This window comes from Eublepharis macularius, chromosome 17 (genome assembly GCF_028583425.1).
Source record: "Eublepharis macularius isolate TG4126 chromosome 17, MPM_Emac_v1.0, whole genome shotgun sequence".
Lineage (NCBI taxonomy): Eukaryota > Metazoa > Chordata > Lepidosauria > Squamata > Eublepharidae > Eublepharis > Eublepharis macularius.
Genome location: NC_072806.1, coordinates 44,711,225 through 44,999,582, shown reverse-complemented (window position 1 = coordinate 44,999,582; position 288,358 = coordinate 44,711,225). Strand labels below are relative to the sequence as shown.

General features: G+C 45.5%; 1 protein-coding gene across 1 annotated transcript; it reads left to right on the top strand.

The window, feature by feature from the left end:
- Nucleotides 1–137,482: 137,482 nt before the first annotated feature.
- Nucleotides 137,483–287,422, top strand: PHYHIPL (phytanoyl-CoA 2-hydroxylase interacting protein like). Its single transcript, XM_055001890.1, has 5 exons — nt 137,483–137,588; nt 211,268–211,464; nt 248,517–248,691; nt 284,473–284,590; nt 286,888–287,422. The coding sequence occupies exons 1-5, from the start codon at nt 137,483–137,485 to the stop codon at nt 287,420–287,422; spliced, it is 1,131 nt and encodes a 376-aa protein (XP_054857865.1).
- Nucleotides 287,423–288,358: the final 936 nt, after the last annotated feature.

The window sequence follows — 288,358 nt, the reverse complement described above, 5'->3', positions numbered from 1 at the left end:
TCAAACTTTCATAAACACTATCCTGAGAAACCTGGCCCTGGGGCGGGGCAGTAAATGTCATGTCTGCACCTCATCCATGTCATTATTTTCAGCTGAGCTGTAACAATGAGCCATTGCTGTTGCTGTGAACCATTATGAATGCTATACCTTGATGTCATATTGCCAATGCCATAATGTGTCTTGCTTACACAGGCTTACTGAAGCTGCAGGTGCCTTATCTATCTGCTTTGAAGCTCCCAGGGCTTCTGACCTTGTAAACTGTTCGTTCTCATGAATCACTGTGTTCTTTAATCTTATGCCTTCCTAGTGTCTAGATCTGATATGTAAACTATGCGAGGAGTACTCAAGACTGCTTCGTGCCTAAAGTTATGTTTTATTGTTGGGAGGGGGGAAGAGTAATTGTGCTCTATAAGAGGAATGATTTTCACACATTTAGGTATTCCTGTCAACTTGCTTGCTTGCTGTTTTAATCCCTTTCAAAGAAAAAAAAAGAAAAAAAAGAAAAAAACCTTGCTTGCTTGCTTATTATGGACATATCTGTGGATTTGATGTGTCCAGTCCTATGGACATATCTGTGGATTTGATGTGATTCCTGAATAAAGCCTTTCAACTGAGACCATGGATTTCTTGCTGTGAGGGTACAGGGGTCTATCTACCATAGCCTGTCATCCATAGACTGACAGTTGCAACACAAGGAGAAAGAACTGCAAATGCTATACTTAAATTCTTACGTACAAAAGGGGCCCATTTTGCCCCAACAGCTCATAAACTGTTCCAGGCGAAAGTAATATCTCAAATGCTCTATGGCACCTTTCTGCCCCCCCCCTTGAGTTTTTCCCCATTGGAGAGTGTCCAGTCCAAATTTCTAAGAGCTGCTCTCTGAGTCCCGAGAGGGATCCCAAATGCCCTGATCCACCTGGAAACAGGTTCAATAACAATTGAAGCCAGAATTTCAGTTCTCACAGACTGACCCACCTTATTCTACAGGACAGTTTCCAATCCAAATGGCTGAGAGCAGTCCATAATAAATTACATCTTCTGGGTTTCTCCCCGCAAGCTATTTGGGTTATGAATCAGGATCAGGCTAAAGGCTGTACTGAAACAAAGATTAACTGATATATATATATAGAGAGAGGATGATCTGGCTAGGTACCAGGTCCTTGGTAGCTCCTGAGCAAATGAGATTCTGCCTGGCTCCCCTTGCCTATCTAACCCAGATTGATGATCATAAGCGCCGGAGAGTTTTGACACTAGCCCGGTGCTCAGCTCTCCCATCTGCAGTGCCAGAGGATCAGTATAAGGGGATCCCTCTGACGCAGAGATTTCGTTAGTGTGATGTAGGGGAAGCTGAAACCATGGAGAACATGTTTTTAGATGCCCTTGGTACCAGATTGCACACGCCAAATACGTTTTCCTACTAATAAAAGCATTGCCAGGCCAGTCTGAATCAATCCGTATCAATTATCTGCTATCTGATGAATCCCAGACTATTACCATTAATGTTGCCAAATTCTGTGCTGCTTGCTACATCACTCGAAAAGACCAGTTAACGCGGCTAGCCTCAAGCCGGCTAATGGATGAGGCCAGTTTGCAAATTCCACGTTGGTATTGTAACATGTTTGCATGTATGTAGCTACTTCATATTTTAACTATTTATAGCTTGTTGTAACTTTTAATCTATTTTATCACTGCTTGTTGGTTTTTAAATGTTTGTTATTCTGGCACAGTGCCATAATAAATTTGGAAAAATTTGGAGTGCATTCCTTTATTTTTTCTCCTGAGCTGTTCCTGAGGACCTGCTAAATCCAAGGAATCAAGTTTGATTCATTTTGGCAGTAGTATGTGTGAAAAGGATCCAAGGATCAGTAGACCATGCACTATACACTCAGTAATGTGATGCAGCAGCTAAAAAGGCAAATGTGATTTGGGGCTGCATCAACAGAAGTAGTGTCCACATCACATGACTTCACTCTGCTCTGATTAGACCTGTTTGGAGGACTGTGTTCAATTTAGGGTACCACAGCTGTTTAGAAGCTGGAACGTGTCCAAAGGAGGGCAATAAAAACAGAGAAGGATCTGGAGACCAAGTCTATGAGGAAAGGTTGAAGGAGTTGTAGATGTTGAGCCTGGAGAGGAGACTGCAGATAGCAGTCTTCCGATATCTGAAGAGCTGTCAAATAGATGGTGGAGTGGAGTGGTTTTCTGATGTCCCAGAACCAACTGGCTACAATTAAATCAAAAGCAATTTCAGCAAAGCATTAGGAAGAACTTCCTAATAATTAAAGCCGTTCCTCAGTGGCACAGGCTTCCTTGGGAGGTGGTGGGCTCTTCTTCTTTGGAAGGTTCTAAGCACAGGCTAGGTGGCCATCTGTCTGTGACGCTGATTCTACTTGCCTCTTGTGGCTCTTTCTTGTGTGCCCTCAGTTATGCCAATTGCCACTTTGGGATCAGGAAAGAATTCTTCTCCAGCACAGATTGGCTAGAAATCCCAGAGGGGTGGTTTGGGGGTGTTTTTTTTTGCCTTTCTCTGGGCTTTGGGCAAAAATCACTGGAGGAGTAGGGGCAGGTAGCTGTCAATTTCCTGCATTGTGGACTTCCGGCTGGGGATCCATGAAGGTCTAACGCAGCTCTAAGTGCTGAGCTGACCGGGCTGCTGTTTCAACGGCCGGCGGGGCAACACACGCTCGCGGCCAACTGTTCTCAGGCGGAGAACAGGCATAGAACGCTTAAGTACCTCAGGGCGCGTTGATTTCGGGCAAGGGGGGTCCTGCGCAACAGACTCTCTCCCGACCCTTGAGGTCCCACCCTAAGACAGGTCGGCTAAAATCTCTGTGGCAGTCCTGGAGCCAATGCGGCTGGCATAAGACATACATGCCCAAGCTTCAACAGGAGGAAAGAAGCTGAAGGAGAATCTGAGATTGAAACAGTGATTACAACCCAGAAAGACGTTTAAAAAGGTAAAGATCACTATCTCTTGAAATGGGATGGATTAATTAAAGTAACGAAGTATTAAAGTGGACTTTTAAACTGCAACAGATTGATTATAAAGAGGGGAAGATTCGGCAAGAATTGTATTAGAAAAAGGACTAAGCTAAACGAAGTTATTCAAGAAATTGGACTATTGTTTTTCATACCTGTGGTCACAAGGAGATAGTAGGCTGTGAGAAAGCTTTTACCATCGCGAGAGCTGCTGTGGGGAGTCAGGAAACAGGAAGTACGTAACAGCAATAGAGCTGCTGAAGAGAGACGGCCCCTACTGGAGGACAGGAAGAAGGGAATCGCCATCTTTGAAAAGGGAAGAGTCTCGACTTCAGCAGGAGAGGAAGCAGGCCATATTGGATTACAAAAACTATAGGAAAATCATAGAGAAAAGACGCCCGACATTTTGGACTCTTCAAACGTTTTTTTTTCCTTATAAAAGCGGGACATTTAAATTAAATTAAAAGAACACCAAGCCAAATGCCACGGAGTTAAGGAAGCGAGCAGACTCGTGGGAGCGAGGTAAAGCAAGCCCCACGATGTCAAAAAAAGAGTGGCAAATGGCGATAGAGAACTTGGATAAAAAACTTTCAGAAGCGATTAAGGAGCTCAAGGACATGAAACCTGAGCTGGTGAAAGAGGTTAAAGAGACAGTAAAGAATGAACTGGCAGAGGTGAAGAAGGGTATGGAAACAATACAAAATGACCTGCAGGTGACATAGCAAAGAGTCAAGGTAGTGGAAAATGCGGTGGAGAACCTAGCAGACACGCAACGAACAGAGATGAGGGTGATGAGGGGAAGAATGGCAGTTGCGGAGAGTAAACATATGGAGAAGCAGCTGAGGTTTCGTGGCTTGCCAGAAGTGGAAGGAAAGACAGCCCAAGAACAAATTGCCGAGGTGTTAGCAGAATACCTGGGGAAGGAGGAGGAGGAAACTGTGGCTATCCTAGATGTGGTGTACCATATAAATTCAAGATTTGCGACCCAGAGGAAACTACCAAGAGATGTGATTGTGCAATTTACGACTAGAAATATAAGAGAAATGATTGTGAGTAAGCAATTTCAAGACCCATTGGAGGTTGATGGCAAGACGGTTATTATTATGAAGGAGCTACCAAGATCGGTGTTGCTTGACCAGAAAAAATATAAAGCTTTAGTCCAGATTCTGAAGGACATGAAAATAAGGTACAGATGGGAACTGCCGGAAGGATTGTCATTTGAGTTTGGAGGAGTGAAAAAGCGCATCAGATCTGAATCTGAAATGGAAAAGTTTTTGAGAGACAATGAAAAAGACTTACCAGCAACAAGGCTATGAATATGGAGTGTAAAGTTTTATCTTGGAATGTAAATGGACTTAACTCACCCAATAAGAGAAAAAGTATTTTCCACTGGCTATTAAAACAGAAATGTGATATTGTGTGTTTGCAAGAGACTCATATTAGAAAACAGGATGTAAAATATCTTAAATCGAGCAAATTGGGCAATGATTTTGTAGCGGCCTCAAAAAAGAAAAAAAGGAGAGTGGCATTATATATAAAAGAGGAGCTACAGCCAAAGCTAGTGATTAGAGATGTGGAAGCCAGATTTTTAGCAGTGGAATGTACATGGAATTTAAAGAAAGTGTTGGTGATTGGAATTTATGCACCTAACGGAGCAAAAGAGAACTTCTTTGAGGATTTGAGGAAGCAATTAGATGAACTTTCTTATGACTAGATAATTCTTGCAGGAGACTTCAATGGAGTCACAAATTTGGAGCAGGATAAAAAATCAGCAACTGCACAAAAGAAAAGAGGACTATTACCAAAGACTTTTTTTGCATTAATGCAACAGGAAACTTTGGAAGATGTATGGAGAATACAGAATCCCAACGGTAGACAATATACATTTTTCTCTGTAAGATACTCCACTCTATCACGAATTGACATGATCTGGGCCTCAAAGGACTTAGTGCTTTGGACTAAGGATGTGGAAATAATGCCCATGGTAGGCTTAGATCATAATCCAATTATGTGGAAGTTCGGAAAAAGAACTAAGAGGAAAGGATGGAGAATAAATGAGGATTTGTTACAAGAGGGAGAAAATATGGAGATGTTGAGAAGGGAAACTAAGTTCTTCATACAACATAACATGAATCGAGAAGTACCAACCAATAAGGTATGGGATACCTACAAAGCAGTAATTAGAGGCACACTAATGGACTTAAATGGAAGAGCCAGAAAAAAAAGAGAGGAGAAGAGACAGGAGATTATGGAGAAAATAAAAGCCAAAGAAATACAACTAAAGAAAAGGCCAGGGAAAAAGAAAATCTATCAGGATATTAAAATCCTTCAAGAGCAGTTGACGGCAATGAATAACAAAGAACTGGAATGGAATCTTAAGAGAATGAACCAAAAGTCGTTTGAAGGTGCAAATAAACCTGGGAAATACCTGGCATGGCAATTGAAGAAGAGAAAGGAGAAGACAATAAATAAAATATGTGAGGACAATAAAGCACATTTGGAACAGACTGCTATTAGTAGAGCCTTTTACAAATTTTATGCTAAACTGTACAATAAAAAAGAAGTGAATAAAGACTCAATAGCGACATATTTGGGGAAAATGAAGCTTCCAGCAATTTCGGAAGATTGGAGAGACAAATTGAATAATGAAGTAACAGAGGAAGAGATAAGGAAGGCAATACAGTCAACAAACCTGGGAAAGGCGCCAGGACCTGATGGACTTACAGCTAAATTTTATAAGGTAATGGTCAATGAACTGGTACCATTCCTAAAAGAAATGATCAATGGTGTTTTGAGAGATCAAAGAATTCCAGATACTTGGAGTGAAGCTAATATAACATTGATCCCCAAAGAAGGACAAGACTTGACTAATGTTTAAAATTATAGACCTATTTCCTTACTCAATAATGATTATAAGATCTTTGCGAAGATCTTGGCAGAAAGAGTAAAGGGATGGTTATCCGAAGTTACTGGAGAAGAACAAGCTGGTTTTTTACCGAATAGACAAATCAAAGACAATTTAAGGACAGTTATAAATGCTATTGAATATTATGATAGGCGTTGTGATAAGGAGGTTGGTTTCTTCTTTGTGGATGCTGAAAAAGCATTTGACAATTTGAACTGGGACTTTATGTTTGCCACTATGGAACAGCTACAAATGGGAGAGAGATTCATAAGAGCAGTGAAAGAAATTTACAGAGACCAGAGTGCAGCAATTGTGGTGAATGACGAGCTGGCTAAGAAATTGACTATAGGCAAAGGTACAAGACAAGGTTGCCCGCTGTCTCCACTGTTGTTCATTTTGGTTTTGGAAATTTTGATGATACAGATTCAAGAAGATAATGCGATCCGTGGAATAAAGATAAAAGACTTTTCCTATAAGGTCAGAGCATTTGCAGATGATATAATGTTAATTGTGGAAGATCCAATCGAGAACATGCCTAAGGTAATAGAAAAAATCAAAGAATTTGGAGATCTGGCAGGTTTTTATGTAAATAAAAAGAAGTCAAAGATACTATGTAAAAATATGACTAAACAAAAACAACAGTTATTAACGGAAATAACAGACTGTGAAGTAACAAGTAAGGTGAAATATTTGGGAATTGAACTGACTGCAAGAAATATAGATCTATTCAAGAATAATTATGAGAAATTGTGGACTCAAATAGAGCAAGATTTGATTAAATGGAACAGACTGAATTTGTCATGGTTGGGAAGAATTGCAGTAATTAAGATGAATGTGTTGCCAAGAGTGATGTTTTTGTTACAGACAATACCAATTATCCGGGACTCTAAGCAGTTTGAAAAATGGCAGAGGAAAATATCGGACTTTGTTTGGGCAGGCAGGAAGCCTCGGCTGAAAATGAAAGTATTACAGGACGCAAAAGAGAGAGGTGGAATGCAACTGCCCAATCTAAGACTATACTACGATGCAATTTGCTTGGTGTGGCTGAAAGATTGGATGACACTGAAAAACCGCAAATTACTGGCCTTAGAGGGATACAAAAAAATATTTGGATGGCACGCATATCTGTGGTATGAAAAAGTAAAAGCAGATTCTATGTTTTTGCACCATTACATCCGGAGAAGCCTCTTCACAATTTGGAAGAAGTATAGAGATTACCTTCAGGAAGGAACTCCCTCCTGGGTGGTTCCTTACGAAGTAATAGACCCGAGAACTGTTGATAATGAACAACAATGTTTAACGTACAAGGAAATAACACGAACAGATCTTTCTAAATTAAGAATAAAGACGCAAGAAGAGTTGTCTTTAAGTTATGACTGGTTTCAATATAGACAGGTTAGAGATCTTTACAACTCCGATTGTGCAAAGGGAGGGATAAGAATGGAGAACTCGGAATTAGAGGAAGTAATTTTACAAGAAGACAAAAAGGAAATCTCTAAGGTCTACAAGGTGTTGTTAAAATGAGATGAGACAGTTAAAGTGCAAATGGTGAAGTGGGCTATAAATTTTAACAAAAAAATAACAATGGAGGCGTGGGAATACTTGTGGAAAACTACGTTGAAGATCACGACATGCACCAATATTAAAGAGAATGTCTATAAAATGATTTATCCTTGGTATTTGACACCAAAGAAAATTGCGCTAGGGAACTTGAATACGTCTAATAAGTGCTGGAAATGTAAAAAAACATGAAGGAGCTTCGTATCATATGTGGTGGACTTGCGAAGTAGCTAGGCAGTACTGGGGGGAAGTAATAAGAGTAATAAGTGAGATTTTACAATTTCAAGTTAATAAGAACCCAGAACTCCTGCTACTGAACTTGGGAATTGAGGACATTCCAGCACAATACAGGACGTTGCTATTTTATATGACAGCAGCGGCCAGACTTTTGTAAGCGCAAAAGTGGAAAGTACAAGAAGTGCCAACTGTTGAGGACTGGATTTACAAATTGCTGTACATGGCGGAGATGGATAAAATGACAAGAAAACTGAGAGACCTTGATCCAGGACAGTTTAACACGGATTGGGAGAAGCTGAAACAGTATTTGGCGAAAAAATGGGAGGTGGAAAGAGAACTGTGGCAGTTTGAAAATTATTGAAATATAACAAAAGAAGAGGGAAGTGACTATACCAGGGGGGGGAGAGTTAATTGAAAATTTCTAAGCAATTATTCTATTTGACTACTATACATAGTATTAAGTAATAGAGGTGTTATTATAAGATCTATAAGGATAGAAATTAATTAATTTCATCACTGGCAGATAATTGTATAATGGAGAATTTATATAATCAAAATGAATGAATGCAAGAAAGGGGGGAAAAATATATAGTAGCATACAGAATATGGGTTAAATTGATTGACTCATGCTGAATGTGTATATGGGTTAAAATGATTGACTATTTTTGGTAGATAGTTGTATAATGGAGAAATTAGATAACTAAAATAGTATGAAGATAAGATATGTAGAAGGAAGTAAAGAGTAACATATGGAGTATGGGTCAAATTGATTGACTTATATTGAATGTATGCAATGCTTATAATGTACTTAAAGTTATGTATAATGAGGGACAAATTGTTTGTACCATATAGACGAGACTAGAATGAGTAAGATAGAGTACAGGCTACTAAAATGACTATTGAAGAATATATGCCAGGAATGTATTATTTAGTTGATAAGTTAAAAGGGAAGGGAAATAGAGATGGCATTGTGTTATAATAGATAAGCTTAGAAGAGAGTGAAAATATATGTTTAATAGATAAAATAAGTTTGAAATGAGTAGGGGGAAAATAGACAAAGGGTTGGAAAACTGTTGGAAGTCAATAAAAGGGGGGGAAAGGGAGGGGGTTAGAATTGGAATATTAGAATTTAAAGGAAATTGATTGTAAGGGATATTAAATGTTTCTAATCCAATAAAATTTTAAAAGAAAAAATTTCCTGCATTGTGCAGGGGGGTGATGACCCTTGGGAGGAGTCAGCTTTATTAATCTATTATTCTGTTTCTTCTTTGCTTTTTTTGTGGTTGCACGTACATAAGAGCACAAGCAGGCATAGTTAAGGGTGCTGATAAATTAGCAGTTATAAATGTAGTGCCTAGCCCACGAAACGCTTAGATTATACAACACTCTCTCATGACTTCATATTGACAATTTCTCAGGACAAGCCTTATTTGGAATATTTCTGCTGATAACATTAATTCTTCTACTAAGTGACACCTTTTTCTCCTCACAAATGAACGGCACTGTGAATTGCTCCATTATAGTGGAAGCAATTAAGGCACAATCTCTGTCCAACTTTTTTTCATCCATTTGTCCTCTAATCCCTGAGAAATTTCCCATATATTCAGCAGCTCCTAGGCCTGAAATTCTCCTCATAACAAAAAATCAAACAGCATCTTAATTGAAGAAGTAAAATGTCACTAAGTGATGTAAAACTGTATAACATTCCGCTGACTCAATAACCAAGCAACAGTCAGGGCTGCCTGCAATCTGCACAGAGTGTGAACAAGAAGTTTTTATTAGGTGTGAAATTCATCACCCTGAGAATGTCCACTTCTCTGCTTTGTGGAAAAAAAGTTTCTAGCTCTTATTACTGTGAAACAAGACTTGTCTGAGGGTAGTGCCTGATGAAATTGTTGGAGCCAGAGGTTGGGCTATTTCCCGTTTTCTGTGTTGGAATGGTGACTCAGCTTGCCTTGGACATCATTTATTTATTTTATGACACTTCTAGACCGCCCTCCCTGTCAGACAGGCAGGTGCTGCATGTTATATTCCAATTATATTCCAATTGCAGGCGCTGCATGTTATATTCCAATTGACGAAATAGCCGTGCGGGGCTCTTTCAGCACTTGAAAAGGCTTTGGGAGACAAGATTCCATGGTGCTACCACGCTACAGTAATTTTTACATTCTCCTCTAAAATAGTTTCGGCAACCCTGGGTTGGACCCATGGCCACTGTAACATGTAGTTTGGATGTAAGACTGACCAGCTGGAATGGTTGTGGCTGAACCAGACTATGCTGGGAGGAGAGGGATGAGAAAGAACAAGGGTGTGAAGAAAAGGTATTCCGCAACCTCCAGATCCTGCACCGCACAGGACAGTACCAATACTGCATCTGTTTTTCTGGTCTTTTAGCTAGTCTGGGTTCTACCAGGCCTAGGCAGCTCCAAACTGATCCCCTGGACCTTTCTCTTCACTGGAGCTGAAATTTCAGTTTGCTTTCCATTTGTTAGACAACTGAGTATAGGCCAACATATAGATACATTTGCATTGTCAGAACGTGCCTTTTTGGCTCAGTTTTCCAGCTTACTTTCCTGTTTCAGAGCAAGCAGGCCCAGCTAGGCTCAGAGCAAGTGACATGGGGGCCAGTGTTGTATCGCGCTGCCAGGAGTCAATGGGTTTGACTGGCATGTTGACCTGATCCATATCAGAGCGTCTGGAGAAGCAACACTGAGCTGAAATGTTGCCTTGGAATCAAACCAGTACAAAAGAGAGAGTCACGGTAGCGCAAGCAATTTAAAGGCAAGCATCAATTGATTCATATCTAACTTTAACTCTACCAAAGTTAAAGTGCAGGGTTGGTAGGTTAAGATGGCGTCCTGAGGAGACACACCAGCGCGCCGCTCCTGCTTTTATCCGGCTTTAAGATAAGTGTCTGTTCTGAACTTTGTATTTTGACAAGTGCAGGGTGCAGTGTAAATATATTTACAAAGTCATTCCTATTTTCATTAACAAAGTACTAGTGCCTATTATATAACTACCTAAGTTGTATACAATGTAACCATGAAATACAATGTCATTCCAATAGACTATTTTTACAAATTTAAAGAGACGGTGCAAAAAGTCCAATCAATGTGCAAAAAGCCTCATATAGAATCAAATAAGGTCCTTTCTAGGTTTTGTGGAAACCATCTTCTGAAGGGAACCAAAGATGAATATAAACAATAGCTAATAACTGCAACGGGAAGCCAGCAAATTGAACCCCTTTTCAATGCATATTCTTCATCCAGGCAGTTATTAATAGCACAATACAATCCCAAGAACTTAATCAGATTATAATCAATAATATAGTAATATAAAATACAGTACGTAACACACTTTGTAAAAATTCATACTCACTAATACAGCAATCAATCTAACTTCATATGAAATCTCTCAGCATTCGTCCTCCATTTCAAGCATGTGCTGAAAACTACAAACGTCTCCATTTTAAAGGTAAATGTACAGATATTCTTAAAGGGCTAGTGTCACCAGAAAGAACCCTCCTAAATAACAAGATAAATCATAGTTCATATTGAGTCCATGTGGACTAATGATGTTTAATCTAAAGATTCACCAGGCTTCCTCATGATGTAATCCTCTTTTTATATGATCAGGGTCTTTCTGTTTACTAACAAATGACTGTACATTGTAGTTCCTTTATCTCCATTTCCTGTGTGTAAATAATGATCTACCAATGGAGCTTCTGTCACTTTGTGATTATCGAAAGATGTTCCTGTATGTGAGTTTTTACAGCTCGAGTTGTATTTCCAATATATAATTTTGTACATGAACATTGTATCAACTATACTGCATGGTTAGTATTACAATTTGAAAAACCTTGTGATGTCAAACCCAGGCTCTCTATTTTGTTAGAAGGCATAACCAAATCACAAGTCAAACAGTGAGCATATCTATGATGTCCTTTAGGCAGATTTTGAATAGGTTTATGTTCTCTTAAATCTGAATGTATAAGGCACTTCTGGAAGCTGGACCTGCCATGGGAGGTGATCCCTCCCCCCGAGGACAGTGCTTGGAGATAAGCCAGGATGGACCCAGAAGAACTGCCTTTGTCATGTAAAGTCATTGTTAGTATATCAACTCCACGCCATGGTTTCAGTTCCTGGTTTGAAAGACCCTATCTAGCCATAGGTACAGTCCATGTTTACTATGGTTTCCCCTTATATCTGAACTGCACAAAAACTTGGGCACTAGATAGACTGACTGCTACCTGTGTTCATATTCTGGAGAAGGGCACAACATTGGCTTGAAAGGTGGTGTAATGTGGTATGAGCCAGGAAGTCCCTAGCTTAGTTCAAATTTTATATATTTTAATACTAATTTTTATACACCAATGAGAGCCTGTTTGATGTAGTGGCTAAGAGCAGCAGGACTCTAATCTGGAGAGCCAGGTTTGATTCCCCACTCCTCCGCTTGAAGCCAGTTGGGTGACCTTGGGCCAGTCACAGCTCCCTCAGTGCTCTCCCAGCCCCACCCACCTCTTAGGATGAATGTTGTGAGGATAATTGTGCTGTTACAGCAGAACAGAAATGACTATGTATTAGCAACAGAAATCAATAGGGTTTGTGCCTTTAAGAACAGACATGGGAAATGTAATTTCTTAACTCCTTTTTAACAAGTTCCTCTGGGGAAGAGCAAGAACTGTGTTTTATAACATCTCTTCCACTCTTTGTATCACCTTTCTCCAAACAGAGATGGAGGAATCCACCCCTTTTCACCACAAGTATTGAATGGATTTGGCTAATGGATAAAGTATTCACTCCATTTGAACCGTGTCTCCACTGATATGAACTGTAAGTAGAACTTGTTTGAAAGCTAGAATCTTTGATGTCTGTGCATTGAAACTTTCCCCGAACCAGCTCAATAGCTGCAGTATGAAGATAGTGAAAAGAGATGGGGACTTAGAATCATCTCCACAAGGACCTATTAAGTTCTGGGACTTGGTCCATAGTGATTTCAGCCAGACAGTGATTGCAGCTCATAAGAACATCTTTATTGCCAAATACAACAACTAACTCACACTCCTGAAGTGCCAGATATGTGCACCCAAAATACGCCTCCATTCAGTAACCCACCAATAATCACACATGCAACTAGGATCCAACACATCGTATTTACCAAAGCAGCAATTGGTCTGTATCCCGGAGGATTGATTGGCTGCTGCTAATTTACTACCCAATAGGATTTCAGACCTGAGGAGCCTTGCTTTACCTGAAGCTAGCCCAATACATAACATCCCCTCCCCCCATGACCGGGAAACCCCACTCCACACATAATCCCCGAGATAAGATGGTGGTTGGCGAGCCCTCTAGGACCTGTTTGTCTGTTGTACTGGCCCCGATTCGGAAATACTGGAACTTTACAAATCGGGCCCGGTTCGGGTTTTTTTTCCGAACCGGGAACCCAAAGGGCACACCCCTAATGGGCTCTATCCTCAGGTCATTCTCTAGGATGGAGGTCAGCTGTGAGATCATGGAGATGTCGGATGCTCCTGTCTCACTCAGGCAGTGACCAAACAGTGCTCCTCTCCGCCTTTCCTTTTTCTCCCGGTTCCTGGGTGCCCATTGTCTGGGGGTTGCTAAAGTAGTCCATGTAAGATGGGCGACCCCTCCCCGGGGGATCTCCCCTAGTTCTGTAGGAGTCCTTCCAGCAGCTGCACCTGATCCCAGATGCAGGACTGGGTGGAAAGTAGGGTCTCCTGGCGCTGTTAATCCCGGGACTGGCTGTAATGGCTGGAATCCGGTAGCCATTCTCCAGAGGTTACAGGTACAGGAGAAAATGATGATCCCTTTCAATATGTCAGATTATGGATGACAGGATATGGCAGACAGATCTCTGGATCATTGCAGCAAGACACAGGTTCTTGGTCAATGACTTTTTATTCAGAAATCAGATCTTTTCCATATATATGTCCATAAGTTTACTTAGAAGCAAGGAAGCATCTAAGCAGTACAGCTTCCTTGAAAGGAATAGAGACTTGAGGAAAGTACAGGTCTAAATACTCAAACATTTCCCTCCTCCCTAACCCACAAGTTTTGAGCAGGAAGAAGTCTGGGAACTTTGCTGGAGTTTATACATCAACTAGACAAGCTAGAAAGAGGCATAACAGAAACAGTAACATTTCAGACATTGCAAGGTCATTTCGGTGAGTTTCAGAGAAAGAGATTACACAGCTGTGTCCTCAGGCTGGGAGGGAGAGAAACGAAAGTGATGCATATAGCATTTGCAATATGAAATCAAAACACAGTATTAGCAATTAGCATCCCCTAGAACAATGACATGGATGTAGGGGTTACAGACATGACAAAAGTACTCCAACCAGAGTGGCACAGTTATTGCAGTAAACAAAAATCCTTCTTTAGTTATCCTTGTACTCAGAAGCCAATAGGTAGGGAGGGGTCATGCTCCTATGAACAACTTGGCTGGGAGACAACGCGATTGCTCAGGTAGCACTCCACAAAAGAAAGAGACATGCTTTCCCTCCGGACATATCTTCCCTCCACAGAGTTAAACTAAAGGAATATTTCCAAAATCTCCCCTTTTGATGACCCGATTGCTCAGCAAGTGCTGAACAAGAAATGAACACTGCACACCCTTCTCACCAGTGAAGTAAATTGGTATGATGCCAAGGGCTCTGTCTCTCCCCTTGAATCTGATTGGTTGGTAGAATTGTCCTTTAGGAAAAGAAGATGCTGCTGTGAGCAGTCAACCCCAGCCTCCGCCATGTTTAATAGCAGCCTATGATATAAAAATCACAGAGCCCCTGAATTAATGCTGCTTGATCTGCATTAGGGAAATCCCAGTTGACTGAGCAAAGTGCCGAGTCCCGCCTGGGAAAGTAATCAAGTAATCAAGAATGGAATATGAATGCAAATGCAGAGAACTGGGCATGAGTGACTCCTGCCACTCCAAGCTGCAGACGTGTAGATACGTGAAGAAAGGTTCTCGCTGTGTCATCAACCCATATTCGAATCCCCTTTCTTTCCATGATGAGATCTCACCCTACGTTCATAGGACCACCAATCAGCTCTGATAAGTTTTACTCATGGGAACATCTAATCAAGATCTAAATTCATCAGCCCAGCTCCAGGAACATTAATTAAGCAACTGTTTCTTTATGCAGCACCAGGAGAATAAAATTCAACTCTTTTGTCACACCTCGGTAGCACTAATAAAAGATCATCAAACCTTTGTCATTCCCAGGAGCTGACCTTTACGATCTTTGTCCCAACTGTTGAAGGGGCTACTCAGCCTCAGGATATGTTTTTCCCTATAAAAAACAGGGCTCTTGCCCCATTCAAATCGTACATGCTTTTCTGGATCTGAGCACTGTACCCTTAGGGTCTCCTTCCCTAAAACTCTCCTGGTCAAGAATGCTGGTCGTTTGAAGGCCTTTTCCTTCGTGGACTGCTCTACTCCCCAGATAGGTAATTATTACCTTGAAATCCCTCAGTCTCATCAGTTTCTTTGGGGAGAGGACCCCATAAAAATTGGTGCAGGATCCTGCTGTGTTACACCTCTTGCTTAGCCTACTCCTTGTCGCTAATTCCACCCTCTTACTCACAAAGAGTCCCATTCCAGTAACACTGCTGCCAGCCCAGAGCCTGCCTACCTGGACTGCCACTGTGCAGTAAGAAGTGAAACAAAACACACTTTTTGGTGGGGGGAGCTCATTCCAGCTTCTTTTCTTGAATTGGGTTCACCTTTCTGAAGCTGCTTTAACAATGCGAAACAATGAATTCTGGCTGTATTTCTGGTTTTACACAACCCTTTTTAATATATATATATATTTTCTAAATAACAAAAGGGATACAGAAATAAAATAGGAAATACAGAAATACCTTTACACTAAGGAAAAATTAAGATACCCTTTCCACAGATTATCTAGCACAAAATCACCATACATTGTTTGAATGTCATGTTCAGGCCCAAAACAACCATTCTCAGAGACATTCCTCTCTTTTCCACTCTGTCTCGCTATTAAACCAAACACCAAAATTATTATTATTGAACCAATAGCATCAGACCAATAGCACAAAACACACCATGACCTGTACATTTCAATTCTGCCAGTACTATACTACAATACACCAAACTATGCTAGCTGTACTAAACTAACCAAATTAAATAATATATGTTTCCATTTTGGAAAATTTAGGACTTAAACAATATTTCACTAACCTCTGTCAATCTAAGCTCCCATCCAAATTTAAATTATTTACATTATTTATTCCTATCTTTTATTTCTCATCTTTATTTATAATAGGCAAAGTATTTTTCCCATTTCTTTTTGAATTCTCTAATAGGTCTTCTATTTATATAATTCATTAATTTTGTCATTGCCACATGTTCTTTCTGTCATTTTATCTTTTCAGTTATGTTTGGTTGGGCATTCTTCATCCTTCCATTTACTTGCCATTACCACCCTTGCTGCTGTTAGCATATACCTCAAAGATTGATATAGTAGTTTCTCAATATGATCTGGCATTATTCCCAACAGCATAATCTCTGGTCAACAGGGTTCCCCCGATCCAGTAAGCTGGTCACTCGATCAAAGAAGGAAACCAAGTTGGTCTGGCAAGATCTGTTAGGGACAAAACCATTCTGACTTCCCCGGATCACAGAGCGGTCCTTCAGATGCTTACAGACTGATCCCTTTAAAATCTGTTCTAATATCTTCCTAGCAACAGACGTCAGACTGACCGGCCTGTAGTTTCCCGGGTCATCCTTCTTCCCTTTCTTAAAGATTGGGATAACATTCGCTCTTCTCCAATCTTCTGGCACATCCCCAGTCCTCCAGGAGGCCTTGAAGATGATGGACAGGGGTTCTGCAAGTTCTCTAGAAAGTTCTTTCAGCATTCTTGGGTGCACCCCATCCGGCCCAGGGGATTTGTATTCATCCAGTGCAGCCAGATGCCTCTCCACTACCTCTCTGTCAATGTCAACTAGCCACTCAGGTGTCCTGCCACATTTTCTACTCTCTCTAGATGTGCCTGAGTTCTTCAGGGAGAAAACAGAGGCCAAAAAGTCATTAAGCCTGTCTGCTTTTTCTCTGTCCTGCATCAGAGTTTCTCCATCTACTCCCAACAGGAGTCCAATTGCCTCTTTTACCTTGCGTTTGCTTCTCACATATCTGTAGAAGTTTTTCTTATTGTAGCGAGCCCTCCTGGCCAGACCCAGCTCGTACTGAGCTTTGGCCTCTCTGATGGCTGATCTGCAGTACCTAGTAACCCTCATATACTCCTCTTTAGAGGTCTGTCCTTCTCTCCATTTCCTGAACATTTCCTTTCCCCCCTTAGCTTATTCTGGAGTTCTCTGTACATCCACATCGGTTTCTTGGAGCCCTTACCATGTTTCCGACTTGCTGGGATAGTGAGGGCTTGAGCTTGCAAAAGCTCGTGTTTGAGAAGGGCCCACCCTTCACTCACTCCTTTCTCTTCCAGCACACTCCCCCACGGAATGACTCTCATCAAGCCTCTGAGTTCATCGAAGTTGGCCCTACAAAAATCTAACCTATGAGTCTGGCTATGAACTTCCTTGGCCCCCCACAGCAATTGGAATTCAAGGAGGACATGGTCACTTCCCCTTAAGGTCCCCACCACCTTCATCTCATCTACCAATTCTTCCCTGTTGGTTAATATCAAGTCTAGTATGGCCGAGCCCCTTGTAGCTTCCTCCACCTTTCGAAAAAGGAAGTTATCGGCCAGGCAGGTCAGGAAATTGTGTGATTCATGACGCTTTGCTGAGCCTGTCTCCCAGCACACATCAGGGAAGTTGAAGTCACCCATAATTACAAGGTTCTGATGTCTTTCTTAACTTGTGGTGCCCAAAATGGAACACAATACTCTAGGTGAGGTCTAACCAGAGCAGAGTAGAGTGATACCATCAGTTCTTCTGTTCTGGACACCATGCTTTTGTTGATACAGCCCAAAACCGCATTTGCCTTTTCAGCTACCACATCACACTGTTGATGCATGTTCAGTGTATGGTCTACTAAGACCCCTAGATAGTTTTGAGCAGTTCTACCCTCTCTTCATCACTTGTTACAATTTCAGTTCCCTGTCCCTGAAATGGGCCTATAATGTCCTTGCTTTTTTCTTACTTTGAACATAAGCAGGAGGAGCTGGCTATGGCACAGTGAGGTCGGAGTGGTGCCTGGTGATGTTGAAGTTTGGAGTGGGAGCTCAGCCAGGATGTTATTCCATAGAGTCCACCGCTTTCTGCCACTTCCTCCAAGAAAACTGATCTCTGTAGTCTGGAGAAAGCCAGTTTGATGTAGTAGTTAAGAGTGGCAGGACTCTAATCTGAAGAGCCAGGTTTGATTCCTCCTCCGGTTGAAGCCAGGTGGGTAATCTTGGGTCAGTCACAGTTCTCTCAGAGCTCTCTCACCTCACAGGGTGATTGTTGTGAGGATAATAACACACTTCGTAAACCTCTCTGAGTGGGCATCAAGTTGTCCTGAAGGTTGGTATATAAATCAAATGTTGTTGTTATTAGTTGTTGTTGTAATTCCAGGAGAACTTCAGGCCCCACCAGGAAGTTGGTAAGCCTAGGTAGCAGGTGTTTGGAAAGATCTTTCTCTAATACTAAAGAAATGCTGATAGTCAGAGTAGACCATGAGTCTTCATTCTTCCCTAACCAAGGGCTCATCTTTTATCGAGCATGGGACCCCACTGAACTCTAAGCACATGACAGGAAGTCATGTGACATCACATTCATGTGAAAAGAAGAGCCAGACATATTACTTCACCATTGGTGAGGGGCTTCATGCTGCAAGCAAGCATGGAACATTAGAGGCTGTGAAAGGGGTATGTGGCCAGGCCAGGCTGGGAAAAGAAAAAAAAAGAGAAAGAAAAAGGGAGAAGGGTCTGACACTGTCTTGGCTCCAAAGAAATATTCTCCACTGTAGAGTGGCCTTTCTGCACCAACATGTTACTCTGCGTATGTGCAAAGGCAAGCAGGATTTCTGATGTGCTGGCTCTCTGTGCATGCACACGAGCAGATCTTCTTTCAGAAAGCTGCAGTAAAATAGCAACTTAGTGGGACCTTGAAATCCAGTGCTTGCAGCTCCATGATGAATGGGAGATCCCCAAATCATGGGATGAAGACCACTCAAATGCACAATACTAAGCATGATAGATCATTTCTGTATATATGTATTAGATTTATACCCCATTTTCTCTCCAATGGGTACTTAAAGGGGCTTATACTCTTCAGTCCTCCCTTTTATCCTCACAACAACAGAGTAAGGTAGGGCACGAACAGGGAAAAAATGAACACACTGTTCATTTTTCGTTGCCGAAGATGAACACGAACAGACAAACAGTAACAAACATGTCCCGATAATGAACGTTTGTTATTTGTTGTTCGTGGGGGCCAGAATGGCCCCCGTTAGACTTAGAGAGCCCATATTGATAGGGAACATTCAGCAGGCTCTACTCCAGCCATCACCCAAGTTTGGTCAAGATTGCAATACTGATCATGGAGTTATACATTCTCAAATTCAACACCCCCAAGAAACTCCAATTTGACACATTGGGAGCCACCAGTTGACTTTTACTCCATGTACAAGTGGTGGACTCTAGGGGGTGGGGGCTTTGGCCACTCCCCAGTGGCACCCCCCATGTGCCCACCTGCCAGGCATCCCTGAGGCTACTTTCCTCCAAGGTATGACGGTGGGTGATGTTGGCAGCCACTGGGCCTGGCAGGCTGGGGGAGGCATTGGTGGGCTGCCTCCCCTTTAGGGGATGGGGTGTGTGGCTGGTCGCCAGCAGCATGCCCCATGTGCCCACCCACCAGGCCTCTCAGAGGGTACTTTCCACAAAGGTTGGAAGTTGGTGGGTCAGGTCGGCAGCTGCCGGGCATGGCAGACTGGGGGAGGAGTTGATGGGCTGCCTCCCCTCTAGAGGGCAGGGGGTCTGGTGGCTCACCAGTGAAACCCACTGATCTTGTCAGCAGTGGAAGCAGCCATCACCCACCCTTCTGCCTTCATGGAAAGGACAGGATGGATGGGGCAGGAGAGGTCGTTGGGAAGGGTTGGAGTGGTACCAGAGAGGGCGAGGTTCAAAGAGGGACGGGGAGCTTTACAGGGAGAGGAGGACAAAGAGGCCCCCAACATCCACTGTGTCAGATTGCACAGACTGCTCTGGCAGAGGCTTGTCCGCCCCTCCTGGTTTACAGTGGAGGCTGTTGCCAGCATCACTCACCTTTCTGCCTTCACGGAAAGGACGGGATGGACAGGGCAGGAGAGGTCTTGGGAGGCGTCAGAGCAGTTCCAGAGAGGGAGGGGTTGAAAGAGGGACTGGGTACTTGTCAGGGAGAGGAGGGTCCCTGCCTTTGTGGAAGGGACATGATGGACAGCAGCACCAGCAGACATCACCCACCTTCCTGCCTTAGTGGAAAGGATGAGAGTCACAGGACCCATTCCCCCCATGCACAGAGGGGACAGCAGGAGCCTTGGATAGGGGGCTCCGTGCTGTGCAACCATATGTGCAACAACTCCTGAGCTGTTGCACGTGCCCAAAAGCAGCAGCAGCAGACAGCACTCACCTTCCTGCCTTCATGGAAAGGGTGGGTGGGAGGGACCCATTCCCCCTTGCTGAGAGGGGACAGCAGGTGCCCATGGATGGGGGGCACCATGCGTCACAACCATTTTGGCAAAAGCTTTTGAGCCATTCCTCATGCCCACAAGTCACTGCAGCTGGCATCACCCACCTTCCTGCCTTCACTGAAAGGACAGAATGTGCAGGGCAAGTTGTGGGGAAGGGTTGAGGTTCCATCCAGAAAGGCCAAGGTTGAAAGAGGGACCATCTGGGAACTTGTCAGGGAGAGGAGGACAAAGGGTTACCAGCCGTGGAAGAAGCCCCGAGAACTGAGGGGGGCTGGAGCCCACTGCAGAGGAGATTGGCCTATGACCACAGTAGACTGGGGTGGCTCAGAGCCATGGAGGGATACCCTAGGAGGTTGAGGTTGACTTTGATGAAGGTCAACATGTCCACTAGGTCTGGGTGAAGACATGTGCGGCAGGGACAGAGGAGATCTCCAAGGTGGGAGAACACCCGCTTGCTCTGCACGCTGGTGGGAGGGCAGGACAGGATGTTGGTTGCCATGATGGACAGGTCTGGCCATATGGCAGATTTACTCACCCAATAATCCAATGGGTTGGAGAGTATCAGTTTGTCAGAGTGTCAGAGTGTCAGTTTACTAGTCAGTTCTCAAGCCAAAGCTACGCCATGTTCTTACGTTATAACCTGTAGTTGTTTAGTTCTCTCCCTCCAGGCCCAGGTGCTGCCCGAGCCGCATATATCTACGGGAGCAAAAAATTCTTATCACCCCGTTCCGGCCGACCTTTACGAAGTCTAGATAACTGGGAATCCATAGTCTGACAGGTTGCCACAATGGACAGGTCTGGCCATATGACAGATTTACTCACCCAATACTCCAATGGGTTGGAATGGGGGGGCTCGGTGGTCAGCTACGGTGCAGTGAAGTTGGCGGCTCTGAGGAGCTTGTCTCTGAAGGAGTGCTGAACCCAGACGTCTAGGGGCTTGGGATTCCTACTTTCTGGAGAGACCCCATGGAGAGGGGACTCTGAAGCAAGAGGGTTAACCGGGGATTCACTCCAGGCATTGGAGTTGGAATTCTGTGAGTTTGCCTAATAGCACAGATCACTGTGGATGCCATTTTACAGGCAACAAACTGCGAGCACTGAGATGAACAGATTACAAAGAGCGATATTCTTATAACCAAGAGGGGTCAGTGAGAAACAAGCTGTACATTTATGAAATAAAAGAGCCGTGTAATAATAGAAAGGAAATAAAGGCTTGGCCCTTCGGAAAGGATTAAATTATTTATTTATTTATTTAATTCGATTTATATCCCGCCCTCCCCACAAGTGGGCTCAGGGCGGCTAACAACATTAAAAATACATTAAAATCACAAAAACATAAAATCAACAATAATTTTTAAAAATCATTAAAATAGTACAGGAGCAGGCTATTTAGACAAATATTGGGAGTCCATACATGGGCATAGCAGATGGCCGAGGGCAGCCCCAGAAGAAGTGGTGGTCTTAGATGGAAGAAGGAGGACACCCGCTGGCACTCAGCCGAAGGCCCGGTGGAACATCTCTGTTTTACAGGCCCTGCGAAACTGTAACAGGTCCCACAGGGCCTGGATCTTCAGCGGGAGAGTGTTCCACCAGGCAAGGGCCAGGGCAGAAAAAGCCCTGGCCCTAGCTGAGGCCAGATGGATGTCCTTCGGGACGGGGACCACCAGGAGTTGCTTGTCTGCTGAGCACAACACCCTGCAGGGGATATAATGGAAGAGGCGGTCCCGCAGGTATGCAGGTCCCAGTCCATGAAGGGCTTTAAACACCAAGGTTAACACCTTGAACTGGATCCAGAACCCCACTGGGAGCCAGTGCAGCTGGCACAGCACAGGATGAATGTACACTTGGATTGGCATTCCAGTAAGGATGCGTGCCACTGCATTCTGGGTTAAAGAGAGGTATGGTGCAGTGCATTCCCCCCTTCCTGAAGAAACAGCTTCTGATGGGAGTCTCAAGCATGGGAGAGGCTTGCAAAGAGGAAGAGTAACAACCTTCTTGGAATTACAAAGCTACAGATGCAAAAGGAAAAGTCCTGCTGAGTGACTAAAGAAAATAAAGTTTCGCTAAGACATAAAGTTAATCAAAGACATAAAGGAAAGGGAAGGGAGCGGAGGGTAGTACTTAAGGCATGAAGCGACAGGAGAGACTTGGCCAAGAGCTGAAAATGAAAGTGGCTGAGGATAAACTGAGTATGTGAGGCAGATTGGAGAAGGAATTTAGGAAAAGTTCCCCCCCCCTTTTGAAGTTAAGCAAAGACAGAAACTGCCAACTGGATTAAAAAGGGAAGAAGCAGCTGTACATCCCTCTTACTGTTGAAAGAAAAAAGGGTGAAAGAAAGGGGGTCTGGGAGATTTGGGTAATTAAATATGTTTACCTGTTTATATGTGTTAAACAAGAAAAGAGTTTGGCTCATAATCTCTATATAGTATAAGTGTTTAGTCTAAAACTTGTATTTGTTTCCATGAGTTTTATCCAAATTGTGTGATACTGTGGTGTTATTAATGTTAATATGATATAATTATTGCTTAGGTGTGATAGATGGCTTGATAAAGTAATACAACAAGAACATATAAAAATAAGGAGGGTACATTGGCTGTACAGACAAAACTTAAAGGGTTAACAACAATAATATAGCTTCAAAATGAGTAAATGAGTAAAATTACAAAACCAAAACCTTTTCCAGGTCAACCAAAATCTATAGGGACTATGCCGATACAAGAAGCCTTAAAAGACCTTCAACAAAACTTACATGAGGTGACTGCACCAATATTGAAAAGGGGAAATGGAGAACCTCCAAAAGAAACAGACATTCCCTATAGAGTGAACCCAAACTCTAAAAGGAAGATTAAACTGCCAAGAGGGGTATATGTGAGATTTACAAAGAGGTTTACAAAGATTTACAAAGGGAATTAACATCAGGGAAAATGAGAGATAAAATTGCAAATACAAAAGGGAAGGAAATGAAGATATTGAAGGAGACACCCTGGAGTACGAGGCAGAAAAGAAGAGAATATTACTTCCTCTCTTCATTATTGAATGATGATGCAATTACTTAAAAAGAAAAAATAGACACAATTGGAAATGAAGGTGGACCGCACTCCACCTGACGGATGGGTTGAATGGAAATATAAAATAAGAATTTAAATATATTTAAGTAAGATAGGAACCAAAATAAGAAGAAAAGGAATAAAATATTAGAACTAAATAAAGTAGCTTTATAGTAACAATAGGTTGATACTAATGAAAGGTGATTGAATGGTAGAGATGGACTGAAATATACTGCATAAATATGTGTTAATTATGTAAGATCTGATCGATCAGATGCTAGATTAAGCTGGAATTAAAATTAATAAATATGTATTAAATATGTAAGATTTGATAGACCAGGTACTAGATTAAGCTGGAATTAAAATTAATAAAACATATTGACAGAATTGGATACACTAACAGAATAAATAAAAGTAAAAAGTAAAATAGAAGATCGAAATGACTGGAAATGAAGATGGATTCCGCTCTATAGTAATCAGGTAAATTCATTGTTGAGGCCAAAGGCCATTACAAATAAAACATATAAAGCACTCTAACATGTAAACATATGTACAAATATTAAAAGATTAAAATGATCTAGGCAGAAAATACCAGTCAGATAAAACCATTGCTGTCTCTGGAAACAGCTCTAGCCCAGATTTTCTTGGCTGCTAAGGCAAACAGAGAGACTCTATAAGAAACAAATGCAGCAGTGTCAGACAGGAGAAAAAACAATTTCTCAGAGTCTGAAGAGAAGTTTAAACCAATTAAAAACTCTTCTAAGAATTTATTCCTTGGCTCTGCATAAAGTGGGCAGGATAGTAGGTAATGTGGTAAATCCTCCACAATGTGAGCACCACAAATACAGTAGCGGAGGGCTTGAGGTGTTTTGGCATAGCGCCCAGCTAGCAGCGCTGTGGGCATAGTTTGGAACCGAATTGAGGTAAGGGCTGTTCTGAGGTTGTGAGGGAGGATGTTGACTAGATAGGGTGCTCTAACATGGTCCTTCTTGAAAAGTTTAAACCATGGGGAGAATTTGGAATAGGAGATCACCTGCCTATCCATTACAGCGTCACAGTGGAACACCCAGTCCCGAATGTTAAAGCCAGCAGCCGGGACACCCTGGGAGTCATAACAGATGGAGTAACATTGAAGGATGTTATTATAGCTGGCTAGTTGTACAGTCTCATTTTTATGCATACTTTCATAGCATAACTTGCATAATGGATTGGTATTGTCGTTACATTCCTTCCTCCAGAATCTGAGCAGGGTTAGATGTACAAGGGCTCTGACTGAGGACAGGCCAAGCTCTGCTCGCATAAGAGCTGCAGGAGTACATTTTGGGAAAGCTAAAATTCTCCTTAGGAAATGGTTTTGGATAGATTCCAAAGCTGTAATTAAACAGTCTTTCCAACCTCAGACCTCTACACCGTAAAGGAGTTGAGGAATAGCCTTGCTCAAGTATATTTTCAGTGCTGGGTCTATTAGAAAAACCTCCTTTTGTATAGTAAAATTTCAGAATGGCACCAATTGACCTAAGAACTGCAGATTTGGTTATGAAAAGTTTAAACCATGGGGAGAATTTGGAATAGGAGATCACCTGCCTATCCATTACAGCGTCACAGTGGAACACCCAGTCCCGAATGTTAAAGCCAGCAGCCGGGACACCCTGGGAGTCATCACAGATGGAGTAACATCGAAGGATGTTATTATAGCTGGCTAGTTGTACAGTCTCATTTTTATGCATACTTTCATAGCATAACTTGCATAATGGATTGGTATTGTCGTTACATTCCTTCCTCCAGAATCTGAGCAGGGTTAGATGTACAAGGGCTCTGACTGAGGACAGGCCAAGCTCTGCTCGCATAAGAGCTGCAGGAGTACATTTTGGGAAAGCTAAAATTCTCCTTAGGAAATGGTTTTGGATAGATTCCAAAGCTGTGATTAAACAGTCTTTCCAACCTCAGACCTCTACACCGTAAAGGAGTTGAGGAATAGCCTTGCTCAAGTATATTTTCAGTGCTGGGTCTATTAGAAAAACCTCCTTTTGTATAGTAAAATTTCAGAATGGCACCGATTGACCTAAGAACTGCAGATTTGGTTACTGCCAAATGCACCATCCAAGACAGAATTTCGCTAAAGGCAATCCCCAGGTATTTAAAGGTGCTGCACTCTTCTATGGTGGTTCCATCTATGGTCCCTTTGTAGCTACGAGGCCTTTTCCTAAAAACCAAGACTTTTGTCTTGGCTTAATTGATGTTTAAGGACTCTTCTTTGCAAAAGTCACCAAGTTTATGTAAAAGCCCTTTAAGGCCAACACGGGTAAGAGAGACCAGGAGCATATCATCAGCATATAAAAGAACTGATATTTTCTGAGATCCTAAAGAGGAGGGGGCAAACTCGGGGCCGGATAACATCGGGATAATATCGTTTAGATATAGGTTAAAAAGCAAAGGGGCCAGGACACATTCCTGCTTTACCCCTTTCAACATTGGTATTGCCTCTGTTAAAGAGCCTGAGGTGCCCACCCTGATTGTAGCAAAGATGTTGAAGTGGAATTCCTGCAGAAGAAATAATAGCCTCCTATCTATGTTTGAGGCAGCCAGCTTCATCCGGAGGTGTTCTCTGTCAATCTAGTCAAAAGCGGCTGTTAGGTCCATGAAGGCCGCATACAGAGATTTAGTGGGGCCCTCGATACTTTGGGATGCTAGTTGGTAAAGGGTTTGACAGTGGTCGATGGTACGATGCCCTTTGCGGAAGCCAGCATGCTCAGGATAGATGACTTGGTTGGAGGCTTCCCAATCCTCCAGCATACACAGCAGAGATTTGCTATAAAATTTGGCAGCTCTGTCCAGCAAGCTTATTGGATGGTAATTCTGGGGGTCAGCTTTGCTCCCCCTTTTAAACACTGGGACTACTATACTCAGTTTCCACCCTGAGAGGAAAACCCCTGTTGAATTTACCTGGGTGAATAACTTAGCTAAGATGGGAGCCCACCAAACAGGGAAGGACTTAAACATCTCAGGGGGAATCAGGACTTCCGGTTTGGGATTTATGGAGGTCTGACGCAGCTCCAACTGCGGAGCTGACCGGACTGCCGTTTTAACCGGCCGGCGGGGGCAAAACAGCCCACGGCTGACTGCTCTCAGGCAGAGAGCAGGCAAAGAACGCTCAAGACCTCAGGGCGCGTTGATCTCGGGCGAGGGGGGCTCTACGCGATGGGCCCCCTCACGACCCTTGAGGTCCCACCCTGTGACAGGTCGGCAAAGTTCTCTGCGGCAGTTTCGGGGCCAATGCGGTTGGCATAAGACCTACGTACCCAAGCTTCAACAGGGGAAAGAGGAGTGGAGGAGAAACGAAGATTGAAACAGTGATTACAACCCACGGAAAATGAATGGGAAGGTAAAGATCACTATCTTCTGATACGGGACAGATTGTTAAAAGTAAAGAAGATTAAAAGTAGATTTTAAAACTGCAACAGGCTAATTATAACGAGGAGAAGACTCGGCAAGAGTCGAAAGAGAAAAAAAGACTAAGTTTAAAGAAGTTATTAAAGAATTTGGACTATTGTTTTGAATACTTGCGGTTATGGAGCTGTGAGAAAATTCTGCCATCGCGAGAGCTACTGCGGGAAGTCAGGAAACAGGAAGTACGTAATAACAATAGAGTTGCTGGAGAGAAGCGGCCCCTGCCGGAGGGCAGGAAGAAGGGAATCGCCATCTTTGAAAGGGGAAAAGCCGCGGCTTCAGCGGAAGAGGAAGTAAGCCATTTTGGATTACAAAAACCATAGAAGAACCATAGAGAAAACACGCCCGACATTTTGGATTTTTTAAAAGTTTTTTCTTTGCAAAAAGACTGGGACATTTAAATTAAAAATTAAAAAGACGCTTAATTTCACGCCACGGAGTTAAGGAAGAGGGCGGACTCGTGGGAGCGAGCCAAGGCAAGCCCCACGATGTCGAAAAAAGAGTGGCAATCAGCAATAGAGAATCTAGACAAAAAACTCTTAGAAGTGATTAAAGAACTTAAGGACATTAAACCGGAGCTGATCAAAGAGGTTAAACAGACAGTGAAAAATGAGCTGTCAGAAGTAAAGAAAGGTATGGAAATAATGCAAAATGAACTGCAAGGAACACAGCAGAGAGTTAAAGTAGTAGAAGGCGCGGTGGAGAATTTAGCTGACACGCAACAAACAGAGATGAGGCTGATGAAGGGGAGAATGGCGGTTGCGGAAAGCAAACACATGGAGAAGCAGCTAAGATTTCGCGGTTTGCCGGAAGTGGAAGGAAAAACAGTGCAAGAACAGATGACGGAGGTGTTAGCTGAATACCTGGGGAAGGAGGAGGAGGAAGTTGTGGCTATCCTGGACGTGGTATATCGTGTAAACTCAAGAATTGCGACCCAGAGGAAACTACCAAGAGATGTGATTGTGCAATTTACGACCCGAAATATGAAAGAGAAGATTGTGACTAAACAGTTTCAAGATTTATTGGAGATTGACGGCAAGACGATTATCATTATGAAGGAAATACCCAGATCGGTGTTACTGGACTGGAAAAAATATAAGGCGCTAATTCAGATTTTGAAGGACATGAAAATCAGGTACAGATGGGAACTACCAGAGGGAGTGTCCTTTGAATTTGGAGGGGCCAAAAGACGCATCAGATCGGAACGAGAGATGGAGCGATTTATAAGAGACAATGAAAAGGACTTACCAGCAACAAGATTATGATTATGGAGTGTAAAGTTATATCTTGGAATGTAAATGGACTTAACTCACCGAACAAGAGAAAAAGCATTTTTCACTGGCTATTAAAACAAAAATGTGATATTGTTTGTTTGCAAGAGACCCATATTCGAAAACAAGATGTAAAGTATTTAAAATTAAAAAAATTGGGCAATGATTTTGCAGCGGCCTCTAATAAGAAAAAAAGAGGAGTAGTGCTTTACATTAAAGAGGAGCTGCAGCCAAAGTTTGTAATGAAAGATGTGGAAGCCAGATTTATAGCAGTGGAATGCGTATGGAATTTAAAGAAAGTGCTGGTAGTTGGAATTTATGCACCTAATGGAGCAAAAGAAAGCTTCTTTGAGGACTTAAGGAAGCAACTAGATGAACTTTCATATGATCAGATAATACTTGCTGGAGACTTCAATGGAGTGACGAATTTGGAGTTAGACAAAAAATCATCAACTGCACAAAAGAAAAGAGGATTGCTACCAAAGTTGTTTTTTGAACTGATACAACAGGAAACCTTAGAAGATGTATGGAGAAGACAAAATCCGAAAAGTAGACAATTTACGTTTTACTCCGCAAGACACTTTACATTATCGAGAATTGATATGATCTGGGCCTCAAAAGACTTAGCGTTATGGACTAAGGAAGTGGAAATAATGCCGATGGTAGGCTCGGATCATAATCCAATTATGTGGAAATTGGGGAGAAGGAGCAAAAGGAAAGGATGGAGAATAAATGAGGACTTACTTCAAGAGGGAGAGAATATGGAGATGCTTAGAAGAGAGACAAAGTTCTTCATACAATACAACATGAATAAAGAAGTACCAACCAACAAGGTTTGGGATACTTACAAGGCGGTAATTAGGGGCATACTTATGGACTTAAATGGAAGAGCCAGAAAAAAGAAAGAGGAGAAGAGACAGGAGATTATGGAAAAAATAAAAGCCAAAGAAATACAGTTAAAGAAGAGACCGGGGAAAAAGAAAATTTACCAGGACATTAAAATATTACAAGAACAGCTAACAGCAATGAACAATAAAGAATTGGAGTGGAATCTTAAAAGACTGAATCAAAAAGGGTTTGAAGGTGCAAACAAACCTGGGAAATATTTGGCATGGCAATTGAAAAAGAGAAAGGAAAAGAAAATAATAAACAAAATATGTGAAGATAACAAAACGTATTTGGAACAGACATCCATTAGTAGAGCCTTTTATAAATTTTATGCTAAATTGTATAACAAGAAAGAGGTCAATAAAGAATCAATAGTGACATATTTGGAGAAAATGAAGCTCCCAGTAATTTCGGAAGCGTGGAGAGATAGACTGAACAATGAAGTAACGGATGAGGAAATAAAAATGGCAATACAATCAACAAATTTGGGAAAGGCACCAGGGCCAGATGGACTTACAGCCAAATTTTATAAGACAATGGCCAATGAACTGGCACCATTCCTAAAAGAAGTGATCAATGGAGTATTAAAGGATCAACAGATTCCAGATACCTGGAAGGAAGCCAACATTTCACTGATCCCCAAAGAGGGCCAAGATCTGACTAATGTGAAAAACTACAGGCCTATATCCTTACTTAACAATGACTACAAAATCTATGCGAAGATATTGGCAGAGAGAGTGAAGGGGTGGCTTTTGGAAATTATTGAGGAGGAACAAGCAGGTTTTTTACCTGGTAGACAAATCAGAGACAATTTAAGGACAGTGATTAATGCTATTGAGTATTATGATAAGCGTTGTGACAAAGAGGTTGGTTTCTTCTTTGTTGATGCAGAGAAAGCGTTCGACAATTTGAACTGGGACTTTATGTTTGCCACTATGGAAAAGCTACAAATGGGAGAAAAATTCATAAGAGCAGTTAAAGAAATTTATAGAGACCAGAATGCAGCAATTGTGGTCAATGACGAGACTACCAAGAAATTGACTATAAGTAAAGGAACAAGACAAGGTTGCCCGTTGTCTCCGCTGCTATTCATTTTGGTACTGGAGATACTGATGATACAAATACGACAAGATGAAGAAATCTGCGGAATAAAAATAAAGGACTTTTCTTATAAAATTAGAGCATTTGCGGACGACATAATGTTAATTGTGGAAGATCCAATGGAGAATATGCCAAAAGTGATAGAGAAGATTAAAGAGTTCGGAGATTTGGAAGGGTTTTATATTAACAAAAAGAAGTCAAAGATACTATGTAAAAATATGACTAAGCAAAAACAACAATTGTTAATGGAAATAACGGACTGTGAAGTAACAACTAAGGTGAAATATCTGGGAATTGAACTGACTGCAAAGAATATAGATCTATTCAAAAACAATTATGAAAAATTATGGACTCAGATTGAGCAAGATTTGATCAAATGGAATAGATTGAATTTGTCATGGCTGGGAAGGATTGCAGCAGTTAAGACGAATGTGTTACCAAGAGTAATGTTTTTGTTACAGACAATACCAATTATCCGAGACTCTAAGCAGTTTGAAAAATGGCAGAGGAAAATATCAGACTTTGTTTGGGCAGGCAAGAAGCCTCGAGTGAAAATGAAAGTTTTACAAGATGCAAAGCAAAGAGGCGGAATGCAACTGCCCAATTTAAGACTTTACTATGACGCAATTTGCCTAGTGTGGCTGAAAGATTGGATGACGTTGAAGAATAAGAAATTATTGGCCCTAGAGGGATATAAAAAAATATTTGGATGGCATGCATACCTATGGTACGACAAAGTAAAAGTGAACTCTATGTTCCTACATCATTACATACGGAAAAGCCTATACGCAACCTGGAAGAAGTATAGAGACTTCCTACAAGAAGGAACCCCCATGTGGGTAGTTCCGTATGAAGTAATAGATCCGAGAGCTGTCTATACTGAGCAACAGTGTTTAACATATAAGGAGATAACCCGAATAGAATCTTCTAAACTTAAAATAAAGACACAGGACGAGTTATCACCCAACTACGATTGGTTCCAGTACAGGCAGATCAGAGATCTCTACAATTCGGATTGTGCAAAGGGAGGCATAAGAACAGAGAATTCGGAACTAGAGCAGACACTTTGGAAAGAGGATAAGAAGGAAATTTCCAAGGTATATCAAGTACTGTTGAAATGGTATACTGAAGATGAAATAGTTAAAGTACAAATGGTGAAGTGGGCCATAAACTTTAATAAAGAAATAACAATGGAGGCATGGGAATACTTGTGGAAAAACACAATGAAGATTACAACGTGTACTAATATTAAAGAGAACATTTACAAAATGATCTATCGTTGGTACATGACACCAAAGAAGATTGCGCTAGGGAATTTGAACACTTCTAATAAATGCTGGAAATGTAAAAAACATGAGGGCTCTCTGTATCATATGTGGTGGACGTGTGAGGTAGCCAGGCAGTACTGGGGAGAAATAATAAAAGTAATAAGTGAGATTTTACAATTTCAAATCAATAAGAACCCAGAACTCCTGCTACTGAACCTGGGAATGGAGAATATTCCAGCCCAATATAGAACATTGCTATTTTACATGACAGCAGCGGCCAGACTTTTGTATGCGCAAAAATGGAAAGTACAAGAAGTGCCAACTATTGAGGATTGGACTTACAAATTGCTGTATATGGCCGAAATGGACAAAATGACAAGAAAACTGAGAAATCTGGACCCAGGACAGTTCAACACAGACTGGGAGAAGCTGAAGCAATATGTGCTGAAGAAATGGGAGGTGGGAAGAGAACTGTGGCAGTTTGAGAATTACTGAAATATGACAAAATGTAGAGGGGGGTGACTTTACCGGAGGGTAGAGAGAGAAATGAAAATGTCTAAGCAGTTATTTTGTTAGATTGCTATGTATAGAAAAACATATAGAAAATAGATAGAAAATAATTAACTATAAGGACCGACTAATTAATATTGTTTCTGGTATAAACGTGTAATATGTTAAACTGAATGAGCCTACCTGAAGAAATATAGGGATCAAATCGATTGATAATGTTTGAGGATAGTTATATAAAGTAATATACGGAATATAAGTCAAATTGGTTGACTTATATAAATGTATGGGTTATATGGTATATGGCTTATAGAAATATTTGAAACCAGGAAACGGAATTATGTTAAAAAGGGACAAATTGTTTGTCTAATGTGGAAGAAGGGACTCAAAGATAAGGTATAGAGTATTAAAAATAGTTAAAGAATTATTGCTTAGATTAAAGGGAAAGTATATGTTTGTTAGATAGATGAATTTAAAATGAGTAAGAGAAAAGGGACAAAGGGTTGGAAAACTGTTGGAAGTCAAAAGAAAAGGGGGGAAAGGGAGGGGGTTAGAAATTGGGAAATGGGAATTGATTGTAATATGTAATTATATGATTCTAATTCCAATAAAAATTTTATTAAAAAAAAAATCTCAGGGGGAATCAGATCCTTTCTGGGGGACTTGCAAGAGGCAAGTGAGGAAATAAGACCTCTGATCTCATTCTCAGTAACAGGGGGCTATTGTGGCAGGCTAGAGAGATCAGCGGGAGGTATCTGCTTGGGCATCTTGTTCTGGAGAATTGAGGAGGCCCTGAATACTTGGCTGAAGTGTACGTGCCAGTCTTTCACTGAGATTTAGGCATCCAACTGGGGTGGGGGGCGTCTACCTGGCTTGTTCAGAATCGGGTCCTGTGATGACCGATCCAGAAAGCATGCTTGCTCAGCAATCTGATTGTTAACAGTGGCTGGAGATTCGGAAATGCCAGGGCCAGTTCTAGCATTAAAATCTCCGCACAAGATGAGATGTGAATTGGGAAAGCGGAGAGCTAAAGTTTCAAGGGTGTTAGATAAAAGATCTCAAATGTTCTCTTCATTCTGAGCTTTTAGGCATTTGGGAGGAATGTAAATATTGACACAAATAAGAGAACCAATACACTGACCTTGGATCAGTATGATCTGGATATGATTCTGAGAATCACTTTCCAATAGCTGGACATCAATATTTAAATTGACAGAGACGAATACTACCAGGCCCCCACTACAATGACCTTTGGTATGGAATTTAACTGCAGGTACTGGAAATGCGTGGTAGCCCTAGAGAGTGGGGCTACCAGGCTCCTGCACCCATGTTTCCTGTAGGCATAATATATCATACCTATGCAAAAACTGAAAAAAATCAGGGTCGTGTAGCTTATCCCCCCACCCCATCAGATTCCATGAAAGCAAGTTTAGTTGTCAATTTGATTTTTCGATTGAATCTAGTCCCTCCTCTAGGTCCATACAAATACACCCATTCTTAACAAAGGACATCTGGTCAGCAGCTGAAGAGTCTTCTTGTTCATTTCTTGCAGGTAGGCCACATGATCCCAACTCAAGATCTTCCAGGTAGCGGCATGATGTCTCATCCCCAGCTCCGTTTACTTTGGTGGACTGATGAGTAAAGATGTATTCTGTAGGCTGGGAGCACTTGCTGTCCACAGGGAGAGCCCCTGGGGATTTAGATGGGGCAGGAGGTGGCAAAGCTGGAGTAGGCCTTTGTATAACCACTTCTGCATCAATTGCAGCAGGAGGAAGAGTCTGAGGCGATGGTGTACGGCTGCCTCCTTTGATTCCCAGGAGTCTAGATCTCAGTTGTTCCAATCTATCAGTGATCTCCACTTGCTCTGGGGCTGGGAGGGCTGCAAAAGAGCCAATCAAATCCTCCTCAAGGGTGTCTTCAGAGAGAAGCTCTATAGATGGATGGAACGAAAATACAAAATAAGAACTTATATATGATTTAGCAGGACACAACCTGATAGAATGAGAAAGGAAAATGAGTATTACAACTAAACAAGTAGATCTACAGCAATAATAGGAGGATAGCAGTGAAAGGAATATATAACTATGATTGTATAGAAGAGATGGACTTAAATATATGGTATTTACATGTAGTAAGTATGTAAAGCCTGAGTAATCTGTTATTGGTTTAAGTTGTAATGAAAACTAATAAAAATATATTGGAGGAACATAAGCAAAGAATTCTTTTTTGTTGTTTTAAGATCTCTTGCTAGCCTAAGTTCAGACTGAGCTTCAGCTTTTCTAACACTCTCTCTACAAGCATTGGTTATTTGATGATATTCATTCTTGGTTATATGGCCCTCCTTCCATTTCCTAAATGAGTCTTTTTTATTTCTCAATTCATTAGAAAGCTGTTTATGAAGCCACTGTGGCTTCTTTAAGCTCCTCTATTTGGCAGTTCTTCCCCCTCTTTTTACCTTTTCCTCCCACACCTTCTGGTCAGTATTATATTTTGTGGACTTTGCCTGGCTCCGGGTAGTCACCGGTGCTCCCCACAACTATGCTGGTGAGAACATGGTGTCCACTCTTTCCTTCCTCAGGCTGTTATGTTGGGGCGTGTGAGAAAGTTTTCCCAGGGAGGTGCTTTAACACAAAATTGAACTTTTAGAAGAACTCTGCCCAGCGCAACTGTTTGGCATTCAGTGTACGTGGGGTCCGCAGTGCTTCTAAATTTTTACGATCTGTCCATACTTCAAACGGCTCCTTAGACCTTTCTAACCAGTGCTTCCAGGTACTTAAGGCTAATTTAACAGCTGAGGCCTCTTTATCCCACATGGCCCAGTGGCGTTCAGCCTCCAAGAATTTTTTTGAGACATAAGTGCAGGGGTGTAATTTGCCTTCATCATCTTCTTGTAATAAGACCCCCCTCCCCCCGCGGCTACATCCACTTGCACAATGAACTTGCGATTTTCATCGGGGTGCCTCAGGGCAGGCTCAGATGTAAATGACGTTTTCAGGAGCTCACCTGCCTCCTGTCAGTCATGTGTCCAATTCAGCTCAGCATCCAGCTTTACCCGTTGCTGCCCCTTCCCCTTAGTTTTCAGCAAGTCCATCAGGGGCAGAGAGATCTGGGCAAAGTTCCTTATAAACGGTCAGTAAAAGTTAGCAAAGCCCAGGAATGATTGTTGTTGTCTCCCTGTTTTGGGGGGTTCTTATCCCACTACTGCTTGTATCTTAGCGGGGTCCATTTTCAGCCCCTGCCCCGATATTCTATACCCCAGGAAATCCAGTTCCTCTTTGTGAAATTCACATTTGGATAGCTTTGCAGGTAAATTACTCTTTGTCAAATAATTTTTACTCATGATTTGAAAAGTAAATTGGTGGAGGCCCAAAGTGAATACACTAATTGCCACACTAGTCGGAATGAAGAGGCAGACACCAAGTTGGATCTAAGGCCCACTTTATTAACTAAATAAACATGCAATAAGAACAGTAACAACAGTGGCAAGGGGCTAAAGCGGTACAGGTCAAGCCACGGGATCCCATCAAACCACCGCCCTGACTTGCCTGGGCAAGCCCCGAAGCCCCGGGTGCGACCCATCCACCAGATGGCGCGGACCCGGCCAGCCAGGCAACGTGGTCACCCCCCTCTTAAGCTCCTAACACCTCAGCCGTATAGCAGTGAGGGAAGGACTTGAAACTGGGGTTTCCAAAGGCAGCCTGCCCTGCCACTGGCAGCCGTCAAAGCACTACCAGTTCCTCAGGCAGGCCCCTCTTCCCACTAAAGGGGGAAGCGCCAAGGGTTCAGACCGACCCGCACCCTATCTGACCCCAAACCTGCCAAGGCCAAGCCTCTGCTTAGGCCCTGGCACCCCACTGATAGCCCAAGGCTAACTGAAGCCCCTGCCACAAGTCATTCAAAAATATTTGGTTGCCCGCCTCGGATAGGTGCACACCATCACCTCTGTAGAGGCCGGGCACCCCAGTCCTGATCCGGGAATGAGGCAAATACACACGCCCAAACATATAACCAGGATATGGGGGGGCAACACCCATCCCATTCCAAACAGCAAAGGAAACAGGCCCAACCACCTAAGGCCACATCGACCTTGCCAGTCAACCACGGCCCTTTCACTCAAACCAAGCTGGGACCCAACTGACGTCCATCTTGCTTGATGGGCCACCCAAAATATATAACTGTGCCCGCAGATCAGGATCCTCTGCTTGCCAGTGCGTGCCACAGGACCTAAGAAAAACAATTGATTAACAATGTTCAACTTGAGAAAGAGGACACATATAAGAATGATAGGCCACGGACTTCCACCAGCCCACCCACTGAATAACCGGTGCAGGATATCCCATAGCAGCTGCAGTGGATGCGGCCCCAATCCGAAATGAATGAGTGCCAAAATTAACACTGCTCAAACCTAACCTGGACAAAGCATGCTTTGTCACCACCCAAAACTGGTAACGGGTTAGAGGGGCTCCACTATGGTGCAAAAACAAGCAACCATCGTCAGCTCCTTGCACCCTCGCACCTACGCAGAGCCCCAACCAGGCATAAATCTGTGTCATCACAGGATCCCAACTGGACCACAGCCCCCTTACATCTTCGATCCATCTTAGACCAATGTATTGTAAGAGTGACGGTATCCCCGTCAAATTTCAAGTCCCTGGCCTGAAGAGCACGACCAGAGGTATCCTTGCCCGACTGAGCCACAAGCTCACTGACCCGCAAGGCTCCGAAAAAGGCTGTCAAGGCTGCCGCATGAAAAAGCGCAGCCTCATACTGGGAACTACAAACCTTAAGGACTGCAGGGGAGATGGGTTCCCGGGAATCGACGCAACTGGTGCCCTCTCTGGCCCAACCCTCTAACATCTTCCGTACCCGGAAATCACCCATGGCCTCAGGTAATCCCCGGGCCTTGCTAATGAAGACCAAGGCCGCCTACTGCTCGCGAATGGACCTAAACACCATTCCCCTATCTCTTTGCCAAATACAGAATTGGAGAACATGCTCCACCGGCACTGGCCAACTGTCAACCAAACCTGCTGCCTTCCTAAACTCCCCCAACTGGCCTACCGCTCTACAATATGCTCTTCTTGTGCTGGGTGCAATGGCTACTTGAATAGCCCGATAAACTTCAGTCTGCCAAGCCGCCACAGCTCCAGTGGCATCCACGCCGGTTTTCGATCAGCCTCTGGAGCAAGCCTCCAAAAACGCTCCATCTGTAGGCGAGACAAAGCGTCTGCCAGACCATTGTCCACCCCAGGAATGTGCTTGGCCCTGAACAATATATTCCGCCGGAGGCACACCAGCGTAAACTCCCTCACTAACCGCATTACTCTAGGGGATTTGGAAGTCAATGTGTTAACCACCTGTACCACTGCCTGGTTGTCACACCAGAAGTGGACATTGTGGTTGGCCAATTCCCGACCCCACAGGTGAACCGCTACTAAAATCGGAAAAAATTCCAAAAAGGTCAGGTCCCGCACCACTGCAGATGCCTGCCAATCTGGTGGCCACTGTTCTGCACATCAATGCCTCCGGAAATAAACTCTGAAGCCAGTGGATCCTGACGCGTCAGACGTTACCTGCAATTCAGCCTCCAGCAGCAACTCATCACGCCACAGGGTGATACCATTAAATTCAGCTAGGAAGGTCTCCCAAATGGCCAGATCCTCCTGCATGCCCCTGGACACTCTCAAACGGTGATGAGGGGCTCTCAAGTGGGCCATAGCATCACATAAGCGACACAAGAAGGCCCGTCCCGGTGCCACCACCTTGCAAGTGAAATTAAGATAACCCACTAGCTGCTGAAGCTCTTTAAGGGACGCCCTACACTGACACCTAAACCTACCCACACAGACCTTAAGCTCATTCACTTTGTCCGCTGGTAGGCCCAAGGATTGCTGGACGGTGTCCAACTCAATCCCCAGAAAAGTAAGAACCAAGGAAGGTCCCTCCGTTTTCTCCTGTGCCAATGGAACTCCCAACTCATCGGCCAGCGCTGCAAATGTAGCCATAAGCCTGGCACACTGACCCGACCCGGCTGGCCTGACGAACAAAAGATTGTCTAAATAATGGGCCGTATCGCGACTGACCGCCCGGCGCTGCACCTCCCACTCCAGGAAGGAACTAAAGCGCTCGAACACAGCGCACGAAATGGAGCAACCCATCGGCATGGCCCTATCCATGTAAAACTGGCCATTAAAAGCAAATCCCAAGACTTCAAAATTGTCGGGGTGCAAGGGGAGAAGGCAAAAGGCAGACTTAATGTCGCATTTCTCCATCTCAGCCCCCACCCCACATCTACGGACCACCTTAACCGCCTGGTCAAACGAGGTGTACCGCACTGAACATAAGTGCTCGGGTATGGCATCGTTTACTGACTCCCCCCTGGGAAAGGACAGGTGGTGTATCAGATGGAATTCCCCTGCCGCCATTTTAGGCACCACAACCAGGGGGGAAACCCTGAAGTTAGGGGTTGGAGGGGCCAAAAATGGCCCCAACACCCGGCCCTCAGCACATTCCTTGTCAATCTTGCCCTTAACTATGTCCTCTTTCCCAACAACTGAATGTAGGTTATCTGCCATAAATGGGGCACATGCGCCCTGAACTGTAATTCTAAAACCTTCATTAAACCCTTGGAACAAATAAACAGCATCTCCCTGTTTGGGGTAACCACGCAACAGCTGCTTAAGGACCTTCAACTTTACCGGGCTGGGGCCCTTTACCAGGGGGATGCTGACCCCCTGTGCCGCCACCTCCTGACTTTTTGCCTCCCCAGCCCTGCTTAACCCTGGAACAGGCATTATAAGGGTGGGAGCCCCCACAGGAAGGACACTCATGCCGATACCGGCATGGCTTCTAAAGCATGATCCCTTATAGGCAAACTCCCCACACAACAGCCGGGGTTGAACCGGCTGACCCACCACACTGCGGGAGGTCTGAGCTTGCGAAGAGCGGTACACCACATGCCCGCTGTCAGACCTGTCCCCTGAATTCAGCTTGGCAGGGGACATCACCTGCTGCCACAACTCTTGGTGGACCCGATCCCACGGGATATTGGGGTTCATAGCTGCCTGCATACGGAACTCCTCATCGTACTGCATCCATGCAGCACCCAAGAAGCCCGTATACCCCTTAAAGATAATGTCCAGATACTGAAATAACTGCACAGCCCAGCTGGGCTGTGCTCTGGCAATAACCCCAGCATATATTAAAAAACCAGGAAGCCAATTAATCCAGGTCCTGTCAACACACCTCCACTTAAGGCGTTCCTTATCCCTCTCATCCATCTCATGCTTACTTTTCTTCTCCAGCTCCCTAAAGAGCAGAGAAAAAATATCCACGTACTCCCCCCTTCAGGATTTTATCCCTAGTCTCCTGCATTAAGTGGTCCCCTAGCGGTAACGCCGTGTCCCCAAATGGCATGGCATTGAAGGGAACCTGGCCGTATGGTAAAGCCGGATGGGGGTAGAAACCCCACGGGCTCCCGGCAAATCCCGGCCATCCCATAGGCAGCCCTGGGAAAGGAGACACTCCTCCACCTCCCTACGATGTAGAAGCAGAAGCCAGGTGCTGGGAACCTGGCCCCGCTCCTGATCCTGACCAAGCCGACTGACCTCCCCCAGCCACAACCCCAGAAAAGGGGGGGGCGTAATTCCCCTGGGACAAGGCTGGCATCGAACAGGCAGCCGCCTGGTCCCATGGTCCCCATGGCCAATGGCCACCGGAATGTGGTGTGATATCCTTACCCTCAGCCTCCGCCAGCTCAACGGCCACTGCCACAGGAGAGGAATCATCCGGCTACTCTGGCTCCAAGTCGACTGCTGGTCCCTGAGGCTCCATGCAGGAGGCACCTTTTCCGCTGCTGCTTTCACCCGCTGATCCTCCAGCCGCACCTTCTAAAAGAGATAAATGCCGCAAAATGTCCCTATTAGTTGCATTTCTAGAAGCACGTCTAATAGGCCACCCAGTACCAGTCCCTTGAGATGCTGCCTCAGAGGGCCCCTTAGCCTGCTCCAAAGCCACCAGCTGCTTAAGAATATCCTGCTGGTCCATGGGAGCCTCTTCCCCTGACGAAGACAAGGCAGCATAAGGCCTCTTAGCAGGCGCCTTCCCTGCAGGCCGCTTCCCCTTGGGGGCAGCCTTGCCTTTCTTAGGAGGCATGAGGCCACCTACTGAGCGTATAGCAGTAGCAAAATGTGAACCAGTGAAGTGCTGATTCTCAGCCAAACTACTTAACCACTGTGCTACAGTGGCTCAGTCTAGGTGAACAGTGCAGCCAACCCAAGATTGCCTTAAAAATGGCCCCCAGCCCAAAATGGCCACCAATGCTCCAGTGCCTGCTCAAAATGGTCACCGCGAGTTGAAACACACGGCACCAACTCTGGGACGCTATGCCCCCTCTGGACCCTGCAATTCAATATATCACCAACTCGCACCCCCCACTCCTGCTTACGTATGGAGCAAGAAGTGCATGCCGACCACCCACATCAACAAAATGCCCACGAAGGCCTCAGCCCCCTTAAGCAACAACCAGGGGGAAGGACAAGGAAAGGCTCCCACTCAACCACTTGCCCCCCCCCCCAGGACACCCTGTTAATCACACCCACAAAAGGCCAGGCAGAAAAAGGAGGCAGGCCACTAACAGCCACACCGCTTGCCCCCCCACCGCCTCGGCCACAGGCCCAGCAAACGCCAGGAACAGCTGCGGCCCCGCTCACAGGGGTAAGCCCCACACGCGTCACCCATTTTTTCTGGCCCGCCACAACTAAGCGGGCAGGCCGGCTTTCAGATGCGCCGGCTCCCCCTCCCCCACGCCTCTGAAGGCACCCAAAATCACGGAGACTGCTGCAGCCAAAAGGCCTCGCCGCGCCGCCACCAAAAGACCTTGCGCTGCCACCTCTCGAGGCTCCGCAGGGTCGCCTCATCCCAAGCGGCCGCGCTGCAAGGGCCTGATGCCGCCGCGGTCCGGAGCAGCCATGTGCCGCCGCCGAAAGCGCCACCACTGCCTCCACACCCAAGCTGCTCGGAGGAGGACATGTCAGCCTCCACTGAGCAAGAAAAGCGACTGCGGCTGGTCTGGGGCAGCGCAGCCTCAACGGCTCCTATTCTGCCCCGCCCAGCCAGCCTAACATGGAAGGAGGGCGGAGTTGGTGCAGCCTCCCTCCTTCCAGTATGGCAATGAACAGCACCCGGCTTAGCAGCGTTGTTGCCTGCCAGGTAAGTGCCGCATTTTCTCTAGAGAAGTTAAGTGAATTTTATAGAGCATTTAAAACAAGTTCTTTTCAGATATTTGAGAGAGAACAAAATACCAAATGGCTTTGTATAAAAATAAACATTGAATCCAAATTCTTCTAAAACTCCTTTATGAACAGTACAAATCTCTTTAGCAAATGCTAGTTTTCTGATAGAAAGGTAGCTTCTTGAATCTTTGTTGTGTGAAAAAGGCAGTTTGGGAAATTCTTGTTCTTAGATTAAGTCTGATAAAGAATTAAAATGTACTTTGCAAAGAAAAGATTCCAATTGAATTAGCGAAGGACATGCATATTAACCTCGCTCCAAACAGAGCTGTCTACAGAAAATCTTCCAGACAAGGGTGGCCTTCATACAGCTTCTCGCCTCTCAGAATACTAATTGAGCCCCAGTGTTTAAAGTCAATCAGGATTTTCAACTAGACTTTATTCTTCACCATTACATAAGTCAGTCCGTGAAATCTGGACAAAGACAGGAACAAAAAAGTTCCTTAAATGGGTTACATAAGGCATTCAAAATATCCCCATTCATTCCTTTCCAGGAGTGCAGCTGAATTAAAAATTAGAATCCGCACAGCAAGTTTGAACACCATGAAAAACACCAGATATTGTAAGAAGAGCTTAGAGGGTCTGTGATATAACAAGGCTTGTGGCGACATGAGGCTCTCCTATCCTAGTCAAAACATTTGAGTTGCTACAATCCTCAAAATCCTTATTTTAAGAGTACAGTTCTGCCACTTACTTAAATTATTTATAATATGCCTTTCTCACTAGAACTCAATTTTTAAAATCAAAATACAGATCCAAGTTCATGGAACGATTAATGTGATGTAATATCAAAGAAAACTTGCTTATTTTGCCAAGGGAAGCTCAAAAAACTCTTCAAATTTTTGTCAATCAGTTTTGAAAATAGATATAATGGTTCCCATACCAGACCCTGAATAAACTAGCAAGTGCTTTGTTGTTTATTATATGTACATATGTTTTTATTTTAATTTTTTAAAATGTTTTAATATATGTTGTTTGCCACTTTGGGGGTCCTATGTGGCTGGAACGGTGACACAATTGTTTTAGATAAATAAATAGATAGATAACTAAATAAATTATCGGTACAACGCTGGCTCTTGGTTCACAAGTAAGTTACCAGAGTAGTGAGGGAGAAATTTCTCCCTAGCTTCACCACTACTTTTGGAATTGGTAATGTTTGAATTGTGTTTTAGGGCTATGATTTCCACTTAGTGTGTAGGAGGCCTATGTTGGAAGCCTGGACAAGGCCCGTCTGGGTGAATACCAACTGTGGCTAAGTGATGGCACACCTCTGTTATGCGCAGAATGTTCCAGGTTCAAGCCCTGGAATCTCCAACAGAAAGATTTCTGGTAACGCCACAAGTGTTAGAAAAGGCTTTTCTCTGGTTTCTATTTGTTTTCTCTTCCAGAATTTCTTGTTTCATAGTCTTCCTCTTCCCCTTCACCACAGCACTGATCTGAATTGGAACCCCACATCATAGCTGCTATTTCCATTTTGAAAAAGTGGGCCAGTCTGACCAAAGATATCCCAGAGTGTTATCTAGTGTGATCCTTCAAGAGTTCTAAATTGTGGGAATTACAATTCTTTTCTCATAACTGGCTCTTTCCGGCTTTCAGTTTAGGGTTATAAGGAGCATGCTTCTTAACGTTACAGTACATTACCTCAAACCAACTTCCCCTTACGGCCCAGCCTATAACTGGAAATTATTTTTATTATTTACTGCATTTATACCCCACCTTTGTCCCCAGCGGGGACCCAAAGCAGCTGGCATTGTTCTCCCTTCTTCCATTTTATCCTCACAACAACCTTGTGGGGAAGGTTAAGCTGAGCGTGAGTCACTGGCCCTCGGTTACCTAGTAAGATTGCATGGCAGAGGGGTGATCAGGACCTGGGTCTCCCAGAACCTAATCTGAAACTCTAACCACTACACATGCTGGCTCTCAAAGAAATGAAGGTGTTATCAAGTCCAAGACAGCAGAACCCCTTGTTTCCTTCTCTACTTTCTGAAAAATTAGTTGTCAGCAAGAGGCAAAAAGAGCCATGCACAAATTTTAAAAACATGCTGCTGTAGTTTACGTTACCCAGACTGAATGCGTTTACCAAAATTGCAGAGCACTTCATTCTCTTGCACATTCACTTTAGCATTTTAAATCCTGCTTCTATTATTGCTGCTAACTGATGGAGGTTTTTTATTAAGAAAATGAAAAAATTAATAGCCTTATTTTAACTGATTATTCTATTAAGCAGGAAATTACATTGATGTAGGTAATGCTCTGAGACTACTTAATAGAAATAAAAGTGTTCTCTTGGTAAAATAATGGCAAATCTTTTAACTGTTGCAAAAACTGTATTAAACTCATTGACTGTAAACCTCAATTGTGTTCTCAGTACTGAATAGTATTCACCAGGTGTATACTGCAAATTTAAAATACTGAGTAATTTTTTAAAAAGTTTTTATTTAATTATGCACATTAATAGGTACAATATTGAGAGAAAGTCATTAAACACTGATAACTAAGAAATCTTCTGTTACATATTAATAATAATTTACATGCCCTTATAACCATGAATTTTCTTACAAATGCGTATTTCAACTTGGATTTCAATTAAAGGTTGATATACTAAATGATAACTTAAATCTTAACCTTATTATAGAGGATTTATAGCATAAACATAGATGATTGAACTACTTTGATAATAATTAGATTATTAATAAAAATACTGTTTAAGGAAGATTTTTCAATATATATAATAATGATTAAATAAGTATTATTATGAAGTCAAACCTTTTACCCATCGATTACAGATATTAATAGAACCAACAATGATAATATATACTCATTATTGTAACCCTTATAAACCTTGCTAAATTAACCCCCTTCCCCTCCCCTTCCCCCGTCCCCTCTTTACTAAATAGTGCTATTTAAATTGGATTAATTAAGTTGCTTAATAACAGTTCTCTATAGCCCAAGAGTAACCCCCTATAGACTACTTGGCCTACTACTACTAACTTGGAGGACTGTAAATAACTGGGGGCCCAGTTTGTGAGCTCCATTCCCTCCCCACCATGCCTCTAATCTGATATTAAATATATATGCATTTTACAGTCATAACATTTTACAGGTTATTCTAGTTTGCTATCAACTTGGATTTTAACATTTCAATCTGTTTTTTCTTTCTTGTTAAATGTGTCTTGCTTGGGTCTTGTTTTCCTTAAAGGGTGATAACGAACTGAGCATTTTTCTTTTCTGTGATGTTCTATCTCTGATTGAAGAAGTCTCAGTGCCAAGATCTTGCAGTAATGTCTTTCCAGCTTCCTGATCTAAAACTTGGGAGATTGTATCTTGTATTTTGACTTGAAGATGTGTATAATTAGTCCATTTATATTTTATTTGGGCTTTTCTCAGTGCTTCTGTTGTAGATCTGAGTTCTTTTCTTTAATATTGTGGATGGCAAGTCTGTAAGTATTTGAATATTTGTCCCTTTGTAGGGGATTGATCCTTTATTTCTTGCTATTTCTAGTATTTTGCTTCTTGTCTTCCAGTCTGGGATTGTGGCTAATATATCTCTTGGTTTATTATACTTTAGATTATTTTGTGACCCCAGGTGAAAAGCCTTGGTGATTATAGCAGTTGCTCCCTTTTCAAGTTGTAAATGCTGTGACAGCCACGATTCTAAAAAGGAGGGTGGATCTGCATTATCAGATGTCTTCTCATCAAAATTTCTGAATTTAAGGTTAGATTGTTTTGTCTGGATTTCCAGTTGCAATAATCTTTCTTGTAGCTGTTTATTTTCTTGTTGTAAAATGGCTATTTCAGAGCACAGCGAATTGCTTAATATACGGGCACGATTAGCTTTTTGTGCTACTTTGTCTATAGCTGATTTTATTTCAGCAAGTTGTTCCTCAAAGGGTTGAAGAATAGTTGAGACTTTATTCATAATTTTTTGCTCCAATTGAGCAAGCATTCTGGCTAGTATTGGGTCTGCTGAGCTAGATAAGTTGGGTAGTTTATTCTTACCCTTGCTGTTTTCAGCAGCCATTTTGGATGTTGCATTTTTCTTCTCCTTTGCTTGCTGCAAAGCTGGGAAGAATTCCTGAAGCTTTTTTGAAACATTTGCCTTCATTTTTTCCTTCTCAAGGTTTTGTTTGCTCATATTTCTTTCTTTATTCACTTTTAAGTTCTGTTATGATGTTTTATTTTGAGGCTTTAGGGTGGAGAGGGATGGAGCTAACTTTCCATGCTTCCTTCTCCCTCGGAGCTGAAGCCACATCCCTAAATACTGAGTAATTTTAGTCTAAGGGTCAAACTGGGAAATCTGTGGCTGGATCTTGCATTTTTTAAGGGGAAGCCTAATTCCAATTGGAGCCTTGGTACAGTGCGAGGGGAGTTAAGTCCTCCTCCTCCTCCTCCTCCCCCCCCTTTTTCTGAAGCAACTCCCTCCAACCCAACTGTTGACCTCAGAGGAGATTTCCTCTTGCAGGACAACAGCAGCAGGCTGAGGAAAATGATATTCAATGGGGAGAAGGATTACACACACACACACAAACACACACACACACTATATTGTCGAAGGCTTTCACGGCCAGAGAACGATGGTTGTTGTGGATTTTCTGGGCTGTATATAGCTGCTGGCTAAACATCAGGAACTACAATGCGAAGACCACGGCTATACAGCCCGGAAAATCCACAACAACCAACACACACACACTGCTCCTGATCCAAATTGGAGGTCTCAGCTTTTCACTATGAAACAGAGTCATCAAGGTATGTGTGTAAACTGCCCTCAAGTCGCACCCAACGTATTAATCCCCGGGGAGAGCAGATTATAAATATAATTAAGTAAATAATCAAAATTGCCTGTAATGCAGTTGTCTGGAAGCTGTAGAATGAGTTCCTCAGTGAGGTTAATTGTTCTTTCTGTTACAAAAGGTATAAAACTCACCTGTAATGGACTGATTCATCCATATTTCATTAAAACTTCTAAGCTGTCCAGTTCAAACAGCTCTCAAATTCTGGATAAGTTTTTAGCTTCAGACAAGGTTTGAAAACAGATTTCTCTCTTTGGAGAAACTGCTTCTCAATACAAATAATCTGTAAATGGATTCTTCCTGTTTAAGTCTTTCCTATCAAGGCACACACAAACTAGATTCTAAAATATAAAGGCATAATAAAATGAATCCAACGTGATGACTATATGCATGCAATAAAAAGTAACTTTGAACATTTCTCAATTAAAGCTATGAACAATTTAAAATCAGAACATCCTAATCTACTATGAAATACATTGGAATCTCCATAGACACACACAGTTTTCTCACCTAAATCTTCTGCATTTCTCGTCCCTCACGGGCCATCTGAAGATTGTGTTTGTAGATTTCTGCCTCTCTGTTTTGTGCAACGGGACAACACAAGGGATAAATATCTTATATGTCTCTTACATTTTGTCTTGTTCTTCCTCCAAGGGGCTCATCCCTCCAATGTTATCCTCACCAGAATCCTGTGAGGTAGGTTGAGGGAGAATGGCAAACTTCCTGGCTGAGTGGGTGAGTGGGTTTTTGAACCTTGACCTCCCAAGGCCTATTTGAACATCTTTACCATTTTACCACTGGTTCTTAGTGATGTGCAGAAACACAAATGGAAAGTAGATTTGGATAGAAAATATATCTTTTTGTTCTTTGCATCAGTGAAGCGTTATCCAAGACTGTTTTCTACATTCACGTGTTCAGTGAAATATTATATCCGCCCCCTTTTTTCTTCATCTCTGCAAACACGCACGTCAGGAAAATTCTTATCATGCCATAACAACACTGACACTATCTTCAGTAAGCTGTATTAAACATTTTGTACATTTGGAATGCAAAATGTTCTGTTAAATATTTTATCTAATCTCATATGCAAGAATAAAGTATATTGTTTTAGGAAAAGATGAGGTTGCCATAGCAGAAGTGTTTAATTACTTTTGCTTCAGATTCAGTCTTACTTATTTATCTTCTTAATATCTGGCCAGAGAACTATGTTTGTTTTATAAGAGTATTAATTTTCTTTATTTAAATGGTAAATGGTAAACATAAAAGGTATAAACAATAAACCTAAAAAATAAAAAATAACATTCTAATGACAAACTAAGAATACGTATAGACATACAGTAACAAACTAGACAAATTAATAATAATAAAGGAAAATACAGTTTAAAAAGGTAGAAAAAGACTAAAATTAAACTACAAATTGAGTTCCAGTTTTCTATGCAACAAATATATATTGTTTTCAAAGTCTCACTTATTCTGTGTTAAACATAAGAACCCTCTTTTTTCTATTGTTCATGTTTCTTGATCCATAAATCCAGATATCATCAAGTCATTATTATCTATTTCATGTAAAAAGTCTATAAACCTTCCATTCAGTCACAAATGTAGCTAATGTCTTTTCTCTAATCAGTAAAGTAAGTTTTGCCATTGATGCAAACTCCAAAACTTTTATCCTCCATTCCTCTATTGTAGGCAATGTTGGAATTTTCCTTTTTTGTGCGTACTAGGGATGTATGCTTCAGGATTCGGGTTCAGGTTAAATACCCGAATTCATCCCAATTTGGAAAGATTCAGTATTTCTGAATCAGGGCCAGCATGCTCTGCTTCAGAAAAACCAGAGCAGAGCAACCTGAAGTAATTCGAGTTGCTTCAGGTTGCTTCAGTTCAACTGGGAGCACTTTGCTCCCTATTTGCACTTGCAAACATCCAGCACAGTTTTGCAAAAGCTTCCTGGCTCTTTCATAGCAGAGGGGAGGGGGGAAAAGGAGTGAGTGACTCAGTACAACCTCCTCCTTCCCCCTCCCATCTGGTAGAAGATGGCGAGAAGCTTGAAAGCAGCACTTTTCTTGCTCTTTTGCAAACTTGCAAAACTGCAAGAAAAGCGCTGCTTGCAGAGATTCCGGCCAATTTCCCAGGATGGGAGGGGGAGGAGGGGGGAGTAGTACAAGGGAGAGGAGGGAGGGAGATCAGAGAAGGGAGGGGGAGTTAGGAGTGTCCAATCCCACTGTTGCATCCTCCTTCCAGCCCATGGATTCTCTGGAAGGAGATGCAGCAGGAGATTTAAATTAGAGGCTTGCTTTTTGGTCAGCTTGCATTCTGTTCCTGGCCTAGAGAGAGAGACATTGAGATAGTGCCTGTGGATTCTCTCTGTCTCTGTGGTGTGGTCTGGCCTTCTGGATCTTTCTGGACTTTGAGGAGTCCCTGTGCTGTGACTGAATGACTCACCACTGGACATCAGGAGACTGGTAGGAGAGTCAGTGACTGATTCACTGGGTTCTCTCTTTGGGGGAGGGGGTTGGTTATTTGTCTTGTTGGGGGGGAAGGGAATTTGTTTTAAGCTTTGATTTTAATTTTTCTTTAATTTTCCCCCTTGTTTAGACCTCGAGTGAGTGAGTGTGTGTGGAAGAGGCTATTGTTTTTTTGGAGGGGGGGGGCTTGGGTGGCTGGGTTTAAGTGCTTTTCCCTTTTGAACCTTTTTAAAATTACTGTTATTTTGTTCTGTATTACAAGTTACTGTTGGGGGCCTGTTTTTCAAAGTTCTTGGGGTGCTTTTTCAAGTTATTGTTGAGGGACTGTTATTGTTGGGGGACTGCTGGGGAGTATTTTACAGGTTACTGTTTTTCTTGGTCTTGTTAGGTGGGCTATTTGGTGCTTTATAGTTGTTCATTGCTGTTTTAGGTGTTGTTTTTAGATGCTGTTCCTGTTTTAAAGTTATTGTTGGTTCTAGTTCTTCTGGTTGTTCAAGTTCTTGTTTGGCGGGCTTCTGTGTGTGTTGGGGAGGTGTGCATGGGCCTGAGTGTGGGCTGCTTGCCTGGGGGGGGGGGGGTTGGCTTTGATTTGCTTGGCCTAAGTGGGTGGGCCTGAGTTCTCTAATTTCAGTTTAATTTGTATTTTGCTTCTTAGCAAAAAAAATTCTGCATTCTGTGTGTGTGTGTGTGCTAGGGTGGTGTGAGTGGGCCTGAGGGGGGGCTGTTTGCTTGGGGGTTCACAGAATCACAGAATCACTGGCTTCTAGGGGTTGCTCCATGATGCCTATCCCTGGTATACAATCCCTACTTGCATGATGTTGAGGAGGACTGAGGTGCCCTCATTTTTCAGGGCTTCCATGGACCATGTGAAGGCACAGTTGTCCCGCTCTGTCAGGAGAACTGTGCACTTCATGTCAGACATCTGGACCTGCTCTAGTTAGCAGCATGTGTACCTGCTCACTGGTGGCAACCTGAGGACCTTCAGGGTGGGGGTGGGGTCTCCAGTGTTAGGCAGGGATGGATGGGAGAGCACTGGGCCAGCTACTGCAAGGCTTTTCTCCATGTCAAGGTTCTTGATGTGGCGCACATGGCGGAGAACATTGCGGCCACCTTGAGGAGGGAGTTGGACAGCTGGGAAGATGAGGGCACCGTTACCATGGGATGCATGGTGATGGATGGTGGCCACAACATGAAGGCAGTGGTGCAGCAGTTGGGCCAGAAACACATTTACTGTGTGGCCCACAAATGTCACCTCAGGGTGAAATCTGTGCTTGGTTTGGGCTCCCCCGTGGAACCCCAGGACCCTGCAACTCATGACCTCCAGTATCTCCTGCAGAAATGTCAGAGGTTCATGAGTCACTTCTCAAGCAGTGTGAAGTCCACTCATGATCTGCATCAGAAGCAGGCCAGGGCAGGTGTGCCAGAGTGTCAGGTCCAGTATGTATCTAAACTGTACTGACTCCATTTTCTAATGTTTCTAGTGTTTAAGTGCTTTCTCCCCAGGTGCACCAGTTCCCAGGCAGCATTCCCACCAGAGGAGATTGTTGTGTCTAACACCGTTCCACCAAGCATTGGCCTTGAAGGAGAGCAGCTTCCCAGGACTGAAAGATGTTGTTTTGAGAACTATGGGGGGAGGCTGTTCCAGATGGGTATTGTTACTCTGTATCCTATGCTTGCTCTTCATTGGTAACAATGATCATGTACCATCCTGAGTCTCCTATTCAGGACAGTGGACTATAATGGACCTTTTCTGCAATAAAACTTCCTTTGCCAGACACTGGACTTATTCTTGCTTCTAAGGGAACTTTGCAGGGAGTGCCTTATCTAGCCACAGTCTGACATTTTGTTACCAATCATGCCTGAGTCGGGCCCAGCGGAATCCAAGGTAGTCCCAGACAGGGATCCTTTGTTTGATCCGTATGCGTCCCCCGACAGTCAAACAGTGCAACCCCAAGAATCGCAGGTGCCAGCCGGGGCTGGTGCTTCGACGCCTACACCGCCTCTCATCGACCTCAGCAGTGAGGGGACAAGGCCGAGGGCTACAGCTCTTCCCTTGCTCTCGCTACCCACCCCGTCGGAGTGGGGAGCCCGACCCCGAGAAACACGGGAGCGCCGGGCCGGAGGACTACATCCAAGAGTTTCGATGGACGGGCGCCGAAGCCTAGAGACGGTCCCCGAGCTGGACAGCAGCCAACCGTGGCTGTTTTGGAACCGGACGACCGAACGGACGGACGGGAACACATCTCACCGCGGCGCCCTGAGTTGGGATTATTCGGAACTTGCCCCGTGGAAAGAGCCAACGGAAGTTCCTGAGCAAAGTTGGGTGCAAATACAAAGCCGTACCCATGCTGTAGACTCCGGCATCTCGGCCGTGACGGGCCTAGCCAAAGGAATTCTAGCAGCGAGATCGCGAGTCGATCAAGGCGATCCTCCGCCCTGGGGGCCGTTTTCCCCGGTGAGTACAACTGAGGGAGGTTCCGTGATGGGGCAACTGGGTCCTAGCCGAATGCAACAGTTGGAAGCTAGGCTGATCGATATGGAGGAAAGTTTGGCTCATGCCATTCACCTAATCTCGTCAATGGGGGCGGGAGAGAGAATCTCGCCTGAAGAAATGGCGATACAAATTGCCACCCTTCAAAGTGTCATGTCCTATCCAGTGGAGGTCGACCCGCAGCAGCCGCTACCTTCGGGAGAGGAGGAATCCTACCCTGAAGAACCGGGAGAATCGCCCGCGGAACACCCTGGACTACACGAAACTCCGCCGAGCGGGGATACTCCAGCTGAGGTGCCCGGAGAGACTCCAACGGAACCCCCTAAATTGGACGGGGATCCGTCTCCCGAGGAGACTCCAGCGGAGGAGCCAAGAGAAGAAGAGGGACCAACCCGTCCAACCGAGACGACAGTGATACACCCTCCCGCCTCTCCAACAACAGTTCGGCCGGGTCAGACGGAAGAACTCCCGGCCCCTTCTGAGGAGGAATTACCGCAACGACCGCTAGAAGTGGTTCCTATTCAGCAAACCCCGGGGGAAGATCTACCGGCGCCACAAGACCAGCCTGTGCGTCCCAGAGATACGACACCAAGAGGGGCAAGCCCGCGCGGCCCACCACCCATTAAGCCTTCGCCGCTGCGGCCCCTTCCGCTTCGACCACAACTAACCCCGCCGCTGCAGCCGATACGTTTGCCACTGGAGCAGCCCGTAAGACCACCTCCGAACCAACCGATGGGGCCTACACCACTACGACCCCACCAACCCACCCCTCAGCGGCCGATCATTACTCCACCGCACCGACCACCTCCACTTCAACCGCTACGGCCAGCACCTCCTGCATTGCCACCAGCCAGACCGAGATTGCAGCCGCCTGCCCGACCCCGACTGCAGCCACCAGCCCAGCCGAGAGCACCACCACCAGCCCAGCCGAGAGCACCACCGCCAGCCCAGCCGGGGCCGTTACCCCCGGCTCAACCGGTGATGCAGCCGCCAGCGCAACCAGCACCGCTAGCACCCCCCATACCTCAAGTGCCATTGATGCTTCCGGCGGACTTCTACCCAGCACCGGCTCCGAGGCAAGACCTCCCAATGGGTTGGGTGAAACTGGAAGCCACTTTTGATGGGGATCCCTCCAAACTGGGCTTTTTTCTAGTGCAAGTCGTGCAATTCTTCAACCGGTGGGGACACCTCTTCGGCAGCGAGGCCAGCCAAATTGAACATCTCGGCTCCCGCTTACAAGGGAAAGCAGCGGACTGGTACGTAGGACTATATAATATCGGGGCCCCAGAACTCGATACTCTCCAGGGGTTGGTAGATGCTATTCGAGCACAATATGAAGACCCCTTAGAGGAAACCAGGGCCCGAACAGAATTGCAGGCCATTAAACAGGGCAGCATGTCAGCGAGAGACTATATCACGAAATTCCAACAATTGGCTGCCAAATGCCCTAGGTGTGAGGAGTCCACCAAAATCATCCTGTTCAAGCAAGGACTAAACCCGAGACTTTTGGACAGAGCCCTCATGCAGGACAATCCCCCTACCTTGTTAGGTTGGATCCAACTTGCATGCGAAGTTGAGAATCGCATCTTGGAAGTCCGTTTGGTTGAACAACAACAACAAACGGGACAAAGAAGACCCTTGACTTTGCAGAAGGGAGGACGGGGAGCTGGGTACGCCACCCGTGGAGCGAGAGATGCTAGATGGCAACAAGGGCTGTGTTTGCAATGCGGACAAGCCGGTCACTTTGCAGCACAATGCCCCTACCGGCCTGTGCAAAGACCTCCGCTTCAATTAAGGCGCCCAACCCTTGCTCCATTTCCTACTCTCCAATGCCCGATTCCCGCACCTCGAGCGAACAGAGGCCGCGGCGCCTCCCAAAGGCCCGCCTCAGAGAGGGGACTGGAAGCGGAAGAAGTTATGGAATACGACCCCGCTTCCCCAAACGCAGAAGTCAATCCAGAGAGCCCCCAGTCGGGAAACGAGATGGATCTGTCGTAAAAGGGCCCAAACGACAGATCCGCCCCAAGCCCGTTCCTGCACCGAACCGGCCACCTGGGTCCATTTTATTCATGCCCGTGACTCTGATCAACCCAGAGAGAAAAATGCACATTCGAGTGCAAGCTCTAATTGACTCGGGCTGCTCAAGAGACATCATAGCCCCTGCTCTAGTTAATGGACTGGTTTTACCGACTCGGGATTTACAAAATCCAGTAATCTTTGAACAAATGGATGGTACCAACATGAATCCTGTTACAACTGAAACCATCCCGGTGATCACAGGCATGGGACAACATTGGGAGAAGAGGTCCTTTGTCATCAGCTCTACTGCCAAGTACCCGTTAATCCTAGGCAGCAAATGGCTATGTGATCACAACCCCTACATAGACTGGGCACAGGGATGCATTACCTTCAGTCACGCCAACTGTGAAAATCACCGTTGGAATCAAAACTGGGGCGAAGACCCTACTCAGAAAGAAAAGGCCCTCCTTACCCAAGAAGAAGTCAACCAAATACCCGAACCTTACTGGCCTTTTCTAAACGCTTTCTCGGAGGAGGAAGCGGACACTCTACCCCCGCATCGACGAACGGACTGTGCGGTGGAAATCTTACCTGGAGCCTCGCTACCCAAAGGACGACTCTACCCCATGAGTCCCCATGAACGCGAAGAGCTCCGGAAATTCATCGACACCAACCTTCAACGTGGGTTCATCCGCCCAGCCTCTAGCCCCCACGCCGCTCCGGTCCTCTTCGTAAAAAAGAAGGATGGGGGACTCAGACTCTGCACAGATTTCCGGGGACTGAACGCAGTGTCCACCAACAACGCCTATCCTCTACCGCTCATCCGAGACCTTCTCAACGTCGTGGCCCAAGGTAAGATCTTTACGAAATTAGATGGGTTCCTGTCCTGTCTGCCTCAGCGCCAAAACCAGGAAAGGGAAGCCTCCGGGTCTCCTGCAACCATTGGAAACGCCAAACAGACCCTGGGACGTAATATCCATGGATTTTATTACTGACCTACCTATCTCAAAAGGACATAATTGCATTTTAGTGGTGGTAGATCTGTTCTCCAAACAAGCACATTTTATCCCCTGTACTGCTATACCCTCCGCGCGGAAGCTAGCGGATCTGTTTTTAAAACACATCGTGAAATTACATTCTTTTCCGTCCAAGGTGATTTCGGATCGCGGCGGACAGTTCGTTGCCAACTTCTGGCGGGAGCTTTTGAAAATGTTGAATATTGAACAAGGCATCAGTTCAAGCCACCACCCACAAACCGACGGACAATCCGAAAAGACTAACCAAATTTTAGAACAATTCCTTCGTTGCTACATTAATTTTCAACAAGATAATTGGGTGGACCTCCTCCCCCTAGCCGAATTCTCCTATAACAACAGTGTACACGCTTCAACGGGAGAGGCTCCATTCAAAATTGTGTACGGAACTCACTTCGATCCCTTCCCGTTAGACGCACCCCCTCTCCATTCCTCTAAACTGCCAGATGTATCTTCATGGTGGGGGGAGGCGGCGCAGCAGTGGACTCTTATTAAGAAACACCTTGAAAAAGCCAAACTGGATTACAAAAAATACGCAGATCGCCATCGTGTGGCCGAATGGGAATTACAACCTGGAGATCATGTGTATATTTCCACAAAAAACCTAAAGCTAGCTCAAACCAGCCGCAAACTCGCTCTAAAATTCCTAGGACCTTTTCCTGTGCGCAAAGTAATAAATAAAGTAACTGTTGCTGTAACTTTGCCTAAAAACCTGCGCCATGTGCATGATACGTTCCACGTCAGCCTTCTAAAGAGAGCTCCCACCGACAACAAATGGCACATCAAAGCTCCACCCATTCCAACTTTGATTGACGACCAAATACACTATGAGGTACAACAAATCTTGGACTCTAAGCTCAAGCGAAACCAACTTTTTTACCTCATTCGCTGGAAGGACTTTGATTCTGGTTACGATGAATGGGTGAACTCTGCACATGTTCATGCTCCTAGATTAACCAAAGCTTTTCATACTCGCTATCCATATAAGCCAGGGGGGGATCTATTTTAAGGGGGGCAGAATGTCAGGTCCAGTATGTATCTAAACTGTACTGACTCCATTTTCTAATGTTTCTAGTGTTTAAGTGCTTTCTCCCCAGGTGCACCAGTTCCCAGGCAGCATTCCCACCAGAGGAGATTGTTGTGTCTAACACCGTTCCACCAAGCATTGGCCTTGAAGGAGAGCAGCTTCCCAGGACTGAAAGATGTTGTTTTGAGAACTATGGGGGGAGGCTGTTCCAGATGGGTATTGTTACTCTGTATCCTATGCTTGCTCTTCATTGGTAACAATGATCATGTACCATCCTGAGTCTCCTATTCAGGACAGTGGACTATAATGGACCTTTTCTGCAATAAAACTTCCTTTGCCAGACACTGGACTTATTCTTGCTTCTAAGGGAACTTTGCAGGGAGTGCCTTATCTAGCCACAGTCTGACACCAGAGCATCACCTGATCATTGATATAGTCACTTGCTGGAACTCCACCTGTGCTATGCTCCATTCTGAGCAGGCTCCCCCCATGACCACCACTGGGATGTCCATAGAGATGAAGATGCTCCAATGGCCCCTCAGCCCCTCTGGGATCATGAGTCATGTGAGACAGGATTTGGTGGAGGTTTTTGTGATTTTAATGTATTTTTTAATGTTGTTAGCTGTCATGAGCCCATTTGTGGGGAGGGTGGAGTACAAATCGAATAAAATAAATAAATAAATAAATAAATTTTTGGGTGTGATTCTCTGGTGTGATGTTGGGGGCTGTTGTAATACTGTAAGTTTTGATTTTATAGTGATGATGTGGATTGTCATGGTTAATGCCTTTATTGAGAAATATTTTTAAAAAAAATTATTTTTGTTATGTGTGTGATTCTCTGGTGCTAAGATAGGGAAGAATGGAGAGTGGCAGACCAGCCAGCTCTCGGGGTGATGGAGGCTTTGGAGGGGTGTGTCTTTGCTTCTGTTAGGGGGTGGATTGTGAGTGGGACTGTGGCTGCTGCCATTGGCAGCCACAATCCATGTGTTTCTGCTGTGTGCGAGTTTTACCCACAGTAGAAATATAGTGTATCATGGAAACTACCTTTGAGGAGGCATAAAATGGCTTCCCAAAGAACAATCTCCCTGAAACTCAGGGCGGGGTGGGAGGAGAGGTAGGAGTAGGTCCCCTGAAAATAGGGTGCATTTTGCCTGCCACCCCAAACCACATGTTTTTTTCCCTTAGGGAATAATGGAGCATGGAGCACCTTCTTTGGGAGGCCATAAAATGCCCCCCCAAAGTGCAATCTCCCTGAAACTTGGGGGTGGGTGGGAGGAGAGGTAGGATCAGATCCTCTGAAAATTGGGTGCATTTTGCCTGCAAAATGCCACCCCAAGCCACCAAGAAATCCTCCTTGTTTTTCTGCTTAGGGAATAATGGAAAGTGGAGGAGGATGTGGTACTTGCGGGGGCATAACATGTCCCTCCAAAATTCAATTGTTCTGAAACATGGGGGATTGTTAGAAGAGAGTTAGGAGAAGGTCCCCACCATGTTTGGTGTGATTAGGAAAGAAAATGCCCCCCAGGCTCCCGGAAACCCCAGGAGCATGTTCCCCATTGAAAATAGCAAAGAAGTTAAAGATATGATACAAGAGATGGCAAAGGAGCTTAAGGAGACACTTAAGAAGGAATTGGCAGAACTGACGAAAGGTATGGAAAAAATACAAAATGACTTGCAAGCCACACAGCAAAGCGTTAATGTAGTAGAAAATGCAATGGACACTTTAGCAGACATGCAACGAACTGAGATGAGGGCGATGCGAGGCAGAATGGCTGTAGCAGAAAGTAAACATATGGAGAAACAACTGAGATTTCGTGGTTTGCTGGAAAGTGAAGGAAAATCTGCCCAAGAACAGATTACTGAAGTTTTGGCTGGATACCTGGGGAAAGAGGAAGAAGAAATTGTGGCTTTCCTAGATGTGGTATACAGAATAAATTCAAGATTCGCGACCCAGAGGAAATTACCAAGAGACATGATTGTGCAATTCACGACTAGAAACACAAGAGCAATGATTGTGAGTAAACAATTCCAGGACCCATTGGAGGTCGACGGCAAGGTGGTGATTATTATGAAGGAATTGCCCAGATCTGTGCTGTTAGATCGCAAAAAATATAAAGATTTAGTCCAGATTTTGAAGGACATGAAGATAAGCTATAGATGGGAAATACCAGAAGGACTGTCCTTCGAATTTGGAGGAGCTAAAAAGCGCATCAGATCTGAATTGGAGATGGAAAAGTTCATTAGGGACAATGTAAAGGACTTACCAACAACAAGATTATGATTATGGAGTGCAAAATAATATCTTGGAATGTAAATGGACTTAACTCGCCTAATAAGAGGAAAAATATCTTCCACTGGCTATTAAAACAAAAATGTGACATTGTATGTTTGCAAGAAACCCATATTAAAAAGCAAGATATAAAGTATTTAAAGTTTGCAAAATTGGGAAGTGAATTTGTGGCTGCTTCAAAAAAAAAGAAGAAAGGTGTGGTGTTGTATATAAAAGAAGAATTACAGCCAAAATTAGTAGTGAGCGATGTGGAAGCCAGATATTTAGCAGTGGAAATTATGTGGAATTTAAAAAAGGTGTTGGTGATTGGAATATATGCACCTAATGGAGCAAAAGAAAATTTTTTTGAGGACTTGGGAAAACAACTGGATGAACTATCTTATGATCAGATAATTTTAGCTGGAGACTTCAATGGAGTTACCAACTTGGATGAAGATAAGAAATCAGGAACTGCACAAAAGAAAAGAGGATTACTACCAAAGTCTTTTTTTGCAATAAAGGAACAAGAGACTTTAGAAGACGTGTGGAGGAGACAGAACCCCAAAACTAGACAATACACATTTTATTCTGCAAGACATTCTACTTTATCACGAATTGACATGATCTGGGCCTCCAAAGACTTAGCGTTATGGACTAAAGATGTGGAAATAATGCCTATGGTAGGCTCAGATCACAACCCAATTATGTGGAGATTTGGGAAAAAAATAAAAGGATGGAGAATAAATGAAGAACTTTTGCATGAAGAAGAAAACATTGAGTTGTTATGAAGAGAGACCAGATTCTTTATACAACATAATATGAATAAGGAAGTTTCGACTAATAAGGTATGGGACACTTATAAAGCAGTGACCAGAGGCATACTAATGGATTTAAATGCAAGAGCTAGAAGGAAAAAAGAGGAGAAGAGATTAGAGATTATGGAGAAAATAAAAGCCAAAGAGATTCAATTTAAGAAGAGACCGGGAAAAAAGAAGATATATCAGGATATTAAAATCCTACAAGAACAATTGACGGCAATGAATAACAAAGAATTGGAATGGAATCTTAAGAGAATGAACCAGAAGTCGTTTGAGGGTGCAAACAAGCCTGGGAAATATTTGGCGTGGCAACTGAAGAAAAGAAAAGAGAAGAGAATCATAAATAAAATTTGTGAGGAGAATAAGACATATTTGGAGCAGGCAGCCATTAGTAGAGCTTTTTTTAAATTTTATGCAAAGCTGTACCAAAAAAAGGAAGTGAATAAAGACTCTATAATGAGGTATTTGGAAAAGATGAAGCTCCCTGCAATTTCTGAAAGCTGGAGAGAAAAATTGAATAGGGAAGTGACGGAGGAGAAAATAAAAGAGGCAATTCAGTCAACAAAATTAGGAAAGGCACCAGGTCCGGATGGACTAACAGCTAAATTCTATAAAGTAATGGCTAATGAACTGGCGCCTTTCCTGAAAGAAGTGATTAATGGAGTCATGAGAGATCAGAGGATCCCTGATACTTGGGGAGAAGCTAATATATCATTGATTCCTAAGGAGGGACAGGATTTGACCAATGTTAAAAATTATAGACCAGTTTCGTTGCTGAACAATGATTACAAAATCTTTGTGAAGATTTTGGCTGAGAGAATAAAAGGATGGATGTCTGAATTTATTGCGGAGGAGCAAGCTGGATTTTTGCCAAATAGACAAATCAAAGACAACTTAAGGACAGTTATAAATGCTATTGAATACTATGACAAGCATTGTGATAGAGAAGTTGGTTTCTTCTTCGTGGATGCTGAGAAAGCATTTGACAACTTGAACTGGGACTTTATGTTTGCCACTATGGAGAAGCTGCAAATAGGAGAAAAGTTCATACGAGCAGTGAAAGAAATTTATAGGGACCAGAGTGCAGCAATTGTGGTGAATGATGATGTGACTAAAAAATTAACAATAGGTAAAGGTACAAGACAGGGTTGCCCTTTGTCACCATTGTTGTTTATTTTGGTTTTGGAAATATTGATGATTCAGATACGGGAAGATGATGCAATCCGAGGAATAAAAATAAAAGAGTTTTCCTACAAGGTCAGAGCATTTGCGGATGATATTATGTTAATTGTGGACGATCCAATTGAGAACATGCCAAAGGTAATGGAGAAAATAAAGGAATTTGGAGATTTGGCAGGATTTTATGTAAATAAAAGGAAGTCAAAGATACTATGTAAGAATATGACTAAACAGAAACAACAAGAACTAATGGAAATAACGGACTGTGAAGTAACAAATAAGGTGAAATATCTTGGTATTGAACTAACTGCGAAAAACATAGACTTATTTAAGAATAACTATGAGAAATTGTGGATACAAATAGAGCGAGACTTGATAAAATGGAATAAGTTGAATTTGTCATGGTTGGGAAGAATTGCAGCAGTAAAGATGAATGTATTGCCAAGAATGATGTTCTTGTTACAAACAATTCCAATTATCCGAGACTCCAAACAATTCGAAAAATGGCAAAGGAAAATATCGGACTTTGTGTGGGCAGGGGTAGTGAATGTGCTGAATGATATTATAATCTAATCCAATAAAAAAAAATTTTAAAAAGAAAATAACGGCCGAATCTTTCCTAATCATACTCTAAGCAACCTGAATCACGATTTCTGAAGCGGCTTGCTGCTTCGGGAATCACTTGATTCCAAATCTTTTTCCCGATTTGGGTAAACCGAATCAGGAAAACCAAATCACCCTGGCTCTGCACACCCCTAATGCATACAGTAGCTATTCTTCCCAACAATGATAACAACAACAACAACATTCGATTTATATAAAGCCCTTCAGGACAACTTAATACCCACTCAGAGCAGTTTACAAAGTATGTCATTATTATCCCCACAACAAAACACCCTGTGAGGTGGGTGGGGCTGAGAGAGCTCCAGAGAGCCGTAACTAGCCCAATGCCACCCAGCTGGCTTCAAGTGGAGGAGTGAGGAATCAAACCTGGTTCTCCAGATTAGAGTCCCGTGCTCTTAACCACTACACCAAACTAGCTGAATGTTATCCCATCTTAACATATCCCTTTTAATTTCATTCCATGTCTTAATATAATTTTTGGAATGACATACAGTTCATACTTGAAAAAGTAATACCCAATTATTTTACTTGTTTCTCAATTTTAAAAGTTGTTTTGTTCTCCAATTTCATTTGGTCCTGTATTTTCATATATTTAGTTAACACTTTAGTCTTTTGCTTGTTAACCTTGAAGCCAGCCACTGCACCAAATTCTTTCAATTTTGACATTGTTTCAATTCCCTTTAGGGAATTCTCCATAACCAGCACGAAATCATCCACAAAGGCTCTTAACTTGTAAGTCTCCTGTTTCACCTTTGAACCTCAAATTCTCTCATCTTGTCTGATGCCTCTGTTCATGACTTCAACCTTATCTTGTACCTCTTTGAAAACCACTTCGGTGTAGTGGTTAAGAGTGTGGGACTATAATCTGAAGAGCTGGGTTTGATTCCCCACTCCTCCGCTTGAAGCCAGCTGGGTGACCTTGGGTCAGTCGCAGCTTCTAGGCAATCTCTCAGCCCCACCCCCCTCACAGGGTGTTTTGTTGTGGGGATAATAATAATATACTTTGTAAACCACTCTGAGTGGGCATTGAGTTGTCCTGAAGGGCGGTATATAAACTGAATGTTATTATTATTACTATTATTATTATTTGAATTATCTGAAACACAATCAACAATAAGCAGAGGTCACATGCTATTATTGATTGGCCTTGCTAAGCTGATACAAGTTTCCACTGGAGACCTAATATCAACCAGATATTGGCATAATATGTATGCTGTTCTAAGTAGCGCTGTCTTTTGCAGTTCTGTAGGTGTTATGTCAGAAATGTGTTATGTTTTTCCATATGAATTGCAGTTTTTTGAGATGGTTCCAAGTGCCCCAGTAACAATAGGGACTACTGTTGCGTTCTTCTTCCATAGTCAGGTAGTTTCTATTGCCAGATCTCTGCATTTAATCATTTTTTCTTGTTCTTTTTCTTCAACTCTGGCATCCCCAGGAATTCCAATGCCGATTATCCAGACTTTCCGATTTTCCATGACTGTTATATTATTTCCAAGCTGCTGATCAGTTTGAATTCTGAAATCCCACAAGATTTTGACTTGGTCATTTTCTAGCACCTTTTCCACCTGATGTTCCCATGAATACTTTGATATTGGCAAGTTATATTTTTTACTCAATAACCAATGAATCAGCTTTGCGACCCTGTCATGTCTAGCTTTGTACTCCGTCTGTGCAATTTTGCTGCATTCAGAGATAAGGTGGGGCACAGTTTCATCTTTTTCCTGGCAAAGTCGACATTTGGGATTTTCACTGATTTCCTGAATTTTGGCTTTCATAATGTAGGATGTAGATTAAATGGACTGGAATATTGTACCCTTTATTGTACCCTCACTGCATAAGACAGGGAGCAAGCACTGAGGTGGTGAACGAATCAGGCAGGGGGGCTCTGCCACTGATGCCAGCTACAGCGAATGTATCTGAATGCCTGTTATGTGTAGTTTAATAGAAGATTATATATACATATATATAGCCTAACAAGTAGCAAAATACATATATGCCGTTATATCTGTAGACTAGTAGGAGAGACTCACAAGTCAATCATGTAGTCCAAGGAACCAAGAAAAAGAGAATAAATAGATAACTTTTAGAGGAAAGAGAATGCCAGCTGGACTTTGATCTATGAAGCAAGACAGTTACAAAGAAGAAAGTGGTTACAATTGGAATGCAGGGAAGGAGTTAACCAGGATGCCCTGGTCATAAATGGTACTGCTGAGTGAGATAAACCTGCTTCAGCAGAACTCATCAAGGACTTGAAGTCTTCTCATGACATCCAGGCGCCGGAGATATAGTGCTTGGGTAGCTTCAAACACATTTCAGGAAGGGGAGAGAGATCGCTCCCACATCAACATATAGCTACATACACCGAAGGGATTGTTTGTTTAATGATCATAAAAGACAGTACTGAAAAACATGACAGTCAAGGCGCCCTTGGAGGGCAACATATTTCCATGGTGCAAGAAAAAAATGGCAACTGTATGAGTGGGAAAGTGACAGGGGAGAAGGAGATGTTCTTTGAAATGATAAACAATATTTCTGAAGTGATAAGTGATGTTAATTGGGAAAGTATGCCTGGCTAATGATGTCCAATTGATCTGCCAATGTAAGACTGCCAAGTCATTGGGGTGGTCACCTGCATGGACCAATGTGGTCGCCAATATTGTAATTTGTGCTAATGAACCAACAGGTACAAAATGTCTTGCACAGCTGTTGGAGCCCTGACAAGCGACGGGCACAGAGGGGCCTTTACTTTCTGTGTACCTGTCCTCCTCCACGTTTAATAAATGTTGTAGTCTTGCACTCTCTCACAGGACTCCTCGTGTGTCTCTTTTGAAATTGGCCAAGGGACATTCGGTCCACTGGTTGTGGGGAACAATAACATTTGTTTGCAGTGCTTGTTCTTGTGCTGCAAAGATCAGACCTTCAGTTTCTTTCTTGATTGTACCCATCTTCAACCATGCCCATGTTAGACTGTTGTCACTTTTTCCTTCAATATTTTTAAAATGTTGCCCATGTAAGGGTTTGTTCTTCCAGCCATTTAATATATTCTCAAACTGTTTCTTCTTATATTCAGACTTTGTTTTGGTTGTTCTTAATATGTTCTCTGTTTTCACAGCCTGAAGTAATTTTTCTGTACTTCTACTGATGCAATCATTCAGGCCTCCCTTTTCTTCTTCCACTACCTCATGTATTTGTAACAGTCCTCTTCCACCAATTTTTCGTGGTAAATATAACCTGTCAACATCACTTTTTGGGTGTAAAGAGTGATGCATGTTCATTAGTTTTTGCGTTTTTTGATCCAATTTATCTAAATCACTTTGTGTCCAATCTATTATTCCAGCTGGATATCTGATCACTGGAATTGCCCATGTATTCATGGCCTTGATTGTATCATCATCATCATCATCATCATCATCATCATCATCATCATCATCATCATCATCATCACAAGTTCCAGTGTCTCCTCAACAGATGCTGGCACCTAAAGCAGATCAGGATAGGTGTGCGCCAGAGCATCACCTGATTGGTAATGTTACCACTTGCTGGAACTCCACCCATACCAATACTCAAGCATTTGGTGGAGCAGCAGGCAGCGCCCACAGTGTGGCTCTTGGAGACCAAAACTTGGAGGGTGGAGAGGAGCAGCTAAGAGGACCGGTTCACCATCTCTCAGACGGTGAAAGTTCTTATACCCTTTAATGAATTCACTATTGTAGTCTCTTCTGACACAATTACCCTAAGTCTGGTCATTTCTCTGGTGCAGATGCCTCAGATGAAAATGACCTCCTTCCTGGATCCAGACATAGAATATGCAGACCTTGTTCTGGCAATGCACACACTTGTGAGAAGGCTGAAACATCACATCCAGCTGCCGCCTTCCACTGAGAAAGAGCTGTATATGTAGGCAACCATGTGCAACCTGCTCCTCAATGGCACCTTCACTAGCAGACTGTGAAGTTCACCAGCTTGAGAGAAGAGCTCTTTTGGCAGATGACACCATTAAAACTAACCAATTTTATTGTAGCATAAGCTTTCGAGAATCAAGTTCTCTTCATCAGATGCATGGTACAGAAACTGTACCATGCATCTGACGAAGAGAACTTGATTCTCGAAAGCTTATGCTACAATAAAATTGGTTAGTCTTAAAGGTGCTACTGGACTCTTTTTGATTTTGCTACCACAGACTAACACGGCTAACTCCTCTGCATCTATGGCAGATGAGGCATACGCAGGCCTGAAGGAGCACCCTGCCAGCAGAAGGGGATGACATAATCCAACTCTACTGCTCACCGCACTGTCCCTTCTCAGGTGGCTCCCCAGCCCCCCCCCCCCAAGCCACTGCTGAGATGTGCTTGGAAATGGAGATACTCCCGTGTGCACTCAGCTCCTCTGTGAATGTGGGGTGCATGAATCAGTATTTGGCACAGGCACTACTCAAGGACTACCTTTCAGAGCCCTTCAAGTTGCTTTCCACTGATCCTCTGGGCTACTGAGCCAAGAAAGTGGCCAGCCTGGTCAGACCTTTCTCTCAAGGCTCAGAGGCTCCTCTCCAGGCCACCAATGAGAATACAGACAGAGTATGTTATAATTTACTAGGTTATAACGTCATGAATTGGATAAAAATATAAAGGATATTAATAATTTTGAACATTATAGATATGATAGATATATGTAATAGTGCTATCTAAAGATATGCAATGGTATAAAATATATTACTATGACCCATCCTTAGAATGTAGTATATAGCTATTAATATAGGGGACATATCATATTGTAGGTTATTGGATATTATGGATAGATAGTGCTAAAGGATATGGAATATTAGATAATGGTATTTATCATTAGATAGGTATTATTATATTATATATATTTTAGCTTGGTTAAGATTTTATCTAAGAGGTAATAAAGGGAATGGAAAACTGTCGGAAGTCAATGGAAAAGGGGAGGGGAAAGGGTGGGGGGTATTACAATATGATGGAAAGTTAACTGTGTATGTTTTTATATTTGTATAATGACCCATCCAATAAAAATTTTTAAAATAGAGAATACAGACAGAGCACGTCTTTTCCCATTTGGGTGATATTTTCAGCTCTTATTGCACTTGCCTGTGACAGGTTCTGATTGTGTTTAAGCCAAAGAGACTCCATTTTAACGTTGTCAGTGTGTCAAGTGTGCTTCTTGAAGGTGGGGAGACTGCTGCTGGGAGCCTGGAGGAGGGAGAGAGACTGTTATCGTCTGCATGCCTTCGTCTTCCTGCCGCCCTTGAGAAACTTTCCTTTTCTCACCCTCGGGCCGTTTGTTTTGAGAACTAAGGGGGAGGTTGGGGCCTGAGGGAAACTGCATACTCTGTACCTATTCTTTTGCTTGGCATTCGTAAGAATGCTACAGATCAGCTAAGATCAATGTATCTTGGAATGTGTACTCCATTTGTTGACAATCTTCAGTAAAGCCTTTTGAAATCAATGGACTTTTGTCTTATTGCAAGAGGTTGGCTAAGTTGCAACTTTTGGCAAGCCACAGTCTGACATTTTGTTACGAATCCCTCTGTTCCAATGCCTTGGCTGGAGGAGACGGATACCAAGGCCGTGCCCGACAGGGACCCTTTGTTTGATCCATATGTCCCCAGCCCAGGAGGTGAGGAAACTGTTACAAGGATTCAACCCATTCCGGGGGGAACGGAGTCTGGTCCTACCACAGTGTATCCCCTCGTAGCAGTGCGAGCTGGCACCCATGACGTCCAGAGGGAGTTGGGAGCTCGACTGCGGGTGATGGCGGAACCTCTGATATCCCTGCCTACGCCGAGGCAGTGGGGCTCCAGACCCAGGGAAACGAGGGAGAGGAGAGTGAGTACGGTGTTCTCCCGGTTGCTCATCGACATGAGACGGACGGTCGGTTCGTCAATGGAGGTGTTGTGGCCTCTGAGTCCTCAGAGGATGAAGACCTCGGGGAGGATGACAGGAGTGGGAATATTCCAAGCCCCTCCAGAGGCAGCTGCTTGGAAGACCAGCAGGGAATGGAGCAGCAGGAACCCTTGCCGGAGCAGGCTGAGGAATCCAGGGCAGACTCAGGGACAGAAGCTGCCCCTTTACCTGCACCAGCTCCTGAGGCTAGGGCAACATCCCCACCTAGCTCCCCCGAACCTGATAGGCAGCGCAGAGGGAGACAGCGTCTTGCTGCACAGGAAAGGAGGCAAAGTGCAAGGCTTCAGGTACTCAAACAACGACGTAATGACCTTGAGTTGTAACAGGGTGCAGCACTGCCCTGCAGGTGAGAGCTCTTAAGCCAGGACACCCTTTCCCTTGTTGCAGAAGCACCTGTGCACAGACCTGCCCGGGTCTACTGCAACTCAGTTCTGCTCTGACTGCTCTTTGGCTCTGACCCTTGCATTCGGTTCCTTGGACTACGCTTCCGGCCTGCTCCCCCGTCAGCTTGGTTGAACTCTGGACATTCAGAGAGGCTTGTGGCAGACTCCCTGCCTGCATTCCAGCACAGGAGGAAGGGCCTAGCATCATTTGGGAATTGCCCAAACAGTCCAAAACTCCGATCGAGGTGCGGGCCAGCAATCAGCCATGGTTTGTGTGGAACAAGGATTCAGATCAACTGGAGGAGTGGGACCCCAGAGGTGCCAACAACATCCAGGACTGGGAGACCACTCGGCGTGATTTAATGAGTTGGGACTATACCGAAGTGGCTGTGTGGAATGTCCCACCGGTGGGAAAGCGGGTGTCGGCTGACCAGAGTTGGCAGCAGCTACAGAGCCTAAACCAAGCTGTCGATGCGGGAATTTCAGCAGTGATGGGCCTAACTAAAGGAATTCTTGCTGGAATATCGGAGGAAGAGGAAGTGGCAGGAGCTGCAGGAATGGGCATAATTCGGCCCTGGTCCCGAGCCACCACCTCCTCCGAGGAATATGTGGATACAGTACAATTTCCGGGTGAACTGCCCCAAGAGTTACCTTATGAGGACATCGATACATCAGTACCAGTTCACGTCCAGAAACTTGAGGATAGAATAGGAACAATGGAGGAAGGTCTGGCCCATGCAATTCATCCGTTGTCGGTGTGTCATGGCCCAGCCTGGGCTCAGTGAGAGCGAGGACTTCTCCTCAGGAGGAGAGGGGCTTCATGTAGCCAGCCAGGACTCCTCAGGAGAAGAGGAGATCCATGCAGCCAGCCCTGACTCAGCAGAGGCTGGTAATCAGGAGCCATAGCTGTTGGCTAATCGGAGCCTACAGCCAGCAGCTGAAGCAGAGCCATCAGTACTCTCCAGCCCCAGCACCACAGGGGAAGTGCAGCCAGGGACTTCCACAGGGGAAGCTCAGTCAGGGACTGCCAGCACCACAGGGAAGCCCAGCCAGAGGCTTCCACCCCGCCAGGTTCACCCACACCCAGAGAACGCCGCAGACAGCACCAGAGACTGGAGCTGCAGGAGAGACGGCGCAGTGCTCGTCTCCTGAGCCAACGCCAGCTGCTGGAGGGTGATGATGAGTAGCTTCAGGATGGAGCCCCAGCAGCTGGCTGAAAACCATGCCTGGCTATAAAAGCCAGTCAGGAGCAACAGCCAGGCGTGGAAGCAATGTGTCTACTGCTTGCAACCACTCCGTGCTCCGTGAACCTTGCCTGTACCTACTGTTGGACCTGACACTACTGGTAACTGACCTTGGACTGTGCCTGACCTTGCTCTTGGACTCTGGACTCACTTCTGGCATTAGCTTGTGTTCTGACCACTGCTTTGACTTGGCTTTTGGCTCCTGAAACTCCCTCTGGACTTGGTACCGAGGTTTGGACTTGCACCACCCTGCTTGGGCTGGCCCAGCCCATGACAGATTGCTTCCACCCAGCTTCCCGGCATGGACGCAGTGATGCCCACCCCGGGAAGCCTGGCAATGCTGCAGGACCAGGTGCTGCAATTAACCCAAGCACTGGTGACTTTGCAGCAGCAGATTGCTACTCTTCTTGTTGCCCCTGCTGCACCTCTGCCTGCAAAATGCCCAGTGAAGCCTCCTGACAGTTTTGAGGGCAATGTGGAGGAATTCCCAGCATTTCTTGCCCAATGCCAGCTATACATTGAGCTCCGGGCCAGAGACTTTCCCACGGATAAAGTCAAAGTTGGCTTCATCCTCAGCCTGTTAAAGGGGCAGGCGGCAAGATGGGCCACACCCTTGCTACTGGCTAAATCCCCTCTGCTGGGGGACTTTCCAAACTTTGTGGCTCACATTACTGCCGTCTTTGCGAACCCTCTGAAAGCCATCAAAGCAAACCAGAAAATCCGTGCCCTCACCCAGAAAATTGGGACTGTGGCTCAGTATACCACAGAATTCCAGCTACTGGCTCAGGACCTGAACTGGAACGAGGCTGCCCTAGTGGACCAGTACCTGGAAGGGCTGTCCGATGAAGTTCTTGATGAAGTGGCTCGATCGGAACGGCTGGTGGAACTGCAGGCTCTTATTCTTCTATGCCTATGAATCGAGGGGAGACTGGAGAGCAGGAAAACAGCCCATGCATTGAGCCATCGGCCTCCACCCAGAGCCTCACCTGAAGAAAGGGTTAAGCCTGTGCAGTTAGGGGGGCCTCGTCCCCCCTTGCCCCCAGAGGAAAAGGAGCGACGCCAGGCCCACCACCTCTGTTGGTACTGCGGTGAGGCAGGCCACTATGCCAACAGCTGCCCTGCCAAGAAGAAAATCTCAGCTACAGGGCGAGAGCAGCCTCTTGTAAAGCAACTGGTTGGGGTGGCCAATGCTTCCGACGACCATCCTGAACCTTTCCTGGTGCCAGTGAAGCTTTGCTTACCCGACAGCCGGGTCCTGTTTGTGTATGCCATGATAGATTCGGGAGCCTCCCGCTGTTTCATGGATGCTCACTTCGCAGCCCAGCACAAAATTCCTCTTCAGTCCAAGGAGGCACCCACCATAGTTGAAGCCATTGATGGGTGCCCGCTGTGCTCTGGCCCAGTGGTCAAAGAGACCCAGCCACTCGTGCTACGAATCCAGCAGCATCAGGAGAAGCTCTGCTTTGACGTTGCGAGTACATCTCGGTTCCCCCTCATCTTGGGACTTTCCTGGCTCAGCCTCCACGACCCCATCATCAGGTGGGGCCAACCGGACCTCCGATTTCAGGACCCACGTCCGCACCTGACCCAGCCTACGGTCCTGGCCACGGTCACAGCTGCACCAACCTCGTCCACTCTGCCCAAACTGTATATGGACTTCCAGGATGTGTTTGAGGAGAAGGGAGCGGATCAACTTCCCCCCTACCGGCCATATGACTGCGCCATTGACCTGCTTCCAGGCTCGCCCCTGCCGGTGGGACACCTATATTCACTGACAGAGCCTGAGCTGGTTGCACTCAGGGATTTTCTTGCCAAAAACCTGCAGCGGGGGTTGATCCGCCCATCCACCTCGCCCACCTCCGCTCCAGTATTATTCGTCAAAAAGAAAAGTGGGGAACTCCGGTTATGCAACGATTACCGGGCCCTGAATAAAATCACTGTCCGAGACAGGTACCCACTTCCCCTGATCGCCGACCTGCTAGAGCAATTGAAGGGAGCCCAGAATTACAAACCGTAAGGCAGGGCAATATGTCTGCTAGAGACTATGTAACCAAATTCCAGCAATTAGCGGCTAAATGTCCCAGATGTGAAGAGTCAACCAAAATAATTCTGTTTAAACAAGGCATGAATCCTAAATTGCTGGATCGAGCACTCATGCAAGATAATCCTCCAACCTTACTGGGTTGGATACAATTAGCCTGTGAAGTGGAGAACCGTATGCAGGAAGTTCACCTCGTAGAGCAACAACAGGCAACCAGGCACCGAAGAACTTCCTAGCTGATGCTCTTTCGCACATGCCCCAACTAAAAAGCAAGCGGGAGGAAACCATAGACACAGTGTTTTCGCCAACACAACTAGGGGGCGTGGTCACGACGCGTAGCCATACAGCACAGCGTAATCAGGAAGAAAAGGGGTGGAGGCAAAAACTGAAAAGCGAGGTGGAAAAGGAAGGGGAGGATGTACCCAAAGAAAAACTGTCTCAATCCACGCAGGGGGAATGGCTTTGGAATGATCGCTTTTATGTCCTGGCTAGCATGAGAAAAGAAGTGCTACAATGTTGTCATGATGCACCGACTGCTGGCCACTACGGTTATTTAAAAACGCTTCATTTAATACAAAGACAATTTTGGTGGCCACGTCTCAGGAAAGAGGTTTCGCAATATGTGGCTTCTTGTCCAATCTGTATAAGTGCCAAAAGTAGAAAAGGGAAGCCACCGGGACTACTACAGCCTCTTGAAACCCCAAATAGACCTTGGGAAGTTATTTCAATGGACTTTATTACAGACCTTCCTCCCTCCAAGGACCACACATGCATACTAGTGGTAGTGGATTTATTTTCAAAGCAAGCTCACTTCATCCCTTGCACCACAGTGCCTTCGGCTAGGAAGCTAGCGGACATTTTCATGAAACATATTGTAAAACTGCACTCTTTTCCATTGAAGGTGATATCTGATCGCGGCGGACAATTCGTTGCCAACTTCTGGCGGGAGCTTCTACAACTACTGGGCATGGAACAGGGTATTAGCTCCGCCCATCATCCACAATCTGACGGGCAATCGGAAAAAACTAATCAAATATTGGAGCAGTTCCTGTGTTGCTATATTAATTCCAACAAGACAATTGGATTGATCTATTACACCTAGCTGAATTCAGTTACAATAACAGTTTGCACAGTTCCACTGGAGAAACGCCATTTAAAATAATATATGGGTATGACTCTAAACCGTTCCCGTTTGATGCTCCACCCATTCAACAAATGTCCAAAGAAACAGAAGATTGGTGGGAGGACGCTGAAAAACAATGGAGTTTAATTCAGTCAAATCTACGTAAAGCTAAACGAGACTATAAAAAATATGCCGATCGCCATCGTGTGGCCAAATGGGAATTACATCCAGGAGATCTTGTGTACATTTCCACCAAGAATTTGAGGATCGATCTAACCAGTCGTAAACTGGCTCTGAAATTTGTGGGCCCTTTCCCTGTTCGTAAAGTGATTAATAAAGTGACTGTAGAAATTGATTTGCCAAAGAACCTGCGTCACGTCCACCCAACATTCCATGTCAGCTTACTCAAAAGAGCTCCCCCTCCTAATCAATGGCATTCATCTACTCCACCTATTCCTACCTTGATTGATGACCAAATACATTATGAGGTAGAGGAAATTTTAGATTCCAAAATCAGACACAACAAGTTGTACTATCTTATCAGATGGAAGGACTTTGAACCTGGCCATAACGAATGGGTAGAAGCCATCCACGTTAGTGCCCCCAGATTGCTAAAGGCTTTCCATACTCAATATCCTCATAAACCTGGGGGAGAGGCATCTTAGACGGGGCAGAATGTCAGGTTCTGATTGTGTTTAAGCCAAAGAGACTCCATTTTAACTTTGTCAGTGTGTCAAGTGTGCTTCTTGCAGGTGGGGAGACTGCTGCTGGAAGCCTGGAGGAGGGAGAGAGACTATTATCTTCTGCATGCCTTCGTCTTCCTGCTGCCCTTGAGAAACTTTCCTTTTCTCATCCTCGGGCTGTTTGTTTTGACAACTAAGGGGGAGGTTGGGGCCTGAGGGAAACTGCATACTCTGTACCTATTCTTTTGCTTGGCATTCGTAAGAATGCTACAGATCAGCTAAGATCAATGTATCTTGGAATGTGTACTCCATTTGTTGACAATCTTCAGTAAAGCCTTTTGAAATCAATGGACTTTTGTCTTATTGCAAGAGGTTGGCTAAGTTGCAACTTTTGGCAAGCCACAGTCTGACAGCCTGCTCCCCTGGATAGTTGAACAGTTGGTCTTCGATTACCCAGCTCAGGACTTTCAGAGTGAATGAAGTGAGTCCACCTTGTCACCTGCATAAACTGTGAGTCTGTGTTGGGGAGGTGGGGAAAAGCACCCTTCCCAAGACTTAAAAGTTAAATTGAAAACCAGCAGGAAGGATAGTTGATCCAGTTGACACAACATAAAATGCACACTCCAATTCCTCTCTCCCGCAAAAAAACTACCAGCCCAGCCAGCACTCTCTTGGACATTGTTGGCACTAATCTGTTAAAAAAATTGAGAAAAGTAGCAATAGAAATGTTGTTTTTTTGCCAATGGGACAGGAAGATTCAGAGAGATGTCAAGAGGCTGGCAGCATCTGCCATACCCATACTTGGGTGAGGGTTGGGCTGGAGTTTATGATGTTACGACTGCCTGTTGCAGCTGTATTTCTTTACTCTCCCAGGATGTGAATTCTTGACTTCTCTTTCTTAGACTTGTTGGCTCCTAGCCGCTGGGAAAGGAACCCACCTAGCCTTGAACCTTCTGCCCTCTGCTGTGCAGATAGTTCCAGCAGAATTAGTCAGCCTGGGAGGGTGGGAATGTTAGTCTGTGAATGATATTTGGGATGCCTCATTCCTGACAATGAACCCAGTAAGATCATGAACTAGCAACTTTTCAATAAAGTGTTTACTAACAAACAGTGGCATCTTTGGAAGATTACTTGGCAGATCCTTACAGATGTTTGGGAAAGGAGAGAATGTGAGAGTGACATACCACACAAACCAGCAGAGGAAAACCCACAGAAACACTCAAATTAAGCTACAGAATGTTGTTGTATTCTAATCTTAACTTTCCTCATTGCAGGGTGAGAAAGATTACTGGTGATGAAGGACTGCCACAGCCTGCAGCTGGAGGCTGTCTGGAACCAGTGAAAATGGCTGCAGAGACAGAGAAGAACCCGGGTTTGGCCAAATTACTCCTCACTCTTACTTTCAGCCTGAGGCCAAGAGAGATCCACCTTATACAACTGTGCTTGGTTGACATCATCCTGTGCTTGTGGCTGGGTACCTCTTGGCTCTGTTCTGTGATGTTCCCCCACCGGCTCTGGCTTCTGCCTGACTGCTGTCAATGGCACTGGTTCTGTGGGGCAATTTGCAGCAGTGTCCATTGCTTCAATTTGGTTTTTGTGGAATGGATGTGATTCTCTGGTACGACGTCATTCCCCTGGCTTCACTTTGGTTCTGGGGGAATTCTGTTCCTGTGCTTCAGTTTGCTTCTTTTGGGCTTTCTGGGGTTGAGCTTGCATTTGGGAGTGTGCCTTGGCCATGGCAGCCTTGCCCCTGTCTGTTTGTGCCTGAGAACCAGCTTGGAAACTTTCCTGTCATAGGGAACGATGGTGAGTGGCTAGGCAGCTTGCTCAGGGGGCACTTGGGGCGGGGCTGTCAGTTTGCTTCTTTTGGGCTTTCCGGGGTTGAGCTTGCATTTGGGAGTGTGCCTTGGCCATGGCAGCCTTGCCCCTGTCTGTTTGTGCCTGAGAACCAGCTTGGAAACTTTCCTGTCATAGGCAGCTTGCTCAGGGGGCACTTGGGGTGGGGCTGTCAGTTTGCTTCTTTTGGGCTTTCCAGGGTTGAGCTTGCATTTGGGAGTGTGCCTTGGCCATGGCAGCCTTGCCCCTGTCTGTTTGTGCCTGAGAACCAGCTTGGAAACTTTCCTGTCATAGGGAATGATGGTGAGTGGCTAGGCAGCTTGCTCAGGGGGCACTTGGGGCGGGGCTGTCAGTTTGCTTCTTTTGGGGACTTCTGGTTTGGGATCCATGGAGGTCTAACACAGCTCTAATCGTGGAGCTGACCGGGCTGCCGTTTAAGCAGCCGGCGGGGCAAAACAAAGCCTGTGGCCAACTGTTCTCAGGTGGAGAACAGGCATAGAACGCTCAAGCACCTCAGGGCGCATTGATCTTGGGTGAGGGGGGTCCTACGCAAAGGATCCTCTCCCGACCCTTGAGGTCCCACCCTAAGACAGGTTGGCTATAATCTCTGCGGCAGTCCTGGTGCCAATGCGGTTGGCATAAGACCTACATGCCCAAGCTTCAACAGGGGAAAGAAGAGTGGATGGGAATCTAAGATTGAAACAGCGATTACAACCCACGGAAAGTGAATGAGAAGGTAAAGATCACTATCTATTGAAACGGGACAGATTATTTAAAGTAAAGAAGAATCAAAGTAGACTTTTAAACTGCAACAGACTCAGTATAAGGAGGGGAGGACCCGGCAAGAATTATATTAGAAAAAGGACTAAGTTAAACGAAGCTTTTAAAGAAATTGGACTATTGTTTTGAATACCTGTGGCTAGAAGGAGATATCAGGCAGTGAGAAAGTTTTACCATCGCAAGAGCTGCTGTGGGAAGTCGGGAAACAGGAAGTACGTAACAACGATAGAGTTGCTGGAGAGAAGCGGCCCTTGCCGGAGGGCAGGAAGAAGGGAATCACCATCTTTGAGAGGGGAAGAGCCGCGGCTTCAGCGAAAGAGGAAGTAAGCCATATTGGATTACAAAAATCATAGAGGAACCATAGAGAAAAGATGCCCGACGTTTTGGACTATTTAAAAGGTTTTTTTGGAAAGACCGGGACATTTAAACTAAAAGGACATTAAATCAAACGCCACGGAGCTAAGGAAGAGAGCGGATTCATGGGAGCGAGCCAAAGCAAGCCCCACGATGTCGAAAAAAGAGTGGCAATCGGCGATAGAAAATTTGGATAAAAAACTTTTAGAAGTGATTAAGGAGCTCAAGGACATGAAACCGGAGTTGGTGAAAGAGGTTAAAGAGGTTAAAGAGACAGTAAAAAATGAGCTGGCAGAAGTGAAGAAAGGTATGGAAACAATGCAAAATGGTTTGCAGGGAACACAGCAAAGAGTCAAGGTAGTGGAAAGTGCGGTGGAGAACTTAGCAGATACTCAACGAACAGAGATGAGGGTGATGAGGGGGAGGATGGCGGTTGCGGAGAGTAAACATATGGAGAAACAGCTGAGGTTTCGCGGCTTGCCAGAAGTGGAAGGAAAGACAGCTCATGAACAGATTGCTGCGGTGTTAGCTGAATACCTGGGGAAGGAAGAGGAGGAAGTGGTGGCTATCCTAGATGTGGTATACCGTGTAAATTCAAGATTTGCGACCCAGAGGAAACTACCAAGAGATGTGATTGTGCAATTTACAACCAGAAACACAAAAGAGAAGATTGTGACTAAACAGTTTCAAGATCCATTGGAGATTGATGGCAAGACGATTATTATCATGAAGGAACTACCCAGATCGGTGTTGTTAGATCGGAAAAAATACAAAGCTCTAATTCAGATTCTGAAGGACATGAAAATAAGGTACAGATGGGAATTACCAGAAGGACTGTCCTTTGAATTTGGAGGAGCGAAAAAGCGCATTAGATCTGAATCAGAGATGGAACAGTTTATAAGGGACAATGAAAAGGACTTACCAGCAACAAGATTATGAATATGGAGTGCAAAGTTTTATCTTGGAATGTAAATGGACTTAATTCACCAAATAAGAGAAAAAGTATTTTCCACTGGCTATTAAAACAAAAATGTGATATAGTGTGCCTGCAAGAGACTCATATTAGAAAGCAGGATGTAAAGTATTTAAAATTGAATAAATTGGGCAGTGATTTTGTAGCGGCCTCCAATAAGAAAAAAAGGGGAGTGGTATTGTATATAAAAGAGGAGCTACAGCCAAAGTTAGTGATGAGAGATGCGGAAGCCAGATTTATAGCAGTGGAATGTATATGGAATTTAAAGAGAGTACTGGTGATTGGAATTTATGCACCTAATGGAGCTAAAGAAAGCTTCTTTGAGGACTTGAGGAAGCAATTAGATGAACTTTCCTATGACCAGATAATTCTTGCAGGAGACTTCAATGGAGTGACAAACTTGGAACTGGATAAAAAGTCAGCAACTGCACAAAAGAAAAAAGGACTATTACCAAAGACGTTTTTCGTATTGACGCAACAAGAAACTTTAGAAGATGTATGGAGAAGACAAAATCCCAAAGGCAGACAATATACGTTTTTCTCCGCGAGACACTCTACGCTATCAAGAATTGATATGATCTGGGCCTCAAAAGACTTAGCGCTTTGGACTAAGGATGTGGAAATAATGCCTATGGTAGGCTCAGATCATAATCCAATTATGTGGAAGTTGGGGAAAATGAGCAAAAGGAGAGGATGGAGATTAAATGAGGATTTGCTGCAAGAGGGAGAAAATATGGAGATGTTGAGAAGAGAAACAAAGTTTTTCATACAATATAACATGAATAGAGAAGTACCAACCAACAAGGTATGGGACACCTACAAGGCAGTAATTAGGGGCATATTAATGGGCTTAAATGGAAGAGCCAGGGGAAAAAAAGAGGAGAAGAGACAGGAGATCACGGAGAAAATAAAAGCCAAAGAAATACAGTTAAAGAAAAGACCAGGGAAAAAGAAAATCTACCAGGATATTAAAATTCTTCAGGAACAGCTGACAGCAATGAATAACAAATAATTGGAATGGAATCTTAAGAGAATGAATCAAAAGGCGTTTGAAGGCACGAATAAACCTGGGAAATATTTGGCATGGCAATTGAAGAAGAGAAAGGAGAAGAAGATAATAAATAAAATCTGTGAGGACAATAAAGTGTACCTGGAGCAGACAGCTATCAGCAGAGCCTTTTATAAATTTTATGCCAAATTGTATAACAAAAAAGAGGTGAACAAAGACTCAATAGCGACATATTTGGGGAAAATGAAGCTCCCAGTAATTTCGGAAGCTTGGAGAAACAAACTGAACAATGAAGTAACGGAGGAAGAAATAAGAAAGGCAATACAGTCAACAAACTTGGGAAAGGCGCCAGGACCGGATGGACTCACAGCCAAATTTTACAAGGTAATGGCTACTGAACTGGCACCATTCCTAAAAGAAGTGATCAATGGTGTTTTAAAGGATCAGCGGATCCCAGATACTTGGAATGAAGCCAATATATCATTGATCCCCAAAGAAGGGCAAGATTTGACCAATGTGAAAAATTATAGACCTATATCGTTACTTAATAATGATTACAAAATTTTTGTGAAGATACTGGCAGAAAGAGTGAAGGGATGGCTTTCTGAAGTTATTGAGGAGGAGCAAGCCGGTTTTTTACCAAACAGACAAATCAAAGACAATTTAAGGACAGTTATAAATGCTATTGAATACTATGACAAACGTTGTGACAAGGAGGTTGGCTTCTTCTTTGTGGATGCTGAAAAAGCATTTGATAATTTGAGCTGGGACTTTATGTTTGCCACCATGGAAAAGCTACAAATGGGAGAAAGATTTATAAGAGCAGTAAAGGAAATTTACAGAGACCAGTGGGCAGCAATTGTGGTGAATGACGAGGTGACCAAGAAATTGACTATAGGTAAAGGAACAAGACAAGGTTGCCCATTGTCTCCACTGTTGTTCATTTTGGTTTTGGAGATCTTGATGATACAGATTCGAGAAGACAATGCAATCCGTGGAATAAAAATAAAGGACTTTTCCTACAAGGTCAGAGCATTTGCGGATGATATAATGTTAATTGTGGAAGATCCAATTGAGAATATGCCAAAGGTAATAGAGAAAATTAAGGAATTTGGAGATTTGGCAGGATTCTATATAAACAAAAAGAAGTCAAAGATTTTATGCAAGAATATGACTAAACAAAAACAACAGTTATTAATGGAAATAACAGACTGTGAAGTAACAAGCAAGGTGAAATATCTGGGAATTGAACTGACTGCAAAGAATATAGATCTATTCAAGAATAATTATGAGAAATTATGGACTCAGATAGAGCAAGACCTGATTAAATGGAATAGATTAAATTTGTCATGGCTGGGAAGAATTGCAGTAGTTAAGATGAATGTGTTACCAAGAGTAATGTTTTTGTTACAGACAATTCCAATTATTCGAGACTCTAAGCAGTTTGAAAAATGGCAGAGGAAAATATTGGAATTTGTTTGGGCAGGCAAGAAGCCTCGAGTGAAAATGAAAGTATTGCAGGATGCAAAAGAAAGAGGGGGAATGTAACTGCCCAACCTAAGACTTTATTATGATGCAATCTGCTTGGTGTGGCTGAAAGACTGGATGACGTTGAAAAACCGTAAATTACTGGCCTTAGAGGGATATAAAAAAATATTCGGATGGCATGCATATCTATGGTATGAGAAAGTAAAAGCGGACTCTATGTTTTTACATCATTATATTCGGAGAAGCCTCTTCACAATTTGGAAGAAGTACAGAAATTACCTACAAGATGGAATCCCCTCATGGGTGGTTCCATATGAAGTGATAGATCCGAGAACTGTCGATAATGAACAACAGTGTTTAACATACAAGGAGATAACCCGAATGGAACTTTCTAAACTTAAAATAAAGACGCAAGATGAGTTATCTCCAAGTTACGATTGGTTTCAGTATAGACAGATCAGAGATCTTTATAACTCAGACTGTGTGAAGGGAGGGATAAGAATGGAGAATTCGGAACTAGAACAGGCGCTTTTACAAGAGGACAAAAAGGAAATTTCTAAGGTATACAAAGTGCTGCTGAAATGGTATACTGAAGATGAGACAGTTAAAGTGCAAATGGTGAAGTGGGCTATTAATTTTAACAAAGAAATAACAATGGAGGCGTGGGAATACTTGTGGAAAAACACGTTGAAAATTATGACATGTACCAATATTAAAGAGAATGTCTATAAAATGATTTATCGTTGGTACTTGACACCAAAGAAAATTGTGCTAGGGAACTTGAATATGTCTAATAAATGCTGGAAATGCAAGAAACATGAAGGATCTTTGTATCACATGTGGTGGACTTGTGAGGTAGCTAGGAAGTACTGGGGGGAAATAATAAAAGAGATAAGTGAGATTTTACAATTTCAAATAACTAAGAACCCAGAACTCCTGCTGCTGAACTTGGGAATGGAGAGCATTCCAGCACAATATAGGACATTGTTATTTTATATGACAGCAGCGGCTAGACTTTTGTATGCGCAAAAATGGAAAGTGCAAGAAGTGCCAACTATCGAGGACTGGATTTACAAATTGCTGTACATGGCGGAAATGGATAAGATGACAAGACCTTGATCCAGGACAGTTTAACACGGACTGGGAGAAGCTGAAACAATATTTGGTGAAAAAATGGGAGGTGGGAGGAGAACTGTGGCAGTTTGAAAACTACTGAAATGCAATAAAACAAGAGGGGGGTGACTTTACCGGGGAGCGGGGAGCTAAATGAAAATATCTAGGCAACTATCTTAGTGGATTACTATATTAAGTAGTAATTTTATTTTTGACTGATAATTGTATAACGGAGAAAATATATAATCAAAATAGAACAAATATAAGTATATAGAAGTTAAGTTAAATTGATTAACTTATGCTGAAGGTATATGGTGTTTATAGTTATATTAAGAATTTGGGTTAAACTGATCAATTATTATTGATAGATAGCTATATAATGGAGAAATTACATAAATAACATAGAGTATAAGTTAAATGGACACCAGTAATGATGATATGCTAGAAATGTAATGTTTAGTTGATATAGTGAAGCCTAGAAGAGAGTGAAAGTATATATACAAGGGATAAAATAAGTTAGATATAAGTAGGGGGAAATTGGACAAGGGGTTGGAAAACTGTTGGAAGTCAACAAAAAGGGGGGGGAAGGGAGGGGTTAGAATAAAGATAGGTAAAGGAAATTGATTGTATGAAGTATGAAATATAATGATGTCTAATCCAATAAAAAAATTTTCAAAAAAAAAAAAAGTTTGCTTCTTTTGGGCTTTCCGGGGTTGAGCTTGCATTTGGGAGTGTGCCTGGGCCATGGCAGCCTTACCTCTGTGGGTTTCTGCAGTGGGGGTCAGTTTTGACTTTTCCCCCATAGGAAACAGTGGAGAGTGGCTGGGGGGGGCACCTTTTTCAGGGGCCTTTAGAGTTGGACTCCAGGGTCCGATCTTCCTGAAACTTGGAACTCTTGTGAATTTTAGGTGAAAAATGATCCCCTCATCCCCCCAGAAAACCCCACATAGTTTTCCTCATAGGGAATAATGGCCAAATAAATCTGGGAGTCTCTGATCTGTCCAAGCCAGATCAAAGAATCCTTCCCAGATTTAAGGAATCCAGATTTTTTTTTGGTACACATGCCTAGCTTTCAATTTAATCAAATCGATCTCGCCTAATTATATGAGTGACAGTTGCCACTTGCATCTTGCTAAGAGTCTGCCACCCAGTTCAGAAATGCTGGTCATGCAGATTCATCATCCATGGTTTTATTGTGTGTGTGTGTGAGAGAGAGAGAGAGGGGGAGAGGGGGAGAGGGAGAGGGAGGTATATTGGTTAAGACTGTCAGACTTGGATGGAACTGCAAAAGCCTAGACTGAAATCTCCACTCACCATAATACCCACTAGCATTGCCATTCATCTTAAGCCAAGTTACACCTTTTTAAGTCCATTGACTTGAATTCACTTAGAAGGGTATAACTGAGTGATCCAGACTGCACTGAATTTGATTCCAGAGTAATTTACCTCATTGGTTGTTGTCATGTCTGCATACCATTCATCCATGCCATCCATATATTCTTTGTTCTATGCATTGGTGTGATCACACTGTATACCTGTATGCTCTCATATCATGCTCGTATCTTGTAACCATTATATCCATGCCATCTCTGGGATGCCTAAAAATGAAAGTAACAACAACAACAACAACAACAACATTTGATTTATATACCGCCCTTCAGGACAACTTAATGCCCACTCAGAGCGGTTTACAAAGTATGTCATTATTATCCCCACAACAAAACACCCTGTGAGGTGGGTGGGGCTGAGAGAGCTCCAGAGAACTGTGACTAGCCCAAGGTCACCCAGCTGGCTTCAAGTGGAGGAGTGGGGAATCAAACCCAGCTCTCCAGATCAGAGTCCCGTGCGCTTAAACACTATACCAAACTGGTATTGCTGAGCTTGTTATCTCTGAAGCCTGCTTGTTGACCTTGTTCTGTAACTCTTAGCAAGAGACAAAGGGAGTTGAATTCCTTGTAATCTTCTGTCTTTCTCTGCCCAGACAAAGCTATTGTGTTTCTCATGAGAATTGGGACTTTCGTACCTTATTGTTAACTGCCCCAGGGGAGGGGGAATCCTGCTCCTTATATCAAAGTGCATATGCTTGTATTCTCATTCCTGCCAATCCTACTCATCTTTGGAAGTACCTGTGAACTTAATGGATCTCCATAATAATACCTTTTCAACCAAGATCCTGGAGTACTTGCTGTGAGGGGATCCTGGAGAACTTGCTGTGCCATCCCTAGAACTGACAGTTGGTATTAAAGTAAACTACAAAAGAAGAGAATGATTCAAGCTCTCTGGATGAAAGATAAAATAAACATTAAACAGATCTGGTATCTGAAGAAGGAAGCTTTGACTCTCAAAAGTGTATACCCTGAAAATCTTGTTGGTCTCTAAGATACTACTGCATGGAAATCCAGCTGTTCTATGGCAGACCACACAGCTACCCACCTGAAACAGTTCAACGGACAACAGAAAATCCAAAAAATTTCAAACAACTTAATATCATATATTTTAAATCCAGTTGAATTTATGCCACATGATGGGAATTGTGGCCACATAAAAAGATGATGAAATCTAGCAAGAACTTTCATTCCTCTTGAAATAATTAAGCATTGAAAGAGAAAGAAGAAATGTCTTTTCATAGTGTAGATTGTGACAATAACAAAGAGGCATTCAGAATAAAGAAAATTAAACAAACTGATTCTTTCTCCTCTTTCCAAAAAAAGAAGCTAGGAAATGGACTTAATCCAGTTGTTATATTTAGCTGGCATTAAATAACAGTTTCACATGACCACAATACTTCCTAAGTGAAATTAGAACTTGGTTGGCATCACTCAAAATGCAATTAAGTGGATCAGATACTGGTCACTGAGTAGGCATGGGCACGAACGGGGAAAAAAAACCTGAACAGGCTGTTTGGTGTTCGTTCCCGATGACAAACACGAACAGCTGACCAGAACTGAACATGTCCTGTTAACAAACGTGTTTGGTGTTTGGGGTTCATTGGTGCCAGAGCAGCCCCCTTAGCACTTAGAGAGCCCATATTCACATGGAATGTGCAGTGGGCTCTTCTCCAGCCATCAGCCAAGTTTGGTCAAGATTGCAGTATGGATCTCGGAGTTATACATTCCCAAATTCAACACCCCAAGGAAACTCCCATTCAATACAAATGGAGCCACCCTCCCTCTCCAGTTCACTCTGGCATCCTGCAGTGGACCTGAAGGTGGGCCGCCTCCCCTCTCATGTGTGGGGGGTCTGGCCACTGGCCAGCGGCACCCCCCATGTGCCCAAGAGGCAGGGGAGAGTCTCACCCCACTGTAAAGTGTGTGAACTCTGGAAATGTTCCCCAGACTGCCTCAGTACTTGTGGTTTAGGGGGGAGGGGGTTGGTTGAGTATATTGCCTTGTAACAGCCTGAAGCCTTATTCCTTCCAAAGAGAAGTTGCCAGGCTCACCTGCCTTTTACTTCATGTACTCCTATGGACCTCTGTATATGGGAAAAGACTGATTTCCTGAATAAAAGTCATTTAGCCAAGGACATGTGTCTTGCTGAAGTGATCCAGGGATCTATCTGCCATAACCTGTTACCCATAGTTTGACATTAGAGCCCTATTACAAGTGCCCAAATGCATGCCTAACTCATGGGTTAGACTGGAAACAGGAATGTTAAGGGTAGAGGCCAGAATCTCCATCCTTTCAATTTTCAAGTGGCTGTCAGGAAGTCTAAACCCGCAAGGTCTGCTCCCTCTGTTATTCCAAGACAAATTTCAATCTAATTGGCAAAAGGCAACTCTGAAATCCCCGGGAAAATTGGGTCTTTCCCCTCAAAGTTTGCTAGTCATGGGGTTAGACCAGGCAAAACCACTCACTAAGCAGAGAGTGACTTAGAGCATCAGGTTTTATTTCTTCAGATACTAAATATATTGCCGCTCCTGCAGCCTATTTTTACTTTCTTGAATCCAGTAACTCCAGAAGGGCATTTACTTTAGCTAGAAGTTTGACTCTACCCTCTGCCGTTCTGGAAGGAAAGTTTAAAGCTGTCCCTTACTCTCTTAGGCTTTGCTCCTGTCCCCTAAGAGAAATCGGCTCAATGGAGCACATCTTCTTTAACTGCCCAAGTCACAGTAAAATTAGAGCGGAAACTATCAGTCCATTAGTTGAATGATTCCCTGGAAGTTCAAATAAAATCAAACGTGATTATCTTTTGTCTGATCGGAATCACCAGACAACACATCAAGTAACAAGATTCTGTGCCCAGGTCTACAAGCAATGTAAATCACATAAGACAGACTGAATGCATTTTAACCTTTTAAACAACTAATTTATGATGATTTTATTTTTCTACTCTTATATTTATTCATTGTTCTTCTCCTGTATCCAGTCTCAACTGATTTTAAACTGATTTGCAAATGCTTTTATATGTGTTGGTCGCAGACTGTAATAATAAACTTGACTTGACTACAGAGAATGGGTGGAAGCATCCCATATGAATGCCCAAAGACTCATCTCTAACTTCCATAAAAGCTATTCTGATAAACCTGGACCTTGAAGACGGGGAGGGGCATTTTTAGGGAGGCAGAATGTCATGTCTGACTGTGCTAATTCATTCATGCCAGTGTTAAGCTTGTGGTCCTGACTGAGTCACCTCAGTTTTGGAACTGATGTCATGTTGTAATTGATAAGTTCATTCCTTAGCTTTCAAGAACTGAGTCACCTCATGACTTTCATTTCCTCACTCTCACAGCATAGCCGGCAGCTTGTAAAGCTGCGGACATTCTTTTCCGTTGATATTGATTAATCTGACCTTGAGTGTCTGAAATGTTGCATTACTCAATATCTTGCCTGCCCAGTGTGTGACCTCTGGAAATGTTTCCCAGATGGCCTCTGTACTTGTGGTTTAGGGGGGATGGGGTTGGTTGAGTTTATTGCCTAGTAACTGTTGCCAAGTAAGCCCCCTCTCCTGCTTTAAGGCCTGCCATGGACTGTGTTGAAGTTTCCTGCATTACTGTTTACTGCTACACAAAGACTGCCCTGCATGTGTGTGTTATGGTACACGTGTCAGTTTCCTGCCTGCTTGTTAATTACCCTGCTGCTACAATAGACTGTGTAGTTTCCTGACCCCATGTTTGGATAACTGCACAAAGGACTCTTTTTCTGGGCAGCCCGGCCCTGACCTGTATCTGGACTTCCCAGTGTGTGTTTGGACTTTATTACAAGTGTGCCCCGTGCCTGCATTGCCATCTGCCACTGACTGTGCCTGTTCCCTGCTTTGGACTGTGTTTTACGAGCTGTTCCCCCTGCCTCCATGGAAGCCTGCCTCATATGGGCCCAAGCCGCTGCTAGCAGCCGGGTGCCTGCCGGGGAAACCTCCAGTGAGCCTGGCTAGGCGCTCCCTGGTCAGTTCCCGCCTGGAGCCTCCCGCGGGCCGGTCCCCGAGCTTGCCCTCGCTACCGGGCAGCCTGCAAACCTGCCCCAGCTATGCCCAGCCGGCATCCATGTTCTCAGGCAGCCAGAAGACCCAGAGGAAAAGACTGCTTTGGGAAGCCATTTCAGCGAAGCAGGCACACCACGTCCGCAGCGAGAGTACCTCGCCCCGCTCTGCATATCTTAGGAGCTGCCCCGGAGAAGGAACTAAGTGCCGACCATCCCAAGCACTTAGAGAATGCATCTCAAAGAAACCTCCGCATTCCAGAGCTGATGACATCAGGGCAAGCCCTGTCCGCTGGAACATCCATTCAGCCCACTCGGATTTCCCCCTCCCTCCTTTGTCCCCTCTTCCTGAGGTGTCACTTATCACAATCAGATTACCAAAGTGGCCCATCCAAGCCATTCAGTAACCCATTAGAACCTTTGTTTTAAACTGTGAGAACCACCAAGTACCGCACCAGCCCCAAGGTACGTTTTGGGGTATTTAAGCCGGTCTCTCAGACCGCATGGTGCGCATGCCATCCTATCCAGAACCCCTCGCTGTCCGTCCGTGGTCCCAGTGCTGGCATTGGGCCACCTCGCTGTTGTGTCTCTGCTTCGCTTCAGGATTGTGAGTATTCCCCACCAACGTTGGGAACCTGCTAATGCGAAAGTCTCTATATTTCCTACTCTGTATTTCCTAGATCTTGTATGCTTTCTTGTGTGTATGTGCAAGTTCAGGCTTACGCCACACTGTTAGTAAATACACGTGTTTGGAACCTATTTGTAGTCTGCCTCTTTGTCACTAGAGTGTCTGGAATCGGGACCTTCGTAAACATAGGTTAGATCCATGCTATTTTTAGTTACTGACTGCTAAAGCTAATTTCCCCATTATAAAAGAGCAGTTCTGGTAACATAACAGCCTGAAGCTTTATTCCTTTCAAAGAGAAGTTGCCAGGCTCATATGCCTTTTACTTCATGTACTCCTATGGACCTGTGTATATGTAATCAGATTGATTTCCTGAATAAAAGTCATTTAGCCAAGGACATGTGTCTTGCTGAAGTGATCCAGGGATCTACCTGCCATGACCTGTCATCCATAGTTTGACATTATGCTGTTGTTTAAATCTCATTTGTTTTCATGAAACTTGTGTAAAATCCCCTTTATAAAGTTACCCAATAGCCACAAATAAAAGCAGATTTTACCACTTTATTAAAGGTCGGGCACGTATGCTGGAGACCTGGCTGGAAGGTGGGGCAGTAAATCTGACCCAGCTCTGCCCTCCAGGTTTCTGCGTACAGCAGCAGACTAGGTGGGCGAGTGGGAGGATGGGGTTGCAATGGTCTGTTGTGATTCCATCCATCTATCCTGGTGCCGCTTCCAACAACCTGCCAGGTTTGAGAATGTACTTTTAAAGGTGGGTGACCAGGACAAAGCAGAGATTCTGCCACACTGCTCAGCCTTTCAGAGCTGGCTGAGCTAATCTCAGCTGTGTTGGTGGAGACACCAAGGGTCTCACCACACGAGACAAAATACACTCGAATTACACGGGTAATTCGACTGTATTTTGTAATTTTAGTGTATTTGAGTATAATCCAAGTGTAATTCAAGTGTATTTTGTCTCATGTGGGTTGACCCCAAGACTTGTGCTCTCTTTAAATATTTGAAAGGATGTCATTTGGAGGAGGGCAAGGAGCTGTTCCAGTTGGCAGCAAAGGATAGGACTCGAAGCAACAGGCTCAAATTACATGCAGAAAGGTACCGGCTGGATATTAGGAAAACTTTTTCATGGTCAGAGTAGTTCAGTGGTGGAATCAGCTGCCTCGGGAGGTGGTGAGCTCCCCTTCAGTGGCAGTTTTCAAGAAGAGGCTGGATGAATATTTGTCAGGGCTGTTTTAGGCTGATCCTGCACTGGGCAGGGGGTTGGACTAGATGGTCTGTATGGCCCCTTCCAACTCTCTGATTCTAAGCTGTTGCGAATAGCTCAGAATTTCATAGCCTCCATGACAACCATGGGATTGTCTCAAGTAATTACTGGCCTTACACACTTAGCAAGGCACACTCTTGATTTGGTCTGTTATACTGATGGGGAGGATGAGCTGGAGGAGAGGGAGTTAAAGCTTATTCCTTCGTTATAGCCAGATCATTACCTGGTAGAACTTAGACTGCTTCCGCTTCCCTTCACAAGGATGGTAGACCCATTAAGGCGGTTTGCTGCAGGTGCCTGATGGATCCTGATGGCTTCCCGTCTGCCCTTGGGGATTTCCCCATCTAACAGCAACAGCAACAACATTCAGGACAACTTAACACCCACTCAGAGTGGGTTAAAAAGTACGTTATTATCCCCATGAAAAACACCCTGTGCGGTGGGTGGGGCTGAGAGAGCTTTGGAAGAGCTGTGACTGGCCCAAGGTCACCCAGCTGGCTTCAAGTGGAGGAGTGAGGAATCAAACCCAGTGCTCCAGATTAGAGTCCCACCCCTATTAACCACTACATCAAACTGGCTACCTAGATGACAATTCTGTCAGGGTCCTGACCACTCTCTGGCCAGGCTAATTGACACAATCACCCCTAAGCAGCCTCTCCAGAGGTCAGACTGACTACCTGCATTCCTCCCCCCCCCCTTCTTGCATGTCTTCATTTTTTCCTGCATGGCAAAGGTAATAAAGGGGTGTCATACTTCAATAAGTAAAACTCAGTTTAGACACTGAAATTTTTTTTGAACAATAAGATCAATCTGTAAGCATCTGAAGGACTACTCAGTGATCCAGGTAAGTCAGCATGGTTTTGTCCCTAACAGATCTTGCCAGACCAACCTGGTTTCCTTCTTTGATCGAGTGACCAGCTTACTGGAGCGGGGGAACGCTGTTGACGTGATTTATCTGGATTTCAGTAAAGCTTTTGATAAGGTCCCCCATGACATTCTGATGGGCAAACTGGAAGACTGTGGAGTGGACTATAGGACAGTTCGGTGGATAAGGAACTGGTTGGAGGACCGCACTCAAAGAGTGGTGGTCAACAGCATTTCATCAGATTGGAGGGAGGTGTCCAGTGGGGTGCTGCAGGGCTTGGTTTGGGGCCCGGTACTTTTCAATATTTTTATCAATGATCTGGATGAAGGAGTGGAAGGGCTGCTCATTAAATTTACTTCACCGTTTTTGACAGCAGTTGTGTTTAGGTGATTCTCTGATGTGAAGTGAGTTGTGTTATTTTTGTGAGGTGGAATGCTGGAATGCCCTTTGGTGTGCCCCCCCTGCTGTGTAACCTAAAGCTGTTCAAGAAATAAAGTGTTTTTGACAGGAATTGTGCTTTTGGGATTCTCTGAAGTTGAGTGAGTTGTGTTAATTTTTCTGTGTGGGGGACTGCTGGTGTAAAGTGTCATAATGCTTTGCCTACTTGTACTTTGAAAGGGAGAAAATAATTTAAAAAACCTTTATTTTGTGTTGTTCGTGTTTTATTCTTTGTTGAGCAGTTGGTTCCCATCATAGGGAACAATGGGGCTGGCTGGCCAGCCATCTCTGTAGGTGGTGGGGGAATTTGAGGGAGGGTGTCTGTGGTTCAGGTGCTCTTTCCCAGGGACAAGCTGGCACTCAGAAGTGTGCCCACCATTGTGGCACCCCTGGGCTGTGCAGAATTGCCCTGGGAAAGAGAGTTTAGAAGTTCCCAGCATAGGGAACAAAGGGAGAGGGCTGGCCAGCCTGTTCCTGGGGTTATGGGTGTAGGGCTACTGGGGGTCAATTTGGGTCTGTGAGGAGCTAATGTGGGAATTTGGGTCTGTGTGTGACAGCTGGGGGGGAATTGGATTTGTGTGGGGCTGTAGGGGGTGGACTTTGGGGGCTGAGAGCACCTACTTTGGGAGGCCATGAAATGCCCCCCCAAGTGGGAGCAGGCTGAGCCTTGGTGGGGGTGGGAGGAAAGGTGGGAGAATGGCCCCTGAGGGTTGGGGGGCATTTTGCATGCAAAATGCCACCCCTGGCAAGACAAGCCTCCCCCAGCTGTAAGTAGTAGAGAAAAGAGCACCATGAAAATGACATGAATCTACCCTGTGGGATCATACTTACATCAACAGTAGTCAAGTCTATAGTCTATCATACTTACAGCAGTAGTGGTAAAGTCCCTTGTCCCTTCCTATCCCTTTACTGAAAGAGCCCCATGGTGCAGAGTGGTAAGCGGCGGTACTGCAGACCAAGCTCTGCTCACGACCTGAGTTCAATCCTGGCGGAAGCCAGGTTCAGGTAGCCAGCTCAATGTTGACTCAGCCTTCCATCCTTCTGAGGTTGGTAAAATGAGCACCGAGTTTCCTGGGGGAAAAAGTGTAGATGACTGAGGAAGGCAATGGCAAACCATCCCATAAAAAGTCTGCCAAGAAAACGTCATGATGTGACGTCCCCCTGTGTATCAGTAATGACTCGGTGTTTGCATGGGGGACTACCTTTACCTATCCCTTTACTGATGCAACACTTTGAGAATATTTCTTTATCTTACAGGCCCCTTATCTGAGTAAAAAAAAAGTCCTCTTGAATAATTCAGTATTGCATCATTTGCCAAAAGCCAGGAGAGCTTTCCTGACCTCTTTAGGTAGGCCATTCCATATAGTGGGGGCCACCACAGAGAATGCAAGTGTACAGGTAGCTGTTGGTTTTGCCCATGTGCAAGGTGGCACCTACAAAAGGTCTTGTTCAGACAAGCGAAGCTGCTGTGGTGAAACACAGGGAGAGAGGCAGTGTTATAGATATGCTGGGCCAAGGTTGTGAAGAACTTTGTATGTGATAACCAATACCTTGAATTGAGCCCAGCTACTGATAAGAGTGACTGCAGAATGGGGGTAATATTCATTCTCCTCCTAGCTCCCAATAATAGCCACGCTGCAGTATTCTGCACCAACTGGCATTAACTTATAGGGGAAATCTATGTGCAATGCACTACAGTAGTAAAGTTCTGATGTTACCATGGCATGGACCCAAGTGGCCACATCACCTGTGTCAAGGTAGGTGGTCCTCTTCCAGGCTAGACTGAATTTGTGGAAGGCATTTTTTGCAGCTGCCTTAATTTGCTTTTGTATCAATAGCACTAGATCCAGTATAACCCCATTGCTTTTAACTGAGTCTGCAAGTGTCAGACAAACTCCATTGAAAGTGGGGAGTACAACGTCTATCAAGATCTCTGCCTTTCCAATCAGCATCACTTCCATTTTATCTGAGTTCAGTTTCAATTTGTTTGCTTTCATATATTTGACAACAGTCATCAAGGAGCAGCCCAAGATCTCTATGGCACCCTGCAGTGATTTGGGTAGTTAGATATACAGCTGGGTGTCATCTGCATATTGATGGCATCCAATTAAATAACTACAAATGAGTTCTCCTAAAGGCTTTACATAGATATTGAATAACATGGGGGATAAAACTGCACCCTGTGGAACCCTGCAAGGTAATTCCCATTCTGGAGACAGCTGATGGGGGATGCCATTGTACTGTCCTAGTTGACCATCTCTCTAGGCTTATGGTTGTTGTGGGTTTTCCGGGCTGTATTGCCATGGTCTTGGCATTGTAGTTCCTGACGTTTCGCCAGCAGCTGTGGCTGGCATCTTCAGAGGTGTAGCACCAAAAGACAGAGATCTCTCAGTGTCACAGTGTGGAAAAGATGTTGGCAGGTCATTTATATCTACTCAGGAGGGGTGGGGTTGAGCTGAGTCATCCTGTAAGAGTTTCCCAGGGTGTGGAATGCTAATGGCGGGAGGCTTCACTGTATCCTGAGGAGGTTCTTTTGCATATGGGTTGGTGCTTGATGTGCTAATCTTCTCTGCAGGGCTATTGTCGGGTATAGAGTGTTTTGTTAGCCTGGTGTTTTTCAGAACTGGAAACCATGCTCTGTTCATTCTTAAGGTTTCTTCTTTCCTGTTGAAGTTTTGCTTATGCTTGTGAATTTCAATGGCTTCCCTGTGCAGTCTGACAAAGTAGTTGGAAGTGTTGTCCAGTATTTTGGTGTCCTGGAATAAGATACTGTGCCCTGTTTGAGTTAGGCTATGTTCAGCCACTGCTGATTTTTCAGGTTGTCCAAGTCTGCAGTGTCTTTCATGTTCTTTTATTCTTGTCTGGATGCTACACTTTGTGGTCCTGATGTAAACTTGTCCATAGCTGCAGGGTATACGGTATACTCCTGCAGAGGTGAGGGGGTCTCTACTGTCTTTTGCTGATCGTAGTGTCAGACTGTGGCTTATTAAAAGTTGCAATCCAGACTATCTCTTGCAATTAGACATGAGTCCATTGGTTTCAAAAGATTTTACTGAATATAAACAACCATTATAGTCCACTGGCCAAGATGCAATATCTTAGCTGGTACATGTGTATTGTTACGAATGAAGGGAAAGGTTAAGGTACAGAGTAGCATAGCCCATCATATCCCATCCTCCCCCCACAGTTCTCAAAACAAACGGCTTGAAGCTGAGAGAGTGAAACTTTCCCAAGGCTGGAAAGACTGTAGTCAAAACATTCCTCTTCTTTGAGATAACTGTTACTGGACTGCTTGTCACCTGCAAAAGAAGAGCTTAAAACACTGACAGGATTAAAATGGAGTCTCTCTGGTTAGATCACACAAGGAACTTATGTCAGACCTGACATTTCTGCCCCCTCTAAAATGTCCTTCCCCCTGGTTTGAGAGGGTAGAGATTGTGAAAATATTTAACCAATCTAGGAGCATGAACATGAATATTCTCCACGCACTCATCAAACCCAGAATCAAAGTCCTTCCACCTGATGAGGTAAAACAACTTATTACGTTTGATTTTAGAGTCCAAAATTCGTTGTACTTCATAATGGACTTGATCATCAATCAGAGTTGGTCTGGGAGGAGCACGGGTATGCCACTGATTTGCTGGAGGGACCCTTTTCAGCAAGCTGATGTGGAAAGTCGGATGGACGTGACGGAGGTTCTTTGGCAAATCGAGTGCTACAGTCACTTTGTTGATGATTTTTTGAATTGGAAATGGTCCCAAATATTTTAGCGCTAACTTACGGCTGGTTTGGGCGATTTTCAAATTTTTTGTAGATAAATACACAAGGTCTCCTGGATGCAATTCCCAGTCAGCTGCACGATGGCGATCAGCGTATTTTTTATAGTCTTGTTTAGCTTTGGTAACATGTTGTCGAATAAGAGTCCATTGCTGAGCTGCCTCCCCCCACCATTCTGAAACATCATTGGAGGCTGTTGCGGGGGGAAGAGCTTCAAAAGGAAATGGTTTAAAATGGTAGCCATAAACTACTTTGAACGGGGTTTCTCCTGTAGACGCATGTACACTATTGTTGTAAGAAAATTCTGCTAAGGGCAATAAATCAATCCAATTGTCTTGTTGGAAGTTAATGTAACAATGGAGAAACTGTTCTAATAATTGATTAGTTTTTTCGGACTGTCTGTCGGTTTGCGGATGGTGTGCGGAACTTAAACCTTGCTCAATTCCCATTAGTTGCATAAGCTCCCGCCAGAAGTTGGCAACGAATTGTCCACCGTGGTCGGATATTACCTTTGATGGAAAAGAATGGAGTTTTACAATGTATTTCAGAAAAATATCCGCCAATCTTTTTGCCGAGGGCATAGTAGTGCAAGGAATGAAGTGGGCTTGCTTGGAAAACAGATCCACCACTACTAAAATACAGGTGTGGTTTTTTGAGGGGGGAAGATCTGTGATGAAATCCATAGAAATAACTCCCCACGGTCTACTTGGAGTTTCAAGGGTCTGCAAAAGTCCAGGAGGTTTACCCTTTCGCGTTTTGGCGCTGAGGCAAATGGGACACGAAGCTACATATTGTGAAATGTCTTTGCGCATGCCCAGCCACCAAAATTGCCTCTGGACCAGATGAAGTGTTTTTAAATATCCATAATGGCCAGCTGTTGGGGCATCATGACAGCGTTGCAGCACTTCTTTCCTTAGACTCTTTGGTACATAAAATCGATTACCCCAAAGCCATTCCCCTTGTTCGGATTGAAATAATTTCTCTTTGGGCATACTGTCCCCCTCCTTTTCGACTTCGCTTTTCAGTTTTTGTCTCCACCCATTGTCTGTCTGAGGAGGTTGTGTTGCGCGACTGCACGTAGTAACCACACACCCCAGTTGGGTAGGCGAAAATACTGTGTCTATTGTCTCCTCCCGCTTGCTTTTGTGTTGGGGCATGCGCAAAAGGGCATCCGCCAGGAAGTTAGTTTTACCAGGCAAGAATTGGAGAGCGAAATTGAATTTTGAAAAGTATTCCGCCCATCTTAGCTGTTTGGCGTTGAGTCTCCGAGGACTGCGTAACGCTTACAAATTTTTGTGATCTGTCCAAACCTCAAACAGATGGCGCGCTCCTTCTAGCCAATGTCTCCAAGTGGAGAGCGCCGCTTTTACAGCAAATGCCTCCTTCTCCCAAACATTCCAATTTCTTTCTGCTTCAGAAAATTTACGTGAAAGGTATGCACAAGGCTTGAGGATATTATCTGTCCCCGCTGGAGAAGGACTCCCCCAATTGCCGTATCGTTGGCGTCTACCTGCACTATGAATGGGCGATTTTCATCGGGGTGCTGCAGCACTGGTTCGGATATGAATTGCTGCTTTAATTGATTAAAGGCTGATTGGCATTGTGGTGTCCAATTCAATTTAGCTTTTGGTTTTTTAGCTTGCTCCCCTTTGTCTTTAGTCTTTAGGAGTTCAGTGAGGGGGAGAGTTATTTGGGCAAAGTTTTGTATAAATTCTCTATAGAAGTTGGCAAACCCCAGGAATGATTGCAGTTCTTTACGATTTGTGGGGGTTTGCCTGTCTTGAACGGCTTTCACTTTGCCTGGATCCATTCTTAATCCATCTTTTGAGATGCAATATCCCAAGTAAGTAAGTTCAGTTTTGTGAAATTCACATTTAGATAATTTGATGGGCAAATTATTACACATGAGAGTAGTTAATACTTGTTGCACTAGGCGAACATGTTCTTCTTCAGATTCAGAGTAAATTAATACATCATCTAGGTAAACAACTACTCCCTTATACAAAACTTGTGCAGTACTTCATTGATCATGGACATAAAAACCGACGGGGCCCCAGCCAAGCCAAAAAGCATGACTAAATATTCATATTGTCCCAATGGCGTATTGAACGCAGTTTTCCACTCATCCCCCTCTCGTATACTAACGTGGAAATAAGCATCTTTTAAGTACAATTTTGTGAAGATCTTACCTTGGGCCACGACGTCGAGTAGATCCCTGATGAGAGGTATGGGATAGGCATTTGTGGAGGAGACTGCATTAAGTCCTCTGAAGTCAGTGCACAGTCGCAATCCTCCATCTTTCTTTTTAACAAACAATACTGGTGCAGCATGGGGGCTGTTTGCTGGTCGGATGAATCCCCTTTGCAGATTAGTGTCAATGAATTTTCGGAGCTCCTCTCTTTCATTTGGGCTCATGGGATAAAGTCTACCTTTGGGTAACGTGGCTCCCGGGATGAGTTCCACTGTGCAATCGGTTCTCCTATGGGGAGGTAAGGTGTTGGCCTCTTCTTCAGTGAAAGCTTGTAAATAGGCTCTGTACTGTTTAGGTATTTGGTTAATTTCCTCCTGGGTCAGGAGTGCTTGTTCCATGAGGGTAGGATTATTACCTCAATTCTGGTCCCAACGATGGGTTTTGCAGCTATCTATCTTGAAGGTGACACTTCCAGCTGCCCAATTGATGTCTGGGTTGTGGTCCCACAACCATCTGCTTCCCAAAATTGACGGGTATTTTGCTGTCGAGCTAATTACAAATGATCTTGTCTTCCAATGTTGACCCATGCCTGTAATGACAGGTGCTGTTTCGGTAGTGACTGGATTCATATTAGTGCCATCCATCTGTTTAAAAATGACTGGATTGTCAAGTTCTTTTATTGGGAGCACTAATCCGTTCACTAGAGCTGGTGCAATTATATCTCTGGAGCACCCAGAGTCAATAAGCGCTTACACCCGAATATGAGTCTTTCGTTCAGGATTGACTAATGTAACAGGCATGAATAGTATGGACCCTTGAGGTCTATCCACTATGGGAACCGACTGAGTTTTGATCTGCTGTTTGGGTCCGTTTACGACAGATCCATCTCGTTTCCCGAATTAGGTCTTTCGGGTGCTTCTTCACCGATTAGAGCGGTTGGGTCAAAGTCCATAACTTCATCTAGCTCTAATCCCTTTTTGGGAGGATTTCTTCTGAACGTACCTCTCCCTCGCGAAGTTCGCAGAGCGGGCGTTGGGCGGGACGGTTGAGGAAGGGTGGCAGGGGTTGGACGCCTTGGTGGGAATGGCATTCTCTGCACAGGCCGGAGTGGACATTGCACTGCGAAGTGACCACTTTGGCCACAATGTAGACACAATCCTTGTTGCCATCTAGCATCTCTCACTCCTCTAGCTGCATATCCTGCCCCTCTGCCCCCTCTGACAATTATGGAGGTTCGCCGGTGGCCAGCCGATTGCTGTTGCTCAACCAGATGCACTTCTTGCATTCGGTTCTCTACTTCACAAGCTAATTGAATCCAACCCAAGAGCGTGGGGGGATTATCTTGCATAAGGGCTCAATCCAACAGTCTGGGATTCATGCCTTGCTTGAACATAATTATTTTGGTGGATTCCTCACACCTTGGGCATTTGGCAGCTAGCTGTCGGAATTTTGTAACATAGTCTCTAGCTGACATGCTACCTTGCCTAATTGATTGTAATTCCATTCGGGCTCTGTTCTCTTCTAGTGGGTCTTCATATTGCGCTCGGAGCGCAACTACCAAACCCTGTAGGGAATCTAATTCTGGAGCCCCCAAATCGTACAAGGCTACATACCATTTCGCTGCTTTTCCTTGCAGACGTGATGCCAAATGCTCAATTTGACTAGCTTTGTCTTCGAACAAGTGTCCTCAACGATTGAAAAATTGTAGTGCTTGTACTAGAAAAAATCCCAACTTTGAGGGATCTCCATCGAAAGTAGCTTCCAATTTTACCCATCTCATTGGTAACTCTTGAGGTCTGGTAACCGGTGCTGGGAGTGGGTAATATGGTACAGGTACCAGTTCTTGCCTTGGCTGCCAGTCAGGTTGGCGCTGTCGCAGTTGCATCAGAGGATACTGGGGCCTTGGTTGCGGGATCCCTTGGGGTCTCGGTATTGGAGGACCTTGCAGCCTCGGCTGTGGTCTCTGCGGTCGCGGAGCTGGAGGGCCTTGTGGAGGTGGACCTCTCGGTCTTAGCGGCACTGGAAGCCATGGGAGAAGCGGCTGTCCCCGCGGCGGCGGTGGGAGTACCGGAGCCCCATCTTGCGGCTGTAACGGTAATTCTCCTGGGAGGTTCGGAAGCTCTTGCGGCTGTTCTTGTGGCTTCCCCGGCGGCTGTTCTTGGGGCTGCTCTTGTGGCTGATCCTGCGGTTGTTCTTGAGGCTGCTCTAACGGTGCCTCTTCCTCTCCTTCCAGAGGTCCTCCCAGTTCATCAAGGGGAAGTTCCTCCGGTCTCTCATCTGCTGGCCCCTGAGGTTGTTCCGGTGGTTGTACCGGTTGTTGCTGATCGTCAACGGGTATTAGCGGTTGCTCCCTTGGGATCATAGCCTGCAGGGCAGCCAGACTTTGCCCGACAACTCGGCTGGATCCTCCTACAACAAGTACGGAGAGCAGGTGAACAGCGTGTGCTAAGCTCTTCTCCATACTACAAAGTCTCTCTTCTAATATTTGTACACATCCTGGGACTGCTGTGGCCCCCGCCGATTCAGCATACTCTTGAGGAGTTTCTTTGGGAAGTTGTGTAGTTTCCATATATTCCGTATAGGACGCCATCGCCCAAGGCCAAGGCCGAATTTCTCCCATGCCCTGAGCCTCGTTACCTTGTTCTGTTTCCGTTCTCCCCGCCAATATTCCTTTGGCCAATCCGGTAACTGCCGAAATTCCAGCATTGACCGCCAAAGTTCGGCTCTGTAGTTGTATCCAACTCTGTTCGGTCAGCTCGCGTTGCCCCGTCCACGGGGTACTTTCTGCGTAGTCCCAACTCATCACTTCGTGATGGGAGGTTTCCCACATCTGGGTACTTTCGGAAGCTCTTCGGTTCCACTCAATTTGATCGACCTCTCGATTCCAGTGATACCACGATTGGCTATTTGGATGCTCTGGTATCGAGCTGATACTTCGTTTCCCGTCCATTTGCGACTTAGTAAACACCACACTTGTTCTCCTTTCCCTCGTCTCTTGCGGTCTCGAGCCCCACTGCCTCGGTGTAGGCAGGGATATCAGAGGTTCTGCCGTCGCCCTGGGCCTAGCTTCGGCTCTATCAGGTGCCAGGGTAATCAACGCAGGACGTCTGGACTCCGTTCTTCCCTGAATGGGTCTTGGAGGTTCCAGTCCTTCCGAACCAGGGGAGGTATAGGGATCAAACAAAGGGTCCCTGTTGGGAGCGGCCTTGGTATCCGTCTGCCCTGGTTTAGGCATTGGAACAGATGTGATTGATTCGTAACAAAATGTCAGACTGTGGCTTATTAAAAGTTGCAATCCAGACTATCTCTTGCAATTAGACATGAGTCCATTGGTTTCAAAAGATTTTACTGAATATAAACAACCATTATAGTCCACTGGCCAAGATGCAATATCTTAGCTGGTACACGTGTATTGTTACGAATGAAGGGAAAGGTTAAGGTACAGAGTAGCATAGCCCATCATATCCCATCCTCCCCCCACAGTTCTCAAAACAAACGGCTTGAAGCTGAGAGAGTGAAACTTTCCCAAGGCTGGAAAGACTGTAGTCAAAACATTCCTCTTCTTTGAGATAACTGTTACTGGACTGCTTGTCACCTGCAAAAGAAGAGCTTAAAACACTGACAGGATTAAAATGGAGTCTCTCTGGTTAGATCACACAAGGAACTTATGTCAGACCTGACACGTAGCATCTGTTGTATTTTTCGGGTGGGTCTGAATACTGCTTGAAGGTTATGCTTTTTCATAAGCTTTCCCTTCTGATCAGTAATTCCTTTGATATATGGCAAAAACACTTTTCCTGTAGGAGACTGTTTTTCCTTGGTTTCTCTAGGCTTGTTTTAATACTTTGATTGCTTGCCTTTTGATGACTGGTGACATTTAGCTATTGGACACACAACTCCTGCTTAGAGAAAAGGAAACAATTTAGGAGGGTGGTGGTAGTAATATAAGGTAACATAAGCCCTGCTGGATTCATTCAGTGGCCTATCTAGTCTGGCATCCTATGCCACACAGTGGTCAACCAGTTGCCTGAAGGGCCAATAAATGGCATAGAGGACAAGGTCTTTCCCTAATGCTGTCTCCTCGCATTGGTATTCAAAGATTTGTTGCCTCTATGGAGGCTGCCTTTAATCACCTTGGCTAGCAGCCACTGGTGGACTTATCTTCTGTGAATGTGTTGCATCCCCCTTTAAAGCCATCTATGTAGTCAGTGAAGGCAAAACAGTTTTGCAGCTTTCTGTCAAGAAGCATCCTTGTTTTCTAAGGACATACGCCGTTTTAAAGACTAGCTTTGTCAGTGTGGGTGTCTGTCTGCTCCTCTCCCCTAAGTATAAATAGCTCTTACAAAAAGTAGCAGAAGTTGTTTATTTATTTAACACACGTCTTATCCTGCTTTTTCCCTAATGGGGCCTCAAAGTGCCTTTTAAAAAGGTACATAGTGAAAACAAAACAAAAAACCCCAAACAAAAGGTAGACTCAAAATCCTGGGCTGGGCAGTCCATCAGAGTCATAAGGCAGTCTAAGCCCAGGATGAGGGTCAAAGGCCCTTTGGTTTCAGCTCCCGTCTCTGACCACCCCCAAGGCTTCAGGTGCTTGCAACAAGAAAGGAACAAAAGCACAGCCCAAACAGTGGGCCACCATTTCCCCACTTCCCCTCCCTTGTTCCCTAGATTCCTAATGCAAAAAGTTCCTAATATTTCACCGTGATAACTCTGTTAAAATGTTGCCTCTGAAATTTTATACTACTTGGAGAAGTGATGAGCACAAAACAGAATCTCCATTGTAATGCTATCTATGGTGGTTCTAACAAAGTTATAAGTGCATGTGAAACAAAAAGCTCCCTAAATTCATCATATGGATCTCATTTCAACGGCAGGAACTGCCAACACAAGGTGCAAAATGTGTTTATTGGAAAGCAAATTTCTGTTTGCTAAGAAATGGATGAAGACTCATTTGAGATACTCATGTTGGACAGCTGGTGGCCACTTCCAGCCATAAGTGAGCCCAGATCTGCATGTAAACTAGGTGAAAATCCCCATATCCTGTTACCACCTTGCCTTGGAATTCTAAAATCTGTAGTCTTTTATCTGTATTTATTGGCTTTTAATCAGAAGAGGAGTAAAAATATTGAAAAATGCTGTAAATGTGTATGTAAATTCATTTCAAAAGAGGTGACTAACAGTTTACTGCTCCTTTTTCCATCTCTGTTCTTCTGTCCTCCTTGTTATTCCTAAAATTCTAACAGTAATTTTTTTCCCAAAGCAAACAGCTGGGGTGGGAAGTTGAAACTCTGTTTTCAACACAACCACCCTAACATTGGCTCTGCCTGTCTTCATAATATATCTTCAAACCTTCCATGGGTAATATGTTTCAGTCATACAATGGATTAGCACAGAGTTTGAGCCATAATTTCCATATTTTTATTTATTTGTTTATTTTTAATTAGATTTATATTCTGCTCACCCATAAGCGAGCTCGGGGTGGATTACAACAAAGAGATTTAAAATCAACAGAGTATAAGGGGTATAAAGATATAAAAGCCTCAGTATAAAATTCATTTAAACAGCAGTGCACATATTGCACAACCCTCCAGTGACAACAAATCTGTGGGGCAGGGTGGCCAATTGATAAGGCAGCAAAATCAGAGGGGCATACACCCCCCCCCCTTTATGGCAGGAGGCCAGTTGGGTGGCCTGCCCACCTCAGCTCCCATATGCCTGGCGGAAAATCTCTGTCTTACAGACCCGGTGGATGAGAAGAAATCCTGCTGGGCCCAAGTTTCCTCAGATAAAGTTCCACTAGGTTGGTGCCAGGACCAAGAAAGCCCTGGTCCTAGTTGAGGCAAGTCGAACCTCCTTGGGGGCCAGGGATTACCAGTACATGTCTATTGGTTGAGCAGAGCACCCTCCAGGGAACATATGGAGAGACACGGTCCCACAGGTTTGCCGGTTCCAGTCTGCTAAGGACCTTAAAGGTTAAAACCAGGACCTTGAACCTGATTTGGAACTCAACTGGGAGCCAGTGCAACTGGTGCAAAACTGGTGTTATGTTTGACCAGAACAGTGTCCTGGTCAAAACATGCGCAGCTACATTCTGGGCCAGTTGCAACTTCCAGAACAGGCCCAAGGGCAGCGCGGCATAAAGCGAGTTACATTAGTCCAGTACAGAGGTGACTGTTGCATAGATCACTGCAGCTAGGTCAAGGGCTAAGAGGTAGGGAGTAAGTTGCCTGATCTGGCGAAGATGGAAAAACACAGACCTGGCAACTGCTGTGACCTGGGCATCCATTGATAAAGAGGCATCCAGGACCACACCTAAATTCCTCACCATTGACACTGGCACAACCACTGCCCGATCAAGGTTTGAGAGTCAGATCCTGGAGCCTGACAGCCCATGACCCAGGTACAGGACTTCCATTTTTGTGGGGTTCAGTTTCAGTTGGTTCTATTTTAACTACCTGGTCATGGCCTCCAAAACCCTAGCCAGATTGTCCTGAGCAGAGTCCAGCCATCTGGCACTCAACAGATAAAGTTTGACATCATCAGTGTACTGATGATAACCCAATCTGAAACTCCATGCCAGCTGAGTGAGGGGGTGCATGTCAATGTTAATTAACATCAGGGAGAGTATTGCCCTCCGAGGGACACCACACACTGAAGGGTGGCAAGGCAACAATTGCTCCCCCAGTGCCACCTTCTGTCTCTGACCGTGAAAGGAGGAGACCAGCCTCTGAAAGGTGGACCTACATACCTCACATCAGTGAGGCAGTGAGTCAATAAATCGTAACTGACTATATCAAACAACAGTGTGAGATCTAGCAACACCAGCAGTACCAACCCACCTCAGTTTTCTGCAGAGATCATCTGTGAGGGTGACCAGTGCCATCTCCGTCCCATGTCTAGGGTGGAAGCAGGACTTAAATGGATCCAGGAGAGGGGAGTCCTTCAGGAATACTTGCTGTTGCTCGGCCACCATCCACTCAATCACGTTACCCAGAAATAGGAGTTTCGAAACTGGGTGGTAACTGAATGGGTCGGTGGGGTCCAATGATGTTTTTTTCAAAAGAGGCCACACCACCATTTCTTTCAATGCCACGGGGGGGGGGCAGAAGTGCTCAAGGATAGGATATCAATGACCTCCAAAGGACCCTGGAGCCCGTCAGTGCTGGCCTTCACCAGCCATGATGGGCATGGGTCCAAGGGGCAGGTGGTGGGCCTCATCAACTACAAGATCCTGTTGACCTCGTCCTGAGAAAGCAGATTGAAATGATCTAACACAAGTCCAGAAGGCGGCCAAGGGGCTTCCATTTCCCTCACTGTATCAACAGTGGCTGGCAGGTTGTGATGGAGAGACAAGATTTTCCACAGGAAATAGCTCCCAAAAGCCTCAGAGCTAATTCTCAAATAAACAATTTGACGGTCCCCCTGCAATAGGGAGACCGCCAACTGAACTGTTTTGAACAATTGTGCTGGGCATGAGCTTGTGGATGCAATGGAAGCAACATAGAATTCCTTCTTTGTTACCTTCACTGACACCTCATAGGCTTTCATAAATGTCCTATAAAATGTTCTTGCCTCTTTGGGACTTCCGGCTTGGGATCATGGAGATCTGAAGTGACTCAGGGAGCTGAGCCATCCGGGTTGCTGTTTTTGGGCTAGTGGGGTGCTTTGATCACCCACAGCCCCCCCAATTTCAGGTAGAAATTGGGCAAGGATGCTCGATAGCCCTAAGAGGGTGTGATCTTGGCAGAGGGGGGGGGGTTCTGAATCAAGGATTCTCCATCTGCTTTGAAGATCCCCTCCCAGAGGGGCAGCCAATATCTCTGCAGCAACTTTTGGAGTCATTTAATTGGCATAGGATCTTTGTATCCAAGCTTCAGAAACAGATTTTAACCAGAAGGGAGCCAAAAGAGGCTGTGAGTACAACCCTATGAGACTGAGAGAGAGTAAAGAGCACTATCTCCCCTAATGGACTTAATTTCTGTTCAAGGACTGAAACGTTTTAAAGTAAAGAGACAAATTCCTAAAGCAAAAGGCATTAAAAAGTGGCGGGGAGTGAAGAAAGTGATTTTAATGATTTAAAGAGCTTAAAAAGAGCAAAAAGAACTTTTGTTTTGCATACCTGCGGTTTGGGAGATAACGACGCAAGAGGGAGAGTGTGGGAAGAGGCTGAAACATCGTGAGAAGTGAACTGCCTGTAATTGCCTGTAATACAAGTGAGTGGTGGCTAGAAGGGCAGGAAGATGGCAGGAACAGAGGAAGAAAACAAAGCAGAACAAGAGACCAGAAGAGGAAGTGGAAGTTAACGATTTTGAGTGTGGGAAGGGCAGAAGGCTTCAGAAGGCTTCAGTATAGAGAAAGTGTACCTGACATTTTAAAGAAGAAGCGGAGTACGCCATTTTGGACAAGGGAAAAGTTGAGGGCAACCATAGAGAGTACCATTGAGAAAAAATGCCCGACATTTTTAAGGTTTGCAAAAGATTAAATTATTTTTCCTCTTTCCCATTTATATTATTGGACTTAATTAAGTAAAATAAAATAGAAAAGACGGAGCTGAGAAAGAGAGCCGATTCGTGGGGTCCCAAGGCAAGTCCAATGGCGGGGAAAAAGGACAAAGAGTGGCAGGTAGCGATTGAAAGTTTAGACAAAAAATAACAGAAGGCAATAAGGAAACAAATGAGACTATACAAAAAACACAAGAAATGGTCCAGGAATTACAGAAGCAAGTGAAAGACTCGCAATTGAATTTAGTTAAAGAGATCAAAGAGGCAATAAAAATCAGAGGTTGCAGATGTCAGGTTCAGAATGCTTTCTTGTATACCTTTGCTTAACCGACTCCATTTTTAATCCTTTCAGTGTTTAAGTGCTCTCTTCACAGGTGCCAAGGTTCCCAGGCAGCTATCTCACAGAAAAGGATTGTTTTGGCTACCGATGTTCCACCATGAACCGGCCTTGAAGAACTTTCGCTTTCCTAACTTCAAAGGGGTTGTTTTGAGAACTGTGGGGGGAGGTTGGGCCTGCTGTGATCTGTTACTTTGTACCTCACGCTTTGCCTGTCATTGGTAACAATGCATATGTACCATCCTGAATATTGTATTCAGGCTAGTGGACTATAATGAACTAATTCTTCAGTAAAAACCTTTTGGAAACAATGGACTGTTGTCTGATTGCAGAAGGTAGTCTGGAGTAGGACATTATCTAGCCACAGTTCTGACATTTTGTTACCAATCAACTTTTCCAATGCCTAAGCCGGATCAGACGGACTCCAAAGTTGTCCCAGTCAGGGATCCTTTGTTTGACCCGTATGCCTCTCCCGGCTCTCAAGGTTTGGAACCTCAAGGAGCTGTACCACGAGGAAATAACTCCTTGGTTACTACGCTTTATACCCTCGCTCCCAGCAGTGCAGATACCCGGCCCAGGGCTACAGCCGAACCACTGTTTTCCATGCCCACTCCGACGCAGTGGGTCGCGAGACCTAAGGAGACGAGGGAACGGAGGGCCAGTACGATGTTCACGCAAACGCAGCTGGATAGCTGGCGTAGTTTGGAGTCTATACCCGAGCACGCCAGTAGCCGACCGTGGCTTTACTGGAACAGGACGACCGAACAAACAGAATCGGAGACGTCCCGCCATGGCGCCCTGAGCTGGAATTATTCGGAAGTCACCCCGTGGTCGGGGCAACAAGAAGTAAGTGAGCACCAATGGGTGCAGCTTCAAAGCCGAACGATTGCAATTGACTCTGGAATATCGGCAATCACTGGTTTGGCGAAAGGGATCTTAGCTGCGAGATCTCAAGAAGAACAAGGCGTGGAAGTACCCTTGCCGTGGCAACAGATGAAAGCCACGGGACCTCAGGCCGAAAATGTGCCGACCTCGCAGACTACTGGGGCTGCAGGGTACACCGAACAGGAGGAGGAAAATCCTGATAGAGTGCAAGTTTTGGAGACCAGACTAGCAAGCATGGAAGAAAGTTTAGCTCACGCAGTCCACCTGCTATCCGTACTCGTGGCGGGGGACGGTGGTCGTGAACTGCCAGCTGGTCTACCAGACATCAGCCAAAGTTTGTCTAACTTACAAGATCTTTTGCCCCGTCCGGAGGGCCCTATCCAACCGTGGCCACAACAGCCACCAGAAACGGGGGATTCTGATTCTATAACTGGGGAAGGACCCTGCCCCGAAGACCCATGTCCAGGAGAACCCTGTCCTGAACAACCAATCATACCTAATGCCGACGGAGCCGGCGGAGGAGGTGGAGAACCGAGTCCAGACGACCCCTTCCCCAATCGTCCAATTATTCCCGCGGACAGTGGAAACGGAGGAGGAGGTGGGGAACCAGGACAACCGCTGGGGCCCGCTTCTCCTGTAGTGCCTCCACCCACGACCCAAGCAAATCAGCCTCCAAGCCTTCCAAGAGGAGATACACTGCGAGCTATCCCTGGGACGAGCAGAATCGGAAGAGGTACTGTTCCCAGGCCTCATCCAACCCCAGGGCCGCGGGGGGCTACGGCGCCTCTCCAACCCATCTCTCCTCACCCATCTCTGTTGCAACTGGCGCCCCAAGGGCCGATCCCCGCTCCTCTTATACCAGCGCCTCGAGGCCCACTGCCGGCGCAGCCGGTGCCCTTACGGCCAGCACCGCTACAACCCGCACCTAGAGGGCCTCCCCAGCCAATTCCAGGAGCGCCTCTCCTGCGACAACCTCAACCTTATCTACAGCAGCCTCCGCCGCAGCTACCGCCAGCACCACGACAGCCCCCTTTACAACTTGCCCCACTCGACGTCTACCCGATGCCAGCACCAGCTCCCAGGCAAGAACTTCCCATGGGTTGGGTTAAGCTGAACGCTACATTTGATGGAGATCATTCCAAACTGGGATTTTTTCTTGTTCAAGTTGTGCAATTTTTCAATCGATGGGGACATTTATTTGGAAGTGAAGTCAGTCAGATCGAGCACCTGGGATCAAGACTCCAAGGCAAAGCGGCTGACTGGTATGTAGGACTTTATGAAATTGGTGCCCCCGAGTTGGATACACTTCAAGGGCTAGTGGATGCACTTCGAGCCCAATATGAAGATCCCCTGGAGGAAACTAGAGCCCGGACTGAATTGCAGTCTATTAGGCAAGGCAGCACGTCAGCTAGAGACTATGCCACAAAATTCTGACAGCTCGCTGCCAAATGCCCAAGGTGCGAAGAATCCACCAAAATCATTTTATTCAAACAGGGTTTAAACCCTAGATTGTTGGACAGAGCTCTCATGCAAGATAATCCTCCTACGCTGTTAGGTTGGATCCAATTAACTTGCGAAGTAGAAAATCGCATGCTAGAAGTTCGTTTAGTGGAACAACACCAACAACCCACAGGTCAAAGGCGCTCCTCCGCTCTCGTCCGAGGAAGCCGAGGGGCTGGGTATGCTACTCGTGGAGCAAGAGATGCTAGATGGCAACAAGGGTTGTGTCTGCAGTGTGGCCAAAGTGGTCATTTTGCGGCGCAATGCCCATATCGTCCTGTGCAAAGACCTCTGCTCCAACTAAGACGCCCAGCCCCCGCAGCCTACCCGGCGCCACCGTGCCCTACTCCAGCTCCCAGAACAGCGAGAGGTAGAGGAGCTTCTCGGAGAAACCCTCCCGAAAGAGGATTAGAATTGGAAGAAGTTATGGAATATGATCCAACAGCACTAACGGGGGGGGGGGGAGAATCCAGAGAGTCCCTCCTCGGGAAGCGAAATGGATCTGTCGTAAAAGGACCCAAACGGCAGATCAAACCTCAGTCAGTTCCGGTTTCGAACTGACCCCATGGGTCCATACTCTTTATACCAATAACTTTGGTGAATCCTGACAAGAAAATGCACATCCGCGTGCAAGCCCTAATAGACTCGGGCTGCTCCAGAGACATTATTGCACCAGCTCTAGTAAATGGGCTAGTACTTCCGGTAAAAGAATTGGAAATACCTGTCATTTTTGAGCAAATGGATGGCACTAACATGAATCCAGTCACCACTGAAACCACTCCGGTCATAACAGGCATGGGACAGCATTGGGAAGTAAGATCATTCGTTATTAGTGCCACTGCGAAATACCCCTTGATCCTGGGAAGCCGGTGGTTGTGCGATCACAACCCCTACATCAACTGGGCAGAGGGCAGCATCACGTTCACCCATGAGTCTTGCAAAAATCATAGTTGGAATCAAAATTGGGGTAACAACCCTACCATCACAGAACCTGCTCTCCTCACCCAGGAAGAAATCAACTAGATACCCAAGCAATACAGAGCGTACACCCAAACCTTCACAGAGGAAGAAGCTAATACTTTACCTCCTCACAGGAGGACGGACTGTGCCATGGAAATTTTACCGGGCGCCTCGCTGCCCAAAGGCCGTCTATATCCCATGAGCCCTAATGAAAGGGAAGAGCTCCGCAAATTCATTGACCTCAATCTTCAAAGAGGATTCATTCGACCTGCTAACAGCCCCCATGCCGCGCCAGTGCTTTTTGTCAAAAAGAAGGATGGGGGCTTAAGACTGTGCACGGATTTTCGGGGACTTAACGCTGTCTCTTCCAGCAACGCCTACCCCATCCCGCTCATCAGAGATCTACTCAATGTCGTGGCTCAAGGTAAGATCTTTACGAAATTAGATTTAAAAGACGCTTACTTCCATGTTCGTATCAGAGCGGGGGATGAATGGAAAACCGCTTTCAACACGCCCCTCGGCCAGTATGAATATCTGGTTTTGCCCTTTGGCCTGGCTGGGGCCCCCTCGGTTTTCATGTCCATGATCAATGAAGTACTGCATGAATTTCTATACAAAGGTGTTGTAGTGTACCTGGATGATGTTTTAATCTATTCGGAGACTGAAGAGGAACACGTGGACCTTGTAAAAAGGGTCTTAACCACTCTCATGAATAACAAACTGCCCATTAAGCTCTCTAAATGTGAGTTCCACAAAACAGAACTCACTTACTTAGGCTACTGCATTTCCCAAGAGGGCTTAAAAATGGATCCAGGCAAAATACAAGCAGTACAAAATTGGCAAACCCCCATGACCCGCAAAGAACTACAATCCTTCTTGGGCTTTGCCAACTTTTATAGAGAATTCATTGCGAATTTTGCTCAAATTACACTCCCCCTAACCGAACTGTTAAAAACCAAAGACAAGGGTGACCAAGCCAAAAAACCAAGTGCAAGATTGTCTTGGACACCAGAATGCCAAATAGCATTTAATCACCTTAAAACGCAGTTTGTTTCGGAACCCGTTCTACAACACCCCGATGAAAACCGCCCCTTCATAGTGCAGGTCGACGCCAGCGACACTGCAATTGGGGGCATACTGCTGCAGCGGGGGGAGGACGGGAAGCTCAAACCCTGCGCCTTCCTTTCTAGAAAGTTTTCAGAAGCTGAAAGGAATTGGAATGTTTGGGAAAAGGAGGCCTTTGCCGTAAAAGCGGCTCTCACTACCTGGAGACATTGGTTAGAAGGAGCCCGTCATCCCTTCGAGGTTTGGACAGACCATAAGAATTTAGAAGCCCTACGCAGCCCCCGTAGGCTAAACGCCAAGCAACTGAGGTGGGCGGAATACTTCTCCAAGTTCAATTTCACATTAAACTTTCTACCGGGCAAAACTAACTTTTTGGCCGACGCTCTATCACGCATGCCCCAGCACAAAAGTAAAAGGGAGGAGACAATTGACACAGTCTTTTCGCCTATGCAATTGGGGGGCGTGGTGACCACACGCAGCCGCACAACCCAACCCCCTCAACCCAATCAGGGGTGGAGACAAAAACTGAAAGCTGAAGTGGAAAAGGAGGGGGGGGGACGTGCCCAAAGACAAACTGCAACAATCCGATCAAGGGGAATGGCTTTGGGGAGATCGCTTCTATGTACCCAAAAGTTTAAGAAAGGAAGTTTTACAATGCTGTCACGATGCTCCCACGGCAGGGCACTATGGGTACTTAAAAATGCTCCACTTAGTGCAACGTCAATTTTGGTGGTCGGGCATGCGCAAAGACATTTCCCAATATGTAGCGTCTTGCCCCATTTGCCTCAGCGCCAAATCCCGAAAGGGCAAACCTCCAGGACTATTACAGCCTTTAGAAACGCCATGTCGACCGTGGGAAATAATTTCTATGGACTTTATCACTGACTTACCCCCTTCAAAGGGGCACAACTGTATTTTAGTCGTAGTTGATTTGTTCTCCAAGCAAGCTCATTTTATACCTTGCACCACAATTCCTTCTGCTAGAAAACTGGCCGACATCTTTATAAAAAACATTGTAAAAATACATTCTTTTCCATCAAAGGTGATTTCGGATCGTGGCGGACAATTCGTTGCCAACTTCTGGCGGGAGCTTTTACAACTGCTGGGCATTGAACAAGGTTTAAGTTCAAGCCATCATCCGGAAACCGACAGTCAGAAAAAACTAATCAGATATTGGAACAATTTCTGCGCTGTTACATTAATTTCCAACAGGATAATTGGTTTGATTTACTCCCCCTGGCAGAGTTCTCGTACAATAACAGCGTACACGCTTCCACAGGAGAAACTCCCTTCAAAGTCGTCTATGGCTTCCACTTCAAACCATTCCCGTTTGAAGCGCTCCCCCCTCCTACTACAGCTTCCAAGGACGTCACCGAATGGTGGGGGGAAGCAGCTCAACAATGGACTCAAATTAGAAAACACCTCATCAAAGCCAAACAGGATTACAAAAAGTACGCCGACCGCTATCGTGCGGCGGAATGGAATTTACAGCCTGGTGATCTTGTCTATCTTTCTACAAAGAATCTGAAAGTAACCCAAACCAGCCGCAAGCTAGCGTTAAAGTTCCTAGGACCTTTTCCTGTTCGCAAAGTAATCAACAAAGTGACTGTTGCCTTGGATTTACCAAAGAACTTACGCCACGTGCATGACACCTTCCATGTCAGTCTGTTAAAAAAGGCTCCCTCTGCAGACCAGTGGCACACCCATGCCCCTCCAATCCCAACTTTAATTGATGATCAAACCCACTATGAAGTTCAACAAATATTGGACTCTAAACTAAAAAGAAATCAGCTGTTTTACCTTATCAGATGGAAGGACTTTGATTCTGGGTTCGATGAGTGGGTGAATTCCATACATGTTCATGCTCCTAGATTAGTTAAGGCATTCCACTCCCGCTACCCAAATAAACCTGGGGGAGAAGCATCTTAGAGGGGGCAGAATGTCAGGTTCAGAATGCTTTCTTGTATACCTTTGCTTAACTGACTCCATTTTTAATCCTTTCAGTGTTTAAGTGCTCTCTTCACAGGTGCCAAGGTTCCCAGGCAGCTATCTCACAGAAAAGGATTGTTTTGGCTACCGATGTTCCACCATGAGCTGGCCTTGAAGAACTTTCGCTTTCCTAACTTCAAAGGGGTTGTTTTGAGAACTGTGGGGGGAGGTTGGGCCTGCTGTGATCTGTTACTTTGTACCTCACGCTTTGCCTGTCATTGGTAACAATGCATATGTACCATCCTGAATATTGTATTCAGGCTAGTGGACTATAATGAACTAAATCTTCAGTAAAAACCTTTTGGAAACAATGGACTGTTGTCTGATTGCAGAAGGTAGTCTGGAGTAGGACATTATCTAGCCACAGTTCTGACAGCAGAATTGGCAAAGAGTATTGATGAAATAAGAACAGAGCTCCAAACTACAAAACAAAAAGTGCAAGAGGTGGAGGAGAAAACAGAGAGTATAAGAGCAGAGGCAGTGGGAGTGAGTGATAGAGTTGTTGTAATGGAATGCAGAGCTATGGAAAAACAGCTTCGTTTTCGAGGTATTCCAGAGGTAATGGCTGGATCTTCATTGAAACAAGTCACTGAAATAATTGCGGAATTTTTAAGTAAAGAGCAGGAAGAGGTGGCTGCCAACCTAGACATTGCCTACAGAGTTAATTCCATGTATGCAGAGCAAAAAAACATGGCCAAGGGATGATATTGTCCAGTTAACCCCAAGAGAATGAGGGAGGAGATTATCAGAAAGCATTATGAATCCCCATTGGTACTTGAAGGGAAGTGTGTTCAAATTATGAAGGAGTTACCGAGATCAGTGTTGCAAGACCAAAAAAAATACAGAGACCTGACTCAAAAATTAAAAACAATGAATATAAGATACAGATGGGAAATTCCAGAAGGGTTGAGCTTCGAGTTTCAATCTGTGAGGCGAGTCATCAAATCAAGACATGCAATGCGTGTGTTTTTGACAGAATTTGAAAAGGACTTACCAAAATCAACTAGACTGTAATTATGGAATGCAAATTAATATCATAGAATGTAAATGGACTTAATTCACCTTCAAAGAGAAAAGCAATATTTCATTGGTTGGCCAAACAAAAATGTAATGTGATTTGTCTACAAGAAACCCATATAGGAGAACAGGATGTAAAATATTTACAAAATAAAAAATTAGGGAAGCAATTTGTGGCAACAACTAAGCAAAAGAAAAGAGGGATTGTGTTATATATTAAAGAAGAATTGCAACCGAAATTGATTTTTAATGATAAGGAGGGGAGATATTTGGCTGTGGAATTTGATTGTAATGCCAAAAAAGCCCTGATTGTGGGAATATATGCACCAAACGGGGCGAAAGAACAATTTTAAAAAATATATTTTTATTAACATGAAAGAACAATTTTTTGATGAAATTAAGGATCGACTTGGACAGATGACATATGATCAAGTGATTGTGACGAGGGATTTTAATGGAGTGGTAGATCCACAAGTTGATAAAACAACGAATTTGATAAGAAACAAAGGAGGTAAGCTCCCAAAATCCTTTTTTGAATTTCAAAGACAGGAAGGTTTAGAGGATGTATGGAGGAAACAGAATCCGAGTGCTAAGCAATATACTTTTTTTTCAGCAAGACATCAATCTTTTTCAAGAGTTGACATGATTTGGGTATCAAAAGAACTTGCTGTATGTACAAAAAAAATGGATATCTTGCCAAATATTAGCTCAGACCATAATCCTGTGTTCTGGAAATTTGAAACGAGAGGGGAAAAAAGAGATGGAGAATAAATGAGGATTTGTTAAGTAGTCATGTTAATGTGGATGTTCTTAAGAAAGAGACTAAAAGCTTTATACAGTACAATGTGGATCAAGGAGTGGCAATTTATAAAGTATGGGTTGCGTATAAAGCTGTGATTCGGGGAGGTCTTATGGACTTAAATGCCAAAGATAAGAAAAACAAAGAGTCGAGGTTGAAAGAAATTCAAGAAAAAAATCAAATTTAAAGAGCAGCAATCAAAGAAAAGACCGGGTAAAAAGAAAATACAACAGGAAATTAAAATACTGCAGGAACAAATAAGAGCAATGGAAAATAAGGAGGTGGAATGGGAGTTGAAAAGGCTGAAACAAAAATCATTTGAAGGAGCTAACAAACCAGGGAAATATTTAGCGTGGCAGTTAAAGAAGAAAAGAGAGAAACAAATAATTAGTAAGATCGTGGAAGATGGGAAAGAACTGTTTGATCAAAGTTCAATAGAGAGGGCTTTTTTTAAATATTATGCAAAGTTGTATCAGAAGAAAATAATTGATAAGAATTCAATAGAGGATTATTTTCAAAAGTTGACTTTACCAACGGTGCCCAAGAAATTGAGAGATAAATTAAATGCTGAAATAACAACGTTAGAAATTGTGGAAGCGATACAAGCTACAAAGATGGGAAAGGCGCCAGGACCAGATGGCCTTACAGCTAAATTTTATAAAGTAATGGCAGAAGATTTGAAAGAGTTGCTGCAAAAAGTGATGAATGCAATTTTAAAAGGTGATGATCTGCCGGAAACGTGGAATGAAGCTAATATTACATTAATACCAAAAGAAACACAAGATTCAACCAATGTAAAAAACATTAACAAATAATGACTACAAGATTTTTGCGAAAGTATTGGCTGAAAGGCTGAAGGCCTGGCTGGTGGAGTTTGTAGGGGAGGAGCAGGCAGGCTTTCTACCAGATAGGCAGATAAAAGACAATCTGAGGACGGTATTGAATGCAATAGAATATTATGATAAAAATCCAGGAAAACAAGTTGGTTTCTTCTTTGTGGATGCTGAAAAAGTGTTTGACAATTTGAACTGGGATTTTATGTTTGCAATGATGGAAAAAGTACAGATGGGTAAGATGTTTACTCAAGCAGTTAAGGCGATATATAAGAATCAATCTGCAGCCATAGTTGTCAACCGAGAAATAACAAAAAAGCTGGACATAAGAAAGGGAAAAAGACAAGGATGTCCACTCTTTTATCTGATGAAGAGAACTTTATTCTCGAAAGCTTATGCTATAATAAAATTGGTTAGTCTTAAAGGTGCTACTGGACTCTTTTTGATTGCACTCTCTCCACTGTTATTCGTGATGGTGTTGGAAATTTTACTTAGACAAATACGAGAAGACGATGAAATTAAAGGTTGGAAGATTAAAGGATATACATACAAGGTGAGGGCCTTTGCAGACGATGTGATGGTGATAGTGGAGGACCCTCTTCAAAATATGCCAAGGTTAATGGAGAAGATAAAAGAGTTTGGAGACTTGGCAGGATTTTATATAAATAGAAAGAAATCTAAACTGTCTAAGCAATGTCTAAGCAAGAACAATAGTTAATGAGGATAACGGATTGTGAAGTGGTTCATAAAATAAGATATCTAGGTATTGAGTTGACTGCAAAAAACATTGATTTATTTAAAAACAATTATGAAAAGCTTTGGCAGCAAATAGACAGAGACATGATGGTGTGGAATAAGTTAAACCTATCATGGTTGGGTCGTATTGCTGCAATTAAGATGAATGTGTTACCAAGAATAATGTTTTTAATGCAGACAATTCCAATTGTGATAGATAATAAGCAATTTTAAAAATGGCAAAGAAAAATTTTAACCTTTGTGTGGGCAGGAAAAAAGCCTAGAGTGAAGATGAAGGTGTTATATGATGTAAAGGAGAGAGGAGGACTCCAACTACCAAATTTGAAACTATATCATGAAGCCATATGCTTAGTTTGGGTGAGGGATTGGATGTTGTTAGAAAATCATAAATTATTGACTTTGGAAGGGTACAATAAAACCTTTGGATGGCATGCATATTTATGGTATGGAAAGAGTAAGGCTGATGCGATGTTTTTGCATCATTTTGTGAGGCGGAGTCTATTTGCAGTATCGACTAAATACAAGCGATATTTGAATGAAAGAACACCAATGTGGATTGTACCTGCCGAGGTTGTGAATCCAAGAACTGACTATGAAGGAGCAGAGTGGATGACATATCAGAACATTCTTAGAGTGGATCAGAATTTATACAATATTAAAAATAATGATGAATTGCCATTTCAATATGGGTGGTTTCAATATATGCAGATAAAAGATTTGTATGACACTGATTGGAGGAAAGTAGGGTTTAGAGTGGAAAATTCAGAATTGGAACAATGTCTACTACAAGGGGGGGAATTGATATCTAAAGTGTATAAAATTTTGTTGAAATGGTTTACAGAAGATGAGACAGTAAAAGTTCAAATGGTAAAGTGGGCAATAAATTGTAATAAGGATATATTGATGGAAGCTTGGGAGAAATTGTGGAAAAATACTATAAAGATATCAACATGTACCACGATAAGAGAAAATGTGTATAAAATGATTTATAGATGGTATCTCACGCCAAAAAAGCTAGCCAATGGAAATAGTCAGATGTCAGTTAAATGTTGGAAATGTGGAAAGCATGAGGGTTCCTTTTATCATATGTGGTGGACCTGTGAAAAAGCTAAGCATTTCTGGGGGGAAATAATAGACGCTATGTCAGATATATTGAAGAAAAAAGTTGTTAGAAACCCAGAATTGTTATTGTTATGTATAAACCTAGAAGACTTTGACAAAATGGACAGGATAATGGTATTTTATATGACTACGGCGGCTAGGATAATTTATGCACAGCTGTGGAAGACAAAAGAGATACCGTTGGTGGAAGATTGGATTTTAAAAACATTGAGCTTGGCTGAAATGGATAAACTAACGAGGAAACTTCTAGAGGAAGATATGGAAGTGTGTGTAACAAGTTGGGAGAAATTAAAGAATTACATAGAAAAAAAGTGGGACATTAAAGGGAAGGTGTGGTCTTTGGATACTTTCTGAGGGGAGGATAGTGTTCTGTTACTTTGAATTAATATAGAGGTAGTAATCATTATATTATATTAGAGGTAAAAAATCTAGTCTGTGATAATATACCATTTTATTGATATATGTAGGTACAATATGTTATAATTTACTAGGTTATAACGTCATGAATTGGATAAAAATATAAAGGATATTAATAATTTTGAACATTATAGATACGATAGATATGTGTAATAGTGCTATCTAAAGATATGCAATGGTATAAAATATATTACTATGACCCATTCTTAGAATGTAGTATATAGCTATTAATATAGGGGGCATATTATATTGTAGGTTATTGGATACAATTGATAGATAGTACTAAAAGATATGGAATGTTAGATAATGGTATTTATCATTAGATAGGTATTATTATTTTATATAGAGTTTAGTTTGGTTAAGATTTTATCTAAGAGGTAATAAAGGGAATGGAAAACTGTCGGAAGTCAATGGAAAAGGGGAGGGGAAAGGGTGGGGGGTATTATAATATGATGGAAAGTTAACTGTGTACGTTTTTATATTTGTATAATGACCCATCCAATAATTTTTTTTTAAAAAAATGTTCTTGCCTCTTTGTCCCAACCTCTCCTCCACACTCACTCAAGCCATCTCAACTCCTGCTTTGTCCATTAGAGCTCCTCAGTGTACCAAGGGGATAATCTCTTGTGGGAGCAGAGAAGGTGATGGGAGGCAAGTTCGTTGATGGCTTTGGAGAGATCGAAATCACAGGAGGTCATAGTCCCTCTCTATACTGCCTTGGTCAGGCCGCACCTGGAGTATTGTGTGCAGTTCTGGAGGCCTCATTTCAAAAAGGATGTGGCCAAAATTGAGGAGGGCAAGGAGCTGTTCCATTTGGCAGCAGAGGGTAGGACCCAAAGCAATGGGCTTAAATTACATGCACAAAGGTACCAGCTGGATATTAGGAAAAACTTTTTCACAGTCAGAGTAGTTCAAAAGTGGAATTAGCTGCCTTGCGAGGTGGTGAGCTCCCCCTCACTGGCAGTTTTCAAGAAGAGGCTGGATGAATATTTGTCAGGGATGCTTTAGGCTCATCCTGCATTGGGCAGGGGGTTGGACTAGATGGCCCCTTCCAACTCTGTGATTCTGTGAGAGATGGGCATGCTAATCCTCCATCAGCTCATCTAACGAACCACCAGGGTCACTGGATCCCACAGAGTAGTCTGGAAACCAATTGGAGCCATCAAGCTCTGCAGGCAAGCATAAATCAGCTCACCGCCTCTACCCAATTGCATACTAATGTTTATCAGCACAAATTCTTAAATTGCTTTAGGGAAATTTGTTTTATTGGGGGGAGCTGAATAGGATGGGGGGGTTGCTATTTTTCTCTTTGCCATTAGATATATACTAATTTATACATGTGTGCTAAAAATGGATGTTTACATCATTCTTTTTATTTATTTATTTATGTCATTTATAGTCCATCTTTCTCACTGAGACTCAAGGCAGATTACATAGAATGAGATTAGCACACTCAGGGGTCATTCCGTAGAAAAAGAGCTGCAGGAACTCATTAGTATAAATCATCAGCATATGCCACGCCCCTTGATCGGGCCGAAATGGCCGGGATTCGGCTGCTGCCAGATGGGGTAGTGTTCCCCCACCTGGCAGTGGCCCCAATCCAGGCCATAACAGGCCCCAAATGGCTCAAAATGGCCCTTTTGGGTATGTTTTGGCCTGGATTGGGCCCAAAACAGCCCAGATTGGGTCAGTGCTGGGCAGGGGATGCATCCCCCACCAGGCACCAACCCAATCCTGGAGGTTTTGACCCTGACCCTGTCCAAAATGCGCCCCAAATGGCCAAAAAATGGCCATTTGGGCCCCATTTGGACCCAGATCAGGGCCAAAACAGCCAGGACCAGGTCAGTGCTGGGCAGGGGAGGCTTCCCCCACCTGGTACCAACCTGATCCTGGCTGTTTCGGCCCCGATCCTGGCAGAAATGGGCCCAAAATGGCTGAAAATGGCCATTTTGGGCCCGTCTGGGCCCGGCTCGGGGCTGAAATGGCCAGAACTGGGTCAATGCCAGACAGGGAAGAGTTCCACTGCCTGGCACCAACCCAATCTGGGCTGTTTTGGCTCTGATCCAGGCTGTTTCGGCCCCAGTTCTGGCCAAAATTGGCCCAAAATGGTCTAAAATGGCCATTTAGGGCCCATTTGGGCCCAGATCAGAGCTAATACAGATGGGACTAGGTTGGTGCCTGGCAGGGAAATCCTCCCCTGAATGGTGCTGACCTGATCTTGACTGTTTCGTCCCCAAGTGGGGCCAAAACAGCTGGGATCGGGTCGGTGCTGGGCAGGGGAGGGTTCCCCTGCCCGGCACCGACCCAATCCTGGCCATGTTGGCCCCAATCTGGGCTGTTTTGGCCCCAATAGAGGCCTAAACAGCCCCAAATGTCCAAAAGTTAGGTGGGCGGGGCCATCTGACTGTTGGGGGAAGTGCCGGAATGGTGTTCCAGTGCATTCCCCCTGGAAATGAGCCCTGAGCACAGTTAATAGCAAGGGCATTTCAATAAACAATGCAATAGGATAAAATAAATATAAGTTTACAAAGACATAACATTAGCAAAAACCTAATACAAATTTGAAGAAATGCTGAAACAGAGCATAAGAAATTCCAAGAATGATATTAGACAAAATGGAACTGCCCAGTAGGGTCATACTTAAAGCAACAGGTAGTACATAGGAACACATACTTGAAGCACTACAGCTACATAGTGATGAAGTCTATGGTCCCTAAATCAAGATGAATAGCTGTGTTAGCCTGTCTGTAGCAATGGAAAAGAGCAAGAGTCCAGCAGCACCTATAAGACTAACAAAATTAGTGGTAGGGTATGAGCTTTCGTGAGGCAAAGCTCACTTCTTCAGATACAGCTAGAACGTGAGTCCATCTGTCCTTATATCTTGGAGAGTGGAGTGATTACAGAAGCCAAATGATACTAGCTGGTGAATGACAAAGGCAGGCATGATTGAATAGGGTGGGGTATGCAGAAGGGTAGTGGGTGCGGAGAAATTTTTCTGAATTTTTTTCTTTCAGATACAGCATTTGGTTCCTTTTTTTCTGTTTTCCTGTTTCAAAAGAGGAATTCTCTTTGATTTCTCATTAAATTTATTTTGGAGATGTTATTTAAAAAAACTTTGATACTGTAATTTTAGTTTATATCACATGGAGGTGCTCTTTATACCCTTTTGTAACTTCAGATCTTTCAGTTTTGTTGATGGTCCACACCAGGGGTCATTTTGAGGGGGGACGCATAGGAACGCAGTTCCGGCAGTTCTCCCAAGAGGTCACGTGTCAGGTGGCCTCGCCCACCTGATTTTTGTCTATTTTGGGCCCGTTTTGTCCTGGATTGGGGCCGAAATGGCCCAGATTGGGTTGGTGTCGGGTGGACCTGCCTGACACCGACCCAGTCCTGGCCGTTTCAGCCCCATTTTGGCCTCCTTACTGCAGCCCTCTGACTCTCATGGCTATTCCTTTGCTCAGATCCAGCAACCCTGGGAATGACTTTTCTAGGGACAAAAATGACTGCAGAAATGAACACAGGAAAATGGCCGTATTGGGTCAGCTGTTTGGGGCTACTTTTTGGCCAGGATCAGGGCCAAAACTGCCAGGATTGAGTCAGTGCCTGGCGAGGGACCCCTCCCTTGCCCGGCACTGACCCAATCTGGGCCATTTTAGGCCCATTTCGGCCTGGATCGGGCAGTTTTATCCTGAATTGGGGTGAAAACAGCCCTGATTGGCCACTGCCAGGTGGGGGAACACTCCCCTATCTTGCAGCAGCCAAATCCCAGCCATTTCAGGCCCAATCCTGGCCCTTTTGGGCCCCTTTCAGCCATTTTGGGTCTAATTCAGGCCCCAAATGGCTAGGATCGAGCTAAAAACAGCCAGGATTGGTCCTGAAATGGCCAGGATCAGGCCTCTAATAAGTAGTGGATCACTCTTCCACTCAGCAATGGCCCAGTCCTGACCATTTTGAGCCCCTTTTCGGCCATTTTCAGCCCCCTTTTGCCATTTTGGTCCCAATTTCAGCCCTGAATGGCCAGGATTGGGTCCAAAACAGCCAGGATAGGTGATGTTATGGGGTGTGGCATATGCAAATCAATTATGCTAATGACACACTTCTGGTGATGGCAAGGGGTGTGGTATATGCTAATGAGTTATGCTAATGAGTTCCTGCAGCTTTTTCTTGAAATGACCCCTGGTCCAAACCACAGGGTTGTGTTCTATCAGGAGGAGGAAAAGACCAGGACACATCTATTCTCCCTTCCTGGATGAAGAAGCAGGTCTAGTGGTTAAAGTTTATGTGTCAAGAGGGAAGCTGAATTCCAGGGTTGTCTTCTAAGATATCTTAATGAATAGGTGAGTCCCCAGCATGGATTCATCCGAAGCAGACCTCATCATTCTCCTCTCCTCCATTTTTATCCTCACTAGTACCTTGCAAGGTGGGTTAAGCTGAGAGCATGTGACTGGCCTATGGCCTCCCACCAATTACTTTGGCAGAGCCAGGAGTCAAACCTGGGTCTCCTTGATTCTAGTTGGACATTCTAAACCCTTCCCCAACTCCCAGTTGTGTAAAGGATGGGATATTTTTCTTCCTTCTCACAGCTACCTTTGTCCACAGTAGTTTATGTTCATCCCTTCTTAACCATTTTGTAGGCATGGAGTTAGCATGCCACACAGCCTGCATTAGCTGACTCTTTACATTTCTACATTCCTGGTCTCCTGGACAGTTGGCATGCCACACAGGAAGAATCAGGGAGTAGTTTAATATGTTTCATCTAAGTCTCTCATCCTTCACAGAGCACAATACTCCCATACACTCTAAGTAATATTCTCATACACTTTAAAGCTCATGATGTACCTTTCACCATGCTTCACAGATAAGACAAAGCATGATCACAGCATATTTGCTTAGTTGGCTGTGACTGGTTTGGAATGTGTAACTGTTGCTGTAACTGTTGCTATAGACATATTTGGGCATTGCTCTTTTCCGGGTTCCTGAAAACTTCTTAATAAAACTCTTGCCTCCATGTTGGAGGAGCAGACTTTGCATCTGGATCTCTGTCTCCTGTCGTTACTACATCTGGCGCCTGAGCAGCCAGGGACCCTCCCCCAGCTACCAGCACCTGGAACAGGCCCCCATCGAGTGCACTCCGTCGTTCTGCAACCCCTTATCACTGGTAAGCATGGGAAATACTTTAACAGAGCCTCAACAGAGACATGTGGAAGAATTGCAGTTCCTGATACAGAAGGCTGGCAGGCCCAGCACTTCAGCTCAGATAGGAAGTCTCATTCAACATCTTCACCTCCATTGCCCGGCATATCCGGAAGGAGGTTCCCTGAACCTACGGGACTGGGAGAAAGTAGGGAGATTTTTGCACATGGAGCCATGAGCTCTGGTGTAATTATTGCAGACCTGGCATCAATGCAGATATGCAGTGGAAAAGTTTACGCCCTCTCCCTCTCCCACCACTGCTCAGTTATCTAAGGAATGTCCACCAAAGTATGCTGAGGTGCAGTTGCTTCCTCCAGCACCGCTCAGCTCTCCCTCCCCGCCACAACCTTCTGCAGCCCCCAGTAAAGATTTTAATCCTCCACCTTCCACTGGAGGAATCCCAGGGGGTCTGGTGAGGGACGTACTGGAACAAGAACTCAGGAAGGCTAAATCTGAGGATGTGGCAGAATTAACTAAAATGCCAGTTCATGTAATGAATCAGGCTGATGATCAGAGCCACCAGACTGTGGAATATAAGCCTCTCTCTTATACTGTCCTTACTGAGTTGAGAAAAACCACAGAGCCCTATCCAGATTTTATCACGCGTCAAGTTGATAACACTGAAGCTCAAGAAAAGCTGCTCCTTAACTTGGCTGAAGAGGATGCTACTTCTGAGTACCGAAGGGTTATTGCAGGTCTGGGGAAAAACCCGGAGTTGGCAGACATAGTTAGAGCTTGCCAAGAGATAGGAAATCCCTCTCATCAAGCCTTTTTGCTTGCTGCCGCTCTCCCTCAGGGAGAATGCCAGGATCCTGGGGGTGGAGGTGTAAAACCAAAACCTACCAGCCCGACTGGAAATGGAAAACCCCCCACACTTGTAGCTTTACAGCAGCTTCTAGATACTCTAAATTGGGTCCATCCCTCTTTTGCTCTTCCTACCAGTCTCCTAAGCCTCCTGTTCTCTTCACTGACCACTGCAAAAAACATCCAAGTGATGTTATTCAAGTCTTACGATCAGTTAATGGCATTCTGGCTCAGCAGTGTGTCAATCAAATTCCTTCCATGAATTCAGGATTTTCCTTGTGCATTCTTCCTACCCCTCAGACGCCTATAGGAGTTTTAGCAATTTCTCAAGAGTCTCTCCAACATTATGGCCTCATTGTAGCTCCTGAAATGGTGCAAATTGTAGAGCCTTATACCTATCACTCTTTTGCTGCTCTGATAGTTCCTTGTTCAAAGTTCCCATCTCCACTCACCCTCGTTGCTTTGCAGTAGCTCCTAGGCAACCTTAATTGGGTGCAACCTTATTTTTCTTTATCTATCAGTCTGTTGAGTTCAGTGTTTTCCTTGCTTACTACCACGAAACATCCCAGCAATCTTATCACTGCTCCCCTGCCAACCCAGGCAGCTTTACAACAAGTAAACGAGATTTTAGCTCAGCAGTGTGCTAACAGAATCCCTGCGGGACTTGATGGCTTTCGCCTTTTCGTCCTTCCCACTCCCCACACTCCCACTAAAGTTCTGGGAATACTACATCATGGGGAAGTCTTTCTTGTAAAATGATTGTATCTCTCATGGCTCTCACAAAAATGTTCATGCCACGGCTGATCTCTGTGCTATGGCACGAGAGCGTGCTATTGAGCACTCTGGTTATGATCTGCTGTCTATAACTCTACCTTTTCCTAAAAAAAAAATTATTTCAATCACCTCCTGTGTAATACTCTGCAGTTTCAGATTGCTCTTGCAAACTTTGTGGGAGATGTCCTTTTTCAGTTACCTAAAGGTAATCGCTTCTCTCCCCTACAATCAGTGCCTGTTTTTCTTTAATCTCCTCAGCCGCTGCAGCTACAGTTTTTTCTAATAGTAGCCGCTCCAGAGGAGTTATGTTTTTCAGAGCGAAGGTCACTGAATTACTAAATATTCTCTTCAAGCTCATCTCTAACTCACACTATGTTTATAAACTAATCAGCTGTCTTCCTGGTGCTTAATTAGCACCCCTATCAATTCTAATCTTATAGCTCTGTTTCTACTCTCCTTCTTTCACTGTTATAAATGACATTCTATCTTAAAATCTTCTGCCTTGTAGGATCAACAGAAATCCTGGTATCAAAGTACACAAAGCCTAAAAATTTTCTGAAAGCTCTCAGTCATCTGCCTCAAAAAACTTATTTGGTTTGATTGGTTGTCTGTTCCTTAATTATTCACATTATTTCTAGTCTGTCTTTCTCACTGAAACTCCAGGTGGATTACAGCATGGGTCTGTAAGTTCTCCTTAAAATCTTAAATCTCTAAAGCAGCTCCACTGCCCTCCTCCTTCCTCTCGTAAAGTCTCAAAGGGTTACTGCTTTGAAGCATAAGGGTTATGCATGCATTATCCCATCCAAATACTAACCAGAGCTGACCCTGCTTAATTTTGAAACTTAGCAAGCATTTACTTTCAGTTAAAAGAAATAAAAGTTCAACTGTTTGTTTTACTTATTTGCATGTAACCACTTAATTTTCTAGTGAGGATTCCCACCATGGAAAGGGGAGTCTCTATTCTTCATGAGGTAGACTTAGAATTCTCTATTAGACCACTCCTCAGAGGGGAAAAACTGCTTCTCATGTTCTTTCCTATCTCCTGGGATATAACAAAACAAAATTAAATGTTTATTTTTCAAGAAGTGTATTGGTTTCATAAATGTAGTTCTTAGTTCTTAAAGTTACTTCATCCAAACTCATTCACACAGATCTCTTGTAAGGCTTTACACACAGCTAGCCTGCTTTCTTCTCACCCCCCCTCCCCCATACTTCCACAAACAAAGCTAAGTTAGTGAACATTCCTGAGGTGGGGGCTACTTGACTCTCAGCTTGCCGGCCGCTGTTTCCAGGCTGCTCTACAGCAATCTCTCCCATGAATGTGCAGTTGTTTTTAAGAAGTAGGAGTTGCTTGCTTAAGCGTGCTAATCACTCTATTAAAACCCTCCTCTCTAAACAATTACAACAAGGGGTGAGGAGGGTACCAACACTGGGAATGACTATGCAGCAAATTCTGCCTTTGATAGACATTTCCAGCAGAAACCACAGTTACCTACTCAGCAGGTGTTCTATCGGAGCCTGCCAGATAAGACCTGGCTGGGGCCAGTCCCCCGGTTAACGTGGGGGAAAGGGTATGCTTCTGTTTTATCATCCACAGGTCCTTTGTGGGTCCCTACCAGGTGTATCCAGCCAGCTCATGGCATCAAGTGGCATCCAACCCAAGATGGAAAAAGTCAGCCTGGAGCAAGCTCAGACTGCCAATTCACTTCTCATTCCTTGGGTGCCACGCTGTTTTCTTCCTCGCAAGTTAATGTATCACCTTTTGCCTTGAGGAGTCTGCTGATTAATTACTCCTCTGTTGAAAAGTGCTATGCTAGATTCCAGCTGTGACTCTACAGTGAATCTCCTAAGTGATGAGAGGCCTTGGCCCTTGCAGCCTCTCTATGTTGGTGTTCCAGTGGTCACCATTGTGAACCATTGGACTCTTAGCAAAATAGCTTGTAGCCTGACTAAGACAATGAATGCAACTTCTATTGTAATTGCTGCCCTGAATGCTGAGCTCATAAAGCTAAGACGTGCTGATTTGGACAATCGTGCTGCCATCTTTGTGGTTATTACTGCCAATTCTACACTCATTCTGTGTGTGCGTCTCTGTTCTCTGCCAATGACTGTACACGCTGACACCCAGCCTCTGCAGGACTGTCTTCAATACAACTTGTGGGAACGGCTTGCTGCACAAGTGAACAGTTCCAACTTTTGCCTGCAGCAAACAAATGACATGAACTTATTGCTAGCTTCTTGCCTTATTCCTGTGTGTACACCTCTTGCCTTACTTTTGAATGACACATCTTTAAGCATGTTTCTGAAACGTAGTAACATGAAATATACTCAAATGTATGATTTGGGTCCAACTGTGCCCCGACTTCCATTGTTTGCAATGTCTCTTTACACTCCTTATGTAGCTTCCAATTCATCAGCAAATCAAACTGTTTGTGCTCGAATAGTGAACTGCACCAAGCATCGATCTAAGCCTCACTGCCTTTTTGTAGGACCAAATGTGTTTAACTGTTCAAAAACAGAAAATGTTTCTTTTGCATTTGCATATACCCAATTACCCCAGGGTTGGTTCTTTACCTGTGGCTCACGAACATTTAAATACATACCTGCTAATTTGTCTGACTCTCTTTGCTGCCTAAGTTGTTTAGCTATTGCTTTACCTTCTAAAGACATGCTTACTGTTTCTCGTGAATATCGCTCAGTTACCCTTGATGCTACATGCTCTGAAGAAACCGCTCTTGTTAATAAAGCTGAAGCTGTTGCTTTAGGAGCCTCTCTTATAGGGGTTCCAGCTCTTGCTATACTTAATGCTAACTATTTAAGGCATTTGGCTTGCAACTTAGCTAAAACTATTAATGCCACCTCTGTAGCTTTAGCAGCACTAAATTCTGAGCAACAAGAACTTCGCAATGCTGTTTTAGACAATAGAGCTGCTATTGACTATTTGCTTCTTCTTCACAATCACGGATGTGAATCTGTAAAGAATGTGTTGTTTTAATTTGTCTGATAACTCTAAAACTATAAGCAAGCATCTGCAACAACTTTCTCACTTACAATCTTCCCTAAAAGAAGATGTTTTACCCTCCTGGTGGAAAGCTCTGTGGACCTGGTTTCCAGGTGGGTTCCTAGGTACCATTGTACAATATGGTGCATATGCCCTAATAGCACTTATTGCAGGATGCTGTTGTATTCAATGTATCCCCTCACTTATTGCTTTAATAATTCCAAAACCACATCCTGCTGCATATTCAGTTACCACTTCATTGTCTAGTTTCCCAGCCTCTTGGCTTACATCCTCTGATGATGAGGATGAGGAAGACTGCTCTTGGAATGATGCTGAGAATGGCCCTTTGTTGCCTTCTTAACAAATAAAACAAAAAAGAGTGAAATGTAGGCATGGAGTTGGCATGCCACACAGCCTGCATTAACTGACTCTTTACATTTCTACATTCCTGGTCTCCTGGTCAGTTGGCATGCCACACAGGAAGAATCAGGGAGTAGTTTAATATGTTTCATCTAAGTCTCTCATCCTTCACAGAGCACAATACTTCCATACACTCTAAGTAATATTCTCATACACTTTAAAGCTCATGATGTCCCTTTTGCCATGCTTCACAGATAAGACAAAGCATGATCACAGCATATTTGCTTAGTTGGCTGTGACTGGTTTGGAATGTGTAACTGTTGCTGTAACTGTTGCTATTGACATATTTGGGCATTGCTCTTTTCCAGGTTCCTGAAAACTTCTTAATAAAACTCTCGCCTCCATGTTGGAGGGGCAGACTTTGCATCTGGATCTCTGTCTCCTGTCGTTACTACACCATTTTACCTGCATAAGCCAGTGAGGTAGATTAGGCCAAAATTGTGTGATTGTGTAAATTGAAATGACCACAAGAGCACAACAACCCATTTTAAGGCTGTCTAATGTAACACTTTACAGCCAGTGTGGTGTAGTGGCTAAAGTGACAGATGAGGGCCTGGCCTCCTGGGTTTGATTCCCTCCCCCACACCATGGAAGATCACAGCTGGGTGGTCTTGGGCCAGTCCCATATTCTCAGCCTAACCTACCTCACAGGGTCATTGTGAGGATAAAATGGAGAAGAGGATAATATATGCTGCTTTGGATCCCCTTGCCTTTGGAGAAAGGCAAGTATAAATGAAATTAAACAAATAAGTAAAAATATATAAACAACCCACAACCCTGCAGGTCTCCCCCAAAATAGTTGTGCTAGCTGATTGACAGCAGGACAATGCTGATCAAGCTTGACTGTAAATTGCAAACCCGATTCCATTTCTTAGTCCCCTCCTGCACACTTCACCACAAAGTGTAAATGAAGAATTTTGTGTGTATGTGTGTGTGGCTGTGCATATTTCTAGATCCTCTACCTAAACTGACAGTTCTATTTTTCTCACATACACCTTTCTACAATTGAGGCACTTTCCCCACTTTTTATACTTCTGTCAACACATAAAACAGAGCCTGTCCTTTCTCATGCTCCATTCCTTCTCAACCTCCAGCCAACCTACCCTTAACTGCCCCCCTCCCATCTTCAGCTTTATCTTCACTGGCAATAGGGTACAATGGTTAGAGTGCTGAATCAAGATTTGCAGGCCCCTGGTTCAAAGTCCCACTCTGCCTTAGAAGATTGTTGTGTGACCTTGGGCCAGTCACATACTCTCAGCCTAACCTACCTCACAGGGTTCTTGCATGGATTAAATGGAGGAGGGGGGAATGATGGAAGCCACTTTGGATCCCCATAGGGAAGAAACAAAGTAAAATAAAACAAACAAACGAACGAACAAACGAACAAATGAATGTGCGGGGTTCATGATAAATTGTTTCCAGCAGATTCACAAGCAGTGCCTATTTTCTTTTCACAAACCCAGCTCTCATTCTCCTGGTTTTCCACAAACTATGAAAAATTGAATTATTCAGGACTTTTTACCCAGGTAGGGACAGGGACTGTAGGTTATTCTACTGGGTACTGCCTACTGATGTATGTTTCTGCATCCTTAAATATGTCATGTTTAATTACTTCTGCTTTGTTTTCACAATGTTTCATCTATGTTTGATCTCAGTTTTTGGATTTATGATGGTTTTCAAATTTCCTTTAGTGTTTTTTAATGGAGAGTCCTAGATGTTGATCATATTAACTTGCACTGTGTAATCCAGCGAGAAAGTCAGACTATAAATACATACATACCTTTTTATTTGGACTGACCACAGTGACACAAAACCCAATGTGCACTGTAGAATGTGCAGTGAGATCCATAAACCGACACAAGTGGGCCATTTTGAGTGCTCCCTCCCCGCTTTGCGGAGTGACAGGGTCCTGTTCACCCTGGCCTTCAACTGATCAGATCCTACTTCAGAGTGAAATGCTAAAGCGCATTTCCCCAATGCAGTTGTGTTGGCTGATCCATAAGCAGGATAACCCTGCAAAGTCAGCCTCCCTAATCAATTATAATTGCAAATCAGATTCCATTTAGTGGTTCCCTACCCCACGTGCTACTCCAAAGTATGAAGAAATGGATTTTGTGTGTGACTGTGCATATTTCTAGATCCTGTACCTAAATCAACAGCTCTATTTTTTTCTCATGTAAGTTCCATGCAAGTAAGTTTTGAATTAGTTATCAACATTGGAGGGTTTTACATAAAAGAAAAATATGGGGAGGAGGCAGGTAGGCAGCAACTTGTCAAATTTAACCAGCCTTTCTTATGGTAATTAGAATCTTGCCTTTCTTCAGTCAATCTGTTCCTTCTCAGTGAGAAATGTGTGCTTAATGTGAGAGGTAGGACACAGCTTGAGACCCATAAAAGGCTTTGTATGTGATAGCCAATGTCTTGAATTGAGACCAATAGTTGATGAGTAGCCAGAGAAGTGACTGTAGTTATAGGGATCATGGGGGGCGGGGGGATTACAACCTAATTTGACATTTTAATCTTATTCTAAAACAATTTAGAGTAACAACCCACAGTTGACCAGGTTGACTAATTTTGTTCTGGCAGAGGCATCTTTTAACCACTGCATACAAGTGAAATTCTACAAATACAAGATTCAAGTCCAGGAGCATATCAAAGGCCAACTAGATTTCCAGCATATGAGCTTTCCAGGAGCTTTGACTATCAAAAACTCATACCCTGGAAAGCAAGTTTGTCTTTAAAGTGCTACTGGACCCAAATCTTGCTCTTGACCCACATGATTACTCACCAAACTATCTACGAATACGGGTGTGCAAAGGCACCCTGGTTCGTGTTTCCCGAATCTGGCAAACCCAAATCAAGAAGCCGATTCGGTTATAGCAGAAACCCGAATTGCCCAGCCGATTCGAGTATGCCGATTTGGGTTGATTCGGGTTGATTCGGGTTAGCCTTTTCAATGGGAAAAAGCCTCCCCAGGCTTCAGAGAAGCCTGGGGGAGGCATTTTCCCACAGAATCAACCCAAAATTGGTGGGGTCCTTCCTCTAACTCCCCTCTAACAACCCCCCAAGTTTCAGACCGCTTGGACTTTGGGGGGCCATGTTATGGCCTCCCAAACCAGGTCCCCCTATCCTCGCCTAAAAAAGGGCATAGCTTTAGGTTGCTGCTGCTGATCTTCATTCATTTTTTCCTATGGGGAAAACAATGAAGAGGCAGGCTTCCTTTGCCAGGGGTGGCATTTCGCATGCAAAATGCCCCCCAACCCTCAGGGGCCCTTCTCCCACCTCTACTCCCACCCCTCACCAAGGCCCAGCCTGCTTCCACTTGGGGGGGGCATTTCATGGCCTCCCCAAGTAGGTGCTCTCAGCCCCCAAAGTCCACCCCCTACAGCCCCACACAAACCCAATCCCCCCCCAGCTGCCACACACAGACCCAAATCCCCACATTAGCCCCTCACAGACCCAAATCCACCCCCAGCAGCCCCACACCCATAACCCCAGGAACAGGCTGGCAAAGGCCAGCCCTCTCCCTTTGTTCCCTATGCTGGGAACTTCTAAACTCTCTTTCCCTGAGCAATTCTGCACAGCCCAGGGGTGCCACAATGGTGGGCACACTTCTGAGTGCCAGCTGGTCCCTGTGAAAGAGCACCTGAACCACAGACACCCTCCCTCAAATTCCCCCACCACCTACAGAGATGGCTGGCCAGCCAGCCCCATTGTTCCCTATGATGGGAACCAACTGCACAACAAAGAATAAAACACGAACCACACAAAATAAAGTTTTTTAAAAATTATTTTCTCCCTTTCAAAGTACAAGTAGGCAAAGCATTATAACACATTACACCAGCAGTCCCCCACACAGAAAAATAACACAACTCTCACTTAACATCAGAGAATCACAAAAACACAATTCCTGTCAAAAACACTTTATTTCTTGAACAGCTTTAGGTTACACAGTAGGAGGGCACAACAGGGCATTATAGCAGTGTACTACACAAAATAATACAACCCACTTCACCGTTTTTGACAGCAATTGTGTTTGGGTGATTCTCTGATGTGAAGTGAGTTGTGTTATTTTTGTGTAGTACACTGTTTTCATGCCCTGTTGTGCCTTCCTACTGTGTAACCTAAAGCAGTTAAAGAAATAAAGTGCTTTTGACGGCAATTTTTTGGGTGATTCTTTAATGTGAAGTGAGTTGTGTTATTTTTGTGTAAGATACTGCTGCCATGCCCTTTGGTGTGCCCCCCTGCTGTGTAACCTAAAGCTGTTCAAGAAATAAAGTGTTTTTGACAGGAATTGTGTTTTTGTGATTCTCTGATGTTAAGTGAGCTGTGTTATTTTTGTGAGGTGGAATGCTGGAATGCCCTTTGGTGTGCCCCCCCTGCTGTGTATCCTAAAGCTGTTCAAGAAATAAAGTGTTTTTGACAGGAATTGTGTTTTTGTGATTCTCTGATGTTAAGTGAGTTGTGTTATTTTTGTGTAAGATACTGCTGCCATGCCCTTTGGTGTGCCCCCCTGCTGTGTAACCTAAAGCTGTTCAAGAAATAAAGTGTTTTTGACAGGAATTGTGCTTTTGTGATTCTCTGATGTTAAGTGAGTTGTGTTATTTTTCTGTGTGGGGGACTGCTGGTGTAATGTGTCATAATGCTTTGCCTACTTGTACTTTGAAAGGGAGAAAATAATTTTTAAAAAACTTTATTTTGTGTGGTTCGTGTTTTATTCTTTGTTGTGCAGTTGGTTCCCATCATAGGGAACAATGGGGCTGGCTGGCCAGCCATCTCTGTAGGTGGTGGGGGAATTTGAGGGAGGGTGTCTGTGGTTCAGGTGCTCTTTAACAGGGACCAGCTGGCACTCAGAAGTGTGCCCACCATTGTGGCACCCCTGGGCTGTGCAGAATTGCCCAGGGAAAGAGAGTTTAGAAGTTCCCAGCATAGGGAACAAAGGGAGAGGGCTGGCCTTTGCCAGCCTGTTCCTGGGGTTATGGGTGTGGGGCTGCTGGGGGTGGATTTGGGTCTGTGAGGGGCTAATGTGGGGATTTGGGTCTGTGTGTGGCAGCTGGGGGGGAATTGGGTTTGTGTGGGGCTGTAGGGGGTGGACTTTGTGGGCTGAGAGCACCTACTTGGGGAGGCCATGAAATGCCCCCCAAGTGGGAGCAGGCTGAGCCTTGGTGGGGGGTGGGAGTAGAGGTGGGAGAAGGGCCCCTGAGGGTTGGGGGGCATTTTGCATGCAAAATGCCACCCCTGGCAAAGGAAGCCTGCCTCTTCATTTTTTCCCCATAGGAAATAATGAAGATTAGCAGCAGCAATCTAAAAAGACGTCCACGTTTCCCCTTTTTTAGGCAAGGATAGGGGGACCTGGTTTGGGGGCCCATAACATGGCCCCCAAAGTCCAATCTGTCTGAAACTTGGAGGGTTGTTAGAGAGTAGTTAGAGGAAGGTCCCCACCAATTTTGGCTTGATTCGGTGGGAAAATGCCTCCCCCAGGCGTCCGGGAAGACGGAGGCATTTTCCCATTTTTCAACCTGAATCAACCCGAATCAACCCGAATCGATTCAGGTTATGGCGATTCGGAAAACCATTTGGGTTTCCCTGAATCAACCCGAATCGGGGTGATTCGGGTTTTTTTCGGGTTTCCAAAACCCGAACTGCACACCCCTATCTACGAATACAGTTTCCCTCAAACCAAGACTGCTGTGTAGAGGAGAGGAGAGATTTCTATTTCTTTAAGCATCATTTAGGGGAAGCTGTTTTCATTCCAAAGCATCAGCGCATAAACTTTACAGGTGGAGATTTTGTTGCTATGGCGTTTAATTGTTTTATACTTGTTCTCTGTGAATGTCCCTCCCTCCCACCAGCTGGAAAGCCTAAGGCATGCATATCAGTTGGTCTGGCATGCATGGCAATGCCTCTTTGGGGGCAAGGGTTCTTTGACTTCACCAGGCTGTGTTTTTTCTGTTTCCCTGAATCCGCTCAGAAAAGGAGCCAAACCAGAAATTTGGTAATGCTTGAATGAATAAATTGCACCAATATGATGATAAAGCTCTATCTGCCTGGGGTAAGGATGCCCGGCAACTCTCAAGAGACTTCACTTCATGAGTAAATGTTCTTTATTGGTAAGATGCCAGTATCATACACTTATGCCACCCTTACTAGGACTGGTGGCTACAGACAAGTATCAAGCAGATGAAGGTTCCCCAAGGCCACTCCTAATTCCCACCCACCCCTTTCTCCTAATAGTCCTCTAACTCTGCAGACAGAAAAGCAGGCTGTTGATTCATGGACTGCTTAAGGTCAAGCAGGTTTCCAGGCTCGGGAAAAATTACAATAGAAACAAGCACCCCCCGTTCCCAGTTTCCAACCCCGGGTTCCAATAACAAAATCACCCCAACAACATCAGCTTCAGCTGCAGGGGGTATTGAGTATAACAGCTGATCCTGGGGACCTGAAACCTGGATTGACTTTGAGGCATTGAACAATGTTTAAAATTTTCTTTCCTGGGTTTGTTTCCAAAATATGACCATGACCCAGGAATGTCATGGAAACTTCAGTCTGACCTACCTTGCAGGCTTCTTATGAGGATAAAACCTTGAGCCAGTCACACACTTTCTTTCAAGTGAGCTGGTGAGAAACAATCTTGTAACCTTGACAGATGTAGAGCAATAGGCTCTAAAGTAACATGTTTAGATAAAAGTTTTAATTTACTTCATTTATACCCTATTTTTCTCCCAGTTGGGGACCCAAAATGGCTTACATTGTTATCCTCTCCTCCATTTTATCCTCATAACAACTCTGTGAGGTAGGTTAGGTTGAGAGCATGACTCGGCCAAGCTTCCATGGCAGAGCAGGGATTCAAACTCAGCTCTCCCTGATCCTTGTCCCACACTCTAACCATTACACCACAAAAGTTCTGACTGACCAAGGAGTAAATTGCAATTATAAGAAATAAGGTACAATTTTTAGGAGAAAGCATGGGGGGCACAAGGGTACAGACAAGGAATATAGTCCGACTACAGGAATGTATGGTTAGAAAGACAGGAAGCAAAAGCAGGGGCCTTTAGTCAGGCCAAATAATAATAATAATAATATTAGTAGTATTAGTAGTAGTAGTATTAGTAGTAGTAGTAGGAGGAGGAGGAGGAGGAGAAGGAGTAGGAGTAGGAGGAGTAACATTAATCTTAATCTTAATCTTAATATTAATGACATTTATAGTCCGCCTTTCTCACTGAGACTCAAGGCGGATTGCACAGTGTGAGATTAGTACAGTAAATACAAAGGTTTGTGCAGGAATGCCCCTCATCCATGTAGCTAAGCAGCTGCTCACCTTCCAGAATAGAGAGAAGACAGCATTACAAAAAAGACTATCAGAGGAAGAATGCCCACCTCACTCGGTCAGAGAGAGCTCCACAGCCGATCTTCTCCTCTCTAAGGCTGGCTTCACATCTCATTAGATTTAGCACTGCCCTGAGCATTCACTTCCCAAGTCAGAGGAGGGATGTAATAAAAGGAATGACAAGATTGCCCATTGAAACTAATGGGAGAGGCTTGGAGGCCCATTGGAAATAATGGGCACCAGGAATGCCCATTTACTTGCATGGGCTCCACTGAAACACTTTACAGCAAAAAAAAAAAAGTTGCAAAGAAAATATGGAATGGATTTTGAAGGAAGTTCTCTGGACCAAGATAGACAACTCAGGGACTGGAAAGACAGGCCCTTGAGAGGACTGATGGCCCATGGGTGTGACAGAAGGACTCTGGGTCTGGAATGACAGGCCCTTGAATAGAATGACGGCTGCTGGGTGTGACAGAAAGGCTCTGGGACTGGAACAACAGGCCCCTGAGTGGAATGACAGCTCTTGGTTGTGACAGAAGGGCTCTGGGATAGGAATTACTGGCCCCCTGAGTGGAAGGATGGCTTCTAGGTGTATCAGAAAGGCTCTGGGAATGGAATGACAGGCCCTAGAGTGGAATGACAGCCCCTGGGTGTGACAGAAGGGCTTTGGGACTGGAATGACAGGCTCCAGAGTGGAATGAAGGTGACTGGGAGTGACAGAAGGGATCTGGGACTGGAATGACAGGCCTCTGCGTGGAATGACGACCGTTGGGCATATCAGATGGGTTCATGGACTGGAATGACAGGGCCCTAACTGGAACGAGGGCTGCTGGGTGTGATAGAAGGGCTCTGGGACTGGGAAAGACAGGCCCCTGTGTAGAATGACGGCCCTCTGGTGTATCAGAAGTGATCTGGGACTGGAATGACATGTCCCTGAGTGAAATGACGGCCCATAAGTGTAAAAGAAGGGCTCTGGGACTGGAAGGCTCCTAACTGGAATGTCAGACCCTGGATGTGACAGAAGGGCTCTGGGACTGGAATGACTGGCCCCTGAGGGGAACGACCACACCCTAAATGTAGCAGAAGCGCTCTGGGACTGGAATGACAGGTCCCTGAGTGGAATGACGGCCTATGGGTGTTTCAGAAGTGATCTGGGACTGTAATAACAGGCCCCTAACTGAAATGATGGCCCCTGGGTGTGACAGAAGGGCTCTGGGACTGGGATGACAGGCTCCTGAGTGGAATAACGGCCAATGGGTGTGACAGAAGGGCTCTGGGACTGGGATGACAGGCTCCTGAGTGGAATAACGGCCAATGGGTGTGACAGAAGTGCTCTGGGATTAGAATCACAGACCCATGTGGAATGACAGTTCCTGGGTGTAGCAGAAAGGTTTGGGGGCTGGAATGACAGGCCCTGAGTGGAATGATGGCCCCTGGTTATAGCAGAAGCACTCTGGGATTGGAATGACAGCCTTCTGAGTTGAATGATGGTCCCTCAGTGTAGTAGAAGAGCTCTGGGACTAGAATGACTGGCCTCAGAGTGGAATGACACCTCCTGGGTCTAGCAGAATCATTCTGGAACCTAAATGGCAATGCCCCAGAGTGGAATAACAGCCCCTGGGTGTAGCTGAAGCATTCTGGGACAGGAATTACAACCCCTGCATGTAGAAGAAGGGCTCTTGTTACTGGAATGACAGCCCTCTGAGTGGAATTACAGCTCCTAGGAGTAGAAATAGTCATTTGCAACCAGAGTCACAAATGATAGACAAGAAAAAATACTTCAAATTTTAGTTGGTATTTCTGGATGATGTGTAGGTATGACGAAATCAGTTCAATCAGTATATTTATCCTTCCTGTCAGCTCCTCCGTTTACTTTTACTTTCATGAGATTAATATCAGCCACCTTCTCTACTTTTAAGCATAAATCCTCCCCTTGTCCCTCTTCTTGTCCCCCTCTCCCATGCTGCAGCCTTTGAGATTTCAATGTTCCCCTAACGTGTCACATCCTGCCTGAGTTCCTTGCTCACTTTTGCACACTCTGATGACCACTGACCCAGAGCACCCCTTCATAGTTTCTCTTTGAAAAATCCAATCTCATATTCTACTTGACAAACAGTTAACAAGCTGGTTTTATCTTGTTTTATGCTCTTATTGTTTTATCCCTTTATATAGAATCATAGAATCATAGAATCATAGAGTTGGAAGGGGCCATACAGACCATCTAGTCCAATCCCCTGCCCAGTGCAGGATCAGACTAAAGCATCTCTGACAAGTATTCATCCAGCCTCTTCTTGAAAACTGGCAGTGAAGGGGAGCTCACCACCTCCCTAGGCAGCTGATTCCACCTTTGAACTACTCTGACCGTGAAAAAGTTTTTCCTAATATCCAGCCGGTACCTTTGTGCATGTAGTTTTAGCCCATTGCTTTGGGTCCTACCCTCTGCTGCCAACTGGAACAGCTCTTTGTCCTCCTCCAAATGACAGCCTTTCAAATATTTAAAGAGAGCAATCATGTCCCCCCTCAACCTCCTCTTCTCCAAACTAAACATTCCCAAGGCCCTCAGCCTTTCCTCGAAAGGCTCAGTCTCCAGACCTCTGATCATCCTCATTGCTCTCCTCTGCACCCTCTCGATTTTGTCCACATCCTTTTTGAAGTGAGGCCTTCAGAACTGCACACAATACTCCAGGTGTGGCCTGACCAAGGCAGTATAGAGAGGGGCTATGACCTCCTGCGATTTCGACGCTATGGCCCCTTTGATACAACCCAGGATTGAATTAGCCTTTTTTGCCACCGCATCACACTGACTGCTCATATTCAGTTTACAGTCCACTCTTATCCCAAGATCTCTTTCACATATACTACTGCCCAGAAGTGTCTCCCCCATCCAGTATTTGTGCTTCCCATTTTTGTGGCCCAGATGGAATACTGTGCACTTGTCTTTGTTGAATTGCATCCTATTCACAGCTGCCCACTTCTCCAGAGTATTCAGGTCTTGTTGAATTTTAATTCTATCTTCTTGGGTGTTTGCTACTCCTCCCAGTTTGGTATCATCAGCAAATGTAATGAGCAGCCCTTCCACTCCTTCATCCAGATGATTGATAAAAATATTGAAAAGTACCGGGCCCAAAACCGAGCCCTGCGGCACCCCACTGGACACCTCCCTCCAATCTGATGAAATGCCGTTGGCCACCACTCTTTGAGTGCGGTCTTCCAACCAGTTCCCTATCCACCAAACTGTCCTATAGTCTACTCCACAGTCTTCCAGTTTGCCCATCAGAATGTCATGGGGGACCTTATCAAAAGCCTAGAATGTCATGGGGAACCTTATCCCCCATGGTTTGTTATTACTCGTCACACCCAGGGGCCGACATTCCACTCAGGGGCCTGTCATTCCAGTCCGAAAGCTGTTCTGTCACACCCAGGGTCCATCATTCCATGCAGGGGCCAGCCATTCCAGTCCCAGAGCTCTTCTGCTACACCCAGGGTTCGTCATTCCAGTTAGGGGCCTGTCATTCCAGGCCCAGTGCCCTTCTGATATACCCAAAAGCTGTCATTTCACTCTGGGGCCTGTAATTCCAGTCCCAGAGCCCTTCTACACACCCAGGGGCTGTCATTCCACTCAGAGGCCTGTCATTCCAGGCCCAGAGCCCTTCTGTCACACCCAAGAGCTGTCATACCACTCAGGGGCCTGTCATTCCAGCCATAAAGCTGTTCTGTCACACCCAGAGTCCATCATTCCACGCAAGGGCCAGTCATTCCAGTCCCTGAGCACTTCTGCTTCACCCAGGAGCCATCATTCCACTCAGGGGCCTATCATTCCAGGCCCAGAGCCCTTCTGTCATACCCAGGGACCATTATTCCAGTCAGGAGCTTGTCATTCCAGTCCAAGAGCCATTCTGTCACACCCAGGGGCTGTCATTCCACTCAGGGTCCTGTCATTCCAGTCACAGTGCCCCTCTGATACACCCAGGGGTTGCCATTCCACTCTGGGGCCTGTCATTCCAGTCCCAGAGCCCTTCTGATACACCCTGGGGCCATCATTCCACTCAAGGATCTTTTATTCCAGTCCTCGAGCCCTTCTATCACACCCAGAGGCCCTCATTCCAGTTAGGTTCCTATCCTTCCAGTCCCAGAGCACTTCAGCTTCACCCAGGGGCCATCATTCCATGCAGGGGCCTGTCATTCCAGTTCCAGACCCTTCTGTCACAACCAGGGGCCGTCATTCCACTCAGGATCCTGTCATTCCAGTCCCAGAACCATTATGTCACACCTAGTGCCCTCATTCCACTCAGGGGCCTTTCATTCCAGTCCTATATCTCTTCTGTCGCACCCAGGGGACATCATGCCACTCTGGGGCCTGTCATTCCAGTCCCAGAGCCCTTCTGTCACACTCAGGGAATGTCATTCCACTCAGGGGCCTGTCATTCCAGGCCCAGAGCCCTTCAGATATACTCTGGTCCCGTCATTCTACTCAGGATCCGGTCATTCCAGTCCCAGGGCCATTCTATCACATCCAGCGGCCCTCATTCCAGTTTAGATGCCTCTCATTCCAGTCCCAGACTGCTTCAGCTTCCACCAGAGGCCATCATTCCATGCAGGGGTCTGTCATTCCAGTTCTAGACCCCTCTGTCACAACCCGGGCTGTCATTCCACTCAGTGTCCTGTCATTCTAATCCCAGAGCCCTTCTATCACACCCAGGGGCCCTCATTCCACCCTGGAGCCTGTTATCCCAGTCCCAGAGCTCTTCTGTCACACCCAGGGGTCCTCATTCCACCCTGGAGCCTGTCATTCCAGTCCCAGAGCCCTTCTGTCACACCCAGGGGCTGTTATTCCACTCAGGGGCTCATCATTCCAGTCCCAGAGCCCTTCTGATACACCCTGGGGCTGTTATTCCACTCAGGGTCCTGTCATTCCAGTCCCAGAGCCCTTCTATCACACCCAGCAGCCCTCATTCCAGTTAGGTGCCTCTCATTCCAGTCCCAGAGCGCTTCACCTTCACCCAGGGGCCATCATTCCATGCAGGGGCCTGTCATTCCAGTTCCAGATCCTTCTGTCACAAACAGGGGCCGTCATTCCACTCAGGGTCCTGTCTTTTTAATCTCAGAGCCCTTCTGTCACACCCAGGGGCCCTCATTCCACCCTGGGGCCTGTCATCCCAGTCCCAGAGCCCTTCTGTCACACCCAGGGGCCCTCATTCCACCCTGGGGCCTGTCATCCCAGTCCCAGAGCCCTTCTGTCACACCTAGGTGCGGTCATTCCACTCAGGGACCTGTCATTCCAATCCTAGAGCCCATCTGTCACACCCACGGGCCATCATTCCACAGAGGGGCCTGTCATTACAGTCCCTAAATTTTCTTTTTGGGCCCAGAGACCAAAATCCATTCCACGTTTCCTTTGCAGCTTTTTTTTCTGTAATGCGTTTCAATGGAGCCCTTGCAAGTTCATGGGCATTCCTGGTTCCCATTATTTCCAATGGGCCTCCAAGCCTCTCCCATCATTTTCAATGGGCAACCCTGTCATTCCATTTAAAATATCCCTTCTATGGAGTCCATGCAAGTAAATGGGTATTCCTGGTTCCCGTTATTTCCAATGGGCCTTCAAGCCTCTCCCCACTATTGTCAAGGGACAGTCCTGTCATTCCTTTTAGTGCTTCCCTTGGCGGATAGCATAGCAAGGCGTTTGGACATGCCATACTTACACTGCACTACTTGAGATGCCCCGAGTCCTGGCAGCGGAGGAGGACAAGGAATGCCTGGGAAGGAGGCATTGCCAGGTCCTTGCAAAACACTGCCAGGTTCCTGTGAGTTGCGACACGTTCCGCGAGTTCTCCCGGCAGAACGTATTGCGTCCACCCGTCCAAGCCTTGAGGTCTAGAAACTTTACTCCGCAGCGACCGCGCATTTGGCCATGAACGGGGAAGCGGCGTGCCGAGCGCCTGTGGGGCGGTAAGGCTGCAGCCCTGGCGCGGGACTGAGGCCGAGGGCTTCTCGGAGGGAGGGCGAACGAGGGCCGCGGGGAGGCTGTCTCGGGGAAGCGACGCTGCGGCGAGGGCCTGGCCTGGGCGAGCCGCGCGCGTCTCCCAGCGTGGCCAGCCAGGCTGCTCCTCGCCCCTTCTCCGCCGCGGCCCCGGCAGCCGCGCTCCCCGCCCCGCCCCTGCCTGCCAATCCGCTCCCGCCCGCCCGCCTGCCAGCCAGCCAGTCCCGGGGAGGGAGCGCGCCTCTCGCTGCGCCCCGCACTTTTGCAGCCAGCCGCGCGAGGCGACGGAGGGCGCGGCAGCTCCAGACGACAGCCGTCCCCGAGGGCGCCCCTCCCTCCCCGCGTCTTCGCGTCCTTGCCGATCCATCCTCCCAGAAGGGGTGCGGAGGGAACGCGCGCGCACACAATGGAGGCGCCCGGCCTGGACCGCCACCTGAGCAGCCCGGCCAGCCCTGGCGAGGATGTCCTCAAGAACCTCAGCCTGGAGCCCATTCAGCTCTGCGAGAGGGACGGTGAGTGGCCAGCGGCGGGAGCGAGCTGCAGCTCAGCCTACCCCCCCCCCCCACCGCTCGGGGCTCCCCCGGGAGTGCTAGTGCACAACTGCCGCCCCCCCCCCCTCACACGCAGGGCCCTTTGTTGCCTCTTCACGGCATCCTCCCCTGCTCCAGTGGCGAGCGGGATCCGTGCCCGCTCTCCCCACCCGTCTTGCTTTCTCTCCCTATTTCAGAACAAAAGAACAAAGGGGGGGAGGGTCACACCTCACGCAGCCTCCTCTCCTCCTTTGCAAGTGACTCTGCCGTTTGCTTGGTTTTTGCCTGCTTAAATGACAACCAAGAAGGAGCAGCGCTTCCCCGTTCCAAACACGCGAACGGACCTCGATTTGCACAATGCACAGGCGGCGGCGGCGATCACTTCTGGCTAAGCAGTGGTTCCGAACCTCTTTTGCTGAGTCCGGAATTATTTGTTGCGGGGTGGGGTGGGGGGGAAGCAAATGCTTGCTGGGCGGAGAAATCGAAAGACAGAATTGCTTTTTCCGCGATCGCGCGCGCGCTCCCTTCCCTCTTTTGGCTACTAATTTAAAAAAAACCCTTGCCTCTTCACAGTAGGTATTTTCGTAAGGAATTAAGCGCGACCCGAGTGTCTCTCAGGGTGGTGGTGTCTAGTGGGGGAGAAGCCTGCTTGGGGGTATCGATAAGAAGGCAATAAGGTGGAGTGTGGGTAGAGGTTGCCTGGTTCAGCACCATGGATAGCTACAGCCTCTTCAGCGCTGTGGCCGAAAAAAAATTGCTCTGGATGTGGGTGGAAATTCACTTTGTGGAGTCTGATTTAATGCAGTCCACAGGTCTGATGCAATACAGCTTGGGTGCTAATATTAAACCCTTTGTTCTAGACATGCACACACCGACACATACAGAGTCACAAATAGTGATGCTCAGAGAAGATGGGTGTGAATATGGAGCGGGAATCTCGTCTTTCCAGCAAAGACATGGTGGTACAATTTTTGCTTGTTAACACTGAGGGCGCTAAGTGGAAGAGCTAAAACTGCCTAATAAATGAAGTTTGGTTTTAGAGTGCAGAAGGATAACTTAAGCTGCAGAAAGCCAGACTATTCTTAAGGCTGTAAGGAGGATCTCACTTATATACTCATTTATATACTGATGTACAAACTCAGAAGACAAACAGTTCTGTGTGCGTTTAATATTAATTCCGTGCGATTATACCTGGTTTCAAAGAGAAAGCACCAGGAGCCCTTGTGTCTGGGAAGTGATATCTTCAAGAATGAACATGGTGTGTTTGTCAGTTATGGACCTCATTTTTATAGCTCAGACAATGTGACAATGTATTTTAATCAGTTTAAAGAGTGAAAATCAAAGTGGATATGCCTTTTTTGTTGATTCTACAAAACAGCGGTGACTTCTCTGCATGTCTGTGGTCTTTTCTTCTTCATGTTCATATTACCATGATTATTGGGCTGCTCTCCACCACAAGTTTCTGTGGAGCCATCTTATTAGTTCAATGGGTGGGAATAATTTAGAGTAACGTCAGAACCTTGGACCAAACAAAATCCCGGCATGAAATGCTTTTCATAATGTGCTTGTAAGCAAGGAGAGCTTTTCAGTACGAGACTTAATCATTTCAAAGCCTTTGTCAACTTTTAATTTTATTTTAACATTGTCAGGCTCTGGTTTTTTTAAAAAAGCTCCTCAGGCTGGAGTGCAGAACAGCCCCCCCCCCCCCGCGTCCCCATGAGTACATTGAGGATCGTGTACATTCGTAGGGATATTTTAGGTTTATGTATACAATTACATTAAAACCTTCACATGGGGAAGATTAACTGTTTCTGGAAAGTGATGGTGATAAAGTGGTACGTCTTCAGTTTTCAAGCAATAGCAGATTCCTTCTCAACATGTGATCATGCTGATCTGCTTTCCCCAGACCTAAAACAATGCACTCGTATGCACAGTTGCTTCTACATACACAACAATTATTTGTAGAAGACATGTTATGTAATTCTCTCTTTTTGCCTGTCTCAAGCAATGTGTAATGAAGCTTGCTATGTTAATTGGAGTGGGCTGCTAATTAATTCAGCTCAGTATAATTAATTGCTCTGTACAAATGAAACTACAGTCTCATGCAGTCCAATAGGATTACTCTTTCCAGAATGTCCCACCTCCTCACTTAAAAAATAGCTGTCTCAAACTGCTACCTCTGAGTGTGTGTGTGTGTGTGTGTGCGCGCACACCCATGCACTAGTGTGTGCTGCTTGACTAGGCTGGTTTATCTTCACCCTTTTTATTCCTTTACTTGGACTTTTTTCTTTTTGTTAATTTACATAGTTATATTTCTCTACATACCTGAAAAGTCTCCCAAACAGTGTGTGGCTTCATTGTCCACATAGGATACAGCTGGTTTACTATCAGATATCATGATAAATAATTGTCTGGGGTTTTTTTACCATCTTTTTCTCAACCCCATCAAGTTTCTGAATAGAGTGAGTTAATTTTAAAATATTAATATACACTGAGAAAAATTAAACAGGACAGTTTATTCAAGTGGATAAACAAAGTAGTATTTCATTTATTCAGAGGTGAAGGTAAAGGGTAAAGGTAGTCCCCTGTGCAGGCACCGAGTCATTACTGACCCATGGGGGGATGTCACATCACGACATTTTCTTGGCAAACTTTTTACAGGGTGGTTTGCCATTGCCTTCCCCACTCATCTACACTTTACCCCCAGGAAACTGGGTACTCATTTTACTGACCTCGGAAGGATGGAAGGCTGAGTCAGCCTTGGGCCAGCTACTTGAACCCGGCTTCTGCCGGGATCGAACTCAGGTCGTGAGCAGAGCTTGGGCTGCAGTACTGCAACTTATCACTCTGCACCACGGGACTCTCAAAGGTTAATTTTCCATGGTTGTTGTGGGTTTTCTGGGCTGTATTGCCGTGGTCTTGGCAAGACCACGTGGTCTTGGCAAGACCACGGCAATACAGCCCGGAAAACCCACTACAACCATCATTGTCCAGCCATGAAAGCCTTCGACAATACATCGTTAATTTCCCACTTTTCCTGGTTTACAAGAAATACTAACCAAATTACATAAATATGATTTGGGAGTGACTTGCTGAACAACAAACACACTTACATGGATGTGTATGAGACATACGTGTTTTTAAAAATGTTTAGCAACCATGTTTTAAAAAGAATGCTTTACAACAATGTGTGAAGGCCTGGGCTCAAATGGACTTCCCAGGACAGACTGTCTCAAAGATCTAGAATTGCTAGGGAAAAAATCCTGTTGGGTCATCTGATCAAAATGCTCCAATGGTACCTGAAGCAGAGTCTCTATAGCAATGTAAACAACCAGAGGGAATACACTAATGAAACACAATTAGGGAATAATGATACAAGCTTAATCTAGGGCTGTCTCGTAAGTGTGGGGTTCTCTGTGCATTTGGAACTCCTCTGCCCACAAGAAGTCACCTGGTACATATGATCAGCTGTGTAAGAAGAAAAATGGTGCCCTGTTGGGTATGAACAGTGGCCCATCTAAGTCTAGCATCCTGTCTCACTCAGGGGCCAACCAGTTGCCCTGGAAAGCCAACAGACGGGACACAGAGATCAAGGCCTTCTCTCGATGTCACCTCCTAGGACTCTGCCTCTGCGTGTGTGGAAATCCCCTTTCATCACTGGGGCTCCCTAATATTTTAAAGGCATCTGTCCTAGTGGCCATCTCTGCATCCATTCACATTGGATTCCACAGTGTAATAATTACTCACTGAGCACAGAAGTACTTCTTTTTGTTCATCCTAAATCTGCTGCCCATCAGCTTCACAGAGGCCCCTCCAAGTTCTAGGAAGGAATAGGAGAAAATACCCTCTGGAATGTAATGTACAATCACAGTTGGTTTATAGCTTCCTCCCAAAGTCTTAGCCATTAAGGTGTCATGGTTAACACTGCTGTTGCTTTTAGATGTATTCCATCTGCAATTGTCCATTTGATTTCAGAGCCTCTTGGTTCCTTTGGGTTATCTTGCCGCTTCTTTAAACTTTTTTGAGTTATTGAGTCATGTTGGTGCATATGGTGCATTCAAACATTCCCGTTTAAGTGTCTGCCAGTGCTGTCCTCAGCAGTTACACTCTTCTAAGCTCATTAACTTCAAGAGACTTAGAGCCAAGCTACAAGTGACGAATTACACTTGCCTGGCAAGTGAACAGACTCACATCTGTGGAGAGCAAGTGAATGGAAAGTGAACAGGGAGGAATACACGTGAGTCTGTTCACTTGCCAGGCAAGTGTAATTCGTCACTTGTAGCTTGGCTCTTAGAAAGATGCGTGTGTGTGTGTCATGTACCATCAAGTCGCCTCTGACCTATGGCGACCCTATGAATGAAAGACCTCCAAAACATCCTATCATTAACAGACTTGCTCAGATCTTGCAAACTGGAGGACGTGGCTTCTTTTATTGAGTCAAGCCATCTCATTTTAGGTCTTCCCTTTTCCTACTGCCTTCCACTTTTCCTAGCATTATTGACTTTTCCAGAGAGTCTTGTCTTCTCATAATGTGATCAAAGTGCAATAGCCTCTGTTTTGTCATTTTAGCTTCTATGGAGAATTCAGGCTTGATTTGATCTGGTACCCACTTGCTTGTCTTTTTGAACATCCATGGTATCCATAAAATTCTCCTCCAGCACCACATTTCAAATGAATCAATTTCTTCCTGTCAGCTTTCTTCACTGTCCAACTTTCACATCTGTACATAGTAATGGGGAACACCATTGTTTGGATTATCCTGATCTTGGTTCCCAGAGAGACATCTTTATCTTTAAGGATCTTTTCTAGCTCCCTCACAGCGGCTCTTCCAAGCCTCAATCTTCTTCTGATTTCTTCATTACAGGCTCCCTTTTGGTTGATGATTGAGCCAAGGAATAGAAAATCATGAACAATTTCAGTTTCCTAACTGTCAACTTTAAAATTGTATAACTCCCCAATAGTCATTACTTTTGTCTTTTTTGATGTTCAGCTGTAATCCTGTTTTGGTGCTTTCTCCTTTAACTTTCATCAGTAGCTGTTTCAAGTTTTCACTATTTTCTGCCAGTAATGTGGTGTCACCGAATCACAGAATCACAGATTTGGAAGGGGCCATAGAGACCTTCTAATCCAACCCCCTGCCTAATGCAGGATGAGCCTAAAGCAGCCCTGACAAATATTCATCCAGCCTCTTCTTGAAAACTGCCCGTGAAGGGGAGCTCACCACCTCCCTAGGCAGCTGATTCCACCTTTGACTTACTCTGACCATAAAAAAGTTTTTCCTGATATCCAGCCAGTACCGTTGTGCATGTAATTTAAGCCCATTGCTTCGGGTCCTACCCTCTGCTGCCAACTGGAACAGCTCCTTGCCCTCCTCCAAATGACAGCCTTTCAAATATGTAAAGAGAGCGATCATGTCCCCCCTCAATCTCCTTTGCTCCAAACTAAACATTCCCAAGGCCCTCAGCCTTTCCTCATAGGGCTCAGTGTCCAGACCTCTAATCATTCTCGTCGCTCTCTTCTGCACCCTCTCAATTTTGTCTCTAGAACTGCACATAGTACTCCAGGTGCAGCCTGACCAAGGCAGTATAGAGAGGGACTATGATCTCCTGTGATTTTGATGCAATGGCCCTTTTGATACAACCCAAAACTGAGTTTGCCTTTTTTACCCCCACATCACACTGACTGCTCATATTTAGTTTACAGTCCACTCTCACTCCAAGATTTCTTTCGCATACACTACTACCCAGAAGTGTATCCCCCATCCTGTGTCATCTGCATATCTTAAATTGTTAATGTTCCTTCCACCAATTTTCACACCACTTTCTTCTAGATCCAATCCAGCTTTCCTTATGATATGCTCTGCATAGAGGTTGAACAGGTAGGCAGATAATACGCATCCTTGTCTGACACTCTTGCCAATTGGAAACCATTCTGTTTCCTCATATGCTGTCCTAACACTAGCCTGTTGTCCAGAGTGCAGGTTGTGCATCAGAACAATCAGATGTTGTGGCACCCCCGTATCTTTTAACACTATCCATAGCTTTTCATGATCCACACAATCAAAAGCTTTGCTATAATCTATAAAACACATGCTGATTTTCTTCTGAAATTCCCTGGTGCATTTCATTAGCCATCATAAATTTGCGATGTGATCTCTGTTGCCTCTTCCTTCCTGAATCCAGCTTGAACATTTGGCATTTCTTGTTCTATAAATGGTAAGAATCTTGAGCATCATTTTGCTTGCATGAGGATGTAATGCAATAGTCCGATAGTTGCCGCACTCTTTGGCATCCCTTTTTTTGGAATTGGAATGTAGACTGAGCATTTTCATTCTGTGACGGCTCTGGTGACAAGTCCTATAAGGAAAGGTTGAAGGACCTTGGAATGTTTAGCCTGGAGAGGAGATGACAGAAAGGTGATATGATAACCATCTTCAAGTGCTTGAAGGGCTGTCATATAGAGGATGGCGTGGAGTTGTTTTCCGCTGCCCCAGAAGCTCAGACCAGAATCAACAGGTTGAAATTAAATCAAAAGAGTTTTTGGCTAAACATTAGGAAGAACTTCCTGACAGCTAGAGTGGTCCCTTTGTGGAACAGGCTTCCTAGGAAAGTGGTGGGCTCTCCTTCTTTGGAGGTTTTTAAGCAGAGGCTAGATGGCCATCTGACAGCAATGCTGATCCTGTGAACCTGGGCAGATCATGAGGGGGAGGGCAGAAGGGGTTACATCAGGGCTTAGTTCTTGTGGCCCTTCTTACATGCTCAGGGTAATGCTGATTGCCACCTTGGTGTCATGTAGCAATTTTCCACAGGCCAGTTTGGCTAGGGATCCTGGAGGTGTTCTGCCATCTTCTGGGCATGGAGCAGGGGTGACACTGGGGCAGTCAGGGGGGTAGTTGTGAATTTCCTGCATTGTGCTGGGGGTTGGGCTCGATGATCCTAGAGGTTCCTTCCAACCCTATGATTCTATGTTTCTAAATCCTCTGATCTCCATATGGCTGCATTCACATGCCACAGATCTGTGACTGCTCCCAAGGAAATGCAATTCATGTATTCATTCCACTATCTTTTGCAGTTGTTCCCTCTTCACCCTTTCAGTGGCTTAAGTCTGCAGGCTCCAGAGTGAGCAATTTATGATATCCAAGCATATTCTATGCAAGAGGCAAAGCTGCATTCTGTGGTGGACCAAACAGCCATTGTATTGAAGCTTTGAACTCTTCCTGTCAGTTTGTTGCTGTCTACTTCTAAAACAGCTTTTTTTCTTTTTTCTCTCCTGCCCTTGGTTTTCTGTGTCCTCTTTGTTCCTTCAGACAATCTTCTAGATTCTGAGTTTTCTTTTCCCTTATTAATTCTTCTTCACTGTTCATATCAAAGTGATCTTTCTCCTCCTTTACTTCATCAACTTTATTTCTCTGCCATCTTCCTTGCCTCTCAAATTTATAAGTGACTTTCTGAGAACACAGTTCAGATAAATGACGGCCTATCATCTGTCCTTGTCATCTTTGGGTAGATCAGCAGAAGGACCGGGGCTGCTCTTCAAGGACAAGCAGCAGAACTCATATACACAGCTGTAGTTTTGCTTTCTGCTTCTCTGTTTTTGTGCAGCAATTCCCAATTCAAAGAGACAATCCTCTTATTGGGCAAAGTTCCTGCTGTACCTGTGATTCTGTCCCACTCTTTGGTTCCTGGAAGCTAGCTATTTTAGAAGATTGTGTCATATCCTGCGGTTCCAAAGATTGAAGGGAGCATCTGTCTTCAGAAGGGGGGGGAAGGCATTTGGAAAGCCAATTCTCCCCTCCTTCTCCAGATCCGCACTTGTTTGTGTGCTGTTCTTCAGAGTCTACTGACCCCTACAAACAAAATTGGGGAGGGGCCCTCCTTGGGTTTCAGGAAGAAGTAGGGAAGTCCCACTCTGCAATGTCCACTCCATCAGTGGACCATATTCGATACAAATCAGTGGTTCTAAAAGAGAGCCGGAGCGTCTAGGAGGCTGAATGTTGCTTTGAGGCGAGCACATCCTAGGTTCAGCTCCCCATGCAGTCATGATGTTTCATGGTTGATCTTATGGGTTATTTACATAGCCTTGCCTACCTTCTAAGGCTGTGAAGAAAGAACCGGACAAGCCTATGTATATTGTTGAAGCTCCTTGAAGGAAAAATGAGAAACAAATGTGATATGTATGTCAGTTCCATACGGAAAAGATGGCTTTAAGTGAAGCTTGTCTGAGCTCAGGTTGGAGTAGGACCAGGCAATATACAGTGCATGGATGAACTGGGGCCCAGTGCAAACTTGTAACTTGACCCCACGCCACATATGATCTCTTCCCATATGTACAAACTCATACATCTTTTTTTAAAAAACATCCTTTATTCTGAAGTAACACAAACCAATGTTATCATGGTAAGGATCTTGCAACCGGGCCAGGCTCGTCTGGATCTCTGGACTCTGGGAAAATAAAAAGTTGATAAAGAAGTTCTTCGGTACTTCCCGTGCAAATGATCTCTGATAGCAGGGAGGGAGAGACCTCTGAGATTTGCAGAGAGAGTCAATGCTAAGCAAAGTCGATGCTGCTGGGCTAGATGGACCATAGGCCTGTCTCATTATGGCAGTTCTTTATACTCAGAGTGAGTGGATTTTGTTAGTGAAAATAGGCAAGTCTTTTGAGGACTGGTACTGACTTTTGGGGTTTTTAAAGATTTTTCTTCCTTTATTAGCTTGAGTGTCTCACTGAGAGTCAAGGTGGATTACTAAGCACAGAAACAATGCAATCAAAGAGCACAGCATACATCAGACACTCACCGATCAATGCAGACAAAAAAGTATGTTAACTCATCATGACGTACTCCAAACAATGCAGAAAATGGATTCCAAAAGTAGAAACCAAGGCAGGAAAATCAAGTTAATAAGTACAGTCAGCAGTGCAATAGGTTACAGTCAAACTCTCTATGAAAAGCACACTCTGTCCTGAGCCATTCCATTTCCCTCCGGCACTGTTTCCTTCATGAAAACACCTTTCAGGACATTTCTGTTTTACTCCGTCTGCAGAATGATAGACATGTTGGGAGCCTTCCGGACCTTCTCAGGCAGGCTGTTCTGCAACAGGGCGGGAGGCACAACAGAGAACGCTCAGGTGTGGGCGGCTGTCGTCTGACTCCTTTGCAGGACAGCACCTTCAGGAGACTTCGCCCAAAGGGATGTGTGGGTGTCAAGAAGAAATAAACAGGGGTTGGGGGATTATTAAAGATATTGGGATACGTTCACACATTCATTTTTGAAGCCTTTTGTACCTCTCACTGTGGCCGTCATGGGGAGCTTGTCCTTGGCTCCCCATATCTGGGCAACACCTGATATAAGCAGCTGCTATCATCACAGATTTTGATCCCGCCTAAAACTTCCAGGCCTGCAAGATGGAGATTTTTGCTGATTTGCCCCCTTGCACCGCAGACTTCCCCAAGCTATTCCTGGGCAGGGATGTGAACTTCAGGGGGGCAGTGGGGCTCAAGCCCCCTCTTGGATTTCCCAGTGAATGCAACACCCCTCTCCCCCCAGGCTGCCAGGTTGCATCACAATGCTCAGGCTGTCCGGCTCAGTAGGTCCTGTTTGTTTTTTATAGCTATTTAGCACGTTCTTAGGAGACACCGCAGAGCTGGGTTTGTTTGTTTGCTTTTGTAAAGATGAGAGGGGGAGGAGACCTTCAGTGGATAATGCTGTCTATGTGAAGAAACAATAAAGAGAGAGAGAGAGAAAGAGGGGAAGATTAACACAGCTAATGGGATCCGTCTAGCGGTCAGAAGGCCTCAGTGGTTGGACTGAAGAATGCGTCTCCCGTAGCCTGCAGCTCAAACTCTGGTGTAAGCAGGGGATCAAGAGAGTTAGGGGTTGCCTTTGCAGACCAGACAGTAACAATCACAACATTACTGTGACCTGGCCGGACCTGCCTTAGGCAAAGAAATGGTCCCATCTCCATTTTATCTTTAGCTATGGGTGGGGGGGGGGGGGAGAAAAACTGGTCCCCCAAAGGAGGCAAGGTTATTCTAGTACCTAGGCCATCTTTTTATGTTTGGAGGTGGGTGGGTGCAAAAGCCTATTGCCCAGATATTGGAAGTTTTGTTTTGGGGGGGATGGTAATGAGAGGCCTGTGGTCCAAATGATGGAAGTTAAGTTGATTTTAATATCTAAAGAAGAAGGGATCTTCTTTAGAGAAAAAGAAATTAAGGAGATGAATATATTTCTGTCTTTAACTCCCAGCAGGTGCAATGGAGTCACTTCCGGAAATGATTTCATAGTGCCCAGTGGCAGGCATGCTCCCACCAAACTGGCTCCTGTGAAGCGTGGGAGCATGCCTACCACCAGGCGCAATGAAACCACTTCCAGAAGTGACTTCATTGCACCTGTTGGGAGTGCGCATGCAAAGAAGTTCCCCAGGTAAGTGCCAGGTCCCTCCCCCAGCTAGGAGGGTAAGGGGACCTGGCAACCCTAGTTACCAAGCTCAACTCAAGGTAATGACCATCACATTCAAAGTCCTTCATGGCCTTGGACCCTCATACCTGTGCAACTGCTTCTCCCCCTGTGTTCTGCCACAACACCTTTGCTCATCTGAACAGGGTCTTCTGCAGATACCACCCTACAGTGGGGCAAAATCAACCACTGCCTGTGCATGTGCTTTCTCTGTGGTAGCTCCCATTTTATGATCTATAGACTATACTCTTGAGTACTGTCTGCTGATTGAAGATACGCTCCTACTGGGGAGTTTCCACATTGCTAGAGATGTTATGTTAATTAGTTATGTTTTGGTTTTCAGAAAGATATCATCTCTGTGCTTGGATTTAAGCTTGTTTTCAAATTTTCTGCTACTAGACTCTACTTTATCTGTTCATTGAATGTCCTAAATGTTGAATCAGATTGTATTTTGCTCAGCAAATGTCCTAGCTGTTGACTATATTGTATTTCACTTGCTCTTTGTAATCTGCCTTAGATCTCAGTGAGAAATATGGACTATAAACAAAAAAAACAAACAAACCCAAAACAATTAGTTAGTTGTAGATTTTCCGGGCTGTATGGCTGTGGTCTTGGCATTGTAGTTCCTGACATTTCGCCAGCAGCTGTGACTGGCATCTTCAGAGGTGTAGTACCGAAAGACAGAGATCTCTCAATGTCAATATGTGGAGAAGATATTAGCAGGTAATTTATATCTACTCAGGAAGGTGGGTTTGGGCTGAGTCATCCTGTAAGAGTTTCCCGGGGTGTGGAATGCTAATAGGGGGAAGCTTCACTGTATCCTAATGAGGTTCTTTTGCATATGGATTGGTGGTTGATATGCTAATCTTATCTGCAGGGCTGTTGTAAGATGTAGAGTATTTTGTTAGTCTGGTGTTTTTCAGAACTGGAAACCATGCCCAATTCATTCTTAAACTCTCTTCTTTCCTGTTGAAATTGTGCTTATGCTTATGAATTTCAATGGCTTCCCTGTGCAACCTGACAAAGTAGTTGGATGTGTTGTCCAGTATTTTGGTGTCCTGGAATAAGATACTATGTCCTGTTTGAGTTAGGCTATGTTCAGCCACTGCTGATTTTTCAGGTTGGCCAAGTCTGCAGTATCTTTCATTTCTTTTATTCTTGCCTGGAAGCTACACTGTGTGGTCCCAATGTAAACTTGTCCACAGCTGCAGGGTATGTGGTATACTCCTGCAGAGGTGAGGGGGTCTTTACTGTCTTTTGCTGATTGTCGCATCTGTTGTATTTTTCTGGTGGGTCTGAATACTGTTTGTAGGTTGTGCTTTTTCATAAGTTTTCCCATCTGATCAGTGATTCCTTTGATATATGGCAAAAATACTTTTCCTGTGGGAGACTGTGTTTCTTTTGTTGTTTGATTTATCCTTGGTTTAATTGCTCTTCTGATTTCATTTCTGGAGTAGCCATTTGCTTGAAGTGCAGGGTTTAGATGATTAGTTTCCTCATTGAGAAAGTGCAGTTCACATATCTGTCTTGCACGGTCTACTAATGTTTTTATTATGCCTCTTTTCTGTCGAGAGTGGTGATTGGAATTTTTGTGTAAGTACTGATCCATGTGAGTTGGTTTCCTGTAGACCTTGTGACCTAATTGAAAGTTTGCTTTGCAGATGGCCAAAGTATCTAGAAATGGGAGTTTACCCTCGATTTCTTTTCCCATGATGAATTGTATGTTCGGGTGGATATTGTTGAGGTAGTTTAAAAACTCCATCAATTCTTCCTCACCATAGCTCCATATGAAAAAGGTATCATCCACGAACCGGAACCAGACTGTAGGTTTGTGGGGTGCTGATTCTAAAGCTGTTTTTTCAAAATGTTCCATGTAAAAGTTTGCTATAACCAGGCTGAGAGGGCTTCCTATGGCTACCCCATCCATCTGTTCATAGAATTCATTTTCCCATTGGAAGTAACTGGTTGTCACACAATGGTGGAATAAGGCTATTACATCCTCTGGAAAAATCAGATTAATAAGTGTGATTGTGTCTTTTACCGGAACCTTGGTAACAAGGGATACAACATCAAAACTGATGGGTATGTCCTATGGATTGAGTTTCAGAGGATTGATTTTGTTGATGAAATGTGCTGAATCTTTGATGTAAGATGTGGTTTTTCCAATGTGGTCCTGTAGAAGATTGGCCAGATGTTTAGCTAATTCATATGTTGGTGAACCAATGGCACTCACAATGGGTCAGAGTGGGACTGAATCCTTATGAATTTTAGGGAGTCCATATAGTTGTGGTGGCTGTGCTTCTGTCTTGCATAGTTTTCTGTGCGTGTCGAGATGAAGTGAGGAATTCCTGATCAGTGCATTTGTTAGCCTGGTGATTTTGCAGGTTGGATCTCGTTTTAGTTTTTTGTATGTGGTATTCTCAACCAGCCCAATCTGGACATACTTAAACCCAGATATTACAGCCATGAATGGACAAGACAGATCTTTCTACAAACTAAAAAATGTCCCAGGTTTGCAGAAGAATCTAAAATCTAAAAAAAAGGGGGGTTAACCCCCCCTCAAAATGATACAAGTGCCTGTAGCTTTATGAAACAACTGCCCTCATTGAACATTGCTCGGCAACCACAACAGTATTGCCAGCCTTCTAGCTTTAGTTGCTAGGGTTGTTTGGGAGTCTGAAGGAAGACTCATTGGGGTCAGGCCCTGCAGCAACTACTGGGCAACTTGCTACCATGCAACCTGCAGGTTTTTCAGCCATTTTACCACAGCTATCAGGCAGCGATCTAAGATTTCTACTGCATTCTGTGGGGACCTAGATAGCAAGATACAGAGTTGGGTGTCATCTGCATATTGATGACATCCAACTCCATAGTTGTGAATGAGTTCTCCTAATGGCTTTACATACAGGTTGAATAACATGGGAGATAAGATTGCGCCTTGTGGAACCCCGCAAGATAGCTCCCATTCTGAAGATAGCTGATCTCCGACAGCAACCCTTTGAGTCTGTTCCATGAGAAACAATTTAAACCAGCCCAGGGCACATCCTTTGATGCCCACTTCTGTTTCTAAGCACCTCAACAGAATGGCATGGTCTACTGTATCAAAGGCTCCAGATAGATCCAATAGAAGCAATAAGGAGGCATGGCCATATTCAGAAGGCAATCATCCACTAATGCTACTAGTTCTGTCTCTGTCCCATGCCCTGGTCTGAATCCAGACTGGAAAGGGTCCAGAGAGCTAGAGCTATCCAAGAAGATCTGGAGTTGGTCAGCTACTGGTCTCTCAATCACTTTGCCCAGAAAGGGCAGATTAGAGACTGAACGATAATTGGCCACATCAGTTTTGTCTAGGGATGTTTTTAATTAGTGGACAGATAACTGCCTGTTTGAGCTGTCGGGGGAAGGTGCCCTGAGTTAGCAATTGATTTACAATAGTCCTTAGTGGTTCACTTATGTGGTCCTTACTTGATGTTAATAGCCAGGATGGGCAAGGACTGAGCGCACAAGTAGTGGCTTTCATAGACATCAAGATCCTGTTAAGATCTGTCATTGTAATTGGTTCAAGGTGGTCCAAATGTAAGCCAAATGGCATATTAAACATTTCTTCCATCTCGTTTGCATTGCAGCTAGCATCTAGATCAGAGAGAATTAATGCTATTTTATCAGCAAAAAACTTACCAAAGGCCTTACAGCTCATTGTTCTTGGGACTATAAAGGTTCAGATTGGCTTCTTAGATCCTCTACCACATATCCGTCTTACTAGACTTGAGCCTGTAAGAGTTCTTCTTTCAGGAGAGCCCACTCCTCACTCGCTTTTTTCCTTTAGAGCATTCTTGTGCATGGAATAACTCTCATCATATCTCTAAGTTTATTAAAAGTTGTCCTACTAAACTCTAACATGCTCGTTTATCTACAAACTCCTTTGGCACCCCACAGCAAAAGGAATTCTAGGGGGACATGATCACTTCTCCCTAAGGTTTCTACTACTTTTACCCTGTCAATGAATTCTTTCTTATTAGTTAATATCAAGTCCAGTGTTGCCGAGTTCTTTCTCATTTGAGAAAGGAAGTTATTGACAAGACAAGTCAGGAATTTGCATGACCTTGAACACATAGCAGAGTTCGTCTCCTTACACACATCAGGAAAGTTGAAGTCTCCCATAACTACAAGGCCATTTTTCTTTAATACCCTATTAAGCTGCTCATGGAGGGCAGAATCGACATCACTTCCTTGGTCAGGCCATCTGTAGCAGACCCCAGCCACAATATTGCTCATCCTTCCCTCCCTTATCTTCACCCAGACACTTTTCAACTGGCTGTTGCTCTTCTCTTCCAGCCCTTTCCTTACATACAGCACCCACTTTCTGATCTTCTGGAATGACACCTACCCACCCACTTCTGCATTCCAGTCATGGGAATCATCCCACCAAGTCTCTGTAATGCCTACTCAGTCATATATTTCCATCTGCATGAGTAGATCACATTCCTACTTGACGCAATTGACTACTCAAGAAAGAAGGGAGAAAAACGCCATTTATGTTTTTGGATGCAGCAAAGCATTTGATAATGTGTCTTGGAAATTTCTTATGAAAGTATTACAAAGTATGAATTGTGGGACTGAATTTTTAGATAGGATACGAAGCATTTATACTGATCAACAAGCTAGAATTTTAATAAACGTCTCTCTCTCATGGAGAAAAATCAAAATAACAAAAGGAACACGACAGCCACAGGGATGCCTGATATCACCATTATTGTTTATTTGCACTAGAAATTTTGGCAACAAGAATCAGACACGATAGTAGAATTGTTGGAATAAATGAAGAAAAAGAAACATACAAAATGAAAAGTTACGCAGCTGATGTTATATCAGTTACAAAACCAAATTCTTCCTGAAATATGTAATGGAACAAATACTAAGATTTTGATTGTATTCTAGATTTAAATTGAATAAAAGAAAACTAAGATAATGTTTTCATCGACAAATAGAGAGGAATAAGAAGAGATCAGAAAACTGTGTTATTATTAGGAAATCGGTAAAATATTTGGGAATAAATATAACGGGACAAAATGATAAGTTATATAAATCTTTTCTCCAGCTATGAAATTCATACCACTCCAAAAATGCACATTGAGAAGGCTGAGATCCAGAGGAGTTAGCCATGTTAGCCTGGAGTATTTATTATGTATTTATTTATTTATTTTATTTGACTTATATCCCACCCTCCCCACGAATGGGCTCAGGGCGGCTGATTCCAGTAGGACCTTTAAGATGATGAAGAGAACTATGGTTCTCGAAAGCTTATGCTGCAGTAAAGTTGGTTAGTCTTAAAGATGCTACTGGACTCTTTACTGAGAAGGCTGAGAGACGGATACTAGATGCATGTCTAGCAACTTCCCCCAATAGATGATGGGCAGTCCAGAAATGAATAAGCAAATCACATTTGACCACTTGTGAGGGTTGCCCTCCCAGCTCTTACTGTGGCTGAAGCTCTATCAGATCAGGATCATTTGTCCCCTACTCCAAGGCCCCACTACTACTTTCCTCCCATATCTGTTGCCTATTATAAGCCCGCCTCCCAATCTTTGTTCCATCTACTTATGGAACAAAAAACCTTGCCCACAGGTTGTCACTGCTTTTATGCATTTATGTAGAATCTCGGGGCAAGGTAATGGTATCTCTGGCTGCAGCATTGCTGAAGTCTCTTGTTCTCCTTCCCATTGCAAAGGAAACATGGAATCGACTTGCTGCAGTTAGACAAAACCCCTCTGAAATTCCACCACAGACAAGGATCCCACCTATCCTTGTTCCTTGCTGGTGTTAAGGGTTTTTTTCCCCTCTTAGCACCTTCAAGCCCAAATTACTTGGTCACTTGTTAGTATGTTACCCAAATGTTCTCTAGAGCTTGCCAGAGGCAGTGTTCATAAGCATACTTTGAAGGGTTTATTTATTTTATTTATTCATTTTGCCATATTTATGTATTCTATCATATTAATATCTCGCTTTCCCCTGCAAATGGGCTCAGAATGATCCACAACAATAAAATACAGAGTTACAAAATTAACAGGATAAAATACAGAAAATCAAGCACAATAATCTAAAAAATCAGGCATCGTTAACAGATACAAAAGACTACTGTTACAAAAACTACAGGCACAGCTGTGATAAAGTGCCCAAGGCAGTAGGGGATGGGGCAGGGCAGCCAGAAGGGGGACAGACCGCTGGCATTCAACCAAAGGCCCAGCAGAACATCTCCATCTTGCGGGCCCTGCAGGACTGTAACAAATCGAAGAGGGCCCGGATCTCCATCGGGAGTGCATTCCACCAGGCCAGAACCAGAGTCCGAAAGGCCCTGGCCCGGGTGGAGGCCAAACGGACATCCCTCAGGTCAGGGATCACCAGTAGCTGCTTGTCTGTAGAGTGCAAGGCCCTACAGAGGACATAACGGGAGAAGCAGTTATGCTGCAAACCTCCTGCAGTAACTGCCATGACATATCTTCAGAGAACTATGCAAACTACGTGGCTCCCTTCTCAGCGCAGAACGTATAGATTTCATGGTACTTTGGCAGAAGCCATGACGGTTAAACTTGCTTAAAACCAGTTTGTACCTACAATAAAAACATGGCTTTATTGGAAGTTTTCTTTTGAAAATGACTGTAGTTTGTTCCCAATAAATAGGACAGTTTCCTATAAGGTTACCCTTGTTGTTCTTCAATATAAGTGACAAGAAAAAGGGAGTTTACAGAGGTGCTTGAAGGCAGTAGATGCTAGTTTACTTGGGGATGGCGAGCAAGGCAGGAGAAATATTTTTTTTTCAAAGAGAAAAATGTAGACTTCCAAATCTTTGGAGTCCCGGCGGCAAACTGAGGACCTGTTCCTTATTTATGGAGCATGCTTGCTGCTTTTGAAAAAGGCTTGAAAAACATGATTTATGTGGAAAGAGTTTGACAGGATTGAAGCACTTAGAACCATCTGACAACAAATAGCCTGTGTACTTCTTAGAGAATATCTGAATTGCAGGTTTTAGGATATCCTTCATTTCACATTGCATACAAAATATTTGTCTTTCCTTATCTTGGCCTGCTTCTATACCTAAGGTACCTTTCCCTCTTCTCTGTGTCCACATGTACCAGAATGCCTGGTCTCCTGAGTATTTAAAAATTTGATGTGCATGTTGATGAATTTTGAAGTACTTGTCCTTCCGTCCTTGTCTTAAGAGAGAACTTCTGGAAATGCAAAGTACCCAATGCATGAATGGGCCTTCCATGCATTCGAGGCATTAGCCAGCTGAATTATGTACCTGGTAAAGGAGAGATTGGACAGCTCAGTTCCATTTCCATTACAGGAAAAAGTTTGAGACTCTGTTCATTGTCTCTACCCCATTTGCATTTTTCAAAAAATGGGTGAGGCAGAATCACATTTTGATTACAGTGTATGCACTGTGGGAGTACCCTGCTAGTTTCTATAGTTCTTCATTCCAACCACCACTCCCCCTCACTCTGGCAATTTCTCTTTTTCCTTTCATTATTGGAGCTTACCATGATTATTGGTGGGCACGAACAGCAATACAAATGGAAAAAACCCACGAATAGCCTGTTCATCTGTTTGTGAACAAGCTGTTCGTGAGGCGCCATTGTAAACCAACAAGTGGTCGTCGCAAGCCTGGTTAGTTGCGTTCGTCCGCTGTTCATCAAGCCAGACAGTCAGGCACCTTCAATCAATTCCCTTGGCAATGCTGGCAGGGACTGCCTGAACTCTGTCTGCACTCCTTCTGTTGCTCTGGAAACCCCAATCAAAGCCCAACTTAGCTTGATAGGCAGGTCTTCCTTCCAAGTGTGGAGCTCCAAATTAGTTATAATTGGTTACATGGGACCAGAGACCAGGGGGGAGGGAGGGGGGAGAGGGTGTTCTGTAGCCATGGGCATTCCAATCTCATCTCTGAAAACCCTGTTAGGCAGTTCTGACTGCCAACCACAGACCTCCTGCTTTTCTCTATGAGACCTCTGGTTATAAAAGGAAGTGTGCTCCAAGCTCTGGCTTTTCAGTTTCAGCAGGCAGTGGAGTGGGACAGAGCTGTTGCTAGCCTTTTGGGAGAGAGACAGGCAGAGTGCATTGGAGCTGGGATTTTTTCTGTGTGTGGTTGGTGGGATAGGGATCTATCCTCTCTGGTTCCAGGGATGCTGCCTGGCTCTGAGGCCAAGCTCAGTGGGCACCTCGGCTGAGGGCTCACACTGATTATTAGTGCCTGATCTGGTCAGGTGTCTGGGAGTGCTGGGCTAGGGCTCTACCCCCTCCCTCTGTTTCCAGGGCTGCTGCCAGGCCCTGGGGCCAAGCTCAGTGGGCACCTCGGCTGAGGGCTTACCCTGATTATAAATGCCTGATCTGATCAGGCTTCTGGGAGTGCTGGGATAAGGCTCCACCCCCTCCCTCTGGTTCCAGGGCTGCTGCCAGGCCCTGCGGCCAAGCTCAATGGGTACTTCGGCTGAGGGCTCACAGTGTTCTCTCCTTTCCTTTCCTCCTTAATTCTTGTTCGCTGGCACAATGAGGCTTCGGGTGGGGGGCCAACGGTGATCATGGGGGGAAATGCAAAGATTGTCCCGGTTGCCCCGCGGGAAGCAGTACTGGGCAGGGCTCTGTGGCAGGAGAGACTCCCATTCTCCAAAATTCCCCTGTGGGGGCTGTGGAGGAGGCCAAAGAGGTCTTGCCGCTGGTGGAAGAGGAACTCTTTAAACTGTTTTAGGAGGAGGAGGCGGAGGGCAAGAGATCCGTGGAGGAATGGTTGGTGTTCGATGAAACATCTATCCCGTCCCCATCCCAAACTCCCGGTGCTTTCCCTGCCTGCAGTCCACCCCTCACTCTGTGTTATGGTGCCAGCTCCGCGGCGCGGCCAGTAACCCTTCATCCTCCTTCCCCTGGAACAGTTAGTGGTCCACGGTTCAAGGTCTCAATATGGAGGCACTTTTGGGCCCTTCCGAACGACCCCCGTGTGGTGCAGTGCCGTGCCTGCGATGGCCTGGTGTGCAGGGGCAATGACCCAAAGCACCTGTCATCGAAAGTCCTGAGTAGACACCTGAAGACACACCACCTGAGCCTGTGGTCTCCGTCCTTGGCCAGCAAAATATCTAGCAGGGGGAGAAAGAGCGCTACCAGCTCTTCTGACCAGGGATCAGTGGGAGGGTCAACAAAATCCACTCCAAGGAAGAAGCCTTGCCCCGAGGGTGCTGCTGGTGGGAGCAGAATGGTCAGGCAGGCTGCCCTTAGGGAGGTTGTTCCCTCGGGGTCAGGGATAGTGCCACTGAAAAGGGTGAGGTCCAGGGCTCAGAAGGTGGGTGATCGCATCATGGCAGAGACGATCGCCCTACAAGGATTCCCCCTATCCATCATGGAGGTTGTGGGCTTCCAAAGGCTGCTTCAGCACTTTGCCCCATGGTTCTCCATGCCGTCACGGCACACCATTTGGTGTCAAGTCCTGCCTGCCCTCTACCAGTCTGTGTGAGACTTGGTGCTCATGGAGCTGTCGGCCACCAAAGGCCATACAGTACACTTCATGGCAGACCTCTGGAGCAGCTGCCATCATGGGTACCTTGCCATCACCGCCCACTGGTGGCAACCAGAGGACCTCTGCTGCCCCAGGCCAAGAACTGTTCCCCGGAAAAAGGCTCTATGCTTGACACTGGGCTACAGTGTGGTACTTCTCCAGGCCCGGGGGATGGACAAGGTCCATACTGGGAAGAACATCGCCACCACCGTGAAGGCAGGTCTGAGGGACTGGACAGCGGGGGCGGAAGGGTTTGTCTGTGGCTTCATGGTGACGGGCGCGGGAAGCAACATATTGGCAGCACTGAAAGAGGCATCCCTCCCTGGCCTGGTGTGCATGGTGCACATGCTGCACCTGGTGATGAGGGACATGCTTGGGCTGGGTAGCAAGCCAAGGGACAGCTGGGATGAGGGAACCTTGTGGACGTGCAATCTGCTGGAGAGCTGCCGCGGCCTCGCTTCCCACTTTTCCCGCAGCATCAATTCTTCCTGTGAGCTGTTCCAGAGGCAGGGGGAGGGGGAGGATCCTGAGCACCAACTCTTTCAGGACCTGCACACCTGCTGGAACTCCACCTATGACATGATCAGTCGTCTGGTGGAGCAGAGGGGCCCATTGCAGGACATCCTGTCATCCACGGACATTCTGAGGAGGGGAGAGAAGCTGAGCCTCAGTTCCATGGAATGGAGAGTCCTAGATGTCCCAGATGCCGAAACCCTTTAAGGAGGCCACCGAGCTCCTTTCCTCCTATGAGGCCAGCCTGGGTCAGGTCATCCCCCTGATCCACGGGCATGATCAGTTCCTGGCTAAGGAGCTCAAGCATGAGAAAGAGCTGCTCCCCGGGTCCGGGACTTTGTGGGGAGGATCCAGGCATGCATGGCCGAGCGCTTGCATCCTCTGTGTTACGAGGTGCCGTACCAAATGGCCTCCCTCTGTGACCCCCGAATCAAGGGCAGCATCGCCATGCAGGCAGGTCAGATGCTGCACTGGAAAAAGGAGCTCCGCAAAGCAGTGCTCCGTTACTAGAAAGAGAAGGTCGGCTTGAGGGAACCAAGCAGGGGTGAGGGGCGGGTGGAGGAGAAGGAGGAGCAGGAGGAAAAGGTGGGGAGGGGTGAGTTGGGAAGAGAGCCATGCCAGGAGAGACCCACCCAAATGGCACCATTTGATCTCTGGGCCTCGTCGGTGGGATGCATGGTTGGCCGCAGCACAGTGGGCTCATCTCTTGTGGTGGAGGACTTGGCGGGGGCTATGATGCGAGAGTACCTGGCGGAGGCCCCCACTCTAATCCCTTGGAGTATTGGGAGAGAAAATTATCTGTCTGGCTGGACCTGTCCATCGTAGCAACCAACATCTCTCACCTAGGAGACCCCTAGTCCTTGCCCAGATGGCCTGGTTGCTGAAACCCTGTAAGGAGGCCGCTGAGCTCTTGTGCGCATACAAGGCCAGCCTGGGCCAGGTCATCCCCCTGATCCATGGGCTTGACCACTTCCTGGCCCAGGAGCTCGAGCACAAGGAAGAGCTGCTCCCCAGGGTCAGGGACTTTGTGAGGAGGATGCAGGCATGTGTGGCTGAGCGTTTGCATCCTCTGTGCCATGAGCTGCCATACCAAATGGCCTCCCTCTGTGACCCCCGGATCAAGGGCAACATCGCCATGCGGGTGGGCGAGATGCAGCACTGGAAAAAGGAGTTCCGCAGAGCGGTGATCCGTTTCCAGGCAGTCAAGGCAGGATGGAGGGAACTGGGCAGGGCTGAGAGGAAGGCGGCAAGGAAGGAGAAGGAGGGGGAGGAGGTGGGAACAGACCCACGCCAGGAGAGATACACCCAAATGGGCCCACTTGATCTCTGGGCCTCATCGGTGGGCTGTGTGGTTGGCTGCAGCACAATGGGCTCGTCTCTCACAGTGGAGGATTCTGCAGGAGCCATGATGCGAGAGTACCTTGTGGAGCCCACCGAGCCCCCCCATTCCAACCTGTTGGTGTATTGGGCAAGCAAATCCGCCGTGTGGCCGGACTTGTCCATTGTGGCAACCAATATACTGTCCTGCTCTCCCACTAGCATGCAGAGCAAGCGGGTGTTCTTCCATCTGGGAGACCTCCTCCGTCCCCGCTGCGCTCGTCTGCACCTGAACCTGGTGGACATGTTGACCTTCATAAAGGTCAGTCTCAGCCTGCTGGGATATCCCTCCATGGACCTTGACCTACCTGGGCTCTGAGCCTCCCCAGTCTACTGTGGTTCTAGGCCAAGCCCCTCTGCAGCAGGCTCAAGATCTCTGGCCCGCTGCCTGGCTCTGGGGCCAAAGCTACTCACTGCTAATACCTGTCCTGTGGCTGCTCAGGTCAGGTTTCTGAGAGTGGTAGTGTCATGCTCTGGCCCCCAGTTCTTGGGGCAGCTTCCAGGGTCCTGTGCCATGCTCTGTGGCTTTCTCAGCTCATGGTTCACCAATGAAGGGGTCTTTCCAGTCCTTCTCCACAATGCATCCATGAAGCCTTGATCCTCCTCTTTTCCTTGACAAGTTCCTGGTCTCTCTTTCAACCTCCCTGTCTCTGGAACTGCACAGACCCCTCCCAACGACCTCCCCGTCCTGTCCATCCCATCCTTTCTGCAAAGGCAGGGAGGTGAGTGATGCTGGCGACAGCTTCCACTTCGACACTGGAGGGGTGGACAAGCCTCTCCTGGAGCAGTCTGCGTAATCCAACACGGTGGATGTTGGGGTCTTCCTTCCAGGTCCTGCCGTGCAATGTAGCCATGAAGCCTTGGTCCTCCTCTTTTCCTTGACAAGTTCCCAGTCCCTCTTTCAACCTCCCCCTCTCTGGAACTGCATGGATACCTCCCAATGACCTCTCCCATCCTGTCCATCCCGCCCTTTCTGCAAAGGCAGGAAGGTGGGTGATGTTCGCTGCCGCCACTGAGAAAATCAGTGGGTTTCTTGGCTCATGGCTTGCGAATGTGGGGGTCTTCCTTCCAGGTCCTGCCGTGCAATGAGGCCATGAAGCCTTGGTCCTCTTCTTTTCCTTGACAAGTTCCCGGTCCCTCTTTCAACCTCCCCCTCTCTGGAACTTCATGGATCCCTCCCAATGACCTCTCCCATCCTGTCCATCCCGTCCTTTCCGCAAAGGCAGGAAGGTGGGTGATGTTCACTGCCCCTGCTTTTTGGCACGAGGGGCAGCTCAAAAGCTGTTGCAGATACAGTTGAACCACACAGTGCCCCCTATCCACAGGAATGTGCTGTCCCCTCTGAGCAGGGGGAAATGGGTCCTGCCACGACTCACATCCTTTCACCGAAGGCAGGAAGGTGGGTGCTGTCTGCTGCTGCTGGTTTTGGTCACAAGGGACAGCTCAGCTGCTTTTGCAGATAAGGTTGTACCGCTCAGTGCCCCCTATCCATGGGCACCTGCTGTCCTCTCTGAGCAGGGGTGAATGGGTCCCACAACTCACGTCCTTTCCGTGAAGGCAGGAAGGTGGGTGCTGTCTGCTGCTGCTGCTTTTTGCCATGAGGGGCAGCTCAGGAGCGGTTGCACATGTGGTCGTACAGCACAGTGCCCCCTGTCAACAGCACTAGCTGTCCCCTCTGAGCAGGGGGGAATGGGTCCATGCTGTGACTCCCATCCTTTCCGTGAAGGCAGGAAGGGGGGTGATGCTGGCGGCAGCCTACACCACTTGGTAGTTCCTATACTGCCTGCCCAGGCAAGGTGTCTCTGAGTGGAGTGGATTCTGTGGAACTCCCATCTTCTGTAGGGTGCCAATTGCGACATCCATGAAGGCAGGCCTGTGGGCGATGTGGGGGGCAGCCCACAGCTCCCCACATGGGCACCTACCCATCTTCCCACAATTCCCTTTCCTAGGGTAACCGATACCTCCCCCATGATGGGGGGGAAGGCATCCTCCACCACCTCGATGGCCAGCACGTGAGCCTCCACTTCTACATGTTAGGGGCGGGCCCCACCTCCCACCCTTGGTTCTTTCCCTCCAACTTTCTAACGATGGGAAAACCCAGATATTTATGCAATTCAGCTGTCTCCCGAATATCCCTGAACACGGTAGCTGTCTCTCCTGTTACCAATACAGGTATTCAATGTATCCATGCATCCCTCTATCCTATACACCTATCCCATGCAGCTATACACCTATCTATCCAGAAACCTATCTATCCCATGTACCTAACTGTCCAATGCTCCATGTCCAGCCGGTGTGTTTGGTCGGCAACAGCCTCTGCACCATGTGAGGTGTGGACAACAGCATTAGCCCCAATGCCACGATGTCCCCATCTGGTGGACATATGTTTGTGTCTCTGACCCACCAGGGTGTGTGTTTGTGTGTGCAAGGCCTCCATGTACACCATCATGTCTTACTGGAGGGTTTTCTTTGCAGATTGTTGCTGGGTCACTTGGTTATGCGGCAGCCACCAACATGACCCATCTTTTGGCCTTGTGGCAGAAAGTAGCCTCAGGGAGGCCTGGCGGGTGGGCACATGGGGGGTGCTGCCCATGAGTGGCCAGACCCCCTGCCTTCTAGAGGGTAGGCAGCCTGCCAACACCTCCTCCATCCCACCAGGCCTGGCAGCCGCTGACATCACCCATCTTGCTTCCATCTGGAAAGTAGCCTCAGGGAGGCCTGGCAGGCGGGCACATGGTGGGTGCCACTGGTGAGCGGCCAAACCCCCCGCCCCCTAGAGTCCACTGCTTGTACATGGGGCCAAAGTCAACTGGTGGCTCCCATTGTTTCAAATGGGAGTTTCCTGGGGCGTCGGATTTGGGAATGTATAACTCCAAGATCTGTATTGCAATCTTTACCAAGCTTGGGTGATGGCTGGAGAAGAGCCTCCTGAACACTCCCTGTGAATATGGGCTCTCTAAATCCCAAGGGTGGGGCGTTCTGGCCCCCACGAACAATGAACAACAAACATGTTCATTAATGGGACATGTTCATTAATGTTCATCTGTTCGTGTTTGGCAGTGGCAACAAACAACAAACAGCGTGTTCGGTTTTTTTCCCATTCGTGCCCATGTCTATCTATGATTAGTGTTACCTTTGCACCAGTACTTTCATTAACCATGTTTAGCACCAACCCATGCTTTTTTATTTCTTTAAAACATTTATTTTCAATAACCATAGTTAAAACAAGTTTCCATTTAAATTATCCATGAAAAGAGTGGAGGAGGTGAGAAGCATGTTGCACCAGTCTCCAAAACACGGTTAGGGTAGGTTAAGTGGTGTCATGTCTGTGCCTGTGCGATGGAATAATATATCCATAGCCTATTAAAGTTTTTAGCTGTTCAGCTTGCAAAAACTATTTTTTCAAAACTGGGAAGTATAAATAAATATGATGATAAATAAAGTCTGATAACAAGGATCTCTTTAGATAATCTGCTTCTCAGTAAAGAATATTTGTATGGGTTCTTCTTTCCCAACTCTTTCCAATCAATGTACACAAAAGTTTCTTTTTAAAGTTTACATCTTTTATTATTTATTGAAATATACCCTAATCTTTTTATTTAAGCAATATATTAAAATGTAAATGCAGATTAAATGTAATCCAACTAGTGACGAATGTATGCATGCAATGAGAATTAAATCTCTTAAGATATCTGAACCATAAATAAATATGAATGATTTAAAATCAGTTCATATGGGAATCTACTATGAAATGCACTAGTGTTTCCATAAACACATAAACACATACATATCTCACCTAAAGAATGCTCTTCTTATAATTTCTTCCTTTGCTGTCTAGGTAAATAGATAGATAAATTTCTAAGATCTTTAAAATATGACTATATAGAAATGTGATTGATCTTTAATTTAGCTGATTGTTCATATTTGTCATAATGTGATGTTTTGCTAAAGCTAATTTATGACATTGCACACCTCTGCTGATTAGTTTCTTATAAAGCTTTGAAGCTGCTAAAAAGATAGCCTAACAGATTATATTTAGTTTTTTCTAGCAATTAAAAATCATTTATCTTCTCTTTTCCAACTATTTTTAATTGGTTGTCAAGAGACACCTGTATTTTTCCAGAACCTACTAATGAACTGCATTAAAGGCCATACAAAGTTTATAAAAACACATGTATAACTTGAGTGTATATGATTAAAGTATCTATAACACTAGGGCTCTTCTCTAGCAATCTTAATCCTTAAAAGATTCTTGAGAATTAATTCCTAATGAAATTATTGTTAAATACTTTCAGATACTAAGATTAGTTTTTTTCTTGATATAGGTTGGATTTTCTAGCTGACAGATTCATGGTGTGTACCATTATTTAGGCCTGAGCATCAAACTTGAGGGTACATCTTTACTACCAACTTAAAAGTAAACAAACCCCTGCCCACTTGCCCCATCCTTTTGCTGTTGGTCACTGGTTTGGGTGGGTTCTACCTAGATCCAGATTCTATTTCTCAATCTCTTTAAATTCCCACTTGGAACCTTGGTGTACTGGATTAGGCAGGGAACTGTGACAAGAAATCCTTGGTGGGGGCAAACCCATCACAAGAGAGTTCTGTAGCATATGCTCATTTCAGCATGGCACTATGGCAAAGCCCCATAGTGTTACTAACTGGGGCCTAAAATCTTACCCCAAAACAACTACAGTGTGCAGGAGTGTCACAGAAGGTGTGCAAGTTTTTCTCAACAAACAAATCAATGCAGAAATTAAGAAATTTAGAAACCATCATTCCAGCAATTGAAATTGTTTGATTTAAACTTTCTGGATAATTCAGTTGATTGCATTTTTCTTGAGCAGAATAACATTTTCCTCCTAGTCAGTTGTGTCCTGCAGCCCAAGTGTCTTATTCTCTCAACCTTCTCAGTGTGCTGTGAATTTCATGGCTGGGGAAACTAATCAGGACTGGCATTTAAAAACTATGCAGGTCCATTAGTTACTCATGCCCTTTCAAGCAGAAATCCATCTAGAGAATGACCTTGTCCAACCATGAGATACCATTGTTATGCAAGAAGAATGATTTGTTCTGACTTGAGGGGTGATAGGGAGTTTTGATTGTTATTGCATCCCAGTCTCTGTGCCAGTTAAAATTTCATCTCTATGTAAAGGTGATCAAGTCAGAATTTAAGGAACTCTGAAATTATTCCAGAGTCTAACATTGGCCCTATTGAGATTTAAATCAGATAAGCAAAAAGCACTATGTGATACTGTTGATGGCCTATAGCATTCCCAGTTGCAGTTATAGGACTTAATGTCTCAAACTGAATGCAAATGAGAGAAAAGGCTAGTCTAGGATCTTCTCCCTTTATGGGCAGGGAGTATTTTATGGGTGAAAATGTTCAGATATCCAGTCCCGCACTTGCAGATACTTCCATGAGTGGCTTATGGCTGCCTGTCTTAAGTCTAAGAGTGAGATTTATTCCTTCTATACCTTCTAGAGTTCCAGCCACAGAAGCCATGGATGTATATTTCCTTTTAATTTGAGGACTTAGTAACATGTTCTTATTAAGGAAATTCCCCAATACAAGTAAACTTAATTATTAAAAACAATCAGCTTTAGTCATGTGGGTACGTCAAAATGCTTTCTGCTCATAAGTAAAACTAGAATTCATCTGGACATATCCTAGGTTGACAAAGAAATACACACACTTTATGGAAGTTTTTAATGATCTTTGGGGTGTAATCCATAGTGAAAAGATTTATAGGTTTATTTACATCCATTGTAAGTGAAATTAATTTATTTCCTGCATTGTGCAGGGGGTTGGACTAGATGATCCTAGGCCTTCCAACCACTATGATTCTATGATTTCCCTATCTAAATTTATTTCCCTGTTTGTTGCTGGCTCCTGAGATACGTTACCTATATCCAATGTGTATAGTCAATATCTTTATCCAATAGGTATATATTCTTGTAGCTTCGAAATTGATACATCGCTTAAACGCCCATTCTGGCAGCACAAACTCTGCCCTCGTGACCTGCTAATGGTGACCTGAAAGTGGCACCATTCGCAGAAATCTCGCTGTTTTGTTAGGAACAGATGGTCACGTTGACTGGAAAAATAATTTCCAAGCCTTAGGGCAGAGTAAATGATTTGTCACGGCTCTTCCAGAAAGAGTCTCACCCTAACTGACATGTTTAACCTCACATGAACAGCATTGTGAGGGTCACATCAGTCATCCAGAACTTTTCATGATATGTCTTTTGAGACTTTTGAAACTGAGTTGGAGAAACAACACACAGAGATATTGTCTTCATCTTCCATCTTATCATAGGAGTTTGTTCTGTTGACACTACAAATTTAAAACCAGTTTCAGACTTCTTTAACTCTTATTACTGGTAAACAAGAAACAGAAATTTTAGTTCAATGACAGGACTAGGCTTCTCTACTAAATGCTCCTCAACCCCCTTATGTAATGATAGTTAGTTACCAGGATTCATGAGAGGAAGTCACAATGGTGAACTTGGCTTTAAACCAGTTTATATTTCTGGCATTGCTGTTCACTCGGTTTCTCTCACACTTGGACCTCCTCAAAGAATGACCCTCAGTCCAGAAGGAAGTCATTCATGATGAGTGATTTGCTGGGATGTCTCTCTTGAAGAACTCCTCAGGGAAGCAAATATTACAACTACCAGAAGGAAGGTCTCATGAAATTTTTTCATAAGTAAAATGCAGATTGGCGAAGAGGATTATGAATATTGTGGAAAAGACATCAGACCATGTGGTCTAGCTGCCAAACTGGTAGGCCGTAAGACTTTGTTTACTAAGCCATATGTAGGTGGTGACAAAGCAGGAGGCCCCACCCTCTCTGTAGCATAACAGGATGCCAGAACTGATGCAGCAGCAGAAATGGCAGCTGCAGGATGCCGTCTCCGGCTCTGCCTTACCCCAGTGGACTGCCAGTAGGACTGGGATTAGAACTCTGTGAAATAGGAAACATGTTCTAAAAAATATGGTGGCTGATGCTGCCATTTTGACCACATCTGAGTTTGACCCATCAGGTTCATCCGGTTAAACTGCACCTGGGACAGGGCTTAGCACTTTGTCATCACACCTATGAGGGCTAGTAAACAAAGTTGCATGGCCTACTAGTTTGACAGCTAAACCAAGTGGTCTCCACATGGTCTCTGATTTTGACAAGAAGTAGTTGACATAAATTACTGGCATCTGAAGAAGGAAATATAGTAAATCTTCATCAAATTGTTTGCACAACTGTATATCTCCAATATTGTTTCTGTAACTGGCAGGGACACGATGTTGATAGCAATAGAAAACCTTCGAGGCTGCCACCATGGACCCCTAGACAAAGACTGAATCTGCACCTCCACTATGAGTTGTTAGACAAAGATTGAAACTGCACGGCCATATGTCCTTGACCCAAACCTAATATCATAACAAAACAAATAACCTAGCTTGCAGTTACCATGAATAGAATAATAATTGTTCATCAGGTAGAAAACATTAAAGGAGAAGACCCAAGAGGATTAAAGAACAGATTTTACTTAACTTATAATTTACACAGTGCACATTGAAGTAGGATATGTTGTAAGAAAAAAGCCACTTTCATGTAACAACCAACTAGCACAGGTAAGGAGGAGATTCTCAAGATGGCGGCTGAGGCTCACATTTGTGGGCTCTCTGCTGATTCTGTCTGCTGGGGTATTTATAGCCAGGTGGGTTGAAAATATCAACCCGAACTGGTCTCTTTATCTCTAAGAGACTCCCAAGCGAGTGGTACTGGGCTGGTCTGGGGAGTTTTTGGCTCTTTAATTAGAGTTGAAATCTCCCTGACCCTGGAGATGCAAGAACACCTTCGCAGAGGCAGACTCGTACGCAGCTGGAATGCCAAGGAAGCTGACCTGAAACTGTAAATATTTTTCTTATTGTGCAAGGAGGACCTCTCTACTTTTCTTTCTAATTTTCTCTCCAACCTTCCTCAAAAGGAAGCTTTGAACAGTGATTATTTTCGTTTTCCCTGTTTGGATTATCGTCATTGCTTAAAAAAATATCACCTCCCTCGGTAAAGAAATTGTAAAGGAACTGTGAACTGCATTTTACTTCTGCTGTTTAGAACATCTGGTGAAAAACTGTCCACTTTTCTATCAAAAGTATGAAGAACTTGAAGTATGAAGTATGATTTCATCTGGGAAACTAGCAGGCTTCAGACATTATCTGTTTTGGTTGTTGGGGGTTTTCCGGGCTGTATTGCCGTGGTCTTGGCATTGTAGTTCCTGACGTTTCGCCAGCAGCTGTGGCTGGCATCTTCAGAGGTGTAGCACCAAAAGAGGTGTAGCACCTGGGAAACTCTTACAGAATGACTCAGCTCAACCCCACCCCTCCTGAGTAGATACAAATGACCTACATCTTTTCCACACTGTGACACTGAGAGATCTCTGTCTTTTGGTGCTACACCTCTGAAGATGCCAGCCACAGCTGCTGGCGAAACGTCAGGAACTACAATGCCAAGACCACGGCAATACAGCCCGGAAAACCCCCAACAACCATCATTCTCCGGCCGTGAAAGCCTTCGACAATACATCGAACACCTCTACGGGGAGGAAACATTCCAACAGACCCGAAGATTGGAAACACTTCGGAACAAGAAAGCACATCTACTCTGTTCTTTGACCTTTCTTCTACGCTGCAGGGACACAAGAACCATTCCATCTTTTCTCACAACTAAAAGAATCTTCAAAACCACACAGGCGAACCGCATTTATGACCGTCTAGAACAGGCCCTCTTACGTGAGAGAATCCACACTACCCGCAGAGAACTTGCTGCCACAGACAAGGAGCTATTTTGCTTGCATATCAACACCAGCCATAAAATGAGAAGTCAGGATTGGGACAAGGTCGATAATCTCACCTACAGGAAGATGGAACAAGTGTTTACCAACCACACATCCAGACAGAAGCAGAAGTTTAACAAACTACAGGAAAAAAGACAGACAAGCCCAATGCTCGACAATGCACGCATTGTCATCAATCTGACAGACCGTCAACTCTCACCAGAAGAAACCTCCATCTTGGCAAAGGGAGGAAACTTTGCAGTCACCCCCACCAGAATTCCTGTGGAAGACATCATTGCAAATGTAGAAGCTGCCATCCGTCATCTACCTGAAGAGGAAGCTGAGGAAATAAGAGGAGAGACAGCCAGGATTCTACGAAAGGCAAAGCTTCCCACCAGCAATATAACACGCAAGGAGAGAAATGCCATCAAGACCCTCAATGCAGATCCAGACATCATCATTCTACCAGCTGATAAAGGCAATGCTACAGTGATCATGAAAACGGAGGAATACAAAAAGAAGATTAAGGAACTCCTGGACCCCTCCACCTACAAAAAACTAAAACGAGATCCCACTTGCAAAATCACCAGGCTAACAAATGCGCTGATCAAGAATTCCTCACTACATCCCGACACGCACAGAAAACTATGCAAGACTGAAGCACAGCCACCTAGACTATATGGACTCCCCAAAATACATAAAGATTCAGTCCCACTCCGACCCATTGTGAGTGCCATTGGTTCACCGACATATGAATTAGCTAGACATCTGGCAGATCTCCTGCAGGACCACATCGGGAAAACCTCGTCTTACATCAAAGATTCAGCAGATTTCATCAACAAAATCAGTTCTCTGAAACTCAATCCACAAGACATACTTGTCAGTTTTGATGTTGTATCCCTGTTTACCAAGGTTCCAGTAAAAGACACTATTGCACTGATTAATCAGATTTTCCCAGAGGATGTAACAGCCTTATTCCATCATTGTCTGACAACCAGTTACTTCCAATGGGACAACGAATTCTATGAACAGATGGATGGGGTGGCCATGGGGAGCCCACTCAGCCCAGTTATAGCAAACTTCTACATGGAACATTTTGAAAAAACAGCTCTAGAATCAGCACCCCACAAACCCAGTGTATGGTTCCGGTTTGTGGATGATACATTCATCATTTGGAGCCATGGGGAGGAAGAATTGAGGGAGTTTTTGAATCATCTCAACAACATCCACCTGAACATACAATTCACAATGGAGAAAGAAAGTGAGGGAAAACTCTCATTCCTGGATACCTTGGTCATCCGCAAAGCAAACTTTCAGTTAGGTCACAAGGTCTACAGGAAACCAACTCACACTGATCGGTATTTACACAAAAACTCCAATCACCACCCCCGACAAAAAAAAGGCATAATGAAAACATTAGTGGATCGTGCAAGACGGATATGTGAGCCGCGCTTTCTCAATGAGGAAATTAATCATCTAAACCACGCACTTCAGGCAAATGGCTACTCCAGAAATGAATTCCAAAGAGCAATCAAACCCAGGATGAATCAAACAACCAAGGAAAAACAGTCACCTACAGGAAAAGTGTTTTTGCCATATATCAAAGGAATTACTGATCAGATGGGAAAGCTTATGGAAAAGCATAACCTTCAAGCAGTATTCAGACCCACCCGAAAAATACAACAGATGCTACGATCAGCAAAAGACAGCAGAGATCCCCTCACCGCTGCAGGAGTATACCGTATACCCTGCAGCTGTGGACAAGTTTACATCGGGACCACAAAGCGTAGCATCCAGACAAGAATAAAAGAACATGAAAGACACTGCAGACTTGGACAGCCTGAAAAATCAGCTGTGGCTGAACATAGCCTAACTCAAACAGGGCACAGTATCTTATTCCAGGACACCAAAATACTGGACAACACTTCCAACTACTTTGTCAGACTGCACAGGGAAGCCATTGAAATTCACAAGCATAAGCAAAACTTCAACAGGAAAGAAGAAACCTTAAGAATGAACAGAGCATGGGCTCCAGTTCTGAAAAACACCAGGCCAACAAAACACTCCACACCCGACAATAGCCCTGCAGAGAAGATTAGCACATCAAGCACCAATCCATATGCAAAAGAACCTCCTCAGGATACAGTGAAGCCTCCCGCCATTAGCATTCCACACCCTGGGAAACTCTTACAGAATGACTCAGCTCAACCCCACCCCTCCTGAGTAGATACAAATGACCTACATCTTTTCCACACTGTGACACTGAGAGATCTCTGTCTTTTGGTGCTACACCTCTGAAGATGCCAGCCACAGCTGCTGGCGAAACGTCAGGAACTACAATGCCAAGACCACGGCAATACAGCCCGGAAAACCCCCAACAACCATCATTCTCCGGCCGTGAAAGCCTTCGACAATACATTATCTGTTTTCTTCCTCCCTTTGACTTTAATATCTGACTTTCTAATTTTCACTTCACTTTGATGTCAAAAGTTGACTGAGAATGATAGTCTCATTATTCAATCACCATCTACTGGTCTGAAGAAAGAACTGGCTTTTATTTTGTGTTATTTAGTTACTTAGCTATTCTAAGAGCAGACTTCTCGTATCAGGTGAAGAGGAATTAAAGTGACCAATATGGACATATTATCTCAAAAAAAATCTCTCTCAAATAAAATGGAAATTTTGTTTAATGAAATAAAGCAACAGTATAAAACTGCTTTAATTCAGATCCAGCAAGTAGATGGGGAGATTCAAGCACCAGCTTTGGAGGGTAGGAAATTACCAAAGCAATTCATCAATTTATCAATCCAACCACAACAAAGTGACCAGACTGTGCAAGGATTTTTTATTGGATCAAGAGAAGACTGCCAGAAGACAAAAGCATGTCTACCAACAAAAGCTGACTGGAGAAAGGAAATCTGGGAAATGGAATTCAGGAGAAATAATTTGGGCCTTTGCAGAACATTTGAGAATCTGGATTTCATGGACTTAAAGAATGCATATTGTTGGTTAAGATGAAACTATCTGAAGGCTCAAGGGGACTTCGATCCAGGAGGCCTGTTCTGACGAGAACATCCAATGATTATATGGCTCTGTGGAAGCTGACTAAACTCAGTAATCAAATTAAAGCACATAACTTAGAAGGAAATATGAAGAAAAGGAACATAAACGGAGATTGAGGGGGAGATTTATAATAGTTAAATAATAACAGTAAAATAAAACTAACAAGTTAGGATACAAAATTTGCCAGGCTGAGTAAAATATTAAAAATAAAATGTTCAGGGGTTCCCTTTTGTGATGATGATTATTAGATATCCTATTCAGAAGCATTAGAATGGTGATGGAGAAGAAAATCTACCCTGAAGTTTATGTATTTTGATATTTCTATTATGATTTATACAATTAGATACTAATTGGATTATTATTTTGCCTTGAATGATTATGTGGAAGTTTTTTTGGAAGTTGATAATGAAATAACAAACACATATGGAGAATGAGGGGGACATTCATTTTAAGGCCTATATATTTTGTTACAGTATAATTAAAACTAAAATAGACAGTTTATTTTAGTCAATAGTCTAATAGTTAAATAAAATAATCAAATTAACAAGCCAAGATATTAAACTTTATTTAGAAGCATTACAGGGATGATGAAGGGAAACTTACTTTGATGTTTATATAGTTTGGTGTCTTTAACCATTCTGATTTATTCAATTAGAAATTACTTCGTTCTCTTAGCCTCATTCCTTTACTATTGTTTTTCTGTATGTCCTTTTCTTCCGCATGTTTGGATGAAATTCTGTCATATATTAATATAGTCAAACTAACATACTAAATAAACTAATATCATATCATATTCAACCTATGAAAAAAGAATACTTGCTGAATATAAAATGTTTAAGTAGAGTTGCAAAGTATGATATTCAGTTTTGTTATATATTCTGCTTATATTTCCTATGCAACTTAAATCTATTATCTATATTTTTTTCTATTGTAGCTTAATGTATTCTGTATATGGTTCTATGCAATTTCAGTTGTTATTGCTTTTTTTTACTGCTAATAATTTTTTAAAAAAAAAACTAACACAGGTAAGCACTGAAATTCTGGTGTGTGTGCGTGTGCGTGTGCGTGTGTGCGTGTGCGTGTGCATGTGCGTGTGTGTGCGTGTGTGTGTGTGTGTGTGTAAAAACTGGAAGGCATGGCAGGAGCCAAAGGATGTCATCCATAATTTACAAAGACAAGTTCCTACTCTAATGATTTTTGTGTGTGTCTTCAATTAACTAAGGTGAAACCAACATGTTGCTCTTACCAATCCATCCTGCCTCCTAGGTTCAAGTGAATGAGGATGACCCTAAACGCATGAGCACCAAGTGCCCAGAGGAGCTTATGTGTGACTCTGGATCAAAGGGGGCACAGGATATGTTTTTAAAACAAAATCACTGGAAGAACTGGATGACCAAAGGAAACTGCATTCCGATTGTCTATTTTGGATCCTCGTTTTGCTACAAACAGTTGTTATGCAAAAAGCATGGATAAAAGTATACAAGTATGGCACCTGTACAGTACGGATTTTAAGAAACACACTTACATAAACCACTCCACCATATTTTTGAAAGAAATGTTCTCTCTCTGGGCTCCATTCAGTTGTTTTTCACACACAACTTCCAACTGCAGATGATGGCAAATCTGTTTCTCTTCTGGTCCACTTTTCCAGCCATCATTCTCATACCATATCTTACAGGAGACCTTAAACACAGTATCTGCCTGGTTCTCTGAATTGAATAGAATGAGCTGCCTTATTTTATACATTTATGCATAATTTCTAAGAAGTAAATCTTACTGAGTTCAATGGAATTTTCTTCCTAATGCTTAAATAAAGGCAGGCAGCCTTGTGAAGAGGGCAGATCACACACAGAATCACAGAGTTGGAAAGAGCCATACAGACCTTCTACTCCAACCCCCTGCCCAATGTAGGATGAGCCTAAAGCATCCCTGACAAATATTCATCCAGCCTCTTCTCTAAAACTGCCAGTGAAGGGGAGCTCACCACCTCCCTAGGCAGCTGATTCCACCTTTGAACTACTCTGTCTGTGAAAAAGTTTTTCCTAAGATCCAGCTGGTACTTTTTTGCATGTAATTTAAGCCCATTGCTTCAAGTCCTATCTTCTGCTGCCAACTGGAACAGCTCCTTGCCCTCCTCCAAATGATAGTCTTTCAAGTATTTAAAGAGAGCAATCATGTCCCCCCTCAATCTCCTCTTCTCCAAAGGCCCTCGGCCTTTCTTTGTAGGGCTCAGTCTCCAGACCCCTGATCATCCTCATCATTCTCTGCATCCTGCATTTTGATGCAATGTCCCTTTTGATACAACCCAAGACCGAGTTTGCCTTTTTTGCTATTGCATCACACTGACTGCTCATATTTAGTTTACAGTCCACTCTTACTCCAAGATCTCTTTCACTTACACTACTACTACCCAGAGGTGTATCCCTCATCCTGTATTTGTGCTTCACATTTTTGTGGCTCAGATGTAATACTGTGCACTTATCTATGTTGAATTGCATCCTGTTCACAATGGCCCACTTCTCCAGAGTATTCAGGTCTTGTTGAATTTTAACTCTGTCTACTTCGGGGTTTGTCACTCCTCCCAATTTGGTATCATCAGCAAATTTAATGACTATCCCGTTTACCCCTTCATCCAAATCATTGATAAAAATATTGAAAAGTACTGGGCCCAAAACCAAGCCCTGTGGCACCCCACTGGACACCTCCCTCCAATCTGATGAAATGCCATTGACCACCACTCTTTGGGTGTGGTTCTCTAACCAATTCCCTATCCACTGAACTGTCCTATAGTCCAGTCCGCAGTTTTCCAGTTTACTCATTAGAATGTCATGGGGAACCTTATCAAAAGGTTTACTGAAATCCAGGTAAATTGCGTCAACAGAGTTCCCCCGATCCAGTAAGCTGGTCACTTGATCAAAGAAGGAAACCAGGTCGGTCTGACAAGATCTGTTGGGGACAAAACCATGTTGGGGACAAGATCTGTTGGGGACAAAACTATGACAAAACTCCTGTAATTGCAGCCTAAAATGGCAGCCTCTTGTGGCATATTGCTGATTCATACAGAATTAATTATACACAATACCCCCCCCCCGAGTCCTTTTTGAAAGTGATGCTACAAAGCCAATTATGCCCCATTTTCAAAAGCTGGAGCAAATTAAACACACATCACATAACTCTAAGTTTTAGCTTAATTTTATTTTCTTCAGGGTATTGTTGTTTGTCACCATCAGTAGCAAGACAAAATTCTGAATACTTGATATAAATAGATTGTTTTCTCTCCCTCTTGTTGGTGGCAACACAACTGTAAAGAAAATAATAAAATACATGGAATATCCTTTATGTTGCTGAGACATTTAGTACAGCTGCAGTCACAACCATACCCACTTTAAAACTGATTAGACAATTTAACTTGAAATTTAACTTTGAATACAGCAGAGAGAGATGAGCCTTGTGAACAGGAGCATAAAATATACGCCTTTGGGTTCCAGCTGATCTTACTAGAGCTGGCAGGTTGTGTTTATTCTCTTATTTTTAAGGACTCAGGACTCATTCTGGACCTTTTGGTAAAAGGGGAAAGATTACTTGTTTGCTTCTTTAATGGATGAAACAAATCTGTTTTGAAAACAGGTCTTTCAGACGTTTAAGGTGTCTGCTCTCTGTAGAAACCACACCCTTTGAGTATTGGAATTCATGGTGACTGAAGGCCGATTTCTAAGTGAATTTTATAGGCCTGATCTACACTTCTTATGCAGTGTGTTTACCTCGGATAAGTAGTGTTTCCTGGGGTGAGTGTACAAAAGGAGAATGCTTGCATCCAACCACTCCGAGACATGGTGGAATCATCACAAGATGTGGTTCCCCGGCACACGTACATTGCAGGCTTACAGAAATGTATGTTTGATTGTCTACCCTTTGTTGTATTTGCTCCAAGAAACTCTAGTGGACTCATGGCAAAACTGGCTACCAAATAAAGCACAAACCAACCTTCAGTTTCACATGCAGTCTGAAATCATCCTGACATGGAAGTCATCATGACAGGTAACGTGACATAGTAAGTTATGATTTTTAGATGAGGTATTAGGCAAAGAGTTCTCTGTGGGTAACTGATGTGCCATGTAAAGACTTTTACCACCTCAAAATTGCATCTTAGAATTGACTCTAATGTGTAACTTACACATTATGGAGTACACAGGTTGGGCCCAGGGTCCGACTCCTGTCCTATTTACCAGTCAGATGGGAGTTGATTCAATTCCGAAATGCACACTGCCCAGTTCGGATTGTGACAGTGGTTCACATGGAGATGGGGCTTTAACCAACCTGAAGTGGTGCTGGGTGGCCACATTTCAGCCTGTTGGGGAAGCCCATGTGCACACACTCAATCTGCATACTCTAGAGTGTGTAAATTTACTTGGTGGCTGAATAGTGCCACCAATCTTCTTTACAATCTTCTTGGTATTGGTGGGATAGGAAGCCATCTTTGAATTCACTTTCTCAAAAAGTAAGAATTACTCAGACAGTTGGGAAGTTACCTACCCCATAGACTCAGGGTTGGTAAGGGTTAATAATTGAATATTTAGAAAAGCATTATCTTTGAGGCGTCACAAGACTTTTGCTACTTTGGCTGTTGCATACTAACACTATTGTCCCGCTGTTAACTATAATAGTGCTTATATACTAGACATATTAGTGCCTCACTCAGAGTGGTGAACAAAGTCAGTATTATTACCCCCAAAGTAGTACTGGGGCTGAGAGGGGGGCTTCCCAAGGCCACCTGCTGAGCTCATGGCAGTCGTGAGATTCAAACCAACAGAGTGCTGATTTGCAATCCAACCATTTAACCACTATGGTTGAGCAGCTCTGGAAGCCTAAATCTTTGCTTAGTAGGGAACAAAACAAATGTGTGTAAATTGTCAGTAGATTAAGAAGCCTGTTGAAGGAACTGTGAGGATTTTGACTGTATTCCTTCACAGAGACAGATGGGGCATGTTGGCAGGACACCAAGAAGCAGAGCCTAGTGGTGGGCATGGGGGCCCCTGAGCACTGTGTGCCCAGCGCCCCCCAAAACCTGGAACCAGCTCTGGTCAAATTGCTTCAGACTTAGGTAACCCTGTGAATTAACAACCTCCAAAACCTTTTCAAACTGACAACCTTGCTCAGGTCTTAAAAAATGAAGGCTATGGCTTCCTTTATTTAGTCATGCCATCTCATTTGGGAGCTTCCTCTATCCCTGCTGTCTTCTACCTTTCCTGACATTATTGTCTATTCCACAGAGTCTCGTCTTCTCATGATGTGACCAAAGTACAATAGCCTCAGTTTTGTCATTTCAGCTTCTAGGGAGAATAATGACATACTTTGTAAACCGCTCTGAGTGGGCATTAAGTTGTCCTGAAGGGCGGTATATAAATCAAACGTTGTTGTTGTTATCTTTTTGGCCATCCATGGTATCTGTAAAACACTAATCCAACACCACATTTCAAATAAATCAATTTTCTTTTTGTCAGTTTCTTCATTGTCCAACTTTCCCATCTATACATAGTAAAAACAAACACCTTAATATGAATTATCTTGAATTTGGTCTCTAGGAGATTTGAGAGTGTGTCATAAAATTCATAGCTGAGGAAGGAGATACAGAACATCTTGCTAGGAGCAACTGAATTAAAATCTGAGATGAGTTTGTTCTGGCTGTGAAGTATTTGTGCTTGAGCATAGCCAGAGATGCAAGCCTGTTGGCATAAATTAAAGGGCTCTCAGCCTGTGGTCATGACTGAGCCACCCCAACTAGTGTTGCCAACCTCCAGACAGGACCTGGAGATCTCCTGGAATTATAACTGATCTCCAGACAACAGGGATCAGTTCCCCTGGAAAAAACGACTGCTTTGGAGGGTGGAATCTATGGGATTGTAACCTACTTTCCACCCCAGCGTTGCCCTCCTCGAGCTCCATCCCCAAATCTCCAGTAATTTCCCAACCTGGAGCTGGCAACCCTAATACCGAAAGATGCAAGATGAGCTTAGAACATTTTTAGTGTGCTTTTTGTCCTGTTCAATTTATTTACACTTTGTCCTTAAATTGTCAGTTTATTTAAATTTCATTTTGGTGGTTTGTAAGCCACTGAGGGTCCCCGCTTAGGGAGAAAGCAGGACAACTTGCCAAAATTAAAAAAAATAATCTTGTGGATTATCTCCAGCATTTGCTATTTAGAGGTATGTTGGTTAAGTATGTGGAAGTGTCAGTTATGGTCTGGTGAGAAGGAGGATCTGCGGATCCCTCGCCTACTTTCTGTGACAATAGTGCCTTTGCTGCGTGTCTGTTAGGGAAAGGAGCCAGGAGAGATGGAAATGACTACAGGAAGGTCCTTGCTTGTGAGCTGCATGATAGTGGCTCCCTAGGAGATATTTCCAGTGCTTGTGTGTATTCTGTGGTTTAGTACCAATCTTTTGTGGTTTAGTACCCAGCTGTAAAAAACAAAACTTTGTACAGGTCATGTTTCCTCCGCCACAAAGGATCTGTGCTGTCAAAACCACTACAGAAGCCACAAGAGGACTCTCACCCAAAGCTCCTAAAGCTGCAGCCAACACCAAAGCCTTTTCCTGATACCCTGTAGCCAAACATCCTGTCCCCAGTTGAACAGGTGCACCCCATTGGGATGGAGCAATGCCTCCATCCTGAAAGAAATGTCTGGGTGAGGGATCACCGTGCCCCCAGCAGCATCCACAAAACACCCCACAGCCATGGCCACCTTTTCCCTGGCCTGGGCAAGCTCCATCAAGCCAAGAATGCCTCTCCAGCAAGTGCAACCATAAGAGAGGCATCCCAGGAAAGCATCCGAGGTGAAATGCCAGGTCAGCCACAATGGAATGTATTAAGTCCAAGCCTGCCCAAGCCATTTCTCCCCCAGCTGGAAGAGAAGGGTATCTGGGGGGCCAGTTGTCTGGCTTGATGAATTACCATTAGCAGCAGCGAGTCCCACAGCATCCCTCTGGTGACAATCCAAGTAATGGGGATGGCCCCCTGCAGTCCAAACTATCACCCCCATCCTGATGATAATGCATAAAGACTGGCCCAGTGCCCAATGCTGTGCCCACAGATCCAGACAAATTTGCACTGGCCTGCAGAGACTACATGAGAGAATAATTAGTGGAAAGCTCCCAGTGCAGGATGAATGTAAGCTCTGTATACTCCCCATCTCCAACTGCCAATGGCCTGGATGTGGGAAGGTGGAAGGCTGAGGTTAACTGCATCATTAGCAGTCCCAGTCCTGAAGGAGTGGGGCCTGACCTCCCTGGCAGGGAGGCCCATGGTAGCCAGGCAGGAGCTCAGGACGCAAGTAAGCTGGAACTGAGGAAAGGGCCTGCATGCTCAGGACAGATGGTAAGGTAAGCCTTATGGCCCAGACTGGGCACAGTGAGGTGTCAGCTGAGCATCCAAGGTGGATGCTCTCCCCCTGCCCCCTTTGGTCCATTTTGGAAAGCTGTTGGACTAGATGGACCCTGGAACTTGACACTGACACATCTTAGAACCTCAGGGCATGGCCAGAGGTGTCCCGATGGAAGTAGAAGACCAGCTCCCTGACCCAGAAGGCTTCATAGAATGCCAGCATGAAAGCAGTCCCAAATAGCTGGGCCTTGAAGGTGGACCAGCTGGTGCCTGGGAGCTGCTGTAAGATTCTAGAGAGCAACCACTGTGTATGTGTGGTAGGTGGAGGGAGTGACCAAGTTGCATTATAGCATGCTCTCAAGTTCCCATAGCTTCTCTGGAAATGAGTCTGGGGTGTGGCTCACAGCCAGAGTCAGGCTGAAGAACCTCTTTATCTAGAAGTGAGGCAAGGCATTCATGATGCTATCAGAACCTGCAACATACTGGGCTGAGAACAAGATGTTAGCAGAAAGACAGACTAGCACAGATTTGCATACAAGGCACATGACCCAGGCCTATTCAATGGCCTATTCAAAACCTGAAGCATGGCCTGAAAGCCTGGAACACTTCCTCATTGTGCTGGGAATTTGAGAAAAGAGCCACCTTAGGTGGTCACTGCCCCATCACAGTAGTGAGCTGATAATCATGTGGGAGCAGATTGATTGTCTTCTAGTAAGCAGGTAGCCATCACAGACCCTTAACTGGCTGCTTAAATAGATTTTTTTTAAGAGCTGTCTAGGGATGTGGTGGGTTCCCTCTCACTGGCAATCTTCAAGGAGTGGCTGGATGAATATTTATTGGGAATGCTGTAGGCTCTTCCTGCATTTGTCAGGGGATTGGACTCAGGCCTGGCGCATCCATGGAGGCACTGCCGGCAGCTGCCTCAAGCGCTGAACTCTAAAAGAGGTGCCATGCCAACCCTCGACAACCCCCCCAACTCCCCGCATGCCTCTCTGCCCCTTTTCTACTTCCTCCTGCCTCGACTCAGCTCCCAGCGAGCCAGGCACCCAGGCGCCCAGGCAGTGTGGCAGCGAGCGGGGAAGTGAGCGGGGAAGCAGGCCACCTCCCTGCCCCTTCACTGCTGCCACCCACCTCAGATGAGGGGGATGCTCCTGCATGATGATGTCACAAGTGACGTCATTGCGCAGGGCCAGAATGCAATCGGGGCAAGGGGTGCAAGTAGGTATCTTGCCTCAGGTGCCAGAAACCCTGGCACTGGCCCTGATTGGACTAGATGATCTGTAAGGCTCAACTCTATGATTCCATGAACTAGAAGAAGAAGAAGAAGAAGAAGAAGAAGAAGAAGAAGAAGAAGAAGAAGAAGAAGAAGAACTAAATAATACTAGACAGCAGAGTTAGTCATGTAATAACAACGAAGAAAAAGCATATTCTAAGAATATGGAATAAAGCAAGATTGTGCCCAAAGACGCCATTGTGGATTTCACCACAAGAAGCCTTTTATAGAAAAAAAATGATAACAAAACAGGACTGGTTGACTTATGGAGACTTATTAGTGTTTTTGGAAGAGAAGTGTAAATTGAAGACAAGGGAAGAATTCCTAGCTAAAGGTTGTAAGTGTCAATGGTTTTTTTTATGCACAATTGCTAGAAAGGTTTTAATTGGATAAAAAAGAATGGGGATTTCACCAAGAGAGGACAGAATTTGAATGAGAAATATGTACAAATGATGATCATATAATTACAAAAATGTATACATTGTTGTTGAAATTTGATACAGAGGAAGAATCTGTCAAAGAATGTATGACAAAATGGGCAAAGAAGTTTGGGTATAATATAAAAATGGATCAATGGGAAAATACGTGGGTTAAGGGCCTCAAATTTACTTTGTGTTCCACTCTCAAGGAGAATTTTTTTATAAAATGATGTATTGGTAGTATATGTCTCCAATAACATTGCAAAAATGGCTAAAGGCGTCTCAAATAAATGTTAGAAATGTGAACAACAGGAAGGAACATTTTATCATCTTTAATGGACTTGCAACAAAGTGAAAAAAATGGTTACATATGTTAATGCAGAGAATCTTAAAGGTTAATCTACAGCTTAAACCAGAGTTCTATTTGTTGGGAATTAAGGACAAAAAAAATTGGAAAAAGGGTATGGCATTTTAATTCTATATATGGTAACAGTGACATGCCTTTTATATGCTCAAAAATGGAAGTGCAAGGAGCTACCTTCATTGGAAGAGTGGATGGGAAAGATGATGGACTTCGCTGAGATGGCCAAACTTACAGTGTTAATTAGAGACAAAACACTCTCTATATTAATGGCAAATAGAAAACCACGGTTGTTGTGGGTTTTCCGGGCTGTATTGCCGTGGTCTTGGCATTGTAGTTCCTGACGTTTCGCCAGCAGCTGTGGCTGGTATCTTCAGAGGTGTAGCACCAAAAGACAGAGATCTCTCAGTGTCACAGTGTGGAAAAGATGTTGGCAGGTCATTTGTATCTATTCAGGAGGGGTGGGGTTGAGCTGAGTCATCCTGTAAGAGTTTCCCAGGGTGTGGAATGCTAATGGCGGGAGGCTTCACTGTATCCTGAGGAGGTTCTTTTGCATATGGATTGGTGCTTGATGTGCTAATCTTCTCTGCAGGGCTATTGTCGAGTATAGAGTGTTTTGTTAGCCTTGTGTTTTTCAGAACTGGAAACCATGCTCTGTTCATTCTTAAGGTTTCTTCTTTCCTGTTGAAGTTTTGCTTATGCTTGTGAATTTCAATGGCTTCCCTGTGCAGTCTGACAAAGTAGTTGGAAGTGTTGTCCAGTATTTTGGTGTCCTGGAATAAGATACTGTGTCCTGTTTGAGTTAGGCTATGTTCAGCCACTGCTGATTTTTCAGGTTGGCCAAGTCTGCAGTATCTTTCATTTCTTTTATTCTTGCCTGGAAGCTACACTGTGTGGTCCCGATGTAAACTTGTCCACAGCTGCAGGGTATGTGGTATACTCCTGCAGAGGTGAGGGGGTCTTTACTGTCTTTTGCTGATTGTCGCATCTGTTGTATTTTTCTGGTGGGTCTGAATACTGTTTGTAGGTTGTGCTTTTTCATAAGTTTTCCCATCTGATCAGTGATTCCTTTGATATATGGCAAAAATACTTTTCCTGTGGGAGACTGTGTTTCTTTTGTTGTTTGATTTATCCTTGGTTTAATTGCTCTTCTGATTTCATTTCTGGAGTAGCCATTTGCCTGAAGTGCGTGGTTTAGATGATTAATTTCCTCATTGAGAAAGTGCGGCTCACATATCTGTCTTGCGCGATCCACTAATGTTTTCATTATGCCTCTTTTCTGTTGGGGATGGTGATTGGAGTTTTTGTGTAAGTACCGATCAGTGTGTGTTGGTTTCCTGTAGACCTTGTGACCTAACTGAAAGTTTGCTTTGCGGATGACCAAGGTATCCGGAAATGTGAGTTTTCCCTCGATTTCTTTCTCCGTTGTGAATTGTATGTTCCGGTGGATGTTGTTGAGATGATTAAAAAAACCCATGGCTCCAAATGATAAATATATCATCCACAAACCGGAACCATACACTAGGTTTGTGGGGTGCTGATTCTAGAGCTGTTTTTTCAAAATGTTCCATGTAGAAGTTTGCTATAACTGGGCTGAGAGGGCTCCCCATGGCCACCCCATCCATCTGTTCATAGAATTCGTTATCCCATTGGAAGTAACTGGTTGTCAGACAATGATGGAATAAGGCTGTTACATCCTCTGGGAAAATCTGATTAATAAGTGCAATAGTGTCTTTTACTGGAACCTTGGTAAACAGGGATACAACATCAAAACTGACAAGTATGTCTTGTGGATTGAGTTTCAGAGAACTGATTTTGTTGATGAAATCTGCTGAATCTTTGATGTAAGACGAGGTTTTCCCGATGTGGTCCTGTAGGAGATCAGCCAGATGTCTAGCTAATTCATATGTTGGTGAACCAATGGCACTCACAATTGGTCGGAGTGGGACTGAATCCTTATCTATTTTAGGGAGTCCATATAGTCTGGGTGGCTGTGCTTCTGTCTTGCATAGTTTTCTGTGCGTGTCAGGATATAGTGAGGAATTCTTGATCAGCGCATTTGTTAGCCTGGTGATTTTGCAGGTGGGATCTCGTTTTAGTTTTTTGTAGGTGGAGGGGTCCAGGAGTTCCTTAATCTTCTTTTTGTATTCCTCTGTTTTCATGATCACTGTAGCATTGCCTTTATCAGCTGGTAGAATGATGATGTCTGGATCTGCATTGAGGGTCTTGATGGCATTTCTCTCCTTGCGTGTTATATTGCTGGTGGGAAGCTTTGCCTTTCGTAGAATCCTGGCTGTTTCTCCTCTTATTTCCTCAGCTTCCTCTTCAGGTAGATGCCGAATGGCAGCTTCTACATTTGCAATGATGTCTTCCACAAGAATTCTGGTCATTGTCCACATCTTTTTTGAAGTGAGGCCTCCAGAACTGCACACAATACTCCAGGTGCAGCCTGACCAAGGCAGTATAGAGAGGGGCCATGACCTCCTGTGATTTCGACACTATGGCCCCTCTGATACAACCCAGGATAGAATTGGCCTTTTTTGACACTGCATCACACTGACTGCTCATATTTAGTTTACAGTCCACTCTTACCCCAAGGTCTCTTTCACATATACTACTACCCAGAAGTATATCCCCCACCCAGTATTCGTGCTTCCCATTTTTGTGGCCCAGAGGTAATACTGCGCACTTGTCTTTGTTGAATTGCATCCTATTCACAGCTGCCCACTTCTCCAGAGAATTTTAATTCTATCTTCTTGGGTGTCTGCTACTCCTCCCAATTTGGTATCATCAGCAGATTTAATGAGCAGCCCTTCTCCTCCTTCATCCAGATCATTGATAAAAATATTGAAAAGTACCAAGCCAAAAACTGAGCCCTGCAGCACCCCATTGGACACCTCCCTCCAATCTGATTGTGAGGTCCCGCCCCGCCACCTCCGCCTTCCTCCTGCTCCAGCCCTTCAGGCCACCCTAAGAGGGAGGTGTGGAGTTCCCTCCGCCTCAGACCAGGCAGGAACAGTGGTTTCAGCACCAGCGTCTGTCTCCTGCCTGCTGGCCCGTGAGCCTCTGTCCCTCTCTCTCTGTGCTTCTCTCACAGCCAGCTACTCCTCCTCGGCGTCACTGGGAACCTCCCTCTTATTGTGGCTCCCCTCCCCGCCCCCGTGTTGGTCACCAATCACACGTGCTGACCCACCACCATTGGCTCTGCCTCCTGGTCTCCCTGCCCCCATTGGCACCCGTGCCTGCCTGTCTCTCCCCTTCCCTGCTGCTCCCAGCCAACCCTGGGTCGGCGCCGGTTAGCCTGTGCCCAGACTCACACCGGTGAGCCCTCCCAGGAGCCGTCCAGCCACTCAGTGCCCAGGATGGCTCGCTCCCGAGGGCCTGTCCTCAGACCCGGCCCCACCCCGCTATTGGCTGCGCCCGCCCCTGGGCTGCCGCCCTGGCTCGCCGCGGTGCTGCCGCGGGTGTTCCCTTCCCTGTGCCGCTCCCTGCCTGTGGCCAGGGCGTTTGCCCATAGCCGGGCGGCCACTCTTGCCCCACCAGCCCTGGCGGTGGTGGCGGCGCCCATCCCCACCCCCGCGGTGGCTCGCCCAAGGGCCTCACCGCCTCGGGGCGGTGTGCTGGAGTGTGCGGCAGCGGCAGCTGCTCCTGCCCCCATGGCGGCTCACCCGGAGGCCTTGCCACCTTGGAGGGGTGTGCCGGAGTGCGCAGCGGTGTCAGCATCGGTGGCCGCTCCTGCTCCCCCGGTGGCTTGCCCGGAGGCCTTGCCGCCTCAGGGTGGGGGTGCGCCGGAGCGTCTGGCCATGTCTCCCCTGCCTGGGAGAGACTCATCCCCCTGGTGAGTGCTGGGGGCGGGGGGGTTGGAGGTCAGGTCGGGGCACTGGGGGGTGGGGGAAGAGCCGGCCGGGCCCAGTCCACCGCAGGCGAGGCCTGCTCTGGATGCACACCCCTGGGGTCGGGAGTCTCCTGCTCCTTGGGTTCATCGGGGATCCGCGACATGTAGTCCGCATTTACATGGAGCCGTCTCGGCCAATGCTTCAGGGTGAAGCTGAAAGGGAGCAGAGAGAGGTACCACCTGAGAACCCGTGGGTTGTGGTCCTCCATGCGGACCATTCAGAGCAGGGGGCGTGGTCAGTGACCAAGGTGAAGGGGTTGTCGGAGAGGTAGAACTGGAGCGCCCCCACGGCCCACTTCACCGCCAGGGCCTCTTTCTCCACTGTGGCGTATTTGACCTCCGCCGGTTGCAGCTTCCGACTGATGAACAGTACTGGGTGTTCCCGCCCCTCCACTTCCTGAGACAGGATGGCCCCCAGTCCCACGTCTGAGGCATCTGTGTGGACGAGGAACGGCCGGCTGAAGTCGGGGTTCCGGAGGACGGGTGCGCCCGACAGGGCCTGGCAAAGGTCCTTGAAGGCCCGCGCTCGGTCGGGGTGCCATTGGATGGTGGCGGGCTGGTCCTTCCGTAGGCAATCCGAGAGGGGGCTGTCCTGGCTAGCGAAATGAGGGATAAATTTGCTGTAGTAGCCGATCAGCCCCAAGAAGCGTCTCATCTGGCGCTTGGTCCGTGGCCGAGGGCTCTGTTCCAGGGTGATCACCTTGTCGGGCACCAGGCGCAATACTCCTCAGCCCACCTGGAACCCGAGGCAGGTGAGCTCCCGGAATCCGATCCGGCTCTTCTGGGGGTTGGCCCTCAAGCCTGCTTCGGCCAGGGCCTTCAGGACCGCATCCAGGTGCCGCAGGTGCGACGGCCAATCGGGGCTGAATATAATTATATCGTCGATGTAGGCCCTGGCAAAATCCTGGCAGTGGGCCAGGACCTGATCGACGAGCTGTTGGAAGGTCGCCGCAGTTCCATGTAGCCCGAACAGCATGACTTTGAATTGGAACAGCCCCTGGGGCATCACAAAGGCCGTCTTCTCCTGGTCCTCGGGGGCCATGGGTATCTGCCAATACACCTTGGTGAGATCCAGGGCGGACAGGAACTGCTCAGTCCCCAGTTGGTCGATCAGTACATCCACCCTGGGCATGGGGTAGGCGTCAAAGGTGGCAATGGCATTGACTTGGCGGTAATCGATGCAAAACCGGACGGAGCCATCCGGTTTCCCCACCAGCACTATGGGGCTCTGCCAGGCACTCCAAGATGGCTCTATCACATCAAGGCGTATCATGTCCTCCACCTCCCGGGCCACGACCTCCCACCTCTTCTGGGGTACCGGCCTCCAGGGTGCCCTGGCCACCTGGCTGGGAGGCATGTGTATAGGGTGGGAGATCACCGACGTCCGCCCGGGTTGGCGGGAGAAGAGGCCGGGGTTTTGCTGGATCACGGCCCGCACCTGGGTCTGCTGGTCCGGCCCAAGGTTTGTGTCCAGGACGGGTTCCTCCTCCGCTGGCCCGCTCAGCACCCAGGGCAACTCCCCCTCGGGCAACTCCAGGGGCTTGGGAGCTAAATTGCACTGAAGGGGCGGCGTCTCGTGCCAGGACTTCAGGTCATTAACGTGGAGCCTTTTCTGATGTCGAAGGCTCGGCCCGCACAGGACTTCATACGACAAGGGTCCCCTGACATTGGTGAGCCTATAGGGCTCCCTCCAGGGATCCCCTGGGCCGGGCCCCATGACCCGATGGTGGACCAAGACCTCCTCCCCGGTCTGGAACTCTCGTGCCCAGGCACCCCGGTCGTAGTAGGCCTTTTGGGCCTGCTGCGCCACCTGGAGGTGTTGTCTGGCTTCTGACCGACAGCTCTCCAGGCGGGCCTGGAGGTCTTGCACATACGTGGGGACCGGGCGGGCCTCGGGGACCGCTGCCGGGGCCCACTGCTCCTCCACCAGACCCAGTATCCCCCGGGGTCGTCACCCATACAAGAGTTCGAAGGGGGAGTGCCCTGTCGAGGCCTGGGGGGTTTCCCGCATGGCAAACAGCAGGGGGTCTACATACAAGTCCCACTGCCGGGGCCGGTCATGGGCCAGCTTGTGCACCATTGCCATCAGGGTCTGGTTGAACCTCTCCACTAGCCCATCCGTCTGGGGGTGATAAATGCTGGTGAAGATCTGGCGGATGTGAAGCATTCGGCAGAGGTGCCGGGTAAGTTGGGCAGTGAAGGGCTTCCCACAGTCCGACAGCAGCTCTCTCGGCAGCCTCACCTGGGCGAAGAACCGCATCAGCACCCGAGTGACCCCCGGGGCCTTCATAACTCGAAGGGGAATGGCCTCTGGGTATCGTGTGGCGTAGTCCATCAAGATCAGGATGTAGCGGGCCCCTCGCGGTGTCCTGGGCAGGGGCCCCATGAAGTCCATGGCAATCCGAGAGAACAGTTCCCTGATGACCGGCAGGGGGGCCAGGGGGGCCCTGGCAGGTCGGCGGGTGGCCCCCCATTGACACAGCAGGCATGCCTAGCAATACTGCTTGACCTCCTTAGCCAGGCCCGGCCAGTAGACGTGGGCCTCAATCCATGCTGTCGTGCCGCGGGCGTCCTGGTGCCTGGCCCAGGGGTGGTCATGTACCGCTTTCAGGACCTCCAGGCGGTGACCAGTGGGCACCAGTAGCTGGATGACCTCTCCGCTTCCCCCCCTTCACCAGGCGGTACCAACGCCCCCCGTCGTGGATGACCCGCGGCAATCGCCCCGCCCGTCGAGGGTCAAGGGTGTTCTCTTCACTTACTGCGGTCATCCGTCGCAGTCCTTCCAGCAAGGGGTCATCGGCCTGGGCGGCGGCGAACTGTAGCTCCGTCCCCCACCCTTGGTGGAGCCGCATCGGGACGTCCTCCTCCTCGCTGGCCCCGGATGGGGTCGCAGGGTCCTCCTCGAGGTCCCCGGCCAGCCCCTCCTCTTCTCCGGCCTGGCTTGGCGGGATGGCGACTCGCATGGCAAGGCGGAAGTGGGGGGAGTCCCAGCCCAGGAGGACGGGGTAGGGCAGGGCTTGCACGAGGGCTAATGCCGTCTCCCGCATCAGGTAACGGTAGGTGACTGGTACCTGGACCATGGGGCACTCTTCCATGTGATAGTGGACGCATGCAATGGTGGCTTGCCGGACTACCGGTAAGTCCGGGGGTAGGAGATGGGACCTTATCATGGAGACGGCGCTTCCGCTGTCGAGCAGGGCAGTCAGCTTCCTCCTGGCCACCATCACCAGGATCAGCATGGGGGGCGGGCGGGGGGTCCGGGCTGTGGCCGGTAGGGCGGTATCCCATCCGAGGTCACACTCCTTGAGAGGGCACTCCTTCTTCCAATGGCCTCGCTGCCCGCATGTGAAGCATGGGCCCTTGTCTCTGGTCTCGCTGCTCCCTCCCGCTGGCCGGGCGGGGGGGGTTCCAAGGAGGGGGAAGGGCACCCGGGGTGCCGGCGGGGCCCCCCTGGCGGCACGCCACTGGGCGGCTGGACTGAGTTGGCGCGGCCCTGGCCGAAATCGCCCCCCTTTCCCCATTTCCCGGGTGTCCTTCCCCGCTGGGCGGCTGTCGGCCTTCGTGGGTTCCCTCGTCTCCACAGCCATCACATTTTCCCACAAGGCGGTGGCCTCCTTCAGGTTTGCAGGTTTGTTGTAGGCCACCCAGTTCCAGGCGCGGGCTGGGACTACCTGCAGCAGCTGTTCCAGAACCACCTGGTCCGCAATTCTCCGCCCTTCGTTGGTGGTCGGCTTCAGCCACTGGTAAACCGTGTACTGGAGGCGGGCCACCAGGGTGCGGGGCCGGTCCGCCTTCTGGAAGGTGATGGCCCGGAACTTCTGGTGGTATGTTTCGGCTGTAACCTCGTAGCGGTCTAAGATCGCCTCCTTAAGTTTAGAGTAGTCTGCACTTTTGGCCTTTGGGAAGGGCCTTCAAGGCCGCCTGCGCCTCTCCCATCAAGTAGGGCCCTATGATGAAGGCCCACTGGGCTGGTGGCAACCCGTCCGCCTCGGCGGTGCACTCAAATTCCTCCAGGAAGGCATCCACATCGTCTTCCGCCCCCAGCTTTGCCAGTTAGAAGGGCAGGCGGGGGGGGGAGGCCTCCACCCCCGGCGGCCCCTGCTCCGGCCTGAGCCAGAGTCTGCTGGAGGTCCCAATTCAAGGTGGCCTGGGCGTCCTGCTGCTGTTGGGCGAGGGCCGCCTGGGCTTCCAGTTGCTGCTGGGCTACCTCCTTCAGGAGTTGGCCCTGGTGCTCCTTTAGCCATTGGCCGAACTGGGCAAGGACCATGGATGCGCTGGGGGCTTCGGGCAGCACCCCTGCCCCTGTTGCCTTCAGGACTGCCGGACGTAGCACGGGGAGAGGGCTGCTCCAGCTCGCTGGGGAGGGTAGGTAGGGGAGTGGGAGCCTCACGCGGCTATTACTGCCTGTGTTCTTCACCACTCTGTGAGGTCCCGCCCCGCCGGCTCCACCTTCCTCCCGCTCCAGCCCTTCAGGCCGCCCCCAGAGGGAGGTGTGGAGTTCCCTCCACCTCAGACCAGGCAGGGACAGTGGTTTCAGCACCAGCGTCTGTCTCCTGCCTGCTGGCCCGTGAGCCTCTGTCCCTCTCTCTCTGTGCTTCTCTCACAGCCAGCTACTCCTCCTCGGCGTCACTGGGAACCTCCCTCTTATTGCGGCTCCCCTCCCCGCCCCCGTGTTGGTCACCAATCCCACGTGCTGACCCACCACCATTGGCTCTGCCTCCTGGTCTCCCTGCCCCCATTGGCACCCGTGCCTGCCCATCTCTCCCCTTCCCTGCTGCTCCCAGCCAACCCTGGGTCGGCGCCGGTTAGCCTGTGCCTGGGCTCACACCAGTGAGCCCTCCCAGGAGCCGTCCAGCCACTCAGCACCCAGGACGGCTCGCTCCCGAGGGCCTGTCTTCAGGCCCGGCCCCACCCCGCTATTGGCTTCGCCCGCCCCTGGGCCGCCGCCCTGGCTTGCCACGGCACCATCGCAGGTGTTCCCGTCGCCGTGCTGCTCCCCGCCTGCAGCTGGGGCATTTGCCGCAGCCGGGCGGCCGCTCTTGCCCCACCAGCCCCAGCGGCGGCGGTGGCGCCGTCCCCACCAATGCGCCGGCTCGCCCGAGGGCCTCGCCCCCTCGGGGTGGTGTGCTGGAGTGTGCGGTGGCGGTGGCGGCGGCCGCTCCTGCCCCCACGGCGGCTCGCCTGGAGGCCTCGCTGCCTCGGACGGGTGTGCCGGAGCGAGTGTTGGCATCGGCGGCTGCTCCTGCCCCCCCGGTAGCTCGCCCAGAGGCCTCGCCGCCTCGGGGGGTGCGCCGGAGCGTCTGGCCGCGTCTCCCCCCCGGGAGAGACTCGTCCCCCTGGTGAGTGCTGGGGGCGGAGGGGGGTTGGAGGTTGGGTTGGGGTGCTGGGGGGGTGGGGGAAGGGCCGTCCGGGCCCAGTCTGGCGCAGGTGAGGCCTGCTCCGGACACTGATGAAACACCATTGACCACCACTCTTTGGGTGCGGTCCTCTAACCAGTTCCCTATCCACTGAACTGTCCTATAGTCCAGTACACAGTCTTCCAGTTTGCCCATGTCATGGGGGACCTTATAAAAAGCTTTACTGAAATCCAGATAAATCACATCAACAGAGTTCCCGATCCAGTAAGCTGGTCACTCGATCAAAGAAGGAAACCGGATGTATTGTCGAAGGCTTTCACGGCCGGAGAACGATGGTTGTTGGGGGTTTTCCGGGCTGTATTGCCGTGGTCTTGGCATTGTAGTTCCTGACGTTTCGCCAGCAGCTGTGGCTGGCATCTTCAGAGGTGTAGCACCAAAAGACAGAGATCTCTCAGTGTCACAGTGTGGAAAAGATGTAGGTCATTTGTATCTACTCAGGAGGGGTGGGGTTGAGCTGAGTCATTCTGTAAGAGTTTCCCAGGGTGTGGAATGCTAATGGCGGGAGGCTTCACTGTAACCTGAGGAGGTTCTTTTGCATATGGATTGGTGCTTGATGTGCTAATCTAATGATGTGCTAATACTGGACAACACTTCCAACTACTTTGTCAGACTGCACAGGGAAGCCATTGAAATTCACAAGCATAAGCAAAACTTCAACAGGAAAGAAGAAACCTTAAGAATGAACAGAGCATGGGCTCCAGTTCTGAAAAACACCAGGCCAACAAAACACTCCACACCCGACAATAGCCCTGCAGAGAAGATTAGCACATCAAGCACCAATCCATATGCAAAAGAACCTCCTCAGGTTACAGTGAAGCCTCCCGCCATTAGCATTCCACACCCTGGGAAACTCTTACAGAATGACTCAGCTCAACCCCACCCCTCCTGAGTAGATACAAATGACCTACATCTTTTCCACACTGTGACACTGAGAGATCTCTGTCTTTTGGTGCTACACCTCTGAAGATGCCAGCCACAGCTGCTGGCGAAACGTCAGGAACTACAATGCCAAGACCACGGCAATACAGCCCGGAAAACCCCCAACAACCATCGAAGGAAACCAGGTTGGTCTGGCAAAATCATTTAGAGAGAAAACCATACTGACTTCCCTGGATCACTGAGCAGTCCTTCAGATGCTTACAGATTGATGCCTTTAAAATCTGTTCTAATATCTTCCCAGCAACAGAAGTCAGACTGACCGGCCTGTAGTTTCCCAGGACATCCCTTTCTTATAGATTGGGATAACATTTGCTTTTCTCCTGTCATGTGGCACATCCCCAGTCCTCCAGGAGGCCTTGAAGATGATGGACAGAGGTTCTGCAAGTTCTCTAGAAAGTTCTTTCAGCACTCTTGGGTGCACCCCATCTGGCCCAGGGGATTTGTATTCATCCAATGCAGCCAGATGCCTCTCCACAACCTCTCTGTCAATATCAACTAGCCACTCAGGTGTCCTGCCACATTTTCTACTATCTCTAGATGTGCCTGAGTTCTTCAGGGAGAAAACAGAGGCCAAAAAGTCATTAAGCCTGTCTGCTTTTTCTCTGTCCTGCATCAGAGTTTCTCCATCTACTCCCCACAGCGGTCCAATTGCCTCTTTTACCTTGCGTTTGCTTCTCACATATCTGTAGAAGTTTTTCTTATTGTAGCAAGCCCTCCTGGCCAGACCCAGCTCGTACTGAGCTTTGGCCTCTCTGATGGCTGATCTGCAATACCTAGTAACCCTCATATACTCCTCTTTGGAGGTCTGTCCTTCTCTCCATTTCCTGAACATTTCCTTTTCCTCCCTTAGCTTATCCTGGAGCTCTCTGTACATCCACATCGGTTTCTTGGAGCCCTTACCATGTTTCCGTCTTGCTGGGATAGTGATGGCTTGAGCTTGCAATATCTCATGTTTGAGAAGAGCCCACCCTTCACTTGCTCTTTTTCCTTCCAGCACACTCCCCCACGGAATGACTCTCATCAAGCCTCTGAGTTCATCGATGTTGGCCCTACGAAAATCTAACCTACAAGTCTGGCTATGAACTTCCTTGGCCCCCCACAGCAACTGGAATTCAAAGAGGACATGGTCACTTCCCCCTAAGGTCCCCACCACCTTCATCTCATCTACCAATTCTTCCCTGTTGGTTAATATCAAATCTAGTATGCCCGAGCCCCTTGTAGCTTCCTCCACCTTTTGAAAAAGGAAGTTATTGGCCAGGCAGGTCAGGAAATTGCGTGATTCATGTCGCTTCGCTGAGCTTGTCTCCCAGCACACATTGGGGAAGTTGAAGTCACCCATAATTACAAGGTTCTGATGTCTGGATACTCTACCAATCTGTTCAAAGAGGGCAGCATCCGTTTCTTCTTGCTGGTCAGGTGGTCTGTAGCAGATTCTACCTATAATACCCTTCGTCCTTCCTCCCCTTATTTCTACCCTTATGCTTTTCACTGGGCTGTCCACCTCATTCTCCATAACTTCTTGACAATCAAGCTCTCTCCTCACATTCAACGCCACTCCACTCCCAGGTGGTCCCCACTGTTTTCACTTCGTCATTGAAATCCCCAATTTGATTGTCCCCTTCCTCTTGTGGCATCAGTTTAAAGCTCTCCTGATGAAGTTCTCCATGTTTGTTCCAAACGTCTTCTTCCCTGCCCTTGAGAGGTGAAGCCCATCGTGTGCTAGAAGGCATTCTCTAAGATAACCTATCCCATGGTCCCAGAAGCCAAAGTGCTCTGCCAGAACCACCATCTCAGCCAACAATTTACCTCAAGTATCATCCACTCCCTGCGTGTTCCTCTTCCTATGACTGGGAGGATAGAAGAGAATACCACCTGTGCCCCCAATGCCTTCAACTGCCTTTCAAGAGCATCATAATCCTCTTTAATTCTTGCAACAGTATTCGCAGCCGTGTCATTCATTCCCACATGAATCAGCACAAATGGCTACTTATCAGCAAGCTTGATGAATTTCGGCAGTCTGTCGGTAATAACCTGAATTCTGGCCCCCGGCAAGCAACACATCTCTCGGAATAGGGGATCTGGCCCAGAGACATAGCGATCCATACCCCTTAGAAAAGAGTCCCCAACGACTATCACCTTCTGTTTTTTCCCCACTTCTGTGTGTCCCCATGTCCTCTACACACCCTCTTCCAGGTCTTTGCGGTTCTCCTTCCACTCTCATCTCTGTCACTATCTCTAGCACTTCAAAATGATTCTTGAGCTCAAGTGGACCAGAGCACGCCCTTATACAAATGTTGGTGTAGGACTTCATTAATCAGATTAATAAAAAAACCCGGAGCCCCTTGTAATCCAAAAGGCATTACTTTGTATTCAAATTGCCCCAAAGGGGTATTAAAAGTGGTCTTCTATTCATCCCCCTCTTTTATTATCACTCGGAAGTACATGTCTCATAAATCCAGTTTTGAGAAGATTTTCCCTTGAGACACCACCCCCAGCAAGTCTCTAATCAGGGGGATGGGGTAGGCACTGGACATTGACACTGCACTGATCCCTCAATAATTGGTACACAGTCTCAGCCCCCGTCCTTCTTTTTGCGGAACAGCACTAGTGCAGCATGAGGGGAGCTAGCCGGGCAGATGAATTCTCTGGCTAGATTCTTGTCAAGTCAAGTCAAGTTAGCCTTTATTGGCATATAGCAGCAATTCAAGTCAATCAATAGATTCTTGTCAATGAATTTACGCAATTCCTCCTGCTCCCCTGGGCAAATTGAGTAAAGTTTCACCTTTGGCAGTTTTTGCCCCAGGATCAGCTCGATGGCATAGTCAGTAGCCCTAGAGGGGGAAGTTCGTCAGCTTCCTCCTCATCAAATACATGGCTCAAGTCCTGGTATTCTGGGGGGATTTCCTCAAACCCTGAATTAGCAGAGCAGTCTCTAGAGGGGGAGTGTGTTCAGACCCGATGCCAGGTTCCATACATGATTCTGGCAAAAAACCCCAACAAAAACCACAAAGCACAGTTCTCCCATTTTCCACTTTACGTACAGGTCATGGTCCCATAGCCACTTTATTCCCAATATCAATGGGAATTTAGTGGTGTCAGTCACTATGAAAGTTCTGGCTTCCCAATGGCTCCCCTTTCCCACTGGGACCATCCCAGTTTCTACATTGGCTGGGGCTCCTTTCATTTGAGACCCATCCATCTGTTCAAATACAATGCGGTGATCCAATTTACATATGTTTAGCCCTGATCCTGTGATTAGAGCTGGGGCAATCAAATCCCAAGTGCATCCAGAGTCAATTAAGGCCCGCACTCGGATGTGGGTCCCCCACTGGGGGTTAACTACAGATTGCTGGCATTTCCCGCTGGCTGCCTGGGAGTTTCTTCTTCTTCTGAGGGTTCCTCACTCGACCCCTCTGTAACGTTGAGGTTACCACCTCGCTTCTCTTTTTAGGAGCCCTTTTCGGCAGCTTGGTAGCTTATGGGGCTGCTGGCTTTTCAGAGTGACTTCCCTCCATTTGCTCCTTCCTGCTCCCCAGGCATTTGTCAGCGAAATGTCCAACTCTTCCACATTGTAGACATAACCCCCTTCTCTTATGAATAGCTTGCTCCGTGTTTGTGGAATGTAGGTTGAAGGTCTTCTTCTCTTTTTTTCCCTGTCCCACAGGAGGCTTTCTATTTGTTAACTGGTGCTGCATCTTTATGAGCTTCACCACTTGGTCTTGGTTTTCAACCTCACAGGCAAGTCGGATCCATCCCAATACAGTGGCAGGATTGTCTTGTATCAAAGCTTTGGCCACTAAATCTGGGTTCAAGCCAGCTTGTAAAAGTTCCATTTTCACCCCTTCAGACCAGTCACATATTTTCGCTGCATACTGCCTGAATTCTGCCACGTATTTCCGGACTGGATGGCTTCCTTGCCACATTCGCTTTAGTTGCCCGTTCTCCCTTCACTGGGTCCTCAAATTGAGCTTTCAATGCTTGAACGAACACCTCAAGTTTCTGAAGCTCCGGGTCCACAGCTTCATAAAGGGTGACATACTATTTTGCTGCCTGACCACGCCCAACAGAGATCCTAGATGGCTTACCAGGCTTAGGTCAGATGGGAAGAGGTGCCCCCATTCTCGAAAGAACTCCATGGCTTGCACTATGAAGTAACCCAAACCTTCGGGGTCCCCCTCAAAGCATGCCTCTAACTTCCTCAGTCGCTGCTGGAGCATCATTGCATGTGGGACCCCTCCTGGTGTGGCCAGCATCCCTGGTGGTGACCAGGCTGGGAGGGGGTGAACTGGTGGCATGGGTTGTAATGATGCTCCCCTCAGTACACCTCCGAGTGGTGGGATAACCAGCCCTCCTGGCACTACTGGTATCACTAGTGCCGGCCCAGTGGGAAGGGGTTAAACTGGCAGCAGTGGTTGTAGTGGGCCTCTTATTGGTGCACCCCCGAGTGGTGGGATGACCAGCACCCTGACTGGAAGCTGAAGCTGCTAATGAAGTCCTGGGGGTTGCACTGGTGCTCCTGGCTGCCACAGGATCGCTGGGCCCCTTCATGGTGGGGGAGCAACCAGCTGGCCAGCCATGGGTCTAACTGGGCCCCTCCATGGAGGGATGGGGGGAAGGGTCCCTGTAAGCCATTCCATTGGCCTGCCCTCATTCCATCTCCATCAGTCCTCTGCCTCTGGGGAACCCCCATCATCTGAATATTACCCATCATGTCTTGTAATCATTACATCACTTGCACCATATCCCTCTTTAGTCCAGTCATTTTCCCCCATTCAGCTTGAAGCTGCCTGGAATCAGTCCTGGGGGGAGGGGGAGGTTCCTTTTCAGTAATCCTGGATTTATCCTCTGGCTTCAGAGATTTAGTCAGGTTGGTGGGAACTTCTTCTAACTTAATGATTTCCTCTAGGTCCACCATACTTTGACTAAACACCATGCCCTGCCACCACAATTTCTGTTCTCAGGTCGCACCAAGCCCACACCATCCAGCGGGATCTTTATGGTAGGTTGTAGGGTTCTCTGAGTCATTGGGGCTTCCTGCATTTGGATAACTCGCCATTGTGCAGGTGTTCTCATTCGTGGTTCTGGTCCTAGAGGAAAATAGGGACTTTTGGCAAAATGTCAGTCTCTGATAGTTGGGTCCCCACATTCTCCACAGTTAACACACAGGTGTTCCAGTTGAAGTAACTTTATTAGAGATCCATTCAGTACAACGTGCATTGACAGGTGAAATTGGCAGAAGGGGGCTTGCAACATTAGTTATAGGGAATCTTCCCGCCAAGGGAAAAAGAACCATTAAGGGAGGGGAGGTTTGTAGTGAGACATTGTTTTAGAGCAGACAGTGAGAAAGACAAGCTTATCTTTGGTTCTCAGAAGGAGCGCCCCATGAGCCAGCTTCAGCTGGCTGTCAAGGACACTGACTCTGCAGAGCGAGAAAGAGAAAGTAAACATATGTAACATTTGTAAGATAGCCCACTGGCATGGAACAATGAAGAACTTCCCACACTCTCAGAAGCCAGAGGCAGAACCCATTCACATTCATGGCAGATATGCAGAAGGCATATATGACACCTGGTGTTCTTACATGACTTGACTTATATAACTTAGATACACGTTTCCATTTCTTTGGATCTCATCTGACCTACTTTAGAACTTCCCTATGGAAGAACTGTAACTTCTGTATATTCTAAAGGAACAGCAAATCCGTTATTAGAACATTAAGAGAGATAGAAGAACAACCAGGAAAAGCTTTAAAAAGCCATAATCGAAGAAAAAAACTAACCTGGAGGCTGAGGGACATTTTTTTTTTTAAGCGGAAAGATGAGTGCAAAAAGTTCTTTGCCCTCCCATTGGGAATAAAGAGACGGACACAAAGCTTGGGTGAAACAGGGCCATTTCTGACCGATTTATTTATAATTAATTAACCTATCATCATAATAACGGCAAGGGCCAACTAGCGGTACAGTTCGAGCAAGGGGTCAACCAGACCTGCTCCTCAAACTGCATGGGCGAGCACCCCCTGCCCCAGGCGCTGTCAGACTGTGGCTAAATAATGATCTTCCTACAGATTCCCCTTTACAAGCAAACAAGAGTCCATTGTTTGAATAAGGAAACTTTACTGCAGAAAAAGTCCATTATAGTCCACGATCCTGAATAGAGGACTCAGGATGGTACACGATCATTGTTACCAATGAAGGGCAAAGCATGAGGTACAAAGTAACAGTTCCCAGCTGCACCAGCCTCCCCCCACAGTTCTCAAAACAACATCTTTCAGTCTTGGGAAGTTGCTCCCTCTCAAGGCCAATCCTTGGTGGAACGGTGTTAGACAAAACAACGGCAATCTGCTTGGGAACCGGTGCACCTGTGGGGAAAGCACTTAAACACTAGAAGCATTAGAAAATGGAGTCAGTACAGTTTATATATACACTGGACCTGACATTTCTGCCCCCCTTAAAATAAACCCCCCCTGGTTTATATGGGTAGCGAGTATGGAAAGCTTTGGTTAATCTAGGAGCATGAACATGCACAGAGTTCACCCATTCATCATAACCAGAATCAAAGTCCTTCCACCTGATGAGGTAAAAAAGCTGATTACGTTTGAATTTAGAGTCCAGAATTTGTTGCACTTCATAGTGTACTTGGTCGTCTATCAACGTTGGAATGGGTGGAGCTTTGACATGCCACTTGTCGTCGGTTGGAGCTCTTTTCAAGAGGCTGACATGGAATGTGTCGTGAACATGGCGCAAATTCTTGGGTAAATTTACAGCAACAGTCACTTTATTGATTACCTTGCGTACAGGAAAAGGTCCAAGGAATTTTAACGCTAATTTGCGGCTGGTCTGGGCTAGTTTCAGATTTTTGGTAGATATGTAAACATGATCTCCAGGTTGTAAATCCCAATCGGCCGCACGATGGCGATCTGCGTACTTTTTGTAATCCCGTTTGGCTTTTTCGAGATGTTGTTTTATAAGAGTCCATTGTTGCGCGGCCTCCCCCCACCATGAAGACACATCTGGCGAACTAGAGGGATGGAGAGGGGGAGCGTCCAACGGGAAGGGGTTAAAGTGAGCTCCATATACAACTTTGAAAGGAGCCTCTCCAGTGGAAGCATGCACACTGTTGTTGTATGAAAATTCAGCTAGCGGGAGAAGGTCCACCCAATTATCTTGGAAGTTAATGTAGCAACGAAGGAACTGTTCTAAGATCTGATTAGTTTTTTCGGATTGTCCGTCGGTTTGTGGGTGGTGGCTTGAGCTGATTCCCTGTTCAATATTCAACATTCGTAAAAGCTCCCGCCAGAAGTTGGCAACGAACTGTCCGCCGCGATCCGAAATCACCTTGGACGGAAAAGAATGTAATTTTACGATATGTTTCAAGAATAAATCCGCCAATTTTCGAGCGGTGGGTACAGCAGTACATGGAATAAAATGTGCTTGTTTGGAAAACAGATCCACCACTACTAAAATGCAATTATGTCCCTTTGAAATAGGTAAATCAGTGATAAAGTCCATGGATATTATGTCCCAAGGTTTGTTAGGGGTTTCCAACGGTTGTAAAAGACCCGGAGGTTTCCTTTTCCGAGTTTTGGCGCTGAGGCAAATGGGGCAGGAGCTAACGTATTGGGAAATGTCTTTGCGCATGCCCGGCCACCAGAATTGCCGTTGTATTAAATGTAACGTTTTCAGGTACCCATAATGACCAGCTGTGGGGGCATCGTGGCATCGTTGCAAAACCTCCCGGCGGAGGCTGTCCGGGACATAAAATTTGTTCCCGGCTAGCCAATCCCCCTGTGGGGATCGATTCAGTTTGTTTTTAGGAGCTTTACCCCCCTCCTTTTCCACCTCAGCTTTAAGTTTCGATTTCCACTCTTGGCTGTGCGGGAGGGGCTGGCTTGCTCGGCTGTGTGTAGTCACCACGCCTCCCAATTGCGTAGGTGAGAAGACTGTGTCTATAGTCTCCTCCCGTTTGCTTTTGTGTTGGGGCATGCGCGATAGGGCGTCCGCGAGAAAGTTAGTTTTGCCTGGGAGGTAATTCAGAGTAAAATTGAATTTGGAAAAGAATTCTGCCCATCGTAATTGTTTGGCATTCAGTCTGCGAGGGCTCCGAAGGGCCTCCAGATTTTTATGGTCTGTCCAAACCTCGAAGGGGTGTCTCGCCCCCTCTAGCCAATGCCGCCAGTTAGTGAGGGCTGCTTTTACAGCAAAGGCTTCCTTCTCCCACACATTCCAATTTCTTTCAGCATCAGAAAACTTCCTTGAAAGGAATGCACAAGGCCGCAGCTTTCCATCCTCCCCCCTTTGCAATAATACTGCTCCAATGGCCGTATCGCTGGCGTCAACCTGCACTATGAAAGGGCAGTGTTCGTTGGGGTGGCAGAGGACGGGTTCTGTTACAAACTGCCCTTTCAGGCATTCAAAGGCTGCTTGGCAATCGGGTGTCCATTGTATTTTGGAGGAGGGTTTCTTTGCCTTGTCCCCTTTATCTTTGGTTTTTAATAGTTCTGTTAAGGGGAGCGTGATTTGCGCGAAATTTGCAATGAAGTCTCTATAAAAGTTGGCAAAACCCAGGAAGGACTGCAGTTCTTTACGGGTGGTGGGAGTTTGCCATTCTTGGATCGCTTGTATTTTAGATGGATCCATCTTTAAACCTTCTGGGGATATACAATAACCAAGGTAAGTGAGTTCAGTTTTATGGAATTCACATTTGGATAACTTGATGGGTAATTTATTCTCCATTAAAGTAGCTAGAACTTTCTGAACTAGTTGAATGTGGTCCTCCTCGGTGTCTGAGTAAATTAATACATCATCAAGATACACCACAACTCCTTTATAGAGGAATTCATGCAGGACTTCATTTATCATGGACATGAATACGGACGGGGCTCCCGTCAAACCAAAAGGCATAACTAAGTATTCAAACTGTCCGAGGGGTGTATTGAACGCTGTCTTCCACTCATCTCCTGCCTTTATACGAACGTGGAAGTAAGCATCTTTTAAATCTAATTTCGTAAAGATCTTACCTTGGGCCACGACGTTGAGCAGGTCTCGGATGAGCGGGATGGGATAGGCGTTGTTGGTTGACACAGCATTAAGTCCCCTAAAGTCCGTGCACAGCCGAAGTCCCCCATCTTTTTTCTTCACGAAGAGGACCGGAGCCGCATGGGGACTATTGGCTGGGCGGATGAACCCCCATTGGAGATTGGTGTCGATGAATTTCCGGAGCTCTTCTCGTTCATGGAGATTCATAGGATAAAGTCGGCCTTTGGGTAGTGAGGCTCCGGGTAAGATCTCTACTGCGCAGTCGGTTCTTCTGTGCGGGGGCAGAGTATCAGCTTCTTCTTCGGAGAAAGCATTTAAAAAGGCCAATAATATTTGGGTATTTGATTAATGTCTTCCTGGGTGAGAAGAGCTTTTTCAGTGTGGGTGGGATCACTACCCCAATTTTGGTTCCATCGATGGGTTTTACAGTTGGCGTGGGTAAAGGTGACGCATCCTTCGGCCCAATTTATGTGGGGGTTGAGATCACATAGCCACTTGCTGCCTAGAATTAATGGGTATTTGGCTGTGGAGCTGATGACGAAAGATCTTTTCTCCCAGTGTTGGCCCATGCCCGTGACCACTGGAATTGTTTCAGTGGTAACAGGGTTCATGTTGGTGCCGTCCATTTGTTCAAAAATAACTGGGTTTCGCAATTCCCGGACTGGTAAGACCAGTCCGTTGACTAGGGCTGGGGCAATGATGTCTCTTGAACAGCCCGAGTCGATGAGTGCTTGCACACGGATGTGCATCTTCCTCTCCGGGTTCAGCAAAATCACTGGTATGAATAATATGGACCCATGCGGCCGTGTTGTGACGGGCTTGGGGTGGATGTCGGTTGGGCCCTTTTACGACAGATCCATTTCGTTTCCCGACTGAGGACTTTCTGGATTCCCTTCTACATTTGGGGTAGCGGGGTCGTATTCCATGACTTCTTCCGCCTCTAACCCCCTGTCTGAGGTAGGTCGCTGGGGAGTGCCACGACCCCTGCCCGCTCTGGGAGCTGGTGTTGGGCGTTGAAATGTAGGAAATGGAGTAGGGGTTGGACGCCGTAGTTGGAGTGGAGGTCTTTGCACAGGCCTGTAGGGGCATTGTGCTGCAAAGTGACCGGCTTGTCCGCATTGCAAACACAACCCTTGCTGCCATCTAGCATCTCTCGCTCCGCGGGTGGCGTATCCAGTACCCCGTCCTCCCTTCTGTAAAGTTAAGGCTCGTCTTTGTCCCGTTTGCTGTTGTTGTTCGACCAAGCGGACTTCCAAAATGCGATTTTCGACTTCGCATGCAAGTTGAATCCAGCCCAATAGAGTAGGCGGGTTGTCCTGCATAAGGGCTCTATCTAGAAGCCTCGGGTTCAGCCCTTGCTTGAACAGAATGATTTTGGTGGATTCCTCACACCTAGGGCATTTAGCAGCTAGTTGTCGGAATTTCGTAACATAGTCTCTTGCCGACATGCTGCCTTGTCTAATGGCTTGCAACTCTGTTCGGGCCCTAGTTTCTTCCAAGGGGTCTTCGTATTGTGCTCGGATAGCGTCCACCAACCCCTGTAAAGTATTGAGTTCTGGGGCCCCAATATTGTATAATCCTACATACCAGTCTGCTGCTTTGCCTTGTAAACGAGAACCGAGATGCTCAATTTGGCTGGCCTCGCTACCAAAGAGATGTCCCCACCGGTTGAAGAACTGTACTACCTGCACTAGGAAAAATCCCAGTTTGGAGGGATCCCCGTCAAAAGTAGCTTCCAGTTTCACCCAGCCCATGGGAAGGTCTTGTCTCAGGGCTGGTGCCGGGTAAAAGTCCATCGGAACCATCAAGGGCGCTTGCACGGGAAGAGGTTGTTGGGGCCATGGTTGTGGCAGCGGTACTGGCTGTGCTGGCGGCGGTAGCACCGGCTGGGCTGGCGGCAGTGGCCTTGGTTGGGTCAGTGGCGGTGGCACCGGCTGGGCTGGCGGCGGTGGCCTCGGTTGGGTTGGTGGCGGTAGTAACGGCTGGGCTGGAGGCGGCAACCGCGGCCGGGCTGGCGGTGGCAACACCGGAGGTGCTGGCCGTAGCGGTTGGGTTGGAGGTGGCCGAATAGGTTGGGCCATGATCGGCCGCTGCGGGTCGGGTCAGCGGGGTCGTAGTGGTATAGGCCCCACTGGTTGGTTAGGAGGTGGTAATACTGGTTTGTCTGGAGGCAAACGTACCGGTTGCTGTAGAGGTATTAGTTGCAGTTGAAGCAGGAGGGGCCGCAGCAGCGAAGGCCTGATGGGTGCTGGGCCGCGCGGGCTTGCCCCTCCCGGCGTCGTTAATCTCGAATCAGGGGCTGTTCCCGTGGCACTGGTTGATCGTCAGGAGGCGCATACGGATCAAACAAAGGATCCCTGTCCGGGACTGCCTTGGATTCCGCTGGGCCCGACTCAGGCATGATTGGTAACAAAATGTCAGACTGTGGCTAAATAATGATCTTCCTACAGATTCCCCTTTACAAGCAAACAAGAGTCCATTGTTTGAATAAGGAAACTTTACTGCAGAAAAAGTCCATTATAGTCCACGATCCTGAATAGAGGACTCAGGATGGTACACGATCATTGTTACCAATGAAGGGCAAAGCATGAGGTACAAAGTAACAGTTCCCAGCTGCACCAGCCTCCCCCCATAGTTCTCAAAACAACATCTTTCAGTCTTGGGAAGTTGCTCCCTCTCAAGGCCAATCCTTGGTGGAACGGTGTTAGACAAAACAACGGCAATCTGCTTGGGAACCGGTGCACCTGTGGGGAAAGCACTTAAACACTAGAAGCATTAGAAAATGGAGTCAGTACAGTTTATATATACACTGGACCTGACAGGCGCGAGCCATGCATGCATGGCTGTAACCCGGCCGGCCAGGCGAATGGTTCCCCCCTTTAAAGCACCATGCACCCCAGCCGTAAAGCCCGAGGGAAGGCCTTTTCCAGGGGGTCCCAGGGCAGCCTGCCCTCTCTGCTGGCAGCTGTAAAGCCTGCCGCTGATCCGAGATAGGCCCCCATTCCCCACCAATGGGAAAATGCCACCGGGTGCCCACCAGCCCGCTCTGCCTACCCCAACTAACCTGCAAACCAGAACTGCATAAACCTAATTCCCCCAGCAGTACAAGGTAGGCGAAAAACGCACCACACCAACAGCCAAACAGGTGAGGGGCGAAAAAATTCCTACCTGGCCCCTTAACCGGCGACCGGAAAAAACCTGTACTGCTGCCCAAGGGAGCGGAGGGAGGGACGAGCTTGCTGAGGCAACTGCACCACAGCAGAGGCTGGGGCCGGCTTGAAATCGCCGGCCATGCCTCCCTCAATACCTGGATGCCCGGGAAGGTCCGCCCCCCTTTCTCCCATCGCGAGGGCAAAGCCCGGCACCCGGGTAAGCGCGCGAGCGCGCTCCCGGGTGGGTGCCGATTTGCCCTCCCATTGGGAATAAAGAGACGGACACAAAGCTTGGGTGAAACAGGGCCATTTCTGACCGATTTATTTATAATTAATTAACCTATCATCATAATAACGGCAAGGGCCAACTAGCGGTACAGTTCGAGCAAGGGGTCAGACCTGCTCCTCAAACTGCATGGGCGAGCACCCCCTGCCCCAGGCGCGAGCCATGCATGCATGGCTGTAACCCGGCCGGCCAGGCGAATGGTTCCCCCCTTTAAAGCACCATGCACCCCAGCTGTAAAGCCCGAGGGAAGGCCTTTTCCAGGGGGTCCCAGGGCAGCCTGCCCTCTCTGCTGGCAGCCGTAAAGCCCGCCGCTGATCCGAGACAGGCCCCCATTCCCCACCAATGGGAAAATGCCACCGGGTGCCCACCGGCCCGCTCTGCCTACCCCAACTAACCTGCCACCGACAGGGCCAAGCCTCTGCAAGCCTTAGGCCCTGACGCCCCACATCTCCTGCAGGGAAAGCAACAACCCTTGCAGTAGATCGGTCAGAAATATTTCATTTCCCGCGACGGACAGGTGAATACCATCACCTCGGTAGAGGTTGGCATACGTGTCATGAATCCACGGGTGGGGTAAGTAAATCCCCAGCCCTGCACACAGCGCCTTAAACATGGCTTTATTGGCCTTGCGCCTGGCACACTCTACCGCGTCATGATCCAAAGCCTCCCGCCAAACACAGCGTGGGAGAATGGCAGACCAAATGATGAGAACCCCAGGCCATTGCTGAACAATGAACTTTAAGTCAGCCTGTGCCTGCATAGTAAGGGCCTTGCCTTTAACCCATCCCAAGTCGTTGCCACCTAAGTGGATAACTAAGAAGTCCGGCGGCGGGGAACACCGTCCCTCAAACAGGAGCGGCAACAGGCCCGGCCAACGCAGGCCCCAATGGCCCTGCCACTCGACCTGGGCCCAACGACTAAGGCCAAGCTGAGACCCCCACGGGGTCCTCTTGGCCTGATGCGCTGCCCAAAAAATCATACTGTGTCCGCAGATGAGGATCCGACACCTCCCTCGGCGAACCACAGCACCTAAAGAAGAAAAGAACAATCAGCCAAAGCTACAACTGGTGCGGCAGGGGACGTACATATCCCTTATATGCCGCAGATCTCCACCGCCCCACACTGCAAATGGCTACCTCGGGGTACCCCATTGCAGCAGCAGTGGAAGCTGCCCCAATACGAAATGAATGGGAGCAAAACCCTTTAGGCCAAGCTTGGCAAGCGCCCGCTCTGTAATGGACCAGAACTGGTACCTAGTAAGGGGGGCCCCATCACAGTGACAAAAGAGGAGCCCCTCATCTGAGCCCCGTACATCGAGGAAAGCCCGCAAAGCCCGAACTGGGCAAAGCTCCTCCTCAGCACACACACCCAGCTGTACAACCACCCCCTTGCGGTGCTGGTCCGTCTTGGAGTGACGAAGGCAGATGGAAACCCCATCTCCGACAAACTGCACATCCCTGACCCGAAGGGCTCTATCAGACCTATCACCACGAGATTGTGCCACCAGCTCCCCAACTCTAAAAGCTCCGAAAAAGGCAGTAAGGGAAGCCGCATGGAACAGAATAGCCTCATATTTCGAGGAGCAAATCGAGCCCCAAACCATACTCAACCCACGCAGGATATCCGGGGAAATGGGTTGCCTAGCATCAGGCCGAGACCCGGCCTCCCTAGACCACCCTTCAAGCATTTTTCTCACCCTAAAATCCCCGGTGGCCTCCGAAAACCCCCGGGCCTTACTAACGAAGGCCAAGGAAGCCAAAAGTCCCCGAATGGACTTCACAGCCAAGCCGGCCCTCTTCCTGACCACACAAAACTGCATCAGATGTTCTGCAGGAATGGGCTAGCAGTGCTCCAAGCCAGCTTCCAACCGGAAGCTGGCAAACTGTCGCACCGCGCGATCATACGACCTTCTGGTGCTAGGAGCGATGGCTAGCCGGATAGCCCTGTGTGCTTCGGCCCTCCAAGAATCCACAGCTCCGAGGGCATCCGGACAGGCAAGGCGTCGGCATCTGGGGCTAATTGCCGGAACTTCTCCATCTGCTGGCGAGACAGAGCATCCGCCACCCCATTATCTAGCCCAGGGGCGTGCCTAGCCCTAAACAAGATGTTCAAACGAAGGCACCGGAGCGTGAATGGCCTGACCAACTGCATGTCCCTGGGTGACCGGGATGACAATGAATTAATAACATGAACCACAGCCATGTTGTCACACCAAAAGTGGACAACATGATTGGCCAGCTCGTCACCCCAAAGCCATACCGCAACCAGAATCGGGAGAAATTCTAGAAACGTCAAATCTTTAAGAACGTCACCGCCGTGCCATGCAGCGGACCAGGGCTCTGCGCACCAGTGCCCCCGAAAGTAGACACCAAATCCCACAGATCCAGCGGCATCCGAGGACACCCGCAGCTCCGCTTCAAGGAGCAGCTCGTCCCGCCAAAAGGTGACCCCGTTAAAGGAGGACAGAAACTCTTCCCAAACCCTCAGGTCGTCCTTGATCCCCTGAGACAGCCGAATCCTGTGATGCGGAAGCCATAATACGGCCATCACATCACATAGCCGCCGTAAGAAAGGGCGCCCCGGCGCCACCGCCTTGCAAGCAAAATTGAGGTGGCCCACTAACTGCTGAAGCTTGAGTAAGGAAGCCTTCCTCTTCTCTCTGAGCACAGCCAGGCGCGCCCTAAGGTCATCCACCTTTGCCTGTGGAAGTCGGAAAGTCTGTTGAACGGTATCAATTTCGATACCCAGATAAGTCAAAACTTGGCCCTTCAGTCTTTTCATGGGCGAGGGGAACGCCAAGTTCCCCCGCCAGGGATATAAAGCCAGCCAGCAACCGTGCACATTGACCAGACCCCTGGGGTCCACAAAAAATAAAATCATCCAAATAGTGGGCAGAGTCACGGCATTTCATCCAGTGACGCAATGCCCACTCTAAAAAGGTACTGAATTTCTCGAAGGCCGCACAGGAAACAGAGCATCCCATAGGGAGGGCCCTGTCCATATAGAACTGGTCTTCAAAAGTGAATCCCAGCAACTCAAAATCCAATGGGTGGACAGGTAAAAGACGAAAGGCCGACTTAATGTCGCATTTCGCCATTTCGGCCCCAAAACCATTGCGCTTCACCATAGCGACCGCCTCGTCAAAAGACGTGTACCGCACCGTACACAGGTGCTATGGGATGGCGTCATTAACAGACCCACCCCTGGGAAAGGACAGGTGGTGAATTAAACGATACTCCCCAGCAGCTTTTTTGGGCACACCTCCCAATGGGGAGACCCTCAAATTGGGAACTGGGGGGGGAATGGAAAGGGCCCAAGACACGGCCCTCTAAACATTCCCTCCTAATTTTCTTCCTAACTACCTCCTCCATACCAACCACTGAATGCAGGTTGGATGACATGAAGGGGGCCCGAGGACCCTGAAAAGGAATCCTAAAACCAAAACTAAACCCCTCTAACAAAAACTGAGCAGATTCCCTATCAGGATAACCCTGCAACAAATTATGAAGCACCCTCAGCTTTATGGGCGTTGGTCCCCTTATCAGGTGAAGGCTTCCACTGTCCACCTCCTGGCCGGGAACCGCCTCCCCGCGGATGGGGGCGAGGACAAGCTGAGAAGGCATGGGGGCCTTTGCAGCGAGGGCACTCGTGCTTAAATCCACACCCCCTCCTGGCGCACACCCCTTGGTATGCGAAGTCCCAGCAAAGCAGCCGGGGCTGAACCGGCTGCCCCGCAGAGGCGCGGGAGCCAGGAGGGGAGGAGAGACGCTGCACCAAATGCCTGCTATCTGACCTGTCACCCAGATTAGGCTTGGCTGGCACCATAAGCTGTAGCCAAAGCTGCTGGTGAATGCGGTCCCAGGGCAGCGTGGGATCCACAGCAGCGCGCATACGGAACTCTTCATCGTACTGCATCCAAGCAGCACCGACGAATTCCGTATGTGCCCGATATACTATATCTATGTATTGAAACAAAGGGGCAGCCCTCTGTGGCTGGGCACGCGCTATCACACCAGCGTATATTAACATCCCGGGCAACCAGTTTGCCCAGGAGCGGTCAATCCTGCGCCGCTTCAGCCGTTCCTTGTCGCGGTCATCCATGTCATCCTTATCCTTCTTTTCCAGCTCACGGAAAAGGAGGGTAAAGACATCCACGAATTCCCCTCGCAGTATCTTGTCCCTAGTAGCGGGCGTCAAGTGGTCGCCTAACGGCAAGGCGGTGTCCCCAAATGGCATAGCCCTGTATGGCATAACCCCCAGGGCCTGATAATAGGGGCTACCAGCCACCAAGGGCCACATCCATTGCGGCTGCCCAAAAGGGGGGCTGCCCAGAGCTTGAACCGACCCACCTGTCGGAGCCGCCCCTGAAGCTGGAGACCCAACTCCTGCTTGCAGCGGCAAGGGTTGTGAGCCCCAGTACTGCCAAGGGCCAGGAAGGCACTGCCCACCCTGGTACGTATAACCAGGCCAGGGCTGAACGCTCCCCGTCGGGCTAACCTGAGACCCGACTGCCTGTGACGGAGGGATCCAGCTTGAAGGCCCAGGTCCACTGACCGGCCCCCAAGGCCAAGTGTAAGAGGTGTTCGGTGCAGGCAGCTTACCCTCCGCTTCCGGTTGGTCCACTACCACGGCAATGGGCGGCTCCTCTGCAGTCTTCAGCGCCTCCTGCGCTTCCTGTTCCGCGGCCCCACTGGGCTCACCACCGCTAGACCGACCTGCCGCTGCACTGACTGCATCTACGGAACCTTCAAGGGCAGACAAACGAGTTAGAACCTCCCTCTGAAAAGTGGAAGAGGATACCCGCTTAGTAGCCCTCTGAGCCCTGGAAACAGCAGGTTGCCTAGAAACAGCTCCCTGCCTGCTCTCCAGAGCGGCCAACTTGGCCAGAATTTCCTGCCGTGCGGCTTCCCCGTCATCTTCGTCTGAGGAAGACGCAGGCAACCCATGCCCGGCAGTGGGGCGTTTGGCAGGCTGCTTGCCTTTACTTACCCCTGCCCCTTTTTTAGGAGGCATGGCTCAGAGGGGAGGGGGCAATGCAGATGCACACTAAAAGCACACTCCCTAATCTGCTCCTGTGGGCAGGGGAGGGGGGGGGCGACTCAGCTTGTAAGCAAACTGAGTAAAATCACTTCACCCCACACTCCCACTCCCTTTATTATATTCCACCCATCTATATATAACCAAGGGAGGGTGAGTGAGTGGGAAGAGCCTTAATACCCTACCCCAAATGGAGCCTTAATCACCAATCCGGCAGGAAGGAGGGGGGGTTCGGGGGGGTTGTACCACCCAGCCAGCAAAACAACCTTCCACCGGGCCCAACCTAAAACCACCCTGGGCCGTACAAACCACGGGCAGAAGACCCCAAGCCCTGTCCCCCCCTGGCAAACCAAGTGCCCGCCGACAAAGCCGCGGGACAGCAAGCCTCAAAGGAAGCGGGCCCGAGAGCTGAAGGCCACAGCCGAAGCCGCCAGCCGCAGCAGCGCAGAGGGCCTAGCCGCCCTAGAAAACCGCGGCCTAAAACCGGGGCCGTGGCCGAAGCCGCCGGGCGCCGAGCCCACCGGAGCCGGGATACAGTAAATCCCCCCCCCAAACGAAAAGGCCGCCTCAATCAGCCAGCCTGCGTGACCGCTCCGAAAAGGAGGGGGGGAACGCCGGTGCACGCTGCTTCCCGACGCCTCGCGGCCGCCTCCACACCAAAATGCTCCTGCGCCTCAACCTCGGGTAGCCGTGCGAGCAGAGGGAAACTCCCTCTCCCACGAGCTTGCTGAGGCAACTGCGCCACAGCAGAGGCTGGGGCCGGCTTGAAATCGCCGGCCACGCCTCCCTCAATACCCGGATGCCCGGGAAGGTCCGCCCCCCTTTCTCCCGTCGCGAGGGCAAAGCCCGGCACCCGGGTAAGCGCGCGAGCGCGCTCCCGGGTGGGTGCCGATTTTTGCTATTAACATTATTTTTCATGCATTCATCTGTTTGTTGTTGAAGGAAAGCAGTAATGAAGAGTGGGAGTTTGCTAGCACAACATGAAATAACATTGAGTTCGACAACTGTGATTCCTCTGAGTCATTGCTCATATGGATAATAACTTAATTATGCAATTAGCCATTTGTGAATCAGGCATAACATAAGGTGGGGAGGGAGGAGGAAACAGTTGTTTAGAGCTTACACTTTGGCTCAGATGTACACTTGCCTTATCAAAATCAATGGGTTTTACTGCTACACCAGGCCTACATGCACGGTACCCATGCAGTTATTTCTTGTAATTAGAGAGAGTCAGTTTAGTGTGGTGGTTAAGAGCATGGGAATCTAATCTGGAGAACCATGTTTGATTCCCCACTCCTCCACTTGAAGCCAGCTGGGTGACCTTGGGTCAGTCACAGCTTCTAGGAGCTCTCTCAGCCCCACCCACCTCACAGGGTGATTATTGTTGTGAGGATAATAATGACATACTTTGTAAACTGCTCTGAGTGAGTGTTAAGTCATCCTGAAGGGCAGTATATAAATTGAAAGTTATATTGTTATCGTCATCGTCATCGTCATCGTCATCGTCATCGTCATCGTCATCGTCATCGTCATCGTCATCGTCATCGTCATCGTCATCGTCATCGTTACCTCCACCTAACAATGTTTCTATGGCAGTAATTTGGGGGAGGGGGTATTTTTAAGCACGTCACTGTATAGTAGGTGATATCACTTATTCCAAACTTATTCCAAACTCAATTGGATTTGGAAAATTGTCAGTTTCTGGGGATCCCATTCCCCCAGTGGAGGTAGGGGATCCCCTGGTGCAACAAGGGAGTGCAGAAGCTGATGTGATAAAAATTGGCCACCAATCTAGTGTTGGGAGCTGGAATAATTCTCTCTAACATTAATTACTTCATATCTCTCTTGGGATGTTTTTTTAAAAATCACATTGGCTCAGCTCTGCATTTTGCTGTAATTTACACTGAACCAGACGGTGACGTTTTAACTAATGTTGAAGAACATTTAGTCATGTGGATAATCTCATCACTTTTGCCGGCGCTGCTTATGCAAATAAAAATGTTTCTGCATTGCAGATGAAGATGCACGTTTTCCAGATCCTACACTTATCCTACTTCTTCTATGTATCTTTTAGTGGGCTATCTGGCAGCCAATATTGTACTTTTCAGACTACAGCACTGAGTGGATCAACACAAAATGTTGGATCCAACCAGCCTTTCTGCTGGTGAAAATTGATGGAGAGGTCTCCTTTGACCACCAAAAAAGGCCATTCTGGGGGGTCATTGTTGCTGTCTGTAAAAAAGCCATGTGGTATGGGGCTCTAATAAAGAGAAAAGTGAGGCAAGATTAAGTAAAAGATTTGGCTGGATTCTACCAAATGTTCTTCCTGAGATGTGGTAAAGTCCATTCTACGGCCTCGTTCTGTTGCATGTGTATGGACTAGGCCTTAGGATCTGGAAAGCTACAGATTTTCTTAGGCATCACCCATGACTCACCAGGTTCCACTTGGGTCCTACCTCTGACCTGCCAAGAATCTTTCAGAACTTAAATTCGGTTCTGCTCTGGCCTCCTCATTTTTGGCTCCACCCCTGCTTCCACTTGAGCTTTTTAGATATTAAATTTACACCCTTAACCATGTTCTTTTTTATTGAGGAAAACACTCCGCTTTAATTCTCCAGTCAGTTACAAGCAGCAAGGTCAGCCGTGGCCTTTTGCTAACTGTGGCACATTTTCTATCCATGTCCACACAGGGAACAAATCACAAGATAGTGGGATTGCAGAGATGGAAGAGCTCCCGGTGCCCCACAACATCAAAATCAGCAACATCACCTGTGATTCTTTCAAGATTTTGTGGGACATGGATTCTAAATCCAAGGAACGCATCACTCACTACTTCATTGATCTAAATAAAAAAGAGAACAAGAATTCCAACAAATTTAAGCACAAGGTATGGGGTTTTTTGGTACTGGTGGGATTCGCTGGTAAATTAATTCCGTAGCGCATACTGTTGCCACCAAAAGACCTCTGTTGAGGCCACGCTCAGAGGTTTTTACTCCAGAAAAATGTTTCCTTGCCATGGGGTTTTGCAGACTCTCTCATTGCTCTGTTTAGCTTAGACCTGCATATTTCCTCTCCAGCTTGGCACCTGATCAAACCTCTCATTTTTGTTTTCTGTCAGGAAATTGCACATCTTGGCTGAGAAATGGGGCAGGGCACATTAAGTTAATGCACATGCTCATTGGCACTTACTTGTTTAGGAAGGTTCTATCCTGTCTCTCCAGGGAATGATTCGAGGTGACTGACAGCTGAAACAACAAAACAACCCATGATAAACGAGACAAGGCATAAAATCAGCATAAAACAAAACACTGAGCAGCCGAAAAGGCTATTCATAGAACAGAGTCCACTCAGTCAAGGAGTGCTCAATAATCAGCTAAAGAGATGGCACCCCTTCGTTAAAAATTAGTTAAAAGACATATTTTTGACTTGACACTTTAAGGAAACCAGACAAACCTCATGCAGGAGGACATTCCAAAGCCTCCCAGTCCCTGGTTGCCATCCGCCTCACCTTAACCCTGAATCACAGAATCACAGAATACTTGGAAGGGGCCATGCAGACCGTCCAGTCCAACCCCCTGCCCAGTGCAGGATCAGCCTAAAGCAGCCCTGACCAAGATTCGTCCAGCCCCTTCTCGAAAACAGCCGGCGAAGGGGAGCCCACCACCTCCCTAGGCAGCTGATTCCACCTTTGAACTACTCTGACCATGAAAAGGTTTTTCCTAATATTCAGGAGAAGGGGGCAAGGACACTGGGCTTCAGAAGAGGATCTTAAAGGGCAGGCTGAATAGTACGGGGGTGGTCTTGTGTATAATCTTGTGTGTCATAAAAGAAAACCTTTTTAAATGTTTGAAATGACATGAATAGACCATATCATGGGGATGGTGCTGTCCCTTCAGCTCCTGGGCCCCAGTAAACTGTACCTGTTTCTCCAACATACCACAATATATGGCTGAAGAACTGTATTTGGTGTTGCAGGTTACAAATTGTACAGGTTTGGTATAGCCAAATGCCTCAGGTAAGGGTTAGTGAGAAACTCCACAGGACTACTTACAAGTTGCTTTCTCAATGGTAAATGGAAAGTAAGGTAAAAGAAGTGGTTGCAAACATAGTCGATAGTTTGTATTGCTCATCAAGAAGGCAGCACTCCAAGTCCAAAGGAAGTGGGCAAATTCCAGTGGGAAGCCAAAGCTATTTTCCATACTTATTCAGCATACATATGGTTCACAGCGAGGTTTCTCCATATAAACCCATGCACAAGGAATCATATTGAGGGGGGAAATAGCTTCACATATGTGCAGCCCCTTGAGTGATCCTATCATCCTTGAGATATCTTTAAAATGGTATTATCCGATTTCTTTGTCGAAAAAACTAGACTTGCAGAGCATCTAGGCTACTGGCTTCCATGTTATTATCTAAAAGCAGTCTCTCAGCCTAGTTGATCGTGTGTGAATTGTCAAAAATATAAATTTCCTTATTGGTGCTGTCTGCATGATGGCCTGGTTTGCACTAGTCTGACAGCACTTTGTTCCTGTGGAAGGAAAAGCCATTAAAACTGAGTTTGAAGAATACATCCTGCGAAGTCCTTTTCAGGAAATAAAAGATGGATTTAGGTATTGCAGCAGTTGCTAGAGATAGGAGTACAAGAATGGGAGACCATCTGTGTGGAAGAGTGCCAGGGATCTCCCGAAAAGGAAACTGCTACCCTCCTTACTCCAGAGAAGTCAGCAGAGAGGGCTGGCGAAGCAACGTTGAGTGGGGATCATTTGGCATTATCAGAAACCAATCCAATCTTGAGGTCAGATACACAGGCCTTGGCACAGGGGTCTAATAACATCATGTCCCCTGTTTCATATACCAATGTGGCCCCAGCATGACTGGCCTTAGACAGCCACTATCGGCAGTCATCCAAAGATTTGGAAATGATTTCTTGGAACATAGCGGGTTGGTCTCAATGGCTATCTAGATGCCCAAAGATCCTTTGTCATCATCGATCAGTAGATGTATTGGCTGTTCAAGAAACCTGGACAGACTCATCCCTGGATTTGGATGGTTTTCTTTCATTCAGTATGAAGGCTGTTATGGGAACGCTTTATTTTGGAGTATGGTCTCAGGTCAAGGGTGGAATAAGACCTCCTTTACAGAATCATTCATCTCACCGGATAGTTGGGTCTCTTTTTTTCAAAATATGTATAATGATACTCCCCCTTCTCTTCTCGTGTCCACAGTATTCAATGATTTACCTCTGCGGCCTACGGTTTCGTCAAAAGAGGTGTCATCGCTTATTGGCCAGCTTAAAAGGGGCAAGGCGCCGGGTTTTGATGGTATTTCTCCTGAATTTTTGAAAGAAAATACTGATTGGTGGGCCCCTTTTTTAGCACACTTGTTTACTTATATTGATGCAACGGGAAGGATCCCAAATGATTGGGGGAATGGCTGTGGTAGTTCGTTTTTATAAAAAAGGCAGTAGAAAAGACCCCGCCAATTATAGGCCTATAAGCTTTATGCCAAACATCTCCTGGAAAAATTTACATCGTGGTTGGAGCAGGATGATATAATGGTCCAGGACCAAGCTGGGTTTAGGCAGGGTAGATCTACGATGGACCATTGTCTCATACTCCAGCACCTCATTGAAAAATATTCTGGTAAGGGACCATCCTCCCTGTATGCAGCTTTTATTGATCTTAAAGCGGCCTTTGATTCCATCTCCAGATCTATTCTTTGGAACAAATTAGAAGCCTCTACTATAGACAGGAGGCTCTTAGCTCTTATACGTGTACTTTATGAACAAACCTCATTGAGGGTGAGATGTACTGGTCAGGGACATTTAACAGATAAAATCCCCACCTTTAAAGGAGTTAGGCAGGGGTGTATGTTAGCCCCAGTTCTTTTTAACTTTTATCTCTTTTTTTTAATTTTTTTTATTTTTCAAACTACAAAACACTACACAACACTACACAAGACTATCACAAGGAAAGGAGAAAAGGGAAGGGGCAGAGGGAATGGGAAAAGAAAAGGGGAGGGGTACCCTACAAACACTAAACACTAAACACTACACTTTAATGTTTTCCCTTCATACTGCCATAATACAAAAATAGCTCAATAGGATAATGATGGAGTGGTTAATCATACAGAATACACATTTCAAATTCAAATTAAACTTTCCTCCCCCTTCTGGGTCCCGGACGCAGTTCTCTCTGAGCAGCCGCCACTGCGGTGCTCGTCTCCTCCCCCCCCCCTCAGGCTTCTCCTTTTCTTCGTTCATGGTGCACTGGAATTCCGGGTTTTTATCCTCAAAATCCTTTAGTTGATCTTCTGATAGTATCTTATAGGCTTGATCTTTATGTCTAAACCATATTCCTTCCGGAAGTAACCATTTATCTATCATGGTCCCTCAGAAGAGTATTTCATGGTCCCTCAGAAGAGCTGCAAACTTTTTATATTTAAAACGTCTTTTCCGGACCAGAAATGGAACGTCCTTCAAAATCTTGACTTTAAAACCCATAAAGTCCAAATCCGCCTTGTATGAGTTATATAGGATAGTGTCCCGAATCTTTTTAAATGAAAAGTCAATAATGATCTCGCGAGGCAGCTGTCGCTTTGTTGCATATTTTGAAGAAGCCCGACGGACCTCCAAAATGGTGCTTTTAACCTCTTCTTTAGTTGTCCTCGCGGGTATCGCCAGTAGTTCCGAGACCAAATCCCACAGATCCTCATTTTCCTCCTCTTTCACGTTTTGGAGACGCAAAATTTTCTGCGTTCGTTCCACCTGTAGCCCGATCAGTTGGTTCTCCACCAACTTCAGCTCTTTTTTCGTAGCCTTCACGAGTGACGCACTTTCCAAAGCAGACTTCTCTGCCCCCCCCCCGCTGCTTCCTTAATGGTTTTCACTTCGCTTTCAATTGAGCCCACCCTTTGATCAGTTTCGTTCAGCTTGTCAACAAAGGGTTTTATGGCTTCCACCACCGCCCTGCGCACCAGTTCTTCGAGCGACTCTCCCCTCTGCAAGGTAGCCGAGATCGACTTACCAAGAGCGGGACTTTGCTTCTTTGCTGCCATTTTAGGGGGGAGGGGGGGCGCCAACCAAATTCTGGAACTCACCGAAGGGGAAGAGCGAGCCTTCTTCAGATCCTCCACTCCTTCACATACGCTTGTAAAACAGAAGGGATTCGCTTGTTTACAGGCTTCCGCCTGTTTCTTTCATTTGCCGTTTCTCGTTGCCCGGCGGCACTCAAGGCGCCGCGCACGTCTGCCGGCCTCCATAGGGACAAACGGGCAATTCCCCCCCCGCATTGATTTCGGGGAGTTCTTCCCGCAGCGTCCCGGACCCTGCCTCCCTGCCTGGGAGTCCTGGGGGCTAATCCTTGCAGATCAGCCGCCCGGTCAGGGTGCCCGGTCGCTTCCTCCCGGACCCGCCGAGAGGAGCGTCCAGCATGGCTGAGAAAGCGAAACCAAATCCCTTTTTAACTTTTATCTCAATGATGTGGTGGACCATCTAAATGGGGCTGATCTCCACTCGCCTAAATTGGCACAGCGTCCCATTTCCATTCTCCTGTATGCGGATGATGCAGTCATTTTCTCTAGAACTCCTATTGGTTTAAGGAGAACACTCATTAATTATCAAAAGACGAAGGTGATGGCCTTTGGTAAGAGACCTCGAAGTAGAAATTGGAGTATAAATGGCCATATTCTTGAGCAGGTTACTCGTTATCGTTATCTCGGAATGATTATCCAAGCTTCAGGATCCAAGGTCGCGCATAGTCATGCATCAGCATGTATGGGAGATAGATCTGCTCAAAGTATACTGAAGTTCTTCCACACTTCAGGGGGATATTTTGTGCCGGCAGCCTTAAAATTGTTTAGGGCCAAATCACTAACTCAGATGTTATACAGGTCACTTCTTGGACCACCAACTTCTTGTTTTGCACCTTTAGAGTTAGTTCAATTGAAATTTTTGAGAGCAGTCCTTCAAGTTCCAAAGTGTGTTTCTAATGCAATGGTTCTCCTTGAGACTGGCATGCAGAAAGTTGAAGCAAAGATCACCCTGCATTCCATTTTCCTATGGATAAGGATAAATTTAAATCCTTGTGGTTTATTACCCCTAATCTTAACCAATGATTTTCAGTCTAAGTGGATGATTGCCACTAGACAGAAAATTAGGGCAATAGGATTTTCCCCTCAAGTGCTTCTCATGATGGGAAGCGATCAAGCAAGGCAAATGGTTAGGCAAAGGATTGATGATATTGAATGACAATCTGACTTACAAGGCACTCCTGCTTTTATAGCTCCTCCTAGTAACAGATATATTTCTGCACCTGCTTCTTATTTATCCATTCTGGAGGTAAATAATCTCAGGAGAGCACTTACTTTGGCCAGATGTTCTGCCTTACCTTCTGCTGTTCTGGATGGCAGATTTAATAAGATTCCTTGGAATGAGAGGCTATGTCCTTGCATACTTGGGGAGGTTGAAACCCAGGAATATGTTTTCCTGAGATGCCCTTTCTATAAGGAAGCACATATGAGATTTATTATTCCCTTTCTGGATGGTATCTCAGAACAATCGGATAAGAAAAAATTAGAGAAACTGCTGTCAAACTCAGATTTTACTGCATTACACCAGATAGCGAAATTTTGTGCTCTGGTCGTTAAAGCCCATTAGAGTGTAGGCCTCCATTTCGGTTGCTTGCTTAGAACTATGCTGACTTCCTGATCTTTACAAATTTTGATAGATATTAGGAAATTATGTTTTTAAATTGTATATACTTATATGCTTCATGTTTCAAATGGTTGTAAAATGTGCACTTAAATTCTACGGTAAATGTACTGGCTAAGTGCTGTAATAAAGAATACTACGACTAGGTATCACAGCATAAACGAAGGCATCAGAGAGGGTAATGCTTGGACAGGAAAATCTGTGTTTGATGCTACGAGTGTGAGTGGATCAGATCGGTTGCTGTTCTGATGCAGCGCAACTGATTTATTCCAGCCAAGCATGCCTGCAAACATGTGCTCCAAAATTAATAAGAACCTGGCCTCAACATTGGAGTGAATGAGTCAGCCACGTGCACACTGGAGCCTCATGGTGCTTTGGATGAGGGTAGATTGTGTCAATTTTGTTTCTTTTAAAATAGTTTTACTGTATGTTTCTATAGTTTACAGCACTGAAAGCCACAAGACGAATCATCAAAATAAAATTAACAACAAATGTACGGGTCAATTCAAAACAAGGGCTGCAGATACAGAAATGTATTCCTGCAGTGTTCACAGGGCAAAAAGCAGAATGGAGATTTGAACCTGGGACTCCCAGATCTGTCTAAAACTCTAACTGCTACAGCCACATTAGCTTTTGTGGGGCAGCTGATGTTAAACAGTCGCAATCAGCCAGGCCTGGAAGAGACCCTGCCCCCTCCCCCTCCCTTTCTGTGACAGAAGCCAAGGCTGGAAGGCTTGGCAATAATGTTTTGGTTGCCTAGCAATGGCCACTGAGGACATTTGCTTCTTAAAGTTACAGGCACTGCTTCTACTATTAAAACTCCAGATTTTTCTGTGAACTTTAGGCTTTTCTCAGGTTTGTAGGAAAATCTGTCTTGTCTGTTCATTACTCCAGTCTCCAGATTTGAGTATCCACAAATCTAGCCATGTCGAGAATTAGCTGTATTGATACTGGGTCAAGGCTCTGTGAGATTTTTAGATTTCCTACTCACTTGTCTTCCAATTTCTATCCATGTCACTCATAAGAAAATTATAAGACATTGGGCACAGTCCTTCTTCATACAAGTGCACCTAGAGGCAGGAATAACTTGTGACTCAAAGTTGACGAGAACAGGGGCTTTCAACTTTTTAAAAGTGGGATCCTGCTTTTGGGATCGGTGCATAAACTTTCTATAGTTTATTTTCTTTCTGTCTGTAACTAATTACCACCCACTAATGTATATTGCCTAACCATGTTTCCATCTGGATGAGAAATCTTGCAGGTGATGGCTTCAAACAAAGCATTTTTTACTTAGGCTAGGAAACTTTAAAAGCTGACTAAATTTCTTTACTCTAGAACCTTAGTAAGCAATGAGTCGTTACTTTAGATTACATTACATTAAATGTATATAGATTCTTGTTAGGCTGTCCAGACATTTAACTTTCAGGACCCTGGCTCAAGACCCAAGAGGCTTTTCTAGGCAATAAAATTCTATCATGAGTATATCCGGCTTTGCAGTGGCCCAAAAGGCTAAAGAAGTAAATTTTTTTATGGCAAACCCTGAAGCATTTCACCAAGGGTAGTACTGCATTTTTTTAACATTTACAGTATTTAGGGGGAATGTAAAACCAGTGTTTTTTTTCACACATATGCCATGAAAAAAAAGGGAGGTCACCTTACATTTAAGATATATCAATAATAATTGTGTGCGTGTGGGTGTGTGCGCGTGGGTGTGCATGTGTGTGTGTGTGTGAGAGAGAGAGAGAGAGAGAGAGAAATCTTTAAGGGGGTATCTGTGTTGTCCTCCTTTTGCTTATATATGATAGAAGACTAGTGTACTCTTCCCTAGTTCCCTATGACAGGCTAGAACAAGATGCATTAACATCCAACTGCCTTTGAAAATGGCAGCCGTGTTGAGTTTCCCGTTTCCTCCCTAATCATAGAACCATAGAGTTGGAAGGTACCTCCAGGGTCATCCAGTCCAACCCCCTGCACAATATAGGAAATTCACAACTGCCACCCCCCGCATACATACACCCAGTGACTCCTGCTCCATGCCCAGAAGATGGCAAAACACCATCAGGATCCCCAGCCAAACTGGCCTGGAGAAAATTGCTACCTGACCCCAAGGTGGTGATTGGCATTACCCTAGACATGTAAGAAGGACCACAAGATCTAAGCACTGATGTAACCCCTTCTGCTCTCCCTCTCACGATCTGCCCAGGTTCACAGAACCAGCATTGCTGTCAGACGGCCATCTAGCCTCTCCTTAAAAACCACCAAACCATCTCCTGAGGAAGCTTATTCCACAGAGGGACCACTCTGTCAGTAAATCAAGGAAGGGGAGGACTTTATTGAAAACAGCCTGGGGGTTCTGCACAAGCATGAAGAAATAGGTCCAAGAGAAGAAGGAAGAGTCAATCTCCCTTCTGAGTCTCCTCTCAGTTCTGCAGTACAAACTGGAAAATGTGGAGGACTAAGGCAACACAATGATCCACTGGAGCTCAAAAATCGTTTTGAGGTGCTTGAGATGGTGATGGAGACAAGAGTGGAAGGAGACCCACAAAAACCTGGAGGAGGGTGTGAAGAGGGCATGGGGCCACACAGAAGTGGAAGACAACAGAAGGTGGTGGTCATTTGGGACTCTCTGCTCAGGGGTATGGAAAGTCATGTGTCCAGACAAGATCCCCTACTCGAAGAGATGTGTTGCTTGCTGGGGGCCAGAAATCAGGATATTACAGACCGACTGTCGAAACTGATCAGACCGACTGATCAGTACCCATTTGTGCTGGTGTACGTGGGAATGAATGACATGGCCATGAATACCATCACAAGAATTAAAGAGGACTATGAAGGTCTTGGAAGGCAGTTGAAGACGGTGGGGGCACAGGTGGTATTCTCTTCTATCCTTCCTGTCAAAGGAAGCAGACCATACTTGAGGTGAATCGTTGGCTGAGATGGTGGTGCCGGCAGGAGCTCTTTTGGTTCTGGGACCATGGGATAGGTTTTCTTAGAGAAGGCCTTCTAGCACATGATGGGCTTCACCTCTCAAGGTCAGGGAAGAAAATATTTGGAAAGAACCTGGAGAGCTTCATCAGGAGAGCTTTAAACTGATGCCGCAAGGGGCAGGGGACGATCGACATGGCGACTTCAATGATGAAGTGAACACAGTGGGAACCCACCTGGGTAGGAAAGGTCAAACAAAGGTACAAGGCTACAAGTGTTTATATACCAATGCCCAAAGTATGGGCAATAAGAAAGAAGAGCTTGAGCTTCTATTGCAAACAGAGGGCTACGATATAGTTGGAATTACTGAGACTTGGTGGGATGATTCCCATGACTGGAATGTGGTAGTGGATGGGTATGGATGAATTGTTCAAGAAAAACCAGAAGGGTTGAAGAGGAGGGGAATGGCAATGTGTACTGGGAGACAAGCTCAACAAAGTGACAAGACACAAAACTTCCTGACCTGCCTGGCCGATAACTTCCTTTTTCAAATGGTGCAGGAAGCTACAAGGGGCTCGGCCATACTAGACTTAATATTAACCAAGAGGTAAGAATTGATAGATGGGGTGAAGGTGGTGGGGGAAGTGACCATGTCTTCCTTGAATTCCAGTTGCTGTGGGGGGGGGGGCAAGAAAGTTTGTAGCCAGACTCATAGGTTAGATTTTCGTAGGGCTGACTTCAATAAACTCAGAGGCTTGATGAGAGTCATTTCATGGGGGAGAATGCTGGAAGGGAAAGGAGCGAGTGAAGGGCGGGCCCTTCTCAAACATGAGCTTTTGCAAGCTCAAGCCCTCACTATTCCAGCAAGATGGAAACATGGTAAGGGCTCTAAGAAACCGATGTAGATGAACAGAGAGCTCCAGAATAAGCTAAAGGAGAAAAAGGAAATGTTCAGGAAATAGAGAGAAGGACAGACCTCTAAAGAAGAATATATGAGGGTTACTAAGTACTGCAGATCAGCCATCAGAGAAGCCACAGCTCAGTATGAGCTGGGTCTAGCCAGGGGGGCTCGCTACAATAAGAAAAATTGTACAGATATGTGAGAAGCAAACATAAGGTAAAAGAGGCAATTGGATCACTGTTGGTTGTGGAAGGAAAAACTCTGATAGAGGACAGAGAAAAAGCAGACAGACTTAATGACTTTTTTGCCTCTGTTTTCTCCCTGAAGAACTCGCGCCCATCTAGAGATGGTAGAAGACATGACAGGACACCTGGGTGGCTAGTTGAAATTGACAGAGAGGTTGTGGAGAGGCATCTGGCTGCACTGGATGAATACAAATCCCCTGGGCCGGATGGGGTGCACCCAAGAGTGCTGAAAGAACTTCCTAGAGACCTTGCAGAGCCTCTGTCCATCATCTTCAAGGCCTCCTGGAGGACTGGGGATGTGCCACATGACAGGAGAAAAGCAAATGTTATCCCAATCTTTAAGAAAGGGGCCCCAGGAAACTACAGGCCGGTCAGTCTGACTTCTGTTTCTGGAAAGATATTAGAGCAGATTTTAAAGAGACCGATCTGTAAGCATCTGAAGGAGAGGTTAGTGATCCCGAGAAGTCAATATGATTTTGTCCCCAACAGATCTTGTCAGATCAACCTGGTTTCCTTCTTTGAGCGAGTAATGAGCTTACTGGATCATGTGAGGACTCTGCTGATGTGATTTCCCTGGATTTCAGTAAAGCTTTTGATAAGGTTCCCCATGACATTCTAATGGGTAAACTGGAAGACTGCGGACTGGACTGTAGGACAGTTTGGTGGATAGGGAACTGGTTAGAGGACCGCACCCAAAGAGTGGTAGTCAATGGCGTTCCATCAGATTGGAGGTGTCCAGTGGGGTGCCACAGGGCTTGATTTTGGGCCCACTACTTTTCAATATTTTGATCAATGATCTGGATGAAGGGGTAAATGGGCTACTCATTAAATTTGCTGACGATACCAAATTGAGAGGAGTGGCAAACACCCTAGAATATAGGGTTAAAATTCAACAAGACCTGAATACTCTGGAGAAGTGGGCCGTTGTGAACAGAATCAATTCAACATAGGTAAGTGCACAGTATGACATTTGGGCCACAAAACTGTGATGCACAAATACAGGATGGGAGATGCACTTCTGGGTAGTAGTGTATGCAAAAGAGATCTTGGAGTAAGAGTGGACTGTAAACTAAATATGAGCAGTCAGTGTGATGCGGTGGCAAAAAAGACAAACTCAGTCTTGGGTTGTATCAAAAGGGCCATTGCATCGAAATTGCAGGAGGTCATAATCCCTCTCTATACTGCCTTGGTCAGGCCGCACCTGGAGTACTGTGTGTAGTTCTGAAGGCCCCACTTCAAAAAGGATGTGGACAAAATTGAGAAGGTGCAGAAGACAGCGATGAGGATGATCAGGGGTCTGGAGACTGAGCCCTACGAGGAAAGGCTGTGGGCCTTGGGAATGTTTAGTTTGGAGAAGAGGAGGTTGAGGGGGGACATGATTGCTCTCTTTAAATATTTGAAAGGCTGTCATTTGGAGGAGGGCAATAGGACTCGAAGCAACAGGCTTAAATTACATGCAGAAAGGTACCGACTGGATATTCAAAGGTGGAATCAACTGCCTAGGGAGGTGGTGAGCTCCCCTTCTCTGGCAGTTTTCAAGAAGAGGCTGGATGAATATTTGTCAGAGATGCTTTAGGCTCATCTTGCATTGGGCAGGGGGTTGAAGATCTTATGGCCCCTTCCAACCCTGTCATTCTGTGATTCTGTGACATCCCCCCCTCCATAATCATCCCTCCCTCAGTTTATCAGGATAACGTTTGCGAAAAGCTGTAATGAGTTTACCAGCTCTTATATCATTATATTGAACCCACTCATTCTGACTGTGGTCAAAGTCCTTCTACTGGATAAGGTAAAACAATTTTCCCCTCTTCCATTTTGAGTCCAACACAGCTTCCACTTTATGATGAGGTTGCCCATCTACCATGAGGGAGGAACTCCTGATTTTGCCTGCCAGACACCTGCCCCTGGGGCTTTCTTCAGCAAACTGTAAAGGGATACTGGGTTTATGTGTCTCAAATTTTTGGGCAGATCTAGTTTAATAGCCACTCCGTTTATTACTTTGAAAATTTTATAAGGCCCTATGAACTTTCATCTTAACGTCTTGCTTGGTTGCTGCCCTTTGAGATATTTTGCGGACACATAAACTTCATCTCCAGGTTTCAGATCCCATTGCAGGGAGCATTTATGGCCTGCATGTTTCTTATAATCCTGTTTAGCCTTTGCTAGGGTTTTTAAAAATCAGGTCCCATTGTTCCACAATGGAGTTCCACCAGGTGCTGAGGTCTCCCCCCACTCCCAGGCAGGGGTCTTTTACAAATGGTAATGCTGCCGTAGAACTATGAACGCTATTGTTGTGACAATATTCGGCGAACACCAAGAAATCAGTCCAATTATCTTGTTGATAATTAATGTAACATCTTAGGAATTGCTCCAAGACCTGATTAATCTTTTTACTGTGTTTTTATTCTATCATGGTTCTTGACCTGCTGAGATTCTATATTACCCTCTCAGTATCTACCTTTTTCTTTTACCTTGTTTTACTGTATTTTCTGCCAATAAAAGGTTTATGATATGATATGATTAACCCTTTCGGATTGCCCGTCAGTCTCAGGGTGATATACTGAACTCAGTCCCTGGGTCATGCCTGTTACTTCCATCATCTCCCGCCAAAACTTGGCAACAAATTGTGGGCCCCGATCCGATATTACTTTGTCAGAAAATGAATGGAGCCTTACTACATGCTGCATGAACAATGTGGCCAACTTCCTGGCTGTTGGCAATTCATATCATGGGATGAAATGGCTTGTTTGAAAAACAAATCCACCACCACTAGAATCACCGTTTTTCCTTTGCTTGGGGGAAGGTCAGTGATGAAGACCATGAATACTACAGACCAGGGCTGGGGTGGGGTTTCTAGAGGTTTTAATAGTCCTGGAGGTTCCCCCCCCCTCTTTTTGCCCATCAAAGAGATCTGATATGTGGACACATACTGCGATACAACCTTCTGCATTCCTGGCCACCAAAACTGTCGTATTAAGTGCAGCAATTTTAAATAACTGAAATGGCCGGACAACTTGGCATCATGACAGTGTTTCAATACCTCTCCCCACAATCCCAGCAGGATATACATTTTGTTGTCCTTATACCATCAGCCATTTTCTCCTTTCTCTAAGTCTGCAGGCAGCTCCCCCCCCCGTCTCATTCCACCTTAATTTTCTCTTCCCAGTCAAAGGGGGATGAAGGGGAAAGGTGGTCCTCTTTTGCCGCTTGGCTCCTGGTGACCACTACCTATCCCAACTGGGCTGGGGAAAACATTGTGTCCACCACTTCCTCCCATTGGCTGTCATGCTGAGGGAGGTGGGATAGTGCATCAGCCAGAAAATTTGATTTCCCAGGGGAATGTTTAAGTACAAAGTTGAGTCAAGAGAAAAACTCTGCCCATCGCAGCTGCTTGACCCCCAGCCTGTGGGGCGCCTGTGGGGCTCTTGCAATGCCTCCAGATTTCTATAATCAGTCCACACCTCAGACAGTACCTTGGCCCCTCCAGCCAGTACTTCCTTAGGGACAGTTTGACCGCAGCCGCCTCCTTATCCCACATTGCCCAGTTCCTTTCAGCCTCAGAGAATTTCTTTGACACATAATCACAGGGGTGCATTTTCTCATCCTCCCCTTCCTGCAGTAGGACTCTTCCCATAGCAACGTCTCTTGCGTACACCTGTATCATGAACAGGTGGCTCACATCATAGTCCTCTGAATACACCATCATGTCATCAAGATAAACAATCACCCCCTTATAAAGGTACTTGTGTAGAACTTCATTAATTAAATTCATGAACACCCCAGGAGCCCCCTGCAACCCGAAAGACATGAATCGATATTCAAGTTGCACCAGGGGGTATTAAAAGCTGTCTTCCACTCATCCTCCTCCTTTATTCTAACTTGGAAATATGCATCTCGGAGGTCTAGCTTTGTGAATATATTTCCCTGAGCTGCTACCACCAACAAATCTCTGATCAATGGGATAGGGTAGGCATTCAACATTGAGACCACATTGATTCCCCTATAGTCCGTGCACAATCACAAGCCCCCATCCTTTTTCTTCCTGAACAACACTGGGGCAGCATGGGGGGAACTCGCTGGCTGTATGAAACCTTGCGCCAGATTTTTAATCAATGAACTTACCTAACTCCACTCTTCCTCCCAAGCTCATTGAGTAAATTTTCCACTTCAGCAACTTATTCCCCAGGATCAACTCCATCGCACAATCTGTAGCTCTGTGAGGGGGTAGTTCATCTGCCTCCTCCTCCTCTTCAAACACCTGACTTAGGTCCTGGTATTCTGAGGAAATGCTTTCTCTCTCTTCCATAGTTAAACATTCAGTTTCTGGGAGGGGTGGGTGGGCCTTGGCCCCACTTGGCATCCCATGCATGTTTTTGGCATGCTTCAGAAGGGAAACAAAGCTCACTGGCCTTCCACCTCAAGTAGGGGTGGTGGGCCCACAACCAGCTTACTCCCAACACAAGAGGAAATTTGGTGGCCGGGCTGATTACAAAAGTCCTTTCCTCCCAATGTCTGCCCATTCCCACATGGGTGGCCTTGGTTTCATAACTAGGGAGTTCCCCTTCATGACCATCCCATCCATCTGTTCAAACACCAGAGGCTCAGTTAGTTTCGCCACCTCCAGGCCTAACCCTGTCACTAGCACTGGGACGATCAAGTCTCTGCTAAACCCCGAGTCAATCAAGGCCCTTACCCTGATATTTGTCCCTCTCCGGGGGTTTAACGAAGTGACTGCTATGAAAAACAATGCTCCCTTTGGTCTCACTCTCAGCAGCACTGGAACTTCTGCAACCCGCTGGCTGGTGCCCTTCACAGCAGGTCTCCGCCATTTCCCGTTGGTGATCTTGGCTCCCCCTCATTGTCTAACGAGAGCTCTTCACTTGCCTTGTCCCTCTCTTCCTCTGGTGCCACGGCCGCGGTGGCTGTTTCCTTCCAGGAAGTGGATCGGGGCTTCTCCTTCGAGCGCCTCTCTGGTAGCCTCCTCGGTTTCAGAGCTGGCCCTGGCTGGCTCTTTACCTCCCCCGGACATTCTGCGGCAAAGTTGCCCGCTTCCTCACATCTCAAACACAGCCCTTGTCTCATTCTCTGATCTATCTCGCACAAAGAAACATTGGCTCACAACCTCCCTCAGTCCTGGGGCCGGGTGTCCATCAAATTTTTCCACTGACTGGTTTGATGCTGCAACTTCAGTAACTTTACTATCTGCTCCCGATTTTTGATCTCACAAGCCAATTGGATCCAGCCCAGGAGGGTTCGAGGGTCATCTTCACCATCACTTTAGCCACCAGATCGGGGTTAAGGCCAGCTCTGAAAAACTCTATCTTCACCCTTCCTTTCAGTCCCTCAGTTTAGCCGCATACTCTCGGAACTCTGCTGCGTACTCCTGGACCAGCCGATTGCCCTGCCTTATCCACCTCAGGTGAGTTCTCGTCCTCTCCTCCTCAAGAGGGTCTTCATACTGCTCCTTTAGAGCCTGGATGAATGCTTCCACACTACCTAGTTCTGGGGCTTGCATTAAGTACAGAGTCACATACCATTTAGCTGCCGAACCTCCCAGCCGAGATCCTTTGTAGCTTACTTGGCTCAGTTCATCTGGGAAAGTGGGGCCTCATTCTTTTAGAAACTCTCCTACTTGCACCAGGAAATAGCCCAATTTCTCAGGGACTCTGTCAAAGCAGGCTTCTAGTTTATACCAAGCCAGAGGTGGCATGATCAAGTCCCATGGGACCCTTGCTCCTCTAGAACGTGGTCTTGGGGCACCTGGGAGGGCAGGTGCTGCTGGGATGGGGGTCCTGATGGCAACCCACCTGGGGTGCCCGCTTGGTTGGGAGGCCTAGCCGGTTCCCCCCTCCACCTCCGTGGGCCTTCACATCTCAGTACAGTTCTCACATTCTGTCCATAATTTCCAGCACTGTCTGCCTGACCTCCTCCATCTCTTCGTGCAACTCTTGTAGGTCAGACATGCCACTAAGGTCTCTGGGCTCCTTATCCCCGTCATCATTGCCCACACCCTGGTCCTCCATCATGGTGGAGTCTCCTTCTTTGACATGCTCAGTTTGGTTCTCCGGAAGAGCTGCCAATCCAAACAGCTACTCCTCATCCTCCAGGTCCCCCCTGGATTCCCTGGAGCTCCCATTCCTCCTCCCAAGCTTAACTGGAACAACTGCACCCTGAGCCATTCTCTCTGATCCTTCATCCATCCATGCGAGGGACATGGTATCCATCCTCGGGGTGTTGTGCCCAGCCAGTGTAGGAACCTGGCTCCTGACTTAGGAATCACCCCAGCGCCACGTGCCATGCCTGTCCCAGGCTTCAGTGACCCTGCAAAGTCCTTTGGTCCTTCGGTGTCACAGGAGATCCATTGTCCCCTCCTTCTGCCATGCTGCAAGTAGGAAATCTCGCTGGTTTCCCCTGGTTCCAAGGGAATGAAGAAAATTCCAGGCAAAATGTCAGACCTGGCTAGGGAGTTATCTCAGACTCTCCACTCCATCAGTCACAGCTGTATGAGCTAAAAGTCTTTATTAGAGATTTGCTCACTAAAAGTACACTGTACATAGTAACTTCCTGGAATGCCAAAGCAAAGTCCTCCCAGAAAAGTTACACCCTCAGTCTTCTCCCCCCAGTTCAAACAACAGTCAGTTGAAGTTGGCATGGAGCTGCAAAGCATGAAAGTCCAGGAAAAGATGCAGATCCGAGTTTCTTTTTTTTTCTTTTTTCTTTTTTTTAATAAATTTTATTGGATGGGTTAACATACATTCCACGAATCATTTTACAGCATATTTTCCCATTGTATTGATATATGTGTCCCACCCCCTCCCCCTCCCCCTTTTCTATGTTGACTCCCGACAGCACTATGACTCCTTTATTTCTTATCATTAACTCTACATTACTTTCATTTGTCCCTGCTATTAAAGGCAAAGTTCTAACTTATTCTTTGTTATTACATTTCTATAATTATCAATAGATTACTCTTATCCTATCAGATTCCCTTTCTTTTCCAAATAGATTTTGAATTTCTCCCAATCTATAAAAAATTCACTTAAATTTTGTTCTCATACCTTTCTTATCAATTTGTTCATTTCTGCCATATACAATAGTTTGAATCCAATCTTCAACATATTACAATTTTGCTTCTTTAACCAATTAAATATAGCTTTACATTTTTGCCGTAGATTCAGTCCCTTAAGTAGCTCTTGTAGCTTGAAGCTGGAAACTTAGTCCTTCAGGTAATTCCCATCTGTAGCTTGAATCTTGCATTTCTGTCTCTCAGCTTTTGTGCTAGTTCTCTGTTCTTCTTTCTTTCTTGTCTGATCCTGCTAGGGAGCTCTTTCATGATTCTTACTCTGCTTCCCTCCGTTGACAGAGAACTTAGATCTGAGTTTCTCAAGGTTCCCAGATACTCATAATAACATTAATAATAACATTCAATTTATATTAGTCTCAGCTGTACTGATAACACCGCTCAACTGAAACAAAGCATAGCAAAGACACAGCGAAGCTAGAAAGCAGCTATACTACTACGCATCCCCCCAATAGATATACATTCACAGGTATGGCAGGCAGGCTGGCTTGCCTGTCTGACTGTGGGCAGCTTAGAACATGGCACAAAGTGGGCTTGCTTTGAAAACAAATCCACCACCACCAGAATCACAGTCTTCTCCTTGCTGGGAGAAGTAATAAGTCCATAGTCAGTAATAAAGTCCATAGAAATGGTAGATCAGGGTCTGTAAGGGGTTTCTAGTGGTTGCAATAGTCTCGGAGGTTCCCCCCCTCCTGTTTTTTCCCCATTAAGCAAATTGGGCAAGTCATCACGTATTGAGAAATGTCTTTCCTCTTCCCTGGCCACCAAAATTGTCTCTGAACTAAATTTAAGGTCTCAATGAATCCAAAATGACCAGCCAGTTTGTCATCATGACATTTTCTTAGCATGTCCCCACGGAGGCTATCCGGTATGTATAGTTTGCCGTTTCTGTACCAGCATCCATCCTTCTCTTCCATGAGAAGATTTTGGGAGCCCGCCCCCTTTCTTTTCTCAGCTCCCCTTTTACGTTTTCAAACCAAGGGTTAGGTGGGGTTAAAAGGAGTTTGCATGCCTTTTGTCACATCACCACAGTCCCTCCTAGCTGTGCTGGGATGAACATAGCATCTACAATCTCCTCCCATTGGCTCTCATGTTGTGCAAGGCAGGACAGAGCATCTGCTAGGAAATTCAATATCCTGGGGAGGTGTTTGAGTGTAAATTGGAACTTTGAAAAGAACTCCATCCACGGGAGCTGTTTCGCGCCCAACCATCGGGGCGTCCTGGGGGCTTCCAGTATCTCCAAATCGACAGGACTAACTAAACAGCTGCTGCTTCCTTGTCCCACACAGACAAGTGTTTCTCTGCATCTAAAAACTTCCAGGAGACATCAGCACAGGGGTGAAGCCTCCCATCGTCCCCCTCCTGCAATATCACTCCCCCCATTGCAGTATCACTGGCATCCACCTGCACAATGAACTTCCTGTTTTCATCAGGGTGACCCAGGATGGGTTCTAATGTAAATAGGGTTTTTAACCTGTCAAACGCTTCCTGACACTCAGTAGACCAGGCCAGTTTAGCACTCAGCTTAGCTTTGTCTGGCCCCTTTCCTTTAGTCGTTAACAGCAGGGTAGTCGGGGCAAAATTCTTTATGAATGGTCTGTAAATGTTTGCAAAGCCCAGGAAGGATTGAAGCTGCCATCTTGTTGTAGGGGCTTCTCACCCTGACACATCCTGCACCTTGGCCAAGTCCATCCCCAAGCCCTTTGGGGAGACACAATATCCTAGAAAGTCCAGCTTCTCCTTATGGAACTCACACTTGGACAATTTAGAATACAGTTTATTTGGATAAAGAGTGCTCAACACTTCTCTGACCAGTTTCACATGCTCTTTGTAGCTGTCCATGTAGATCAAAACATCATCCAGATAAACTATCACCCCTTTGTATTGTCGATGTATTGTATCACCCCTTTGTACAATAACCTGTGTAGTACCTCGTTGATCAGCTTCATAAAAAACCCCAGCGCTCCCTGGAGCCCAAACAGCATTACTAAATACTCAAATTGCCCAAGGGGCATATTGAAGGTGGTTTTCCACTCATCCCCCTCCTTGATGCAGACTCTGAAGTAAGCATCTCTTTAGTCCAACTTAGTAAAGATTTTCCCTTTGGCAACAACCCAAATAAGTCTCTGATTAGGGGGAGCTGGTAAGCACTGAAGTTGGAAACTGCATTGATCCCTCTGTATTCCATACACAGTCTTAACCTCCCATCCTTTTTCTTCCAGAACAATACTGGGGCTTTGTGAGGGAAGCTCGCAGGCCTGATAAAACCCCTTGCCAAGTTTTTGTCAATGAATTTACAGAGCTTCTCATATTCTGCTGGGCTCATGGAATGTAGCTTCCCCTTGAGAAGGGCCTGTCTGGGAATCAGCTCAATGGTGCAATTCGTGGCTTGATGAGGGGGGAGCTCATCAGCCTCCTCCTCCTCAAACACTTGCCTCAAGTCCTGATACTTGGGTGGAATTTCCTTAATTTCCTCCTGGGTGAGGCACACAGTCTCGGGCATCGTAGTGGGGTGGGGCCCTCACTTAAGGTCCCACACATGCTGTTTACAATACAGTCTTCTGCTGGGAAATATATTTGCCCCACTTTCCACTGGATGTACGGTTCATGATCCTGGAGCCAATGCACTCCTAACACAGCCAGGAATGGAGCAGTTGGACTCACTATAAAAGCCCTTTCCTCCCAATGACTTCCCATCCCCAGGGGGGTTAACTCAGTCTCGTAAGTGGCAGGGGCCCCCTTCATGAGGGTTCCATCCATCTCCTCAAACATAATAGGATCTGTTAACTTCACCAGGTCAAGTCACAAGTCCATTACTAGAGCAGGAGTAATTAAGTCTCTGCTGCACCTCATGTCTATTAAAGCCCAGACCCTGATATGAGTCCCCTTTTGGGTTTACTAGAGTGCTAAGGATGAAAATGAAATCTCCTTGTGGTCTCACCATTTGCAGCACTGGCTTTTCTGGGACCTGCTCTTTGGTGCTGGTTGGGGTATCAGTCCCTCCATCCGTTCCAGCCACTGCTGACTTCTCATGGGGTCACTTTGGTGCTCTTCTGGTTTTCTGGCAGCCTGACAATTTTCACATGGAACTCCGTTCCTTCTCAGGAAGGGCTTTTTTCTCACCCGGGCATTTGTCAGCAAAGTGACTGGTGGCCCTACTTCACAGGCACAATCCGTGCTTCCTCCTCCACTCCTTTCCTATCAAGGTTGTTAGCTTCCACAGACACGGTTCTTCTCCCTGTCGGTAGTCACTTGCCTCTTGCCCTGGTACTGCCTGATGTTGGAGACGGAACAATTTCACCACTTCCTTTGGTTCTCAATCTCATATGCTAACTGGATCCACCTGAGTAGGGTACATGGGTCATCTTGGATCATGGCCTTAGCCACCAAATCTGGGTTCAAGTCGGCACAGAAGAATTCCACCTTCACTGACTCATTCCAATCTTGCACCTTGGCTGCACATGCTCTAAAATCTGCTGTGAACTCTCTAACTGACCAATTCCCTTGTCTCGTGCTCTTCAGCTTAGTTCTAGCCCTCTCCTCCTTGAGGGGTCTTTGTATTTCACCTTAAGTACACCCAGTCTGCAGTTCTGGCACTCTGGCTGTATAGAGTGTGACATACCATTTTGCTGCTGCTTCCCGCTGACCAGGAACTTAGATAACTCACTTGACTGGTTTTGTTGTGGAAGGTGTGGCCCCACTATCATAGGAACTCTACTACTTACAATAACAAGTACTCTAGTTCTTCAGGGTCTCCTTCAAAGCAAGCTTCCAGCTTATGTAGCTCTAATGGCTGTTGGAATAGTGGTCCTGACGTACCTCTGGGTGGCTGTACTGGAACCCCTCCCTGAAGCTGTACTGGGAACCCTTCCGGCAGTTGGACTGGGATCCCTCCTGGCAGCCCTCCACCTGGAATATCATGTGGTTGCAGCAGCTGTGGAATTCCTCCTGGTGGCCCTCTGCTGGGTGCAATAGGTGGCAGTAGCAGCCATAGTGACTCTGGGCCTCCTGGCCTCATTAGAAGTGCAGGCCCTCCTTGTCTGTCTTGGGAAGCAATATCTTGCTTGCAATAATACACAGTATAGACCTTTCTATTGTGATTTATAAATATTCAGCTATATTTTCCAAGTAGCTCTCTGTACCATAACAAAGTCAGTTTTTAAAGTGCTTCAATAAGGAAAAATTAATTAATATAGGATACATATTAATGAAATAACAAAGTGCTAGCTCCTCCAGGAACTAAGACCATCAACAAAACAAAACTTCTCGAAGTATCCAATTAAAGAAATAACAGAGTATTATACCTAATAACCTTTTATGTAAAATGCAACAAGTGCAAAAAGTGCTTAATTGCATGGAAATACATACATAATGAATCTAATTAATACCAATCAATATCACGAGAGCAAACAATGTAATACAGTACAATTATTTCCAAAATGGTGGGAGTAGCATACAATAAGTATCAGCGCAAGATTCTTGTAGGTGCACTCCGGTGCTCAAAGGTAAGTCCAACATATGCTGAAGCAATGAAGTAAAGCTGTGAAGATGTAAAGCTGAAAAGTTGCTTGAAGGATGACAAAGGGGCAAAGTGCCATGCCTACGGGTTTTGCCAGCATGTATTAACCATCCCGTTTCATGATATCACTTCTTCACAGGCATATCATTCAAATCTATTATACAGCAACACAATTTTTAAAATACAGTACAGTGCTACACAATCCAAAATAAATAACACTCATTATAAAAGCTCCATCAACTTACTGCAAATGCTTAGGTCAATATCATACCACCATATTGGTCTTCCTCAGACGGTCTAACGCTGCGGGCAGCTCATTAACACATGAGTGATTTATATACTTAAATTTAAAGGAACAGTAGCTTATAAATAACACGAAAGTTCTAAAGAGTTGTTAAGACCATAAGGTGTTTGGCTATTTAAGCGGTAAATCCACTGAGACTCCAATTGCAATAATTTCTGGTGGGCATTGGTGTATTTAGTTGTATCTATCACTTCTAGAACTGAAACCTTAACATCCCTATGTTCACTGTGGCGTCGAAGGAAATGTTCAACAAGTGGTGCATCCATTATTTTATGTTTAATTTGGGAAGCATGTTCCTGAATACGAACTTTGAGTGGGTGGCTGGTGCTACCAATATACATCAAAGGGCAGCTACACTGAATCAAGTAAACAACAAAGGGCATCTGGCAAGTAGAAAAAGAAGATGGATATAAAGGTTTGTTTGTAAATGGGATTGAGAACCTCAGAAATTTGCAAAGGACAAATATTACACCTGCCATAGGGAAAATGCCCTCTCGGGAGTTGTCTGATCTCTGTAGCTTCTACCATGGATGAATGAACTAATGTGTCCCTCAAATTTTTCGTTCTCCTATAGCCAATAGATGGTACCATCTCACAACCCTCTATAGTGGCTACTAAGTGCCAATGTTTCTGAATGATGTATTGTCGATGTTTCCAAATGATGTTTGCTATGCCAGGAGCTATGTTAGTGTAATCGACTGCCCATCTGATTCGCTCATCATTTGGCTTATTCTTCGGGACCAATAAATCACTCCATGGAGTGTTCATTGACCTATGACTTGCTTCCTGAATGATATTAATTGGATAGCCTCTAAGGGGAAAAGTCCTATCCAGAGCTTTACATCCACTGTCAAAATCTTCTAAACTGGACGAATTGCGCGTTATTCTCAAATATTGAGAAACGGGTACATTTTTCCTAAGGTGTAAAAAGAAGAAAAATGTAAATAAGAGGATCCATCTGTTGGTTTTCTAAAGGGCCAAACCACCAGTTTTTAAGAAGTTAGTTTAAAGATCATGACGTCCAAAAAATTAACACATACAGTGCTACCTTGCCACGTGAACTGGATGTTAGGATTAATGTTATTCATCCACTGCGCCAATGGATCTGTGTTTCTGATCATCCAGTATAAGCATGACATCATCAATATATCTCTTCTACCAAAGGATGTTAGCAAAGAAAGGATTCACAAGCTCTACAGCTACATCTATTCCAGTCCCTCAAACAGAGATTCTCACCTATAGGATCTACAACAGACATTTTTGGAATTACAATACCAACCTTATACAGTAAGGAAACAAATCAAGAAAGCCAGAATGATATTAAAAGATACCCTGCTACTACAACATGAGATTGCTGAAATTGAGTTTATTTGCAAATCCAGAACAATGAACCCACAGAGCTGAAGATGGACACAAGATTCTTCTCTCTCTCTCTCTCTCTGTACATATACATATACATATACATATACATATACATATACATATACATATACATATACATATACATATACATATACATATACATATACATATACATATACATATACATATACATATACATATACATATACATTTCATCCCCTGCTCTAATCAAGCTAATTACATTTGAAATTGTACTTCCACATCATATCGTCTTTGCAACACCCCTCTCACCTTCTGACTGGGATAGAAAAACTTGACACCCAAAATCTTATGTCCTTGGAAACTCTTCTTGAGCTTTCAGCTGCTACTGGACTTGAACCTTGCTCATTTATTGCAGACCAACATGGATATCATTGTATTAGTGCTAACTGATTAACAGGTAACTTATTGATTATATTTGCATACATCTTTATATGAGAGCCAATAAGAGCTGGTGTGCTTTGCTAGCTGTCATTATTTTGGATATGTGATTGTTTTTCTATGACGTTTACCAAAGTCAAAGTCAAAAGAGTTTATTGTCTATAGCCATAGGCCGTCACAATTCACCAAACATTGACTAATAATTAAGTCCTTTATCACAGTTTATATAAGTTACTAAAATTAATTAAAACAATACAGTATGCCAAACTATCCCAGGGATCATGAAGCAGCCTCACTCAGTACCACCTTAGTTGACGTTTACCAGGTCTCATGTAATTTCTCATATGCCTTGTAATTTGGAATGTTTTTATGAAGCTCACCAGGCTTTTTGTATTTTTGCCATTCATGGTTTCTTGTAATATGGTCACCAGATTCCATTATATTTTGATATATATCTGCTGCATAAGTTTGTATGTTAACTACTAATAGATTTTTCATTGCCTGTGGGTGTAAATTTTTGTTTCTTTTTGTAGATTTTTGTTTCCCACTCTTTCATAGGTCCTTGAAGGGATACCTTTTGTTTTACTCTGGTTTTCTAGAAGAAATAACATTCAATCCACATAGATCTTTAGGTAAATTGGGCAAATCATATCAACAGTCACTTAAGAAAAGAAAACAAGTTACATTTGATCCACGCAATTAATGGTGCAGAGAAAAGGTAGGATGGACTTGTTAAGAATTGCACGTGTATGTCCAGTAACTGATCACTTGGGTAGACGTAGGATTAATAGCAGATGGACCTGAAATTGCTATTGGCCAAAAATTAAACAAAAGACAGCAAAACTGTCAGAAAATTAGATGCAGTTGGCTGCGGCTGAAATTTAGAATCACAAACTTTCAAGCCATCATGGGTTCCTATAATTTATTTTTGTGGGTGAGGCTCTCCAACTATATTCAAGATCTCCTTAATGATCGCTGCACCCTTGTGAGGGTCCTTCAAGGAGATGACACCAAATTAGCCAAACAGAAGATGACCATGGGAGACACATTGCGGATTGTTTGGCCAGATCCATGGAGTTTGCCAGTGTTATGTGGCATCACACTTTGTTATGTTCAACAGTTCTTCCTTGGGATAAAAAGAACAAGATTGAGGATTTTCCCTTCAAGGCCTCACTGCTGTTTTCAGAGAAAATAGATGACTCCTTGAACCAAATGAATAAAAACCAACCAAACTGCAAGATCTCTTGGTATCATTGCCCCTCCCAACCACAACAACCCAGGCCTAGATACCAAGGTCCTCAAACTTACCAGCATCACCCCAGAAGTTATCCCAACCTTATACTCAAAGCTCCTATCAGTTGGCTCAACGCCATACCGCCAAGAGAGTACCAATGCCAAGAGCGAAACTAGCCCAACCACATTCTCCCAAGCCTGCTCCTGAAGAACACAAATCTAAGTTCTGACTAACCAGCATTAAGTCAGACACGTCTATGTTCTTTCTGGGCAGAATTTCTGCTCTCTCTGTCACCCAGAGCCTTATTGGGTCTGCACCTCCTCAGTCACCAAAGAAGATGGGTGAGGGTAGGCAATCCTGCTGCTTTCTTGATCTTTCAAGAGGTAGCAGGGATGGGGGATGGATTTTTCCACATACTGTTAGCAATATCCAACAGCTTCTTACCAGCAGGAAGGCTATAGAAGCAATTGCATTGGAATACAAGGCCTGCAACACCTTACTCTTAGGTTTTGGAATAGAAGTCAAGACATCCAACTCCAATGCCCTGATCATGTTCATCATCTGTTCTAAGAATCATAGAATCATAGGGTTGGAAAGTACCTCTAGGGTCATCTAGTCCAACCCCCTGCACAATACAGACATTCACAAATACCTCCCTTCAACTGCCCCAGTGTCACCCCAGCTCCATGCCCAGAAGATGTCAGAACACCTCCAGGATCCCTAGCCAAACTGGCCTGGGGAAAATTGCTACCTGAACCCACGGTGGCTAACAGCATTACCCTGGGCATATAAGAAGGGCTGCAAGCACTGATGTAACCCCTTCTGCCCTCCCTCTTGTGATCTGCCCAGGTTCACAGAATCAGCATTGCTGTCAGATGGCCATCTAGACTCTGCTCAAAAACCTCCAAAGAAGAAGCGCCCACTACCTCCCGAGGAAGCCTATTCCACTGAAGGACTGCTCTAACTGTCAGGAAGTTCTAATGTTTAGCCAAAAACTCTTGATTTAATTCCAAGCCGTTGGTTCTGGTCCAACCTTCTGGGGCAAGAGAAAACATTCCGCACCATCCTCTATATTGCAGCCCTTCAAGTACTTTAAATGGTTATATCACCTCTCAGTCGTCTCCTCTCCAGGTTAAACGTTCTGAGCTCCTTCAACCTTTCCTCATAGGTCTTGGTCTCCAGACCCTCACCATCTTTGTTGCCTTCCTCTGGACATGTTTTACCTTGTCTATCGCCTTTGCAAATTGTGGTGCCCAAAACTGAACCCAATACTCTAGGTGAGGTCTAACCAGAGCAGAGTAGAGCGAAACCATCACTTCTCGTGATCTGGACTCTAGGCTTCTGTTGTTACAACCCAAAACCACATTTGCCTTTTTAGCTACCATATCACTCTGCTGACTCATGTTCAGTGTATGGTCTACTAAGACCACTAGATCCTTTTCGCATATTCTACTGCCAAGACACATCTCCCCCATCCTGTAATCATGCATTTGATTTTTCCTTCCTAAATGCAGAACTTTGCATTCATTTCTGTGTTGAAATTCATTTTATTTGTTTTAGCCCAGTTTTCCAGCCTGTCAAGATCATCCTGTATCCTTACTCTGTCTTCAACCATATTTGCTACCCCTCCCAATTTAATATCATCTACAGATTTAATAAGCATTACCTCTATTCCTTCATCCAAATAATTTATAAATATGTTGAACAGAAGAGGCCCCAGGATGGATCCTGGGACAAAAACAAGTGGAAGTCCTTGTTGGGGGAAGATGATGTGGTATCACCTACAGCCTCTTCTGGTGACAGATCTGATGCTACATCGGAACATGAGATATATTCTCATCATAATTTGAATCTGAGAAGGTAGGCAATTGTGGTCAGAAATGACAGGTCAGAATGGATGGAGCTCCAGGAATGGAGGCTGTTGGAACCAACAAGGTCAGAACTGGCACTGGAACCTTTGGCAGCAAAACTGACCAAAGACCCGGAGCTGATGAAATATGAACTGAGTGCAACCCTTGGAACTGTGAGAACGCAGGGGCAGACTGCAGCCAGTTCATAAAGTCCTTCCAGTTATTTACAGGTGATGGCATTGGAACTGTAGACCAAGGTGCACACAATTGTGGGGCCAGGGAGGAGATTGCACAAGGCAGAGGGCTGTTGTTGTTGGTCCAAATATTGGGAAGGCTCGAGAAATCATAGGAACTAGTGTTGGTTCCGAAGGTAAACTTGGAGCAGTAAAGTCATCAAATGGAGCATTGTCTCCCTCACCCCCTGGAGCAATTGAATACAAGGAGATGAAGGAGTTCGAGACAGATTAGAGACCTCAAAGTAGTTTACTCAAGTAGCAGACGCTGACTGCTTTTGATGTTTAGGCTTACTTTTTGCCTTCTTAGCAGGTGGTTCGGAGGTGGCATGTTCCGGACAGGTTGGATCTGGTGAGTAATGTTTCCTGCGTTCCTGTGAGCAACCAGGAAGGGGATCACTAATTGTCAAATGGGACTCTGATGGGAGAACAGTTGGAACCGATGGTTGGCATTTCTTTGGATCTGGAGATTTGGCCCTCAGAACCGAAGATGACAGTTTGGATTGGACTGATGGTTATATCATGGCTGAAGACTTTGCTGTCAGTGTATCTGAGCTGGAGAAAACTTTTCCCCATAAAGCCGCTTTGAGCCAAGAAGCTCTGTCACTTCTGACTTTCTGCATGAACCTCTGAGAGTGCCTGTATCCCGATACATTGTGAGCTTCACAAAGACAAAACAGGCAAAGATCGTGCTCATCAGTTTGAGGCATTTTTGTTTCACATTGTGAACATTTTTAAACAGCAATTTTTGAGACATGAAGAGATCAAAAAGATTCAGGAGTGAAGAAATTGTGGTAAGCAAAGAGAAAGAGCTTGAAAAAACATCTCTTGATGGTGGCAAAAGAACTGAGGGAAGTGGAGGTGCTCTGCTTACCTACTTGTGTTTTGGCGGGAAAGGATCTGGTACATGTGCAGTAAAAGCAAAGTGCCCCCTTTCCAGTTTTTAGAGCTGGAAAATCTCTCTCCAAGGCCAGCTTGTGTCTGCGCAGTCCCAAATGAAACTTTAGTTCAGTCAGACAGTGGACACCTGAGTGAGTCTGTGTCTGTGAGGACAAGAGGAGAGAATTATTTTGTGAGTGAAGAACTGTGTGGGAAATGAGTCTTTGTTGACTGTGCTTGTGGATATACTCTTAAGAATATATAACTGTTTTGACATCACCATGTTTATGAATTTATTCTGAGACCAATATGCTTATCAATACTTTGCATCTATCACTCATATGTACTTATAAATAAATTCCACATCTGATTAAGCTAAATGCCTGTTTCTTCTGGAATATAAAATCCCTTTTTACCTCACTGCCACCCCCACACACTGACCATTCTGTCACACTACCATAACTATAACTAATATAATTCCTATAATACTAGTTAAATGGAAGAGATTTAAGGCAAAAGCCTTTGTTGGCAGAAAAAACCTTTTGGGAACACTGAGGAAGTCAGGAAAACAGCAATATATAGGTCACACAAAGGGGGCAAAACACCACAGGGCGGTTCAAACCCTAAATGAATGGTGTTCTTGAGGTAAGAACTCTGGACAAAGTAGATAACAACTGAAACTCTGTGTGTGGGAGATAAAAGAAAGGTCCGTCCCAAGGTAAAAGTTTAAGGTAACTCAAGGAGGAGCTGCAGTAAGGGTCCAAGGCAAGTTTAAAATAAAATGCCACAATCCTCTCTTTGTGCTAGCTGTTGCTGACTAGCATCAAGGAGGAGTTTTATAGGCTTTAGCAGTCATGCCAGATACTTAGCTCTCTGGTGGTTGTTGGCAGGAGCAGGGCTATAGGCACAGATTTCGATTCATATACAGTGAGGGAAAGTTATGAGTATTTCCTCCCACTGTTTATACATGAATGTGTTTGAAATACAAATTAATGTTCATTATTTAAAAATTAGGCTGTTGCAGACTGCCATTCTGTATTAATGTGATACAGCTTTATGAGAAAATATTTGGTGAAGAACACAGATTATTTTTTTTATATTTTTATTGAAACTTTTAAAAAAACAATAAAAAGAAAACAAAGAAAAACTCATAACTAAAAGAAAGGAAAAAAAGAACAGGAAAAGCAAAAAGAAAGAATAAAAGAAATTAGGAATAAGCACAGATTTTCTCTGTGAAAAGATATATAAGTATTACATATTATACACTAACTCCAAATTTAACCTTACAATCAAAGTTATACCTTAACTCCAAATTAACCCTAAATGACTATATCTCCTTTCCTCTAATACATTTTTCTCCACCTCCTAATCTTCAAAAACACAAACCATCAGTTCATTTATCTCTGTGTCCCACAAAAAGTCTATAAGGGGCTTCCAGGTTACAATATATTTATCCAGCGACTTTTCTTTAATCAAAGATGCAAGTTTAGCCATCTTGGCATACTCCATCATCTTATCCAGCCATTACTCTGTTGTAGGTAATATTGTAACTTTCCATTCTCCGGTGGTCCTAAGGGAGTGGATCAGTCCTCACTAATGGGAACAGCTCCTCCTCCAGTGCAGGGTCAGTTGACCTTGATTGATCCCGGTTGGCTAGGGGCTCTCCCACAGCTCTACAGTTTTTTCTGACCCTACCTTAGTGCAGGACGTTGGCTGTAGAGCTCTGTGGGAGCCCTTGATCCCAGCAGCAACCAGAAAGCTCGGATGGAGAAGAAGGCTCATGGGGAAGGGCAGGCCATTTGTGCCTCCCCCTCTCCCCGACGCATTGGAGAAGCGATAAGGGTGAGCCGCAGAGCTGACAGCACTAGGCTTGCCTAGCTTCCACAGCCTCCGCACCGGCTCCCGCACATCTCTCCTGCCTCCGGGCTGAAAGACTCTCCCTGCTAGCTTTTCAGGGCTGCCGCAGGGAGCACGGTTGAGCCGAGGACGCCAGTAGAGCGACGTTGAGCGAACCTGCTTCCTCCCACTCTGCATGGCTCATTCGGAGGCCTCTCCCTCAAGGCAGTGAGCGCCAGTAGAGCAATGTCAGGGCTGCTTGTGATGCCTTTTTTCCAGCTCTGCTTGGCGTCGGCGCACTTGTTTTCAGCCATTTCTGATCCCGCCTGAACAGAAGACACCACAGCAATGAAGAGGGTGGTAAGAGGCCCCCCAGAATAGCTTTACCCGTGCGCCATTGCCCCTCCCCCTCCTTCCCACCTTCCATCTTGCTCAGCAAGGGTTAGCCTTAATGAGTGACTATGGCATCCAAGGCAGGCCTAACCCCCATTACTAGTTCTGGGAGTGCCTTATGCAGTCTGGACTTGCAAAGTTCCCCAGCCTCCATCCCTCCCCATCAGTCACCCCGGGGTGAAGGGAACTGCAATACTGAACCAGACATTCCAAGGCCAGGGACCAAAGCTAGTTTATTGTCATGGATCAGTACAGAACTTTGGAGGGAGTTTAAGGAAGTGCTCAAAGAACATGGATTCAGTAAAGAGGACTCTGGTTCTGCAAATAGACAAGGGCAGTGACCGTGCAAAAGAACATGTGTAATTGACTCAACACATTTTTGTTCACATAAACAGCATCTAGCTGAATTGTACGCTGGTATACGTCAAACATATTTAAAATCTGTTTTAGCTAGTATGATGGATTGCTCTGACTCGCTCAAGGTCTATAGACAGTTGAATGATTCCTTTCATGATGTCATTGAGAAGGTGGCTACGTTTCTCCATTCTGCTTTGAAGTTTGAAGTACTTTGAAGTACTGCGTGAAAGGATATCATGAGGAAATAAGCTCTAAATGTATTTATGTATTTGTAATGCAGTACTCTTTTAACTTTGTTCTTTCTTTTTTGTAAGTGGATAACTTGAATTGCTGATATATGCCAATAAAGGCTAACTTGAACTTGAACTTGACAAGGGCAGTGTAAAAGAGGGCGCCCAACTAAGAAGGGAAAGGGATGTAGGTCCTCATGGTCCCCACCTAAGTCTAAAAAAGAAGGGGGGGAGGAGGAAGTTTCTCAAGGGGACTCTAACCCTTAAGGGGACGAAGATGTGTCAATCTCAGATAGGTCTGAACTTTCTTCGACTGTGGAAGAAGGAGAATTATCAGAGGAAGAGGAGGACTCCCTGACGCAAATGCAGGTGAGGCTCTTTCCTCAGGAGGTTTATGCCAGGCTACTGCCAAAAGTTCTGAGAGTACTAGAAATTACACCTATGGCTGCAGACAAAAAGCAGGCGGACTCTGCTTTTCCTCAGGGATTAGAACGGGTCCTACCAAAGAAAAGCCCCGTACAGTCTGGTGTGCCTCTGCCTGAGGTTTTTCATATCATCTTGAAGGCTGAATGGGAGGTCCCAGCAAAATCTAAAGCCAGCCATCCTGTTGTCAACAAGTTTTACTCATTGACACAGCAGATGCAACAAAGAAAACAAAATTGCCAATGGTGGACAATCCAGTGTCTTGTCTTGCAACCACTTCAGTCCTTCCTATGGGAGCAGATGGCTTACCAAAAGACCCCTGTGACAGACGGATTGAGCAAGCTTTCCGTAGAAACTTTGAGGTGTCTTCTACTTCATTCAGAGTGTCAGTGACTGGCTCATTTGCCAGGGCGGCTTTCTCTTGGACTTCTGATTTGGCTGTAGCCAAAAGTAATGTTTTCAAAGAAATCAAAGATGAGGTCAAAAAGATAGCGCTTGCCACAGCCTTCACCATGGATGCCATGCCCTTCACTTCTCTTCCAGAGCTATGGGTTTCAATGTAGTGGCCAGGAGAAATACTTGGTTGAGAAAATGGGACGTAGATCCAGCAGCACAAGCAAGGGCCGCGGCAATCCTTTTTACTTTAACAAATCTCTTTGGTGAGGCCTTGGAGAGATATCTGGTGGAGGACAAAGAAAAGGAGAAGGTGTTACCATCTAAGAAGAAGGAAAATCAGCCAAGGAAGAGATTTCAGTCAAAGAAAGCCAAAGTAAATGCCTCAAATAACGTAACCTCGTATTTTGAGTGGCAGATATGGGGAAGCTGCCCCAGGAACCATAACAGAACAGTGTATGTAATGGGCTTGCAAGGGTCAGGAGGGGCAGGGCCAATCGCTTCCAACCCTCGATGGTCCGCCTGGCAGGGAATGAATCACAGGGGCCCGGAAAGCCACACGCCTTGCTGAATAATGAAATAGCAGTAAGGTGGCATGTCATGGTCCAAGGAGCAAATCCCTGATCCCTCAAGTGGGCCAGATAGCATAAGACCAAACCTCCAGAAGTGGGTAGGGAACCTCCTCCCCCTGATCTGGCAGAAAGGGACAGGAAGCTAGACAGGGCCATGCAATAAACTTTGCTCATACACGGTGCAACAGATGCCAATACTCCCTGGACTATGGAGAGCTCCCAAGGCTCCAAAGCTCCACCAGGAATGGGTCTGGGTCTTGCCTTGCTTCTGGCACCATGGCAACGAATCACTCTGTCCGGAAATGAGACAATGAATCAGCGACGTTGCTATCAGTGCCTGCTACATGCTTCACAGAAAAAGAGATGTTAGCTTCCAGGCACGTCAGGACAAACCTGTGCACCAAACGCATGACCTGCTCAGAGCATGAGGACTGCCTGTTAAGGACCTTGACAACAGCCATGTTGTCACACCAGAAAAGGACCCTTTTATTCCTGAAGTGTTCCCCCCAAATGGGGACTGCTACCAAGATGGGAAAGAGCTCCAGGAACATAAGTCCCCTAAGCAAGTCCAACCCTTGCCATTGGGGAAGCCATGGCTGGGCACACCAATGGCCCTGTAGGTAGACCCCAAAGCCCCTGCTCCCAGCATCATCTGAGTGCACCTGCAGGTCAAAACTTGCTGCCCATGTATCCTGCCCGAAAGAAACCCCATTATAGTGGTTGAGGAATTCTCCAACCACTATAGCCAAACCCACAAGTCTTCTTTCATGCCACTGTTGACACTGATGTGATGCCAGGGGAGGAATCCCTGCCATGGCTCGGGAAAGCTGGGCACAAAAAGGGCGGCCAGGGGCAACTACCCTGCTAGCATAGTTAAGATGACCAATAAGAGACTGTAATACTTTGCACTTGGGCGATGTTAGGATCGAGCCAATAAGGTCCCACAGGGAGTGTAGCTTGCCTCGTAGAAGTCGTGAGTACCCAGCAATGGAATCAAGTTCTATTACCAGGTAAGTAAGGCGAGAGGCGGGTCCTTCTGATTTTTCCTTAGCTAAAGCGACACCCAGTTCCACAGCAAGGGCCTGGAACTGCATCAATCTGTCACAGCAGGTGGAACCACCAGCTGGCCCAGCGATCAGGAACTCGTTAAGGTAGTACATGATTTGAGTGCACCCCAGATGGCCCTTAGCAGCCCATTCAAGGAAGGTGCTAAAAGCCTTGAAAGCCGCATATGCTGCAGAGCAGCCCATAGGTATAGCTTTGTCTACATACCACACCCCTTTGAACTTGAATCCAAGCAGGCAAAAGTCATCAGGGTGGACAGGCAGGAGTTGACTGGATATCACATTTTGCCATAAGGGCACCGGGGCCACAGGACTGTACTTGATTGAAAGACGCATGACGCATGGAACAGAGCTCTGGGGGAATAGTGTCATTAACTGATGAGCCTTCAGGTATGATAGATGATGGATGAGGCAATACTCACCAGGGGCCTTTTTGGGAACCACCTCTAATGGAGACACTCTTAGATTAGGGAGGGGGGAAAGCAAAAGGGCCGGCAACCCGGCCTGCCCCAATCTCTTTAGACAGCATGGCGGCTACAATCTCTGACAATTCCCTGGTGGATTTCAAATTATCAATGGACGTAGGCACCCGAGGACCAGTGAACGGGATGAGAAAACCAGCTGTGAATCCCTCCCACAAATATTTTGCTGCTGTTCTGTTGGGGTAGCCATCCAACAAGAGATGCAGGGCCTCCCTCTGAATAGGGGAGGGGGCCAAGGCCAATTGCTCAGATGCCTCACTATTTACTAGGGACTTGGGGCTGGGTGGTGGATCTGCTGGAGCTGTCAGAGCCTCCCTCCTTGTGAGCCACTGTGGAGGAGGGGTGGCTGCCATGAAAGGGCAGCTGACTAGAACCTTAGCCGGGGCAAGAGGGGCGGGGGTGTGGCCCGAAGCAGTTGTCACATAAGTGTTCAAATTTGCAACCTGTCTGTTGATACTCACCCTGGTTACACTCCCAGCAAGTGCCCTGACCACTCCTGACACCCCACGGCCCCAGGCAGGAAGCCTCGGATTTTCTCTTCCTATGAGGGTCCATTAGCCATAACCAGAGCTTCTGGCTGAAAAGGTCCCATTGCGTCTAGGCATGTGAGATGCGCACTTACGAAAAGCTTTGTCATAATCCATGGCAGCCACCTCCCCAGATAAGGCATGAGCCCAGAGGACATTGGCAAGGTGATTAGAAAGATGCCATCCTCTCTCTGGTTAGGCAACTTATACTACCTCCAAAAAACCAGTGAAATCCTCTAACCAATTGCTAAAGGTCCTATCAACCTCTCCTTTTTTGGTCTTGTCCTTACGCTTCCTAGAAGGAGGATAAGTGATCCCATACTCTGCCTTGGGGTGCAAGAGAGAAAACACATCCACATAATACCTGTCAAGTATGTGGTGGGACAAGTGGATCCCAGGAGGGTCCTCATCCTCCTCATAGTCCCCTGAAAGAGGAGGCTGCTCCTTGGTTGAGTCTGCCTCCCACACTGCCCTAGGGCCGGTCGAACCAGACCCCTTTCCTGCACACCAGCAAATGGCCCAAGTCGGCATGCCCGGGACCATGACAGCCACCTCTCAATAGTCCCGGCCTGAATCCCTATCCTCCTCCCAGAAGAAGACTCACTCGATGATTCAGTAGAATCAGGCTCTTCCCTGTGACGTGTTGCCTTCTTGGACTTTTTGGTCCTGCACCTCTTCCTCTTGGCCAGGCGCCGCATGTGTTCAGGGGTGCTGGAGATGCTGCTGGAGGAAGATCCGACCTTTCTCCTCCCCCATGGAGAGGAGGCCTGCATGACAGCCCTATCGGAGGCTTGAGTACTGGTGCCCTCGGACTCAGAGCCTGATATCCCAGACCCTGCCTCCAGGCCTGATGCCCCCAAACGATCCTGGTTTAGGAGATTGTTATAGCTTTTGATCAAATTTTGTTAAGTAAAGGTAAACATGTTAGTGCTTGGATTTATAATATAATTATAACATTACAAGATTTTAAAAAGATACTCTAAAATAGATATAGATTCAGAGGAGTTATCTGTGTTAGTCTGTAGTAGTGAAATAGTAAAGAGTCCAGTAGCACCTTTAAGACTAACCAACTCTTACTGTAGCATAAGCTCTCGAGAGCCACATCTCTCTTCTCCATGCATCTGATGAAGAGAGCTGTGGCTCTCAAAAGCTTATGTTATAATAGGAGTTGGTTAGTCTTAAAGGTGCTACTGGACTCTTTACTATTTTCCAAAATAGATAGAATAAGACCCTATATTTCAAAACAGTCTTGGTCTTATATTTTTACTTATAGGTTTTTCTTTTCAATATCTTTATGGTATAAAGAAAATATTTTAAAAATGTTACATCAGTTGTTACTTACTCCACCCAGACTATCTGAGAGTTATACTTTATGTTCAAATAGATGTAATCTGCCTAATTCTAATTTTTTGCATATGTGGTGGCTTTCCTTCATGCAGCTGCTTATTGGCTGAGAATCTCTGACATATTGACACAAAGTTTAGGAGTTATGGTTTCTATTCCGCCCTAAGCCTGCCTGTGCAGGGAGGGCGGAATAAAAATCAAAAACAATAAATAAATAAATAAATCCGAGGTTTTGCTGTTAACATTTTTAAGTTAATTCCAAAGAGGTTACAAGAAATTTTACTATATGTAGCTATATTAGTTGAATTAATTTAGTTTGCTCTTGGAAATCAAGTAAATAACAACAACATTTGATTTATATACTGCCTTTCAGGGTAACTTAACACCCACTCAGAGCAGTTTACAAAGTGTGCTACTATTATCCCCACAACAAACACCCTGTGAGGTGGGTGGGGCTGAGAGATCTCTGAGAGAGCTGTGACTGGTCGAAGGTCACGCAGCTGGATTCAAGCGGAGGAGTGGGGAATCAAACCCGGCTCGCCAGATTAGAGCCAAAACACACGTTAAGAAATACCTAGGTTCAGCACGTGTTCTCTTACCTCAAGGTTTGCCGGGATCTGTAGGCGTCCTGGAAGCTTAAAGTAGGCGTCCTGGAAGCTTAAAGATCTGTAGGCGTCCTGGAAGCTTAAAGTCCTGGAAGCTTAAAGGATCTGTAGGCGTCCTGGAAGCTTAAAGGCGTCCTGGAAGCTTAAAGCTTAAAATACAGGCGCCTGTATTTCCCTTCCCCTTTTTGCTGCTCTGTAAATGCTAAACTTTAAGCTTCCAGGACGCCTACAGATCCCGGCAAACCTTGAGGTAAGAGAACACGTGCTGAACCTAGGTATTTCTTAACGTGTGTTTTGGCTCTTAGAGTCCCACACTCTTAACCACTACATGAAACTGGCTCTCAATCTCCTGATCTCTAAAATTGGAAAACAAAAGTAAAGGAAGTTTTTTAATGATAAAATTATTTGCAGCAAGGAAGTTATATAACTTGATTTGAATCATAGTGCTCTTCCTTTATTTCTTGTTTAGATCATTTATAGAATGTCATAAAATGAAAGTCTGTTTTTATGTGTTTACTTTTGGCTTGTGAGATCTGTACTTTGTTATGTTTGATATCTATTATATAAATATGAATAAAACTATTAAGAGGGGGAAAGCAAGGCATGAATTCCATTAATTTTGATTTAATGTTATGCTTAGGTTGTGATCACAAGGCAGAATATTGTTCAATTCTCAAGTGCTAAGAGGTTCACTGCTTGAACCTTAACATTTATATATATTTAACATTTATAAAACACACACAATATGTGTGTCTTACAGAGTTTGTGTTTTACATGAATATATAAAAATGTGTGTGCGTGTAGGTGTAAGTAAATACAGGCAGTTAAAAGCTCAGGTGAAAAGGAACATTTGAGCCTTGTGTCGAAAGCCTGGTCGAAAGCCTGGTGTTTTGTCAGGGTTCCCATTCATGGGGGCACCACCCCAGAAAAGGCCCCTATCATACAGCCACAGTTAGGGGCACAGAAAGGTCTAGCCTGTGGGATAAGGCAATGCTTAGCATTATCTCTACTCATGCCTGATTTTTTTCCTCCATTTGTCTGCCAAATTAGGATGTACCCACAAAGCTTGTGGCAAAAGCTGTTCCTCTGCCAATGACAGTTCGTGGCCATTGGTTCTTGAGCCCAAGGACTGAGTACACGGTAGCTGTGCAGACTGCATCGAAGCAAGTTGATGGTGATTACATGGTTTCAGAATGGAGTGAAATCATAGAGTTTTGTACTGCAGGTAAGGACTCTATAACAATGGTCCAGCCCATAGAAAAGAAGCAACTAAAAATGTGTCTCATGTATTAAACTGTCTTTTGTTGGCACCAGAAACATACATGTGCAGACCACCATTTCTTTCTTTTTCAGGAATACCTTTTATTTTATTGCTAAGATTAAAATTCCAATAGAAAGGGCAGAGGAATAGAAAAAGAAAGTAAACAAGGAGTACAAAGAGAGAAAAATAACAAAAATTGAAAATAAGAAAGAAAAATAATACATATTTCATTTTCTATTTTTCTCTACAACACTTATTTAAATATTTATTTAAATATTTATTACAAGTAGAAAAATACAACACACCAAAACAAGCAAAACCACAACCCAAAGTTAACAAAAAAGAATATCCAAAATACAACCAATGACACAACCCAACATAACCACATCAATAGTAATAAGTAATAACTCTAAAAATATATCATATCTTGAAAAACTGGCTCTTTGGGGAGAAGGTCAGCTTCTATCACATAGCTTATTAAAGGGTGCCATGTTTCTGCAAATTTAGATTTATAATTGCTACACATAGCACACCGTATTTTGTCTGACAGTTTCCCTAAAATAAAATAATCCCATAATCTAGTTTGCCAAAGTTTGACTGAGGGATGCTGTTTACTTTTCCAACAAAAAGCAAGCATGGATTTTGCTATTGATAGTAAAATAGTAACTAACTTTAATACATGTTGGTTAGGAGTACCTACTAACCTGAAGTTTAACAAAGCCACCTCAGGAAGAAAAGGAACTTTATAACCTGTTATTTTATAAATCTGTTGTATTTATTTTCTCCCAATAATTCTGAATGAAATTGCAATGCCACCAGCAATGTATAAAATCTGCACGTTGGCCACAACCCTTCCAGTATTTGGCAGCAGAAGAACCAGCTATCAATTTTATCCTAACTGGAGGTAGATATCAGAGTTAGAATTTTAGTCAACTGAAAATGGACATTTATGATATTAGAGTTAAACACCGAGGAAGTCCAAATAAAGTCCCAGTCATCTACGTTGACCCTATTTTCAGTCTTTTTGCCATTGAATTCGATATTTTGTCAAATAAATACAATCAATACAGAGTAAAATCTTATAAATCTTAGATACCAATCGTGTGAGTTTTGATGAAATAGTTTTGATGAGTGCTTCAAAATCTGTCAAGGGCCTACCAAGAGATTTTATTTGGTTCAGAGAATTAAACAAATGCTTAAGCTGTGCATAATATAACCAAGGTATTGGATAACCTTTTGTCCCAGTATTACTTATCCTGTAATTTCCCAGCTTTAACAATATCCAAAACTCTATACAAGCCCATTTCTCATCATAGCTGAAAAAATTTGTATTCAGAACCGGGCAGAAACCACACTTAGTTTTAAAAAGATGAACATGGGGAAATTTCTTGTGCTAATTTCAATCTTTGTTCATCCCAAATTTCAATAAAAGAATCTGCAAAAGGATTATAATTAACATGTTGAGGTCTAAATTTAGATCTTCGCCAAAGCATGTCAATTAGGGACTAAGAAAAAATATTTGTATTCTCTATTCTCACCCAAGTCACTTGTAGATTACCAGAGAGCAACCTTACCATATTTGCTAGTGAATTGGCTTCATAATATAATTTAAGATTAGGAACTCCTAGGCCTCCTTTACTGTTAGTTTTATATACAATTGTCAATGAAAATCTTGGGCACTTATAGGCCTAGATAAAATCATTTAATATACGCTGCCATTTAACCAGTAATGAAAGTGGAATTTTAATTTGTAAAGATTCAAAAATAAACAAAAATTTTGGAAATAGATAATTTTTAATCAAATTTAAACAGTCTGGACAGGAAAGTATTTTAGCGTTCCATGATTTTAATTGTGTCTTAATTTTTTCAATAACACCTAAATGTCTCCATGAATTTGTAACCAATTTATAAGGGAAAATTACTGTGTATAGTATCTAAATTAGCTGCGTTCAAAGAAACAGGAAATACCTCAGATTTTAGAGAGCTTACACATAATCCTGAGATCTGACTGAATTTGAAGAATAGAAGTTGGGGTCTTGGTAAAGAGTTCAGAGGGTCTGTTAAGTAAACAACTAAGTCATCAGCATATAAACTTACTTTTGCTCTGCGTTTCCTATTTTAATTCCACATATTAACTTATCTCGAAACATTTCGGCTAGCGGTTCCATAACTGCAATAATAAGGACGAAAGAGGGGCGCCATGCCTAGTACCCCTGGTAATAGTAAATTTATATGAAGTGATATTGTTAACTCGAACTTGTGCCTCTGAACTACTATAGATGGCTCTAATTGCGTTTTTTAAAAGCTGGCCAAAAACCATTGCTTGCAATAGCATAGACGAATATGAGGTTTCTAACATATCTAACGCATTTTCAGTATCAGCCGAAAGGATGACTGATTGAATTGTATTTAATTTTCCATAATGAATAACATTTAAAGTACGACGTATGTTGTTTGCAAGACTCCTAACCGGAATAAACCCTGTTTGATCTATGTCTGTATAGGAAGAGATAATAGCCTGCAAACGATTTTTTTTAAAAGAAACATTTTATTGGATAGGTTGAGAACAAACATAAGAAAAAACATATACACTTCATTATTTCTTTCTCCTACTAAGTACAAATTTATCCCCAACCCTCCCTTCCCCTCCCCCCTGTCAGACCTCCAACAGCACTTATACCCTATAATTCATACATTGTTCCCTCTAATTCTATTACTTTCCATAATCTTCAAAGGTAAAGTTACAATCAATACTAAATTCTACAAATTACATGATACTCATCAAAAATTATCCATAGACCACAATTGATCTTTTACATCCCAATTCTTTTCCAGATAGTCTTTCAGTTTTCTCCAATCCGTCAGAAAATCATTTGAACTTTGTTCTTTTAGCTTTCTAGTTAATTTGTCCATTTCCACCATATACAAAAGTTTTTGTATCCACTCATCAACTTCTGGTATCTTGTCTTGCTTCCAATGTTGTGCATACAGCAATCTTGCCGCTATAATCATATACCATAATAATGTTCTATCCCTCACATTTATAGTTTCTATATTAAGTCCTAACAAAAACATTTCAGGATTTTTCTGCAAGTTACATTTCAAAATTTTCAATATTTCAGCGTGAATAGAAGACCAAAATTGTTTTGCCTTATCACAAGTCCACCACATATGGTAAAAGGAACCTTCGTGTTCCTGACATTTCCAAGATTTATTTGACATTACATTACTCATGTTTGCTATTTTTTTCGACATTAAATACCATCTATACATAATTTTATAACAATTTTCTTTCAAATTGATACACGTAGATATTCTCAGGGCATTTTTCCATAAATACTCCCTTGATTCCATTGTAATCTCTTTATTAAAATTCAATGCCCATTTCACCATTTGAACCTTAACCACTTCATCTTCTGTATACCATTTCAATAATAGTTTATAAAATTTCGAAATCATTTTTCTATCATCTCCTAATAAAAGTTTTTCCATTTCTGAATTTTCCTTTCTAAAACCAAATTTCTTTTTATCTGACTCATACAAGTCTTTGTCGGTATTGTAGCCATCCATATTTAAAAGTTAAGTCCTCTTCTTTCTTCATTTTAACTATATCTCCATGCATTAACAACAAGTCTTTATAAATTAGCCATTCCTTCCCTTGATATTCCTAATGCGGTTTTATGACTTCTGCAGGAACAATCCATAAAGGTCTTCTTTCTTCCAAAAATTCTTTGTACTTCAGTCATACAGAGAAAATACTTTTTCTTATATAATGATGTAAAAACATACCATCCATTTTATATTTGTCATACCATAAATAAGCATGCCAACCAAAAATATTGTTATGCCCTTCCAAAGTTAGCAACTTATGATTAGTTAGGTTTACCCAATCTCTTAGCCATGTCAAACAGATCGCTTCATGATATAATCTGATTTTATTAATTCAGGCGGGATCAGGTCACTTCTGGGAGCCTTCCCTGGCTTTAACTGAGATATAAGTCTCTTAACTTCTGTGGTTGTAACTGGTAGCCATGATGGAAGCATGTCAATATTAGTTGCAGGGCACTGCATCTGAGATGTCTCGGCTGTGTATAGTGCATAAAAGTGATCTTCCCAAGTCTTTGCGGGGATTTCACAAGTGAGTTTGGGACCTTCCAGAGAGAGACCACTTGACACTATTTTCCAAAACAGTGCATCATTTTTAAGTTTTGCAGCCAAATTAAGATGCGCCCAGGTCCTTTTAAGATATAATCTCAAATTTGGCATTTGCAAACCACCTCTTTCTTTTGCATCACACAATACCTTCATCTTAACACTTGGTTTTTTGCCTGCCCAAACAAAATTTAACAATTTCCTTTGCTACTTATCAAATTGGTTCACCTCTTTAACCATTGGGATTGTTTGCAATAAAAACATTACCCTTGGTAATACATTCTTTTTCATCACAGATATACAACCCATCAATGACAAGTTCAATTTATTCCATTTCATCATATCTTTTCCCAATTGTAGCCACAGTTTTTCATAGTTGTTCTTATATAAATCTATATTTTTCATTGTTAACTTAATTCCCAGGTATTTTGTTTTTTTGACCACTTCACACTCAGTAAGTCTCATTAACTCCTCCTGCTTTGCTTTAGTCATATTTTTACATAACAGTTTGGACTTTGATTTGTTAATATAAAATCCTGCCAAATCTCCAAACTCCTTGATCTTGTTCAATAGCAATGGAAGTGTCTGAACCGGATCTTCCAAGATGAACACCACATCATCTGCAAATGCCCTAAACTTATAGGAAAAACCTTTCAATCTTATACCCTTGATACTTTGATCTTCTCTTATTTGCCTTAACAAGATTTCTAAAACCAGGATAAACAACAAGGGGGAGAGTGGACATCCTTGCCTTGTACCTTTTCTAACTTTAAGTTTGTCAGTCAAATCATTATTCACACACAGTGCCGCTTGCTGGTCTCGGTATACTGCCTTTATGGCTTTTATAAATCCTTCCCCAAAATTCATTTTTTCCATTATTGAAAACATAAAATCCCAATTCAAATTGTCAAAGGCTTTCTCTGCATCTGCAAAGAAAAAACCCACCTCTTTCTCAGGGTGTTTATCATAGTACTCTATTGCATCGATTACAGCTCTCAAATTGTCTTTTATTTGTCTGCTAGGCAAAAAACCTGCTTGTTCTTCTCCAATAAATTCCATTAAAAATACCTTCAATCTTTCAGCCAGAACTCTTGCAAAAATCTTGTAGTCATTATTTAAGAGAGATCTATAGTTTTTAACATCAGTTAAGTCTTGTACCTCTTTGGGAATCAACGAAATATTGGCTTCATTCCATGAATTTGGTATTTCCATTTTCTTCATAATAGCATTCATCAAAACTTTTAGGACCAGCACCAAGTCCTTTTTCAGAACTTTGTAAAATTTAGCTGAAATCCCATCTGGGCCTGGCACCTTACCCTGTTTCATTGAGTCAATAGAATTTGAGATTTCCTCCTCTGTAATTAGAATATTCAAGGCTTTCTTCATATAATCTGAAATCTCAGGTAACTTAACCTTATCCAAATAGCGATCTATATCTTCTTTGTCAATCAACTTTTTCTGAAATAGTTTAGCATAATACTTGTAGAAAGCTCTTTTTATTCCTTGATGGTCTATCACTTCTTTCCCTTTCTCCAAAATTCTGTCAATTTTTTCTCTCTTCTTTTCTTCAGTTGCCAGGCTAAAAATTTCCCTGGCTTATTAGCCTCTTCAAAAGATTTTTGCTGCAATTTTTTAAAATTCCATTCTAGTTCCTTGTTTGCAAATCCACTCAGTTGTTCCTGCAAAATTTTAATTTCCCGTGTAATTTTCTTTTTTCCTGGGCTCTTCCTTAATTTTTGTTCCTTCTTGGCTATTTTCTCCTGGATTTCTTGAAATTTCTTTTCTCTGGTTTTCTTTTCTTCGTTGTTTAACATAATCAGGTTACCCCTGATCACCGCTTTGTAAGCATCCCATACTGTTTTTATAGATACCTCTTTACCAATGTTAAATTGAAAAAAGAAATTGGTTTCCTTCTGAATATAGTCCACATTAATTCGCTTCTGAAATAAATTTTCATTTACTGCGCAATCCTATGGCTGGCCCCAACGCCGATGTGGCTGCACAGGTGGAGCAGCGGTGCCGCCAGGCCATATCCTGTGCCAGCAAAGTGCAGTGGCGCCGGCTCTGGCAGCGGCGCAGAGATGCAAATTGGGAGAACCAGAAAGCGTTGTGGGTGGGCCTGATGCGTGGCCACAGCCGGGTGCAGCCAAAGGGCGCTGTTCCCAACAAGCAGCAGGGGGAGGGGCCAGGATAGGCTCAGCCAATGGGCAGCACGCGACCCTGGCCAGGCCCCAGAGCAACAGGCAAACCACGCCCATGCCGGCAGACCGCCCCGACTCATGCATTGGGTGGGGCTCACAGTTGGGAAGGAGAGGGGTGGGCGTGGTCTGAGGAGCCTCTCCCCTGTTTGCCCAATGCAGTGCCAAGTCTTTGACGGCCACGTCCAGAGATGTTGGCATGGGACTGGCAGGCGCCCTGCCATGAGGAATCCAGGGCAGCAGCCAGTCCTGGCAGCAGGGAACAGCCACCAAGTGGCGCCAAAGGGGAGGGTTGGCCTGAGGCTGCCACCAAGAGGCAGACACAGCGGGCCCACCCCTGTCCCCATCCCAAGGCAAAGACCACAGACACCCGTTGCAAAGAAATCAGTCTTTATTATTATACCATCCCACCTCCCCCAGCAGATGTGAGGAAGGGGAGGCGTGTAGGAGGGGTAGGGTGTCGAGGGACCATGGGGAGGCACGGCTGGGGAGAGACCATTTGGAAGGACAAGCAGCCAGGGGCCTGTCGATGGCCTGGGCGCTGCCTCGTCAGCTCCCCCCGCTCGCCCCCTGTGCCGTCCGGCGCCTGTGTGAGTGCATGGTCAGAAGCAGCTGCCCCTCCACAGATGCTGAAAGCAGGAGACGGTGCCGGGCCAGGGCGGAGCCACGCACAGCATCGGACACACCCCACCCCTCCCAACAACCACGCCATGTTGGCGTGGGAGGCTGGCAACTGCCCTGCAGGATTGGATGCAAGGCGGGACGCCGCGGGACGGAGGGTGTTGTAATGAACAATGGGGCTGCCGCAGGCACCCGAGGGGCCGGACCCACTCTGGGAGGTGGCCGCTCATGGGACTGTGTTGCTGTGGCTGCGGCTGCAATGGGAACGACCCTCCTACGGCGTGCGGGACCTCCTGCCCGGGATATGGCATCTGCCTGCCACTACCCTAGTTTCTTTGCTGATGGGGCTAGGGTTCCAGTGAGTGGACCGTTTCCCCTGCCATCTCCTGCCCCCTTGCAACAGCACCCCCAGCCACCCTCGCCCTGGCTTATCAGGTGCCAGCTGCTCGCCCTACCAGGGATTGAGCACCCTCGGTGGCTCCCCCCTCCCCGCTGACATGCCCTGCCCCAACCCTCTACCTGACCATAGATGCAGAGGAGTTAGCTGTGTTAGTCTGTGGTAGCAAAATCAAAAAGAGTCCTGTAGCACCTTTAAGACTAACCAATTTTATTGTAGCATAAGCTTTCGAGAATCAAGTTCTCTTCGGCAGATGCATGGTACAGAAACCAGTCAAATATAGAAGAGGAGGGGGGAGGGGAGGAGGGAGGAGGAAGGAGGGAGGGGGCATTACCGTAAGAGGAGGGAGGGGGCAGGGAGGCAGAACAGGGTCTGTCAGATACATTTGTGGCAATGTGCAGGTGGAGATATGTGACGGGAGTGTTGGGGGAGGAGCAGAGGACGAAGTCAGGCTCGCAGACACAGAAGGTAGTTGTTTTACAAGTCGTTTTATTGCACTGGAAAAAGCGGGCTTGTTTTTAGGCTAGCAAGGGAGCCGGAGCATTCCACACAGCCCTCCTTCCCGCTCGGAGGGGCGGGGCTGGGATGCAGGCCGGGCGTGAAACTGCTTCCTGGGCTGCAGCCAACCATCCGTCAGAGATGTTTGGGGAGGGCGGGGCGTGGGAGAGCAGCCATGCCCTGGACGTGCCTGTGGGAGAAAAAGACACATGTGGGCTTTGCCTCGTTCCACTGGCGAGGCAAGCCCCACACTCCGCCATCTGGGAGGATGCACATAGACGAGGGCAGCAGCGACTAGCTGATGCACGGCAGTCTGGCGAGGATGCACTCGGCCTTGGCAAGCCTTTACCTTTACGGGAGGGAATGAGCTGGTCATTACAAACACCTGGTCCTATGTGGTTTTCGGGGTGCCTGCCTCTGCGGCGGCCAGGGGTGGCCATGGTCGCCCCCCCACCCCTGCTGGGCCTCACCCAAAGCGGCAAGTGAGCAGGTGGGTTCAGGTGAATGGGCGGTTTGCACTAATCTGCGGAACGGCCCCCCCTCCCCTACCTCCTCCTCACCTGTCAGCGCTCCGTCACTCATCACCAGGCAGGAACTCCAGAGTCAGGGTACCTGCAAGGAAACAGGAGAGGCTGCAGTTAGTTGGCCAAGTGTCATTCCCTTCTGTCACGGAAGGGTTAATTTGTTTGTGCTTAGTTAGAAGCAACTAGCTTGCATGAGTCCAGTTAGATGTTGGGTCATTCTTCCTGCCAGGGTACAAAAGGAGTTAGCCAGACATTTGCACTTCTTCCCTTTTACGGGAAGTTCCCCCACTTTTTCACAAAGTCCCCCGAGTGCATTCCGTGCCTGCCACCGTGAATGCCCTCACCCACGTTTGGTGTTAAAAGGGACAACGCCATGCAGCACATGGACAGAGGGACAGAGCCTCCGGCCAAGTGCTCACTTACCTGAGGGGTTTGGCTGGCGCTGGCCAGATGTTTTGTAGGGCGCGGTTGCAGATGATTGGGGGCGGAGAGGGGGGCTCGTCCACGCCGGGCGCGCATGCTGATTGGTCCCCAGGATAGTTCTCATCCTATGCTCCTTCGGGCCACGGGGGCGGGGCTGGGCGCTCGGAGAGGGGGCCGGTTTTTCGCCGTTCCATGGGCGCCTATGGGCTACGCCTTCTTCCGTGGCATAGCGTTTTTGCGTCGCTGTGGGCATTCCCGCTTCTGGAGAGGCTTAGGGAGCAGACTAACTCTGGCCCCACCCTCCTCCCCGCCTCCCCCCACGCTGGCGCGGGGCTCTACGCCGCTCCTCCGCCTCCGCCTGGCTGCCTGAGGCTTGCGCCAGTGCCGGCCCGCCGGCGGGCCAGCGCTGCATCCCAGCGCGGGCGGAGGGCCACTTACGCGGGCACAAGGACCAGATATGCCGTCGCAAGCCTTAGTTTGGTTCCTATTCACTTTCCCCACCCCTCTTGGGATTGGGCTGCCTATCTCCATCTAGGTTTCTTATAACCCATTGAACCCTTCCACCCTTAACGGATTATGTTCAGAACTCACTCTGGGCATAATTTCATTTTTTTTAGTTAATAGATTAATGTCTTTTGTTGACCAGATCATATCTATCCTTGAGAAGGATTGATGTCTTGCTGAGTAAAAAGTAAAATCTTTTATTTTAGGGTTCCATTTCCTCCAAACATCTTCTAAATTGTCTTGTTTCACTAAATCAAAAAAAGATCTTGGTAATTTCCCTTCTTTACTTTGAATCCTTTTCGACGCTTTATCTAATTGCAAAATAACAGTCCCATTAAAGTCTCCCAACAACATTATCTGGTCATAAATCACTTTGTCTAAGTTCTGATTTATTTCCTTAAAATAAGCATCTTTGGCACCATTGGGTGCATAGATGCCCAAAACCAAAGTCTTTTTAAAATTCAACATAATTTCAACTGCTAAAAATCTTCCTTCCTTATCTCTAAAAGCCATTTTGAGTTCCAGTTCTTTCTTTACATAAATCACAATTCCTCTCTTCTTTTGTTTTGCTGATGAAAAAAATTCTTCTCCTAAAAAAACATTTTTTAAAAACCTAAAGTCCTGTTTTTTAATATGAGTTTCTTGCAAACAAATTATATTACATTTTTGTTTTCTTAGCCAATGAAAAACTGATTTACGCTTCTGGGGTGAATTAAGACCATTCACATTCCAAGAAATTAATTTGTATTCCATAGTGGTTTACTCTTTACCAAATCCCCCAAAGTCTTTTTGATTGTCAAACAAAAACCTAATCATCTGCTCCTTTGTCTTGATGTTAACTTTCATAGCCTGGAAGTTGAAGCTCAAACCTTCTGGAAGTTCCCATCTGTACCTGATGCTCTTTGATCTCAATTTCTCTGTCAATTGTATTTCTTTCTATCTTGAAGTACTTTCCTGGGAAGTTCTTTCATAATTCTAATTTTTTTACCTTCAATTTCCAGTGGGTCTTTATAGTGTTCCCTCAAAATCTCTTCTCTAAGCTTCTTGGTTGACAATTGTATAATTATATCTCTTAGCAAACTTTTTTGTTGAGCATATGCAGAGTTCACTCTGTAAATAAGGTCAGATTTGTCTTCTATTTCATCTGGCTGTTTTCCTAAAAGCTTTGCCAAAGCTTTCAGAGTTTGTTCTTGTACATTTTCCTTTAAAGATTCTGGCACGCCTCTCAATCTCAAATGGGTTTCTGTTGCTTTGCATTCCATCAATATCATATGCTCTTGAAACTTCTGATTCTCACCACTCAGATTCATGGTCTTTTGTTCCACTTCTTGTATTTTCTGCATTGTCACCTGTAGTTCTTTTTTCATTTCACCCAGCTCCTTTCTTACTTCAATCATCTCTGCTTGCACCAGTTCTTTCATGCTTTTAATTATTTTTTCAGTTTGAGTTTCCTCCATTTTTTGCATGCCTTCTAACATTCTTTTTTCCAAAACTTCCATAGCTGCCTGCCACTCCTGTTTGTCTTTATCTAATTTTTTTACCATTCTTGGACTAGGCTTGGATCCACTCCAAGTCGCTGTCCTACTTCTGAGTTCCGTTGTTAAAGCGAGTTAATCAGCAACACCAATCCTTTCATTTTTATAAAAATTCAGTCAGTTATTAACTTGCCAATTAAATCACCACCGTTTTTTAATTTTAATTTATTTCCTTTTCTTTTCTTTTACTAAAGTTCAAAAATACCTTCCCAAAATGTCCGACATGAAAACTCTATGCTAGTTGGTTGTTGTGGGTTTTCTGGGCTGTATTGCCGTGGTCTTGGCATTGTAGTTCCTGATGCTTCGCCAGCAGCTGTGGCTGGCATCTTCAGAGGTATAGCACCAAAAGACAGAGATCTCTCAGTGTCACTGAGAGATCTCTGTCTTTTGGTGCTACACCTCTGAAGATGCCAGCCACAGCTGCTGGCGAAACGTCAGGAACTACAATGCCAAGACCACAGCAATACAGCCCGGAAAACCCACAACAACCATCGTTCTCCGGCCGTGAAAGCCTTCGACAATACATCTATGGTAGTTCTCTATGGTTCTTCTTTTCCACTCCTAAAATGACTGCTATTCACTTCCTGTTTACATCAGGCCTCCAAATCCTCTCTAGGCCCTAGCTCACGTTTCTCTGTGGTTTTCTCAGTCTCTTGATATCTTCTAGTTGCTCTCTCCACAGTGCCCCTCCCAGCTCAGTTCTTATCGGCACTCAAAAACCACAGGCATGCATAAACCATCTTGTTTTCCTCTTCAAAATCTCCAATTCCATGCAAAATCTTCACTCTTTCTCCATATAATTCTTCAAGCATGCAATTACAGTGATATCAGTAAGTTACTTCCACTTTTTAATGTTCTTTCTTGTTCATTTTATTCCAAAAATCAGACAGTCATCTTTACCTTGCTTTGCTCTTTGTGGGTTTCAGTGCTGCTTCTTACAATCAAAGTAGTTCAAATTCTTTTAAAGAAACCTGGATTATGAAGATCTTATGCCAGATCTTGGCTCAAAAAAGGCTCTGCAGTGATTGAAGCTCCCCCGTCTCAGAGCAGACCTCAAGACGTGGTGAGAGTCCTTTATTCAGAACTCCCCCCACATCGAGGTGACCCACTCTCCAGGACTTGTAGCATCCCAGCTCTTCTTCTACCTGAAGAAGAGTGGTGGCAGGTATCTGTGTGACTGACCCGCCTAAAAACAGAGCCCCCGATTGCCCAGCTTGACTGAACAACGTCAGATCTCCATTTTCTCCAGACCGGAAGTCATACCCTGCAAATGATTTGTTAGTACTTTGTAAATATTTTTGCATCTGTATTCAATAGAGCAATGGGCCGATAAGAGGCTGGATTCAACTGATCCTTTTGCTCTTTAGGGATTACTACCATTATGAACTAAGACCAAGTATGTGGCAATTCTCCAGTTTCAAGACTATAATTTGAAACAATGGTTCAAGGTTTCCACTAGGTCTTTAGAGAATACTTTATAATATTCATTTGGAAATCCATCATTTCCTAGAGAGGAATTCCCTTTTAACTGCTTAATCACTTCTTGCACTTCCTAAGGGGAGATTTTGTTGTCGAGATATTTCCTCTGCTGAATTGATAGAGTTTTATAAGGTTTATATGATTCTAAATAATTGGAAACAATTTTGAGTTTGGATTCTTGGAGTAATATAGATCTTCATAAAATTTAGCAAATACTGTAGCAATATCTTTGGATAGTACTTTTATCTTATCCTGAGCATCTCTAATACCACAAACTTTTCTGTTTGAGTTACGTTGTTTTACCCTCCAAGAAAGAATTTTAAGTGTTTTTGGAGAATTTACCCAGAATTTTTGCTTTAAAATGTAACAGATGCTTTTGAATATTTTCGTTCTCCAGCATTGCATAGGTTTTCCTAGTAGTAAGTAATATTTTATAAATTTTCTTACTGCATTTTGCCTTATGTAGGGCTTCTAAATCTTTTACTTTATCTAATAATTCTTTCTTTTGACTTTTTCCTTTTTAAGGTGGGAGGTGTTGGCTATGACTTTTCCTCTCATAACTGCTTTGAAGGCATCCCAAACTGTTAGAAGAGGAACTTCACTATTTCTGTGGTCTTCAAAGTAGTGTTAATGTCTGAACTTATTTCATTTCTTACTGTTTCCTTAAACAATACGGATTTGTTCAGGACCCATTGTGGTTCTCACATAGTTTGTTTGAAAGACTGTACTTTACAGGCTACAAAAGCATGATCTGTCCACATTTTAATTCCAATCTCTGATTAAGAGATATGATCTAACAAAGACCAAGAAGCCAAAATAAAATAAATACTGGTATAGGGAATTAAACCTTGCAAAGTAGTAAGTAAAATCACGCTCCCTTGGGTGGAAGTGACATCAAACATTACAAAGGGAAATGTTTTCTAATAATTCTGATAACTGAGTCTGAGTAGATAACTGGTTGTTACTTCAAGATTTGTAATTCAACTTATCTAAAGCTTTATCCAAGATATAATTTAAATCTCCCCTAACCAAAACATTTACTTCCTGAAAGTCTTTCCTTTTTTTAAGATTAAATGTAAGAACTGAATTTGACTAGAGTTTGGAGCGTACAATGACACCGTGATCATATGTCCGTCTATTCTGCCTTTAACAAAGAGAAATCGACCTGCAGGATCTGCAATGGAGGCTTCTAAATCAAAGCCGAGAGAGGTTGTAAGCAGTATAGCTACACTATTGGCTTTTGAAGGTCCAGGTGTCAGAGACTGCCAGCTTAGACATTTCATGTAACTTCACTGCACGAATCCAAGGATGCATGAGTTAAAGATTTATTGAGAATCTAAGAGCTCAGTACAGTAGACATTTCATTGACAGGAATAACCGTTCCCTCCACCTGCTAAGCATTAAACTCTTCAAGCCCAACCCATTCTACTCCCCCCTTAGTTACGCTCTAAGCTCTAATTAGCTGAAGAAGGTAAAGCGAACAAAGTTGTTGTTTTGACTAGGCTGCTCTTCTTCGGCCAACCGGCTGCATCTCCCCAGTAACTGGCTGTGTCTCCCTGGTAATGTTGATAACATTCCCACTGATAACGTTCCTTCTCACAGTGTCTCTGACATGTAGCGCTCAAGAGCACTCTTAAAGCAGGGCACAGGAGATCAGGCCTGCAGCCCAACAGTGAACCCCCCAAACCCTTCAAAGTATGGCAGGGGCCACCTTGACATCCTGCCTCTCCAAAAGTCAAACTCCCCCTCCTTGGCTTGTCCAGATAATTCTATGGGAATGTTTCCACTAGTCTATCAGCATTAACATCAGTAGCTTTTTAAAAAATAAATAATTATTTCAACAGTAACAATACAGCAATACCAAAGCTAGTAGCAAAATACAGATTACAAGTTATAGTAAGGTCTATAGAGTTTGTCTAAATATCTACAACATTACAGGGTGTAGTTTAAACAATTACTTAAGATTTACGAATAGCTAGATAAACAGAAGAAATTACGTTATTATTATAACATCAGTAGCTTTGACCCATTCAGCTTGACTTCTGTCAAATTGTTTCCACTGTACTGGTTAAACAATGTACGTCCCTTCCACTTAGAGTCCAATACCTGTTCAACCTCATGATGAAGTCCCCCCCCCCAACCATGATAGGCGGGAGAGCCACTGTTTCTGGATGCCACTTGTTCAGCTCAGGGTCCTATTTCAGAAGGCTGAAATGGAACACTGGATGCACATTTATCAAGTTCATAGGCAGGTCGAGTTCCACAGTTACATCATTGGTTAATCTGGACACTTTGAAGGGCCCTAAGTATTTCCAACCTAGCTTCTTGCTTGGTTATTCCTCCCTAAGGTTCTTAGTTGATACCTACACTGTATTGCCCAGTTTTAACTCCCAAGGGGTGGAGTGTTTCTTGTCCACCTGATTCTTATAGTCTTGTTTAGCTTTTTCCAGGGTTTGTTCCACTAACTTCTATCGATCAGTTAATTTAGTCCATCACTCTCTCAAATCTCCATCCCCTCCTGGGGATCCACTTTCTAGTATAGGTATTGGCTTGCTTTCGAAGCCTTGGGTAACTTGAAAGGGGGACGTGCCAGTTGAGCTATGAATACTATTATTGTAGCAATACTCTGCTTATGGCAGGTAGTCTACCCAATCATCCTGCTGATGGTTAATATAGCACCTCAAGAATTGTTCTAAGATCTTATTAGTTCCGATTGTCCATCTGTCTTGAGGTGGTGGGAGGAGCAAAGTCCTTGCTCAATCTCAGTTACTTTTAGAAGCTCCCTCCAAAACTTGACAACAAACTGACTTCTTCTATCTGAAATTACTTCATCCGGGAATGAGTGCAGGCGCATCACATTTTGCATAAACAAGGCAGCTAGCTTTTTTGCTGTAGGCAGCTTAGAGCATGGTACGAAGTGGGTTTGATTTGAAAACAAGTCCACGACTACTAGGATCGCCGTCTTCCCCCCTACTGGTGGGAAGGTCTGTAATATAGTCCATAGAAATAGTAGACCAAGGTCTAGAAGGTGTTTCAATCAGTTGCATTAAGCATATTGGGCAAGACATTACATACTGGGAAATGTCCTTCCACATTCCAGGCCACCAAAATTGTCTCTGGGCCAAGTTTAATGTCTTGATGAACCCAAAATGACCAACCAATTTGTCAGCATGACATTTTTTTATAACTCCTCCCCCGCAGGGTTTCTGGTATGTATAGTCTGTCATTCCTGTACCAGCACCCATCCTTCTCCTCCATCAGAGGATCTTGGGAACCCATCTCCTTCTTTCTTTTGTTCCTCCTTGATTGGCTCTAGCCAGGAGTCAGGCGGGTTTGTCAAAAGCTTATGTGCCTGCTGACGTGTCACTACAGCTCCCAGCTGTGTTGGTGCGAACATAGTGTCTACTACCTCTTTCCGTTGAATTTCATGTTGTGGGAGGCGGGATAAAGCATTTGTCAGGAAATTCGAGGTCCCAGGGAGGTGTTTGAGCGTAAATTGAAACTTTGAGAACTCCACTTATCTAAGCTGCTTCACTCCCCACCATCGGGGCGAGCAGAGGGCTTTCAAGTTCTTGTGGTCCATCCACACTTCAAATGGTATTTTTGCTCCCTCCAACCAATGGTGCCAGGTTGACAGAGTTAATTTAATGGCTGCTGCTTCTTTATCCCACACCAACCAATTTCTCTCAGTGTCAGAAAATTTGTGGGAGACATACGCGCAGGGGTATAACCACCCATCCTCCCTCTCCTGCAATATCACTCCCCCCATTGCAGTGTCACTCACATCCACCTGCACAATGAACTTCCTGTTCTCATCCGGATGGCACAGGATGGGTTCGGAGGTAAAGAGTGATTTCAACTTTTCAAACACCTGCTGACACTTGTTAAACCAGGCCAATTTAGCACTCAACTTTATTCCATCTGGTCCCTTCCTCTTAGTCTTTAGCAGATCGGTTAACGGCAGGGCCGTCTGGGCAAAATGCTTTATGAATGGTCTGTAAAAGTTTGTGAATCCCAGAAATGATTTGAGCTGCTGTCTTATTGTAGGGGCTTCCCACTCTGACACATCCTGCCCCTTGGCTGGGTCCATCCCCAAGCCCTTTGAAGAGACCCGATATCCTAGAAAGTCTAGCTCCTCCCTATGGAACTCACATTTGGACAATTTAGCGTACAGTTTATTTGCATAAAGAGCACTTAACACTTCGCTGAGCAGTTTGACATGCTCCTCATAGGTATTCGTGTAAATCAACGCGTAATCAAGATAAACTACCACCCCTTTGTACAAGAACTTGTGCAGTACCTCATTGGTCAGGTTCATGAAAACTCGCAGTGCCCCCTGTAGGCATTACCAAATACTCAAATTGCCTGAGGGAGGCCTTGAAAGCAGTTTTCAACTCATCTCCCTCCTTGAGGTGGACTCTGAACCATGTATCCCTTAAGTCCAACTTAGTAAACATTTTTCCCTCGGCAACAACCCCCAACAAGTCTCTGATGAGGGGGAGCGGATAAGTATTGGACATGGAAACAGTGTTGATCCCTCAGTAATCCGTACAGAGTCTTATGCCCCCATCCTTTTTCTTCCAGAACAACACTGGGGTAGCACGTGGGGAGCTCGCAGGCCTGATGATACCTCTTGCTACATTTTGTCAATGAATTTGTGGAGTTCCTCACATTTTGCTGGGTTTGTGGAATACAGTTTCCCCTTGCGAAGGGCCTGTCCAGGAAATAGCTCAATGGTGCAGTCCGTGGCCTGATGGGGGGGGGGGAGCTCATCAAACTCCCACTCCTCAAATACTTGCCTTAAATCCTGATACTCCGGGGGTATTTTCCTAATTTCTTCCTGGGTGAAGCACACAGTTTTGGGCATCATTGGGGGGTGGGGGTGGTCCCCACTTCATATTCCACACAAGCTGTTTACAATCCCCCACCAGGAAACATATTTGCCCCACTTTCCACTGGATGTACGGTTCATGATCCTGGAGCCAATGCACTCCTAACACAGCCAGGAATGGAGCAGTTGGACTCACTATAAAAGCCCTTTCCTCCCAATGACTTCCCATCCCCAGGGGGGTTAACTCAGTCTCGTAAGTGGTAGGGGCCCCCTTCATGAGGGTTCCATCCATCTCCTCAAACATAATAGGATCTGTTATCTTCACCAGGTCAAGTCACAAGTCCATTACTAGAGCAGGAGTAATTAAGTCTCTGCTGCACCTCATGTCTATTAAGGCCCAGACCCTGATATGAGTCCCCTTTTGGGTTTACTAGAGTGATAGGGTGAAAAACAAGACAACTTGTGGTCTCACCATTTGTGACACTGGCTTTTATGGGACCTGCTCTTTGGTGCCCTTCGCAGCAGGTCTCTGTCGTTTCCCACTGTTGGTGCCCCTTCCCCATCGCAGCTGGCTGGGGTATCTGTCCCTCTGTCCGCTCCAGCCACCACGGTCTCCTCATGGTGTCGCTTTGCTGTTCCTTTGGGCTTCAGGCAGCCTAACAATTCTTGCTTGGAACTCCATTCCTTCTCAGGAAGGGCTCTTTTCTCACCTGGGCATTCTTTGGCAAAGTGACTGCCAGCCCCACATAGCAGACATAACCCTTGTTTCCTTCTCTGCTCCTTTTCCATCAAGGATGTTGGCTCCTGTGGACACTGTTTTTTTCTCTGTTGATAGACCCTTGCCCCTTGCCCTGGTACTAGCCATGTAGGGAAGCAGGCTGGGTGGGCTGTTGGTATCCTGGTGGGTGGACAGCTTATCCTGGTGGGACGACAACTACTAGTCGCCATTGTATACTTTCTATGCAAGAATTTATGCTAATGAGGCTTCCCATCAGCACAAACACATTGTTCCTCAGTATTCTCACCTCGTCCCAAAGGTCTTGTATTTCTTTTCCTAAGGTCACCCCAGCCACCCTTCTGTCTCTGGTTCCTGGTCCAGGTCCTCCTCTCCCTTGAGGATACCTTCTCCCCGATCTAATGGAGGTTCAGTCGACTCCATAAACTGTCACATTCTTCCATTCTCCCCTGTCTGATGTCAGTGGAGGGGCCAACACCCCTGGGGGGGGGGCTTCCAACAATCCTGAGCAGCCAAGATCACTTTTTGGGACAATGAATCAGGGCAGCACCCCTCCCTCAACCAATGTGCTTGCGTTGGACCCATGCTCCTCTGTGGGGTCTTTAAGTTGGTCCTCTGTCAGGCCCTCGATGTCCTCAAGGATATCCTCTCCCCAATCAAGGGTCTGTGCAAACAATCAGCCCTGTTGATGGTCCAGTTGTTCCATCCTCCTCCTGGCTGGAGTCCTCAGGAGTCCAATCTGGGGCAGTGCCCCTCCTGCAGCCAATGTATCTGCATTGGGCCTACGCATGTTAATGGGGACTTCTACAGTTCCTCCATCCAATATGTTCATGTTGGGCCCATGTCTGTCAGTGGCATCTTCTGCAATTCCTTCATCCAACACATCTGTGTTGGGCCCATGCCCATCAGCGGGGTCTTCAAAGTTTCCCCGTTGTCACTGTAGTACTGGTACCCTCTATACCTGCAGCCATGGCCTGGGTGATGGGACTCAATGGTTACTCAGGTCCAGCTCTCAGGGGTGAAGAACAATTCCAGTCAATCTGTTGGAGACTGCCAGCTTAGACATTTCAAGTAACTTCACTGCACACACCCAAGGATGCATGAGTTAAAGGTTTATTGACAATCTAAGAGCTCAATACAGTAGACATTTCATTGACAGGAATAACCACTCCCTTCCTCTGCTAAGCATTAAACTCTTCAAGCCCAACACATTCTACTCCCCTCTTCATTAGTAAAGTGAAAATAAAGACTCATCACAGCCATCTGGGCTCTGAGAAGGAGAAGGAAAGGGGGCTGTAGCTAGAAGAGTACTCTTGGAATATACTTGGAAGACAATGGTGTTGACAGAATGCCCCTTTCCAGGCACCTGTATGGAGGGTGCCATGTTTGTTTTCCTCCCAGAAGAGAAGATGGACTTCACTTGTCAGAAGTGTAAGCTGGTCAGGCTTTTGGAGGAGAAGAGTCAGAGCCTGGAGGAGAGGATCACCACTCTTCAGGAAATCAAGGAAGGGGAGGATATTTTTGAGAAGAGCCTGGGGGCTCTGCACAAGCATGAAGAAATAAGTCCGAGAGAAGAAGGAAGAACTGAGCCTCCTCTCAGTTCTGCAGTACAAAACCGGAAGACACTCTGGTTCACTGGAGCTTAAGAATCGTTTTGAGGTGCTTGAGATGGTGACAGAGACACGAGTGGAAGGAGAACCACAAAATACCTGGAAGAGGGCGTGAAGAGGGCATGGGGCCACACGGAAGTGGAAGAAAATGGAAGGTGGTGGTAATCGGGGACTCTCTGCTCAGGGGTATGGAATGTCATGTGTCCAGGCCAGATCCCCTACTCTGAGAGATGTGTTGCTTGCTGGGGGCCAGAATTCAGGATATTACAGAACGACTGCCGGTACTGATCAGTACCCATTTGTGCTGCTTCACGTGGGAACTAATGACACGGCCACGATTACCATTGCAAGAATTAAAGAGGACTATGAAGCTCTTGGAAGGCAGTTGAAGACGGTGGGGGCACAGGTGGTATTCTCTTCTATTCTTCCTGTCAAAGGAAGAGGAATGCGAAGGGAATAGACCACACTCAAAATGAATTGTTGGCTGAGGTGGTGGTGCCAGCAGGAGTGCTTTGGGTTCTGGGACAAGTTTTCTTAGAGAAGACCTTATAGCACATGATGGGCTTCACCTCTCAAGGTAAGGGAAGAAAATGTTTGGAAAGAACCTGGAGAGCTTCATGAGGAAAGCTTTAAACTGATGCCGCAAGGGGAAGGGGATGATCGACATGGGAATTTCAATGATGAAGTGAAAACAGTGGGGACCCACCTGGGTAGGACAGGTCAAACAAAAGTCCAAGGCTACAAGTGTATATATACCAATGCCCAAAGTATGGGTAATAAGAAAGAAGAGCTTGAGCTTCTATTGCAAACAGAGGGCTACAATATAGTTGGAATTACTGAGACTTGGTGGGATGATTCCCATGGTAAGACAAGGCAAAAAGACAGGGGGAACGGTCCCAAACTCCAAGACAAAGGCACACTAAGGACACGCCAAAAGACCGCTGCTGCAATCCAAAGCTTTATTCATAAATGCCGAGGCTCCAATCAAAAGGACAGGGGAGCGCCCACTCTCTCCGGCTGCTCCCGGCAGGAGATTGGCAACGGGTTTGCCTGCCTAAATTGTCCCGTTTCGCAAGGCTCACAGCTTCATCAAAATCCGGAGCATCCCATTCAGTCAGTTTTTACGGGTTAAACGTAACTCTACTGATGTTAAAGATTATCACACAGAGGTGAAGAAAATTCAGGAAGCCTTCATTACAAGGGGCTATCCAATTAACATAGTGACAAAGGCCAGACAGCGTGCCAACAGAATACCTAGAAGTGCCCTATTAGCACATTCCGCTGAGAAAACTTCAAACAGAATTGCTTGGTCTATTGATTTCTTGCCCTTAGCACCAATGATCGCTAGGATTGTTAGAAAAAACTGGCATGTAATACAGAACGTTTCAGGGTGTTCCTTACCTCCTTTGGTTGGTTTCCGCAGAACAAAAACCATTAAAGATATGATAGTGCATTCTGACTTCGGAAAAACATATACCCCTGTGGTGGCAAACAAGCCTATGGGCCACTTTTCTTGTGGCCATTGCAATATCTGTTCCATGGCTGCTAATGTAGATAAATTCTCACATCCCGTGACCAAAGAGAAGTTGCAAACACGGGATTTCTGTACTTGCAGCACACCAGGGGTAATTTATGGTATCAAGTGTACTTGCAACCTCCTATATATTGGCAGTACAACTAGGACAGTGAGGCTCTGTATACAGGAGCATATGTCTAAAATTAGAAGTGCTGTTACAGATGCACCTTTGACACAGCACTTTATTCAGCATCACAGAAATGAGCAGGAATTTGTCTACACAGTCCTTCAGGTACTAAAACCAAATGGTGGGAAAATAGATCGAAAAGCACTTCTTCGGTTGGAAGCGAAATGGATTTTTAATCTCAGGACAATGGCCCCAAATGGTCTTAACCAGGAGATAGATTTCACCCCATTCTTGGGGTAGCTTTCTAATGCAAAATTGGTCTGGCTTTCCCTTTAAACCTGATTCCTTCAGTTACAAGTTGGATGTTTGGCAGGCTACTTAATTGCTGCCCACCCACACAACTGCCGACAAGGGAGGAAATATTGTTGAACTAAAACTAAGAAGAAACTTGACCCTTGTCCAGCAGGTTATTTTGCAGTAAAGGAAATACGCTTTACACCAAGGTAATGTTTTGTTGCAATCTTTATTGAAATTTTGTTACACTGTTTAAAATAAAATGTACATTGTTTTGTTTCAGTTTGTGATGTAACCAACATATGTATTGTATATTTCATTGTAGAATTTATTTGTGGCTTTTGATGAAGCTGTGAGCCTTGCGAAACGGGACAATTTAGCCAGGCAAACCCGTTGCCAATCTCCTGCTGGGAGCAGCCAGAGAGAGTGGGCGCTCCCCTGTCCTTTTGATTTGACCCTCGGCATTTATGAATAAAGCTTTGGATTGCAGCAGCGGTCTTTTGGCGTGTCCTTAGTATGCCTTTGTCTTGGGATGATTCCCATGACTGGAATGTGCTAGTGGATGGGTATGAGTTGTTCAAGAAAAACTGGAAGGGTAGAAGAGGAGGTGGAGTGGCATATGTGAGGAGAGGGCTTGATTCTCAGCAAGTTATGGAGAATGAGGTTGACAGCCCAGTGGAAAGTATATGGGTGGAAATAAGGGGAGGAAGGACAAAGGGTATGGTTGTTGGAGTCTGCTACAGACCGCCTGACCAGGGAGAGGAAATGGACGCTGCCCTCCTTGAACATATTGGTAGAGTATCCAGACATCAGAACCTTATAATTATGGATGACTTCAACTTCCCCGATGTGTTCTCTGAGACAAGCTCAGCAAAGCGACAAAACTCACGCAATTTCCTGACCTGCCTGGATGATAACTTCCTTTTTCAAATGGTGCAGGAAGCTACAAGGGGCTCGGCCATACTAGACTTAATATTAACCAACAAGGAAGAATTCGTAGATGGGAGAAGGTGGTGGGGACCTTAGGGGGAAGTGACTATGTCCTTGAATTCCAGTTGCTGTGGAGGGCCAAGGAAGTTTGTAGCCAGACTCATAGGTTACATTTTTGTAGGGCCAACTTTGATGAACTCAGAGGCTTGATGAGAGTCATTCCGTGGGGGAGTGTGCTGGAAAGGAAAGGAGCGAGTGAAGGGTGGGCTCTTTTCAAACATGAGCTTTTGCAAGCTCAAGCCCTCACTATCCCAGCAAGACGGAAACATGGTAAGGGCTCCAAGAAACCAATGTGGCTGAACAGAGAGCTCCAGAATGAGCTAAAGGAGTAAAAGGAAATGTTCAGGAAATGGAGAGGAGGACAGATATTAGAAGATATTAGAGAAGATTTTAAAGGGATCAATCTGTAAGCATCTGAAGGACCGCTTAGTGATCTGGGGAAGTCAACATGGTTTTGTCCCCAACGGATCTTGTCAGACCAACCTGGTTTCCTTCTTTGAGCGAGTGATGAGCTTACTGGATCATGGGAAGTCTGTTGACGTGATTTACCTGGATTTCAGTAAAGCTTTTGATAAGGTTTCCATGAATTTTGGCCCCCTCTAGCCAGTGCCTCCAAGTTATTAGTGCTAATTTGACCACAGAAGCTTCTTTCTCCCACACAGTCCAATTGCGCTCGCTTTCAGATAATTTTTTGGACACATATGCACAGGGGTGCAATTTTCCCTCCTCATCAATTTGGAGAAGTACCCCCCCAGTCGCAACATCAGAGACGTCCACTTGTACCACAAATTTACAGCTTTTGTCTGGGTGTTGCAGCACCGGCTCTGAAGTAAACAGTTTTTTCAACTGATCAACTGCTTCCTGGCACTCAGTAGTCCAATTCAACTTAGCACTGGGTTTCATCCCTTGAGGTCCCTTCCCTTTTGTTTTTAGTGAGTCAGTCAAGGGTAGGGAGATTTGGGCAAAGTTCGTTATGAAAAGTCGATGGAAATTGGTGAAACCCAGGAACGATTGTAGTTGTCGTCTAGTTTTCGAGGGATCCCATCCCACTACAGCTTGAATTTTGGCCAGGTCCATTTTTAAGCTATGCTGTGACATCTGGTATCCCAAGAAATCCAATTCCTCTTTATGGAATTCACATTTAGACAATTTCACCGGTAACTTATGATTTTGTAGTGTGGTCAACACTTCCTTCAACAGTTCTACATGTGATTCATAATCTCTTAAATAAATCAAAATATCATCTAGATAAATGACCACACCTTTGTACAGGTATTCATGTAACACCTCATTAATTAAATTCATAAACACTCCCAGAGCCGTGTGAAATCCAAAAGGCATGATATATTCAAATTGCCCCAGTGGGGTGTTGAATGCGGTTTTCCATTCATTGCACTCCCTTATTCTTACTCAGAAGTAAGTATATTTGTCCAGCTTAGAGAAAAATTTTCCTTGCACCTCCATGCTCAATAAGTCTCTGATCAGTGGGAGAGGGTATGCATTAGACATTGAAACAGCATTTATTCCACGATAATCCATACATAGACTTAGCTCCGCATCCTTTTTCTTGTGGAACAATTCTGGTGCAGGGGAGCTGGCCAGGCGGATTAATCTTCATGCCAGATTTTTGTCAATGAACTCTCACGACTCCTTCATTTCCTTCCAGACATGACAGTTACTTCTGCCAATGCTCCTGTCTGAATATCTTGATACTGGTATATCTCATCAAGATGAACCAGACAAGGGACCTCAAGAGAGACCAGAGGGAATACCATCCAGCCCCGGCCAACTGTGGGGTCCTGGGGGGGATGTGCCCAAAGGATTAGGGACTCGTCCCAAGTCAGGGGTGATCTATCTGAACTGGCTGACCACCACCCCAAGAATGGGCACCCCTGGGGCATGATAGTTGCCAGATTTGAGAGGAGAAGATGAGGCAAAGGGGTAAGCTATTTGACCCAAGCCTAAACAACCCCATTGTAGTCCCTGAGGGGATGACGGGGATTCAAACAAGTGGATTCAAACAAGGATGAGCTGGAGGACCTGGACAAACCCAACCCCCTCCCCCTAAGATGTTCAAGAAGAGGTGCAGGCTATCTGGCAGGAATTAGACAACATCAAGGAAGAAATAGGAGAGCTGTTGGAAGGCTTCTGGGAGATGATGCAACTGCTGCCTCAACCCAGGCTGCCCGCAGGGTCTCTTCCTGATGACAGTGCCAGCCCCAGGACCCAGAGACACACCTGCAGCAAGCGCACCCCCACCACAGGGGTGGCGCAAGCTGGATGCCTGATTTGAGGGGGACCCCAAGGAACTAGGCTTCTTCCTAGTCCAGGCAATAGAGTTCTTCCAAGAGTGGGGCCATATTTTTCCCAACGAACATAGCTGAGTGAGTTACTTAGGCTTGCGGTTGGGGGCCCCCACAGCCAAGTGGTATGTTACTTTGTACGAGGCTCATGCCCCAGAACTGTGAAGTCTGGAGGCATTTGTCAGAGACCTAAGAGCACAGTTTGAAGTTTGAAGACCCACTCAAGGAGGAGCAGGTGAGAACCAAGATGGAATGGATACAGCAAGGCACCTGTCCTGTGTGCGAGTACGCCGCAGAGTTCAGGCAGTATGCAGCCAAGGTGAGAGACTGGACTGAGGGAATCAAGATTGAGTTTTTCCAAGTGGGCTTGAACCCAGACCTGGTGGCTAAGGGTTTGGTGCAAGACGACCCAAGAACCCTGCTGGGATGGATACAGCTTGCCTGCAAGGTTGAGAATCAGGACCAGGTGATCAAGCTACTGTGGATGTAGCACCAGGTGGGATCTCGCAGGCCTCACCTAGAGACTGGAGCCAGAGAGAAGAAGCCCTCCAAGATCTGTTCCCCCGAGACCAAGCAGGCCCTTGGCCTAAAACAGGGCCTCTGCTTGCAATGTGGGGGGTCGGGCCATTTCGCCGGCAACTGCTCTGGATTGAAGATGGAAGCGCCAGAAAGAGGGTGTAAGGCTCAGAAACCCCTGGCTGAGTCTTCTAAGACTACCCAGAAAGCAGTATGGGCAAGGAACAAAGCAGCCACCAGTTTGAAGTTGGGGGAAGAGACGGAGCCATCCAGCGGAGACGCGTCCAGCGCAGAGGAGAGTCCAAGCCAGCCGGCGGGAAACAAAGACAACCTGCTGTAAGGAGGTCAGCAGGTCATGGAATAGCCAACACCGAAGAGGTAAGACCAAAAGGGGCCCTGTTATATGTGCCAGTCACCTTAGTGAACCCCTGGAGGGGGACACACATCCAAGTATGAGCTTTAATTGACTCTGGGTGTACTAGAGACTTGATTGCTCACACTTTAGTAATGGGACTGGGGCCGAGCATGAGCAAACTCACCCATCCCGTTGTATTCAAACAGATGGATGGGTCCCAGATGAAGGGGACTCCCCCCAGTTACGCGACTGAACTCACCCCAATGGGAATGGGAAGCCATTGGGAAGCCAGAAGTTTTAGTCAGTGCAGCTACCAAATTCCCCCTGATGTTAGGAATACACTGGCTGTGGGACCACGACCTGTATGTGTGGTGGAAAGCAGGGGAGTAGTGCTTCTCTGTGGGGGGAAATGTCAAATGCATGTGTGGAATAAGGAGTGGAGGAACACGGCCCCTTCCCTCCCGGAAACTGTCTTACTGATTGAGGAGAGAGAACAAACTCCCCCTGAGTATCGGGACCTGAGTCAAGTGCTTGATGAGAAAGAAGCAGACGAGCTCCCCCCTCACAGGGCTACTGACTGTGCTATTGAACTCATCCCGGGGCAGAAACTGCCAAAAGGGAACTTGTATTCCATGGGGGGGTTGATTTTACAGGAGGACAGTGAGGGAAAGTTACACCCCTGTGCCTATGTGTAGGAAAGGTAAGTTCATTGAAAAAAATTTGACACGGGTATTCATTAGGACAACCCACTCTCCCCATGCTGCCCCAGTGTTATTCTGCAAGAAAAAGGATGGGAGGTTGCAGCTGTGCATGGATTATAAGGGGATCAATGCCGTTTCGATGTCTAACACATACCCCCTCCCCCTCATCAGAGACTTGTTGGAAGATCTCATGGGAAGATCTTCTCTAAACTGGACTTGTGGGATGCTTATTTTTCAGTAAGAATCAAAGAGGAGGATGAATGGAAGACAGCGTTCAACACGCCTTTGGGGCAGTATGAGTACTTGGTCATGCCTTTCGGTTTGCAAGGGTCTCCGGGTTTTTTTATGAATTTAATTAATAAAGTCCTGCACAAATACCTGTACAAGGGGGAGGTCATTTACCTAGATGACATTATTGTTTTCGCAAGATTATGAATCACATGTAAAATTAGTGCAGGATGTGCTGAAAACCCTACGGGCCCACTAGCTGCCCATTAAATTGTCCAAGTGTAAATTCCATAAGAAAGAGTTGGACTTTCTGGGATACTGAGTTCGGGTCAAGGGCTGAAAATGGACCCAGTGAAGGTGCGAGCCATGGTGGAGTGGGAAGCCCCCAAGACCTGATGGCAGCTGCAGTCGTCCCTGGGCTTTGCTAACTTTTACCAACCCTTCATAAAGAACTTTGCCCAAATCTCCTTGCCGCTAACTGACCTGTTGAAAACCAAGGGGATGGGGCCACAAGGAATGAAGCCTAGTGCTAAACTATCATGGACTGCTGAGTGTCAGGAGGCTTTCAAGTACCTAAAGCAGTTGTTCACTTCAGAGCCAGTCCTGCGACACCCAGATGAGAATCGCAAGTTTGTAGTGCAGGTGGATGCTAGCAATGTGGCAATGGGGGGGGGTTGATTTTACAGGAGGACAATGAAGGAAAGTTACACCCCTGCACCTATGTGTCAGAAAAATTTTCGGACTCTGAGCACCACTGGGTGATCTGGGATAAGAGGTGGGGGCAGTTAAACTGGCTTTGTGTACTAGGAGACATTGGCTGGAGGGTGCCAAAATGCCTTTTGAAGTGTGGACTGATCATAAGAATTTGGAGGCATTACGTGTCCCTCGCAAATTGGGCATCAAGCAGTTACGGTGGGCGGAGTTTTTCCTCTCAATTCAATTTTGTGTTGAAACACCTCCTGGGCAAATCAAACTTCCTGGCTGATGCCCTTTTGCGCCTCCCCCAACATGACAGTCAAAAGGAGAAGGTAGTGGGCATGATGTTTTTGCCTGCTTAGCTAGGAGGGCCGTTCGTTACTAGGCAACGGGTGAAAAGCAAAGCAACAGCTCCTGCTCTCATGGAGTGGGAGGAGAAAGTGAAAGCTGGGGTGGAAAAGAAGGGGAAGGAAGTACCCAAGGAGGAATTGGAACAGGGCAAGCACGGAGGCTGGTACCAGCAAGACAAAAATATGTTCCTGCTAGCCTGAGAGGAGAAGTGCTGAAAAGTTGCCATGATGCTAAGTTGGCCGGGCTTTTCGGGTACTTGAAAACCTTACACAGTGCAAAGACAATTTTGGTGGCCCAAAATGAGGCATGGGTCGCAATATGTGTCCAATTGCCAAGTGTGTCTGATGGGAAAGAAAGGGGGGAACCTCCTGGGTTACTGCAGCCACTGGAGACGTCAACCCACCCATGGGCCACAATTTATTACCGACCTTCCCCCCTCCATGGAGAAAACCATGATTCTGGTGGTGGTGGATTTATTTTCGAAACAGGCCCATTTCGTACTGTGCTCCAAAATACTGACGGCCAAAAAGCTGGCCGCTTTGATTATGCAGCATGTGGTCAGGCTGCACTTGTTTCCAGAGAATGTAATCTCTGACAGGGGAGCACAATTTATAGCCAAGTTCTGGAGGGAGTTGCTACAGGTGGTGGGGATAGAGCAAGGTCTAAGCTCTGCTCATCATCCCGAGACTGATGGACAAACTGAAAGAGTTAATCAGGTGTTGGATCAATTTTTAAGGTGCTACGTTAATTATCAGCAGACTGACTGAGCTGTCTTTCTGGTTTTCGCAGAATATTGTTATAACAATAGCATACACAGCTCCATGGGGGCCTCCCCGTTCAAGGTTGCTCAAGGGTTTGAGGGCAAAGCCATGTCATTCATTCATACCCAGGAAAAGAACAGGGGGGGGGATCTAGCTGAGTGGTGGACTAAATTGACTGACCAGTGGGAAGTGATAAAAAAACTCTGGACAAAGCCAAAGAGGAATATAAGAAGCAAGCAGATCGGAAACGCTCTGCCCCCTGGAGTCTACAAGCGGGAGACTACATTTACATCTCCACAAAGAATCTATGGGGGAGCAACCAAGCAAGAAATTGGGGTGGAGATATTTGGGGCCTTTTAAGGTGGGACGATTGATCAACGATGTAACTGTGGAAGTGAAACTACCTAAAAACTTGAAAAATGTTGACCCTGTATTCCATTTCAGCCTCCTGAAGAAGGCTCCACAACTTCATGTGGGGCATCCAGACTGGGGGGTTCCTCCTCCCGTCATTGTGGATGGCCAACCCCCCCACTATGAAATCAAAGATATCTTGGACTCTATAAACTGAAACAAGGAGAATTGTTTTATTTGATTCAATGGGTTTACTTTAACAAAAGCAATGTGGAATGGGTAAAAGCTTCTGATGTTAATGCCCCAAAACTTGTACACAGGTTTCATAAAACCTACCCGGAGAAACTGGAGCCATCTCAGTAGGAGGCATATCTGCCACAATTGGCTTGGTGCACAATGTTCTAAACCTCTGAGAATATGCAAAGGGAACATGTTTGCTTGCTTGGCTGTTAGCTGCTTATCTTGCAGGTGTTTTGGTTCCTATTCCCTGGCCGACTTCAGAACATGGTCTTGAAGTTCCAGTCGAAGCCGTATCACCGTCCCTAAGGACTGGGGTGAGCTCATCCTCCCCCGTCTCCCTCTTCTCCGAGATCCTGGACCCTTTGCGCCAAAATCTTAATGGACTTTCTTTCCCAGGGGCAGGAATGTCACCTTATAATTAACCTTGCTTTGCCACCCTGTATCACTTCTGCCAATGCTCCTGTCTGAATACTGGTATATCTCATCAATAAAGTACCTTTAATTCATAACCTGAGGTGATGCAGTGAAGTGCTTGGAGATTTACCGGACAAGATCTGACATTATGTTTAGTTTGGAGAAAAGATAATTGAGGGGGGACATGATTGCTCTCTTTAAATATTTGAAAGGCTGTCTTTTGGAGGAGGGCAAGGAGCTGTTCCAGTTGGCAGCAGAGGATAGGACTTGAAGCAATGGGCTCAAATTACATGCAGAAAGGTACTGGCTGGATATTAGGAAAAACTTTTTCATGGTCAGAGTAGTTCAAAGGTGGAATCAGCTGCTTAGGGAGGTGGTGAGCTCCCCTTCACTGGCAGTTTTCAAGAAGAGGCTGGGGGAATATTTGTCAGGGCTGCTTTAGGCTCATCCTGCATTGGGTAGAGGGTTGGACTAGAAGGTCTGTATGGCCCCTTCCAACTCTGTGATTCTGTGATAAACAAAGTTGTTGTTTTGACTAAGCTGGTCTCCTTTTGCCAACTGGCTGCATCTCCCTGGTAACGCTGATAACATTCCTGCTGATAACATTCCTTCTCACACTCTGACATGTAGCATTCAAGAGCACTCTTAAAGGAGGGCACAGGAGATCAGGCCTGCAGCCCGACAGTGAACCCCCCAAACCCTCCAGAGTAAGGCAGGGGCCACCGTGACACCAGGGGCCTGATATTGGTGGGAGAAGCATGAAGTAAGCAATACTGGATCTGATAAAGTTCTAAGATGGGATTCCTGAATAAATACAATATCAGAGTTCTGTTTCAGTATAAAGCTTGTCATCCTTTTTTGTTTAATCATACTATTCAACCCTTTCACATTTAAAGTAATTACCTCATATTTATATGCTATATTCTGAGCTCTAATAACAATTTTTCCTAACCATTTAATTTAAAAATTTTATTGTATTGTATTATTCTAATATAATGTAAATTATGAAATGCTTTTTTCTCTTTAATTCCAAGTTATGACATATGAAGTGGCCTTTTATAAACACTTTGCTTGCATCCCAAACCATTCTCAACTCTGTACTCTTGTTCAAATTTAATTAAAAAAACTCAGCCTTTTTTTTTTTACAGTCCTCTACAATTGCCTCTTTCTGTAGTAAATATTCATTTAGTTGACACCTAAATGTATTAGATTTGGTTCTATAACTTATGTTTATAGGATTATTATCTGAAAAGGACTTTGGCAATATCTCCACTTTAACAAATTTAGTCACCAAATTTTTCGATACCCAGACCATATCTATATGTGACAAAGATTTATGTCTCTCAGAATAGAATGTATATTCTCTTGAATCCTCTTCAAACATCCACCAAACTGATATTATCAATCATGTCAAAACAAACCTTTGGTAATTTGCCTTGAGTATGTTTTTATGTTTTTCTCAGAGCACCTATCAACTTGTGGAGAAACTACACCATTCCAATCACCCATCAGCCAACAATTTTCATAGGATAAATCCAATAATTTTTCCCAAAGATTTTTATAGAACCTCCCCTTTTCCTCATTTGGTGCACCACCAAAATTTTGCTCCCATTTAATGTTGCCTCCACCCCCACAAATATACCATGATTGTCAGATATTACAAGTTCTGGTTTCAATGCTGATTTTATATACAATAACACCCCATTTTTCTTTTTATCATCTGAAGAGACAAATCCCCCCCCCCCATTTTGTAACACATAATAACAATCTATTTATATACTGCCCTTCAGGACAACTTAATGCCCACTCAGAGCAGTTTACAATGTATGTCATTATTATCCCCACAACAAAACACCCTGTGTGGTGGGTGGGGCTGAGAGAGCTCCAGAGAACTATGACTAGCCCAAGTTTACCCAGCTGGCTTCAAGTGGAGGAGTGGGGAATCCAACCCAGCTCTCCAGATTAGAGTCCCACGCTCTTAACCGCTACACCAAGATTACAAGAAATAACTGCATGGGTAATGTGCACGTTGGCCTGGTGTAGCAGTAAAACCCATTGACTTTGATGAGGCAAAATACTTGATAACTTTTTTTCTGATATGAGTTTCTTATAAGCAAATGATAACAGCTTTTTTTCAAATAATGAAACACTGTCCAACATTTTTGAGGAGCATTCACCCCATTTATATTCCACGTTATTCATTTGTAATCATACTTGGGTTTTAGTTATTATCAGAATCCACATCTTCTTGTTCTTCCTCATCTTTCTGTTCCAATAAGGGCTATTGTGGATTTTCTGAAAACTCTTCTGAATCTTTCTTGAATTGCTGAAAATTTTTTTTGCTTTTGGAACCAAATTCAACCTGAATCTCTGTTGTTTGAAAGTAAAAAATCACTCCTTCCAACTGGTCCCATCTAAATGGAATTTACTTCTGTTTCAGTTTTTCATTTAAAAATACATAGTCTCTTTGTTTCCTTGAGATTCTGAATGGTATCTCCTTTAAAATAATAACTCCAACTTCCTGTATTCTCAATTTCTTCTTATAATGTTGTTGTAGAACTTGATTCTTTATTGACTTTTTGACAAAATGCATATGATATCTTTTGGTAACTTTGTTTTGTGTTGCATACCTGGTGGAGACTCTGTATACTTTGTCCAATTCCATGTCAACTCTTGGGATGTCCCACTGGAGAAATACTGCCTCTATCACCCAATGTTGAATATCTTGGTCTTGTGTTTCCCTAACTCCTCATAGTCTCAAAGCATATTTTTCCTCCCTTAGTCTCTTAGTCCCTTAGTTTTTCTCCCTTTTCTCCCAGGTGAAGAGGGGGAGCGGGCATTGCCATCTGCTTAGCTCCTGATCTGAGCTGGGTGAAGATGGAATGGTCATTTCTACCTGCTCTGCTCCTGATCCCATCTGGGTGATGGGGCGCATTGTCACCTACTCCACTCCTGTCTGTTGGGTGAAGTTGGAGGGCGGGTATTGCCCCCTGTTCCATGCCTGATCCCAGCAGGGTAAACAGTGGGTGGGGATTGGCACCTGCTCTGCTCCTGATCCCAACTGGGTGAATGTAGGAGGGTGGACACTGCCATCCACTCCCCTCCTGATTCCAACTGGGTGAAGGGCAGGCAGGCATTGCCACCTGCTCTGCTCCTTATCCCAGCTGGGTGAAGGCCAGGGGTGGGCATTGCCACCTGCTCTGCTCCTGATCCCGGTTGGGTGAAGGTGGAGGGTGGGCATTGCCATCTGCTCTGCTCCTGATCCCAGTTGGGTGAAGGCAGGGGATGGGCATTGCCACCTGCTGCACTTTTGATCCTAGCTGGGTAAAGGCAGGGGTGGGCATTGCCACCTGCTTTGCTCCTGATTCCAGCTGGGTGAAAGTGGGGGGCAGACATTGCTTCCTCCTCCACACCTGATCCTGATCTGGGCTTTCTGCTGTGGTGCTCTCTCTGGAGGTCTGGTCTGGGCTTTCCTGCACAGCAGCACCCTCTGGTGGCACACCAGGGTAGGAAACGAGTTGTCCTTAATATGTTTAGCCTTTTATATAGTAGGATATAATACTTGACTTGTTTAGATTACACTAAAGTTTTAAAGTGTAAATGTGAAGGGTGTTTGAATGCTCATGTATCATAAACTATCAGAGAAACAAGGTTGGCTGAGACTCCTTAATGGCAGTACAACTTAAATGAGGCTTGAGCATGCATTAGCAGTTCTCCAGTGAATTTTGTAATAATAAATAGCAACTGGCAGTAGCTGATTTCAAGTCGGGCTGTGGTGAATGGGAGTTATCTCTTTTCCCCACCCATGTTCCATTCCACCCCCTCCAAAAGCAGTTGTTTTCCCTGTTGATAGAAATATACAGGTTGCCTGCATGGTTTCCCTAATGGGACAAATGGCATCTCCAGGGGCTGTTTCAAGTAAGGAAAATGGAACAGGAGAGTTTAAATCCCCCTTCCCACTGTTTATTGCATCCCTAAGCGGAACCACAAAGGCCTTCACAACAGCTGTTTAGCAATTTTAAAAAAGCCTACTGGTCCTGAATTGTTCTGTCTTGTGTCCTCTGACCCTTAATGGCCAGTCTGGATTTGTGGTGGTAATGTGAGTGAAACAAACAGCTGCTTCTGGCTGCTGCAAAATCAACTGAAGTCTTAGCAAGGGATGTAGATATAAAGTAAGCTTCTTCTGACAACCAAACCCTTCACTCTTTCTCTGGACAAACTACATATTACATTTAACATGTGGGCCCAGCAGGGACTTGCAATAGGATGCCAACTGTGTGTTGCCTGAGGCAGTTCAATTTAGCGATGCTGCAGGCTCCAACACTCTGCAGAAAGGGGTGACTTGTTAAAATGTTCTGCCTTCTCATGGACCCTTCTGATGTACAAAATGCTCAGGGGTGTTAGAATTCCAAACACATGCTCTGTTGAGGGTGTCGTGGGAGCCTGGAAGCTATTGACAAGATTGTTCCTTGTAACTCTTCTGCCCTCAGGGCAGAGGCCAGTCCTGTGATTTACATAGAGCTCAGAGACCTAAAGAGGGCTGGAAGGTATCTAATAACAACAACAACATTCGATTTATATACCACCCTTCAGGATAACTTAACACTCACTCTTCTCCATGTCGGCTGTGACTGACCCAAGGTCACCCAGCTGGCTTCAGGTGGAGGAGTGGGGAATCAGACCTGGTTTTCCAGATCAGAGTCCTGCTGCTCTTTACCACTACACCAAACTGGCTCTAGAAAGATGCTGGTACCTAGAAAGATGCTGGCAGAAAACTCAAACTGTCATGTATGCCTGCCTGCATATCTGCCATGAATGTATTCTGAGTTATGTACTGGCCTTCTGAGGGCATGAGAAGTTTCTTATTGATGTTAAGGCAATAGGTTATCTTGCAAGTATTTACTTTCTCTTTCCCCTCTGCCTCCAGCAAGTGTCCTTGAAAGCCAGCTGTGGCCAGCTCGAAATGTATCCTTCTTGGGAACTGGGATAATTTCATTCTTTGTTCTGTCTGGTCTAAACCTAGCTTCTCCTCTTCACCCCCTCCCCCTTCTCCTTCATGTCCAAACTTCAACAGTCCCTATCCTGATGGCAGGAATCTTCCCTATAACAAACTCTACCAACCCCACAGAGTCATAGAATCACAGAGTTGGAAGGGGCCATACAGACCATCTAGTCCAACCCCCTGCCCAGTGCAGGATCAGCCTAAAGCATCTCTGACAAATATTCATGCAGCCTGTTCTTGAAAACTGCCAGTGAAGGGGAGCTCACTACCTCCCTAGGCAGCTGATTCCACTTTTGAACTTCTCTGACCGTGAAAACATTTTTCCTAATGTCCAGCCGGTACCTCCCCGGTACCTCCCCGGTACCTCCCCTCAAATTCAACTTGTAGAATTCTGTCGGCAGTTGGCGCAGAACACCACATTACCAGTAGTTAGACAGAGCACGCATATCACTCCCATTCTGCAGTCACCCCATTGGCTACCCATCAGTTACCAGGCTCAGTTCAAGGCACTGGCTAGCACATACAAAGCCCTTCATCGCCTTGGTCCTTCATATCTGCAGTACTACCTCAGTCCTTATGCACCACTACAGCAGCTTCACTCATCTAAAAAGAGCCTTCTTCAGGTGCCTCCCAGCAAAGGGGCAAAATCAACAACTGCCTTTACATGGGCATTATCTGTTGTGGCACCCACCTCACAGAATGGCCTAGCTGGTGATTTTAGGAGGGGTCCCACTCTACTGGCTTTCTGAAAACTATGCAAAACTGAATTATTCAGAAGGGCTTTTTTACACAGATAGGAGGGCTATACTGTAAGGAAATGGTTTATTTTGGTACAGGGATAGTGGACTGTGTGCTGCTATATGTTTGCTCCTGCTGGGTAGTTTCTGCATCCTGTAATATGTTGTGTTTAATTGCTTATGCAAACATTGGTTGGGCTCTGTATCAAATTTTTGCTTGTTTTCAGATTTCTGCAATTGATACTCTCTTCCCTTGTTTATCGAATGTTCCAGCCATCGATTGCATTTATTGACAATGTGTAATCTGCCTTGAGTCTCAGTGAGAAAGATGGACTATAAATAAATAAATAGATTCTGGCCAGGACCACATTCCTTCATACATGGTCCCAATCTGAACTGGTTCCCTGCAGTTGCCACAGGGAACTAAAAGCTACCATATGGCTGCAAGTCCCCACGTCCATCTCACATGAAACATCACATGTAGTTTGGGCCTCTCTGTGTGGCAAAGAAAGGGATGCGAATCTACACCAGAGGGCTTCCCACATGATGCCAGCTCCAGGGTCCTCACTCACTTTGGTCTCACTGTGAGTTTCCCCATATGGACTTTGGAGTTTATGATGTTTTGCTTCTTACTAGCAACATGTTGTATTCACAGATTATTCAAAGGTCCACTTAACGCAGCTTTTGGAAAAAGCGGAAGTGATTTCAGGACGGATGCTTAAATTTTCAGTCTTTTATCGGAACCAGCACAAAGAATACTTTGATTACATGAGGTAAGAGTGTCTCAAGCGTTCTCGCCCTTCTCTGTGCAGAATAACTAACTGGAAGAATCCCTGTCTGGTGCAGCCTGTTGGCACTCTCTGTAGATATGTGATCCTGGGGTAAAATTAATAAGGAGTTAGGTATTTCTTAATGTGGTTTTATAATCTAGGCTATTTTCAGTAGCTGAGGGGGCATAGTTTATTTATTTTATTAAAGAAAGAAAAATCAGGAATATAGAAAAGATATTTACACCTGATCTTCAGCAAGAATAAGATTCCCAGAGTCCCAGTAAGCTCTGTGCAACACACAGAAATGCCAGGGGTCCAGTGGAGGGGCTGTATGCCGAACTTCTGGCTCCTGAGTTTCAATATGTTTTCAGAGCATCTGCTTTGAATACAGATGGGCACAGGAAGCCACTCTGTAATGGGGGAACCGCTACTAGGGAGGAAGAAAAGCTCGAGCTGGATCAGTGGTGGTTTTAACCAGCCTCCATGAGGGGTGGAAAGGGCTCGTCGGAGGCCTGACGTTGCCGGAATCAGCCCTCTTTAAAACAGAGGGAATGTATAGGTGCCTGATCACATTGCCAGTTTTACCCTAGTTTCTAATGAGCTTCACCAGCCACTGGGTGTCACTGTGTTGCCATTCAAGAATGGCCACCCATCCTTTCCCAGTTTTATTTTGATAGTGGACTTTACTTATATGGGTTTGGGCATTTAGCTAATCCCTGGTGTCGTTCTTAATTTTATTTAATACGAAGGTGCAAATCCTGAAAGCTATAAACAAACATTTAAGGTTTGGCTTGCCACGTCACTGGCAAGCTACTGTAGACTGAGGATGTGACCCACCCTGTATAGTTCTGACCTGACAGAGCAAAAAGATGCCTGAGAGGAGGAGGGGCTTTGCTGGCCGAGGCTGATGCAAGGAACCTTCTGCGGCTCACAGGGACGACGGTCCTGGTGTCCGAGGAAAGGGCTTCTGTGGGACCCAAGCCGACCTGTTTTCCATACCCTGCGTCACCACGTGTCATGAGTAAACACCACGTTTTCAAAACTTCCTGAGTGGCAGAGGATCATTTTTTGTCACTAACATAGGACTTTCCCAACAGGCATCACAGCAGGAGAGGGTTCTTTTACCAGGGTTCTTACCCATCTAGGAACAGAAGCAAGCGGGGCTTTGCCTGCAACCACATTTCTGTTGTTTTTCCTTTGAAGAGTCATTCCATACATTATCCAGCAATGATGGCCTCAGAATCGCAATGAATAAAGATCATTGTAGCATATTTATATTTCCGAATCGAATGTTGAAATTAAGGCTCTAAAAATTTCGCAAGAGCTTTCACTTAAGAAGTGCTTATTCTGTGATGGGACAGCAACGTAATGCCTGTGAATATGCAAATGAAAGGGATGGTGGTACATTTGGCAGGAAAAACAACAAACAGTTTCTGACTACATCTTGATGTCTCAACTAGGTACTAGAGAGAGAAAAGCTTAGACTGCAAAGAAAAGAAGACTGATCTTAGACTGCATGGTCTAGTGGAGTAGGAGGAGGAGTGAACAAAGAGCAATAAAATCTTGGAATACGTTGCTAGCTAATCCCCCCCCCCCCCGCCAAATAAAACTGACTCATCCAATAGACAATCCTAGATTCTCTCATTAAGACTAAAGACACCCACTTTGCCCAATGACATGTCACAGAGTGTACACTCAACAGGGAGGTGCTGCCATTTTTGGCTCTCTGGTGACTCTTACTCTAAGACACCTGTGCTTCCCACCCTGTGTACCATTTTCAAGGGTATTCTTTATCAATAACTCTGAAAATATCCTGTATTGAAACAGCCTGGAAGTGCAAGAGGCCTGTCCTCATGCTGCCTATTCATCACCCAGGAGTAGTCATCTCCTACACTGCTATAGAATAGTGGTTAAGTGGTTGGGATATGAGTCAGCACTCTGCTGGTTCGACTCCCACTGCTGCCATGAACTTTCCAGGTGGCCTTGGGTGAGCCACTCCTCTCAGCCCAGCTGTATTGTGGGGACAACACTGACTTTGTTAGCTGGTCTTAGTGTTATTATTATTATTACTACTCTGAAAATACAAACTTCATTGGCACCACTGACAAAACTAAAATTTGGCATCTATACACACACACACACACACACACACACACACACGTATATATAATAGGTACATCTATTGGGGTTTAACTTGACTGTTGTTTTCTACCAAGATGAGCATGGCTTTTTTGTTTCAAGTTGAAATACTGTTATCCCTAAACTGGGACCAATGCTTTTTGCCCATCCTTCACTTCCAGAGAGCATCACGGAAATGCACTGCAGCCTTCAGTCAAGGATAACAGTGGAAGCCATGGCTCTCCAATCAGTGGGAAGCTGGAAGGTATTTTCTTTAGCTGCAACACCGAATTCAATACTGGGAAGCCCCCACAAGATTCACCTTATGGAAGATACAGGTTTGAGATTGCAGCAGAAAAACTGTTCAACCCAAATACTAACTTGTACTTTGGGGACTTCTACTGCATGTACACGGCCTACCACTATGTCATCCTTGTCATGGCGCCCACCGGATCACTGGGAGACGAATTCTGTAAGCAGCGCCTTCCTCAGCTGAACTTACAGGATAACAAATTTCTGACCTGCACTGAAGAAGATGGGGTCATGGTTTACCACCACGCACAGGATGTCATCTTGGAAGTGATTCACACTGACCCTGTGGATCTGTCCCTTGGCACAGTTGCAGAAATTACTGGTCATCAGCTAATGAGCTTGTCAACCGCTGATGCCAAGAAAGACCCCAGCTGCAAGACCTGCAACATCAGTGTTGGACGTTGATTTCAAATCCCCGCCCGCTTCCTTCCCCATCACCTAATTCCCATTGTCAACCATTCTCATTAGACGTATGCATAATGCCATTCTTTCTAAAAGCAAGCATCCCGTGATCGAATTCTTCAACAGCATTCTTAAGGCAGAGCTACACACTATGACCCACACAGGGCAGCCCCCCCACCCGCCCCGGGCATTCTGCGTCAAATTTTCCCCTCTCCTCTTTAACATACCAAAGTTGTGATGCCTCCATGAGCATTTTCCTGACTCCATTCCAAACCATTTGGCTGAGCACATGTCCACATCACAGTCCCAGGGCCAAGCTACAAGTGACGAATGGCACTTGAACGGCAAGTGAACAGACTCACGTGTATTCCTCCCTGTTCACTTGTGCCTACTTGTGCCCACTTGTGCCCTCACAAGTGGGCACAAGGGAACAGGGAGGAATACACGTGAGTCTGTTCACTTGCCGTTCAAGTGCCATTCGTCACTTGTAGCTTGGCCCCCAGTGAATGTACCCAGATATTACTGGGAGAGGAAAGGCAAACCCGACATGGTGATGCCATTTTCAGCAGCAGCCTTGTCAAGTTTAGCAGGCAGCTCTGTCCTTAGTACTTCTACCCCTTCTGATCCACCACTGCTTTCCAACTATTAGAAATCTGGACTTTTTCTTTTAGTAACCATTAATATACATAGATGCTGCAATTGTTGTTCTAAAGTTTCTTCCCCCTTTCTCTTTCTCTCCATATTGCCAAATGTAACAAATCTATATAAATGGCTTTAGCAAAATACAACTACAGGCTTCTAAATGTTTAAATATGTATTCATTTTAATCTACTGAACAACTTAACTGGGATATCTCCAAACAGCATGAAAGGTTGTAACTGCAGCATGAATTAACTCTCGCAGCCTAGAAAAATGTCAGCATTTCCAATGTGTTGTTTG

Excerpts from the sequence above, each read along its gene's own strand:
- PHYHIPL (XM_055001890.1), top strand. The coding sequence starts at position 137,483 with ATGGAGGCGCCCGGCCTGGACCGCCACCTGAGCAGCCCGGCCAGCCCT. Across the intron at positions 137,589-211,267 it reads TCAGCTCTGCGAGAGGGACG|GGAACAAATCACAAGATAGT; the intron begins GTGAGTGGCCAG and ends ATGTCCACACAG. Across the intron at positions 211,465-248,516 it reads CCAACAAATTTAAGCACAAG|GATGTACCCACAAAGCTTGT; the intron begins GTATGGGGTTTT and ends CTGCCAAATTAG.